The sequence below is a fragment of the Columba livia genome, chromosome 2 (genome assembly GCF_036013475.1).
Source record: "Columba livia isolate bColLiv1 breed racing homer chromosome 2, bColLiv1.pat.W.v2, whole genome shotgun sequence".
In the NCBI taxonomy this organism is placed as follows: domain Eukaryota; kingdom Metazoa; phylum Chordata; class Aves; order Columbiformes; family Columbidae; genus Columba; species Columba livia.
The window spans coordinates 103,911,822-104,151,565 of record NC_088603.1 but is presented as its reverse complement, the minus strand read 5'-3'; the positions used below and the strand labels follow the sequence as shown (position 1 = coordinate 104,151,565).

Here is a 239,744-nt window from a genome sequence, read left to right as displayed (position 1 = left end):
CATTTGGTCGTATTATTGTATTCCTTTGATCCCTGTACATGTAGTTTACCTTATTAATGAACTTACAATTTTATAGAAATAGAAATGAGTGATGGAGTAAAAAGTTACCTGTCAAGTCAGGATAATTTAGTCATTAACTGGCATCACTGTCTGATCCCAAGAGTCCGAGGATATTCGTGTCTGACAAGGAAAGGTGATAGAGAAGAAAAAAAAAAACAGATGCCATAGGTTAGCTCTAAAATAAGCACACGTTTGTTAGGAATCCACATCCAACATTTACAAGCTTCATATGAGAAGGGCAATAGGCTGGCAAACTAACATGAACCCTGTCACAGATCACACCCAGAAGTTTCTTAAAATTCATAAATTAATTTGCAGTGAGGGTGCCTTTCATTAAAGAACCTTAAAGCACAGGTAGATACTCTTTTGAGTCTAAGCGAGTATTACAACACCCTATTTACAGAAGAATTAGGACAAAGAAATGCTTGAAATGAAATATTAAATGAGAAGCCTGTATGTTTTAAGTAGTACATTGCAGCTTTGTCTTTCTAGAAGGTGGAGGAAATTAGTAGCATTAAATAATTATAGGTGGTTTCTGATGCAACAAAACCACCAGCCTTAATATAAAGAAACCAAAAACTCCTTCAAGGCAGCTCCCATCCAAGTGGGTCCATAGGACTTGCTCTGTGTTCTGATAGAGCTACTTGCTCTATTGTCTCTCAGCCTTTCACTGGGTTTACATTCACTATGTAATTCACTTTTTTTTCCTCCTTTTAATAGGATGAATTTTTCCCAACATCCACCGTACCTATGAGAAAGACACACACCTATAATGTTGCACTATATACAGAATGCAGAAAGGTCAATTATAGGATATGTACCTCATAAGAGCAAGCAACAACATCATTTGTACTTAAGGCATATTGTCATCATATTTAGAACATAATCCAGGCAAAATGCTAACCTGAGTCATACTGTAGGTTGTACTTCTATACCTCACCTTTGCCCTGTAGCACTTCCATAGCTTTTTTTTTTAATTGTTTTTTTTCACGTACCTTAATAACAGTACCAATGATTATTAACTGGGTTAAGTTAATAGAATAAAACTCTAAATGTTGCATAAATTGCAATTAATAAGTTTTAATAAAAAGAAAAATTTGGTTTGTCTAAAAAAACCCATAGCAACAAAAACAAGCAAACAAAAACAGCAACAAAAAAAACCCTAATCTCTTTTCACAAAATGAACCTACAATTCATCACTGAGTAATTTTCCAGGTAACCTACTCTGCGTACTTTAAGTTCACTTTCAAATGAGCTTGTTCCCAACAGTATTTAAATACAGAAGTGGAATAAGCGAGCAGTAGTGAAAATTCAAACCTCAGCTCACTGAGCAGTAACTTTCCCAGAGGAAGCCATAAATCACCAGGCCTGTGACCATAACCCACCAGTCTAACAGCCCAAGAAATGGAGTAGGTAACATGGATCGTTAACCGGACAGGCAACACTAATTGGAGAGATTCAATCTGAGTGATGCAAGTTGCAGGAATTAAACAAGGAGAGACATTTATTGAGTTGGACTACAGGAGGTTTGAGGCTCTCTAGAATAATGGAGTTGGCTCTTATTCTGTTCCTTTATTTAAAGCTTCAACCTTTATTGAAGCCTGCTTGTTGTTTAAAAAAATAACAAACAACAAAAAAAAACACACACAAAAAAAAAACACACACAAAAAAAAAAAAAAAAAAACACCACACTTGTCTTCTAATGCTTTTTTGTAACTGTTCATTTAAAATTTCTTTATAGAAGAGTAGACGTCAGCATCTTGAGGCATAGGGCTAAAATAGAAATCTCCATTGCAGCAAAAAATGTAAGTCTTGAGTACTAAACACTTACAATAAAAAGTGTTTTTCTTTTACCTGGGAGCTATCAAATGTTAAAAACCAAGACAAGGAAATATTTTGGTTCTGACAAACTGATTTCAATACCTGCCTGAGGTAACTTTTTCCATGATGTCTAAAATTTCCTGTGCATGGCTATATGTTTGAAAACACATAGTAAGGACAGATTCTTAAAATTCTTGGCTGTTTCAGATCTCTGTAGTGGATATCTCACAGATATACAAAACACTGTATATATAGAAGATAGTATTGTGTACAAAGAATAATTAAGACATCACGTACCAGAGATGCAAACCCTAATTTTTATTCTTTCTTAATGTACAGACACAGTCTTCCTTCAGTGAGAAATAGCATAGTAACTCACTTGTAGGCTTCACTGTCTTGAAGATTTTTGGAGGGCAAAAGAAGCAAATACATTTCAACTCATTTGCAAACTTTAATTTTTATTTTTTTTTTTTTGTTTAGACTATCAAAACTGACAGCTGGTGATTTCTCTGCTCATTCAGGAATGATTAAATGGCAGGTTTGGCCAAAATCGCACATTTTTTGGAACGTCAGACAATGACAATGCTCTAATCACATTTTCCTCAGCTTTCAGAGCCTTCCCAATAGCAGAGGATTAGCAATTGATTTTAGTGAAACATGGAGCTCTAAATTCAGCAGTACAAATACAAAACAAGGCAGAGAATGAAAAGTGTTAAAGAGGGATAGGGACCTGGAAGCACTGTTTTAGAGACATGTAGTAGTGCAAGTCAAAACGATAGCTACTGTTGGATTGGTTTCGGATGTGTAATATGTTCCATTCCACTTCTGATTGCTCATCCAACTCAAACTCTGTTCCTTCAATAGAATTTTACCTCTAGTTCATTATTGTATCAGAAGGGACAGGCAGCTGTACTCAAACACTAATGGGAATGTGTGAAAGGAGGTCAAAACAAAAGCCAGGACTAGCACAAATAGAGTTGATGTCGCTCAATATGAAGCAGTAAATATTTCGAGCTCCTGCATAATCATGGTGTACAAAAAATCTCAGAATGATGCAGCAAATTCTTCCAACTCTTTCACAAACACAGCTGTACAAACACAGGTATAAATACTGACACCTTTATTTGAAGGCTCTGGTCTCCATTTACTAGAAGTTCCTGAGTCAGTAGGCTTTTTTTACTTCAGTAAACATTCTTGGCTTGCTTTGACATCTCTGTCTTTTGACAAGATGATCTTTGATGCGTCATTTAGTACCTTAATATATAGTGGCCATGATCAGATTTTTAACAAGACCATTTAATTGTATTTTATCTTTTCTGCAATGGTTTCTGATACACAGTTCAGTTTATATTTATTAAGCTTTTATACTAAGCAAAGTACCCATTAACATATCTTATAAAAGCTATGTAGGTGCTACTGTCTTCAAAACTAAAAGATACCCTAAAAAAAGGAACTACCTTAGCTTAATTCAGATTCAATATACAGCTTTTATTCAAGTAAGCATGAAACATAGAAAAGCTTTAGTACACACAGTCCAAACATTTTGTCAAAACGTTATGTAAATATTTGAGATTCAGCATCGATTTATGCTATAAAAACATATCAGAGAGCTCAAAAGAAGATGGCTGTTTTGATTGTGTTGGTGTTTTGTTTTTAGCAGGTTGCAGCACATAATTTCACTATGCCCACTGGACTGAATTTTAAGAAAGTTAAGACTCTAAGTTAAGACAAGTGTAGGGTGCTACTTTCATCTAGCCATGCTTTGTTTTGCCCTGAAAATTGGCATGCACAACTTATTTTCACAACTCTTAATGAAATTCCCTCACACTTCATAGAAGAAAAAATAGCATAGGACTGTATATGTATCCTTTTAGACAAAGATTACTAGTAATTCAGATATGATTGGCTAAGTACTGTTCTCAATTATACATTGGCAACTTCTTTACCTAACACATCTGAGCAAAAACTTATGGTTTTGAATTTTTTGCATATGGACTTATTTTCAATAGAGAATCCAGAGTAAGATTCTGCTTTCAGTTACTTTTATAGTTTTAATACATTCATAAGTGCAAAAACCGTCCAAATTCCAGCTGATATACAGAAAGAAAATCCATCTCACGCCTGTTCTCTTGGAACTTCACTATCAGAACAGTGAGAAACACTTCCTTAAGCCAGGGAAAAAAAAAAAAAAAAAAAAAAGTGGAATGACAATTTATTTATTTATGTCATGAAAATAAGCAGGGAGACATCTACACACCCAGGTATCATATATCTCAAGCAGCACCTTCCAGTTTTTCTAGTCAGCTTTTAAATAGGACTATATTTTAAGGACATACTAAAATGCTTAGGGCAAGTTTACTACATACAAGCACGGATTCTCTGTGTGCTGAAGTTACAGTAACCATAACATTGGTTTGCTGCCTTTTAAAATACTCCAGCTGTCTTCGATAATGTCTTTGTCTAATCCTGCTTTCAACTACACTTCAAAATTCCTTTTAACATTAAGTTTCTCAGTTTCTGTGCAAAGAAACTGAATATTCATGAGATCTATTGCAAAAAATGTTGATATCTTTAGAAATCCATAACAATCTCAAGTCTATTCTTTGCTGGTTTTGAACACCACACATTAGAGAATGCCATCCTAACATCCTATCCAATAATCTGAAATGACTACTTTTTTCATAAGCACACATCCAGCTGAATATAATTACAGTGAAATGTGCTGTCATCTTTCCAAAGAATAGTAATTAGGGATATGAGCCTGGATGTCTTTTATGCTTATGGAAACATTTTTTTTCTTTCCAGCTAACCATCATCCAAATAGTAAATCATTAAAAGGAAAATGGCAAAGGGTGTGGATAGTGACTGTCAGCCTTGTACACCAGCTCCAAACTCTGTCATCTTCCCATGGAAGAGAAAGCATGATGATGCAAAAGATGACATTCTTTGTGTTTCTTCGGAGAAGAAAACAAGTACAGGTAATTTATCGTGTTGTTCATCATTGGTACTACTTAAAGAGAACTCTCACAGGTTTCTCTCTATTGATCTGGGAAAACACCTTTATATTGGACTGTGGGGCAAAGAGAGTCAAAGACCACTTAATACAAAAATAGACCTGTATCATGATTATTATCCTAATTCAAGTTGAGACTTAAGAGTATAGGCATGTAAGTATCTCTTTGTCTAAAACCTTAGAATTATCATCAGCTTTCTTTTTTCTAATCAAACCACTTTTTAATTCTCACATACTAGGGGGGGCTGATTGCCACAAGGAACGAAAAAAATCTCCGATGCTTTATCACTGCTTCATTGCTCTGGAAACAGGAATCATTTCTGTTACTTATGTGGGTAACAAGTACCTAATGAACAAGAAACTGAAGCTCTTCTTATTTAATGTCTCAATGTGAAACAAACAGTTAAACAGAGTAATTACTACCAACTCTTAGTATTGTTTTTATTATTTTTCAAGTAACACTAAAAACGTAACTGGTACCTTTTGCTGTTTTTCGAGTGATGCATGCCAAACTGTTATATTAAAATGCACCAATATCAATAGCATTTTTTTGACACTTAGGAGAACCAGCTTTAGAGATACAGGAGAAGTTTCTTCAAACCAAACAGTGTAGGTGTGACTTTAACTCTTATCTCCCAAATTGTATGTGATCTAATCCAAAAGCCCTTACAGCAAAGTTTACTCCTCTCCACCACTAGAGGAAAAATCATAGTGTTAATTAAACAAGCCCCTCTTGTTTTTTGTTTTTTTTTTTTTCTTTCTTCCCCCTACCTCCCCCACATTTTTTTTTTTAATCTCAAGCACAGCAAATTTCTGTGAATTTCCACCTCAGTGAGTAAGCACATTCCAATGAAAACTGGTTTTTTGTTTGTTTTGATTTCTGTTAATTTTGAACTTGTTCAGAAAAATATTTTTTAGGACCTAGTATATGTCAGCATTGAAAGAATGCCTGATAAAAATTGTGAAGAAAGAGAAAGCAAAGCAGGACTGAGAGACGATTGTTTAGTTAAAAAAAATCCTCCCCTCTTTTCCAAATACTTTGACAATTTTTTTGAGAACTAGAAGATAACACCAAATCTATTAAAAATTAGTCTCCTTCCAAATAGTTATTTTTCTTTCTCCAAGCAATAATATATTTCGGGTTTTGCATTTGTTAACCAATGTACTGCATACAAACCACAGGCATGTTAAGACACAAAGCAACACATTATATTTCATCAACCTCACTTATGAAGCAGGTTTGTACATAATCTTGCAGCTTGTTATTGCTCACTTTGAAGAAATTCCAAAGCTGTGATTGCTGCTACTCATGCTCAGGAAATAAAAAGTTTTAAAACTGATAATGCTGCAAAACAATACAATTTAAACAAAAACTCAGTAAAATGTTATAAAAGACAGGACACAAAACTAGATAAATAACATGTTAGGGCATTCTACAAGATTTACAAACACCTTAGTCACAATCTGCATAAAGCACTACAAGCAAGCTAATAACACACAGCTCATGATTTAATCCCAACAAAACAAGCAGAGATATTTGCTTTTTTTAAACAGACAATATTTGACATACAAAGTTTAATTATAGGGATGTTCCCATTTAGCTGTGCGTAACTAATAGTGAACACTTTATAAAAGCCTCACACACAGAAAGAACAGGCCCAGCAGCACCTCAAAGAGAACGTCTATCTAACATTTGTCATTTACCATGGTTAACAAATCACTCTTGCAGAACAGGTTACACATTTATAATGAAATTCCGTGGCCTTCATTATGACATCAAAGAGCTTTCAATGTAGGAAAACACCAGGGCAGATCTGGATCTAAGAACTGGTTAGTCATTATGACAGTATCTTTCTTTAAACATTTTTCTTTTTTTTTAAATGGACAAACATGTATCGTGTATTAAATACTACATGTTATACTGAAATATACAACTTATCAGTCTTTTCTAATACTGAATGTATGCCTAAATCGCCCACCTCACCTTTTTCCCCTTTTGTGTAAAAAAGCTGAAATACATTTTCCACATTGAAGACCAAAGATTTATTAGATCTTTTAATCAGCTGAATTCAACACATTCTTTAAATTCTGACTATATCCCTGACCAAAATACATTCTTCACATGATTTTCACTATACACTTTCAATTCATATTTATGATTTGGGGGAAAGAATGATGAAGTTATGAACCAGAATCATTTGCTTTGGAGTTATTTATAATCTGCTGAAAATTAGAGAATGCTTTCCTGTGATTCAGTGTTTATTGATACAAATCAATCTTGCTTATATGTCAATCCTTGTTTCTACCATGAAAAAAATCTCTATTAAAATCTATATTCTGCTACTGTACTGACCTTTGGAAAGTATCTATTGTGACAATCCATCAGTACAATATAAAACTTGCAAAAGTTTGGCTATATCTAGCATGTTAAACACTTAACTTTCTGGAACATTCAGCTCACACTCTTTCAAGTTCATTTAAGAAAACTGAATGCATTTTAATAAAATGAATATATTTTTTAAATGCATTCAGAAATTCTTGGAGTAATAAGAGTAATTAAAAATGACAGAACATAACAGGAAAATAGCATTATTCCTTACCAGACTTATTATTAACCTGTGACTTTTCCTTCCCACATGTAGGAAAAGAGGCCAATTTTTTAAAAATAAAAGCTCTTCCATTAAGCAGAAAAAAAAAGTACATGACCTTAAAAATTAAAAAAAAATATTACTGTTAACTGTACTCTGAGTTAGAATCTAACTTCTCACTTTTTATTAATACTCACTATAAAACACTGAGTTAAAAAAAATAATTTAAACAAAACTGGAGAAAAATATCTTTTTTTTTTAAAAAAAGTATTCATTATAATCAGAAGTGCAAAACCGTAGCCAAGTAAGGTTTATATGGAACATTGTAGAATCTTTTGGTGATTTATTTTTCCATCATTAATTAGTTGATTTACTATTAATTTCAAAAGAAATAGGCAAAGAGTAATCATAATTGAGCAAGCTCATTATCAAACCTCTGGAGTCTTCTCTTCTCTAATACTGAAACTGGCACAGAAAAGAAGCATTAAAAATAGAAAATATTGGAGGGGGAGAAGTAGTTCCAGTAGTTCCTACAGGAAAATCATATACAGCTCATGGACAGATTGCAGAAGTATCTAACATTTATGTATTATAAACATGATACAGACATAAAATGTGTTGTATGAACAGCATTCAAGCACCTAAGCAGCTGAGACTGTTACTTAGCTACCTTTGGCTAGCTCCACCTTCTTTGGTGAAGGTAACTGGCTTAAAGACCTTGCTCTATTGAGTTCTCAGAAAAGGAATTTTAAAATACTGCTGGAAAAACAGGTAAAAAGTAGCTCACACTCTATGGTCTTGAAATGTATGTATATAAAGTTAGAAGACAGCTCTAAAAGTTGCATTTTAGTAGAAAATATGATGTAAGAGTCCCAGGAATTCTGTTATGTGACAATTTGATAACAGATTACATTAGAAATGTTTCTAGAACAGGATAGAGTATCTTCATTCTAGAAAGGTGTACATTCACAACCTACAGTTGAATAGAATAGTATGAGGAAAAAGATACTGAAACTAATAGACGTCTAAATATAATTTACTTTGTTTTGCTGCCTCTATCCTAAAGACAGGCAATTGAAGAATATCCCAGCATGGAGAAAAATAGCATATTTATGGATGTGCCACAGGAGTAAGAACAAGTGCATTGCGTTACAGTAGTCAAACATTCCAGAGAGAAAAAAAAGATAAGGCTTGGTTTGGGGTTTCTGTTTTTTAGTTTGGAAGTGGCATCATGCTCAACATTCTATAAGCCCATTTGGGACAGCACAGCAAAGTTAGTTACAAAAATATTCACTATTTTAGGTGCATGCATTTATTAGATGTCTATAGTAAGGTTACTCAAAAAACAGTTCAAGGTGGTAACCAGACCAATTTAGAAAAATTGTTCATAAAAATCAAATAAATGGTTTGTAGCAGATAACTTAGCTCTACACTTAATATTACAATTTTAACTTAAACTTCTAACAGTTAAACACAGAATGTACCAAACTATTTTAGAGCTGAACAAAACCCATGATTCATTCTAGCAATGTAGTCTCCCTTTGATGAGTAGGGAGTTTTGACTGACAATCATCTTTCAGATGTATATGTTAGAATTTTAAACTGTGCTGATCAACTATTTTCAAACCTAAAGCATTAAAATCCGCTTCTTGGTTTTATTAGTCAGTTGCAACTGATGAGTCAAGAAGTGCTTTCTGAGTGGTGGCGAACAAGGGAGGAACATGTTAGAACATTTGTAAAGAGAAAACATTAAAGGAAGAGACTTGAAAACATTATTTTTTGAAAATTCTTTTGAAAGCCACTTTACATTGTGCTTTTTTCCCATTGAATTATTTCTAAATACGTAATTACATTTCAGAGACTTTCAGTGGCCTTCTATTAGGAGGACTGGATTAGGCTGTTAATTATTAAGATCCAACATTAACACAGAGTTAGATTTAGAGACTTGGCATTTACTAATATTACCATATTAACAGAGAGTCACTGCTGGAAGATTAAGACTTGAAATCCAAATTAAATTCCCTGGTCTGTTTTCACAAGCAGCTGTCCAGAACTGTCTTAATTTTTGCTGAAAAATGCATAGTGTTAACTACAGAGATGTTCGTTTAATTTTCTGTGGAACAGACAACCCATGGGATTGTAAATCTATTTTTCAGGGAAGACAATCTACATTTTCTCTATTAATGTCCCCAGTAACTGAGTCACGTGCTGTTAATAAATTGAATTATACACATGATTGACAGAGATAATATTTTTTTCCTCTTTATTCAGTGTTTTTCCTGAATCTCCAAAGACTTAAAGAATGGATAGTTAAACAATCCTTTAATATTGCTCTTTTGTGAATACATGAAACTAAAAAGATGTAAATATTAATTTAAATAAGAATATTATCATTGTTACCTGTGTGATCTGGTAAAACCTATGTGATCTAGGTGCGATAGTTTATTTTATTAGTGATATATTTATTTTGAAGTATTTTATTGTCTCTCATTGAGATTCTCAGTTTTAGAGACAGTTCAATTATTTCTATACTCGTACTGTCCACGTTTAAAGATATTTCATAGCAATTGTGTAGATACATGAAGCCTATAAAATTATAACTTTAGATTATTTACCATCACACAGCAAGTTATTCTAGAACAGCATAAAGGTGCTGAACAACCTGTTAGTCAATGGGATGCAAAACCATTCAAACAGAAGTAAATTACATTAAAATTCTGTTTCTTACAGCTGCATTTCAGAGTTGACAGGGAGAGGTTATTTTTCTTTGTACAATCTGTGCATCAACTTATGTTAAAGTTACATATTACTTTAGCTTTTCATCTACAGAGACAACCATGGTTCAAATATTTCAATGAACCAATTTACCAGACCTCAACTATGGTGCTGCAGAATCAGACTAATACATTTTTATGTTTTTGGGGGGAAGACCTACACTGTGGCGTAGCCTAAACAGCATCATAAGAAAATCAAATATTTCAGCCCATTGCAGCAGACAAAGATACCAGAAATTACACTAACTAGCAGTCTTAATGCCTAAGCTTTAATAATCACAGGCAAATTAACATTTAATTTGTAATGTTTGGAGTTGTATTGTACAAGAGAGAGAGTTCACTGAATCATTGTTTTTCCCATTTCATTTCCGTAGGCTGCACAGGAATTTAGAACTTGCACAACTAGAAGTTTGCTAACATACTGTTATTGACAAACAAGCAATTCATGAAAAAATTACCTTGCAAAAAGATAATGAACGACAGTAGAAGGAAGATTTGAAGGAACTATATACATCTTATAGTTCTGCTCAAACATATATTATTTGGACTAATTGGGAATTATTCTTGTGAACATTGCAGAAGCACTGGTTACATCTAAAACAAGCAAAATCAGTTATTTTCATTATGAGAACTACTCACAGCCAATCAATTGTAAAGGTCCCAGTAGTTTGTTTCTATGTTTACATTAACAAAGAAGGAAAAAGAGAAAGAATTCTTCATGAATACACCTTGGCTGGATAAGAATCAGAGCACCATTATGGCATTCTGGAAAAACAAAGAGCAATAGTTATGCTCAGTTAAAATAGTTTTGTCAAGAGAACAAACACATCAACTGTTCAACAGTAACAATTGTGTTTTCCACAAATGTTTTGCCATTGCATTAAAATGACTAATTTCTAATTATCTGCTTTCTCTAGATTTCACTCAAAACTATAAAAATAGGAGCCAAGGAGAAAAGAAAAAAAACTCCTGAAAAAGATGTTTTTTTTTCCAATCTGAAAAATATATGCTTTTCATCTATATTTTAATTAACTGGACATCAGTTGCTGATCCAAAGATTAACTATATGAACAACAGGAGTAGCAGGTAGGTTTGTATCTACAGTAAGTTATCAGAATCCTGAGCATGTTGGGCCACTAACAACATCATTACAAAACAGCCTGAGAGGTCATATAGTGGCCTGAACAAAGATTTTAAACTACAGATTGTTTTATCATTATGTGATATTTTCCATGTATTTCTGGAAGCTAAAATATAGGAAGGGAAAGGAGAATCAAAAAAAAAAAAGGTTGGAAAAGTGCAGGAGAAACTGAGATGGTAAGAGTTAAATGGTACAATGTGAAAGAAGAGAGACAATGAAAATTAGAGAAAAGGGGGAAAAGATGGGAAAAACAAAACAAAACAAAACCAGAATAAATCAACAAATGTAATAGCCAAGAGACCAATTGTTTGAAGAAAGTAGACTTTTCAGCCAAGTGGAGTGGCCAAGGGTGTCACCAAGTCATCAGCATACATCTCTGGCCACTGCTGGTTAAAGGTGCCTTTTGCTTTTCTTTCAAGTTACTAGGATCATTATACATATTATTTGGTACTTTATCCTGTTTCTCCAAGGCTACAACCACAATGTTGTCATCTAACTTGGGAAAACTGCTTCCAAAACAAAAGCATTGCAGATATTTGAGATTTTCATTTGACCTTCTCTTGCAAGAGTTCTTAAATCTACACAAAGCTCTTAGATTCCAATACAGAAAATTCTACCAAAAAAAAAATATTGCAACTGCTACACACCAGACAGATTAGTTTAAAATTCATGTAGCCATTTTTCACTATACATGAAATAAATTTGTCTCTTAAAATGCAAGTCTGAAAACCCTGTCCCTGTCTATTAGGTAGCTCCTGTTTCTCTTATTATAGTTATTTACATAGGTAGTCACACACAAATGAAAAGGATTGCTGAGTCTGGACTCAGTGGTTTTAAATGTGCATGCAGAACTGCAAAGCAGAATTTATCTACAAATGTATAACCTGGTGAGCCACCCTATCACTATGACAGTGATCGCCCACAGTTATACTCTGAGAAGTGCATCCTTCCCACTCTCAACCAGTGGATGCATTTTGCCTAATGTGACAAGACGGAAGATTTTTCCCCTCCCATGTTAACTGTCTCCTAGCAAGGAGGGGTTAAAATACATTGCAAATAATATTACTGAAAGAGGAATCATGGGATAGCAACCCACAGTTTCTTTACAGCAAGGACTCAGCCAAATCACCTTTGTTTTCTGGATCAGACAAACAAAGGATGAAATAAATACCTAAGCCAGCATAGCCAGTTTATCATTAAATACCGTAAAAAGTTTCTCACTCTGCAGCTGCCTCCAAACCCTTGTTGCTGTCTCATACTCTGGCATGCTGTTCTGTCTGAAGAGCTACATTCACCTGGACTAGTTCATTTATCCACTTGCAGCACTGCTTTTCCAACAGCTTGTGTGGACATAATTTGAAGGGCAGCGTACAAAGGCATGAAGACAGAAACTCCTTAAGCCAGCACTGTCATTAAAGTTGCAGTGTAATCAAACTACAGCCTAAGTAACTTGCCTAAAACTGCACTCCATGTCAAAGGAAGATGGCCAGAAACTGAACTTAATGCTCCATGGCATGTCTACACTCTAATTTAAACATGACAGGGCAAACTCACTGTCCAAGGACAAGCACAGGCCAGCCTACATCTATGGTCATCAGCTCACTGTCCCCAAAGCAGAGTGGCCTTGTCCTGGCTTCAAACGAGCTTGTACAGGCCTGAGCAGGGGAAATAACCCACAGGCTTTTGTGTCTGCTAAATGTCATACCTCATGTATTCTTTCTCGCCTTATGATACACCATCACAGTGATGCAAAGATGACTTTTTGAAGTGTTTAATGTGAATTATTTTCCTTATGGCTTCAGATGGTCATTAAAGCTATCCACAGCAGCACACGTACTGCATGTCAAAGCTGAGGCTCCCAAAGTCTGTGCTACTGCCACTTTTCAGCCTCATGTTCATTGTGGCCAACTTCCAGCTCTTTCTGGAAACGCCTGGGGCTAGCCTGGGCATGTGTTACAGGGGCTCCCAGAGCCACCGCTCACCAGAGACACTCCTCTGTGAAGTTGAGCTCCTGCTTCTGAGAAACGACTTGGGAAAAGAAACTGGTGTGGAGATCAGTTGTGCTAGTTCACACCAAGGGTCTGCACTGAGGCATTCTTCTTTTCTAAAGGGAAGAAGTTAAAACAACTGCCAGTGCTATGGAAACTTTTCATTTTTTCTTACCAGCATAGTACATCATATTGTGACAAAACCTCAAGTCTACAAACACTCTTTTTAAATGACTGGCATGATAGAATAGTATAGTATTTGAAAGCGAACATTACAATCTTTGTTATTTTATGATCTACTTCTATTGTAACTCTTTCCAAGCCTCCACTGTACCTTAACATGAAGAAGAGTCTTACTTTAGGATCATCACGCCTTTAGCCCTCATTGAGAACCTCATTCCCCTACAAGACTTGCTGCACGTTTCTAGCCAAGCTTGCACCTTTTGGAAGCAACAGGTAAGTATGTCAGTATGAAAAATTCCTCCCACCTCATAACCATTATTTACAAAACTAAAAGGCCTGCAACTTCTTTCTTAGGATTGTTTAAGCCTTAGATAATCACTCTCCATTAGCTAACACACAACACCTGCCTTTGATTAATTTTCCATACACAGCTTGAGTCTTTGCAAAGCTAAGCAAGAAGGTCAAGGCCCTATTTCTAACACGTCTTAGCATTTAGCTTTCTGACAACTGAAGCTGACACAGAGTTACAGCCCAGTGAAAGAACCTCAGGCTTCTGCATTATGCTTGAATTCCAGGTGCTCTCCAGAAAGTAAAACTCAACAGATTCATAGGAATGCACCGACAGCTTTCTGCTTGAAGACAGACCAGTTAAATTCAACACCACATGATTCAAAGCACTAGAAATCCTTCTATTTTAAATCATGACAATGTGATACAAGAAGCTCCCAGCTACTTAAAGATCTCTTCCAAAGAGTATTTTTCATATTGTGTTACATATGTCTGTCAGAGGCACTCAACACAGAACAATACTTCTATTTACCTTTTAGAAAATATTGCCTCTTCTCCTTCAACTTACTTTGAAAGCTTTTTTATACTTCCTACTTCACTGTAGGATCAAGTAAATCTTAAAAAGTTAACATCACAATATATTGAATCATCTCTTGCAGCCCATGGCATTTGGGATGTGATTGAAGCATCTTAAGATTTCACATATAAGTCATGGAGAATAAAAATACGCATTCCTTCTGCATTTTTTGAAGTATATATTTTTAAAAGATGAGCAAGAAAAACGGGTAAGATATGCACCACAGTATTGCCATCTCAAGGTTTAACTCAATTCTCAAGTGTCTTTATTTGCATAAAGCATAATTTTACATGAATGCACAGCATAATTTATTTTCTCCACTGAGACTCAAGCACAGCTATTAAATGATAAATCTGGTGAAGGCAATCATCAATCTATTTCTTTGGCTGCAGAGCAACTTATCCATTGCCAAGGACTTGTCTGGCCCAAAAAGTGTTTCTTCCATCTTCCGTATACCAGGAAATACCCTCAAATTTAATTTTCATAATGACTGAGAAGAAGGAAGCCTGAGCTTTCTTCCAATGCATGTAAAAGGAGGTATCTTACTTTAAAGGGCAATTATGTTCCTAGAAACTTCAAATTTCTATACAGACCACCTACATGCCTTCTCCTACTTGAGATGCAGTCTACCATAGGACTACCTTTTTTTCTATAATTCCTCCTCTTCTAACAAATGTTTAGAGACAGAAAAGTTATCCTGATACTTGAAGATGTAAATGTTTGTTGACAAAAAGAATCTCCAAAACTATCTTACAAAAATGCTCTGATATTTTGATAGGTTCTAAGTGATATCCGTTTTTTCCAGAGTCTGCTTTTAGAAAACGTTATTTAATAAATTTTAACATAGACTCGAGGACAACAGCGAGTTGTGTGATCCTGCAAGAAGTGTTAAGCAGAAGCAGCTCACCTGGCTCCATGTGCAAGGGTAAGATCAAAAATGACATTTTACAAAAGCAAGGAAATAAAATTAGCCAGTGACCACCCAAAACACCAGTCTGCATTTCAAGTTTTAATGTACAATGTACTACCGGGATAGTCAGAAATTCTTTTAGAGAAGCATGCTAAGAGAAAAAAAAGATCAGCTAAAAAGTAGCAGTGAGTTCTAAGTCAAAATGACTCAACGATAAAAGAAAAAAACTATTTTGGGAGGTTATTAAAAACTTAGGGACTGGTATTTTTGTTTTAATATTAAGTCACTTGAAGTTTTTACAGTCTATTCACAGTACACTGCTTTGAATTAAGAGTCAACACTTACTATTCAGGTAAAAGGAATGAAACTGAAGTGACTGTGGTAATTTTTTTTTCTTATTAAAAAAATCCCACAACAACCAAAACCCAACTTCTTTAAGATGAAAATAGAAATCCTACATTATCGATGAGATCTCAAATTCCTGAAAGCATTAAGACTACAAGTTGCCACCTTTAAATATACTCTAAGTTACCATTCCTTTAAAGTAGCAGCGTAGCAACCTAAGCAGAAAGAGAGCTAGTTTTTGGTTTTTGTTTCAAATAAAGGATAAGCATTATAGTATCTTATTTTGAGGGACCTGGAGCCTTATGCTTCTGCTGAGAAACAGCAAAAATATCCATAAGTAATCTTGATTGGTTAGTAATGCTACTCGCTATGTCAGGCAAAGTTACCCAAAGTTACTCTCTCTATAAACTAAATAGATATAAGATTTCTTTTGAGAGGACTTAAACTTCCACTAGCTATGCATATATGTTAAATGTAGCTCATCAACATCAAAAGGTAAGACACGGATGAGAACATATGGCCCTGCTCCATTCCTTTCTCCAGTTCCCATCTCTCCCATCTATGCATTTTCATTCCTTTTGTGCATCAGCCTCAGTGCTTACCAAAATTTCAACCATTGAACTCAAGACAGCGTAAAACCACCCATGATTTTGGTCAGGACAGTCATTAAGCCAGCTGAAGACTAAGCCAACCTAGCAACAGGGGCTGCTGAGTACTAGAAGCGATGCAGTGCAAGGAAAATGAAAGAAGCATACAAGAGAAAAGCAACATCTTCAGCACAAATAAGCTGTCTAGTTATATGTGTTCAGTGACATTTTCTCCCTTCTCCATCTAAACTCACAGGGAAACTGAGCTACAAAGCAATACTATTCCTTTCAGAATTGCCTTAAAGGTTTCCTTGCTCTTCTTCAAATAACCTTCTAGATCTTACAGGTTTTATTATTAAAAACCACAATACTCCATTTGAAAATGATCTATATAAAATACTGATAATCAGTTCATCCTTGCTAAACAACTACAAACATTTCTATGCTCTTTGGTATACAATCTGAAGGAAACTGACTAGCAACAGGGAATTTCACATCAGCTGCTAAATGGTGCTTTATGTCAGTAAATTTAAATACAGGTTACTAGCAGTAATCCTTTAAAATGCTTAAAACTTCAGAAACCAGATAAAAAAAATGTCAGGAATGCCCTAGACTGCCTAGGCAGACTACAAAAACCTTCTGCGTTTAAAGAGGTCAACAAAGCATTCAAAACAATATTGTCAAAATTGTCTTAGTGGTTACAGCAATATAACATGCAACAGCTTCATATGATTCAATCTGTTAGCAACGTACTCAGCCATGAGAACAAAACAGCAGGAAGCTGGCTGCCTTGCTCCCTGAGAAGATCTGGGAGCCAGAACTGCTCTGTCACAGTATAATACAACCTGAGACACCTGTAGTCTCATGAGGTTTTAACAGCTTAAGGGAAGTACATTCTGGTTTTGCACCCTTTTCATCGACTTGAGCTTTTGGCTGTCATCAGAACAAGTGTCCACCCTCCCACCCCTTCAAGTGCAACCACTCCTTCAAACATGCTGACAAAAAAGGAACAGGTAAATTAGTTCTGGGCCAGAACAGAGCGAGCTAAACCTTTCACCTAAACACTTCATGAAAATGAATCACATCTGTGCTGCCTTCAACACATCGGATCTACCAGAGTGTCATCATTCCATCCTTTAAGCAGTGAGCACCACAGTGTGGACAGTATCTGTTCAAGCAGGCTAAGTAAATAAAGCAGTAAGAGATTCTGCACATCCCAGTGTCAAGGCTACCCAAATTAAAGCCCTTCCAGGAAGAGATGTATACTAAGACAGTCACCCTTAGGCTTCCCTCTGCTACTGAAACTCATGTAAGAATCTGAGAGCGTGCTAATGGAATGAACTGGTATTTTATATTTTCTTTTTCAGAAATGCATTTGTTTTATACTTCTAGGATGTTCACTAAATAAGAGACACGTAAGTATTAACTCCTACATCTAGATAATATTTTCAAAATATCAAAGAGAAGTAATCAGACAAGATTAACTTATTTGCCGTTTTAAAAGCTACCCGTACTGCATTACTCAGGGCCAAAAGTACTCTTGCAATTATTGACCCAGGAGACACGGCCTCCCACACAATGTGTACTATCTAAGCTTAACAGTGTAAAGTAAGCAAAGGAAACAAGCTCTTTTAAATGTTTTTATTACAGAAAAACAAAAGGCTTACACTTAAAAAAGCAGCATTATTTTGTGAATTCAAAGTTATTACAGTGAAGTTGCTTTAAGAAACCTTTAGAGACTGAAGAAAATAATAAAATGCCAGATGCCCCTTCAGACAGCATTCTAGATTTATTTGCATGACCACAGCAAACCCCTTAATTTCACATCACTTCTGACACCCAGTATATGACTTATACGCTTTTCTTCTCCCTGTGTCTTGTTGAATACAGCTGGGAGAAGGATTTGGTGAAAATGGCAGTACATTTCAAGTTTAATTTTCAACAGTTCAGTACACATCTGCTTGATATCACAGTTCTGAAGTGACTGAGACACATGCTCTCCTCCTAACTTGAGCAGTGAAATGTCAGTTTTAATGGATCCTAGTTCGACTTGTGTTTTTACACAGTATTGATCATATTAAGGTCCATATCTCAGATTTCTCAGTAACTTACTTGGTTACTGATTACAAACAAAAAAAGAAAAAAAAATGAAGGCTCATACTTGAAAGAGTTCCACTGACCACTTCAGTTCTTTTATTAAGTCAAAAGTTTCAGGTTTCCAGCCTGAGCCAAAACTAAATATGTAACAGATCTGTATTCTACATCTTAAGAAACAAATCAAGAAAACATTACTGCCTTAATAGTCCTACATTTTGATTCTGTCCAAAGAAATTTACAGGCTTGTCATTAAGTGATTTTTTTAAATACAACTTAAGAGCTCTACACCACGTTAAAGTTTTTTTCTAAGCACATTGTTAAGCATCTCACTCTTCAAATCTATGCTAAAACTATACTCCAAAGATTCCACCAAAAAAAACCCAAACCAAAACAAAACAAAAAACCAAGACAAAAATAAGATAAAAAGCAAGAAAACTCAAGTCACTATTTACAACTGGCTATAATTACAAAAAATGAAAAAAAGGCAATTCATAGAAGGAAAACGAAAACAAAAAGAGGGAAAAAAAAAAGTATTAAACACCTGCTACTCAGCATTCTATGACTTTTTTTTTGTTTTTCTGTCCTCCTGAAAGGAAAAAGGTTGGACTCAAAATCAGACACAGAATCTTTCCTGGAAAAATTTCCTACTCCCCATAGACATCATTTATACGATTTGATAACAACAATCTTTGAAGTCAGGCATTTATTTACTGTACTCTGTGCTGCAACATGAAGCCACCTGTTATCAAGCTACTTAAACAGAAGAAACAAGTTTCTTTCCTACAAGGAAAAAGGATGCAATTCATTTTCCCTGGTTATGATTTATATCATCATCAGGTTTACTCAAACATGGAACATGCCTATTTAAGCTAAACCATGTTTTTTATTTAAATTCCTTAATTCAGTGCTATAGCATAGTAACTTCTTAAGTGATCAAGCTCTCTTATTAGGAGGACATTATAATCCATATTATACAGTAATATAGCCTTTAAAAAAAATAATTGAAAAAAAACCACACCACAAAACCCCAGTATGAATACTAAGAGGAAGAATAATGTTTTGTTTCTGTGGTACTCTCCATGACAACAACGCCAAAGGCTGTTTTATAGCTTACCCTTGAAGATTTTAACCCTGGACACAAATTAGTCCTTTTCACAGTCAGAGGGTTGTATTAAAACTGACTTTTATGATTAAATAGGTAACCAAAACACATTATCCTGACCAATCTCTACAAATGTTAATATTACTCTGAAGAAGGGAGTTAATGAGTGTATGTAACAGTCTCAAACAAAACTATCAACATCAACTACTTCAAAGATATATAACAATCTGAATTAAACGCTGTAAAACAAATTTACACCATTCAAAAAGTTTGTCATTAGAAGGTTATGCAAAATAGTCAGAGGCTGTTTACATTTAAGTCTTTCTTTATCAAGTTGAAGTGTGGATTCAGAAAACTTAAGGATCATTTGCACTATAAGTTTGTGTAAGCATTCATACAAAAAATTAAACAGGCAATCATGTTCTAAAAGTTTTCTAATATAGTTTTCCAGCATTTTTTAGCTGCCAAAGCGCTAATAAAGACTTATTTTAGTATATAACTCCCACATCTTATACCAAGTAAACATTCCTGACTGCCAATAATTATATTATTACATGGTACAGCAGTTCTCTAATTCCTAAAAGTTCACTTTTAACTTGAGAAAATAGAAAAGTTTGGGGCTCTTTTTTCCAAAATAATGTGCAACAGGTAGAACACATGACTTCCCAGAAACCTCTAAATTGTCTTTACCTATCAGGCTCTGCAAGACGTTACAGATCTCAATCATGACGTTACAGATCTCAATCATTCTAAGTTTTCAGCCTTAATTTTATATGAATGAATGTTTAGCTGGACTATATTAGGAACACATACAATAAGGTCAAGTAACATTATCTCGGTGTTCTGAAAATTCAAAACTCTTCAAAAAAATGGTGTAGAATTGTACCTGCAAATTCCTTCAGTTTAAATTGGTCTTTGTCAATCTATTAAAGACAATCTAGAGAACATCCATTTTTTTTTCCTGTCAATTTCTGAGAAAATTTGAATACATGCAAGTCAAAACTACCATAATGCAACATAATGGTCCTCTTTCCTGAAGATCATCAATAAATGACTACCTTCAATAAATATAAGTCTATTTGGAAATTCTAGAGAATAATTTTGCTAAACAAGTTAGTCTTTTTTCTTTTCCATTATGTCTTTCTGTTTAAGCTCTCCATCTGAAAGTTCTGTATATTTTCCATTCTTTTCATCCTCTTGTTCTTCCTCACTACCTTCATCTGTGAGCTCCCGATCACCGTTTTCCTTTTTAGCTGCCTCATGTTCATCTATCCCTCCATCTGTATCCGCTGTGCAGATTCCATAGCACATAATGCTGATGACCCCCAAGGGCAAGCCAAAGAGAAAGCATCCCAGCAGTGGTGAACTCTTGAATACAGACTGTTGAAACACAAATTTGAGGTAAAAAATACTTTCAGTGAACATACAAATTACTGCATTACTTCTCTTATTACTGTTTCTTTATTCAGAGACATCCGAAGTGTTTTGTTTTGTTCATTTTTTTTTTTTTGTTTCTTTGTATTGTTTTGTTTTGCCCAGAAAGGAGAAAGAGTCCTCATTTTAACCACTCCTACTAGAAGTTAATTTAAAAAGTCTTAGAACATCAAATATTACAATGTTGCATTGGGATGGCTAATGTTGACATGTCAACTGTACATTCTGTTAATTGATGCTTGAGTAACAATTGTTCTAATAGTGTTAACACTTTGAAGCAAACACTTTCATCACTTCCTTGTGTCTCATTCTCAGAAATAGGATTGAGATTGAGGGATCTGCAGAAACATTCCGTTATTAGCTTCCTACTGAAGACTAGTTTAATGGCAGAGGAGGAAGGACTTCTGGTTTCAGAAACTGATGGCTAAAAATTGCACATTCACTGAAGTCTGGAAGCCACTCATACAGAAACATTTGAGTTTCAATTTAAATGCACAGCACAGGCTTTTTGCTTGTGTAGGATAAGAACTGGATTTGTGTACATCTTCCCAAAGAAATTCTGTTAAGCATAATTAACCTATAAGATGATAAATGTATTTGCTTTAAAACTACATCAAGTGTAGTATTTAATCCCCTTATGCCCCAACTAATTAGACTGAAACCACAACATTTCTCAGAATGTGAAAGTGCTATCAATCTCAGTGAAAGGATGTCAAAAGGGTCAAGGAAAAGATTTTGAATTCTCCCTGTTCTGTTCCTTAAAATACATGCCAGACTAATACAGAAAAGGAGTGAAAAATGAAGATACTAATGTATGTTGAATATTTGCACACCGAAAAGCGCTATTAAAAACTTTAATCAAGAAGTTCATTTGGCTTAACCCTAATGTATATACACCTATAATATATACACAAGACATATAATATAAACAAACCTATATAAAAATATTTCTAAACCCTCTGAAAAGTTTTACATCTTGATTGACACGAGTACCATCTAATTTAATGAAAAATAAAACTTACCACTACGGTAGACTTGGCATCATAGATTATTCTCTTGATTCGTTGCAGAAGTCCATCACCACCCTGCGCCTGAAATTTCAAATGGAACTATGTCAAAACTGCTGACACTTTTCAGTTATGATTCCAAAAGTTCATTCTTCAGACCTCGCAATCTTAAGTCCCTTTAGAAGGAAATGAAAAGTAATTATTCTTGCATCTTACGAGGCCTAGACACTCCAACTTCTCCAGCATGGACAAACACTTCAATAGACTCATGAAAACTCTCACAATTGTTTTAAACAATCAGTGCAAACTTCAGCAGTGGACTGTGCTCCACTCTCTTACCACAGAGGAACACTAGTAGAAATTAGCAACTGTCTTGATCTAACTATTATAAAATCGCAGAGATCTTTTAAACTTTCCTGCATCTGACAGATATATATATTTCTGGACTATGACAGAAGCAGTTAGAACTAAGTAACAAGAAGGTACAAAGGTGTAATAAAGGAAACTTGTGCCAAGCAATGACATACTAAACCTACATTGCCACCTAATTTAGCAGTCTTCAAAATGACCACATTAATTCAAAGGCAATTTGTCTGTTGCACAGGACCAGTTTTCACCTGTCTTGAGTTGCTAGAGAAACAAATGGGAAGAAAACCTACATTTTGGAAGTCAACTGATCAGCACTTGACACTGACCATAACCCCTCAAATTACAAAAACTCCATAAAGATGAAATAGGCTACCTATAGGGCCTTACAGAAAGTAACAAGAAAGTCAAGGTGAATAATCCAACGCTTCCCAAGGGAGAGGGAGGGAATGTTATACTTCTCAGAAATGTCACTGTGGTTCAGAAAGTCTGCATCCTATTAGTTGTTGACCAGCATAATTTAAAGATTGTCATGCCCCAACAGCTGCACAATTTCTTGGGCCTGAACATGGCCATTTTATGTCTACAGACATCATTTAGCTTATGAAGTCACATCTCGTATTGTTTGTCTTATATTAGCACTCTTATATAGAGATGTGAATTTAGACAGACCTTTAATCATTTTTGCTGAAATAGCGCAAACAAAAAGTAAAAAAAAAAAAAAAAAAAAATAAAATCTAAGTGACACTATAGCAAAAAACACAGGGCATCCCAAAAGAATGTCCTCGAAGTTAAAAAACAGACAGAAACCATTTTCAATTGGTGTTTCAACCCACAGGATATATTTAAACAGAGTCAAATAGTTCTTGATAACAGAATTCAGTGTAACTAATAAAGCATTTAAAAGGTGAGAAATTAAAAACAAATAACTTCCAAATAAGTTCTAGGAATGTCCCTCACCTTGCAATTGGAAGCATGGCCAGTAAAATCAAGAACAGCAAACAAATCCACCTATATCATGTTGCTACATCAATTTGTCAGATTAAATAAACCAAAAGTACTCCATATGACTGAAACAACCTACAGCATTACTTGCCATTACCACCCGATGACCCAAAACTGTCAGCATAACATAAAGTGGGATTCAGCTAACACAGTAAGCAAAGTACAGTGAAACAGGGCTTAAACCAACACAGGTTTCTCCCAGGAGGCAGCCAAATGATTTCTTAGCAATACCCCTCCTCGTGGAAAAGCCTTCTTGCTCCATAAACACAAATGAAACCTCCGATCCATGATCTCTTTCCTCATCCACACAACATAGCCTTCTGGCCTACTTACAGTACACTGAGGGAATAAGCAAACCTGAGTTTGTTTTGCCAGCATTAAAAAAAATGTTCAAGCCATCAATTCCAGAGGGATTTATTAATTTTGTTGTTTTCACAAAAGACAGCTCATTTTTAGTTTCAGATCACAGAGGCGTGAGCTTGTGTCTCTCTAATATGCAAAGCAAGTATACCACTGATTTTTGAATGTGTATCTATCATTCATCAAGCTATTGGATTTATTAGTTTACTGACCAAAAGGTAGAATTGAATTATGCACTAAAAAGAAAATTTTAAATTAACCCATTTAAAGCACACCAGGAGATTAATAAAAAGTTCTAAATTTACCAGTAAAAGAAATATCAAGAGAAGTTACCTAACATCACGCTATAAACACAAAAAAAACAAACAAAAAAAAACAAACAAAAAAAAAAAAAAAAAAAAAAGCTTGCTTTCTATGCTTTCTACAAGAGGTTCTACAGTCAGAACAGTCAGCCACAGCATACCTCAAGAATTCAGAATCACATATTCACTGACAATACCCAAAAAAGAAAGACAGACAGGACAGGAAGCTAAAAACACATGGCATATCAGAGTGACAAAATTTTTTCCTTACTTACACCAACCAACATATTCCAAGTCACAATGAAGACTTACTTCAGCTGTACCATCCAAAATATTGTTAATAAACTGAACCATGTCTTCTGTGTTCTCAATGTGTCTATCTGGTAGAAAATACTGCTGATTTGAGGTATTCAGAACCACAATAGTAGGGATTGTCACATCACTGGAAAAATAAAACAGATTGTTTATATATTTAAAGAACTTCTGAATAAAATACTACAATTCTAATAATTACTCTATCATTTAAAAGGGTATCATTACTCTTCCTGTATGTTCCTTATAGCATTTCCTTAAAGGCAAGAGGGAAGGGGAAAGACAACCACATTAATTATACAAACATGTTTCTCATTAATATTTTTTCCTTCACATCTGTGTCAGTGACACTATTGAGGCTTATTGAATTCTACATACCCATAGTGACTGCAAATCCGGTACCTTACGACTTGCCAATTAGTAAGAGATCACAGATAGCAGCTGTGTTTTTGAAATACACTATTAGCACAACACATTAAGTGTTTCAGTGCAAAATGGCTGAAGTATAACTCCAAAAATTCAGATCCATACAGCCATTGTCCAACTGATTAGCTCTATCAATCAACCCCTACTTGTTGAGTCAAAAGAATAAGCCATACCAACCAAAGCTTTTATACATCTCTTTTAGATATGGCAGATGAACTACAGAGTTTTTAAACAATTCTTACTCAGCAGGTGACCTTCACTTGCATAAGCATTGTTTAATATCACAGAATCAGACAGAAAGAATAGGGAAAAAAAAAAAAGGTTAGAAATTATCTCTGGAGATAAATTAGTATAATCTTATGTTCCAAGAAGCCATAAATTCAAAATTAGATAATGTTTAGGAAAATTTAATACTGCACAAGTACATTGTTCAAAAAGAAAGATTCAAAATGCATTAAATAAGTAAGGTGAGAAATATCACATTCCCAGTAATCAAGTTGAAAGTATAGTAGCACCACAGAAAATGTAAGGCCAACTACAGAGATAACAAAATTTCATCCTTTCAAAGAAACTTTACAAACAAACAACAAAACTTTGTAAACAGTGAGAACCTGTAACATAAGATTCTCTAAATACATTTTTCCCCATTTTTAAATTTTTAATCTCTATTTACTAAGAAAACATAAGAAATATAAGCAGGAGGCAATGAAATCAAGCCAGGTGTTCTTGCAAGAGCCTGGTAACAAGTTATCAACCTCTGCCAAAATACCTCCTCCCAGCCAAAACAGAAGAAGTTTTATTAGTTGAATACAGAAAAGATACACCTCCCAATTCCCCACCCCAAAAAAAAAGAAAAAAAAAAAGAAAAAAAAAGGTGCTTCTACATCATTTGACAGTCTGGTAACTGAGGTTGTTGGAGTTCGCTGTAGCACAGTTGAACAATTACCTCCACATACAAACTTCATACACTATACAGAGATTCATAAAAACATGTTTAATATCTTTCTTCCAAGAGCTGCGGAAGTAATACTCAATATACATCTACAGTTGACATTTCAATGATGTTATTTGCCTTAGCTTACACACAGATGTCTCTTTGCATTCAGTAAAATACATAAGGCTGTTTTCCTCTTTTGTGCATGGTTTTAACAACAGTATTTTTAATCCAGCAAAACCATGTTCATCCAGTGCTGAAGAGACAGATAAATTATAATGTCAACTAATGGAGTTAAAGCCAAGTTCATAAGTGTACCTCTATCGAGGACTACTACTTCTGTCCCTACAAATCATACAATATTTTGTCCTTTGTGAAGAAACAGAATTTGTTCCTATGCGCACCTGGCACAGCAGAAAAGTGTTCTGCTACAGAGTTCTCACTATTCAGGAGGCTTTTTCTATTTCCACTTGCTGCCACCTACAGGAAAAGTGAAGCACTTGCAATAAGGTTTTAAATTGCCCAAGTAGCCACATGAAGGGAAGCTACTTAAAACACTGAACACATTTTGCTACATTCTTTTGCCACTTCCCACTTATGCTGGAAATGTATACACACTGTTCAGAAAACAAAAGTCTTTAAGTACTTTAACAGCAACTTCTCATATACTACAAATTATAAAATCAGGCATTTTGCATATCAAGTTAAACAATCCAGCTGAAGAGATCTTGCGACTAGATCAGTACTGCTCTAAGTGGCAGTTCTTCCTGTCTTCTTCCTCCCAGGGACCTCATCTCCTTACTCTGCTTCTTTGCACATCAGTTCTGTTACTCAGCAGAATACATGGGAAGCCATTAAAGAGTTTTGCTGCATCAGCAAAATAACCCCCCTACTCGCCTGGCTGAAAAAGCAAACACTTTTCTGCCACACAAACAGGTTGAAACAGCTCAGCAGTCAGTCAGACATAAGAGCCTGCACAGAAGCAACTAAGGAAGCGAGGAAGGTCTTACTTTTCAGAACTACAAAGACAAGATCAATCACATTACTTAACTTGAATTGAGAGAAAGCTTTTCTTAAATTAATTGAATTTGGGTGTTAATCTACAGACATTTCATAAAAATACAGACCTTGTGCCTCCTGAATCCCCAAAAGGTCCTAGAAACTTGAGGGGTACAAACATGTGCTTTGTTCATGCTTTGATCCCCACAAAAGGAGCTTGGAAAACTTACAGAACTGGCATATTGACCCATGTTTTTCCTTTTTTTCACTCAAGAGGCCAGAGAACAAGTAGTCAACTGTAAATAACAAGAAACTTAACTCTCTAATTATGCGTTTTTAAATAAGAAACATAATAAGGGCAAATGTCAAGCATCTACTTATACATTACAAAATGTACTATGTACATATCAAGTGCAGACAGCATCTTCCATGCATTTTATACTTCTTCTCTGCAGAAGCATATTTCTATGCAGCTGTCTTAAAAGTGCATCTAGAATGAAATGTGCCTTTCCAGATATAAAACCCATAGATGATACATAACCATTACTTACATTTCCTGTTACAAATTGACATAACTTTTGTCTAGTGCCCTGTAAATTAAATTAAGTAAAAAAAACCTACAGTTCTAACAGGGTAATTAATTTAACCAAGTAGACCTAAAAGATAAGTTTTGTCAGTTAGCATTATCAGTAAGCCAAGCCTTCTGACATTAAATTATGCAGTTTAATTTAACAAGCAACTGATACTGTGTTACATGCTGAATTCTGAGAAGAGCATTTTTTTTTTAACCCATGAAAGGCAAGAATTCTTCAGAATTCTGCTTTCAATTAAATACACTTAGCAACAAATACAATAAAAGAAAGAATATTAATTTAAGAATTTACTTACTCCATTAGTAAACTATTAATGTAATCATTTCCATCCATATGGCCAAACTGGAAATCTCTGTAAGAGAAGCAGTGAAAAGCAGAATGACGTAAAAGAAAACAGAATAATGGATTTCAGGAAAAGTTCTTCCATAAATACATTTTCTATAACAGAAGATGAGAGCACACACTGAGCAAAAGAGAAAGGGGGGGGGAAAAAGAGAAAGGGGGGGGGAAAAAGAGAAAGGGGGGGGGAAAAAGAGAAAGGGGGGGGGAAAAAGAGAAAGGGGGGGGGAAAAAGAGAAAGGGGGGGGGAAAAAGAGAAAGGGGGGGGGAAAAAGAGAAAGGGGGGGGGAAAAAGAGAAAGGGGGGGGGAAAAAGAGAAAGGGGGGGGGAAAAAGAGAAAGGGGGGGGAAAAAGAGAAAGGGGGGGGGAAAAAGAGAAAGGGGGGGGGAAAAAGAGAAAGGGGGGGGGAAAAAGAGAAAGGGGGGGGGAAAAAGAGAAAGGGGGGGGGAAAAAGAGAAAGGGGGGGGGAAAAAGAGAAAGGGGGGGGGAAAAAGAGAAAGGGGGGGGGAAAAGAGAAAGGGGGGGGGGAAAAGAGAAAGGGGGGGGGAAAAGAGAAAGGGGGGGGGGAAAAGAGAAAGGGGGGGGGGAAAAGAGAAAGGGGGGGGGGAAAAGAGAAAGGGGGGGGGGAAAAGAGAAAGGGGGGGGGGAAAAGAGAAAGGGGGGGGGAAAAGAGAAAGGGGGGGGGGAAAAGAGAAAGGGGGGGGGAAGAGAAAGGGGGGGGGAAAAAGAGAAAGGGGGGAAAAAGAGAAAGGGGGGGGGAAGAGAAAGGGGGGGGGAAGAGAAAGGGGGGGGGAAGAGAAAGGGGGGGGGAAGAGAAAGGGGGGGGGAAGAGAAAGGGGGGGGGAAGAGAAAGGGGGGGGGAAGAGAAAGGGGGGGGGAAGAGAAAGGGGGGGGGAAGAGAAAGGGGGGGGGAAGAGAAAGGGGGGGGGAAGAGAAAGGGGGGGGGAAGAGAAAGGGGGGGGGAAGAGAAAGGGGGGGGGAAGAGAAAGGGGGGGGGAAGAGAAAGGGGGGGGGAAGAGAAAGGGGGGGGGAAGAGAAAGGGGGGGGGAAGAGAAAGGGGGGGGGAAGAGAAAGGGGGGGGGAAGAGAAAGGGGGGGGGAAGAGAAAGGGGGGGGGAAGAGAAAGGGGGGGGGAAGAGAAAGGGGGGGGGAAGAGAAAGGGGGGGGGAAGAGAAAGGGGGGGGGAAGAGAAAGGGGGGGGGAAGAGAAAGGGGGGGGGAAGAGAAAGGGGGGGGGAAGAGAAAGGGGGGGGGAAGAGAAAGGGGGGGGGAAGAGAAAGGGGGGGGGAAGAGAAAGGGGGGGGGAAGAGAAAGGGGGGGGGAAGAGAAAGGGGGGGGGAAGAGAAAGGGGGGGGGAAGAGAAAGGGGGGGGGAAGAGAAAGGGGGGGGGAAGAGAAAGGGGGGGGGAAGAGAAAGGGGGGGGGAAGAGAAAGGGGGGGGGAAGAGAAAGGGGGGGGGAAGAGAAAGGGGGGGGGAAGAGAAAGGGGGGGGGAAGAGAAAGGGGGGGGGAAGAGAAAGGGGGGGGGAAGAGAAAGGGGGGGGGAAGAGAAAGGGGGGGGGAAGAGAAAGGGGGGGGGAAGAGAAAGGGGGGGGGAAGAGAAAGGGGGGGGGAAGAGAAAGGGGGGGGGAAGAGAAAGGGGGGGGGAAGAGAAAGGGGGGGGGAAGAGAAAGGGGGGGGGAAGAGAAAGGGGGGGGGAAGAGAAAGGGGGGGGGAAGAGAAAGGGGGGGGGAAGAGAAAGGGGGGGGGAAGAGAAAGGGGGGGGGAAGAGAAAGGGGGGGGGAAGAGAAAGGGGGGGGGAAGAGAAAGGGGGGGGGAAGAGAAAGGGGGGGGGAAGAGAAAGGGGGGGGGAAGAGAAAGGGGGGGGGAAGAGAAAGGGGGGGGGAAGAGAAAGGGGGGGGGAAGAGAAAGGGGGGGGGAAGAAATAAAAATAAAATTAGTGTTCTACAAGACAATCAGCCTCCCAAAACACACTCAGTCAACGGATTGGTCGTATCAGTATGTGAATACAGAAGCAGACACTACAACATTTTTCATGTAGGAAAAAAAAAAGAAAGACTGCTGTCCTAGAAAGGTTAATGCAGAAGTTCATTTAAGATATTGTTGTACCATGTGTGTCTACCTGTGAAAGTGATCCCGATAATCTCTAGCAACTTCCTGAATAATAGATTTTAGTCTGCAAGGGGAAAAAAAGTGACATTGATAATCCAGGATATATTCTGTTAAAATACAAAACAATAAATACAGAGATCTCCCCCAGTAAGCAGCAAATAGTACTGCATCAGCAACAAGGATTCCCTGTTCCATTAACAAAAAGCACCTTGTTCATCTTGCTTGGTTTCTGAGGGTTGAAAGGCTATCTACCACATCAACTCAACATGAGAGAAATACAGACAGTCAGGCTGCTTCACTCCACCTGCTGCCTTCTGAATATGCAGCACTGTGCCTCTGAAGAAAACTCAAAGAGGTCTGGGAAAATAGTATACACATGATTTGAACAGTATTTTATTAGTCTAATTATGCATGCAATCAGAAAGAGAAGGGGAAGGTCTTGTTCCTCTCAGTCTCTTCAGTAAACCCCACCCCCAACTGAAAACGTCTCTTCTTAGTAAACGTTCCACAGACAACTAAGATATAAGCATTAGTAAATTCATTTTTAATGTAACTGACCTGAAGAATAGTCATTTGTTTAAACTTACTAAGTTCATCTCAAAGTCATTTGACCTCAAGTACTCTCATCTATGTTTAAAAGGTGACATAACAGCTTTAAAAAGCTATGCAATCACTGTTGGCTCCTGTCGTCTCATTGCAAGCGGCAGAAGCGTGATACAGGAACTCCCATAATCTCATCAAACACACACGTGCTTCAACAGAGCCATAAATTAAGTAAGTTTAGTAGGCTGAAGTCGTAAATTAGAGAACATATGCAATGTAACCATCATTGTAACCTAGCATTTCTGAATATTTAAGAAACTCCCAAAGTTCTCTATGTCATACCAGCACATTTCTCCCATAGTGTCACCAATACTAAATTTTGTACCTGGTATGTTCCATTGAAGAGTTTTTATCATCAATGACTGCAATAGCCACAAGTTTTCCTAAAATAAGGAATAAAATACTTGAAAACATTTAAAATGAAACATTCTTAGATGGAAAATACTGCAACCTAGAAGATCAGGGACAGGAATTAGCTTGAGGTATAAAGCAACTTCAATGCCAAACAGCCTCTTCTAGCTGATTAAACTGTGGTTTTCTTAAAGCTACTGTAAATAAATTAAGATGTGGCTTGATGCCACAGCACTAGCATTCTATGAAAAGTCTATCTAAAGAAAGAAGTTTAAAAGGGAAAAAACACCGATAAAAATTAATTCCCTTCTTAAGCTGCATATTTGCATATACCTAAATAAGAGGCTGTGAAAAAACTTTATTATATAATTGCAATTACAAGCTGATTCTAATTGATTGAATCACTGTAGTATGGATTCAGTGCTGACTTTTTCCATACTATTGAAAATGTTGAGCATTGTCCTTATAGAAAAAAAAAAATACACACACATGGAAAATTTACTGGCAGAGCCCACAATTCATTATATCAAAAAAAAAAAAAAAAGAAGAAAAAAAACCTTAGTTCATAGATTTCTGTCAGAGGAGCTTAAAGACCAAACACCAGAATATACTGATCTTTTCTGGATTCACTTTTTTGATTTCTGATTAAAAGAAAACAAAATGAAACAAAACACACAGCCTCCTAGGGTGAACAAGATCAAAATATGTTTAAAAAGCTGGCCAAAGGTTCTTCAGATCAAGCAGTTTCTGACAGGGAACCAGAGCTGTTATGAGTATAGTCATCAGCAGGATTAACTAAAGCCTCTAGAGCACAGAAGAAGAGTTTGTTAAGTCTCTCTAGACGCTGTGATTCACTCAAAAAACATCCTCACCAGGCCAATATATTGCTCAACTCCTACCTATCATCACACTGCAGAAAACATTCCCCTCAGAAACTCACTCTTGTTCAAGTAATACTGAGGAGTTTTGAGAGCAAGTACAATGACTCATTCCCAGGCTTTCTTGTGAAACAGTAATAGCTTCTCCCATACCACATTCCTCACTTTTCCCACTTCTTTCCACACCCCAAGACACTAGTTAGTGAACACACTATGAGACAACTACTTGTCAGACCAAAAAAGAAGGTGGAGATAAATTCCAGGTACTTTGCATTTATACATAAAGCAAATGATGGCTTCTTGGTAACTTGAGGAATTGTTAGACAAAAATGTAACAAAGAAACATGCTACATTCAAACAACTTGTAACAGCATGTCTGTAAATTACCTTTTAAAATGTAGGTGTTACAATATTAGTTTCACAAACATGTAAGAAACTAGATGTTTCATAATCTTTAAAACTTGAAATAACTCAATGTTATTTGAATATAAACTTCTCTTTTTTTGAAATGGAATATAGATTATAAGGTATCCTGGCCCAGAAAAATCAACACTTAAGAGAATTTCTTCTTCTACTTCAGACCACATATACCTTAAGAGCAGTACAAGTCATTTGTCTATTCCAGAAGTCACCTGGCTGCAAAGTTTTCATTTGGCTTGCAAAAAATTTTAGTAGAGAAAAGCCAAAGTATTGCAGGACAGGTCCACTTTGGTACATGCTCTCCTCCTTTCCTTACCTACTTTATCACCTTTAAAGATATCTGAATCCATCAGCTGTAAGATATATCTAAACACATCCAGATTTGATACTTCTAAATCCAGCCATAAAATTCCTTCTAAGTGTTCCAAGAGCGAATGTGTAATTTATGCAAAATTTAAGCTGCTCTTAAAATAAAAGTCCTACTAATTTTTTGTGACTAATATAGGATTAGACATCCTAATTTTCACGTTGTGAGGAAAGGACCAGTGCAGGCTTTGGATGAAGCCTCTGTCAATACAACAGGTCTCATCTACATCAAAAAAAGATTGGCACTATCAACACTAACTCTCTGAGATTAATTTGGTTTTGAGTTTTAAAAAACACATTCTGAGTGCTTTTTACTTTTTTCTTAGTGTGAAGTACAAAAGATGTCAAAGAGTTCAGTGGCAGTAGCATCTCACCTGTATCTCCAAGTTCATACAGCGTGAAGCCATCTACATTAAGATAACCTTGAAATCTTTCTCGATTTATCCAGGATGACAAGTCACCATCTTCATACTCTAGGAAAAAAAAATGCTGAAAAATTAAGCACACATCATGCATTAAAATATCTTTTTTCACTAGTAAGGTAGGTAATCATATTTATTTATTTCAGTATTACAGAGACAAATACTATTTTTTCCCTGTTTTCCTTTTATTGTTGTTTGACAAGATCTCACAGATTTCTGAACACTTCTCTTCAGTTTTAAACCTTCTAAAGCTATTTTCAAATGTTGAACAAAAAGTAAGTGTATCATAGTAAAGTATGAAAAGTTGAACTGATTATTATTTGTTCCTAAATCAAGGATTAATAATACTATTCTAGAAGATAACTGTGACCCAGTGCAGAAAGGAACAGTTTTGGTCCCTGTTTGGGGGGGGGGGGGCGTAGGGCAGCGGCGCTGGGGGAACACATTCAAGTTCAAAACAAAGTCAAGAGATACAAAAATAAAGCAAGCAGTATTTGTGAGAGTCCTTAAATGAAACAGAAAGAAATCAAGAAAAAGTAGATGCACTAACAGCATTGTGAATGTAAATGAACAAATATTTCCATGATTCAAAATCAGTCATACTGAAAGAAAGGTTCAGATGCTATATATTTTAACCTGTAAAGAATCAAATTCTAACCCATACCAACAATACTATATCTTAAACACAAGTAAAAAAAATTAACATATATAAACATATATATGATGCATATATATACACACACATATAAATGAATATTAAATAGATTTGTGTTAAATCTTATTGTATAGAGTGAATTATCAATAGCTTCAGGTTAACAACTGTCATGAGACTGTAGCAACCAGTTCCAAGCATAAAGCTCATTATAGATCTGCATCCCATTCCCTTACTATGTGGAAGAAAAAAAGAAAAATGCCAGAAAAGGCCAGAGTATTGAAATGGATTTGGTTCAACCTTTTTCTTATAGCAAGCTCTTCAAATTTCTGCCTACTCATAATAGTTGCACATACAATCTTACCCAGTCACTCATACTGCATCTTCATAACCTGATTTACAGTGTTGCTAGTACATTATAGAAGAGTAAAATTTTTGCAAAGTAATTTAGAAGTCTACATTGTTGCTAGTTTTGTGTTTGTGTTGAAAGGTGTGGAAAAAGAAAGGGGGTCACGCGGCAAAAAGCAATTCAGAAGTGTTTCTCTTTGACAAGTTTTCATTCTCCAGGCCCATTACGAAAAAAAAAAATCAAATGCAAATCAAAAGAGTTGTAGAGTGACTTTTGCTCTCTAAGATGATTGGTAAGGCAACAGACTTAAGAGGAAGACCAGTACAACCATTTTATGAAATCACAAAGAATATCCTTGATAGCCCATCTGGAATATTTTGCTGTGGTACTACTGATCCTCAGAAATTAAAGCAGCAGAATAATCTGAGTGATGTGCTTTCAACTTAAAATAAAAACTTGCATTTAAAACAATCTAAATCAAGAGTAGATATATTTATAAAGAAGCAACGTACCTCCAAGCCAACCCACGAGATGCAATTTAACTGCATGTGTGTGCATGCATCTTACAGACTAGAAAGCATTGGTTTTATGGTACAGTATAATGCTGCACTTATATATGGATATCCATACATACAGATATACACTTTTTATATATATGGATATATATTTTTTAATATAAATGGTAGGTGTACTGCTGCAGTGGTGTTATGAAACACCACCAGTTTCAGGTGGACAGTCTATACACTGAACAAGCCAGTCACAGTAGTTTATCCAGCCTAGAATTGTTTATCAACTGCTCCAGTGACAACAGTCCACATCGTCTTAACCTCTTTTTGTGAGGGACACAGGCAAGAAGGAAAAAACAGACTAAATGGTCAACCATTCTATGTATGCACAGTACACTCTGTCAGTTTTATGGAGAGAAGTTAATGCTGTCTGATCCTTTCCCACTACCAATATCCTAGTAACACAAATGTGCTCAAAGCTATCAGTAAAGGCCCTCGAAACTTTAATATTTGGAATAAAGGCAAAATCAGCTTCTACTTCCTTTACAATTTCTGAAGGAAAACTTGCTGTACTAAGAAAAATATACAGACTGTATTGCCAAGGCACAAAAAGCTCAAACTGGACTCTTACAAGTAATCTCTGAGCAGAGTATGCATCTGAAAAAAAAAAATCATGTTACGCTTAAGACAGAGAGAGATACAACTGTCCAAAAGAGCACTTAGAGAAAAATCTGGTTAACTGTTTGAAACTGGAAATTCATCTTACGTGTGATTCTGCTTCAGTAAGAGTTTTCTTCTATTTTGCATATATTTTGGACAGTAAGCGAGGAGATAACTTTTCTAAGTGCATTAATGACAGCAAAGCAATAATATTAGAAGCTACATCTTACTAATAGCAAAGAGCAAATGTCATCACTTCTACTTCAGTATTTGCTAAAACTAATTCCTTCTCAAATGAATTTTGTTCCACAAGAACTAGTTAGTTTTTCTCTTCTTCATGAAGGAGCTGTTATTTATCATAAAACTGGGGAATTTCCCAGCACCTCAACATAACCTTCAAAAAAATTTCAACTGTTTCACTTTCTCTATATGTACGTTAAATATCTTGCCCTAAGGTACAGTGCACTTTTACTTACCATCATAGACAAAGTAAGTTCCATCTTTGAAGACCACAACAGCAGGCAATTCAGGTAATGTCACATGCTGAAAGAGAGGTGGTTTTCAATTAATCCATGGAAGATTGAAAGATTTTTAAACAAACAAACAAAAAAAATCTTAAAGCGTGGAAACCTAGTCCATGGGGAAAATCTCAAAGTACATTTAAATGTTTCCTGTCTACTCTTACTAAAATAGGTTTATCAAATTCTGCATGTGAAAAAGTAACACAACAAAAACATTTTTGAGATGTAGCTCTCAGAGTGTAAAGGAACCAAGGACTGCATCACGAGCTTTTTTCTGACGATGATGTTGGCTGAATTGTCTAATTTACCAATATGTTTGAGAAACACCAGAACAGCATCACGAGTGCTTTTCCAAATGACAGGCCATTCTGCATTATCCTTCTTGGAAATAAATGTAAAAGCAATGGATTTATAATGTAACAGCAGTAGGTTTATAATGTAACAGCTCATACGAAAGAGTAAGACAAAGGTAATTCTAGATGGTATTTTATTCACTTATTTGCCCAAAACATAGTTTAGCACCTTTAAAGGGTCAATCAGCCTACATACAGCTTACTGCTAGTAAAAGATGCCCGAAGCTTGGAACAACACCACCTAACGTGACAAAACAAAGCCCAACAGTGAATAGTGTCATGCAAAAGCTCATTATAACTAGCAACCAGTGATTTAATAACATTTTTGCTTCTCTCCACAGATTATTGCATACCATAATTACTTCAGTTTACAACACATTTGTGAGAAATTATGTTTGGTGGGGAAAACAGCTCACTGCTTATATCAATCACTGTGACAACAGAATTTCAGAGAGTTCCAGCCTTTTACATTCTTTCCACTGCACGAGTCAACAGTACTTCTTTTGCTTAGATAGGGCTGACGTGCAAATAGCAATATTCGAACTGAGATAGTTTTCGATACCAGGCTACTGGGAATCTAACAATATACTATTTATAAAGAGATAAAATATTGGAAAATGCAAGTGACTAAAAAGAAATAAATGGTGCTAGTTCTCAGTTCGCTAATCCCAAATTAATTTCAAAGTCATGCATTGTCAGGCTTGGAGTAGATGTAGGTCCCACTTGGAGATAACAAGAAATTAAAAAGCCTCTTGATTTTGTTTCAACATATAAGACACAATGGTTAGACTAACAACAGTAGTAGCAATTTTTTCCACTGTTGTGACTAACTGTAAATTACTTCCTTGTTACAGAATTCTCCAAAGAGACACATGAGAATTCTGCAGACAGGAGACTGGATCAGTTGATCCCTGAGCAGACTAATATTTTCATCGTCTGTGTTGCACAAGATGAAAATAACTTACCTTTTCATTTCTCTGATTATTAGGGTACCAGTGGTACTCCATGCTACAGACCCCCAAACTAAATACAAAAGTAGCTGGTGAAACGGCTGTAAGGAGCAACAAGAGGTCTTCATTGGCTAAAAATCAAAGTATCTACCTTCTTGAGCAGGTCCACATTGAGTTCTGCATATCTTCTGTTTAATTTTATTAACATGGCTGAACAAGTAATTTGGCCAATACAAAGCAATGACAGGCTCAAACTTAGTTTGTACTCTTTCACAAGACTCAAAAATTAAATGTTTGAGTGTAATCAGTTTGAAAAATTATCAAAGTCAAATACATTGTAAGAAGCCATCTCTGTGCCATCAAAGCAGCAAAATTGTATATATGAGAACTATACAATTTCTGAGGACATAGTCGGAACTGACACAGCTTACCTCAGGCAGCACATCTTCTGAGGCAGAAAAAAAGTATGTATAAACTATTAGTTCTGAAGCAACTTCAATGTATTTTTCCTGCAAAAACAAAAGCAATGGTTTTCAATTTCTGAACTTTTAGTATGCTTCAAATGAAAGTTTTGTGACATATCTTATCTTCAAAGAGTAGTTAGAAAATATGGCTATGACACAAGATTGTAAAAACACTTTAATAAACTAAAAGATGAGAATTTATTACAAGCATGCATTTGAGTCGTTGGACTTTATAGAAGATACTTTACACTATGTCCACGAATAGCTGAAAGAAGTAACTTTATTTAATCAAGCTTCAAACCTTTAAAGGAGATTCACCACCAACATACACAAAAAGTACACGATGCCTCTTTTGCACATGCTCGAACATATGCTGGCTAGGAAGTGGCCTGATAAGAGGTCTGGGAGAAAGGAGAAAAAAAAAAAAAAAAGAAAAAGAAAAAGAAAGAAAAATCTCAGTTCCTACAAGCAGCAAAACTCAAACAAATAAAAATCCCCAAGAAAATGCCATACAGGGTTTTTTTTGGTTGTTTGTTTTAAACCTAAATTCCCCAATGCAAATTCATTTAATTTTTCAATTTATTTCAGTTTTAACTAAAAGCAAAACCACTAAAAATTCCCCCCAAATAAACTTATGTTCCTCTAACAGAACACTTAAAATTAATATCTTAGTACAAAATGCTGCTATAATGTAAAGACACATGCCATTTACTGGATTACGGATTGTGTTGCATTAGAAGGGACCTTAAAGCTCATCCAGTTCCAACCCCCCATGCCACTAGATCAGGTTACTCAAAGCCCCATCCAACCTGGCCTTGGACGTTTCCAGGGATGGTGCATCCACAACTTCTGTGGGCAACCTTTTCCAGTGTCTCACCACCCTTACTATCAAACAATCTCTTCCTTATATCCAATGTGATTCTACTCTTTTGGTTCAAAACCATTGTCCCTTATCCTGACAGCACAGGCCCTGACAAAAAGTCTCTCTCCGTCTTTTTTATAAGCCCTCTTCATATAGCGAAAGGCCACAATATCTCCCCAGCCACAATAAAGTCTCAACCATTTGAGAGATAAATTCTGAATGTAAGCAGAACAGATAGAAAACGTGTGCTTAGAAAGCAAAATTCTTACAAAATTCTGGTAAATTAATAGAGACCACTGATATTCCTAAACCACAGAATTCTGAACAATAATTAATATTATGTACCTAGATTAATGCTTCTTAATTATATCTAAGAATGAAGGAAAGAAATATGATCCTTTTTTCTCCCCAAAGATTACTCTCTATAACATTTTGAGGTAACAAGTCACCGTAGGGAAGAAAGAAAAAGCCAACAGAAACTGTTATGAACAATTCTGTAAAAGCAATTTCATTATGTTGCCAATTCCCAGAACCTTTCAGATGCATATATTAAACTGACATTTTTAGGATAACTTTCGAGTATTAAACAGATTTTGCCTTGGTAATGATGTCTATATCAGACAACATTTAGGTCAGTATTCTTGTTTCCCGCTTCCATGAGTTTCATCTGCTCAGAGTTTCCACTACTTTGAAAAGCCCCAAGTTCTTGCACTGTAAAGAATGGATCGTGACTGGCCACTCTCTATGTACCTTCTCCATTCCACTCACCTCCAGTTTCACATGCAACCACATGTATAGTACATACAGTTATTAACTTCATGTCAATGTCTTGTTCTTTTTAAAATAGATTTAAATTTTGGCCCACCTCAAAATCCTACAGAAGTTTTAAGTCACCAGAACGAGTCTCACAGAAATGTATACTTACCCTGCTACTCTATTAGCAAATTCAATTATATCATCTTTAGTTCTAGGTCCTCTATAGTTGTATGCCAAGTCACCCTTTAAGCTAGATAAACAGGAAAGAGGAAAAAAAGAACAGAACTTTAATCAACTAAACTATATCTCAATCTTTACATGTTTATTACAGTCACTTTTTAGCACCTTATCACCACGCAAAAAACCCTACATATTCAGCATTTATACTGCTTAGGGATTATAAGAATATTCAAGTAAGTTTCACTATTTTTAACAGGTTTAGTTGAATTCATATAGGTTTAGGAAACTCACAGAAAAAAAACAATCACAGACCACATTTTCTATGCCTTTATACGCCAATGAAGTTTTTAACTCTTGAAGATTAATATGTTAAACATCTCTGCTGCCTTTATGAGAAAACTGATTTGACAACATTTATTATGTATTATGAATACTATTTGCTTAAACAATAACCTGCTACCAAACCCCATACCTTCATAGTAAAAAATACTCAAAATTACTATGTCTACTATGTATACTATTATGGACTGGCATTTTTCTATATATGTTGTCCTCCACTGTTGTGTTGTGGATTTTTTTTAATTAAATGAAAAAAAAATCATCTACATATACTTCTCTAGTCAAATAAATGTTCTAACACTTGACCCTATATAGGAACCACCACTGTCATTTACAGAAGATTTTCAGGTGCACTGAATAGAATGGAATTAAAAGTAAGAAAACGCAATCAGCAACTCAGAAAAGTTAACAAGAAGACTCAGGCACACAACTACTGACTGAATCCCACTTAAACTGTCCAGTCAATTGGTACATGAAATTCGTTTTCGTAATAATAATGCAATACGTATATATATGTGAAGTATGTATTTATATATGCACACTTTTACAAAGTTGCACAGAAAAGAGCAGTTAAATTAATTCCAAACTTGCTAACCTGTCTTTAAGAGTTCCATTTCTAAACAAGAACCTTGATATTACTGAATTTCAATGCAAAACAGTTCAGTAGAAATCAAATATAATGTCAAAATCAGAAGGTGGAGTATTCCTGTTTGATTTTTTGTGGTTTGTTTTTTTTGTTCAGGTTTTTTAAGTGGAGAGCACTAATTCTTTTTTACCGTCATGAAATCAGTGGTAGGTCAGGTAACTGTTAGAAATTCAATGGGAAACATCAACTTACAGCTTAATTGTTGGATAGCCTCGCACTCCAAATTCAGATGCAATACCTGAAAGAAATGTGTTAATGCCAAAGTGAACCAAGACTTTTTCGCTCTCCTACCTTAATCTTTAAACATAGTTTACTATTCAAATCGCATCAAATAAACAAACAACTTACCACTTAGTTCAGTATGAATTATTTTACTTGCTTTAACGAAGTTGCTGAATGATGAAGCTACATCATTAAATTTTTGACCTCTTTCTGGGGTATTGTAAAGTCCCAGCATAGGCTCTCAATTCATTTGACACAAGTCAAATGGGACTAGACATAAATAGACATGTTTGGTCAGTTTTCACCGAAGGGTAAAATGCATTTAATATGCACATATAATTGGCTGGAAATACCAGAAGTGAGAATTAAGCATCATGGATGTAGAGTTGTAAATACTATTCTTAAAAAAAATATAAAAGACAATTACACTTCTTGTGCTACAGTAATGTGTAACAACCAAAATGCAGTGTCACAATGTAGCATTTACAAAAAAGTCAGTTTTTGAAGCACATTCTGCAGAGGTAAATATCTACAGTCATCAACCAGAAATAGACACTTTCTAAGCTATGAGTCACTTAACTGCTGCTTACTAAAGTGGTAAGCAGCAAATAAGACAATTGCAAACTTCCCGGCGCCCCAATCACGTTTGTTTAAAACCTTGTTCCCATCAATTAGAGTACAATTTCCAACTGCCCTTCCAGTTGTGAACATAACAATTGCCACCTTAAACTACACTTTCCAGCCAATTTAGCATTTTCCAAAAGTTAAATTAAGTACTCTTCCAAAAAGGCAACAGTAAGTCCAAAATTTTCACTATGCTTATGCAATTCCCTTCTGAGAAACAACCCTTCAAATGCACCCAGATGCATTACTTTTAACGTAAACATTTGGAAGCTACCAACTACATGGCAAAGCAGCACATGTGTGAGGACTTGTGTGCAGGGCTCTGAATAACAGTTTGGAAATGGTGATCCTAAGGTTGTTTGCCTGGATCAAAACCCTAATTGCACAGATCAACAAATAAAACTAGCAGCTCACCTATGAACATCTTAGTCAAATGAGACTGATACAAGAAATATGCATACTAGGATCAAGTTGATTCTGATTTTTTTTTCTCTCATAGCTGTACTACATAGAAGTAGAATGCATTGAAATGTGAATTAGAACACTGAATCATAAGAGTTGTCAAGAGGCAGTTAATTCCTCCTTGCACAGCTCTCGAGCACAGTAAAAACTACAAAGCAGACATTATTTAATACATTTTTTAAACATCCCAGCCATGGAGATTACCAAAGTCCTCTCAACATCATGGAAGTTACTCACTCGTTGACATCATCGCCTCCACTGGTTGATATGAAGAATGCATTATAGGCAAACAGCAGCAACTATGCTAGACCCAGGTGCAACATATTTCTACTTTTATCACACTCAGTGGACTTTTGAGGCTAACATCCATGAAAATTCAAGTGATATCAAGCACCATCAGGTGACTGTTCTGTTGATATAACTGCTGTATCCTCATTCCACACACCTAACAGTGGCAAAACTACTGAATGCTTTATATGTTCAGCTGTGGTCTCAGCTCCCTGATGACAGCAACCTAAAGTTCAGGTTTTTCACACTGCTTCACATTCCCAATAAAAACACAGACTATGCAGAGCCAACTGTTTATGTTCCTCCCCAGTCACACGTGAATGTCCAGCTGCATTTCCTTCTGGTATTCTCGAGACCGAATTACTTGGATTTCAGAGAATCTTTATACTGGGAAGACATTAAGTAGTATGGGTATGAGCTTTTCATACCCAATGTTGTCAAATTTCCACTTTCAAAATAAAGGCATGAAAATATTCAAAAATATTTTTGGACTCTATTCTTCACAAAACTGGTAACAAATCTGACATGAAAAACATTTTCAGGGCACAAAGGAACCCTTGAAGTTTTTAGTAATTTTTAAATATGCAAACCTGACTTCTAGAACAAAGTGCCATTTCTGTTCTACCTATTAAATGCAAAAATTTCATATCTGAATCACAGATGCAAATATTTTGGGGTAAGACTTTATATAATTTATATGATTTAGAATGTGATATACATGACTGGAACGTTAGAGATACACCAAATCTATCCACAATTTTGAAGTTATCTGGTTAGATGATCTTGAAACTTAATTCTCCAGACTTATTTTTCTTTAGCAAATAATTACTTTTAAGATGAAACATAAGGCCAAATTTATGTGGTTTTACAGGAAAAGCTACATATGATAAATTGGTGTTTGAGATAAGATCATTTTAATTTCAAAAGACCAAACTCTGCTATATGTAAATACAGAAAAAAATGGAATATCAGTGAAAAAAAGTATTCCGCATCACATTTTACACAAACTTAACAATCCTGAATAATTGTGTTTAATGGGGATTAACTAAAAACTTTACATGTATAACAGAGTTTTATCATGTACAGATCTCACTTTGGCCCCACTACTCCCTATCCCTTCCCTCTTAAATATCCTCCTGGTTCAACATAGATCAAAGTGAAATGACAACAAGCACACCAGAACTGAGAAAATACTGTTAAGCATGCAACAATCCTCTAACGCCTGCCCAAACCACTCCTCTGAATACCTGAAGTTTTGGGTTTTCTCTGAAAAGATCACTACATAAAGTCATCATCAAAAATGCAAGTGTTAAAATAGATGAAATTGGTTCTTCAAGAAGGCATTTACAGAGAAACATAAAAAAAAATTGGCTCAATACTGATGCAATGACTTCAGCGATTTCAGCAGGCTTTCGGTGTAACATCTTAAGGACTGATTACCTGAAAAGAGTAACAGCAAGAATACAAGAACTTGTCCAACAGTAATATAAGGAACCTAAACCAGGATGCTGTCAAGAGACGTACACAAAGATGCGTGTATAACAGTAATCTAAGAAGCATATCAAAAGCATATCTTTGAAAAGCTTTTACCTTTCATTTGTCAGGAAGAATTCCCTACACAAGCAGAAAACAGCGTGATAAAAAAATGCATGCTGTTACTTCTAGAAATAAAAGGATCAGGAAATTGTTCTCCAATGACTGTGTATACATTTGCTATGATACAAAAGAATGACTAATGAAAAAAATTTAAAGAGTTTCCAAATGGAAGTTGTCATGAAATTACCTGTAACCAAACCATACTTACTAGAAAAAGAAGTTGCATCCATCTTCCCAACTTTTACTGGAGAGCCCATGTTTTTCATTTCTATACCCACTTCATTCCACACAGGCTCGAGTTTCTTACAGTGGCCACACCAAGGTGCATAAAACTGCGAAGCAAACACATTTGATTAAAAAAAAAAAAAAAAAATAAGTTAACGACAAGAAATAATTAAGAGAAGTTGATTCTATTATTAACCCTCAAATACATTAGCAAGGCTTATTTTCCAGTCATGGTGTTCTTTAAGTCTTAATAAAACCGCAAGTTGAATACAAAGCTGGAGTGACAAACGGTGCTTTTATGACTTGGTGCTACTTTTAATATGAAAGCACAAGTTTGAAAAGAATATATTCAATTGCTGTACTATTTTATGATTTCTTATTTTAAAAGAGCCTGTGTATTAACATTAAAAAAAAAAAAAAAACAAAAAAAAAACAACCAACAACAACTCCCTTTTGGAATATTTTCCTCTTTTTTGAAAGTAAAAGATCATGTAACCAATATATCCAGGAATATGAATTCATTTGCCAATACGGGAACACTATTATTGGAAAGGATGTATAGATGTATACTTCCCCAGGCTGCCGTCTGGATTTCAGTTCTTCAGCAACTACTTTTCTACATGCACACTGTATGTAAATTTGATCCCATTTTCTCAGGGTCAAGCAGACCTGAGACTCGATTTCATCTTTCTGCCTATGTCTTGCTGCAACACCTCAGTGAACTAAATAGGGAAGATATCAATGTTTTGGTATAACAAGATCAGAATGCAACTTGACAATGTTGGATTTTGTTTTCCTATACATTACTAATCAATTCTTAATCAGTATGTATAGTTTTCCTTACTCAAAAAATGACAAATCTGAATTATACAATTTTGGAATTACAGTTTATATTTGGGTGAGCTAAAAAGAATTTTCTCTCACTCCCAAACAAGCTCAATCTCTTTAACAGTTCATTGCCTCTGAAATAAGGAGCACTGAATCTCTCAAGTATGTTAAAAAAAATAAAAGCAGCCTCTCGTATATTCAATGCTGTAGCGCTAAATGTCTCGAACTCAAATTAACTGGTATAACTAGAGAGTGGAATTGTAAAAATTCAGAACAGAGGTTATCACCTCCTAACTGTGTTAGATAATCTGCTTTCCTTTTGTAAGGACTGTAAAATACAGGATGAAGTCTGTCTGCATCCAGTACTCAGTCTAATTCCTGGTTCATGGTGAACAATACAGACAGATTGCTTATCCATGCAGTCAGAAGAGTTACCGTCATTTTTTCTGCACCATGTACAAACAATTTTCTGAATGACCAAGCAGCTTTACTACAGAGTGTAGCACTGTTTTGATTTCCACTAGCAGGTCTTCCCATTTTTCTCATATACTTACATCAACAAGCCAAATATCATCTTTACGGTTTTCTTTAAACCTAGAGAGAGAAAAAATGAAATCAATATATAAGATATCTGAAAATAAATAAGTGAAGTGCATGTTTGAAACAGGCAAAGTCTAAAATTAAGTTGGTATAAATCTATAAACACAAGAATTCTGCTTTGTTTCTTGTGTGTGGAAGGAAGGAGGAAAGTGTTGTTTTTCCATATTAAGATTGCCCTTGCACATACACAGTTGTACCAATAAGGTCTCTACAGCCACTTGTCAAGAGAAAAACAAACCAAACAACCACACACAACTGAAAACCCCGAACAAACAAGAAAAACATTAAGAAATCAGAAAACAGACTAAAGCACACAAAAGATGTTTGATTAGGATATGTAATCTAAGGGGAAGAAGTATTTTGCAGCTGTTCTAGTTATATAAAATACTGTTGTTGATTGTTTAGAAAATGTTGCATTTCTATAGATCAACTAATACACTCTTGGTGCATTGGCTTACACTGTTAATCTTAGCTTTACTTAACGTAGGCGAACTAAATTATCTTCAAAGTTAATATGCAAAGCAATTTTAGTTCAACCTCCTTCAACATTCCACTATAGGTGTGTCAGTTTATGTTTTCATCGAAGTTGCACACAAGAAACCAACTTAATGGAACAAAAACATTCAAGTTACTGATAAAAAACAGAGATATATAGGTACTATTGAATACTCTTAATGCTAAAGCAATGGTGTCTTAATAAACCGACTAGTTTTATTAAATATGTGTCTGTCATTAAATGCTAAAACTTCTAAAACAAAAATAGAACAAGATACATCAAAGTTCCTTGGTACTTCTTGAAATGTTGCTTACACGCTTCACTGAACTGTTGTCACTTCAAGATCATAGAAATTATCAGATTACTTAAATATTTCTATGTTGAGAACTAAATAATACAGAATTTTAATGCAAGGTTTATTTTTGTAAAAGGCTTTGTAAAAGTGACTAGAACTGGGACTACTGTCACATGCTATAAAACACATTATACAAAATTCTTACTGTGGCACTCTTATTGCAAAAGCATCTGAATATCCGTGGAATTACCTCATAAGTGTGAGATCTACACTGTAAGTTAACATCCAATTAATAGAAATTATAGCCCAACTCATCAGTTGCCACTATGCAGCATTCCTATAACTGGCTCAGAGGAAGTTAGCAGAGAGAGAAGATTTGTTGTGATATTTAAAGCTGTATAGATTTGCAGCAGTCCGTAACAGTCTTGAAGAAATATTAATGCTGATGATGGACTACTGCTTGAAAAAAACAACAAAAAAAATCAGAAATCATTACTATAATCTAATCACAGCACTGAGGGTTTGAAACCTAGAATTGCAGCATTTCACTGGTAAATTTGAGCCTTTTTTGTTTTCTTGATGGCATACCAAGTTTGTAATGATTATAAGTGACCAATACAGAACAGCTACAGGAAAGCAGCATTTTTAAGTCACAAAACTGCTTAGCTGACCACCTCACTAAAAATACACTTCACCACCTTAAGTGCTACAGAGTTAATGAAAGAACTAGTTAGCATCTAGCATCTCTTGAGGATTCTAACGAAGCTCCAGGTAACTTCCAATTACGAGGTCAAATAATTGGATATGATGCAAGAGGCAGAAAGCAGCTACTGAATCATCAGATCCTGGGCCGTGCTTCAATTTAGAATATCACCTTCGGTTTGTTAAAGGGGAATTTAAAAAGAAATGTTCTCCTCCTCCTGCCACAGTATGACTGTTACAGGAGATTACAAAGACCATTAAAGAACTGAGAAAGGTAAACTGAAATCTTATAAATCCAGTAGACAGCAAGGAAAAGCAGGAAAGAAAGGAAACCTCTGGAAGCAGAGCATTCTTGTGGAATTTAATAACTTTGGCCTAAGATATTATAAAAAATACTGTAGTTTTTACAATAATAAATTTCAAGTTGTACCACTCATTTACAAGCACCTATTTAATTAAAATATCAACTTCAACAGAAACAAAAATCTGAAGTGTGACAAAAAACTATCTAAACTTATTCTAGTTTTGGTAATGTCAATTACTAAATTATTTGACAATATTAACGAAGTTCAACATACTGCTGAAGAAAAACATAATACTCTGTATAAATGAGTTTTTAAGCATTTTCTGAAGGTGCTGTTTCTAGGCCCTGCAAATACATTTCCAAGTGTAAGACTTCAGTTTCTCTTATTAACTGTCCTATGCAATCCTCCTTCTGTCAGCTGAAACAAACACAATCACACTGGTAGAAACATGACACAAGCATTGTGCACCCTTGAATCAAAATTATTTGTCTCAATTACATACAACTTCACAACATTTGGAACTAGAGGACGAAATGCTCCCTCAACCTCCATGCACGCTACTTAATCATTAATGGTTAAAAGACACCAGCATAAAGCAAAACTGAAGAAGGCCACAATTCCGAGGGCCTTAAACCAACCCAGCTTCTATTTGTCTGTGTCTCACCTCTCTTGCACCATTTATGATCCTGGGTTGAGCCACCAATGCATCCTCACAGTCAGAAAAATATTTGCTTTTTCAGTCAGGTTACTTATCTGCTTCATTACCACATTGGAAACAACTCCGCAAATATGGCAGAATGAGCACTGATCTGAGGCAGGCAGCACTTAGATCAGCATAAGCCGATAGGAACCATAGCTCTTATTTTGTATCCCGTCCACAGACCAGTTGGGTGATGCTGCGTAATTTGCACCTCTGTTAGTTCTTCGCTGCTACTTGTCTTCCCACATCCTGCAAGCCTGGGAAAGGCACCTGCACCTCGTGCTAGAAGGCATAGCTTGCTACTATCAAAATTCAAATAAAACTCAAAGTTTTCAGTGACAGCAAAAGCTCCATAATGTTTACTTATATATAAAATGAAAAACTTGAAACTTTAACTAGTCACTGCTCCCATTTATTTTTTCAAAAGTAATTGTTTTCCTGACCTTTTACACCATTTGTCAATTAGTTAAAAAGTAAAAAAAACAAAAAAAAACAAAAACCAAACAAAAAAACACAAAACAAAACCAACCAACCAAACAAAAACCACAAAACCAAAAACCACACAAATAACAAACCTGTCCTGAACAACTCATCATTTGATTCTTATTCCCAATTGCAAATACAGGTATCTGTATAGTTTTGTAGTTAAAAAATCCAAGTATTCTAGAGTAAGATTTTCTTCTATCAACTACTTCAAAAAAATTTATGTGACTACAGATTTACACTTCTTCATTCCAAAACAGCAACTACATTTAAATTTACACCTGTGGAAACATGGTATGGAAACATAGTATGGAAACACGATACAGAGGCACAGATAGATGCTATTTTATTCACTCGATCGCTTTATCTTAAGTTCTTGAAAATATAAGGCATGTTTCAAAAACAAGCTTTGAAAATCAAGTCCAAGCTGTTGCTGTGCTTCAGTTGCTTTTTAACACTTTAAACGCCAGTCAAAAATGCTAATGTCTCTCTCTCTCTCCTGTACCCCTTCCATATGTTCTCATTCTCTCCCCTATAATTTCACTGAACCTTATTTGATCCTATGATTATCTGCTCTAGCTGAATAAGAAATATAGTAAAAAGGTGAATGGTTTTCTGACTGTTTAGCTCTATGATGCAATTTATCATGGATGAACCCTCACAAAAACATCACCTTTGACTGGCTTAAATTTACGATAAACAGCCATTTAATGCCACCTTCTCCTCTTCTACCAGCTAGTGTTTTCTATACCTTATATTTCAACTCTAATACTCATGCTGCTTTGTAGCACTTTAGATTAACTTCCTTATCTGACCAACAAAAAGTTACTTTAATTTTTTGAAAGCTAGTTTTTATTGGGAACAGCAAGTACATGGCCATCAAACTGCTAGAGCAAAGCAGTACAAGAACAATGACAGTATGCAACCAAGTTAAGGGCAAGAATATCCATTTCAACACCTCCACGGGCTTAGGACTAAATCTGTTGTAAAAGCACATTTTCACACTGGAATATAATTGGGAGACCCAGCAGCCTTGAACTAGTCCTGCAGGCCTTCCTTTCTCTACTGTTTCTGGCCATGCATGAATGCACTTTTACTAATTTTCTCAACTCCCTACAGCAGCTACACAGCAAACTCTAATGAAGAATGCGGTTAAACACAACCAGCTTTTATTTAGGGCAGGCATCAATCCACCAATACATCTACTCTACCAAAAAGAAGGAACGAGCAAGGCAGCCTGAAAACGTTTCTGGTAACAGCACTCATAATGACAGCTTTAAATACCATTGCGAAACAAAGGTGATCTTCAGCTTCATGAATTGCATCTAGTGAATACAGGCCACAATCTTTCTGCTATTCCTGCTACGTACAAACTTTTTCAGTGTAGCTTTCTTGACAACCACACTCCACACACAGCTGTCAGTCTGAGGTCACCCTCCACCTCCGCAAAAAGGCAAACGACATCTAAATAATCAAGCAAGGCACCCCAGTACTTACGACTCATCTAGATCCTCCACAAACCCCGCACCTGATGCCACCACATGTGCAACCACTGCGAGAAAAGGAAAAGCGCACCGTGAGTGATCTCCGAACCAAACTAGGGGTGCCCACCCACGCCAGCTGACAGGCTCACCCCTGTGCTCACTCTCTCCTCTCCCCTCACGCCTTCAGTGCTTTCCCACAGCCCCAGAGCTCCGCACTGTCCGCCGCCACAGCGCTGCTCGCCGCTCCCCTCGGCCCTTCCCACCGCCTCCGGAGTCCACCGCTTTCCCCCCTCCTCCTCCTCCTGCCGCCAGACGAGAGCCACCAGCCCGGAGCAGCTGCTCGGGTTCTACCTGCCGCCCAGACCAGCCACTGCCGCCGCCCGCCCGCCGCTGCCATGTTGACAGGAGCTCCGGCGCGGCCGGAAGGGGAAGCGGCGCGCGGCGGCGGCGGCGACCTTTCCTACTCACTGCGCAGGCGCAGAGGGCGGTGCGGGCTGCGCGGGGCGGGGTTCGTTGGCTGTTGCTGGCCGTTTTGCGCGAGCTGACGTGGGGTCTGTGTGAGGAGGCGGTTTCGGCGGAGGGGACTAACGGCAGCGACGGTCCGGCCCGCGGGCGACGTGTCCCCTGCCGACTCCCGGGTTTTCCGCGCCGCCGAAAGGCGCTGTTGGAGGGCGGGGGGAGTGATCGTGACACCCTGGCGCGGTGCCGGGTCGCGGCGTGGGGGGACGTTGTCATCTCCCATGGGGTTTGCAGAGTTGGGGCCCACAAAATTCGTTAAGCAAAATTAATGACCTGATTCCTTGGAAAGCAGAAAAGCGTGTTCTGCCTGTCGTGTTGCCAGCTGTCTTTGATGGTCAGGGTGCATCCCGTGCCACTTGCCGCTGTGTCAGTAACCCTCTTGCAGCACGGCTGTGGAAAACACGGGCTTGCTACCTGCTTCTTAATGACCGTGTCATTATCTTTAGGTCTCCTCATTCCTTCAAGCCTGTTATAGTCTTCCCTGTCTTCAACTAGCTTGTCTTTTCCAGTACAGCTCTGCAGGTCCTGGAAGAGCAATTAATCCACCTGAAACACCTCCTCAGTTAAAGCAGGTTGAGACTATTCAGCCTGGAGAAGAGAAGGCTCAGGAGGATTTTATCAATGTCTTTTAAGCACCTGAAGGGATGGTGCAAGAAGGGCAGAGCCAGGCTCTTTCCAGTGCTGCCCAGTGACAGGACCAGAAGCAATGGGCACAATGTGAAACACAGGAGGTTCTCTCTGAATACTGGGAAACACTGTGAGGGTGTTGAAAACACTTTTTCACTGTGAGGGTGCGTGGACACTGCCCACCAGTCTCCTACCTCACAGGTATTCAAAAGCCTTCCGGACGTGGTCCTGAACAGCTCTAGGTGACCCTGCTTGAGCAGGTGGCTTGGACCAGATGACCTCCAGAGGTCCCTTCTAACCTCAACCACTGTGTGATTCCTTGACCAGTGTTGACTCCTTCAGTATAAGTTCTTAGACACACCCTTCTATACTGGAGTTACTTTCCTAAGCTGTACCTACAAATGTTTGAGGTCTTTGTTGGAGAAGGATAGATTGTTCCAATGACAATTCAGTTCCTCTGACTTAGGTGTCCAAGTCTCTTCTTTTAATGAAGGGGTCTACAAGCTAACATTGCAGTTGCCTCACTTTGGGGCTGCTCTGTGTGTATGTACATTTGCGGGTATCTACATGTATGTAGATACGTGTTCTCCTTCTCTAGCGTGAAAATTTACTGGCTACTCATTACCTTCATCACTAGGCCATGCCTGCCCTGGTGAGGACCTCCCCTTCACTTAATGCTTTCTGAATATGCTGAATTCGTCAAGTAATCTGCAGAGTTGTCCAGCCCTTTGGAAAAGCCGAATACTATAGCATAGGTTTATTGGTTGAGAAATAGGTCAAGAATTCAAAAGTATATGACTGTCCTATGGGAGATGCATCTTTTTCTTTCTTGTGTTTCACTGAAAGATTATGTAGCATTACACATCTTGATAAGACTATTTCACTTTTTTTTTTTTTCCTTCCTCCTCTCCCACCCTCATCAATAGGGAAACTAAGTAGTATTGGATAAACTATGAAAATTATTCACTGAATACATATAATTTCTGTTCCACAGCATTTCACTTTCTGTATACCACAGTTAGCTAAGTGGTGTCTGTATGCCTGACCAAATGAGAGTTGGCATCTGTTTTGATCCTAATCTAGCTGCTGTCTAGACTGAGACAATGAAAACAATTTACCCCATCAATCCCTTAGTGGAAAATCCATACAGTGGAAAATGGGAATAGCGTAGTAACTGTTAAATTAGTATAATCCTGTTCTCTGACTTATTTTGTGGTTGGCTTTAAATAACTTTTAAAGTGCAAGGAACATTTTACATACTTTTGTGTAGATTTGAATAAAGCCATTTGTGATATGCATATATAAGCTCTTGCACTGAAGCCAAGTAACAAAGTATTGTGGTAAAATAATGTGACACGCAAAGGAAATGAATAATGATAGATGTGGTCTAGAGAAATCTCAAGCTGGTTTTGAGTTTGTTTTCTACTGTGAACATTTCATTTGAGAAAAAAATACAGGATTAATACATTACTAAAGTCACTGGAGTTTAGTGTAAGAAGGACAATTAGAGAAGACAAGGGATGACTGGTAAATGAACTGAGCAGAAGGTATGAAAAAAATTATGTTTCTGAACATATACACAAAGATTTTATACAAAATGGTTTGCAGCTATTCATGTTTTCCATGCTCTTATGTGAAATCTGAGAATGTTTGGAAAAATGTATATTTTAATTTTAATAGAAGTAGTCCCAGAATGAACTTAGTAATTTCAAAATTAAAAAAACCCTTGTTTTTGAAAATATAGAAAAATGTTTTTCTTATTACTTAATAAGGTATAGAAGTTTTGTTCTTTAAGAATGTTCATCTCCTTGATAATGACCTTTTTATCAAACAGTTAAGATTACAGTGCTCACAGTTAAGAACTGCTGTCGAAGACGTGTTAAGCAAAACAAAAATCTAAATAGTACTCAAATAGCTTTTCACATAAACCAGGTAGACTGTAACAACAAAGTAAAGGGAATTTGAAAGTGATATGTGCACATTTGTGAACAAATGCTTCTTGTGGTGTTACATTTTTACAAAACACATCTGTGCACTCTTACAACTGCATGCCAGCTGCAGAAGTGTTTGTCTTCATGTGTAATGTAGGCACTATTATAAACAAGAATATCAGTAACTGTATCATTCAGTACTGAATTTCATAATAGACAATATGCAAGGTTATGCTGCTGTAAATAGTTTGCATTAGTGGTGTTCATTCTTTTCCACTACAGAAATAATCTGTACAGATACATAGTATCTTCCTATAGTGACTGCATCTATTATAGTGGGTTTGTACCGCTGTACCTGTGTCAGTACTGCCCTTTAGAAATAGCCTAAATCTGTTTCATAAAATGAATTAAACCACTAATAGAGTTGTCATTAATCAAAGTTAAATTCGAAGTAGTGATAAACTTGCAATGAAATAATGTCATGTTTAATTAGAAGAAGAGATAATTACACAATACACTTTGAGGATTTTTATGTATGCTTTGCATGAGAATGCTTGCAGTTTTTGCAAGGCACAACATAAAGTAGAATCTGAATAAAAAACATAATTCTCATGGCATTAATACTGTTGACACTGGGAGTAGAATTTTGCTTATCCTGTAATTAACATTTCACCTTTCTGTATAACTTTAGGTTTTTAGACTAAATTGAACTGATCCTTAGGGCTTTTTTTGTTGTTATTTTTATGTCGTTTTCAGGGGGGGTATTGGAGATTGATTATTTTTTTTTTTTTAGCATTACATTTTTAGATTCCTTTTATTACAGAGACACCTGGTGGTCTTTGAGTGTATTTATAAAAGTATCATTTTCCTTTTTTTGTCTGGGTTTACTTTAAAGTTTGCTTTATAACTTATAATATTTAGAACATCCTATATTATGGTACTATATAATTTGAAAATTAAATTGAGAACATTTACATATTATCCAGTATGTACTGAATATTGATTCCCATGGTTGATCACGGGTGTTTTTCTTACGTCTTCCCTGTCAGAAATATATGGAGGAGGGATTTGGGCATATTATAGGCTAATTAGAGTAAAAATATATTTGTTCCAAAATTTGATGTCAGAGTAATTGGTATTCAGTTTTCATGTTTTCGGCGTTCAGTTTGTGTGTTTTGTTTCAGGCTTGTCTGTTATAAGAGATTGACATGATGACCAGAAAGTTACGTCAGAACCAGTTTAATGTCCAGATAGATCTGTTAGTACATAAAGGAAGTGCTTTCTACACTGAAAACACTGACAAGAGCAGCACTATGCTACCATAGAAAAGTTTTAATACTCTATGTATATAGCATTTTATAAATAATAGGCAATTACAGCTAATTACACAGCATAATTGGTAATTGCAGGGGTTATTAACATTAGATCTCTTCTCACACCACACCCAGACTGTCAGGCAGAGTCAATCAGATCCTGGAATGATGCCTCTGGTCTTGCAGCAGCTTCTTCCAGTTCCCACCCCTGTAGCTGTCCTGCCACAGCAGCTCCTGACACCCACCCACACTAGGGACCTGTTTATTCATCACCTCCTCAGAATACAGCTGGGCACAGCTATAAGCAGCTTCAGGCAGGCAGGCACTGTCATCCAGCCATGGCCTTCTTAACAAGCAACTAGGTTTGGCTTTTAGGCGAAACCATCCCTGTCCACTCTTTCCGCATGGGAAAGTACTGCTAAGTAAGTTTTAAATGCTAGGTATCTATATTTTAGTCAGGGTGGGGGTGGGTGGGAGTCAAACTGAGTTTTTGCAGCTAAAATGAACACTATTCACATCAAGGAATACAAGTAACATAGGAACATTCTTATCCAAATTTTGAATGCGGTTTTACCTTGGTGAAACAAAATTGTGATTGTGGGTGTTTTTAGTGGAAATTATCTTTGTGGGTTGTTTTTATTTTGTTTGGTTTTTATTTGTTTGTTTGGGTTTTTTGTTTCTCTCTTTTTTTTTTTTCATTTTGTAGTTGTTAGACCTATGCCTATGGTGTTGTTTGACAGTCTTTAAGGGCTAGTTAACTGAGTCTTTTTTTTTTCCAAAGAAAAGTTTACAGACACATTAAAGTGATGTTTTGCAAAACTTTCAATTGCATGTCAGCTGAAGAGTAATTTTTACATCTGAATTTTTGTTATGCTCAGTACAGTGATTTTTCTGTATGTCGCAACACTTACTTGATATTGTTTGAAATTCCAAGAGACTAATTCATGCAAAAGAAATGCATGAAACTCTGTGGAGCTGTCCTATGCAAGGTTTGTATTTACCTTTATTATGCTTTAATATTTACTCTTCTGCTGGCTGCCAGAGAAGTTGCCCATCAATCTGACTATAGGAATGAGAGCACATTTGTGGTATTTTTGGGAGATCTAGAGGAAAGGCAAGGAGTTGTTCAACAGTATTTTCTTCCCAACTTAGCCAAATCATTTTCTAGCAAAACTATTCAGTATATAGGAGGAAAGAACAAGAAAACAAAAGAAAATATATTTTAAATTAATGTTAGTTAACATGGCTGGTGATGTCTTTTGAGTCAAAACATATTAGTAATAGCATGGTCAGATAAATTTAGAAGTATTCTTGATGTGCAGCAGATGCTGCCTGGCAGATAGGAACCTTGTAGTTTGAGTCAGGAGACAGTCAAAAAGTTGAAGTGACACATGAGCAAAGGTATTAGTGAATTCTTAAGGACACGATTCAGAGGAACTAAAAGATTACTTGTACATCTTGATGACTTTCCGATGGTCTAGAAAACTGAATGCCTGTATTTGCAAGTTTTGTTTAACAGAGAAAGACAGTTGCACCCAAAGAAATAATGCTTTTGGAATTTCCACTTAATTGTTTGGCAAGAATTTATTCTTTAGCTTGATGGAACTAATAACCTAATGAAATTTAACAAGGGAAAGTGTCCTGCATCTGGGCAGGAACAACCCCAGGTTCCAGTATAAGTTGGGAAATTACATATTAGAGAGCAGTGTAGGGGAAAGGGACCTGGGGGTCCTGGTGGACAACAGGATGACCATGAGGCAGCACTGTGCCCTTGTGGCCAGGAAGGCCAATGGCATCCTGGGGTGTATTAGAAGGGGGGTGGTTAGTAGATAGAGAGAGGTCCTCCTTCCCCTCTACTCCTCCCTGGTGAGACCACATCTGGAATATTGTGTCTAGTTCTGGGCCCCTCAGTTCAAGAAGGACAGGGAACTGCTGGAGAGGGTCTAGCGTAGGGCAACGAAGATGATTAAGGGAGTGGAGCATCTCCCTTATGAGGAAAGGCTGAGGGAGCTGGGTCTCTTTAGTTTGAAGAAGAGAAGACTAAGGGGGGACCTTATCAATGTTTATAAATATAAAAAGGGTGAGTGCCATGAGGATGGAGCCAGGCTCTTCTCGGTGGCAAACAATGATAGGACAAGCGGTAATGGAATCAAGCTGGAACACAAGAGGTTCTGCTTAAATTTGAGAAGAAACTTCTCAGTGAGGGTGACAGAGCACTGGAACAGGCTGCCCAGGGAGGTTGTGGAGTCTCCTTCTCTGGAGACATTCAAAACCCACCTGGACATGTTCCTGTGCGACCTCACCTAGGCGTTCCTGCTCCAGCAGGGGGATTGGACTAGATGATCTTTTGAGGTCCCTTCCAATCCCAAACATACTGTGATACTGTGAACTCTGCAGAATCCAGGATCTAAGAGCAAGCTTCAATTATTGACACTGACAATATCCCACACACTCACACAAGATGTAAAGTTAAACTAGAATACACTTTCCCGTTAGGTTTTATGAGTTAAAAAAAAAAAAATAGTTTCTTAGCACTAGTAAGTAGAGTAATCTTTTCCATTTCAAGCCTTTTCTTTCTGTCAGCATTTGACATAATAGAGTTACTAACTCAGTGGTTCCTTGCTGATAAACAACGTTTGGGTAGTGTCTTTAAGTATAATGCATATCAAAACAGTTGCAGGTCTACAGGTAGAGCAGGAGCCATCCTCTGAGTGCCAGACATCACCTTCCAGCCTTCACGTTCTTGGGATGCTCCATTTTCTGACCTGATAAGCACAGGCTCTACCTGCACCTCCTTCATTACTGTTGAAGGTTCAGGCTCCTGAAGTTGCAGGGTCTTGGAGAAGATCCAGTTGTTAAGTGATGTTAAAAGTGACCATCACCTCAATCAGCTCTGGGTGCAGTGGTTCCTGAGCCTGGTCACCGGACCCCAGCCCAGTGTGCTCAGACAGCCAGGGATCTCCATCTCAGGACAATGAAGGTAGCTACTGCATTCCAATTTGCATGTAAAACCAGCAGCACAGCTGAATGTGGGTCACATGAACATGCACAGGTGCACAAAGGACACTGACGTGGCCAGATACACAAGCTGCCACAAGCAAAGTGCTGCCTTCAACAGCACCTACATACAGGACTCACGTAAAATACGAGTATAGATGGTCAAGTCTCCTTCTTCTTCTTTGGCTGTTGGAGATAGAAGTTCATTAATGAGAGGACACACCACTCTAGATTCAGAAGCACATGTACAGTCACAGGTCCCTGAAGCATCAGCACTGCCTCTCAGTTTGTCCAATACCACTGCCTGGATCACAGGTTCTCTTTCTTACTCCAGAGGTTTCCTAATTTCCAGGAAGTCCAGCTCTACGCTGACTAGCAAATGTGCATGCACTCACAGAGGCATCTCAGACACCCCACACTTGTGTGTCATCCCCAAAGACCAGCACAGACCCTCTGTCCAAACCTGGGGCCTCCTACCCACTGACTGGTCCAGCTAGAGGTTTGCTCCCATGCACATCAGGTTTGGGTTAGATACAAAACACTTCAGCAACACCCAGGAGCCAACAGCAGGTACACAAACTGTGACCCACAGTCCTGCTCCAGCTTTTGTCACTGAGCTTCTCACTTGCTTTGCTCTCCCCAGTCACCCCAGCAGCTGCACCTAACACACCCACCAGTCTCATCCCAGTGGCTTGAGCAGAGACCCGCATTCATTCCAACTGCTGACACCACATGCCAGAGGTGCCTGCACCCTCAGTCTGACTCCGGTTGATGGCCCTGCCTGCCCTGATTGATCCTTCCAGTAGCTGGCACACCAGACACAAAGTCTGTAGAACCTATAGAGATGCTCCCAAGTGCTAGGGCTAGTGACAAATACATTTTAAATACAAAGACTCCATTTTCTAGCTTGAAATACTACAGTTTGCCATACACAGCTTCACTCTTATTGCATCTACTCTGTAACACGGACATTTCACTTGTGAAGTGTCCAGCCAATAATGTTATTTTACATAATTTGCATCTGAAGAAATAACTTTTGCCTGTGCAATGAAGGAGACAGCTTTAGTTCTACAGCTCAGTAGCTAGTAGAACTTTCTAATTATTTAGTTGTTAAATATTGTATTCACTGTAGGGTCAATAATGAGATGCTAATATTTTTCATTTTTAATCAATTTGATTAAAATATACTTCTACCAATTTTTGAATTGCTTTATGTGTCCAATTTAATTTTCATAACTAGTCATAAGTAAGCAACTCTACATAAATACCACAGCTATTGACATGAAATGTAATAAAAAAGCATTTGTATTAGAACTTGGATTTTTATTGTATTTGATCCTACCAGCCAAAGCAGTCAGTTACTATTCACAGTTAACTGTATGCTCAGAATGCAGACTCGAAATTGCATAGATATAATTTTCCAGTTATGTAAAGGATAAATAGACTAAAATATTTTGAAGGAAACAACTGTACACAAAAGCAAAAAAAAAAAAAAAAAAAAAAAAAGAAAAAATATTTTATTTAAATGGTGTACTATAAATTATTACCCTGATATTGTGAAAAATCTGATTTCACCCATCACTAGGCCGTATTTCACATATGTGGAAAATGTATTGTCAACAAGACACTATGCAACATCTGCAGGAGGAATTGGGACAAAACGTAGTTATAAGTTGTTCTGTACCTTCTTTGTTGTTTCTCTGGAAACTCCATGGTTAAAATTTTCTACAGTAAAAAAAAAATTACTTTACAATTTCAGGTTAAGGTGCCATATCAGATTAAATATAAAATAACTTCTTAATACTGATCACTCTAATTTTAGTATCTCATTAACCACACAAACATAATCCTATTTAGTTTACGCAAGTTGTGTGTCACTATGCATATGATGACCACTACCCTTCTTGAATTTGAATAAGTTAATTTGTTACTGTTGATCTGCACACGTCCATGCATCACCTAAGGATTTTCTTTCTCCCTCTTCTCATAGAGGGTTTTTATAGATGTGGTGTAGCATGGGCTGTAATTTGCTTTCGTGGTGAAAAAAATATTAAAGAAAAATAATTTAACTTTTGTTTAGTAAGAACAACGTTATATTGTTTTAAACAGACATGCAAGCACTTTTTTATTTGTTTGCAATGATTCTGACATTTTTGCTTCTTCAAGGGCCCTTTGACAAAGAGGGTGATTAATTCTCAGGGTTTTTTTCTTTGGTGGAATAGTTTCTAAATTATAGATAATAGCAAACATCTGCAGAGCTCTATTTGTAGAGCCAACAGGATGCAAGCAGATTGTGTGGTGCTAATGTAATAGCTGTGATAAAAACCAGACACTGTGTTAAAGAAAACCGATCTCTCTAGTTGGTAACTATTACGATTTCCGTTTTGTATCCGTATAGTTTCCGCATAAGAAAAGTTGTCTTCTTTTGGAAGAGAGACACTGCAGTATGTTATGCAGAACTTAAATGTAAATGTAAAAACTCACAGCCTTTCATGCAGGATGTCTGCCCTTGGTTGCAGAAGAGCTGAAGACAGCACCACCAGGGTGTCCATCAGCATCCCGAGCCTCTGAGACTGCACAACATGAAGGGAGACACCGTCAGGGCCACTGCCAGGGCTGGTGCTCCTGGGGAGCAGGGGAGGTAGCAGGGACTCCCCATGAGGGACTCTCAGGGCAGGGTCTGGCAGCCAGAGCCCATCCCATCCCCCAGCCAGGAGCAGGGTAGCCAGGGGATAGTGCGGCAACCTCAGGCCTTGGGCACCTCCCTGGGCCCATGGGTGGTCAGGGCAGGGCTGTGGGATCTGGAGACTAGCCCTGCTGGGGTGTCACTGAGGCGGAGGCTGACGGCTGCAGAGTGCAAATGGGATTGTTCTGTTTGGGTAGAAGGATACAGCAGAACATACAAAGATTATTCTTGGTATTTTAAACATCCAAGTGAACATAACAATGCTGCAAGTTTTCTTCTAGAGCCAGACATTTTCTGTCACTCGACATCTGGTGCTGCACTGTGATTACCTTTGCTCTGTCCTGACTTTATAATCTCCTATTGTCTGGAGGTCAGAGGCTTAGAATTAAGGCTAATATTTTCACATGGTTCAAAAGTAACATTTATTATTCTTTAATCTCTGAAAGTATTAACATATTATCCTTCCTTTTCGGATTTTGAAACACAATTGCACATGCAAAAATTGAATATTTGCCAGACAAGAGTTTCAATAGCAACTAGAGAGATTTTCAGGATTCCAGCCTCATGTAATTGACAGAAGTATAATGACAGACCAGTTATCTAAATGCTGTCCTGAAATACAAAAATTTTCAAAGGACACACTTGTCAGAAAAAATACCTGCACAAAGTACAGAATTAGATACACAATACAATATTAATTCAAATGTGTATAAAATATAACTGTTTTAAATAACTGGTAGTGCACAAAAATGATACACAGCTGGATGCCAGGCTGCGGCCCCTAAGAAAAACTTTCTCAGCCTATTTTTTACAGCCTGTGTAGAGAACAACCCTGTTGCCAGATGCTTCGTTGAAGTCAGATCTGTGATATCTCCCCTGGAATGATGGCCAGCATCTTTGTAACAAACAGCTAAGCTTGTGCCTTAGCTTTCCAGCATCCCACTGATTTTTGCAGAACTCTATGTCCTCCTTTCAGGCTTTGAAGCTGCAAAAGAAAGTAATGTTTTGTTGGCATGTGAACCAGTCTGTCAACATCTTGGAACTGTAAATTACAGCATGCTCACTACAGTTTGCTGGGACTGGTAGAAACTAGCTGTACACATGTCAGCATCCTGTGATTATTAGCAGCAGCAGAAACTGGAAGAGCTAATATAATAAGGGACTGAGATATCTGGTAAAAATATTTTGGGAGTTTGCTGTTATTCCCTTCTGATTCCTCCATCCATGCGAGAAATTACTCTGCTCTTATTGATCTGAAAACATTATGTTCTGGTAGACAATCTACAATCTTGTTTGAATAAAAAAAACCAAAACAAAACACAACCTCCCAACATTTTTATTTATAGTCTTTCGAATTTATTTGTTTGTTTTGGCGCTCTCTTTTTCTCCTTATCTAAGGATTGAGTTTGTGCACATTTTTTTTAAAGATTCTAATCTGACAGAATCTAGGAGTCTGAATCTGTGTCATTTACTTCCTGTGTGACACACATGGTATGCATTTACTTCATCTGCAAAGATGCATAAAAATATTATTATCATAAGGGTGTTGTGGGATCTAATATTTGTAAAGCACACTCTAGTCACTGCCATTCAGAAGTCTCATGAGAGAAAATTCATATTGTTCAGAATATTAGCTCTGAATAACATAAACATATAAACTACACATAATTAAAAATTTAACTGCGGGAAGATTTACTTTGACTTCAAGTTAAATAAGTCATTATTACATATGATTCATAGATATGCCCTGCATTATACCAATACAGAAAAAAAATAAAGTATTATGTAGTTTTAAGATTTTATACAATGAAAAAGGGAGAAGTTGACACATTACATGAAATATTATAGCTTTTGTAATTTCTGTCATTCCTTTATCCCAGATATTAAATTTCCCCCGACATAATTGCTTATATAGTTTAACACTATTTTTTGTATTTGTAGTAGCATCTGTCTTTATAAGAATAGTTTTATCATTAAACTTCACAATATAATATGGATTAATTTGAAATATCTATGAATATCAAGGAAAATGTGAGAGGCAGGTGGTGCAGGTAAAACCCAATCTAGGATTTAAAGGACAGGATTGAATAACCTGCTATGCCAGAGGCTTTCTTTCTGAGAAATCACAATCAATGTGTCTCAGTGTCTTAGTTTCAAGGAAGGAAAATTGTGTGCTAACATATATTTGCAATAATTTAGATATACTGAAAATCTTGTTTCTAGATACCTGCAGAAAATAACTAACAGTATTTCATCAAAATAGTTTGTGTCACTTTGTGCAGGTTTAGATGTACTTTTATTAGCTGCTTATGTTGAGAACTTGGGTGCCAGTAACTGAAAAATTGGTTTCTATATGGATTCTTCTATAGTGTTGTTAGATGAGTACGTGGTTTCTAAAAAACTTCTGTTTTCTAGACCTATCATGCCTTAGCCTGCTTTATTTTAATGGAAGACCCACAGCAAATCCAAATACAGAGAACTAGGTAGAAATTTTCCACAAAATGTTTTGTACTGAAAATGCTTATCGACAGCAAAACTGTTGATGCAAAAGTGTTGTCTTCAATTAACATTTCATACGTGCATGAAAAGGGGGGCTTAAATTCTAAAAATGGCACTACTTTGAAAATAAATAGCTTTAATTTTTCAGTCACTAATTCTTAATTTTGAGATGAATGCATAAAGCCACTAAGTGCTCTCATTTTATCATTTCTAAATTTTCCCTCTATGTTTTTTCCAGTTGATTGTTAGAAATTTCTAAATAATATATTTTATTTTTTTTTTCTAAATTCTCATAGGACAGGGAAATGTTTTGCTAGCTGTATGATGGACACAGTGTCCTTTCTTAGAACCTGTAAACTGTCCTCTTCCTTCACTTTGTCTTGTCAGCTTTCACCAGAAGCAGAGGCTCTGTAGCGAGATACGTGCTACTGAAGGGTACAGAGGGATAATACATGTGATGGCGGGTGAGAACTAGCAAGCTCCTGGGTTTGATATTAATGTACTCATCACCCTTTTGGGAGCGGCTGAGTCCTCACAGGCCAGACAAGCTTTTGGTCGGCTGGGGAAAGTCCAGGCTCCTCCAAACAGGCTGACATGGCCTGCTGCTTCTGCTGAGTTGCTGTCTTCCAGCTCCCTGGAGCTGGCAGGAGGGAAAGGTCTCACAGTGTTACGTCAGTACTTTTCCCTTAGAGCCCTGGAGCTGTTAACTGTTCCCGCTTCAATGGTTGCACTTCCATCTGTTTTTACTTTCCTTATCTTGCCTAATTTTGGCTCGCCTGCTTTCTCAAACCTAAACAAGAGGGTTTTTAAGTGAACTGGAGCCAAGGGCGGGTAGAAAGGCTGTGCAAACTAGGGCTGTGGATCTCAGATGGCTGAACCCCACAGCAGAGGGTCATACAGCAATTAATGAGAGAAGTTACTGAGAAAAGTGCTGGTACAAAAGCCAAGAAGGCAGTGGAAAAAAACTCTCAAAGTCAGGCATGGGAAAAATGGGCAAAAGAGCATAGCATAAATGCTTTAAGATACTGGATTCAGTACAAGTATGACCTACTCAAAGTTTAGCTTTGAATTTCTTTTCCCTAAATACAGGTGTGAAGCCATGGCCAAGTATCAAGGTACAATGATGAAAGATAACTATCAAAGCTAATTATATCTTTCAGATTCATAGATGTAATTAAGTTGACTTCTGTAACGCATTTTTGTTCTATATTGATTTGTTTTAAAATATCCGATACTGACTGAACTGGGAAAAGAGACATCATTAGATGCCTTGTGTTATGGCCCTCAGGCACCACCAGCCCTGTCTGTTCCAGCCCACCCCCAGGGCCCCTCCACCCTGCCCACAGCCCAGGACACCACTGCAGCCCCCTGGGCCCACCAGCCCCTGTCCCAGCAACATCCCAGCCAGGCCAGTCTCCAGCCCCCCACAGCCCTGCTCTGCCTTGCCATGGGACCCCAAAGCCAGGTCCATGTCCCAGCCTCAGCCCATCCCCAGAGAGGTGCCCCATGCCTGGGACTGGGGCTGCACCGGTGCCCCCTGCTGCCCTGCTCCTGGCTGGGGCAGGGCCCTGGCTGCCACTCCCTGCATTGATGGGACGCCTGCAGAGCATCCACCACCCTCCTAGCCCCTGTGTTGTCCTGATGCCCTGCACAAAACTGTATTCAAAGATTAGTGGTAAAAAGTCCTACACACATCAAGGCACAGGATGTCCAAAAGGAATGTTACAGTCTCATAGTGAATAAACTAGTATCAGTTCAAAGAGCAGGTGAAATTTAACTATGGGGGAGGTGATATATACCAGTTAGTACTGCTGCAGTGATGCTCAGGACTTTTTTTTTCATGGTTCTGCAGCTCAGATGCTAAAATATGATAAAGTCAAATAACTTTCATACTTTAGCTAACTAAGTATGAAAAAGTCAAACACTTTCCACCTATTTTCTCTATGGAAATATGAGAATAATGATACTTTTGCTTTTGTTGAAATCTGCTTTGTAGAGATATGGGTTTTCTTGCTAAGACCTGTGGACAAAGAACTAAGATCTGCTATTTCTTACACAGGCATGATACACCTCAGCCAAAATCTGCTGAAACAGTTCCCATAACTATTGTGCTTTACAACACATGTGTTGAATTATTATTCAAATATGTCTATATTCTCCCAGTCTCACGGCAGGTTCAGGCTGGGTGGAATTTGATGATTAAGACTGTTCATCTTTCGTCTTCAGTGTCTGCTCACACTGTTCGTTTCTGCAAACCGGGCAAGAGTTCTGGCTTATTCGTTTTATGTTATTTGATTTTTAAGCTTATTTTGACAGTACTAATGTTTTGTATGATCGTATAGTAATGCTGAGGTTTCATACTGTAGTCTGACTCACAGTGCATAAGGTACATAGTGTTCCACAGAACAGCAAAACATCATTACTAATTTTTAAGTCTTATTGACATCATTATGGATAAATAATTTACAAAGTTTCTTAAATGCTTATCAATATTTCCTTGATATGCTTCATTTGAAACGGGTTATTCTTAAGCCCATATGCCTGTACCTTTGTCTTAGCTTCACTAGTCAGCTCCAATCAGGTCTCTCTTAACTAAGCCATAAAAAGTTTTGATAAAACTGATATAGGAGCTGATTTAATCTTTTCCCATACAGTAACCACACAGAGTCAAATTGAAACAGAGTATGTTTCTAACTACCTGGAAATATGTATCTCTCCTGGAAAGTAGACATATAATTGAGCAAAAACCATCTGAAAATACTAATAAACGTATGTCCAGTCTTAAAACAGTGGCAGAACTGATGTTTTTCACGTTTGGATATGATAGCACATGTGCCAAATGTTGTCCCAGAACATTTTTGCTACTGAGTCCATTTCATTGGGAAGTTAAAAAATTTTCCCTTTGCAACATTTTTTTCTCTTTGTATTTTGCCATGGTGACAAGAGCCATCATTTTTTGGGAAGAATATAAGGCTGTTGTCAGGGGATGTAGGGAGGCAACTAGGAAAGCTAAGGCCTCCTTAGAATTAAACCTGGTGAGATAGGCCAAGGACAACAGAGTGAGCTTTATCAAATACGTGGCAGATAAAACTAACACCAGAGGCAATGTAGGCCCACTGATGAACGAGGTGGGTGCCCTGGTGACAGAAGATACAGAGAAGGCAGAGTTACTGAACGCCTTCTTTGTCTCTGTCTACTCTGCCAGAGGCTGTCCTGAGGAGCCCCATACCTCTGAGGCCCCAGAGGAAGTCAGGACAAAGGAGGAGTTCGCCTTAGTTGATGAGGACTGGGTTAGGGAGCAATTAGGCAATCTGGACATCCATAAATCCATGGTCTGGATGGGATGCACCTGCAGGTGCTGTGGGAGCTGTCTGAAGTTATTGCTAGGCCACTCTCCATCATCTTTGCCAGTCTTCAAAAAGGGCAAGAAGGATGACCCAGTTAACTATAGACCTCGTCATCCTCACCCCCCTCCCTGGGAAAGTGATGAAACAACTTATCCTTGGTGCCATCTCAAGGCATATCAAGGATAAGAGGATCATTAGGGGCAGTCAACATGGCTTCACCAAGGGGAAGTCGTGCTTGACCAACCTCATCACCTTTTATGAGGACATAACAAGGTGGATAGATGATAGCACAGAGGTGGATGTGGCCTACCTTGACTTCAGTAAAGCATTTGACAGTCTCCCACAGCATCCTCACAGCTAAACTGAGGAAGTGTGGTCTGGACGATCAGGTAGTGAGATGGACTGTGAACTGGCTGAAGGAGAGAAGCCAGAGAGTCGTGGTCAGTGGGGCGGAGTCTAGTTGGAGGCCTGTATCTGGTGGAGTGCCTCAGGGGCCAGTACTGGGGCCAGTATTATTTAAGATATTCATCAATGATTTGGATGAAGGTGTGCTATTTGGATGAGTGTACTATCAACAAGTCTGCTGATGACACCAAACTAGAAGGAGTGGCTGATATGCCAGAAGGCTGTGCTGCCATCCAGCGAGACCTGGACAGGCTGGAGAGTTGGGCAGGGAAAAATTTAATGAAATATAACAAGGGAAAGTGTAGAGTCTTCCATCTGAGCAGGAACAACCTCAGGTTCCAGTATAAGTTGGGGAATGACCTATTAGAGAGCAGCATAGGGGAAAGGGACCTGGGGGGTCCTGGTGGACAGCAGGATGATCGTGAGCCAGCACTGTGCCCTTGTGGTCAAGAAGGCCAATGGCATCCTGGGGTGTATTAGAAGGGGGGTGGTTAGTAGGCTGACAGATTCTCCTTCCCCTCTACTCTGCCCTGGTGAGACCACATCTGGAATATTGTGTCTAGTTCTGGGCCCCTCAGTTTAAGGAGGACAAGGAACTACTGGAGAGAGTCCAGCGCAGAGCCACGAAGATGATTAAGGCAGTGGAGCATCTCCCTTATGAGGAAAGGCTGAAGGAGCTGGGTCTCTTTAGTTTGGAGGAGAGACTGAGGTGTGTCTTCATTAATGTTTATAAATATATAAAGAGCGAGTGTCACGAGGATGGAGCCAGGCTCTTCTCAGTGACAACCAATGGTAGGACAAGGAGTAGTGGGTTCAAGCTGGAACACAAGAGGTTCCACTTAAATTTGAGAAGAAACTTCTTCTCAGTGAGGGTGACAGAGCACTGGAACAGGCTGCCCAGAGGGCCTGTGGAGTCTCCTACTCTGGAGACATTAAAAACTCACCTGGACACATTCCTGTGTAGCCTCATCTAGGTGTTCCTGCTCCAGCAGGACTAGGTGGACTAGATGATCTTTTGAGGTCCCTTCCAATCCCTAACATTCTGTGATCCTGTGATTTACTGTAACTATAGCCAATGTTTCCTTATCAGAATCTGTATCTATGGTTTCATACCTTATTGGATTTAGAAACAAAGACTACAGCAGCACAATTATTGTGCCAGAAGTAAGTATTTCCTATAGAACATTTGGTCACTATCAGAACAAACAAATAAAGGTAGCTAGATAGGAAAATAGTTATTTTAAATATTATATTAAAAATAATATAAATACAAAAATATTACCAAAAATTCTAGTTGTTTCCATAACTCAATACAGTTCAGTTTTGCAAGCTTGCAAATTATTTGTGTCATAATAGATGCAGATTTTATTTAAGCAAATATTTGCTTAATTTCAGCACAGTTTTGTATAGATAACATAAATCCTCTTTAAACTGCGTTATTTGCTGTTTCTATTAAAATTCTCCATTTCTCCTATTCTATTATATTAATATTATTAGCAGAAGAAAAATCTGAGATAACTGTGGTTAGGTGCTTACAAGGGAAAAAAAGAGATACCAGAATAACTTCTAAATTTAGTGGTAGTCTACCTGAAGGAGCACACAGAGAAAGCCTGACTGTAACCTTGTCTCGTCTAATATTAGATAACCTATTCTGTATTTTATTGACTTTTACCGACCTCAATTTGTTTGTGATTTTAGTGATGTTAGTGACGTTAGTATGACAACTGACACATAGATATATTAGGAGAATTATAAAATACATAAATGCATAAATATTGAGTAGTAAAGACAAGATTTGCACAGGTGGTTAATATTTTGTATTAGACATTGCCTTTGTCCCCGCACAGCTCCCCAGGGACAACCACAACAGGAAATGAAGTAAAAGCGAATACCAAAGCAGTTGTTGTCATTCATCACGAAAATCAGATATCAAGATTATAATCTGCTGAAAGTGGTGGTTTTTCCAGTTTCTCTATCCTTCTTCTTGCTAATTAAATCTCATAAACCCATTTCCACATATTGCTCAGAATTTGCTCAAACTTTGGAAGATAATAATCTTTTAAATGATATAAAGTAAGTGTGCTCTGAAAGTGGTATCCAATCTTTAATATCCCATCCTTAATGCAGAAATAGTATAACTTGGCATTGTAGGCCACAAGCCACCTGTACACATGTAAGACATATTCTAACTATATGTGATTTTGAAACTGGAAAAAATAATAACTAAAGACTAACAGGTCAAATTACAATCACATTTAGATATATAAAACAGAATTCATGGATTATTAGCTAGATGTTGGTACACATAAAAAAGACCAGTTTAAAACCAAAATAATGTGGTTGATGTTAAATAACCTGATGTCATGTGCTAAAGCCAAAGTGAAGTACTGTGTGCAGTTCTGGGTGCCACAGTATAAAAAGAGATATTAAGCTACTGGAGAGTGTCCAGAAGAGGGCTATGAAGTTGCTGAAGGGTTTGGAGAGGAAGCCATATGAGGAGCAGCTAAAGTCACTTGGTTTGTTCAGCCTGGTGACTAAGAGGAGACTTCATCATGGCTACAGCTACAGCTACACAAGGGGAGGAGGAGGGGCAGGCACTGAACTCTTTTCTTTAGAGACTGATGACAGAACCTAAGGGAGGAAGATGTGCCAGGGGAGATTTAGGTTGGACATTAGGAAAAGGTTCTTCACCCAGAGGGTGGTGGAGCACTGGAACAGGCTCCCCAGGAAGGCAGTCATAGCCCTAAGCCTGACAGTGTTCAAGAAGAGACTGGTCAATGCCTTCAGACACATGGTGTGAACTGTGGGGTTGTCATATGCAGGAACAGGAGTTTTCAGTCTCTGTTTGTAGATCAGTAGAATTCATGAGGCACTAAAAGATTTAAGGCTAATCACTGTGACAAGCTGATGGTAGCCACCACTCATATTAAGTATAAATCTATCAGCAATCTATGTATGCTTGAGTTACTGTCCTGGTTTTGGCTGAGATGGAGTTAGGTTTTTTTTCTTAGTAACTGATACAGTGCCTTTTTTTTGATTTAGAGTGAGAATAGTGTTGATAATACACTGATATTTTAGTTGTTGCTAAGGACTTTTCAGCTTTTTCAGCTTTTCAGCTTCTCATGCTGTGCCAGGTACACAGGAATCTGGGAGGGAGCACAGACAGGACAGCTGACTCAAACTGGCCAAAGGGATATTCGATACCATATGATAGCATGCTCAGTATATATTTTGGTGGAATAAAAAGGAAGGGAGGGATGTTTGGGGTTATGATGTTTGTTTTCCCAGGTAAGTGTTAGACATGCTGGAGCCCTGCTGCCCTGGAGATGGCTGAACACCTGCCTGCTGTGGGACATAGTGAATGAATCCCTTGTTTTGCTTTGCTTGTGTGTGTGGCTTTTGTTTTACTTATTAAAGTGTATTTACCTCAACCCACGAGTTTTCTCACTCTTACTCTTTTGATTCTCTCCCCCATCCCACCACGGTGAGGAGTAAGAAAGCAGTTGCATGGGGCTTAATTGCCAGCTGGGGTTAAACCATGACAGTTACTAAATTAGTTTATTGATGGTTTCTGTTTCTAATTCTGATATTTGAATTTGCCCACATATTTCTTCTCATTCCAAATCCATATTTTTACAGCATGTTTTTGATTTATAACAGCACAGTTTTTAGTGATTATTAAAGCTGAGTCTTCATAGCTAAATTATGAGGGCTGGAGAACAGAACTCCTTTTGTGTTAGAAAGTGATATCTCTCAATTGGAGCACTGATTTCCTTTAGGCAAGGAATGGAGTTGAGATTTAGTAGAACAAGAACTGGAAAAGTCTCACTAAAGAATACTTTCCGAGTGGATGCTTGCACTGTAAGACAAAACTATTTTTTTTAGAATACAAATAAAGATGCTGCTGTAAGTGTGAAGGGATCCTTACTTATACTTAAATTTGGTTGGTTTGCTTTTGTTCCCCCCCCTTTCCATATGCTATTCCCACCTTAACTATCCCAAATATTAGAATGAAAGAATAAGTTACTAATACTTTAGATTTTTGAAAATTATTCTTGTACCTATCAATATCTATCTGAATTGCATTAATGAGCAAAGATTCCACATAAACAATTTTTATTCTGTTTCTCTCTTGCTTTCCTGTCCTTTTCTTCTTGTTCATAAGAATTACTAGTCATCAAATTGGGTCAAGTTAAACAGTCCAGAATGTATTTCTTTTGTTTATCTGTGACAGGATCTTGGATATTGGAAAGGTTCATCCTTTCATATCTGCTTGGTATTCCTGTTTTTTAGTATGATGGAAAGTCACTAAGAATAGAAAGAAACAATTAGATTAAGCATAATATATTAGTAAGAGAATACTCCGAAACTGTACAAGATTGTGCTGACCAGTTTGCTATTTAAAAAGTTGAAGAAGTTAAAATGTAAACTAAAGTGTTAAATGAGAGAATAAATATTTTTAATGTATACCCATGAGTCTGCAGTACTCCTTTAGAAATGACAGACACATAAGTCCCTGACAAGACCAGAATGCAGGTAATAAACAATGCCCTTTTCCATTTCAGTAAAGAAGTCATAAAACAAGATGGCCAAAGCTCTAGTCGCATTAATATGGAAAATGAAGTTTAAACTGGATTTAGGATTCCTATTGATATGCTCCCAGTGAACATTAGCATTCAAAATAAAATTCAGTCAACTTAATACTAATCTCAGTAGTGGGAAATGGATGTACTTCTCAGGCTGATCCATAGGAGCCACCTTCATATTTGTTACAGGACTCTCAAGTCCAGTTAGAATGGCTTATTTCACTAAGGGCTCCTTATTCCTTAGGGATTATGTGGAAGAGTTTTTCTAAAAAAGGTGTATTTCAAGAACTGTAGGTTATTTCAGATGCAAGACATTCACAACAATCTTGACCCTTAGTTGTGTGTCATTCTGTCTTCGTGGATATTCACCTGTTCAGACTATGGCTGAAAGGTAAACTTCAAAGTGTTTGTAATAGAAATGGCTGTGAGACTACACCGAAAGAGCCAGATGAATTGTACTTAGTAGTTTTAATGAGAGGGTATTTTTATGCTATAATAAAGATCCATGTGTTTAGATTAATACCAGCTCTGTTTTACAACCACTTCTAGTGCATGGTATGGTGTAGTACTTTGCAGCTTATTTGTAACATACAAGTACACCCATAAATACTGTTTCTGCTGTCGTAACTGAAAACTTTAATTCAAGACATTTGCCTGACATTCTGCCCAGACCAATGCATTTTTGTTTGTTTGTTTTTAGTGCTCTTCAGTAAGTAGTTTGCATATCTCTTTGTGTTACTGTCTTATGCTGTATATAGTGGGTGATTAACAATGTTTGTTTTGAAGCTGTGATTAATTTTTACAACAATAACAGGTAGGTTAGCAAACAAGAGAGTAAAGGCTTGCAAGAAAAGATTCCTGTGTTTCTCATTAGGCTGCTGAGAAATTACTTATTAACTAAAATTGTTTATTGAATTATCCAAAAGAAGTACATTTTTGGTCATGCTTCAGTGCTTCCTGGAGTAAAGAAAACTGCAGAAAGATAAAAGTATTCTATTGCTGTAATTATTATTTATGTATGAAAAATTAGAAAAAAAATACATCAATCCTATCAAAACAAAACAAAACAAAAACAGACTAATTTTTGGCTTTCTAAACATGAATGTGATCTGGGTTCTAATTTTTATTTAGTCCTGGATAAGGACAACTGACCTAATCAAAGTCATTACAGGAGCGTGGAGCAAGTTTTTAAATACATTCATGCTTTTTATGGCTTCTAACTAATGTTGACCTGTAAGGAGTACTAAGACACTATCTGTCTTATGTCTGTATGCAGCGGATGCTGGACTACAGGAAAAAACCAGGAACACATCTTCACTTGGGTGTTATTTATAATCTGCTGATTTAAAGACCTAATTATGATAGTTTCTTTTCTGAAATAGTTACAGATTAAGTCTCCAAATATGAAGAAACCTAACTGAAAACATTCTTTTTATTAGTAACATAGAACCTTCAATCTTGCCAAATTTTGTCACTTAAAATGCTGAAGACACAAGAATTCACAGCAGCATCACACCTGTGTGCAGTGAATACAAGGTTTGGCAAGGTGGCCTTTCTATACACTCTGGTTACAATGAAGAGCAAAAAGAACCATATCTCTTTGACTCAACTCTTTTTAGTTTTTCATATTGAGATATCAAGCTAGAAACAATATTTTTTCCTTCATAAAAAGAAACTGCTTAATATATTCTTAATTTGATTCCATTTAACATTCTTGTAAAGAATGTTGCTGCTATTTCAACATTACATTCTTTCAACAGTAAACTGTAACCACAAATATAAATTATGAAGTTTTATTAGTATTTTCTGCATCAGATGTACCAGAAAATTGTAATGATATTTTTGTTGAGACTTCATTTGGAAACTATTATGGTGACTTATTTATAATGTATGGAAAGGGGAAATGTTTCTGTAGTCATTCGGTAGAAAATAATATGAATACCATAAAAGGCAAACAATTCCTGCATTTTTACTTTTATTTCTCATATTAAAATTGCTGTAGTGTTATCCTCTTGCAAATACCATAACTTCTTTTAAAAATAAGCATCAACTGGTCAGGAGATCCCTGGAATAAAATCAGAAGTAGTTGAAATAACTGAGCTTTCTTCTTGTGATTAAAAAAGCCACAAACAAACAAACACTTTTGTAAAATTGTGTGGAGTAATATGAAATTATAATAAGATCAAAAATTAGTTTCATCAACACAAGCAATCTAGCATATTGATGTGGTTTTTGAGAATACTTGAGGAAACCTAGTTTCAAAGGTTACAATTTCAGTGCTTCGTACCCTCCCTATTTTCCAATTTAGTTAATAGGGATGCTCTGATTTATTGTTATTTGTGCTTGAAGTGCTTTATTGTTTTTGGCTTAAACAGTAATGTGACATGATTTCTTATATCTGCTGAGGAAATTGCATCAATATAGTAAATACTGTTAACTTGTGTGTTTTGAAAAACGACTTGCTCTAACTTCCTCCTCTGAGCCAAATTTAAATGATCCTTTTTGGCTCAGTAATCATGAAAAGATTGGGTCTTTTCCTTTGTGATCTCAAAGGGATAGGTCTTGACGTTAAAAAATTCAAAATTTGGCTTTTATGTTGTTAATACTTCTCTGTGAATCTTGGAAAAGCAGGTCATGCATGCTGCCAAAGTTCAAATGTACTCAAAGTGAAGGGAATCTATCCCACACTAGTCAGGGCTGCAAAGTCCAGTTGACAGCTAACACCATGTATCGTTCCTGATTATTGATGCTGCCTACAGTCCTTATCATATATTCTCGGTACAGTTTTCTTACAAAAATCATTTTCCTGATGAACACATGAATGTTCTTAGTATGAACTTAGTAAGAATTCTTTATGTACCTGAAGTTCTCTAGGAAGACAATTTAGTTCCTTATGTGAATGTCATGTGTTAGCAAGCTTGCATGTTGGCAACGTCTGTTCTGTAATTATTAGTGCTATGCCTAACATCAAGGTCAAATGAGACTGAAAGGAAGATTAAATTCACGAGTAAAAATAGAAAAATACCTAACTATTCCACTTATTAATTTCAATAAACCTTTAAAGTTGATTATCATATCTAGCACTACAGGCTTGTCAGGTTCCTTGCTACCTTTCCCCAATAGTACCTCGTAGTACTTTTCCTAGTAGTTCCTTAGCATCATGAAGGAGTGGCATCATGAAGGAGTGTAACAGAATAGCACCAAATAGAGTTTTGGTTATAGCTTTACTGTTGGTCTGTTATGCATAACTCTGTTTTGTGCCTTTTTCCCTGAAAACTATCACTTGCCTTCCCCAAAAGTAGTTAATAGCAGTCATCCTTTTTTAAAAAATGGATGTCCAGGAGAAAAGCACTAAAAAAGAAGCTTTGGGGATTTTTAATATACCCATGGCAAAGAATTCAACATATACTTAGCAGTGCTTCCAACAGTAATAGTTCCTTCACATAGTGTACTGACACTTAAAAAAAAAAAAAAAAGGAATGTTAACTTCTCTGTTAAAGACCTTCACTTGTGGAGATATTTTCAGTTGTGATCAATTTTACTTAGCTTTCTATCAGATAAGATGAATGTACATCAGTTTCTCTAGAAACTAAGAATTTGTTTGAGTATGGGCAAGGGAACAGGCTTCTTGGATGCACTGACAGACTGCAATGAGCAAACAATGATAGAAAGTGAGTTATATATCTCATGTTGAGTTGAAATGTGATTAGTTACAAAGGAATACCATACCATGTAACGTATGATGTCTACATAACTTGATTTTTAAAATGTGAATTGATTTCCTACAGTAGGGATAATGGAATGTAGCCAGAGAGTATTCTAGTGGGAAATGAGATATATATATAGTTTTTCAAGAAACCATGGAAGATGCATAAAGTAGCTGTTGTCTTATTCTTTTATTGTTCGGATTTGGGGTTTGTTGGGATTTTTTGTTGCTTTTAATTTAATATAGACTTGGGATTTGTTTTTGTTTGTTTGTTTTTTAATTTACTTTGGAGTTGTTTTGTGTGGCTTGGTTTTTTGTTTGTTTGAGGGTTTTTTTCTTTGTTTTGGTTGTGGTTTGTTTGATTGTGGGGTTTGTTTGTTTTCTTTTATAGAAATGTCTTGAGTTTTTTTTCAGCTTTTTTACTGAATGTCTTTTGTCTCCTGGCACTGCAATATGTCTTGAGAGTCATAGAATACCCATGTAATTGAGGGGAGTGTAAGCTTCTGCTTGTTCATTTCCTTAAAATAAATTTTTAAAAAAATATATCCTGGTATCAAACAATGCCCTTATTTAAGTGAATAGACCTGTAGCCATAGTTACTGTTCACAATGAAAAGACTACCTGCTATACTGCTGATAAAGGTTGGTGCGATGCTAGTGGGGAAGTAGAGATATATTCCTTAAAGCTATGAGTAAGGAAATCTGACTTTTCAGTCTGAGATCATGACATAGTAATTGTCAGTATTCTGTACATTATGAGTTTTTTTTTTAATTAGAATTCTTTAGCTTTTCAGAGCTATGGCAAAACATTCCAGCTGTATCTATCTATATCAGTTTTACGTCTCAAGGACCTACATGGCTTGGGATATCAGTCTTGGAACAGGAGTGTCATGCTTTGTCACGTGTAACTTACAAAAAGTGTTTGAGCTTATATTAGTTAAAGAAATATTTCTTACCTACTATTTTAATATGATAACTTTAAAATTTAATGCACAAATTGAGAAATGTTCTTTTCAAAATCCATATTTTTTACCTTTCTTCACCATGTTCTTTTCATCTCTCTGAAAATCTAAAATGCTACCACTATTCATAATAATGTCCAACAGCATCTGGCTAATTACTGCATCAATTATGAAAATGCATGTAGTAGCTAGATGATATACAGCCATGCAGAGGGAAAAACTAGTCTTATTATGGGATATTTGAAAGTCTGGAGGTATACTAAGAGCAAGTAGCAGCATAAGAATCCACACAACCTGGAAAAGATGAGTGCCTGTACATAACTACTGTGGTTAGAATAATTAATTTAAGCTTATACATAACATTTTGGGGACTGAGATCACAGTCTTCAGTTTAGAAAGGGAGGCAGAAATAAAAACTGAATAAAGCAATACTTAGTGAAGAACAGCGTGGCAGAAAAGTTTTATTTTGGATAAATGTCTTGTGCTTTAAAAAAAATATGGTTTTAGTTTTTATAAAGCCTGACCAATGAGAAACTTTTTCAAGTTACTGTGGAGTGGCCTTAATGCTGTAAATAACCCTGTTGGCCAAGTCCCAGAGAAGTGCAGATGAGAAAAGGATGCAGGAAATTCTGTTGTTTATACATGTGTCTGTAGCATTGAGAAGCAAGAGGAGCTCAGCAAGCCCAGAGGGTAAGGGGTCTTAAGCTTGTGGGTTTACAGTTTAATTTTTATATTTCTCTTCAGGGACAAAGTATAGGTTACTATCATGCTGATAGCAAGGAGGAAAACAATCTGAAATACCTACCAAAAGTATTGAGGATGAGAAAACACATAGTATTTGAAGTATGTGGCTAAGTTAGATCCAGCTAAATTTTCCTCTTCTGTCCTTTTTGCTGCTATCGGGTAGTATTAATTCTAAAAGCCCATTAAACATAGCTTGTTTTTCAGATGTAGTAGGATCCTTACTTACCATAACCAGGTAAGTTTTCAAATTTTTCAAAGTGGCAGTTTGTTAAATAGTTATTTCTTATTTTTTATTTAGAAATTAGTATAAATACAGGAAGTTCAAGGATTATACTTTTTCAATACAGAAAACCTTTTAAAATCACTATAATGTGTAATGCATCTGCAATTGGATAAATCAGTAAAGCTTTGGTAACTTAATCAGAGCCAGTGTTATGAACATAAGTGTCATGAGAACAGTTATGAGTTGGTAGCAGTTCATCTTGCTTTTGTCTGTTAGCAAGCAGTTTTTTTAGTGTTTCTAGTTTCATAAACTCCACCAATGGGTTGTAAATTCTTAACTTCCTTCAGAAAATATCTGATGCCAGCATAAGAAAAAAGTGTGTTCTTATCTATATGATACTACTTTAATGCAATGAAATATAATTAATTCATAGTATGATTTCTCAACACTGGACAAAGATATTTAGTTTGTCATTATTTGAAAGGCAAATATCCCAGATGGTGTGAGACTGTATGGATAATCCATTGCTAATGAGAATCAAGAGTCAAATTTCAAAAGTAATTTTGATGACTTTAATAAGTATATATAACAAATAGTACTAACAGGCTGCTTACTCACTATCCAGATAGCTGCTTTTTCTCTTAGTTCTCACTGATTCTTACAACCATTCTGTGAAGCAGAGTCTGCTATAAATAATCCTTTTGCTAAAAGCATAGATTTTCTTTTAGATTACCTATGTTAGTAAATTTAGGGGGTTTTCGAGTTTCTGGATACAATTCTTTGAGTAATATAATGAAGCTATAAGGATTTCCTTGATATATTAGGTGTCACTAATAAAATTAGTCATATCACTTTGTCGTGAAACCTCTCAGAGAAGGGGAGGTTAGTGAAAAATGTAGAAGATGACCTCTGTCATTTTTATGTATTTGCATGTAACCAGTTTTGAATTGAGGCCACTTCTTCACCTTAAAGTATTGATGTTAAAATCAGGTAGACCTGAGAAATAAATTGTTAGAAAATGAATGCTCTAAAGCAGTTGGTAATGAACAGACTGAAAACACTCATTGACTTCAACACCAAGAGGAGTAGATCTTGGAATAATTTAAAGTGTATGAATTTGGCAAGAACATATGGTCATTTAAAGCAACATTGTCAAGAAAAACTACCACTGCAAATTTTAATTTAGCTAGCTGTATTTTTGTAGCCTGTCAAATATTCTTACAAATAAGTGTATATTATTTATTTAAATACTACTTTCTACCTTTTTTGCCTCTATGCTGTATCAAATACTTATACCATTTGCTAATAAATTAAGAACTCACTACAATAGTACAACTGAATAAAGTACAAGCAGAATTCTAAGGGAAAAAAGATTCTAATATTGACATTCAAAGTACATTAGTTGGATCTGTTCTCTGAAGTGTGTATTGCAGCTTTTCATTACTGGGTTTGTTTTCATCCATTTCTTCAAATGCAAACAACCCACTGAACATCCCAGCATCAATAAAAAGAATACAGGACACTGTGGTGGATACAAGCTTTCCAGGTTGCTTAGTAGACATGTCCTGCTGTACATCACTAACAGTTTCATCAAGGTGTTTAGGAAAAAAAAAAAAAGAGAAAAAAGAGAGAAAAAAATTTGCACAAGCATGAATGTTTCTGTCCCAACAGAATTGTGAAACATGAAATTTGTCTCCCTAAGGAGGTAGGTAACAGTCTCTTCTATGCCAGTAAATCATTTATATACGTGTGAAGTGTTGTTACTAATGTTGTTATAATTATTTTAACTGAGAGGACTATGGGACTGATAATGCTGCATTTTGATCTCTATAAATGTGATTCATCTTGTAAGTAGTTGCCAGTGGATCTAAAGGCAACTACCTTTCTATGATGGAAGTATCCCAAGCAAAATATATTTGCAAACAGTAGTTTTACAGGAAGTCCTATGGAAAACAGAGATGTGTACTTTATTTGCATTTATATTAAACTATATTTTAGCAAAATGGAGAGAAGAGAAGAATGAATAACAACAAACTTTTGAGTAATATAAAAATCCTCAATTTAAGTTTGTGTGTTTTGGTTTCCTAACATGGATTGATTCATAACTTGTATTCCTATAAATTCTCAGTGTCCATGCTCTTTAAGTATTTTTTTTTCTTTAGCTTCCTTGTTCTTACTCTTTACTTCTTTCTTGAATTTGAATTTTCCACTCTACTTAACTCAGTGAGTTACAATGGTGATTGAAAACAGAACATTAATCTCATGATTTTGTAAGGGCTGCTTTAATTTAAAAGATTTACTTGCATTCTGAAAAAAGGAGATCTTTATTGAAGTTACATTTTTGTCTGGTATGCTTCTATATAACTACCAAAACAGGCAAATCAGTGTCTAAACAACACTTTCATTGTTATTAATAGTCAATTCCATTTGTAGGTATCATTATTGGGTTTTTTTAAGTTGTTACACTCAGGGAGGAAGTGTCATGAAAGCTCTTACTGTTTGTTCTTTTTCTGGCTGGGGGACAGGTATGGTTGTTTTTTTAGTTGGTTGGTTTGGGTTTTTGTGTTTTGGTGTTTTGGTTGGTTGGTTGCTTGTTTTTTTTTGTGGGTGGTGTTTTTTTTCTTTCACCAACATAGATATCCACAAAAGTTAAATGTTGCCAACTTCCCTTCTATCTGAAGGACAATATTGAAAACAAAATATGTGGAAGGAGCCCTACTGAGTAACAATTACTTATACAATTAATTTCTTCTCCTTTGGTGGGACTATTAATTAGCCTACTGTGAGCACTGAGAGAATTCAGATGCTTCTCTATGCATTTCAGTGACCTCCAGGATACAACACATGGTATTATTTTGTGTGAACACTCTCGTATGGAACCAAGGCTTACATGAAAATATTAATTACTTCTTAAGTACATTTCCCTCAAAGAATACTTACTGGAGTTGGAGTCATCACAGGATGCTATCTTACATCATTAAATCCCACACTTGAAATTAAATCCCAATCCTTGAACTGTTGAAAGACATAAGATGGCATTAAAATACTACATTTGTGAAGCACAATTAAGAATAATTACATATCAATGTCTGAGAAGAAATCTTTTTTAAAAGAATATTCTTCAAAGACTTAATTATGGAAGAAATGTGTTCTAAAAATATTCTGATAAAACTGAGTGCATCTCTGCACAACAGGACTGTTAATTCTAATACAACTATATCAAAGTAGTTGAACGAGCCAAGCGGGCAGGCTCTGACCCAGACAAAACAAAATATTCATGAGCATTCTTACTAATCTGCTTATGTGGGTGAGAAAATCTCTTCTTTCCAGATTGACTCCAAGAGGTGTTTAGAAGAAAAATTGTTCTGCGTCCTAAAAAGCATTAAAATATTTTGTGTCTTGGTCTGAAGCAATGCATCAGATATGTGATTAATTATCCCTACTCCCAGTGTTATGAAAGTACTTTCAAAATTAGGTCATGTTTTGAATAGAAAAAGATCCTAAATGTTTTCAACTATAACAAGACAATTCTTAATCTCTCATATCATAAAGCATATGATTTTAAGATATCGTCAAGAATTTTTAAAAGTTGAAGAACTTCTCAGAATATAAGCAGGGATTAAAAAATGAGGTTTTTCACAGATATACCATTACATCTTCACATATGGAAATTAGAAAAAGAAAAAAAGTCAGTGTTCTGTTAGGAAGCGAAAAAGCTTATAAATGAAAGCAAAGCTATCCAGTGCAAAGTCACTTTCCAACTGAGTAACATATAAAGATTTGTTAGAAATGTGGTATAAAATCTGGAAAATAAACTTGCAATGATTTTTTTTTAAATAATAGAGCTTCTCTATACATTTAAGTGACCTATACTGTTTGGATGGACATGTTTTAGCATTGTGTCTGACCTAATTCTTGTTCAGTAAAGCACTTTTCTGAATGGTTAAAGAAGTCTTCAGTTGCCTTTTTCAACGTCCCTTTGAAACTGAAGGGAGCCCCGCTGATATGATGTATAGCCCAATCTGAAATATGTGAGAACAAAAAAAACTCACAGATCTTTCAAGTCTTCAGTACCATTTGGGAGTAACTGAGCATCTTAAATTTTCACTGTACCCAGTAAGAACATATAGAGGGTCTCACAAAGAGATTAAGGATTTTAAATATAAATAAATAAAACATCAAATACTAGAGTCCTAATGGTAGTAATGGCTGAGAATGGACCCTAATAAGGACCTGATGTGATACAGTGGGCTTTGGTCTAAATGGTGTACTGTATGCTTATTTAAAGGTTATTTACAAATATTTATGTTTTAGATAAATTAATTAACAAACACCCTGGCTGAAAGTGAACAGCCGAATGAAAAGTTTTTAGTTTTCTTTTCTTTTTTACTTTAACTTACAACTGGATTTAATGCTTGCAAATTTTAAAATTACTTCTGAAACCAATTATGAGTGATATGCTCAAAGGCAGATCTATACTTGTGGATGATGTATGTCTTGGATATTATTCCCGTACATTTCTGGAGCCTTCTCTCTTTCTGGGAAGGTCGGAGCAAATCCGTGAAAGATGTTTCTCAGTGTCCTTCCAAAGGGCTGTCAGTCAGTATAAGCAAGACAGCACATGTGTGTACTGGCTGAGCTGTGTCTCCTGTAAAAACACACTGACAACTCTGTGTGGAGTCTTTTGAGATTCTCTGTTGTTTAACTGACAACTGGTTCTGTCACAACTGAGCCAAGGAGTGTAAGAAGCTGCTCAGTCTACATGTCTCCAATAAAGGGGCTATGGCATTGTTAGCACTGCTGTTCATTTCAGTGTGGGGTAAAAAATGTTTGTCCCATTAAACTTTCCCTGAAACTAACTTAATCTGCTTTCTGTGGAAACAGGGGAGTAGGACTCATGCACTTTATTCTTTGCCTCAACTGTGGAACTGCTGAAAAAAAAGAAAAAATCAGAAACCATTTTAATGTGATTAAGGGGAAATCTCATTATGTCTGAAAAACAAGATGCCTTGGTGTTTCATAAATTGCACAAAACATTAATTTGCATCATTAAGCATAAGCATTAAAAAAGATAGTGTTTTGGTATACTGAACTAATGTGAACTATATTCTTCTGAAGCAATTACCTGTTTCAAGTTTGAGAACAGATTACTATTGTTCTAAAAAATCTCTCTGCACTACTCGGGAGTTGCCTATTAGACCAGACCTTTAACTGATATGAATTCATTCATATGAATTAACATTGCCTTAGTTTAAATATACTCTGCAGTTGGTATGAATTGAAGTTATTAATCATAGCCTGTCTTTTCTAATGATCATACAGAGCATCATTCAGACAATAAAGGTATTTCATGGTAGATTACCAGTCTCCACATAGAATCAATGAGATTAGATTAGAACTCAGGTGAGTTGGCTGCTTGGTTAGTCCAGAAGTTTACACTGGGTTTTGTAGACCTGTTTGTAAGTTGCTTACCCTGAAAAGATCTAAAACGTTGACAGTTCATACTTATCCTAATAACCTAGAAAGTTGATTTTGTCTCTTTTTTCATTGGTCATATTGTAATAAAAAGTAATATGTAAGTTCAAAGGGGAGCCAGCTGACCAAACTGCTGTGTCTCAAATGCCACAGCTAGCTAGTTAAATTGGATTAAGCTTGTCTTGGCTTCTGCTCAATACTTAGTTCTGTTTGAGATTTTCTGGGAAAGTTTTTTGTTTCATAAATGGTCCCCTATTCCCCTGCACGATCTGATTATACAACTTTTTTTTTTTTTTTCAAGTGTAGTGGCTGAGAAATATGTAACAATTGTACAGACTCAAATGTATAAAAATTATAGTTGATATATTATGAAGGTTTGTAATCAAACAAAACATTCTTGAGGAAACAAAGTTACTGTAAATTATACTTATAGCAGTACTTCAGAGCTTCTTTTGGCCTTATGGGTAGTAAATGACAACATCTCTGTGTATAAATATTTGTGTTATCCATATTTAATCCTGAGAGCTCTAATATAACTTCAAAGACATGAAGAAACACTAGCTTATCTGTGTAAAAGATCTTTGAAGATATTGCAATGATATGTAATGACTTGTGCAGTAGACCTAAATCACAAAGAGTATATAATGCTAGTTCTCATTTTGAAGTATTGAAACTGCTTAGAATTTATTGAAAGTGGCAGCCAAAAAAAAGGAAAAAAAAAAATTGTTTAGTCTTTAAATTTGTTGTAATCTATGACTACGTTCCAAGCTGTCTTTTTAATGAATGTGTATGGGTACAATAGGTGTATAATTTGCATAATATTCTATAAAACATATTCATGTGTTTGTAAAGAAATTGAAACATTGAACAGGATTTTATTTTAGAATAAATATTTAGACACAGGGAAAAATAGTAAAAGGAAAAGCAGTACATAGAATCACAAAGAAGTGGACTAAGTTCTCTTCTGGTGCATCCTTTGGCAAAGAGAATCATAGGATTTCATTTTGAGCAAGAACCTCTAAGACCACCATTGGCAACAATAGTGTAAGATATCACTGTGAAAGAGTTCCTGTCCTTAGTTACTGATTTTAATTGTGGGCACCTTATGTCTTATTGTAACTTAAAATAACAAAATCTCTTTTCCTAGCTGTGCTTTTACTCTACGGAAAAACAAACAAACAAACACAAACAACAAACTTAGTTCTTCAAAACTTTTAGCCATGCTGGTTTGACTGCTTCTGTCGTCAAATTCTCCTACTGGCATAGAAAAGTTTCCAATATATTTTACAGAAGCCATTCACACATTGAGAGAAATATATAATTCTGCATGGTTACAGGAATCACAGTAACAGCAATAGTTTCAATAAAAGCATCAGTCCAAATATAAAATTTTGTGGAACTTCATGGAGAATTGAATGTTTCCTGCAAGTCACTAGTTGTTGCTATTACAGATATATCTTTTCTGAATTGATTCCACCTGAGCTTATAATTGACCTTCAGCCTGGGAAGTATCTGAAAATGCTTGATTATCTTGTTTGCCACTTTCTTCACACATAGCACTCTGCATATTCACAGTTTCTGTGACAAGGTTCATACACATTCTTCTTTTTCTTTGTGCTTTTCCACATTGCTATATCATGACCCAACTCATAGTGGAAATAAAACCATTAGTTTGCTCCTTATTCAATTAGCTTTGGAAGTGATGAAGAGAGACAGAAGAAAATTGTGGGGCATCACATCTCTATCAGAAACCAAGTACATCCCTGAGAAAAATGCATATACCATAGATCTTTTCTCAGAAAGGAAGATAATTATCTAAAGATGGAAAAAAGGGTAATCTTTCACAAGGATTTGTCTTGCAGATCTGAACAAACAATTTGGTTACCTCTCAAAGTCAAGAAAAAGTGAGTTATGTGAAACAGAGTGTAACAGTCTATGTTTTCAGAGTAAGTCTTCATTGTAGTACTTATTTAGACTTTTCTTAAAATTTTGCTTATACTTAAATAATTAAATCTCTGGTTTTACATACATCCAGTGTCTGTCTTGCTAGTTGCTGCTTGGTTGAAAAGTAGCCAAGCATGAAATTATCCCAGACTCTAAATACTTAAACTCATTTACAGATTCAAGCATTATCTGTTGTGTGAGTAGTAGATGTTGAGTATCTCTTGCTTTCTGCAAACTTATTTTAAGAACAAATATTTGGTTGTTTTTATTTATTTATTTATTCATTTATTTTAATATCAGCATTTCTAATCCTCTGTCTCCCAGAAACAAGAAGCAGGGACTTGCAATAGAAGAAGTGGGAAAGTTCTCCAGTTTAATTTAGTGTTAATACGCAATCAGGTTTCATATGTCAAGATATTTTAAAACTGTGTTTGTTTCTAGAATATATGCATTTGATGCATAAGTTGGCAGGTTCTTCAAGCAGATATTCTGGCTTTACCTTTCAATCATTACTGTGAAAATTATTTAAATGAGAATGTAGTTCAGAGAAAATCCTTTCCATATGTCACTGAATTCTTAAGAACACAAAATGTGTTTATTTTTTCTGTAACTGTGTCAGGGAATTCTAATGCTACTTCATATAACTGAATACCAATATTTTGTTATTTAGAAGTATCTAATTAACAAATCATTACTTAAAATATGCCACATTGAAAACAGTGCTTTTTTCACATAATCCGCTAACATTTTTTAAAATTTCAAGAATCAAGTTGGTTAGAACGAAGTTCTAGACTGTGATTTGTTCACATGAAAAACTAAAGGAACATGGAATCATAGAATCATTTGGGTTGGAAGGGATCTTCAAATGTCATCTAGTCCAACCCCCCTGCAATGAGCAGGGACATCTCCAACTAGATCAGGTTTCTCAGAGCCCTGTCCAGCCTGGCCTTGGATGTCTCCAGTGATTGGGCATCTACCACCTCTCTGGGCAATCTGTTGCAGTATTTTACCACCCTCGTTGTAAAAAATTTCTTCCTCATGTCTAGCCTGAATCTCCTCTCTTCTAATCTAATGAATTTATCTAATAAATCAAGACATTCATATATTCTTCCTATTAAAAATTACCTACATCATTAAATTACTTGATTTTTAAAAACATTAACTGAAAGACTTACAGAAGTCAAAAACGTGGATATACTGTACAGTTCTATGGATCAATGCAGAATTGCCCCTTCTAAAGCAATTCAGCATTGTCACAAAATGACCTTATTTCTTATGGCATTTCTCTACTTATAGGGTGTTGTGTGAACCATTTGGGTAAAAGTTATGTATTCAGGGATTCAAAATTTGTGATCTTGATTTCTTCTTGTTTCCTGGCTGCTAAAAATGGGAGAAATAGGCACACACAGCTCAGAGAATCATGGAATGGCTGAGGTTAGAGGGAACGTCTAGTCATCATCTAATCCAGCCCCCCTGCACAGAACAGATTACTCAGGGCTACTATATGGCATTCTTTTTTTTCAAAAGAATTGCTGTCAGACTAGAGATTTTAATTTCTCTAAAATGGGCAGGACCACTTCCACTTGGAATTGTAAACCTTATTTCAAAGAACTGGAGTATGTTTTGGGGAAAGACAGCATGTGAGCATAAACTGGCAATGTGACTAGTGTAGCCAGCCTGAGGGCCACTCAGACCTACTTCACATTTCTTTTTGTGAAGTCATTAACTACATACATATATAGAATTTTACTCTACATGTCTTCATATTAATTATTAAAACCTCTGGGAGAAGCAAGCTGCTATTAACAATAGAAAGAATTCCTCCTCTGCAGCTGGAGAATTTTTCTTACCATGAATACTGGAATATCAAATAGCAGTGTACATAATATTGTTGTGTAGTATACAATGCTTATTTCAGTGTTATGACAATTGCTTTATTTTCTTTTAGTTTCTGGATAAACCTGTCTTGCTTCTGACTAAAATGGAAAAAGATTCAGCTGTTCCCAATTACTCCTTTCACTTACTAATTCCTCTGTGTTTTATTGCCTTTCAGTTACTGTCTTCAATGTACTCATCCTTTACCTCTCCTCCTGTGAATTTAGCTATAAATGGACTGCTAATATGGTAATACACTTTCTAGAGGTATTTGAGAAACACCTTGTCAGTCACAATCTTTTCTATGGTCGTAAAATGCAATTTTCCCCACAGAACTATTTTTCCTGAAGCTACTTTCTGAAATTTTTAGTATTAATAGAGTAGTTAAAGAACTTTGTTTCTGAATTTTTCAATAGAAGGCCAGGCTGAAACTTGAGTCTCTTCTTTAGCCTTCTTTCTCTCTGTCATATTATTCCTTCATCTAGTGGTGATTAACACAGAATTGGGATCTGACTCCATTTTTGCACAGATTCTACTAACAAGTACTTGCTTAGATTTCATCCTACTCCTATTACTCTCTGGAATTTTTTAACCTCTCCTGACACTGAATTTATTTATTTACTTTCAAGGTAAATATGTTTATACCAGAAGAGAATAATGAGGAAAATAGTGATATTCAGTTTTCCCAAGGTTTTACATTTGGCCAGACCTATAGGAAATGTAGACGACTTTACTCAGCACTTCTGGCTTTGCTGCTTCTTCTCAGCCAATGTAAATAACATTTTTAGTTTCTTCTCCCTCACTTTTTTTTTTTTTTTTTTTTTTTTTTTGGTAGAACACCTGAGTTTTAATCCTATCCATTATGAACTTTGAAAATTGAGAAACTTTAAAATTAAGATTTAGGTCTGACATTGTCTCTTACACTTCAAAAGTTCAGGCTGAGGATAGGTTACAGAAGAGTTGCATGATTTTTATGTTATGGGTCAGGGCATTAATGAATTGTGGCTGTGACTTCATTTGATCTCAAAGAGACACTTAGCAAACAAGTCTTTCCAAACTGATACCGTGAGAAAGCATGTTTCTTTCAGGCACTTCACAGATTTCATAGCTGGACAATAAGCAAAATGAGACCTCACAAACCCACAAATATTTCTCTTTGTGAAGTTAGAAACATTACTTTATATTTAATTATTTTCACAGCAAAAGTGTTTTTAATTACCGGACATGAGAAGTAAATAAAGGAGTTTTTGGAAAGAAATTGGACTTGTATTGATATTTTGATATTAAAAAGGAATGTAGTTAGAGAAGTGCAAACAGGGAAAAAAATGGTCACATAAATCTTAACAGGAAGGAAATCATTTGCATTGTTTGTCTCTTCAGGACATTTTTGGCTGATTTTTTAGTTATGACACATGTTAGGAATATGAAGTTTGGAAACAACATAAACAACTTTAAAATATACCATATGGTTTAATATTGTCATGTTCTATAGCTGTGGAAAAAATTAACTGAATGATCTTTGGATGTGCACTGAAAACCTTGAAATCACAATCTTCTAATTTTCAGTTCTAAAATAACAATTTTCTTAACCTGCTAACAGAGACCATGATTAGATCCAGACTCTGGAAGTATGATAATCTGTATGTGTTGTCATGATCTGTTTGAATCGCTCAAGTTTACAGTACAATGTATTCTGTAACTTAAACTTTATTTAATGAGCTCATTAAAAATAAGTAAATAAATAAAACACCAAAACATAAAAAGACATCAAACAATAGCTGAATACTTTTTGTACAGACTAGCCCAACACATTAATTCGCTAATTCATTATTTCATTAATTCATGAACTCCCTAAGTCACACATTTTCAATTCGTAACTTGTCTATTAGCAGAACAGTTACTGAGCTGCTGGTGAGAGCGCTCTTTCTTCCTCCTCTGTCATGGTGGGGTTGTCCCCTGTATCATGCTGGCAAGCACAAAAGCCTCAGTAGTCTGGTTGCTGTTGAATCTGCTTTGAAAACTTTAGGGGTAAGCTGACATATTTATACTTTTCAGCTCACAAGTATGGTCTATAGGATTTCTACGAATTAGGAGATTCTGAAGAAGCTGCTCAGCAGTTACTTTGCAAAGATGCAGGATGATGTGAGCTGCAAGTGATATCAGCCCTTGTCTCTTCCTGTTCACTGTGTTCTAAGTACGTGTAGCTCTCACTTCAACATGATGGCACTGCTCTCAGCATACATCAGGTTTTAGTATGAGCTGTGTGTTCATTATTATCACATTTTGACTTCTCTTTCTTCTAAGCATTTTCCAGGTCATTCTGATTACACTAGCTTCAGTTTCTTCTAATACTGACAATTTATTTGCTAGTGTTTCAGTATCAAATTAATTTAGTTCTCATACCAATTTCACCCAACAGAGTTTAAATAATATCTCTTTTAGTTCTGTATTCTAGTTGTCTATGACTTTGTAGCCACCAGTTTTAAAGAGGGTCACTATAATCAGTACGATTTTTATTCCAGGCAGTAGTGTACATATTGGTTAAGTTCAAATGTACATTCATTGTCACTGATTTTGGAGCCATAATCATAGGCTCCTGTACATCATGGAATTGCATGAAGGGAGGGATACTTTTATTAATAACTTATCTGGATTTTTTTTTTAAGATACACAATCAGGGACAAATGATATCTGAATTTTGTCCATCTACATTGACTTGCCCAGCGATTATTAGAGTGTTTATAAAAAAAAAGGCCATATATTATTTTCTCATTGTTTAGAGCTAGTGTAATTATTGGTGACTACTAGTGTGTGATTACTTGTCTTACATGCCTGTAGTACCCATTTCAGTCTTGTCACATTGGTAAATTCAGGTTAACTTTAGATCTTAGGGTTAATGTAACATTGTTATCTACTGTCAGTACTTGTCCTTGTGGTGTTAAGATGGTATTCCTCCTGTAAATTGTTTCAAATGTGGTTTATGACTGATCTGCAATACCTGAGTTTTTCCATGGGCGACGTTAAAAGGCAGAATCCGTTAGAGACAAGTTTTGTGTATTCGTTCCGGTTCTCAGTGTTGCCACGGTGATATGGTAAGGCTACATTTTCTGCAAGAGAAGACACTCAGGTCTTGGACATAATCCAAATCTCAGTTATTGTTAACTCACTCCCTTTAGTGTCTACAGCATACCATACTCCTTTTTCTTTGTAAAGGAGAGTGACCCAGATAACCCCTGAATTGGATGTTTAACTGCAGTCTCATTTAATGGATTTCAGGCGGGTTTTACTTCTGTTCTAACCGGAATTTGAGCAGCTACTGATATGAATACCTTTTCTATGGTACTTCCCAAGGGAATTTGTCACTTGTGTAGCCAACTTAAAAGTTCCCATAAGTCAGATCCCCATTTAAAGTGTTAATAGATTCACTCTTGTATATCTGTGGTTTAGTAGTCCATTCCATCGGTTTACTGTCTCATTGCTTTGAGGTTGCTATAGTAGGTGGAAAATCCACTATACAACATTTGAACCACACTAAGCTTGTACTACTTTATTCTTAAAATGTTATCTGCTGTAAAACTGTATTTCTCTCAGTAAGGCAAAAGTAGCAAACCATCAGCTTAAAGCAGCAATGTTTATGAGACCAGTTTTGCCATAGGCAGGGTGCAGATTTCCCTATACTACTATTTCTGCTCCTGTAAGGATGTCTTTCCACCCTCCAGGTGTTTGTTCTAAACAACCAAAATAATCTATATACTAAGTTTCCAGATTAGTTTACCTTCTCTGAAGGTGGTAAAATGTCAGTGACATGCTGTACCATTGTTTGACAAAAATGACGTGAATCTACAATATGTTTTGCCAGACCTTTTACCACCAAGCATCCTCTCCTCACAGCCTGTTGAAATTTTCTAGCCAGTGGGTAGAACCTCTAAGGGCTGTGTCTTACTAGGTAAAATGAGCGTTACAACAGGAATAGGCACACATATCTTGATCTTCCTTTCCTGAGTTGATGACTCAGTAGTGAGCAGTCCTTTGTAAACAGCCAAATTTTCAGCGAGTGACAGTCTGTCACTCCCTATATTCTTTCCATAATGAGCCCATCACCCCTGTGCATCTTCTCAAAGTCTTCTTCCTGTATAGGGGTTTGTTGATTGAAGGCACAGCTGCAGCAATATCATGGAAAGTTCTGAGTTTCCAGTACCAATTAAAAAGCACGTGTGTAGCTTTAATGCTTCATTTTGTCCTTCATTTGCCCTATATAGATTAGACAAAAGAAAATTAACTGGCTTGATATAAAACATGTATTTTATGTAAAGATACAAACTCCCTTTAAAAATGTTTGGCCGAATTCTTATTAATTAAAAAGCATGTACCTAAAGATTAAGTCATGCAATTATTAAAAGAATTTTGATATATTATCCTCAAGTTGCTGACGTAGCTACCGAACTCACTGAAAAAACTGAGTTCAGTGAGCAAGTATTAATGAGGGGGAAGTGAAATAAATCTTTTCTCTCCTGGTAATTTTGTTAACTGTGCCACCAAGGTTTAGTACATTTCTCTCTGCCCATAATAATAGCCTGTAAGAATAAATAAAGAGCTCTTCTTTTTCTTATTGGTGTTTAGGATCATTAGGTAAATAAGCAAAGCTTGCAATATAATGGAATATGGTTTAGACCTATATTCCTTGTAGTGTTTGCCAAATGTCTGCAACTTCTTTTTTCTTTGAGAGCCACTAGATCTCCTTCTATCTTTCTCTCATATTCTCCCCACACCACTCACATAACAGAATGAATGTTGCTTCCTATATTTTGTGCATACTTATTTTGGATTATTCATTGAAGAAAAACTGCTCTAAAAGGGATTCTGTATTACTGTATTGTTTCTCAGTTGTTAAGAGTGAAACTATCAGAAGGGTTCATCAGACAGAAAATCCTCGCTTTCATCTGCTTCCCTAACTTTATTTTATCTTCCATCCAATCACCTTTTATTAAGTAATAACCATCACTGAACTTCATCTGCTATGCTAGCTAGTCTGCTGCTGGAAACTCAAGCTAGCAACTTTAAAACTAGCTGCAGGCAGGTTGGTTTTTTTTACCTTGATTTTCAGACTTGTGAAATTTTTGAAGTTTAGAGGTCTGTACCTGTAACAATATTAACACATAGCTTTCTTGTCTTGGTTATTGTTAACATGAAACTTAGAAAATGTTCTGGTTCCCCTCTTGAACAGACTGGCAATATACAGATAGATGAGAGTTTTCAAAGTTCAATGTAAATATGTGATGTTTTACTTTACTATGAGGTGGTCATACACCAGATAATTTATTTTTAAAGTATCTCTGTAACTACAGGGATGATTAAAGTTTCAGTAAAAACCGATTCAGTATTACGATAGTTTTCAGTTAAACGTGTTGTTATTTCATCAGTGCAGTATTTTTGAGAACATGAAAGATCAGACTGAAGTTGGAAAAAGAAAAAAAAGCCTATATTAATAATCCCTCTGGAACTGTGAGATTCTGACCATTTCAGGCACTTTTATATTAATCAACACTTTTTTTTTTTTTTTAAATATTTGCTTCCTTTCAAGGATTTTTATTTATTTATTTTTAAAATAGAAATAAGCACAACTCTTATTCATTCACAGCTGAAATAGAATTCCTATCACCATTTTTATCAGAGTTGCTCTACAACTCTGTAGCAACAGAGCTGCTGTATTCAGGTATGGATGTTAAACTAGATGCATAAGAATATTCATCCTTGATGCTATTATCGATATGCTTTAACACTCACAAGAATTTATTAGATTTCTGATCAAATGAAAATGTGAAAAAAATCTGCAGAAAATTTAAACACTACATTAAAAGTTCCAATTCTAGGTGTTCTAGGAGAAAGAAAGAAAGAAAGAAAGAAAGGAAGGAAGGAAGGAAGGAAGGGAAGGAAGGGAAGGGAAGGAAAGGAAGGAAAGGAGGGAAGGAAGGGAAGGAAGGGAAGGAAGGGAAGGAAGGGAAGGAAAAGAAGGAAGAAAGGAAGGAAAGGAAGGAAAGGAAGGAAGGAAGGAAGGAAGGAAAGGAAGGAAAGGAAGGAAAGGAAGGAAAGGAAGGAAGGAAGGAAAGGAAGGAAGGAAGGAAGGAAGGAAGGAAGGAAGGAAGGAAGGAAGGAAGGGAGAGAGAGAGAAAGACAGAAAGAGAGAAAGAGAGAAAGAGAAAGAGAGAAAGAGAGAAAGAGAGAAAGAGAGAAATATCTCACAACAAATTGTGGCAGTTTAAAGGGGTAGTTCATTTGCTTTCATCATGTGTGGTCATAGAGGTTGATTAACCTGACAGGTAGGTTAATCATAATGGGTCAGCACGATACATTGTAGTTTTTGGCCAGGAAAGGAGGATTATAAGCAAAACCTCACTTTAGACAAAAAGAGGTTCCTGCCCAAGCCTTTCTTGCAGAGGAGCGCAAATTTTCTCTAGTCGTCAATTAAATACATAGTTCTCTTTCAGTTTCATATAATGAAGTCAAATACAGTGTTTTAAGTATAATCTTGCATGCAATATATAAATTGTTTTACTTTGTTCATAAATGCTTGGCTGTTGCTCTCTGGATATTACTTAGGTAATTCTACTAGTTATATAAATTAAATACCATCTCTAGTGAAGCTAAAACAGTACTAGCTGTGAATGTTACATCTGTTTGATCTGATTATTTAACTGCTTTTACTAAGAGGAAATCTACCTAGTTAAGAACATGTTGATGCATGTGTGAAAAAGGAGGGGCTGTCTTCTCAGCAGCAGTGCAGTACAGCACTTCTGCAAAGCAGAAAATCCTGCTTTCATTAATGTCAATGGGAAAACATCTTTTTACTTCAGTTAAACCAGGGCTGTATGCAGAAGACCTGTGGATGTTTCACTCTAAAATGGAATGGAAATTCAACAAAGTTAGAACAGTAGTGTGTTTAGGTTTTTTTTCTTGAGGTTATTATCAAATTAATAAAATCAGAATAAGTAATGAATCATGCTTCCCATATTACATATATACTCATGTTCTCTCTGGTCCTAAAAGTAATGTTAAATTACAAGGCGTTTCTTAAATTATGAGGCCACCACTGTACCTTGCTGACTAATCAAAAAAAAAATCTAAAAGACTTCAAAGAAACATTGCACTTTTGTACACCTCTGTTTTTAGTAAATGATCAAACTTCTAACATGAACTGCAGAGAAAAAGTCCCATGGGTGAAACAGAGATGTTAAAAGCCTTCAGTGAATCATGGGGTCCAGTTATGTTTCATTCTTTTGTTTTTGAGAATTTGGCTTCATCACTACCTCTGTACAATATTTGATTGTTTATATTGTGTGCAAAGGAGACAGAATGAGACATTCTGTCTGCAAACAATGAAAGCTACTAATAATTTGTACATATATCAGGGTGAAGACAGACTACCTGACCAAAGAAAGTTTGCATGTGTTTCTACACAGTGAAATATCGAGATACTTCAAAGCTGTATTTCCAGTACAACAATTATGGATTCAGGTGTAGGCCCCTCAGTACTGTCTTTCTATTTGAAAATAAAAAAAAAAAAAAACAAACCAAAGAAAAAAGAAAAAATGAAAGCACACTTAGCGAAAACAGTGCCTCATTTTTTGGACAGTGCTTTTTCAATAATTGTTTCAAACTGTACATTATCCTTGTTTTACAAATAGGGAAATTTAAGCATGTATTGATTTGCTATTTGACTTCTGTCAAAGAGTACAACACAGGCAAGGTCTATTGTTATAGTCATTAACCTACTGTATCTACTTCATCGATGTTTAATGTTATTTATGGTCAGTTATGAGTTAAATGACATTTTTTACCAATATAAATACAATGTGCCTTCATAGGTGTCAGTTTTTCTTGAGTAAGTTACCCTTACTGCTAAACAAAAGAATTGGTGGAGTTCTGATTTGGTTGGGTTTTGGATTTGTTTTTTTTTCTTCCTAGGACTTTGTCCTACAAACTTACAAGAATGCATTTTTTTATCTCAAGAATTTCTGGAAGTGGGTCGGGCAATAAGAAAAAGACTGGGCCTTGATCAAGCTTTGGCAATGGCTGTTCCACATCTGTGTAGTGCTGTTGTGGGGGTTGGCCATGCTATACCAGACAGTGATTATGAAGGGAGTTAGAGTTATTTACTGTCCTTTTTCCTTCTCTCACATCCATACTTGACTACAACTGTTCTCCAGAAGCTTCTAACAAATGGTAAATAAATGTCCTAGAAAGCACTGAAAAGTTGGAAACAGCTGAGAAACGGGAACCAAAACCTTCAGCTGAAATGAAACAGGACTGAATCACAATGCCAAGACTATCTGCTCTTCAGTATTTTGTTTACTGCATTCTACATTTCAACTACAGGTGTTAACACTAGTTGCTCTAACATAAACATGATATTTTACAGATGGACATTGGAATATAGAAGCTATTTTTTTTTATTTAAACTATTTAGTCTTCTACTGGAGTAGCATAATTTTTAGGAGTTTGTTTCATTTTGGTTTTTTCCTTGTTAGCAATTCCTAGTCAAGTAATAGTTGTGTCTGTTCATGGTGTACTCAAAAAGTAATGCATAAAATATATTTTGATAGCTATTTCTTCTGGATGGAGAAAATTTCTAAAACATTAACAGTATTATTATGTTTATGTCATTAGATGTAAAATAAACTACTGTTTCAGCTTATTCATATAATTTGATGGAAGATAAGTTAATGTTTTTCTTTGTCTTTTGTTTTAGGAGTGAAGTTAGTTTGTGAATCAAAACCCAAATTTAAACTCTGTTCAGAAACTAATGGAAGAGATGCAGGTTTTGGGGACCCAAACAAGACAACCTAATAAATTAGCTGGGGATCGCTTACCAGTTGTCCATCTGTGTAATTCAAATCTGCCATCTCAAAGTTTCTACCCATGTTCATCTCATTACCCATATATGTATAAAAATTACAGCAGTGACTGGGAAATTTTTGAAGCAGTAAGAATTCAGGAGCTGGAAGAAGTCAAAGCCAGAGCTGCCCAAATGGAGAAGACCATGCGTTGGTGGTCAGATTGTACCGCCAACTGGAGGGAAAAATGGAGCAAAGTTAGAGCAGAAAGAAATAAAGCCCGAGAGGAAGCACAACAACTGAGAATCAAATTAGACAGTGTTGCAAAAGAACTGAGTATGCTTAAAAAAATAAATCAAGATTTAGTAAGTGAGAAGGAAAATGTAGAAAAGGTATCTACTTGGAAAACAGAATTCAGTTGCCCAGAATTATCTCATATTAAAAAAGACCTAAACCAGTTAACATTTCTGGAACAAGAACCTCTGGAAGTACTGAGCAAAACCAACAGGATTCCTGGAGCAGAATACACAAAGAAGGTAAAGAATGGGGATTTTTTTTTAGTTCGTGAAGAAGTGCGAAATTATAGATGTGTATCTGCAAATGGGATGTTTCAAAGATTTAGACTAAAATTCTACCTGATCCCCTCAATAGTAAAATCACTTTTTTTATTCACCTGTATTCCTAATATAGAGAAATCTGGAAAAAAATACCTTTCAAGTATGGCTAAATGTTGAAGTAACACTCACATCCAATAACTTAAGAGTATTGTTCTGACTCTAATGTTTTAAGATAACAGATTAGCTCTGTTGTCTGAATTCACCATGTTTTGTGTACCTTTATTTTTCTTTTATTTTTTTTTTTTGCCTTGAATAAAAGAAATGTAGGTTCCCAGCTTCTAAAAACAGTGTAAATCTCCCTTTGCAAAGCCTCTGAAATGAGGAAAGAGGTGAGGCAAATTCTTCTGCAAAGTGGCAAGATTTTTATTTGGTGAGGAGTGCAATTAAGTTGTTAAGCAGAATTAACAATCAAGTTTGGGCATGGCTAAATATGGCTGGCTCCTACTTCTGTACGAAAAAACTAATTCATCAAAATGAAACTATTTGCTCATGTTTTGCCAGTTTTAAGTCTGTGCCTTGTCCTGCTTTATATAGTCATCATAGACAGCACCATATAAAAACTATACTTGTTATTTGTCTGACAGATAGCAGTCACTGTAGAGGTAGGAATTACTTTTCCTACATTGTAGGATTTTTTTTTTTTTCTGCATTATAGGTTGTAGGATATTTTTTACTTCAGTTCAATGAAAATTATCATGATTTTACGCCTGAATGTATACTGTCCAGAATATTCACTCACTCAGTAATGCACATAAATTATATTATATTCCTGTGAATTCTGAAAAGAAAACCACCATAGTGTTAGCAGTGAGAATAAACTTGGAAAAAAAAAAACAAACATGCCTTTCATATTTTTGGGCAGACAAATGGGCCATAGGAAGGCAAATCTATTTTAACTGTTTATCTTTCTCCTTAGTATAAAATAATTTAATGAAAACTGAAACTTTAAATATGAATGGAAAAGTCTTATTTTTTCAGGACGTTCTGAGGTTTTCTGATGTAGATTTCAAGTATTCTTTTAAAAACATGAAAGAACAGAGTGACATGAAATAAAACTGTTGGTAATCTGCTAAAATGAGATTAGCTTTTAAACACAATTCATCAGAGATTATAAAATTTAAATACATTTCTAAAGAAAATTAGTGTTTATAAGAGATTATAAGAGTTCTTAATGTATAGTTTCTTGTATGCATAAATTGTATTCCTGCTTTTGTTAGGTCTAGATTCTGTCTTCTCTGTAGCTATAGACAACTAATGATAATTGAAATCTATTTCTTTAATAAAGATCCATTAGAAATATTTTGGATGTGAAGGTTGTCGTAACAGTTGTGAGACATCACAAAATGACAGTGATCCAACTACAATGACTTTTGCACATTCTGTCCATACACAATGTAACTGTACAAGATGTTACTTATACCTTTTTTTCTCCTTCGTGGCTTAAATGTCTAGAAGAGCCTTGGTAGGCCCTGCGGAAGTTATGTTAGACTTTTCCCTTCATTTATGTTTTTCTTGCATGTCATATTTTCTGTTTTCTCAGGATGTAGAGTTAATCAAAGATGAAGGCAATCACAGTAAAAAAATCACTCCAAAGCCTCCTGATTCCTTTTTCAATGGAATTCCCAGCATCTCTTTGGAGGAACCTGAAAAAAGTTTGGATAATTCAGCTAAGACAATAGAGAATGATTTAATATATGTCTTGCGCTTGCATTTGGCAAAGATGCAGAAAATCTTACAGAAGGAAAGAGAGTAAGTGCAACCAACCCAGTTGATTCTGTGATTCTGTGATTCTGTGTGAAAAAAACATATTACCTGGGGAAATCTCTATTAAAAACATAAGTTTTTAAGACACTTTCTAAACCAGATATGGTGATGTTTGCATTCATAATTCATATGTTCTCATTTCCGAGCTTTATTAATTGCTATTTACAAGGCTTTGATAAGAATTTAGAGAGAAATTTCAGTATAAAGATTTTTTTTTTCTTGCTTAAAAGTATTGAAAATCAATGTTTCCATATTTCGTAAACAGTTAAAAACAGTATGTGGCTTTTCTGTCATTTAAATAAGAAATGTTCCACACAGAACTGTTAAAAATGTACAACAAATTTTAAAAAAATATACTTACTAGTGATTTTTTATCAATCCAGTGATCTCTAATGTGTGTTATACTCAGTTACTGGCATGCATTGTACATTTTAATAAATTTTCATATACTCTAGCAGCAGACTTTGAAAGAGTCTAAGTGCAGAATGACTAAGGGCATTTTTTAATTAAAAGCACATGAATGCAGCTGCAAAATGCTGTTTATCTTAACCTCTTCACCTGTAGTAAGGCCTATGTCAAAAGCAGGTAACAGAGGAGAATAACGCACATATTGTACACTTGTTGTATCATATCAAATTTACCTCACATAAAGAGTAAATGTGCGTTTTGGTGGCCTAAAAATATTCATATGTTGATTATACACTATATTCCAGCACGTGATCTATGTGTTGGTAGGAATTCCTTGATGTTTCATATAGATGATCGGTATTTAGCAAGACTGAATGACACCAAAAAGGCTTTCCAAGGGAACACATAGTTTGTGACGTATGATGGATGTAGCAGGAGAATTCAAGCACTATGTGACTGTAACTTCAAAACCATCTGAAGTTAATTAGAAAATGAAAAGGAAGAAAATGCCCCATCTGTTGCAAATACATCCAACAGTTTCAGTTTAGAATTTATTTTCAGTCACTTTTTTTTCAACAATTGTCCTGTAGATGCCACAAGTCCAAGGTAAAAAAAAAAAAAGAAAGCCAAAACACACAAAACCCTTTAAATTCTTAACTAGTATCTACTGTGTTCTGTTATATGAATTAGATAGCTGTAGAAAACATACAATAATCCAAATAATCCTTTATTTGAATTATATTGCAGCAGATAACCAGAAGAATGTTTTATCTCATTAAAAAGAATTTAGATGCAAAAATCCCCAAAAGCCTAAATTTTCCAGCTTGTAATGGTATTTCTTGCAAGTTAAAAACCTCATGCCTCACATATCCATTCTCCTCTGGCTGAAATATTTAGAGTCCTAGGTACTTCATTTTTCAACAGTGATCACAGTATAGATACATGCATATATAAAACTTTACTTTTAGAAAGAGGATAATTTTTCAACTCTTATTTTTTAATCACTTCTTAGACAAAATAAATGTTGGTTATACCTCCTGCTTTTGGTTTGTCTATCCATGTGCTTCTGTAGCCAATTTGTGACTGTACTTCAGAGAGACAGAATCGGCCATTTATTCCTAGATATATACTGACTATGGTATACGGTAATAAATTTACTGGCACATGGTAAGAACTGGGGCATGTCTACCCAGTGCAACACATGGCAGTACCACCCTTGGGCAGCAAACGCTCACAGAGTAGTCATTTCCATCTAATAGTGGGTACTGGTGTAACAACCCCCTCTCTAGATCACTTTGGGCAACACTTCCCAAGTTCAAAGATGTTCTGTAAGCAGAAAGTGTGCAACTTAAAAGTACGAAGCAATTATTTTTGGCAGTGCACACAATAAATAGTTAGAAATAATGTTACTAGGATAAGCATTAATGTAAGCACCAGTTTGTTGAGACAGCCTATGTTGGGCAGGCTGTCACTTGCCAGCTCAGAAAGAGTTGATCCACACTGCTTGATGGAATGGGGCTTCTTCTGCTGAGTCTCCATCTTCATATTCCCAGTTTTTCCTCTTAGGGTTTTATACATGTTCATTCTTACCCCTGGATCCGATGGCTGCTAATAAAGACTATCTCAAGAATCTCACCCGTTTGCATTTTTCCTTTTCTTATCTTGCATGGCTCTTGCTTAAGTACTTTCTCACAGCTTCTTCCTCACAACTTAGCAATTTTCCCAGTAAACTTGAGCCAAGGACACACAGCTGTTCTGCATCAAAAGCAAGCTTGGATCACAGACAGCTTGAACCCCAAGGCCAAAGGTTACCTTGGCAGTCAGTATAATCTTACTCATGCAGCACAGGATTTCTCAGCAGTTTTTTGGTTAACATTCAGTTCTCCAGAACTGTGGCCACATCCCCTCCAGAGTCAAGTTAGCTCATGCAGAGCCAGTGTTTGGGCTTACTCCTGGTTACCTGACAAGTCTCCTTATAACACGTTTTGTTTCTTCACCTTGAGAGGACCTATGCTTTTTACATTCTGTTTAAAGCTGTCTTCAGTAAACTCAACCTGAAGCCAGGGATCAGGCTTTGAAAAATATATAAAGAAAGGAGCTCTTATAAAAAAATAAATAAAAAGACCTTAAAGTTTATGTTTTGACTTTCAGAGAACTTCAGGGTGGGATCCACAATGTGAAATCAGACACCAAAATCCTCTATTATACACCATGGTTTATATCAAATGCACTTTTGAGGTCCCATGACATAAAGGGGAATTAAAGACCTTATGACTTGTTCAACACTTTGAAGAATCATTTGCCTAAAATAGCTATCCTTACTCATCTTTTGGATCAATGGTCTCATCTAAATGTCTTCTAGTTTCAAGATCTTAATTTGTTCCCTTTTGAAAAAGTCTGTCTTTGGTCTAGAACCAAACATCCACAAACTACACTGGTAATTGAAAATATCACGGAGGAATTGCTTAGGAATGGATGGCTAGACTTAAGCAAGGGAAACAGGAGGCTCTATCTGAGCATCAAAAATGACCTTTTTACTGTGAGAATGAACAAACACTAGCATAGGTTGCCCAGACAAGTTGCCAAGTCTGCATCCTTGAAGACATTCAAAAGCCTTCTGGACATGGACCTGAACAACCAGCTCTAGATGACCCTGCTTTAATCAGAGGAAGAGGAGTGGGCCAGATGACCTCCAGAGGTTCCTTTCAACCTCAACCATTCTGTGTAATTCTGTGATTTAATTAGACAATGAGTTAAAATAGATTACTACAAGATCCATTAAAAATGCTCTGATCTTGATCTTTTATTTAAGTAGTAGTAAGCTGCTTCACCAATCTCTGCTATGTTCTTTATTCCACTCTTTGTTTTATTTATTTAAATAGCAAACTTTATGTAGTCAGGATGATCTGTTTCGTTTAGTAGCATCAGAGGTATCTGAGCTGTAACATAAAATAAAAGCAGTATCTTCTAAGTAAGCACTACATACTGGACATTCCTCTTTTCCTTTTCAAATTAGACCATTTCTAAGGACTTCAATGTATTCAGTAAAGTCAAGAGACTATTATTCGAAGTATTAAAATGTCATTTTTCATGCTTTCACTTTCTACTGTATTAAACATCCCTTTTAATTCTTCTTTTAGTTCCCTGATGAAGTCATAACACCGTTCCACTGAGATATCCCATTATCTTATAAGAAAAACTACACAGTTGATATGCCTGTCTTAGATTCTTTACATATATCAGAAGTCATCTTGCTCCACTTTGCTTTGTGATTGATGATGTTTATTTTATTACCATAATGTTATGGGAGCCATAGGTGTTAAAGTAATCTCTGCTGTGTGCTGTATCTATGCAGAAAAAAAGAGATCCCTGGTTCAAGAGCATTAGGTTTAGTTGTAAAAGAAGAGAGAACAAGATGATACTTCACTCAAGTGAATCGTTTCATTAATGTAGCTGACATTGCTTCCAGGACCTGAGCCAGGCCAGTCAGTGGTAACTGTTGGTATCTCTGTGCAGGCCTGCCGTATGCTGCATAGACATGCCCCAGACACACCTCACCACTTTGCTTTAATTCATTAAAGTTAACAAAGTTGTTGTGGAAGGTTAATTTTAAACAAAATATTCTCAGAATGCAGCTATAGTCAGCCTGGCAATAATACCTTTAGTAAAGAGATTAAGAAATTCTGTTAGCCTCAGAATAGAAAATAACTACGGTGGCATATAACAGTTTCTTTCATTACCAGTATTACAAATTTCTTTTCTGCTATTTCAATATTTTTGTCTTTTCTGGTATAGTAGCCCTTAATACTCCCATTATCACAAGACCTACAAAATGTAAAATTTTCATCTCCCAACATAATAGTATTTATGTGGTTTTACTGTTTTGCAAATGTAACGTTTTTTTCAGCATCCTCACTTTATGGGCTGTATACCTATGTTTAAGTTTATAGCTAATGGAATATTCCAGAATTTTAAACTGTGATTTAATTTCATAGAAATGTTAGAAATATAATTTGAAAGCTTTTCTCTATAATTAAGAATTTTTTCATTCACTTTTAATTATGTTCCAAATTCTATTTTGTTGCATAATTGCAAAATGAGATGTGTGTTGCACAAATTTCAAATGAAATTATGGAGGAATTTCATAAAGAGAAATTATGAGAAATGCATTCTTGTCTTTGGAACTTGGCTAATACTGTTTCCTGTGAAGAAATAAATGAGTTTTTAATTTGTCTCAAAGACAAGAACATCTGTAGTGCCTCTCCTGCTTCATATTTCTTTCAATATTTTCTGAATGGTTGAAAACATTTTAATTGGCTAGAAGAGGAGTAAAAGTAAATATAAAAATTCATTGTTTCATAATAGAATACCTTTGTCTAAGGAATCATTTTTTGCTCTTACTGGATTGTGTATCTTAAATATTTTTCCTAAATGTAGTAATGGACTTTATGCTCAAATAGCATTCCAGAGGCAAATGCTTAATGAGGGTGTAATACCTCTGAGCTAAATAGTAAATTTTCCTAAATTTATTCTAGCATTTCCTTTCATGAACAATTATTTTTGGAAACATGAAATATCTATAGCATCTTTGGTTTCCGTACTGTCGACATACTGTATCCATTCCTTCTGCGTGTTTAAAATAATCTTCCATCTGTATCCAAATAAAAGTGATACAGTACCTTTTCTCTGAGGATCTTCATTAACTCACCATGTGTTAGCCAACTTGAATCCTTAACTGAAGTCCATTTTCAAATTTTCTTCAGTTTATCCCCAAATTTTATTTCACGTAAAATTTAAATTCTGTACTACTGGATTTCTTTCATCTCTTTTGCTATTATTTTTGGTAAATCTCTTGGAATAGTTATATAATGACACTATAGGTTTTCAATAAAAAACAGATATATGATTGATAAAGGCAGCAAAATATAGCAAGCTATGAAAAGGAAATTCAAAGTAATTTGTCTGTTGTCACCTTCAAAAATACATAATGCTGACTTTTAAAATACTTTTTCAGAATGAATGTTTTTCTGGAAAGAGAAATGGAAAAGACAGAAAATGAATTATTTCTTTGGAAATGGAAATATGAAGAACTGAGACAAACCAAGCTGGAAAGCCTGAAACAGGTATGTTAGCATGGAGTAAGAAACAAAATTCAGACTTCTGGTTTCTTGGGTTGTAACTAAGAGTAAAATCATACCTAGGGTTTATCAAAGTGATAAATCAACCATTTTTCAACTATTTTTCCCCATAGGCTGCTGCAGAGGGTCCTGTCAAGGGTGGGTGGAGAAGCCCAGCCCTGGTGCAGGGGTCACGTGCTGCCATGGTGGCACTGGTGCTGGAGAGCTGCAAGGGTGGCACTAGGGTGATGCCATTGTCTCACAGGAAGGGACTGGCTGGAGGAGGCAGGTGCTGGTGCTCCATCCCTGTGTGTGATGAGGGTGGTGGCCCCAATGTAGATGTTGCATAGATGAGGTTCTTAGGCACATGGTTTAGAGGTGGACTTGGCACCACTAGTTTAATGGCTGGACTCAATGATCTTAAAGGTCTTTTCCAACCAAAATGGTTCTATGATTCTATATACAGTGAACCATGGTTACGGTCCAGCTGGGCTTGTTTTCAGGCAGAAGGGACCCATGTGGGGCAAGCAGGTGTATGGAAAAGGCCTGTCACTGTGAGAATGTTGTCCCTGGGCTACCAAGTGGGCATGGTGGAGGTGACAGTTTGGCAAAGAGGGGGGCAGCACCCTTAGAGGTGGTGGGGGCATCCTGAGATCTAGGCTGTGTCCAAGAGAGGTGAGTTCTGTTTAGAGAGAGCCAAGTGTCCATTCAGGTGATGCTGAGGGAGAGCTGCCAGGTCTCATGCACAGGTCCTGCACTGCATCTATAGGGAGTGGCGGCTTGTCCAGTGGTTTGCATGTGGGAGGGGGCTGGAAATGTGCTGATGGCAGTATGAGACACATCAGCAATAGTAGTGGGTGTCCATGCCTACAGGATATGCATGCTGGTTGAGGATATATGTTTCCCCGTTTCAGCTGCAGGAAGAAGCGAACAGGCTGGGCAGGCCCAGGGAAGACAAAGGGGAGACTGAGAGGACCTTCCCAGGGTCTCCAGAGGTAAGAGGGTCTGAACCACATAGGAGGGGCAACCAGAGACTGAGATTACTTGCGAGGTAAATAGAACCCTGTAGTAGAAAGACTGGAAACCTATGATCTCCAGCAACTGGAGCATAGCTCTTTTTCCACATACAGATCCCCAGTTGCAGAATAGGTTCAACAATAGCACAAGAGAATAAATCTATGATTGAGGAGTCATCAGAGCCAGCTTTAACCTGAACCGTGCACTCAGGAGGAAACAGTGAGAGAGAGACCCCGTCCTATGGGGACAGAAACTCCTGTGTTCCCCACTTACCTTTTTGAGAGTTACATTACTTGCTGTGGGCTTGGATCCGGAATGTTTCAGAGAGATTGCTAAAGTCTGCCCAGTCCTTTGACTACTGTTCCCTGCTGCTCATGCACATAGGCACCAGCAATACTCCTGGGGGCATATTGGGAATGAACACACAGCTCTGGGCTTGAGGTCACAGGGGTCCAGGTGTTGCCTCCTTGATCCAACAAACTGGCCAACCTAGTGAGGAAAGCTTTGAAAGAAGAATGATGGGAGTGGAGGATTACAGCCCACAGTAAGGTGATGAGTGATGTTCAGAGGTAGAAAGCTCTGATAGGAACTACAGAGCTGATAGGAACAAGACTTCATGAATGACAAAACAAGGTGAAGGGACTTGTACCTCAAGTGTTGGTACAGAAATACACACATCCTGGGAAAGAAGTAGGAAGAATTAGAGCCATGTGTGGCTACAGAGCTACAGTATTGTTGGAGCAATTAAGATATTGTGCAAAGTTCCCACAACTGGAGTCCTATGAAGGACTTCAGGAAAGACTAGGAAGGAGGGGCTAAAAGGATGGAAGTTACCCTCAACTCTATAAGCAGTCAGACCTTCTGAGCTCTCCTGAGGGATGGGAACTTGTGGCTTAGCATCAGAGGAGAGGCCAGTAAGTGTGACATTGATGTGCGAGTTTGTTAGAGACCATCTGATGAGGAAGCAAATAAAGTCTTTAAAGAACTCAAGTTTCTAAGTTGCAGATCCTGGTTCTAATGTGGGACTGACTGCACATTTGCTAGAAAAACAATTTGGCTGCTGCAATCAAAGAGATTTCCGAAGGGCTTCAGCAATAATTTCTTGTAGATATTAAATGAACCAATCAGTGGTGATGCATAGCTGCGTCTGCTCTTGACTAGTATCAAAAAAACTAGTTGGGGATGTGATAATGAATAACATCCTTGTCCATACTAACTTTGAAATAGTGGTGTTTGTCATCCTGAGGGAAGTGAGAAAGGCAAGCAGCACTGTACAGACACAGAATCTAAGGAAAACAGGATGTTGGCTTAGTCAGGGAACTGTTGGATAGGATCCCATGAGAGACAGCTCTGACTGGTAAAGGAGTTCACCAAAGCTAGTAAGTCTTGAAGTGCAGCATCTTCCAAGTGTAACAAAGGTCTGTCCTAATACTCAGGGTAGCAGGTAAATGTGTCAGGAGACAGATTTAGCTTAGCAGGGAACTTCTGGTGGAGTTCTTGATGCAAGAAAGCAATATACTTCTATACAGGAGATAAGCAAAGAAAGGAGTAATTTAAGAACATGATCTGGTTATGTAGGAACAGTGTTAGAAAATAAATGTTCATTTCAATTCAGGTTCATGAGTAGAATACTAAGAAATATTTGCATTGCAGCTTTCAGGATTTAGCTTTCAGAACGATGGGTTGAGGACCTCTTAGATAAAAAAAAAAAAAAAAAAACTCAAAGTATGTATCTGTACAACTAAATATAGATATAGAATTTAAAATTTCCTATAAATGTCACATCTCAGATTTGGAAATAATCCAGGAAAATTAATTAGCTTTCTTTTCACATTTTGGAAGACTTTACAAGTAGTCTATTAAATTCCAAGTTCTAGTTATAAGATGGTGCATACAGAAATGGAATTTCCTTTATAGATTAATATCCACAGCAACAAATCAACATTTTCCTGTCATATTTGAGTTGCTTCAGTTTTTAGTTCTTTATTTTCTGCTTGGTCATTAAGTAGGATTTTAGTTTGTCATGCTTCTGCACAACAGAGGAAGTCTAGATTTAGTTAATTGTGTTGGTTAAGAAATGTAGTCTTTATGTTTTATGGCACTGTCAGCAGGAATAGAACACTAAGAAGTAAAAATCTGCTGAGAAGAGCTTGTAGATGGATAGATTCCAATTTTTATATATATGCATGTATATACACATATATATGTGGTGGTGTGTTTTTTTGTTTGTTTGTTTTTTTGTTTTTTTGTTTTTTTGTTTTTCGTTTTTTTTTTTTTTTTTTTCAGGGAACGTGCCGAATTGCTTTAATTGCTAACAGGAAGTGACATTTTGAGCGTTCTGTTTGTTTTCAGAATTCATAGGACACATACATCTAGTTTTTAAATTACAGGAAAACATTGGTCTTGATGAATCTGACTAATGTGAATGAAATTACTTACATCTGTGGGGTCTTTTGTAAGTGGTCTTTTTTCTTTATTGAAAAAAACAGATCTTGTGTGTTGGTAATGAGTGCGTGAATGTCACTTACTATATATTACTGTTGAGAAGTGGTTACTGGAACACCACACAAGGTTTTTGACAGGAAAAATATTGAAAGTAAAATTAAGAAAAGCACAGACATGTACTAGGCTAAGCATGGAATCTGATTCATATACATACTTGCAATATTAAATCACAAAGGAATTTCTAGATTTATAACAGATTAATCATTGTCATTGGGGGATTGGACTAGATGATCTTTTGAGGTCCCTTCCGATCCCAAACATACTGTGATACTGTGATCTCTGGATTCTTTCCATATCTTTGACTAGGAGTTTTCAGTTTCAGTTATGAATAAATTAGTCTGCTATTTTCTTTGGTAGATCACCTGACAGCCCCACTGGGAATGCGTTAAAAAATGCTAAGTTTGCAAGTGGCAGTGTCACTACAAATTAAACCATTTTTAGCAGTGGTTAGGTCTGCTAGCATTTTGGAAGTCAGAAATTTTGTGTAAAGTTAGATGCTTCACAGCTGCCAAGATTTCACTATTAATGCTTCCAGTAACTAATTACTTTCTGTTAAAAGACAAGTATTCACTTAGCTTGGAAGAAACTAAATATGAAAAGCCTTGGTGATCTTGATGATAATCTTTCTTAAAATTGATGCAAAAAGTGATTAATTCTGCATCAATTTGGAAATTGTTAATAAGTTTTCAAGGTATTGAATTAATTAAAAAAAAGTTTTAAAGGGACAATTTATGTTTGTCACAACTACGAGCATTACATGTAACTTTGTGCGATACTGGCACTTAATTTGTCCTGTTTAGGTCATAAATTAGGCCATTTTAACAGATACAACAGGAAGTTACATTTAGTGTTGAAGCAGATTTTTTCTTTTTCTGTTACAAAAATTCTGCTCTCCCACTAAATAATGAGGTAAGAAGCTAAGGTTAACCATAAGAAGCTTATTGTTAAAATCTTGATTGATGTTTAACAGCACTCCGTTTATTTGCAAGCAGTCAAATGTTGTCTCCTTTTACTGCACACTATTCTGTTTTTCTAAGGACACTCAGAATTTCTCATTCATTTAGCTTCCTCTGGCCTTTTTTTGCTTTCAAGTATTCTTTCACTAGAACAGTTTCAAACCAAGTCCTGATTGGCTGCTCTTCTCAAAGATTACCTCCTCACTATAGATTAGGTTGCCTTCAAAGGGACAGGTGTAATTCGAAGTATACTGCATACAGTCCTAAAATTACATTCGTCCCTTTGAAGGCAATGGCGAGGCTGATGTGGTACCCGGTGAAAATGAGTTTCACACCCCTGGATTAGGGTTTGAATTTTGCCTTACCTGAGTGACTACATGGTGAAAAAGGTGTCTTGGCTTTCTTTAGAGAACTAGTAAATTAAGGCTTTGTCCACCAAATATTTTCCTAGGGAGCAAAGAGGAAGGGAACTGCCGTGTCCCTACATTACATATTGTGTTTATTGTAGAAAAACTATGTTGTACTTTCTAAAGCCAGTCTTACAAATTATTGTGAATTTGTGACCTGACAATACTGTCAGTATTAGAGATCACTAGATACATTTGGGACTTCTGGAGAGACCTATTTGTGAGGTTGTTACACAGTATTTGGTCCATAAGATCACATCTTAAACTAAGATATATACGTCTACATTTCTTAGCTGTCAAAATCGTTTTGTGTATACTGTCTAGTTTAAAAAGTTCACTTCTAGGAGAGCTTGCAGCTCTTAGTGGGATACTAAGTCAATTAATATTTCCTATGCCTTGCTTTTCACATATATTACAAATAATCTATTAACAACTGTAAAACACTTTGTTGTTCTTAAAAAGGGCAAAGCAAATGCTCAGTACAAAATTATACCTACATTGTTGTTTTTGCATGAGAATCCACAGAAAGGCGAAGATTAAGTCTGTAAAACCATTCAATAAATAAAGGGTGTTGACATCAGATACGTTTGTTTTTAAAGTAATCTTTGTAAGAAAAACTAAGAAAAGAAGAACAAGAAAACTTTGACATCAATGACATTTCTAGTTGAATGTCCCTGGAAATGGGCTATCCAGTTTTGTCAGATACAGCTTAGTTTACAGATCAATTAACTAACTTTACAGTCTGCAAGACACAAAAAGTATATCTGAGTTCAACTAGTTAGGTCTTTGGACTCTTCATAAAACAGAGTAAATCCTTGGTGTGTTTGTAAACACAGAACTATAGTTCTCAAGACTGATAAAGTTGTAGGTTTTAGAACTCTCGTTTAATCTTTTAACATACACAATAAAACATTCTTGTTTAAATTCTTTGCAAATCTTTCTCAACATTTTATATCTGACTTAATAATTTCTGAAGGATGTGCTTTTCTAGTGCTTTAAAAGTTAAATAAGGTGGACTATTTACAAAGCAATTTTACGTTATAACGAGAACAGTGAAAAAAAGCATATACTGCTATATTCCACTGGTGTGCACTGTAGACTTACAAATGCCACTACAGGCAGTGACTTCTGTGTTGTTTAAAATAATTTTCTGATAGCTGAAGTACAGAATGTGGCCTTATTGTACATTGCTTACTGTGTTGGAAATGAGAGAAATTCACAGCCCAGTATGTGGAATAAGAGGCAAACATTACAGTAATTGGTGCTCAAAGCCTGTTTGAATGTCAGTATCAAGAGAAGTATCATCAGATGAAAAGGAACACACGCTAAATTAGCATTTTGTATCTTTAAGCAGAGAGCAGAGGAAATATCTTTCAACACCTTTTAGAACACATGTTTTCTGTTCTCAATGTATAGATGTTCTACCCTGCATATTGTTGAAATCTATATGTTGTTACTTAGGTGCATTACTTTCTTTAAGAGAACTGTAACAGTTTCCTGTTTGTTGTTACCCAAGTGAAGGAAACTCCACTGAGGCAAGTGAGGCCTCTGGATGTCCCAAGTCTTCTATTCTTACTGTAGACATTCAAATGTTTTTGTTGTTGTTGTTGTTTTTGTTTTTGTTTTTTAATGGGACAGCATTTTTGGAGACCCAGGTTGTTAACAGTTAGTTCTTGTTAAAGATTCGGTATTATTTCCACATTCACATTTTCCAGAAATGTTTATTGGGAAATTACATTATAGTGTGAAGATGCTACAGATCTGCTTGCCTGTAATTGCTCTTTTCATTTATTTAGTATGTACACAAGTTAGAAATAGTGATACTCTGATAATCTTACAGGAAATTTAGAGACATGTAGTAGGAACATCTATTCTGTCACATACTGTTTGCTTGAACCTAAAAATGCATTCTGACTGTCCCCTGAATCCTGTAGTAATCATAAAAATTACCAGATATAAAACAGTAGCCTTAGTGGCTATACTGGATACTGTGATTTGCTCTGTTTAATTACAACCTGAGATACACAGAAATATTGCATACTTTGCATAGCTATCATAGGAATAAAATGGTGTCCCAAAAAATTATTTTTTGATGATTTTATAAGCTACAGAATAGCCAGTAGTCTGTCTGAGTGAGCTAAAGGAATCTTTGAAACATTTGATATCAGAATTTTCAAATATTGTTGGGCAATTTTCTGAAAACAATACCTGAATTACTTGAGAACTCGAATGACTTAATAGAGTGGAAGCCCAGTGTTGTTAATTATCCTGTGGTAAAATCTCATTATTTTTAGATTAGATCTAGAATTTGGAATGTTCCTTACTGATCTCAATCTTTCCTTTGTTTGAGAGGCTGGTATGATTTTCACACTGAGTGAAACAGAAAGCTGATGATACCAAACATTTGACTTGTGGTTTGATAAAAGTACTGAAAAATTACTTTAGATATACACATTTCATTTTCATGTCTAAATTACAATGGCTTACAGATAGTATGAGAACAAGGAAAGAATTCTAGAGCATTGCTTAAGCAAGAATTCTTGTAAAGCATTAACCATTCTTTCCATTGCTTTTGTAAAATAGATACCAGTTCATATTTAGTGTTATCACTAGAAATTATATACTTAATGTGAATGTTTTTCCTGTCTAACAGAAAGTATAATTTGTGATGGTGCATAGCATCAAGGTTCCATTTGCTTGCCTATTTTCGTACAAATGTAATTTGGAAAGTGCTAGAAAAATCTGTTTCATTGACTTTTTTTTTTTTTCCTTATATTAGTTTCTAACAAGATATTTAAACTGTATTGAGTTGTACTTGCCAATATTTCCTGCGTCTTAGTTACATGTTTGGCAATGAAAATACAGACCAAGACCAGGAATGTTTATTTAGTGGCATTCTGTTACAACTGGAAGATGAAAACTCATTTCTGTGAGGAAATAACTTTAGAAGAATGATATGTGTGCCTACTGAAACTTACCTGTGCATATTGCTTCTCTATGAAAAGCATACCACACCAAAGCTGCAACATTTGTAGAGGATCTTTTAGCCTTCTGGTCTGCCACCAGCAGAAGGTATAAACTGGTGAGGAAATGTCTTGAAGACAAGGGAGGAATATAACACACACTTGTATACATGCACTTTTGTGTTTATATACATGAAGCAATCTTTGTCCTAGAGGTTGGCATTGCATTTTTAGGAAAAACAGTTTTTCATAGCTTAGACGGAGAACTCCAAAATGATGAGAAAATTATTTGTTAATAACATATTTGTGTGTTCAGTTCACCATATGGCCCTGTACAGAAATGAATTTTTTACAGTGTATAGTTTAACAAAAATCACCCCTAAAATATTTTATGGAATATGTATAAATCTTCTGAATTTGCTTTTCAGGATTATGTTTGAGTATTCACTTATTTTCTTGTTTAAGTAAATATTTCTGCTAGTAGACTTAGTTGTTACTCATTTACATAAAACCAACTTGGTCTAAAATAAGCAGTTTCTTTAAAAAACAAATAAACCTGTAATGAATGACATGTAAAAAGTGTTAGAATGTACAAAATTGAATTTAATGCCTGGCATGTTAAAGACATTGAATTAAAGATACAAGTATTTTGTACCTAATGATGTAATTGTTTTTTGTCTATCCTTATCCAAATAAGGATAGCAATGTGTCACTAAAGAAAACAACAACAACAACAACAAAAATGTTTGGAAATAAAATGCTCTTTCCTAGGCATGACATTTGACCTTCCTACTAAAAAAAAAAACAAAACCTGAGCTAGCAATCTAATCACGATAGCCACTTGCCCACTTCCCCCCTTCCCCCTCACTGAATAGGGGAGAGAATCAAAAAGGAAGGGAGAAGCTTGTTGATTGAGATAAACACAGTTTAATAAGACTGCCAAATAACACTCATATACCAATATACAAAAAAATAGAATATAAAATAAAAGATACTCAATGCAATTCCTCACTAAGTCCTTCTACACTGAGCAGCTATTCTCAGGAAGAGCACCCTGGTCCCAAACAGGTGATCCTGGGGGAAGAGAGAAAAAGACAGAAAGGACCAGAGGCCACTGCAAAACAGCAGGATGGCAAAGGCCAAGCAAAAGGAGCTCCTGAATGGTAGTCAACTAAAACAGAGCACAACTGGAATGGGTCTCTGTCTCCCTAGCTGGAAAACCTGACTCCCCTTAAATATGAAGTATGATGCTAATTGCATATTCTTATTGATCAGTCTGGACAAGGTCTGCCCCATCTGTGTCCCCTGTCCTGGCTGCCTCACACCTGTGGGCAAAGAGCTCAGAATGACCTTGGCTCAGACAACAGCTAAGATAACAACAAGCTCTTACATTCTGTTTTTTCCAACTCAAAGACACTGGAAAGTTATTTGAAGAAAAACATTAACTATGTCCCACGGTGTTTATCCTCCTGTTCTCAAACTTAATCCAAACAATGACCATACTAGCTACAATAAAAAAAGAAAGGTTTGTAACTGCATGAAGAAAATTAACTCGCTTTCATTCAAATCTGCAGACCATGGAAACTAATCCTGTCACCTTGCAAGCTCTTCTCATAATGTAAATAAGAAATGCGTAAATGGTACTTTATTCACCCAATATATAACACCTTTGTACTTGTAAAGTTTCCATTGCGGAGTCAGCAGGACTGTTGGGAATATCTCTCTGTATTGAGTTGTAAGTCTATGCAAGGCATGAATATTTGTGAAAACCATTGCTCAGTAGTAATCTAGAGTTTCAGATTTACTATATGGCAAATGGATTGAGTAATTTTTTGCATTTTTGGAGGGAAAACATGGGCAACTGGAATGAAGCATCTTGTTTTTAAAGGATCCTGTCATGTTCTATGAAAGAAAGAAAGTTCCTAAACATTTAGTGATAGAATAGATGTAGCTTCATGCCTGTCATCTAGGATATGGTTATATTCATACGTCTTTCAGAATGAATAGGTGATTGTGCTTCCTAACTTGTAACTTGTGTGTGTGGCATAAGAAGTCAGATTTACTGTTTAATTTTGGCTGCTGAAATGGAATTGTCTTTTGACTTCACTACAGTGTATACAAGAGAGTTGTATTGATTCCAGAACAAAGAAGTAGTACTTTCATGGGAGGTAGGATAAGAAGAGAATCAGCTTTTTTTTTCCATATTTTTTTTTTCTCTCTCTCCCACTTTTTTTTTTTTCCTGTTTACTAAGTAATAAGAATTTTCCTCTTTGGTCTTCATGCTTAAAGAGAACAGTTTGGCAGTGAAGTAAGTGCCTTTGCACTGTAGCATTACATTTTCAGATTACTTTCAAACAAAGAATTCAATCTTAGGAAAAATTAATGAGCATTTTGTTTGGATACGGTAAGAAACTTTCCTTGTTAACATCAGTGTTGTGCTGCCTATTTGTTTGAGCAATAACACCAGTGATATCCTGAAGTCAATGAGAAATCTGCTGATGTCAATTAACTTTGGATCAGTTCCTAATTTAAACTGTAGTAACAAGTGATTAAAAACTGTGCCAGATTATTCTTCAGGGACATTTGTAACTTCAAAACACCAAGTTAACATATTGTTGTAGGTATGATTCAGATAAAACAAAAGAGGTGTCATGTAAACTGTGCCGAAAACAGTAGTACTATTTCTACAGGCACTCATCAGCAGGCCCTTGAGCTATAGAAATAACCTTTACGTAATTACTGATCTAGATCAACTGACTGTATATTTCAGGTTCATATTCTGAAAGAAGACCTGGGTGGAGGTAACGTTCTATACCATATTTATCTGGAGTCTAAGCAACATAATGCTTTAAAATTTAATTGAATAAAGCCAGCTTCTGCATTTCTTGGATCCTGTTGAACTTTTGGTTCAGAAGAGAAAGTAAGCTTAAATACTGGTTTAATCTGTCCCTTTTAGCATAGGCTGTTGTTTAAAGAGAAAGCTCATTGAACCAGAACATGGCAACTTTTTGATATCTGGTATATAGTATGAATTACCTGCACTTAAATTAATGTTGATATAGTAGTCTGGTATTCATCAAGAAACTTTCATGCAATCCTGATTTTCCTGAAAATTTAACATTATGTCCAAATAGACTTGCAAATTTCAATTAAGTATGTTGGTATGGATTGTTTTGCCTACAGGAAAGTAATGATTACAAATTCTGGTGTAGCTTCACACTATTTAGTATTCTAGTTATCTAAGATGTATTTGTTTTTAGAGATTTACAATTACAGCAAACATCCTTTTCCCAGCACCACTTAACTAATAATTTGAAAAGTCAACAGTTCTCATCTGTAAGATAAGTGATCTTACATAGTTCCTGACAAATGTAGAGTGCTTTGACTATTGCTGTCAGGTTTGATGTATTGTTGGCATGATTCATTAGCAGTTACATCAAAAAATGTACTGTAAACTGAGATAATTTTAGTTAGATTTTCTATGCTTATCAATTAACATTCTTGTAATGTCTTTAATATTAATAATTTAATAATTTCTGGTAATTTGGGTTGAACAGTGTTCTGATACAGTCTAGGAAGTTCTTGAGACTGATGACAATTTGAACTTGCTTTCAGTGCTTCCAGTCATACTGATCACTGTTGATTTACTGTTTTGTTACAGCTCTTTATTTATCCATACATTTGACTCAATACAGCAATATGAAGTCAGGATGAAAGGCTGGTTTAGAAAACAGTTGGAAACAGAGAGGTGTTGACCTTCTATATGGCAAAAACCCCTTAAAAAAAAAAAAAAAAAAAAAAGAGAGAGAGAGATTACCCATTGCACTGTTTAGTTTAGTTTTCAGGTGATTTTCTGCAGTCATCATCTTTTGATAAATCCTTGTGTTTTTTTTAAGTAAATATTATCATCTTCCTTTTACAGTGTTTATTAGAATGGGTCATGGCTTATTCTAGTTCCTGAATTAGTTGCCAATAGTAGCTAATAACATTACCAAACACACAGCAATAGGTAACTACTCGAAGCAAAGTGAGGCAGGCTGTTATAGTCTGGACTGCAATTAAATTTGTATGCTGTATATCTGTAAAAATCCAGTTTTTAAAAATTATCATTGTTCTGCGAGTTAAGACTAGCAATTTGATCATACATCCTTTTGCATAGAATAATAACTTATATTTGCTTCAAATACAGTCTGTATATGTATTTCTACTCATAGGCATACAAATTAACAAACCTGTTCTTTATCTTGATGTTGGAAAAGAATTGGGTTAATCAGTCTCAGCCCTCTGAGGTGGTAGCCTGTGTTCCTTATTGTGGGAAGAAGTTTGTTGCATGTGGTTTGTGAAGGAAAAAAAAACAAAAAGCCACACTCTCCTCCCTTGCCCTCCCTGTGATAACAGCACTAGTAACAGAGGTGGACTAATTTCAGATCATAAAAACTCTTAATCTGGGCAACTTCAGCCTGCCATTGTAATTATACCTAGATGAAAAGGGAAATAAGCAGAGTTTAATAAAAGGTTTCAAGTGTCATAAAAAAAAAAAAGAGTTCTCAGCAGAGGCCTTTTATATCTTCTTTTGAAATATAAAGCAAATTGTATAGTATTAAACCTTTCAGAACCACTGTTGTGTTCTGTCATAATCCAATCAACTGCAAGAAAAACATGCTACTGTTTACAAAACAAACAAACCCTTTTGGTGTGAATGTCAAGAACTCCAGTTTTCCTTTGCTCAGTAGTGAAATATAAACATTAAGGCGTGATTTTTTTTTTCTTTTTTAAGAAATTAATTTCAGGTACATTTCCTAGATTATTTATTGTTAATTAATATGGAGATTTTTACTTGTTTAGTCCCTGCATTAAAAATTGAACCTCTCCATGCATAGTAGCAAAAGCAGCTATGCACTTGTTAGCACACAGGAGTTCTCATTCTCCAGAGGAGTGATGGCTTGTCAGGTTTTGAGAGTTTTGGTTGATGTGTGTCCTTTCTAAATTTCAAGCAATATCCTCCAAGGGATTAGCTGAAATGTGAGTTCTTTTCTTGACTGAGATTAAAAAAACACTTTAAATTCACCAAAGCCACTCTATAATGTTCATTTAGATTGGTCTTCGTTGTAACTATAATTCTTATGTTCAGCTTCAGGCAAAAAACGAAATTCAGTTTCAGAATTAAGTAATTATAATCCTACCTCAAGTATCACTTGCATGTAGAAATCTAGCAAGTGGGCATTTTGTACAAGCCATTTTTATGTAAGGTCATGATTATCATGCTTATCTAGGCACCAGTATTTTGCTTCACATAAGAGAAAACTGATAATTTGAAGACCTTGCATTAAAAAGTATGTTACAAATAGATGTTCAGTACATCAGAAGAAGTTTAGATTCAGTCTCTTTTCTAATTAAGGGAAATACTTGAATCTGAGGTTCTCTGTCATTATTAAAAATATAACCTCAAAATAGAAGGATACCTAGAGGATGAGAGGATAGCTTAATAATGAAGTTAAGAGTATTTAGTTACTGAATTCTATTAGAAGTGTTTTCTATTCATGCAGAAAGATAATTATTGTCTTGAATGAGTAATCTTTTCTGTCATGAGAACCAAGGCTTCAACTTTGGGTTCTGCAGTTAAGAATTACTCTGAGGGTCACTGTCTCCAGATCCGTAGAAGATGGAATGAAAAGTGGCTTATGAACAATTTCAAGAAACTTGGAAACCTTTAGAAGTGGCTAGTATGAAGAAGTATCCTAGACTATATCACAAGTAGAAAGTTAATATTGGATAGCCTGAGGACCATAGCAAATGGGGATGTTCTTAAGCCACGTAGTAAATTTGCAGAGTCAAGTTACTGAAATGAACTAGTATAGCATCCTTTTGGTGCAGCCAAGTAAGGCAAATGTGACCTTTAATGTAGTTGTTGGTGTATTTTATAGCATGAGCATTACATTTAAAATACAGCAAAGCCATAGGAAGTAGGAGGGCAATATATCTGAAGAGTATCCAAACTGCAAAACACAGAGCAGGTGAGGTTGTGAGTGATGCTGACAGAAGTTCTGGAGGTGTAGTTCTTTGTCCCAGTTTGAGCCAGAAGCTCAGGTTAGGGTTGAACAGAAGATAAAGCTTAAGGGTGGTGTTAGAATGGGGCTGAAATTGAGTTCCCCAAGGAAAGTTAGGACAATCAATAGATCTGAACAGTAAGGGCCTTTGTGGTGTGGGCCAGAGGTGAGGGTATTAGTCACAGTCAGAGCTGGAAAATAAAATTATATTTGACCAAAAGAGAAAGCCTAGTAATGTTGTTGGGGGCAGAGTGAAGAAAAAAAAATAGAGAATATTAAACGAAATTTGAACATTAATCAGTAATACACCCTTGTGGCAAAGAATGCTAATGGTATCTTGGGCCACATTATGGGGAGCATTGCCAGCAGGTTTGAGGGAAGTGATCCTTCCTCTCTGCTCAGCACTAGGAAGGCCACACCAGGAGTACTGGGTCCAGTTCTGGGCAGGGTCCAGTTCTAGGCAGAGTCCAGCAAGGGCCACTAAGATGACAAAGGGACTAGAGCACCTTTCATATGATGAAAGGCTGATGGAACTGCATAGTCTGGTGAAGGCAAGGCTCCAGGGGGATCTTACAAATGTTTGTAAAGACCTGAAGGGAAGTTGTAGAGAAGATGGAGTCCAGCTTTTTTCAGTGGTGCTCAGTGACAGGATCAAAGGCCATGGACACAAACCAAAACACAGAAGATTCTCTCTGAATCTCTGAATTCTCTCTGAACACCAAGAAACACTTTTATACTGTGAGACTGATGGAGCACTGGCATGGGTTTCCCAGAGAAGTTGCTGAAACTTCCACACTGGAGTAACTCAGATGCCTTCTGCATGTGGACCTCGGCAACCAGCTCTGGATGGTGCTGCTTGAGCCAGGGATTTGGACATGATGACCTCTGGAGCTCCCTTCCAACCTCAGCTGTTCTATGATTCTAGAATGCTACTTGCAGAATGAAAAAGAGAAGAGAGAAAATTGTCATTGGTAAGATATGCTCTACTTTTTCTTCAAGTAATAAAACCTTTCGGTTCCTCTACTGTTCCCCTTAATGTAATATAGGTATAAGGTTAACTGGTATGTCTGCATAAAATTACATATGTACATATAGGTTGGGCAAATATAAAATGAGAAATTATGAGTATTTTCTTCAAAAAAACAACAATACACATTTTAAAGGAACAAATTACTTGATGGACAATTTATTATTGATAATTTAATTAATTTTATTCAGTAAGTAAATAAGTCTTACTTATCATGTTTATCTTATGGGAAAAATGAGGAAAAACTCAGGATGTTTCCCAGTATCTTAATAGATAGGGCATTTGTAACTGAGAGATGTTATTTAACCTGCTTTAAAAATGTAAAAAGTTATAGCAAATTTGTCAAAACGTAGGAGGAACAGAATATTCCATAGAGATTTTGTTTAATTTAGAAGTACAGATTTTCATTTTTCTAGTGGGGGCATTCATTCTATCTAAGATGCAGCAAACCTCCCTCTGACAAGTCACATCAGCTGGTGGGTGTCCCCGTGCAGCTGGGAGTCTCCAATTGCTATTATTCACCTTTTCCTTCTAGTGATCTTAAGTGGCTCAGGCTCACCCACCAGACAGACTTCTCATCAACCACAGGGCCAGTGAACCTATTCTGAAAGTACAAGTTATCTGGTGGGGCGTGAACCTTCTTCCTAGTGTGAGAATTCACCATCTTCCACCACTCATCATTATGGGAATTTCTACTTTCCAGCTTCATATAGACATAGGCTCTTCCTGCCCCTTCCTCTACAGTTGAAGGTCCAGGCTCTTGAATCTGCAAGGTCTCAGAGAAGTTCTGGTCCATGTTTCTCATCCTCTTTGATGCTGTGCAGTCTGGTGGCCTCTTCCCAAAGCTCTTTCACAAGGAAACACAGCCCCTTGACAATTGTACACCTTAGGCAGGCTTGGAGGCCATGTGCCCAGCAAGAGGCTCAAGGAACTCCCTGCAGCCTGACACTTGCAGAGCTGCATCCTCCTTCTGAAGCTCTGTCTGGGTCCAGGAGTCTGATAGTGAAGGAACAGATACTTCAGTGGCTCCTTATGTTGCAGCAGCGTGCACCCACCATTTCTCAGAAGGTTCCCATGAGCCCCCAACAATCCCTGACAAAGTTCTCAGATATTCAAGAGGAGATTGAAAACAGAATACTTTCAACTCCAACCTGGAGAGTGTACTCACAGTGATTATTTCACCTAGGTCACTTAGGAATTCAGTCAATATCAATATTGATGATAAAATTCAAGAACAGTTCTTACACAAATTTCTATTTTGAGGTGTGCAAATATATAGACTGTTACCTTTTTGACTGCAAACAGGCATACAATATGAGAGCTCTCCAACCAGGAATGGTGATAAAATATTGAAATATTTATATTGGCAAATATGACACAAAATTGCACTGAGAATGAACACTGAGATGAGGCTGATATTGTGTTTTGTTTTGTATGGTGGATGAAGATGGCCATGTTTAGTTTTTACTATTATCTGTTACTGTCACTAATTAAATTTACATATAGATGATGCATTAGTGCTCGTAATAATCAAGTGTATGTTTTAATATATATATGTGACCAAGGAATCAGTTTTGTCTCTGTCTTCTCTCAGCTGAAACATAGTACACTTACAAAAAAAAATGACAGGTGTTCGTCGGGATTGGTAATGTATGAAGTTTGTGTCTTGAACTATAGATTGCTGAGTCCTCTTCTGAAAGATAATAAAGTACATAGTTCATTTTTCATGTGCATTAGTAACTTAAGTTGATCAGGACATGTGGACAAGGTTGATATATCACCTGGCTACAAAATTGAATGAAGCATTTACGTATTTGTTCTCTTTAAACCATGGGTAAAAGCCCTTCAGTTTCCAAGACAGGCTACAAATGGTTTGCCATTTAGCTTATATCTCAACAGAATTGTTTTCTTATATAAGACTTCAGTCCTCAGTATTCTTATCTGGAAAAATTCTTTAAAGTTACGCAGCTATAAGAAAGCGTGTCATAATTCTTTTTCCCCTGGATACACAGTGTGAACATTAATTTCAGTATCTTTTATCTACAGATAGTTTTTTTGGTTTTGTTTTTGTTTTCAATGCATGCGGCAGTTGCACACCCCCCTGACATCTGGGGCCTTCAATAGGGCAGTTGATGGCTCCTTTTTGTGCCCCATTGTGCCTGTCCCAACATCCACATCCAAGGTGGCACAAATTGCTGACAGTCACATCCTCCCCTACTCTGGGGCAGGGTGACTTCACCTCCACCCAGCGGGGGGGGCAGGAGGGGTGGGACCTTCAGTCGATAGACAGGGTCCTCAACAAAGAAGCAGCATAGAGAAGCTGAGAAGCTTCTGGACCATGTTGTAATGCCCACAACCAGATCTGACCAGGCTATAAAATGCGGTCCCTGCCAAAGACCCCCTTAGAGTGGTCTTCTCGGAGCAGCGGGTCTGTGAGCTGGAGCCCTCCCCTTAGACTGGGACACTGTTTTAGGAGATTTCCTGGGATTAAGAGTGCCTCATCCCCTCTTTTGGGTGAGTGGTTATTTGCTGGATATATCATTGAACGAGTCCTTGCTCAACCCAGGCAAGTGTGAGCTCTCACCTAATCCAGGCAAGTGATTATTTCTTGTGGCTACCCTGAAGTGAGAGGCCTCTGGTTTTGTTTTTTGTGAGTGTATGAGTGCACGTTGTGGATCCTCATTATTCTCATGTTGTTGTACCCCAATAATCTCCTCAGCTGATATCCGAACCTATATTGTATGTTGTCGGAGTGCCAAATAATTGTATAAACACTGTTTCTAGCCGGTTTATTAGATACACTTTTCCGGCTAGAATAAAGTCTGTTTTGGAACTTGTTGTCCGCCTGGAATTGACTTTTGGGGTGCCTCTGTGACAGTATATGAGAAAGTAAACAAAACAAAAAAGTCAAATGGGAACCTTTGTTGTTTTGTGGTCTTTCATTTGTTTGTTTTTCATTTAATTTGTTTAATTTAATTAAATCTCCTTTTAATAACACTTGGTCTTCCACAAAGCTGATTTTCATGTTAATGTAGGGGTAGGTACATGGGTCCTTTGTATCAATACTTTGTTACTCTGTAGCTTCTGATTACATACACTAATGAACTGTAAGCAGCACTTCATAAAGCTTACTTATTTCAGAAAAAAGTATATTGATATTGCATTTGAAAAATGTCTTCTGTTCTTCCCACACTTTTACATACTGATCACCAGCTATTAGAGAAAGAATGAAGAGATTCAATCAGAATTACAAAGATCCTGAATCCTTGAGGCAGAATTTATTTATTTGTTTGTTTATTGCTAAAAAGGACTTCTAGATAGTATAGTATAGTATACTTCAGGATACTGTCTTTCAGACTCTTATGAATAAGGATATAGAATTAAGCACCACAGCTTTATGTGGCTACTGTGTCCTGAAAAGACTGTAGGTGCTTTTCCGTGGATCTAGTTTTGTTAAGGCTCATTGGGTTTAGCTGCAAAATGAAATATACTTGTACAAAGGCTTTTACTCAGTGATTGTAATTACTTAAACACTGCAGAGTATTGCCTATGTAAGATGTATTTTCAGTTTCTGATAGGAGACCTTTTAGTCGATCTGGTTACCATCAATTTTTGGGCACTGGCAAATATTGTTATTGTAGAGCTTTTTTCAGCCTGAAGACAGTAGAGGTGCAGACTTCTCCTATAGGTGTAAGTAAGGCAGATTTTTTTTATTTTTCTTTTAATTTCATTTGGTAGACCTAGATTTCAGAAGGAAACCAACTGGTTCCCTTCAGTTTTAAATCCCAACTCTAATTATAGCTTACCTGACAGGTTATCTGTTCTTCTCCATCAATCGTAATATCTATTTTGGGGGCCAGTGGAGATACAATATTTAAAATTTATTTAATGTTATACTGAATCAGGGGGAACCTGGGATAATAAGTCTCTGAGGGGTGTAAATATGTGTAAATATGAAAACAGACATTATATAGGAGAAGTGACAGCTAAAATAGTCACAAGATGTATCAGAAAAAATAATCATACTTTTATTTGTTTTTAAGTATTCATTCAAACATACATGCTTTTCTGGCAAACCTAGAATAATGTCTACTTGGCAGTATTGTCCTTACATCTTACAGCTATCAGATATTTCATCTATAGCATGTGTTCATATATCTTTATTCTAACAGTCCTTCCTAGTTCTAACTGGTTTCTTAGAATTTTTTTGTAATAGCTTGTTATTAATGTGTGAAAATGTGAAATAAGTAGTACTGTACAACTTGGTAGATACTGACAGTTTGCATATTCCTCTAGTCTCAGTCTCTTTATGAATTCTGATTATGGTGAAGTCAGCTAGCATACAACAAGAAGCTTTCAGTATTTGTTTAGTCATCTTCCTTATTTTTTTACACATGAAATCTGCAAATAACTCTTGTGTTTAGAATAAGATAAAACATAAAACCACTTCATAATTTGACCATAAAAATGACTGTATAATGTGTTGGTATTTTCATTACTGATCTCAAAGTTTAGACAGGTAAAAGTAGTTTGAGGCTTTTAATTTTCAGATAATTGCTGAAAGCAGAACTTTGGACAGACATGGATAATTCCATCTGATACTCATTGGCATAAAAACTTTTTGCCTTGAATGCATAGTAGATTCTTCTGAACAGGTGATCAAGGACAAATTTCCCTACCTCACTCCCAGCATTTTCCTTTTCTTGAACCTGTTTTTGCCTCTCTGCATGTGTTATTTGTGATTGTTGTAAAGTTCCAGCATTCAACTTTTTTATCTCTCTATGGACAACTTATATTCCTGCATAAAACCCCTTGTGATAAATTACTCATAAACATAAAAGAGTTTTCTCTGTGTGCAGGTGGGAAAGAGGAAAATAAATTCCAGTAAATTAGCAACTTTTAATGTCAACATAGTGTAATGATATCAGCTTGCAGCAGACTTAAACATTTGTGTAGTACCAGAAGGAAGAAATATGTGATTACTAAACATGCTAGTACTCAGATGCATGCATCAGTATGATTATAAGCATTCATTAAAAAGCTCAATTTGTTGCAGGGTTGGTGTCTCAAGATATTGTCAGGCATATTAACATTTATCATGATTTCAGTATATTTTCTGATGGACTAAATGGTGTTCTTGGCAGACTTGCTCACAATAAGAAAAAAAAGCAGAGTAAATTTGTTTTTTCTCTTTATTGAATATTGAAGTACTTGTCAGATAAAAAGTTAGCCAACATTTGTCTTCCCTTTCCTGTGGGAGGGCTGCTATGGATCTGGTACTCTTTGATTACTTCTTTTGAATGAAAAAGGAAGAGAATTCTAGAAACAGTCACATACATTGTAAATAATCGTTGCAAAAGTGCCTAGTGTCACACATGGTGAGTAATAGTTTTGCTTGCCAGCAATACCGGACTTGGAAGCAGGCAAGCTGATGGGTTTCCTTTCAGATGCAGGAGCTTTTGTAGTTGTCACCAATCTCTTACAGACTTCTAGCAGTAGAAATCTCATAACAAAAAAACTAAATAACCCACCCACCCTACTCCCCCACTGTCTCCCCCAAAAAATATCTTAAACAGTTTGATGCCGTGTCTTTTAGACCCTTGATAAAAGAGCTTCATACCTAGTATTATGTGACACATTGTAATGTTTTTTCACAATGCACTCTTAATGAAGAAATATGATGCTTCTGCTTGATGGTAGACTCCTCTGGCAGAGCTTGTTTTTTTAATTCATTTGAATCAATCTAGCTAGGTATCATATTCAAGGAAATTGCACTTTTGCCATTCCTTCTAGCAGCTGCAATGAATTCAATATATTTAGAAGGTGATGACATCTCATAACAAAGAGAAGTACCACTGTGAAATTGCAGATTCTCCATCCTCACATTTCTTGTCAATGTGCAAGGACTTGGAAGATGGCTGACAAAACTGCACACCTGTTGAGTTCTTGGCTCTGGCTTTGAAAAGGTCATTGGATATTACTTTTTTAAGATATAGAATTTCTGTCTGAGTTACAGAAAAGAAACATTTTCTTCAGAAACAAAGAGCTTTCTTGTGCTGAGTTTTGTAAGTGATGGTAGTGACAAGATCAGTAAGAGTCAAATTCATTACTTTCTTTATGAAGCTGTATCATTATTTCAACAAGTTTTCTCTTTTTGTGGAGGGTGATGTGATCCCTAATTCATAATCAACCTGTGACTCACATAATTTTGAGTTCAGACTGTCTCTTGCTTCAAGTTTGTAGAATAATTTGTAGCACAGATGAGTGGAAATGACCTCCAAACACAACATAGTGAAGACATGAGAAATCTTGAAAATGTGTATTCATTCATCCTGCTTTAAAACGCAAAAAAGCTCTGTGCAGTCATTACAGGCACAAAAAAAGCATATTGATTCTGAATTTTCATTTTTCATTTGTGTAAGGTGATACAGATGTTTTACAGATATTTGAGTGAGGCTGCCAGAGTTTCTTTTTCATTATTTAAACAGGAATTCTTGCTTCTCTGTGTCAGAAGTCTGTAGGCCATATCTGGTTTGCCTGCAGCTTATTAGTGTGAAGACAAATAGCATCAGAAGTTTATGTTTCAACGTGGTTCAGTAAGGTTCGGATTGTAAATACATAAGTTAAACTTTTCTGTTTTCAGGCAGTTTTGCTGCATAAAAGACCTTGTATGTAATGTGAAGTATCTTGTATGGACAACTTTTATTTAAGATGTTTGGAGAATTTTTCTCTGAAAAAGTTGTTAAAAAGTGCCAGCTTTGTGAAAGAAAAAACTTTTGCAGAGAAAATTTCTGATTGAATTGACATTTTTTGTTTATGTTATCGTTGCCTGTCAGATCAAACCAAAACTACAGCTTCTCACTATAATGCTTGTCTTCTGTCTGGAGATCATAACTCTCTAAGTACACTTTCCTACCTTTTCTGAAATTGTGTAGGAAGCTAACAAAACTTTGCTCTAAAACCAACAAAAATTGCTGCTTTCTTAATCTCCTTTGCTCCTGAGAGATGTGTGGAAAATTTTGTTTTCCATCTGAAATCATATTAACTGTTATGTCTGTTCTTCCTTGTCTTTTTTTTTGCTGCCATTACTCCCATTAAAAATGGATGGGCAGCTTAGTTGATATCCTCCATCCTACTTCATCTTCCTTTTACTGAAGGGAAGGAGAAAAATCTTGTTTCAATAAAACTTTTTGAGCCTTAGCCACTGCTTTGTTATCTTAAACTGAGCTACAGCATTAAGATTTTCTAGCTAATCAACTGTACCAGGAGGAGTTCCTTTTACTGTGTCTGTTTTTCTCAGAGCCTCTGTATTTTATATTAGTCATAAAATGGTGTAAGTTAGCTCTAAGATGCAATTATCCAGTTTCAAAAGGTCAGTACACTATACTTCATTTCCACCATTCACCTTAGCAATTATCCACTTCACTGACAGTACCTTGACCTTGCTCTGTACCTCCACCATTATTCTGGTCTTTCTATTGAAAAGTAAGATTTATTGTGAGTCTGTGAAGACATTTTCTGGAGAGAAAATATTCACATTTGAAAGAAAAATGAAACATCCTGAGATTCTTTCGCATGTGACATGAAGTTGAAAATTGTTTCTTAGGTTTTCAGTCCCTTTATAAATCAGAATCTGTGGTTCCAGCAGGGGACATCTAAAACATTTTTGTATATGCATATCACAATCTATATTTTACATGGGGAAAATAAACCCCTGAAATTCTTCTCACTGTAGATGTCAGATAGGTATCATTTACATTTTTTAACTGAAGTTACAGTAATAAATTTCAAAATTAAATACAAGATTTACTGTTCCTGTGAAATACTTTCGTGTGAAAAGTGAAAGCAGACAGAAGACTTTAATGCAGCAATATTAATAGATTAATTTAAAGGATGTATTTTTTTTTTTTTCCATGTAATGAAGGAGAGGATTAAAAAAAATGCCAGGTTCCCTTGAAAGAAACACAGGAACATGTCTATGTGTATACACATACATGTATGTGTTTTATACAAATATATATATACCTACAAAATTTCATTTGGTCCATTCAAAACAGCTAACACTCTTTGAATGTTTGCCTTGCATTGCATTTTCAATATAATATCAGCTTTCTTATAGAGAAAAGCTCCTCTAGCTGTTTTCCTCATCTTGCTGTACTAGGTCTCACAATGCTTGTTTTCTCTGGCTGTGTAGTGGAAAGGAAAATGGATTTGTACAAGTTACAGTACGATGGATGAGGTGGTTTTCAGCCTTTTGAAACTGTGTAGCATTGAGTAGATCAAAAGCTCCCAAGGGTCATTAAAGCTCAGTGATGGGGAATGCATCCCTCACAGAGCAGCTCTAGCTGTAGAGTTATGAAATGCCCTACAGACCCCGACAATATATATAACTACTCTTGTGGGTTTTTTTGTTGTTGTTGGTTTGTTGTTGATTGGTTGTTTGTTTGGTTTTTTTTCTTATCTTTGTTGTTGTTGTTGTTTTAATTGAAGAAGTTACTTTCCCTAAAGGTGGGGAGCACACAACTGGAAAATAAGGTTGGTGAGATTTTCAATTGAAAAAGAAACAACACTCCAAATCTTGTTTCTAGAGAGAAACAGATTCTCAAAGTTTTTTGGTTTGGTTTGGTTTTTTCGCTTTGTTATAGTGAGAGGAATACCTTCTCAAATATCTGACTGTAGAGGTTTGATTGCAGGGTGACAATAAACCGTGGCAGATGCTTTGTTAACCCCCTCCCCGCCCCCCCCACCCCGCCCTCGGGGCAATAGGAGGGCAAAGAGAGGCAAAAAGAGAGAGGACTTGCAAATTAGAAAGAATTAAAAATGTTTTACTAGTGCTATTAATAAAATAGAGAAAATAATACAAAATATACAAAACCAATGTAGAAACTCCTGGCAGCTCAGAACTGCTCCAGCAGCAGCAGGGCAGGCACCCGGAAGTCCTGGGTTGGACTCTGCAGCAAAACAGAACTGGATTCAAGGATGCAGGGTCTGTCACTAGGCCTCAGATTTGCAGGGATGGCAGGCAGGGTCCCTCCCAGATGTCAGCCATAGTTGGAGAAGGGAAAAAAAGGACGAGACCCTCATGTTCTCCCACTTTTATATTAAGTGTCCCGTGAATGCGATGGAATGCTGAGTTGGTCAGTTTCAGTCACCTGTTCAGCTTGTTCCTCCTTGCTCCTTTCACTTACAGGATATGAATCCTTATCAATGACCTTGCATTCCATTGCTATGTCTACCAAAACATGTATCCAACTTCAGAAAAGTGCAGTTACTCAGAAGGGCTTAACAGAAGGAAAAATGCACTAAAAGAGAAAACTGTCTTGTTTTTAACAAAACCAGGACACTGACTTAACACCTAACATGGTCTTTAGTCATTGCATTTAATCTTTTCTGCAAGCTGAAGCACCAAGTTACAAAAGACCTTTCTCACAGTATTTCAAAAAGGTCTAAGCAGACTTGCATTCTGAAAGAACATAACCTTGCAATATTTTTAGCACAAAATTACATTAAACAGATCATAAAATATTTAATTTTGTTTGTTCTTCCTACCTTCACTTCAGACACAATTTTTGCTTTCCTTTAATTTCCTTACTCATTTTCTGACAGCTGCATGAATGACAGAACCAACTTCCCAAAGTATTTGTGTGTTTTATTGGAATGTGCCTCCACCTTTGATTAGAAATACAGTAGTGTGATTCTTGAGTGGGACATTACCATTGTGAATATCTGTAGTTCATCTTTGAAGTAAGGTTAACAGCAAGAGAATGTAACATTATAACTTCTGACTCACTGTAAATAAATTATTATGTATAACAGATGCAGCTTGCTTTGTTTATGGATTCAAATGCACGACAAGCTGTACTTTATGCTCACAAGTTTTCTGAGGCCTTTGTAGCGAACATACTGTTGCTTCTATATGAACAATCAGTAAACCATTAAAATGTTTTAGTTCCTAATTAAATTAATAGAGTGAAACTAATTCATGGAAGAAGTAGCTGAACTTACATAGGAAATATTTCTCACACCTGATGAATGCAGTACCCATACTACTTGGAGAGTTAGTAGGTGCTTAAATAGTTTTGAAAATATGATCGAGTAAAAAATGATTAGTATCCTGCTTAAAGGTTGTAATGACTAACATAGAACATAAAAATTAACAAAAAATAGTGTAAAATAATATTGTTCAAGTCTCAATGAAAATAAATGTGTGCATCCTTCTTTAATTTAGGTAGATTAACTAACAAATATGTTACCAACAAATAATTATTCAATTATTTTCAGTTATTTTCATACTTTAAAAATATACTTTATGGCCCTTTTAATAGCAATATTTCAGTTTTCCACAAAATTAGTTAAAATGTATAATATGAGACATAATTTTGATTCAAGATAAAATATGTTTAAAAGTTCACAGAAAAAGATGAGAGTAGTCAGTTCAGAAACACCTGTGTTCCTCAGAAAACAATAGGGATATCAAAGCTGTTTTCTGCAATCTGTATTACACTCGTGTGAACCTGTCCTGTTAATTTTAAATGCAAATATTTGCAACATATAATAGCTCCATCAAGGTTGGGGTCTGGAATATTCAAATTAAAAGCAGCCCTGAAGCAAAGAGAGACTTCTCTCTCCTGAGTCTTTTTCCAGCTCTTTACAACAGCTCATATCAGTCAACTGGCCTTGGGTGCTGTCAGCTGGGCTCTGGAAGCTGGAAGGGCCCTGACAGGGGTTTTGGGGTGTGAGTAGCATTAGGAATACATTGCACAGATGTGGGAGACAGATTCTGTGTACTCAAGAGAAAGCTGATCTTTTTAGCTGGGAGTGACAAAATTACCCATGACAACTTTATGAAGTTGGTTTTCTGACTTGAAATTTGAAAGTCGGGATCTGGCACTACACTTGTTTTTTTTTTTTTTTCTGCACATTGACGAAAGCAGGAAAAGAGAGCAAATACTTCCTATGAAAGCATTATATGGAAAGTGTTATTTGGATTAAGCATAAGGTATAATTTGGGAGGACTCCAATGAGCAAGAAAGCAACACTGATTACACTGATTATTGACACTCTGAAAATTAGTATTTCAGAGAATGAGTTATAGGACTTTACTGAGCAATGATTTATAATAAAATAAATTATACTAAAGTTGTCTATTCATGATTTTGTACAAGTCAGTATTTTTAATATAAAGTTATTTAAGTACTTGGTGTATTAAACATTTACATTTATCATTATTTGAGCTTGTAGACATCTTGGGTGAAATGAATTGAAATTTTACAGACACAGAGGTAAGTAAATCTATCTTTGACATCAGATCTTGGTTTGGTAGTCATCTTGTGCTTAATTGCCTGACTGAAATTTAACCTTGGATGGCTTTGTGATTTCTCTCCACTTGAAGCCTGATGAAAATGAATTGGTATTGATTAGTGTCATCACTCTGAAAAGGTGAACTTTCAGGCTTAGAATTTTAGTCATGTCTTGCTTTAGAAGAACATAGGGCTTTTTCACGTTCCAGAACTTTCATGGGTACTTGTAAGACATCATACCTGCATATTAATTTAGAAAAATAAGTATTTTTTGTGATGGTAGTCCAGCAGATGGTATTTGAAAAACTATAAATCTGCACAATTTGGGAGGATGGAAGGGAAAGAAAAAAGGTTTGGTTCTAAATAGAGCTATGTGATCCCTTTGTTTCCAGTTATTACACAGAAATTCAGTGGGTAGAGTTTAAAGATCTCGAGAGGAACAAGTGAGCATCTAACACTGTCTTGTGCACTGGTGTTAATATCTTGTATTCTATCACCAGTGGGTACAACATGACAAAAAAAAAAAAAAAGAACCCAAAAAATAAGGTTACAAAATTATTCTTCCCTGATGCCCTGTTTAATCTTAGTACAGATATTTATCACATTCTAAGGAATTTAGCTTGGTAAATAACCACTAAAGACTGTGAGGTAGCATGAATATAAAATACATGTTGTATTTTAGCCAGATGTACAACCCCTAAAGCTTGTAGATTTGTAGTGTGAAATCTTTTCATACAAGAACAAGTCCATAATGAAAAGGCAACTGCTGAATAGCATAATTGTTTAAAATTTAAAATTGGCTTCCAGTTAGTCTGCCAATATGATACAGAGTATGAAATAAATATATTACTTTCTTTCTTACTTGCTAGTTTGCCTAATCTTAGATCAAAGGCCCATTTCAGTTTTAAGAACTGTTTGAGAGTTCTTTGCAAATAGTGCCCTTCAACAGTATCATGATGTTAAGACTGGTCTAGGTTTTAGGAGTGCTGTTGGGGTGAAGAGGACAGTTGTTAATTTTTCGTTCTTGTTGTTTTCTTTTTTTTTAAGGAGAGCAAATAATCCATGATGACAAGGAACAGGCTGAGAAAGTGTCTTTTGTTGGTAGAATAAAGTGTCTTTAAACATAGTTCATTCAGTTTTTACCTCTTTGACAACTGACTGTTTAAGTGAAGCAGTTGGTACTCACCCTCTGTATTCAGAATCATAGAATCATAGAATATCCCAAGCTGGAAAGGACTCATAAGGATCATCAAGTCCAACTCCCTGCTCCTTGCAGGACTGCTTAAAGTTAAACCATGTGACTAAGAGCTTTATCCAGACACTCCTTGAACTCTAATAGGCTTGGTGCCACGACTTCCCTGGGGAGCCTGGTCCAGTGACCACCTTTCTTTTGGGGAATCCTTTAGTTTATCATATGTAGAATACTAGCTAGAGAAATATCTTGAAAAATATCATTTTTGGTAAAAAATCACTTGTGTTTTCCATTAAATACGGTATTTGTCCTTACGAGAGAAACTCAAAAAACATTTCTACTTTTCCTCTGAAGATCTGAATGAGCCTCTTCAACTTTCTAGTTGTTTTTATTTTCTCAGAAATAACATATAAACAGACAAGTTTACTATTTCATTTGACACTGTTACAATTCACAGGGTCTGAATTATGTTTCTGTGATCCTGTAATACCTCATTCGCTTTGCTTCATGTTCAGTAGCTTTTAATTGCCAGAAACTGATTTTAAAATAAAAGTAACCAATATCTGAAAAAGTACACCTCTCTGTCTCTTTCTAAACAATTGTTGGCACAGATAAACCTGTTTCTTCAGTCAAGGAGTGCCTTGGGCTATTGTCAGTCTCTACTTTTATCAAATAATTGATTTTAGTTCTCACAGAACTGAAAATTGTAAAGTTCTTAAAATTTTTACTTCTATGTATTAGCATTTTTCTTCTTGTTTTCATCTCAATTGAGATAATTTTTTTTCAGTTTTTAATCAGTTTTTAATCTTTCTTAATCTCTTCTAATCTTTGCACAAGTACCAGTTATTAATAACTTGTTAATAGTAAGTACTTGTCAGTAATAATCTTCTGATAAATACCTGTTCATACCTGTTTTGTGCTATAAAAATAAATTCACTTTACTGATTTTCCTTTTGAAATCTGAGGAATACTTCATACATTCTTGACAAAACCTCCTCTGTCTAATTGTCTCTGAACAGTAAATAAAAACTGTTGTCAGACAATTTTTTGGTATGACTTTGTAACATGTCTTTTTGTTGATATATTTAATCCTCCTATGTGTGGATTAGATAAATGAATTCCTAAATTAAGGTTACATCATTGGCAATAAAAAACAATATTTGCCTAAAGACTATTATTGTTACCTCAAGAAAGACAGTAGTGTGAAAACTTGAAAATCCTTCCTCTGGTTGCTAGGATAGCAGTTTCTAATACTGAAGACATACTTTAGAATTTCTTCAGTTTAATGAATATTCATTATAGTCCTTCTAAAGTGCAAACAGACTATAACTAAAAAAGTTCTGTTTTTTTACCTTTTGAGGAATAAAATGTGAACTTTGCCACTGTTAGACCAAAATCAGTCTCAAAGTTATTTAAAACAATGTATTTTATGATTTTTTAATACTATTGGTCTATAAACAGCAGAGAAATAAATAAGCTTTGGTTATCTATTACTATATTAAATATTGCCTTTATTTTTGAAAAGGTACAATTAATGAACCATTGACTGCCCTGGGTTTTTTTACATTTTCAAATTCAAGTACTTAACTTTATGAAATATGGACAACTTATATCTTGGGCTGATTTCTAAGAGGTCCACCTTACTCTGAGATCAGGCTATTAGTATCAGACCATAAAGAATAGGTTTTTTAAGTCATGTCATTCCTCTTTCTTTTTCTTTCTTTTGGTTGTTTGTCCTCCCACCCAAACCCTTTCCAGTTGGAAAGACTGCAGTTTGAGAATACCTCTGAATGGGGAAAGAGAGAGAGACTTGAAGCAGAAAAGCAAAATTTGGAAGAAGAGAACAGAAGAATGAAGTTGCAGGTAAAAGAAATTCAGGGACTTCTGGAAATGAAAAATAAAGCAACGCTAACTGAAGTGAATTATGATCAACAAAATGCACAAAGTAAGCTGCTGGTTAAAAATAAAGGATGTGCATTCCTTAGTTTGATTACTTGGGGAGCATTCCGCAAAAGAGTTAGTATTTCATAATGTCAAAATGTGTCCCTAAAACAAGTGTTGTGCAAGAACAGCCCTGTCTGCATCTTGGACCTGAACAATTCGAACACAGTGACTTAAAATTTCTGTAGTGTACAGAAACAGAAAGACATATCTTTTCATTTTTAAAAGGATCAGGTGGAAATGACAAGTCTGACAAGATTAGGGAGCAAGAGGACTGGGAGGAACAGAAGAAATTACGTAAGCTTGGGTAGCTGCAGGGTTGTGATGAAGGTCAAAGTAAAAAAAACCTCTGAGATAAATAATTTCTCTGTCTTACTGAATATTGGATCTCTTTGTAGGGAAGAAAGAACTGAAGAAAGAGCCTTATTTCTGATTTTTTATTCCCCTAAATATCTGTTCACTTTTAAACCCTATTGTACTGCTTTAAAAGGTGTGACAAACTTTTCAGAGATTCTTAGTTGTGGATATTTCCTTTAATTTATGTTTTTCTATGCCAATAACTAAGTAGTAATCCAGAAGACTCCCGCTTTCATTGAGACTCTGAAAGCTGTGTGGGAGAAAGAAAGAAAGAAAGCAAAAGAAAACACAAGAAAACACATGAAAAAAACCAAAACAACCTAAACCAAGACAAACCCAACAAAAAAAACCCTAACCAGTCAGTAAATAAATGTGCTTGATGTTACAAGTTGGGCAGTGAGAAAAAGTAACATTATTATTTGCTGGAGAAAAAAAAAAAAAAAAAACAAAAAAACCCAAACAAAACACAACACAAAAAAAAACCCAAACAAACAACAAAAAAACCCAACCAACCAAAAAAAAAAACACCACCACCAACAACAAAACCAAACCAAACCAAAACACCTTGATGTCATTTATATGTATATACTGTTGAATAATGGCAGTGTGAGTCATGTCATTAGGACCAGATTTGAGGTAATCGTGGAAAAGATTAAGAGAGAGAGAGATTCTGCATTTGAGATCTGCTTTAGAATGTAATTATATGCTTTTTCTAAATTTCTGTGATGGCTCGGGAACAGCAAACTGAAGTTCACACATATAGCTTACCTTTCTAATATACTTGACAAAACAAATGCCTGTTTTAGATTTTCCTTTTCTAGTATTTATCATATCATATAATATTTCACATCATATCATACCATATCATAGCAGCAGGTAATGCAAGTAATCTGAGGCTGGAGATATGTCTAGAAAGATGCTCATCTACTAAGGCATGTTACTGTATTTCAAGTATCTTTTAGTCATATGGCTGTGCTGGGATTTGTTTGTTTGTTTGTTGGTTCTTTAAAATGCTATTTGCAGAGAATATTAGGCATCTGTGATCAACTCTGTTAGCATCAATTCCATCTGTTAGTATCGAGCCTCTAACTGACACAACTTCACAGCTTTTTATCAAAGTCAAAAGGTGGAGATGGACCTCAGTCATCTCTGTTTCTTTATCATGAAGGATAAGGAGTCTGTGAAGTGTTTGCCCTTTCATAGCAGATGATTATAGGATAAGATTGTCTTCAAAACTGTTGATTATCTGTTCAAAAGAGAAAATTAAAAATTGTATTTTAGTATAAACTGAAACTATGTAATCCATCTTCTGATGGACTGGTTACAGTTATGACCCAAAGACTAGGGTGGGAACTGATTTGTTTCCAGCTGTTTCTATCATGCAAATCAGTGGTGTTCCCCAGGGGTCAGTGTTGGGTCCAGTCCTGTTTAACATCTTTATTGATGATTTAGATGAGGGGATTGAGACCATCATCAGCAAATTTGCTGATGACACCAAGCTGGGAGGGAGTGTCGACCTGCTGGAAGGCAGGAGGGCTCTGCAGAGGGATCTGGATAGACTGGAAAAATGGGCTGATTCCAATGGGATGAAGTTCAATAAGGCCAAATGCAGGGTGCTGCACTTTGGTCACAACAACCCCCTGCAGCGCTACAGGCTGGGCGCAGAGTGGCTGGAGAGCAGTCAGACAGAAAGGGACCTGGGGGTACTAATTGACAGGAAGCTCAACATGAGCCAACAGTGTGCCCAGGTGGCCAAGAAGGCCAACGGTATCCTGTCCTGTATCAAAAATAGCGTGGTCAGCAGGACAAGGGAAGTGATCCTTCCCCTGTACTCTGCATTGGTGAGTCCACACCTGGAGTATTGTGTTCAGTTCTGGGCCCCTCAGTTCAGGAAAGACATTGAAGTGCTGGAGCGGGTCCAGAGAAGAGCAACACGACTGGTGAAGGGACTTGAACATAAGACCTATGAGGAGAGGCTGAGGGAGCTGGGGTTGTTTAGTCTAGAGAAGAGGAGGCTTAGAGGTGACCTCATCATTCTCTATAACTACCTGAAGGGAAGTTATAGCCAGGTGGGGATTGGTCTCTTCTCCCAGGCAGTTAGCAATAGGACAAGGGGGCATGGGCTTAAACTCTACCAGGGGAAATTTAGGCTGGATATTAGAAAGAAATTCTTTACAGAGAGAGTGATCAGGCATTGGAATGGCCTGCCCAGGGAGGTAGTGGACTCGCCGTCCCTTGAGGTTTTTAAACTGAGATTGGACATGGCACTTAGTGCCATGATCTAGTAAACGGACTAGAGTTGGACCAAGGGTTGGACTCGATGATCTCTGAGGTCTTTTCCAACCCAGTCGATTCTGTGATTCTGTGATTCTGTGATTCTGTGATTCTGTGATTCTGTGAATCACAGAACAAGTCAGGCTGGAATGGACCTCAAGAGGCCTTAAGTCCAACCGCCTGCTCAAAGCAAGCTCAGCTCTGAGGTCAGCCAAGTTGCTCAAGGCTTTGCCCAGCGTAGTCTCAAAACCTTGAGGAAAAGCACAACCTCTCTAGACAGCATGTTTGTGGTGGCTTGACTCCAAATGGGGTGACCCCCCTCCTGGAAACTATGCTAAGACACAGGGAAAATAAAAGGTTATTGGTGACAGCCAACATTGTTTCACTAGGAGCAAATCATGCCTCATAAACTGGGTGTTCTTCTATGACGGGATTACAGTGTTGGGGGATAAGGGAAGAAAAACTGACATCATCTGCCTGGACTTCTGCAAAACATTTTACACTGTTCTGCATGACATCCTTGTTTCTAAATTGGAGACCTGGAGTCAACGGTTGGACCACTTGGTGGATAAGGAATTGGATGGATGGTCACACAGTTTTGGTCAACAGCTCAATGTCCAAGTGGAAAACAGTGACAAGTGGCATTCCTCCAGCATCAGACCAGTGCTGTTTAACATCTCTGTTGGTGACATGGACAGTGGGACTGAGTGTAGCCTTAGCAAGTTTGCTGATGACACCAAGCTGTGTGGTGTGGTCAACCAGCTGGATGGAAGGAATGCAATTCAGAGGGACCTTGACAGGCTTGAGAGGTGGGCCTGTGTGATCCTCATGAAGTTCAACAACGTCAAGTGCAAGGTCCTGCATGTGGGGCAGGTCAATCCCAAGCACAAATACAGGCTGGGTGGAGAATGAATGGAAAGCAGCCCTGAGGAGAAAGACTTGGGGGTCTTGGTTGATGAGAAGCTCAACATGGCCCAGCAATGTGAGCTTGAGGACCAGAAAGCTCCATCAAAAGAAGTGTGACCAGCAGGTTGAGGAATGTGATTCTCCCCTTATACTCTGCTCCAGTGAGGCCCCACCTTGAGTACTGCTTTCAGCTACAGGGCCACCAACATAAGAAGGACATGGACCTATTTGAGTGAGTCCAGAGGAGGGCCATGAAGATGATGAGAGGGCTGGAGCACCTCTCCTATGAAGACAGGCTGAAAGAGTTGGTTTTTTTGGTCTGGAGAAGAAAAGGCTCCAGGTAGATCTTATAGTAGCCTTACAGTACCTAAAGGGGACCTACAAGAAAGCTGGAGGACTTTTTATAAGGGCATGTAGTAATAGGACAAGGAGTAATGGCTTTAAACTGGAAGTAGATTGATTTAGATTAGATATAAGGAAGAAATTCTTCACCATGAGGTTGGTGAGGCACTGGAACAGGTTACCCAGAGAAACTGTGAGAGCCCCATCCCTGGAAGTGTTCAAGGCCAGGCTGGATGGGACCTGGTCTAGTGGAAGGTTCCTTGCCCATGGGAGGGGAGTAGGAACTAGAACATCTTTAAGGTATATTTTAACCCAAACCATTCTATGATTCTATGAAATACCAGGTTTTAAACTTGCAGCATCATAAGGTTCTGTTTCTTCATGATTCAGAGAAAAATATTTTCAGCTATTTTTCATCTCCAGTTAGGAACAGACAGTTTTTTAAAGATTGCTGTATATATCGGACCTCTTTGTTTCTGGTGTCTGCTGTGTTTTAATGGATTACCACTACTTAAATGTCAGCTCTTTGGATGAGAAGGTGTTGGATGAGATCACATCTTAATAACAAACATTTTATGTGGTATACAAAACACATATATTACATTTTTTTATGAAACAAAAATCTCAGGTCCCAGCCAAAGTTAACGCACAACAGTAGAAAACTTTTGACAGGAGAGAGCCTTATTACTCTAAGCTCCACAGAAACTCATCACAAATAATTAACTAGAACAGTCTTTACAAGTACAGTTGTGAAATAAAATTTAAGTGGTTAAGAAAAATAAATGGAAGGAGATAAAGTGACAAACATTGCAGCTGCATTAATATACCTTAACATTTTGCCTCAAAGAAGTAATGCGTCTTTAAGGCAGATACCTTCTTCATCTCTGTTAATTGGTGTTGCTGTAGTTCAGAGTGATTTTGTGCACACTTAATTCTTTCTTAAGGAAACTACATTGGAAGCTCTGCTTCAGATATTCAAAGTCCTTGCTCCAAGCCCTAAAGGAGTGGAAAGGGCTGGGCCAATTACAGTTTTTGGGTTGGCCTCATAATGCACGTGAATTAAGAGACACAGGAGTAGGCAAAACCTAGGACCTTGTGTTTGTGTATTGACCTCAGCATCTGCTGCTTTGGTCTACTTAACGATTTCTGCTGTGCTGACTCACTGGTGCAAATATGGCTAAAATGCAAACAGAGATGTAAATTGTTTCCATGTCAACAGCAATCACAGTAGACAGCAATCTGTCTACCCTGTATCTGAATGCATGTGGTCTGCCAGAGGTGTTTTGAGGAGGCACCACAGTACAGAGGAGGAGGAATATTAAAATTTGTCCAGATGATGTGAGTGAATCTTGAATAGTAAGGACTTATACTAACTGCTTCATTCCTGGTTTTGTGCCACAGATCTCTTGGATTGTGTTTTTAATGTATTTTTTGCTCTTCATCAGAAGAGAACTCGAGGGAAGACATAATTATGGAATTATTGCTAAACACTTTGATACTTCATTTAGCAATGTTCATCCAATGGAGAATTATCTTTGTTTCAATGCAAACCTCTGGGGCTGGTTATTGTGAAGGTAAAGCAGTACTGGCTGCACAATTCGCTCCCTTAACAGATTTTTAAAGTGCAATATGTTTTGTCAGAATTACCACTTGGGATACTGTGGGTTTTATAAGGGTTTTTTTTCCTCATTACTCTTCTGGTGAAATGCTCATTTCAATTCCTTACAAAACTCACTAAAGTGTAGAGCTAAAAACAAATAAAAAGATAGTTTTGCAGATGTGTTCATTTCCTCTTGTAATTTCCGCTCATTTTTAATAATAGCAAGGAAAAAAATTACTAGATTACAAACTAGCATGGATCAACACTCAGCTGTTTAGTACTTCCTCACCAAATGGTTTCCAGTTTCAAAAATATTTAATTCAGAATTCATGACAAGAGGAAGATGAAAATCAAAGACCAGATTTAAAAACAAATTTGTCATTTGCATGTGACTAATGGTATACTTCAAATTTTTCATTTAAGTTTAATATTTTATCTCCTATTTTCTAACTCTTGAATGGGTCTGTAAATTGTAGTAATACGATTTTCAAAGATTGTATAAAATTTTGAATTACACATTTTATAGCAATCATAAAACCAGAAAAACGATAGGTTTTGCTGATGTGTGTATATTCAGCTACTCTGTATTGTATTTTTATTAATTAGGATAAGATTTTTATTTCACTTAAAGGTACATATTTATATTGGCCTGTAGCTTTCAAAAAACAGGTTTAACATAATGAATATCTTAATATAATAGTTTATGAAGGGATATATTCTAATAATAAAATAACAGAAGGCCTAGTCGGAATACATCTTTTCAGTTATTCAACCTCAACCTCAATGATGAGACCAAAATGATGAAACCTGCAATTTTTCATGGAATTGTAAAAAGCATTACCTATACTAGTTAGAATACTTTCTTTTTTTTTATAATGAATTTCTCAGTGTTGTCTTTTATCTTAAAGTCACTGGAGGTTATTTGTAACAGACTGAATGTCTTGAAATGCATATTGGACATTAACAGCCATTTGACTATCATTCTTGCAATTAGAGAAGTTTACAAAATGCAATGTCTCCCCTCATGGTTTTCATTAAGCAGTAAATTAAATTACATATTTATAACAATGAGAGAGTTGTTACATTTCAGAAATAAATGTATTTCATCTTTTCTTTCCTATGAAACTTAGGAAGTCAGTTTTGTGTTGGTTTTTGTTTCTTGTTTGTTTGTTTTAAATTTGTTTTATGTGTGTGTATTGTTATTGGGTTTTTTTGTTGTATATTTTTCCCTTAAATTTTTTTTACATATAGCTTGTCAAAGGTAAGAATGCTTGAATAAAAAAATAATGGAAAAAAGAAAATTTTAACTTATTGAATTCATTACACTAACTCTCCCTTTTTTTTCTGCTGAGTCGGGGAAGCTTGCTTTTAAATGCCAGCTCTATTGTTTGGGGTTTTTTTGGCCAAGTAGCATGAGAGTGCTTAATGCCATCAGAACAAAAGTTCATCTAGCACTGTATCCCATTTCTGACACTGACCAAAAATGGATATGTGTGGAAGGCTTCCTAAGATCAGAGGAAAAATGCTTTCCCAGAGCACTGTGATGGCTTCTTGGCAATTTATTACTTAGAAAGTTGCAGAATGAGGCTGCTGTTTTTCAACTCTAATACTTCTTACTGAGTATCTCTTCTGTGTTTTTTTTCAAATACTTTTTGAACACATATAAACATTTAACATTCACTATGGCCTGCCATCGAGTATAATAAATATAGCTATACGTTAGATGAAGTATTTACGTTGTTTGCTTTGAATTTACATCTGCAATTTCATGATATTGGAATAGAAAATTAATTCAGTTCCCTCTACCTTCACTTCATCCATCCAAGAATCCTATATGCCAGTTCAGTTTCTCTTTCCCCTCTGAGTAAAGTATCATATACACCAGCAATTCCTTACTATCAGTCACTTATTATTCCTCTGACTTTCCAGTTTCAAACTTATATAATTGGGGGATGTGTGATGGGGGTGAATACAAGAGTAAACAGAAATATGCTACTGAAGACATTAATGTATGACTGGAAAAATTATATTTTCTAATATGCTTAATATTATTTTCTTGATAACTCTTAATCTTCTGTTTACTTTTTTACAGCTATTGCACAATATATTTTAAAAATAAAATGCTGATATTTTTAAATACAGGTGCCTTTTATGATTGTAAGATCTCATTTTTAGAGATAATTATAAACACAGAGCTGTATCTCTATTAGTAGAATCAGAACTGTGTTTTCATTTGCATTACTTTATATTTTTTTCATTTTTGTGTCACTAAGTATTGAAGGCCTTTACTACTTTTAATGCCCTAGTCTCTTTTTTCCTGTTTGTAATTACCTAACTTCTTAAATAATTTTGATTTTTCTTCTTCTGTGGCAAAAGCCAAACATGGTTCCCTTTGAGTGTCTACTAATATGATCTTTATACAGCATGGAAACTGATAATTTATTCCTCTCTTCATGTCCCATTTCACTTATTTTTTTCCTAATTTAGTAACTAGGTATTCCAGCATGTGAGGGCCTTTTCTTATTCAAATTCAGGTAGGTTTCTATAAGAAACATTGTGGAAGGCCTTTGCTACATGCCTTTTGAAGGCCTGCCTAGACCTCTGACCCAGCAGAGTCAATTTCTTGACTTGTTTAGAAAACTGAAATGGATTTGTAAGACCTAAGTTTTCTTGCACAAAAATTGATTTGATTCTTCTTCAATTTATCATATTTGTCCATATGTAATCATATTAGTAATTAATTTGTAATTAAGAATATCACTTTTCCTGTTACAAATATTAGTTTGCTTTTTTTTTTTAATCACTTCCTGAAGTATTCTAAAAATTGTTATCATGCTAGCTGTTTTCTTGGCCTTCTGAATACTTTTATGACTGGTATCCGTTCCCAGGTTTTTTAACTACCCATTTTATCTGTTTCATGACAGTGTTCCATTTGAGACAGATCTTTTGATATATATGGGGCACAATATTATTTCCATGCTTCTCTTATGTAAATATAGAAGGAATTCAAGTAGCTATCATTTCCTTCATTTTCCGTATTGGTTGTGTAATTATCAACAGGCCATCAGGTTTCTTGCTGTCAGTTTGTTAGGAAAAGGATTAATAATAGTTTTTATAACTTCTGCAAGTCATTCCTCACATCCTATTTGGCCTGGTCTTTACAAAAAGACTGCCAGATTTTAATATATTTTCTTTCTCCCCTTTGTGAACAGCTAGTTATAAAATACCATACAATACAATATTTTACATAGTTCCCTTTATGAAATAAATATACTTGACTCCACTCCAGAATACGCATATGAGTGATTTCCTCAACTATTATTCCTAATATTAGACTTGAATGTGTTTTAAGTGTATTCCCTAAAATTGGTGATGAAATTAAAATTAGATCTTCTTTAATTCCTTAATAACAGGTTGAGAGGAAATGGCCTCAATTTGCACCAGGGAAGTTTTAGTTTGGACATTAGGAAAAATTTTTCCACTGAAAGGGTTATTGATCTTTGGAGCAGGCTCAGGAAAGTGTCAGAGTCATGATCCCTGGAGGTGTTTAAAAGACTGTAGATGTCACGGACTTATTTTTGTGGCAGTGTTAGGTTTACCCTTAACTTCATGATCTTGAAGGTTTTTTCCAACCGAAATGACTTTATGATTCTAATGCCATTTCCCTTCCTGCCCCCCCCCATTATTTTAGTATTATATTAATTTCTGAAATATAAACTTTACACTTGACATTGTTGCTGTTGATAGGAGGTCAGAAATTTTTCCTTTTTTTTTTTTTTTTCTTATTTTGTCTCATGATTAAGTTGTCAGTTTGTAAATGGGGATGTATGCATCCAAGTGTGTTGATAGTTCAAATTTAATTCCTTTAAATTCGGCCTGTCAAATCTGACAGTTTCAGTGACTAGTCTTTTCAGCTAGGTAGCAACTCTGGCCCTATGTGGAATATCTGTAAGCCTGTTTTAGTTAACAAGGTACTGCTTACTGATGCTGAATATTTGAAATGAGTTCTTCTGGTTACCTTGTGACTTCTTCGAAGTAGCAAACTTTCAAATTCACTTGTTGGCAAATTCCTTTTTAAGAAAAAAAATAAAATAAAATAAGATAAAATAAGATGAAATGAAATGAAATGAAATAAAATAAAATAAAATAAAACAAAACAAAATAAAATAAAATAAAACAAAATAAAATAAGTAAATACAACAAGAGAGGTTAGTTCAAGAATTCAACCTTCAGTTTTGGGCACCTTTTAACCTTCTTGGAAAAAGACAGGAAGGGATTGTTCTTCAGCAGTACCCCTCTTAAAAATACATATACACAGCTTTGAATTGTATTTTTTGATGTTTCTCATCAATGTTGGAAATTTGAGTTATTTAAACAGCCGGCAGTAGATGCCTGGAATACCTTGTGCTTTGTCTTGATGTGCTATGCATACATTAGAACTTTCAGGACACCTATTTTGTGTTATTATGTTAATTGAGGAGACTATGGGCTCAGCTCTCCCTGAACTGCCTAAACTTGCCTTTTAGCTGAGTTTGTGTGGAAGACATGTCTCTGTGTAAAGCTCCATAATGTGCGGTGATTTTTTGTTCATTTGTTTGTTTGTGTCTGTGTGTGTTTTTGTTTATTTATGCCAGTATGTGGAGAGAATAATCTAATTGGAAGTAGTCTGAATTTGGTTCAACACTTGCCTTTTGTGCTCATTTGAGTTCATACTGAAGTCACTTAATCCATGTAATTCTGTTTAAACTCTTAGTTTTAAAGGATTGTCTTTTCATTATACTAACATTTTTATTGCCATTTTTTTCAGAGGATATCTTTCTTCATAGAATCTTTATTAAAACAAAGAAACAAACCAACAACCAAAAAAACACCCCAATGCTTAAGAATTAAAAAAAAAAAAAAAAAAATCAGCCTTGTGCCAAAGGAGACAACAGAAATAACAGCTTTTATTTTATTATTAGATATGGTGATTTTGTCAAGAGATTGCTTAAAACCAACCTTTGTTGATTGTGTACATTGAAGCCAGAAAGCTCCCAAATGGTATAAATATTCATTTATGGAGCTGAACACTTCTTGTCTGACCCTGTCACTTCCTGTATGCTCTGCTCTTCTCAATTCAGTGATATTGACCTCTCTGTCTTTCTCTGTTTCAGAAAATTTGAGAGGAAGAAAAATTATTTTTGATATAAGATAATTTTTTGATGTTTTGTTGTTGTTTGCTTTTTATGTTTCTTTGTTTTAAGATGCTTTGACCAGAATTTAATCAAATACTTTATGATTATTAGGGTGGTTCTTTAAAAGAGAACGTTGTACCCTACATATGGCTTTCTTAATGCAGCAGCATTACAGAAGAAATTACTCTGTTTTTCTTATAAGTGAAGAATATTTAATATTTCTTATCTCTTTGTTTGATTATGGTTGAAAAGTGGGTATATTATAAAAACAATTCCAAGATATTCTTAATCTGTGTTGACCTGTAACATAACTGCAGAGGAAAGTAAAGTATCTTAACCATTGTATTTCCCTCTTTTTCACAGAAATATCAATCAAGAAACCTAGCAAGAAACCTTAGATACCAAAATGAATACTGGTTTGTTCAGTTTCTAATTGAGACATTTGGGGTGATTGCTGTAATGTACTGTCTTCAGCTTGTGTAACTGCCCTGGTTTTGGCTGCGATAGAGTTAATTTTCTTCCTAGTAACGGGTATGGTGCTGTGATTTGGATTCAGAGTAAGAATAATGTTTGATAATGTACCGATGTTTTAGTTGTTACTAAGCTGTCAAGGACTTTTCAGCTTCTTATAGTGGCCAGCCAATGAGAAGGTGGGGAGTACACAAAAAACCGGGAGGGTACACAGCCCAGACAACTGATTAAACTGGCCAAAGAGATATTCCATACCGTATGATGTGATGCTCAGTATATAAACTTGGGGGAAGCTGAATAATGTACTGTATTTTACACTATTGTATACCCTGCATGAGCAAGGTTGTAGACACCTTTATGAAAGCTGTGTAGAAAGTATTTTTCTGTCATTGTAGTCTTTGCAAGAGGTCTTTGTAACTGAGCAGGTGATTATTCCAGAGAAACTGCTTTTTTTTTTGCCAATGTTGTATAGATATTTTGTGGCTATAAGTATCTGGAATTGAAAATTCCTCGTATGTTGTACTACTTTAATTTTGGTATCACTGTCAAAATCAGTGTGTTGATCTCTACCTCAATACATCAGGGAGATATCTGTTCGCTAAGGAAAGGTGAGTCAGGAGCTGAGCACAATACCGTAAACCAGGAAGGCTACAGACTTTTCCTAGTCCCACAGTCCCTGAAGAAGAAAAGCAGAGTAGGTCTGGTGGAGGCTTTCTGGAAGACCTTTCTTAAGGTCCTTTCTAAGAGGGGAACAGAGGCATGCCCTCAAGTATACTATCTCTAAATGACCCCTGAGCCCAGGCAACCAAATCTCAGGAAGCAGAGAAAGTAGGATACCCTTAGAGCCCTGACGTTCCTCACTTAGTACCAAATGACAATATGAGCATTAAGCATGGCTAAGAGGCTACAAAGCACTAAAACAAGGAGAGGTTCAACCTGGTCTAGTCTAATTCACCAAAATATTAAGTTACTTTTGTCTTCAGAATGATTAAGCATGGTCTGTTTTTTAGAATTATTTTGTGATCGTTGGTTTTCTGATAAATTCATTGATTATCAACTTTTATGTACTGTTGAAGGTCAATACTGGTGATTGCTGACCTTCAAATGGAAACGATTGTAATGGGCTCCTGTATAGCTGAGTGGAAATACCTTTTATCAAGTGTAATGGCCTAGAACTGATTAAGTTTAAATTGGTTACTCTACATTCACACTCTTATGGTTTTATGATGACTAGATGTAAAGGTATCTGCAGTTCTCAATTGTCTCAGACATTTACATTTCATCACATGACATACAGAGCCACACACCATGATTGAAGAAGCCATTTTTTCGTGAGAGGTTGCATTTCCAGATAACTAAGTGGAAGTCAATGCTTTTGGCAGTTCTGCATCCCTGGCTTCAGTGGTATAAGATGGATCAATTTACATGAAGAATATTGTTGATAAAATCTGAAAGGTCGTGGTACTCACACATACATAATAGCCTGCCTTCTGAAAAATCAATCTGTATGCAGGCATCAGGTGAAGAAAACTATTGACGCTTCTGTTTGTTTCAGAAACTGATGATTGTGTTGAGACTAAACTTTTTATTTTTTCCCCTTGGCCTTATTGAGATTTCTTAAATCTAATAAATTAGGTTTCTTGTTTTTACGTACAAGAATAGTCTTTATGATTTAGAAAATATCAACTCCATAAATCCAAAGTTTTGAGGAAAATATGCTATGAAGAGAAAGAACCTAAGAATCCTATAATTAAATAACCTAAGAAATAGGAAATCTGAGCTATTATCTAGTCTGGGGTAGATCCTCTTAAGACTATTTCGTTGCTGCTTTCCACATGTAATAGATCAACACAGGTGCGATTGAGGTGTTCAGTTCTTATTCAGCCTGAAGAGTCTAACAGTCAAGCTACTCTGAAGATCATGTGTATGTTATTTTTCTTCATCTTTCATTGTATAGCTTTTCACATGAAAGACTTATGAACAATATCCCACTCAAGTCCTTTGGCTTATCTGAACATAAACTGGCAAATTTTTGTCTTTCATTCTCATTGTTTCAAAGGCTGTTGGTGCTTAATTGCCACACTGCCAAGCCTCTTAAATAAATAGTTTTAATCCTACAGATTTGAAAACAGCATTAACCTGAAACATAATAAATAATTTGTGAAAAGGAGCAGCTAGTGTTTGGAATAAAGGAGTTCGATTTCCATTCTCTGTGCTTACTTCATTCAGCTGGACTCTCTTTTTCCTCCTTTGAACTCTTCAGAAAATAACTGTTTAGATTAATGATGGTCATTGCATTCCAACTTAAAGATCCTTTTTTTGCTTTTAAAGATATACCTTAAAGTTTTGGCAGGAAAACTAGATTGAAATATAAATTCATTTGTAGTGGTGATGGCAGACTTGACTTCCACATTTTGATTTTGTTTTTTGTAAAAGAAGATAAAGTAATGGTTAAGTTTGAAAACTGGACTTTTAAGGTCAATAGCTGGACTGCCTGAAGTGTTACTGGCAGAACAGAGGCAGTTGTATCATTTTTTTAGCAATACTTGGGAGATAAGCTTAGCGTTATAGTTCAATTCATGCAGTCCTTTTTGATATTTTATACTGCATGAAAAGACTTCAGTGCTTTATTTCAGTTCTGTTCTGATGTTGGTGTATATAAGTGGAACACTTTTAAATTTGTTTATCACAGCAAGATTTAATTAGTAGATTATTTTTCCATCTCATTGAGATTTTGCAAGCTTGCCTAACTGTCCTGTCTTAGTTGTACTAGTTATTAGTTATCTTGGTGTACGATAGAATATGCTGCCAAGGTACCCCAACTTTCATACTTTATCTTAAAATGGCTTCAAAACTTGTATCATATCAACATACCTAAATTCACTATAATGGCCTCTGAGTGCAGTTACTAAAATAAAAAAAAAAAAAAAGAAAAAGAAAAAAAAAAGAGGAAAATAACTTAGTCGGTTATCCTAACAGCTTCTTCAAGGTGAAGGAAACAGGAAGGTCTTTGCTAACTGGATCTTAGACTATCAGCCTTTGTGTGATAGGGACTGTGCCTCCTCTTTTTATTTGGAAGATTTATGCATTTGAAAAATCAGTGTGGTTTTATATGAATGCAAATAATTACAGCGTTATTACAGTCAGCTCTGATAGATGATGACTTGATCATATCAGGTCTTTGAATAAGGTCTATCCCACTGGACTTCTATGGTAGCTGCTGCCTCTGTGCATCACTAGAATTGAGTGCTGAACCGTGTTCCAAAAAGTCTGTACAAATAGAATTATTGTTCCCACAGCACACTACTAAAAAATTACAGTGTTCTGTAGCAAAGGACACAAGAGTAAACATATTATTTAGCACTGTACAGAGCATAAAAGCAACCTGGACACTTCGTTTTTGATGGTGAGATCATCAGTAGTTCCATAATTCCCCTTATTTGAAATATTTATTATTTTACGAGTTTTGTGGATGCTCTGAAACTCTGCTGGAATTCTCAATATTACTCTTTTGTTGATACACCTCTAGGATTAGGCTGTAAGAAGGCTGTATTATATATTTTTCATATGCCTCAACATTTATGCTGTCTTCATTTCTCCGAGTTTGTGTGTCAGTAATAATCACACTTGTAAATACAAGTCTTAACATTGCATGCTTTAAATGGCAAGATGTAGATATGTATAAGTCTCTATACATACTGTGTATTTCTGTTTATCTGTATTTTTATATAAAACTACGTGGCATGTATTATCACTTTCCTTTAAACTGTAATTCATAAGTATCTCTCTCTTTCCTGGAAGGGAGGTAGTACAGTTTAACATTTTAAATATTGTTGATATGGAAAGAATTTCTCATTTTCATTACCCACACGACTGCAGTGAATCACAGAATCACAGGATGATTAGGGTTGGAAGTGACCTCTGGAGATCATCTAGTCCAACCCCCCTGCTAAAGCAGGTACACCCAGAGCAGATTGCAGAGGAATCTGTCCAGGCAGGTTTAAAATGTCTCCAGAGGAGGAGACTCCACAACCTCTCTGGACAGCCTGTTCCAGTGCTCTGGCACCCTCAAAGTAAAGAAGTTTCTCCTCATATTCATCAGCAAACTTGACGAGGGTGCACTCAGTCTCTTCATCCAGGTCACTGATGAGCAGGTTGAAAGGGACTGGAACTAATACTGACCCCTGGGGGAACCCAACTAACTACAGGTCTCCAAACAGACACTACCTTTGATCACAACCCCTTGAGCTCTGCCATCCAGCCGGTTCATGATCCATCTCACTGTGCATTCATCTAGCCCACACTTCCTGAACTTGCCTATGAGGAGGCTGTGAGAGATGGTGCCTTGCTGAAGTTGAGGTAGACAATATCGGCTCCTCTTCCCTTGTCTACCCAGCCAGTCATACCATCATAGAAGCCTATCAGGTTAGTCAAACATGATTTCCCTCTGGTGAACCCATGCTGACTACTCCTGATGACCTTCTTTTCCTCCACACACTTGGAGATGACATCCAGAATAAGTTGTTCCATCACTTTTCCAGGGATGAAGGTGAGGCCAACTGGACTGCAGTTTCCTGGGTTGTCCTTCTTACCCTGTTTGAAGACTGGAGTGACACTGGCTTTCTTCCAGTCCTCAGGCACCTCTCCTGTTCTCCAAGACCTTTCAAAGATGATGGACAGCAGTTTAGCAATATCTGCCAACTCTCTCAGCCCTCATGTGTGCATCCCATTGGGGCCCACATATTTGTGGACATCCAGTTTGTCTAAATTATCTCTAACCTGATCCTGCTCAACCAAGGGAAAGTCTTTCTTTTACCAGACTTTTCTACCTCTAGGTTCTAGGATACCTGGGGATCAGTCTTAGCAGTAAATACAGAAGCAAAGAAGGCATTCAGTAACTCTGCCTTCTCTGTATCATCCACACCAGGGCACCCTTCTCATTCAGCAGTGGACCTACATATTCTCTAGCATTCTTTTTGCTGCTGATGTACTTGAAGAAGCCCTAGTTGTCCTTTACATCCATGGCCAGATTTGCTTCCAAGTGAACCTCGGCCTTCCTCACCACATTCTTGCATAGACTAACAGCCTCCTTATATTCCTCCCAAGTGGTCTGTCCCTTTTTCCACATTTCGTGAAAATTCTTCTTCCACCTGAGTTTTGTCTGGAGTTCCTTACTCATCCATGCTGGCCTCTTACATCCTTTACTTGGTTTCTTCCTCATAGGAATGCATTGGTCCTGGGCTTGGAGGAAATGATGTCTGAATATTAGCCAGGTCGCTTGGACCCTACTACCTTCTAGAGCCCTATGCCATTGGATTCTTCCAAGCAGGACCTTGAAGAGGTCAAAGTTTGCCTTGCTGAAGTCCATGGTTTTAGTCCTACTTATTGTGCTGCTTCATCCACACAGGATCCTGTACTCCACCATTTCATGGTTACTTCAGCCAAGGCTGCCCCCAACCATGACATCTCCAACCAGTTCTTCTTGGTTTGTTAGGATAAGGTCCAGCAGCATGCCTCTCCTCGTTGGCTCCTCCACCATCTGTGTCAAAAAGTTGTCATCAACAATCTGTAGGAGCCTCCTGGATTGTGTGTGCTTAGCTGTGTTGCCCATCCAGCAGATGTCAGGGTGATTGAAATCTCACATGAGAACCAGAAAAGGAAAGTAAAGGAAAGGAAAGGCAGACTGGAGTTAAAAAATAATAAATGTGTGCTCTTGAAGATTACTCTGACAAATGACATGGCTTCTGTTTTGCTTGAAAGCATATCTCAAAATTCCTAAACGGAAGGTATAAAGTCACTAAATAGCTTTCGTGATAATGAGTGAGACATGGAAAGTACAAATCTTTAGAATTTTTTTTAACCTAAAGCATTTGATATGAGTGACAGAGAAAGCAATTGATAGAATATAGCCCTGTTGCATAAAGTAGTACATATAGTTTGTTTTGATAAAAATATATATATTTGAATATAAAAAATCCTGTTTTGTAGTCATGGAGAATTGTAGAAAAAGCCTGAAGCATCCAATTCATGGCATGTTCCAAAACTCCGGTATGCTGATGTGAATTTACTTTGCTACAGCTTCAAGCAGTAAATCAGCATAATATTAGAATCATTCATCAAAAATCCTTGACAGATGTTGTTTATGAACTTTGAATAGTTCAATCTCCTACCTGGTGCATAGTTCTTCTAGCACAAAACTTATTATAAATTCTGGTATTGAGTATCTGCAATAAAATGAGTGCTCTGTGTATAGACTAGTAAACTGTGGTTTTGGACTAGTGTGAGTAGGCTGATAAAGTCCAGATTGGATGTGCATGTAGGTTGGAGTATTTAATATCCGTCTTTGAAGTGTGGAAAAAATTATCAGACTTTGTATTTTTCTTATTCTTAAACAGTGCTGCCAGACTAAGGAATTTCTCTTGCACTAGGGTGTTTGTTCAGTTTGCTATGGAGAAATATGATTTGTGTTTTATAAAATCAGCTAAATTGATATTTAGAAATGCCACCTATGACATGGTGACATTTTTTAATATTTCTCAAAGTAAATATAAGCTTTCACTCTTTTTTTTCTTTTTCTTTTTTTTTAAATTGCGTGGTCATATAGTCTGTTTCTTATTTGGAGGCTTTATTATTTAAATGATTTATTAAAAAATAATTGGATTTGCAAGCAGATTTACCTTTTTAGAAACATCTTATGCAACAGTTGCCTTTACATTATCTTTCATTATGCCAGATAATAATGAGTAATATGAAGTAATTAAATATAAATATGCTGTAAACAGTCTCCAGAGAAGGAGATAAGATTTGTCAGTATTAGTTTCTTGATGCTTTGTGTTAAGGTCATCAGCATCTGTGTGCTATGATTATACTTCATTTCAGATAAAAGATTTGTCTGTATTCCCTACTTAAAAAATAAGAAACATAATTGAACTTATTCTCTTTCTAAAATAAAGGTGAACTTTCAGCATGCCCACTGAACAAGGATTTGGTAACACCATAGTTGTTGCTAGTGCTTTGGTTTTAATGTACTCTAGAGAATACAGAAAATGGAGACTACTAGGTTTTTATAAATGTAGTTATTACCTAGCCACTGTGCTTTCTCAAGAAATATAGAATCCAGAGTAGTCTGCTGTCTTACATGATCTGAAATAGCTACAAATTGTTGATGCTGAGTGTCAAACTGAAGGCTATCCAGTGTCCTGCATATCTTTAAAAATCCCATTTACACAAACAAAATACACTTTTATTATTAATTCAATTTTTCTAAAATTTCAATTTTTTTACATCTATTAAGGTCTTCACTGAATCAGCACATTCACATTTTGGGGCCAGTAGTTACTGTAACATTGTGTCAATAACTTTATCCAGACTTTAAACACATTTATATATTTTTGCCTGTCAAGATCACTGATTTCCACTATTTATACATAAGGTAGAAAGCATGTCATTAACATGGTAGGAAATAGTTGAGCAAAACTTGAATCGTTGATCAAAGAATTCCCATTGAGAAGGGGAAATATTGACCCTTATCATGGGCAAAGAGGAATTTTTGGTATGAGAAATATGTATTTGAAGTGATAGAAAAGTATATATACCAACTAGAAACTTTCATGAAGTGGTACTATCTTTCTCCACATAGCCTTCAGAAATCAAGAATGCCATAAGACTTCCACCTTTAAACTATTATACTTTTACTATGTATTGCATTTTCATACCCTTTTACCCTATCCTGCTGCCAAACTTAACATAATTCCCTTGATGACACCAGCTGAAGTTGGCAGGAAAATTATGATGCTTTAGAATAGTCCTCAGGTAAATTGCTCAAGAGAGCTGCCAAAAGTGCCTCACTGGTTTCTTAGCATATGCATCAGAGGTACCTTCTGGGTGATCTGAGGGAAGAATAATGCTACACACTCTTTTTCAAGATCAAAATAGTAATATTGTCAAGAAGGCCTTAGATGTGCTCTGAAAAATTGCTCATTGTGAATTCTTTCCACCACACTGCATTAACTCAATGGCTTTTAGGAACATATCAAAATTATACGGTGTCAGGTAACATCTCTGTCTTGTTGCTGCAGAGACCTATTGTTCACAAAAAACAAACAAACAAACAAACAAACAAACAAAAACAAAACCAGAACAAATCAACAACAAGAACAAAACAACAAAAAAACAAACCAACCAACCAAAAAAAAACCCACACCAACCCAGAACAAACAAACGAACCTGTCTTGCTAGAGGAAGGAAAAAACTCGAAGAGAAAAAAAAATGTATTCTCCTCAAAATACTGATCCATTGTTGTTTTTTTTTTTTGGGTTGATTGGTTGGTTTTGTTTTACTAGTGTAGTGGCATAGATACTAGAGAGGAAATAATTAAATGTTAATTTATCACATTCTTTAGTAAAAAATAACTGTTACTGTTTAAGATTTGAACTTTGCTACTTTGAGTAAATCACAGTTTGTTGGTGTTATTTTTGAGCATAATGATTTTTGAACTAGTCCCTAACTTATTTCTGTCTCTTTTGGAGTGATTGATGTATGTTATGGAGTGGTATTTGTATCAGAATAAGGCAAAGAAAGAAAACAGAAAAAAAAAAAGGTGTTCATAATGAGGATGTCTTGAACTTAGGAGGAGCATATGATGGTGGTACTAATATTAGAGGCTCATCCACACTTCATATTACGTTAGAATGCCTCTGGAGGATGTTGCATGTAGAGAGGGTCACCATCCAAAAGCTACTGATGATATTTCGATAGAAGGCAGGATACCTCCTTAGCATAAAAACCTTTGCATATTTTTATGTACAGTATTGATCATCTTGCCTGTACTTTGAACATTGCATTTAAAAAACATATGAGATCAAAAGCATTTTTAAACAAAATATGTTCTCAACTTTACTGCAGAAATTGCAGGCCTTATTTAGATATTCCCGGGAGGCAAGAATCGCATGACAGCAGAAGTTAGTTTTCAGGCAAGTCACTCTGTTTTCTTTGAAGTAAAAAATAACTGCTTCTTTAAGATGTCTAATCACACTTTATATGTCACAGAACACAATGGGCAGTTTTATCTTGAAGGAATAAATCTAGTTGTCTGTTATGTCAGAGTAATAGACGTGGACAGGAACAGAGTGGTTTCAATTCCCAAAGCGCTCCATTTACTCACAACTCCTGGTTGCTATTTAACCATCTATATACTCAGCACTACATGGTATTTAAACAGGAGCTGCTTAAAACTTGAAGTTATAAGGGGAAAAAGGAACACACTGTACATGTAGAGCTGATAACATTGCATCTTAACTGTGTAATCCAAATATGCAGTTACTGTCTCAGGTACAATGGTGCTAACATTTCCAGGTCAAAATATCTGGATAATAAATAAAAGTTTCAGTTGAATTTGTTGTACCAAAATTACCCAAGTTTTTCACTCCTTTTCACTGATGTTTTGTCCAACTTTCTGGTGTCAGTCTAGTATCTAAGGTCAGTAGTCACCCTCAAGAGGGATGGGGTGAGAGGAGCATTACAAAATGTTGTTTGTGTCCTGAGTTCTTTGCATGGATGAGTATAGATAGAGTAGGTGGTGAGCATTTCGTTCTTCTCAGATTTGAGTCTGTCTTGGGATTATTTTTTTATGTTTTCAAACACCATCTCTTTATCTGATTTTCCTTCATTGGTTGCAGCCTAAAGTGTGGCTGTCTTTACCCCTTTGCTATTAGTTTAGGTTCTATGATAGCCTTCTCCAACCACACTTAACATAAATGTATAGTGTTTGTTACTCATCAACCGGAAATTTGTTAGAACTTTGACATAAATATTCACAGGCAATAGTCACTTGACTTTATATCAAAGCTAAACTCAGTTCTGGTCAAAACAAGTGTTTAAATGCTGCACTTTCAAGTTAATAAAAAACCTGAGGCCTTCTACTGGTGATGGTAAATCACTACATGTAGTGGTATCACCACCACACTCTTGATATAAACTTTGGAACATATTCCGTGTAGACACCCTTTACTGTGTAGATTTTTTTTCATTTGGGTTGATTTTGTTTGGTTGGTTGGTTTGGTTGCTTTTTTTTGTTTTGTTTGGTTTTCTGCCTTTTTGTTTGTTTACTTTTTTGTACTTGATGGGAGAAAGGTTTGTTGGAACCTTGACTGCTGATTTTCTAGCAGGCAGTTGTAGCCATTCTACAGTGTAATTTTTGTTGTGTTTAGCTGAATGTTCCAAATCCAGTCACGTCAGGTTCATTATCAATAGCTTAAGAGTATTTGGGAGAGAAAGACTAATAAAACTTTAATCTTTGAAAAAATGAAAGTGAAGTATTATTCAATGGAGAATGCCAGAGGGAAACTTCTGAGCATATACATACTCCTGTTCTTTAAAAGATGCAAGTCTTGACATTCTACAGCCTCACTCAATGACCATTTTTCCTTTTTAATTTTTCATTTCAGACAAGTGAGGGAAAGTGATATCTCTAGTGATATTGTGAAACTAAACAGATTCAGTGGAACAGTCTGCCTTTTTCATTTTTTACTTTCCCAGCTCCTAACTGAGAGGAAAACAAACAAACAAACAAACAGGCTTGTCTCTTCCCTTGCTCTAAAATAATTTATTCCAGATTGTAATGGGTTGCATGGGTTTAGGAGGGGCAGGTCCTGTCTGACCAACCTGATCTCCTTTTATGATCAGGTGACTCACCTGGTGGATGAGGGGAAAGCCGTGGACGTGGTCTATCTGGACTTCAGCAAGGCCTTTGACACTGTCTCCCATAATATACTCTTGCAAAAGCTGGTAGCCCATGGCTTGGACAAGTGTACTCTACGCTGGGTTAAGAACTGGCTGGAGGGCCGGGCCCAGAGAGTGCTGGTGAATGGGGCTGCATCTAGCTGGCGGCCAGTCACTAGTGGTGTTCCCCAGGGGTCGGTATTGGGTCCAGTCCTGTTTAACATCTTTATTGACGATTTAGATGAGGGGATTGAGACCATCATCAGCAAATTTGCTGATGACACCAAGTTGGGAGGGAGTGTCGACCTGCTGGAAGGCAGGAGGGCTCTGCAGAGGGATCTGGATAGACTGGAAAAATGGGCTGATTCCAATGGGATGAAGTTCAATAAGGCCAAGTGCCGGGTGCTGCACTTTGGTCACAACAACCCCCTGCAGCGCTACAGGCTGGGCGCAGAGTGGCTGGAGAGCAGTCAGACAGAGAGGGACCTGGGGGTACTAATTGACAGGAAGCTCAACATGAGCCAACAGTGTGCCCAGGTGGCCAAGAAGGCCAACGGTATCCTGTCCTGTATCAAAAATAGCGTGGTCAGCAGGACAAGGGAAGTGATCCTTCCCCTGTACTCTGCATTGGTGAGGCCACACCTGGAGTATTGTGTTCAGTTCTGGGCCTCTCAGTTCAGGAAAGACATTGAAGTGCTGGAGCGGGTCCAGAGAAGAGCAACACGACTGGTGAAGGGTCTTGAACATAAGATCTATGAGGAGAGGCTGAGGGAGCTGGGCTTGTTTAGTCTGGAGAAGAGGAGGCTTAGAGGTGGCCTCATCACTCTCTATAACTACCTGAAGGGAAGTTATAGCCAGGTGGGGATTGGTCTCTTCTCCCAGGCAGTTAGCAATAGGACAAGGGGGCATGGGCTTAAACTCTACCAGGGGAAATTTAGGCTGGATATTAGAAAGAAATTCTTTACAGAGAGAGTGGTCAGGCATTGGAATGGCCTGCCCAGGGAGGTAGTGGACTCGCTGTCCCTGGAGGTTTTTAAACTGAGATTGGACATGGCACTTAGTGCCGTGATCTAGTAAATGGACTGGAATTGGACCAAGGGTTGGACTCGATGATCTCTGAGGTCTTTTCCAACCCAGTCGAATCTGTGATTCTGTGATTCTATAATAGCATTTACTTGTATTTATGCACATCCTAACAGCTGTTGCTCAAAATCCTTCTTCCTAAGAAGCATAGGGAGCTGAATGAAAAAATTTGCTACAGTGGTGGAAATATCTATGACTAAATAGCTTGAGTTTTGTGGGTTCTTTTGATGGTAGCCTGTTTAAACCCATACATAGCTGTTTACACCACATCTCAGCAGAGTCTCATCATGTGACAGCCTATAAAATCTGGAAAGTAGTTCAGCTGATACCTGGAAGAGCTATTGATTAGCTTGGGAGTAACAGGAAAGTCTCATTTGATCAGAAACAATTCATAAGATCTTTTCAGGACACTACTTGTAAAGGAATTTGCTAGGATTGAGGCTGAAGAAAAAAGTCTAAAGGACATGTTTACCTTGAAAGTTCAATCTTTATAGTGCTCATCTATAAATGTGGAAAACAAACAAAAATGTTTAGCAAGAAAGCCTTGACTAGTATTTTCAGCTCTGTTCTAATGTCTTTGAAAGGATTTAAACCTTTGGACAATATTTACTTTTTTTTTTTTTTTAACAGAGAATTATCAGAAAAATCAAGAAAAGAAGGATGTAATTTCACTGTGTATGTATTAGTAGGTTTAAAAATCGTCTTTGAATTGCCTTTTTGAACTGTTTCCTTAGTGGATGGTTGTAACAATTGCAAATTCTTTCCCCAGTTTCTTTTTCTGACTCATTAAAATTCAATACATTTTTAATTAAGTAAACTGACAGTTCTTTATGTCTTCTGAGCAGAGAGGACAGTAATTCTTTTATCTTGAAAATCTAAGCATTTGATGCATTGAACTAAGACAATGCTGTAACTTAGGTCATGTTTGACGGATTCTGCTTGTTCAAACTTCCAGGTATGGATCACTATATAGCTATAAATGTCTGTACTGCAGTCTTAAAAGCTACATTTGCTGCTTTTATTTTCTGTTTCTGTGATTCAGGTGATTGTATATGAATTTCTGTTGTTTGTTCCTGTCATTCTCTGACAATTATTGACAACAGACCTAAAGAACTGTTAAACAAACAAACCATAATGGTTACTTGTGTGATTTTTAATAGTAAAAGGGACTCATAGTTTTTACAATGTTTGCATCAGTAAACTTGATAGCCATGTAATGGTGTTGTCAAGGTATACTTCATGCCTGGGAAGCAGAATTTATTTGGCATTTTACATCTATGGAGACCTGCCCTTATATAACAAAAGTCAGATATAAAGTCAGGAGAGTCTTAGCTTCAAATCAATCCCAATGTAGACATATTTGCTAAAATACAAGCAATACAGGCAATTGCTTTTTGACCCAGTTTAGAGGTTAGTGGTTCTACTCGGAGACATTGTTCTAAGCAAAGAAGGTTTGTAGAATCAGTTTCTTAAACTCCTTTTTTGCAAATTTGTGGATAGACAGTAATGCTGAGTAAATATTTTTCCTGCTCCCTGATTTTTCTTAGTTTTTTTTGATGCATCTGTTAATGATGCTGAAAATACCCCAGAGAGTTAAAAGAAATAATTATTTGAAGTAATTAATGATATTTTGAAGAATTAAGTGCCTTAAGAACAGTAAACTATATGATAAAATGAGATTTTTATTTACTGCATCTACCAAACTGACAATCAATATATGGAAGGTTTTGATGTATGCTGTATTTTTTGCCTTTTATACCTGCCCTGGAGAGTTTTCAAGTGTTGTGGGAGGAAGGCACATAAATTACATCAATAAATAGACTATTTGCAGTGTGGTGGGTTTTTTTTTCACAGTACTCTAAAAATTCTCTATTCTTTATTTGCTCCTGGCCAAGTATGAAAGCAATGATAGTCCTCAATAGGAGGCATTAGTGGGAGGTCACAACAATATTTACCATAAATATCTGTATGGCCTCAATATGATATAATTTTTCACATATAGTTTTGAAAGACAGAATCACATTGCAGAGGTGTCTCCAAACTTCTGAAGTTATGTGAGGTTTAAGAGGAGAGCTCCTAGCTGAACTCTGTAACAGTATGTCTCCTATGCCTCCCTCACACAATGATTTTATTGAGGGAATTGCCCCTTAAAGTGGCTATGTGTTGAATATTATTCATTGTCAACTATTAATGAAGTGGTTATTTAGAAAAGAAGCCCTGGATTAAGCTTTAACAATGTATAAATCCTACTTACACATCTTTCTGTAAAAGTCAATGAATGGCCTAAAGGATCAACAGAGACTGTTTGCTGTATCTAAAGGACATCATTCATTCAGCACAAATTAATCTTTCATAAAACCTCAAATTCTGATGACTGAATATCTTTATCTCATAAAACTGACTGCAAAGTTAGGTAGAACTTCCCAAATTAATATCAGAACGCAGAGGGCCTAAGAGATACACTCCGAAGGTAAAATATTCAGTTCATCACTGTTCAGAATTTGATCTTAATCAGTAATAATTAATAGCCAACATTAGTTTTTAGATGAATAGTGCTAAATAATTTGCACTATTTCCTGTATATACAGTAGTTCCAAGATATAATATCTGAATAAGGATTGTAAACAATACCCACACCAATAAAGCTTGTCTTTGAGATTATGTTTAGTGCTCTGTGCTTTACTGGTACTAATTTTGATTTTACACAATCTGGCAACTGTAACTGAGAGATCATTCAAAAGTAATAAATTGCAAAGAAGATATTACTATGAATGAAGTAGGAATAAAAGTGAAAAGAAGATTCTTGGCTTGATTTAGTGTTGATATACTATACTGTAAGTAACTGCAATAAACTCAGCAGGCGGCTGCAAGTTAGTGATTTTTTTTAAGCATTAAACTTCTGGTTATGTAGGTAATTCTAGGTGCTGCTACAGTTATTTTCATGATAGGTAAATTTTTTTAATCGCTGTGATTCTTCTCTGAGTACTGGTATAAGAAATCAAAGAAAAATAGTGCAAAAGAATGGTGGATCCTTTAGTGTGAGGAACTGCCATAAACATGTATATCTTTATGTTCTGTCAAAGTAAATATTGAAGAAATCAGGAGAAGAATTTTCATTATGAGAACTTTAATCTTACTGGGTTATCATCAGTAAAACTTCTACATTCAGTTGCATTTTAGCATGCTGTATTTCAATAGATGACTCTTAGATTTGGAGTTTCTATATCTTTTCTTTTGGCTTAAGTAAACAAATTCTCCCTGAATAACCTTATAACATGAATTAGCAGGGAGTCCACAACTAACTGAACAAGATAGGTTCTGAAATTATTATATTTTGGTTTTCACCTAAGTTTTGCTTAGCTAGCCTTCACTGACAGTTCTCCTAAGCAAAGAGGCATTTTAAAAAAATCTTGATTCTTAACTGAATTTTATTTATAAAAATATTTCCTTATTTTCATAATTTTGATTTAAAAGCAACATTTAAATACTCAAAGTGATATATAAAACTATTTGAAGTACCAATAAAGCTTAAAGCTGGAATCTGTGACTTTTAACTTATAAGAACTATACTGAATTCATTGGGATTCTGCATATTGATCATGCTGAAAATATAAAAACTTTGATAAAACGGCAAAGATTGCCATGAGGAAATGAAGCTGAATAATTGAGCAAGCCTTTGATTTAGCATTGGTAAATGAACTCTTAAAATTTATCTATATTCTGTTCTGCAAAAGTAGGGATATATTGTAATATTGAAAAAAATATTCTACAACTAAGTACAGCTACTAAAATCAAAGAACAGGAAGCTAATATAATCTTGTATATGACAGCAATTAAAAAAACTGTGGAGAGGATAGTGACATCATCTTTCCATAGTATCAGATGCGATTCGGAAACTCTTCAGACATTTTCAGGTGCCATTCAGAGGAGTATTACAACAAAACATCGAATAGATTAGAAAAGCAAAATATAACGTTGTTAGAGTTGTGAAAGCTTGAAGAATACTGCCCTGCTAACAGATGGCTCTCTTGATTTGGTCAGAAACAAGCTTTCTGGCTATTGCTAAGCAGCAGCAGGATGTCTACTGCTGATTAGTTGTCACAGCCATCCTGCAAGAAGATAAATGGTTCTGTGCTGCTTCACCAGTTCACCTCCACCATTTATCTGTCCTAGGTGTATCAATTTCTCCCTAGATCCTGGTATGTTTTCATCAACTGAACAATCTGCTGAGATTTTTAATTTATTCACCGCACATTCGTAACTACAGTATTTTATTTTTGTTTGTTTGTTTGTTTGTTTGCTTTGTCGAGTAATTACAGTAAAGCTACAAGTATCTACATTTTCCTCCCCATAACTTTTGAACCTGTTGGTCAATAACAGTTAAATGATTAAACCAAATGAGAAATATTTCCTGAGAACTGGGTTCCTACAGAATTTGTGAAAATCATCTTGCCTGCAAGAGGAAAAAGACTCAAATTTCTTAAAAGACTCAAATTTCTTTTTTTTTTTCTGCTCCTTAATGGGAATGGGTAAAGAAAACAGACAAAATCTGACAATATTTGTTACCTCTGGTAGTAGCTGACCTCCTGGTCAGCATTGTATAAAAATTCTGGATTAATCACAGTATGTACTGTTTGTTATCCAGTACATGTCCTATGGAAGATAAGAGAAGTTAAAGAGCAAATAATCCATAGAACAGTGGACTAATTCCTCTATTCATAGAAATATGTTTGGTCCTTAACATAGCTGTGTAAAAATAACTAACTAGTATACCCATCACTTTGAGCCTTGGCTAATGCAATCTGGTTTTATCTCCTCTTCTTTTTAATTATAAAGTGTCCAATTAGTCATAAATATTTTTTTTTTATATGAAGCAGGTTTCTGTGCATTTGAAAGGGAGGGACTGCAGGGGATGAAATATAAAAACCATCATAGCGTGATTTACTCTGTGACAGTTTGTGCTCTGTGTAAGTGGATTACATGAGAATTGCATCCATACATAGCATTTATTTTGCTTTAGACATCATGGCTGTAGGGGAGACATGAGCCCCTTGTTCCAAACACCTCTTAATGCTTGTATAAAGAAAGAGATGTTTGATTCCAGTACAACACTCAGTAGTGCTTTGTTCTCCATCTCCCACTCTTGGGTGAAGATTGTTTGAGGAGTCAGCACCAGAAAACAGCTCTTACAATGCCAGAAGTTCTTTTTAACCTCAATCAATTAGGTTTTGGATGTGGATAGAATAAAGAAATAAATGAAATGTACTAAAATTCTGTTGGCAACAGATAACAGCAGAATATCAACAGTTCCTTTATTTTGTTGGTTACCATGGAAACAATCAAGTGTGAGATGTTGCTGACAAAACTGCAGACTGCAGCAGCAATTACTAACTTTAGAAGGTCTGTGCTTTGTGGTTGATATATCTGAAAAGTAACAGTGGGCATTTTTTCTCACATTTGGTTATCTGTTCTTTTCAGTGGGAAAAGCAGGGACTAAAAAAAGGAATGCTTGAAGTAAGTGTGGACTGTTGGATAATCAGGCTCTGGCTACAGAATTATTAATGCTTATATCTCACTTTTTGGGCTGTTGCACATATGTTTGCACACGGTCACATTTACTTGGCAGAAGCTCAATGGAATGTAGTGGTGTAATACTTTCTATGTGAGAAGAAACAAAAATGAGCTTTCATCATGGTTCTCATGATTGATGAGATTTGTAAAATGAGAGGGAGTCCAATTACTAAATGGTGTTTCAAGCAAAAAGATCACTGAGTTCCTCAGTCACTGCTGACTGCTAATCAATTTGTTGAGTGATGATTAAAATGTTTTGCTTTGACCTAAAATGACTTAGCAGTTTGAGTCCTAGCTAAATGGCTCTTTCTGATAAGAAACCACATTCCTCTTCTGTATGTAAGCTCTTAGTTCCTTGTTTTAAGAAGAAAAATTGTGAGTCACTATTTTAGGGTTTCACCTTATTCAAAACAGGAATTTGTCATCTTCATTATGCTTAAGTTATTTGTTCATGAAGGTAGCAAAAGACAATGAAGTATGTCTGAGATTAAAAAGATGCTGATGTTTTAGGAATATTTTTTAATTATTTTTCTCTTTAATATTTTGACGTACTCATTTTCTGGTTTATAAAGGTTTGTGGGGACAAGGGTGCAAAAAAGTACATATGTGTATGCAGGTGACTTCGTGTTCTATTCTAGACAAGAAAATAATTTTCTTAGATAAGTAAAAAAAAGATAAAACACAACAAACAGTAATAAAAAGCTTGTGGAATTGTCTTCTGTAAGGAAGATTCCAAGCAAGAGTGACCGCATATTTCTATATTTTTGTCTGGGTTGCTTAGATACTATTAGAAAATATATGATTTTATAATGATTATATTGTTATGCTACCAATTAAGCACAACAACTTCCAGAAAACAAAAAAATATTAAAAGTATGGTATCCTATATACAAGTAGTCCAGATTTCAGTGCATGGGTATGATCCAGTTAAAACTCTATAGAGCAGAGGCATCATTCCTCATAACCTCAGTAATCCTTTTGTAAGATGTATTTAACCGTCAGATAAGATCATACCAAAATTTAACTTGTTTGGTCTGGAAAAAACAAACAAACAAACAACTGGTACATCAAAATGTCAAGATAACAGATACTGTTGAAGATAATAAACATTTCCTTTATAATAACATATGAAATCCCTGAACCCATCACTTTCCAAAGCATATTTATGGCATAAAAACTTTGTGCAGAAGTCAGGTATGATTCAAACATCTGGTTTTGGTCAAACCCAAGCTTAAAAACTGTAGCATTAAATCTCTTACTGGTCTAAAATACAGACTTTGTGTAAGTGGCTATACTGTTTGTGAAGTGATTCAAAACAAAAAAAAAAAAAAAAAAAAGCTCTTAATATTCTTAAGCAGTTTTATTTAGGTAAAAGTTAAATTTGCTTTAGTTTTTATTTTAGGGAATATTAGCTTAAAGAAAGAAGGATATATGCTAGTTAGAGAATTATAATATATTCTGAATTATTATATATATCTGAAATGTGTTCAGAGAGCTCTAACAAAATATTCTGATATTTTTTTACTAGTCTGTATTTCACTATTAAAATTGCAGTGAATGCAATTGTAATAATTTTGTAGAATTCTTACTTCAGAGTTGATTTTATTTTGGATTGATCACATTTAGAGAGTGAATGCTCTAATTCAGGGCTCATGGAAATCAACAAGATTATTACCTGCATGTATTAAGAGGAAAAAGTAGTATTCCGTGTGTGGGGTTTTTTTTTAATTTTTCTCTTTCTGGATCTATCTGAAATCTTCAAGCACTGTAAATATTACATTAAAAGAAAATGTATATCGTCAAATTCAGAGAGCAGTATCAAGTATTTATCTGTGTATGAATATCTAAAAAAGCAGAACATGTAATATATGAACTTTCTCGACAAGTGCAAAGGAGGGAAAAGCTGAATTAGCTTATCCACCAACTACTAGCAGAGTCAAGCTGTTCTTTGGAAGTTTGCTTAGCCCACAGTCAGGAGTGCCAGTGTTTCACTCTCCATATTTACTTTAGGTAGCAGAGATTTTTTTGGGAAACCACTCTAAGCAATGCTAAGCAGAAAGTTGGAATTGCAGAGCAAGCAGACTGTTTGCTTGTGGGAAATAACAATCTGGCTTTGCTCAGAGGAGTAACATCTCACTTAAGCAAGATTTATTGCAGCTTCAAGCTGAAAAAGGTTTCTTCATGAAAAAAGAAAAAAAAAAAAAAGAAGAGGATGTGGTGGTCCTGATCAAAGCACTGTCCTCATGATTAATTGATCTGTGCTGTACGTTCAGTTTTGTACAGGCTTGAAGAAGACAGGTAGTAGTTTCCTGCTTCAGATTTGCCATCAATCAAAATGGACGATACTTTCCTACATTGTTAGTTTGTTATGAACAAAAAGTATTGCTCCTAGGGCCTCTAGGTGCAGTGAGTCCACAGTACCAGAGAGAAACGTGAGATACTAATATCCACTACCTCTACACACTTTCATACCAACACTTAATTGTCTTGTGATCTCTACCATGCAACTGGCCCACTGGTTTGTTTGGCTTTAAAGCAATTCACCTGTGTGACATGTAAATGGCTGTGAGGAACTTTACCTTTTGTTTCTGATGCATATGCAGAGATGAGATTCGCAGCTTGATTTTAGCTATACACCATTCATATACATAATTCTATGAAATCTGATGCCCTTTTAAAGCTGAAAATTATGTTTTAAAAAATGGAAAAATATATATAGACCTAGTCAGCTACAGATATACACTTAGTAAAAGTTATGAATGAATCTGTAATGAATCTATATGTTCATACGAGGTAAATAAAAACTCTCTATTCTCACTACATGATGAGGTATGTATCCTTCTGTGTATTACCAATTATTTATAATTTTCCAGTTTTCCATTACAACCTTTTTACAGAGAAGTGGTGTAACTTGAATATCTTGAGAAAAACACAGATGACCTACCAGCAGAGAACTATTTCTTTAATGAATAAGCCCTTTAATTATATTCTTGTTCTGCTATATGCTCAAGATTGTAAAATTGCTGAAGAGAAGAGTAAGTAATTGAATAGCAATTTAAGTGTGAATTTATTAAATCAATTAGATTTACACAAGCAATTTGAGACACAGTGCTGCTATATTGGGCACACCAAGTATATAAAAATTTAAAATAGATGCTTTTAAGTGTAGCATAGTTTCTAATGGGAATTTGTCTTGGTTATAATAGTAAAAATGATTGATTGTATGTGTCTTGCAAAGCTTATTCTGTAAGTTATTCTTATCGTAATAGCACCTCAGAGGTAGGTCATTTCATTTCAGACTGCTGGGGAATCTCTAGGCATAATAAAAGATTTCATAAACTGATGAAAATTTATAGCAGAGATTAAAATATTTCTTTACTTTTCCTCTAAAACAAACAATATTTTCTCTAGTTTGGTAAAGCTAGACATTTCTCTATACTCTGACTTTCCATCTACATTATGTTAAAATTTTCTGTCGAATTTACTATGCAATATTTTATACGATGCTTTAGAAAACTAAAGGAAAATTAGTTTTTGCAATTTGGTGAGTCTATGCACTGTGAGTAGCCGTACAGAAGAGTAGAAAATGGTTACAAGGACTTACATGACCAATAGCTACTTTAGCTTATCTGAAGAGATGAACTCATATAATGCCATTATGTGCATTGTATCAGAGGGTGAGAGAAGTTACCGGCTATAAAAATCTCAGGGACTGAGTCTAAGATGAGGATTGTAAGTACCTATTCATTTGTTACCTTTCCTACTTTCCAAATAGTGGGAGAGGGGGTATATCTGTTCAAGCTTTCCTTAGTGTGATAAAATAAGATGTGACAGATGCAGACTTCATTATACATTTTTCATTTTTCAGTTTGTTGATCATGTCCTTCCTCTTCTGTCTCACAGAAAATATCTGTGATCTTCCAGAACATCTTGACCACATTTCCAATCCCATGAGACTGTTCCATTACTTGCTGTCTGAAGATATGCAAGACTTTGAAATGAAACTTTATTCTTATGGGTTTTTTTCCTGTCCGCTTTCAAATGTCCTTTGATATATGATAATTAAAACTTCAGTCACTTGTGTTATGTTTCCTCTCCTCCTTGCTTTAACTCCACCAAGTTGCTTGGGTATTCAAGGTCCTCTCCGTCTTTTCTGATCAATTAACATTTTAGTCTGCAGGTTCTGTATATTATTTTTTCACTACTCTTCTCAGTCATCTGCATTCAGGAAGTTTTCTGTCTGAATAGGAAAACATCAGCTTTGATGAACATTTATTATTACAAGAATTTATTCCTGATTACACCACTGTGTACAAGGTCAATGTGGGGGCTACATGTTAGCATTAACATCAAAATGGGTTTGGAGAGCAAAATCAAGAAAATTGTCTGCACAAGAGTACATATATATTCTTGTGATATACAGTGATGTATAGTGAAGATCAAAACAGTAAATTAATGTGTTCAGGGTTAACTACACAGACTGATTATTTATTTAACTAAGAGTGAGAGTTTAAAAACATTTAGTTTCAAAGCACAAAAGCAAGTAGGTGAAATAGTACTAAGACTATGCACAGTTAATTTTGTCCACAGAGAGTAGTCTCAGAGTACTGGTATAGGCAAGTCCACTTACTATCTGTTTTTGAGGCACTAAAAAGGAAGGGTTTGTAGACTAGCACTATCTGTAGCAGTTGCGTACTTTTTCTATGGCCTCTTTGGGTATTAGGAAATCATTATGAAAGTAAAGTAATAAACCCACTGGTCTTAAAATATTACAGCTCAATGAATGTGGAAATATCCTGAAATTCAGGTCACTTTTTTGTAAGCTATGAGTGTGGAGAACCTAATACAAAAAAAAAAAAAAAAAAGTAAACTTGAACTGGTTTACTTTATTAAAGTTCCTGTATATTTTGAATTTATAACCACAAAGAAACGTGAAATATGGAGAATGGAAAACTGTTATAATTAAAATCTACATAATGTATAATAGGTTTCTGGAACAATGAATTTTAAAAGCTGATTTGTCATTTCTTCTTGAACAGTAATTTATGTTCAGCCATTTGTGGTGGGTTGGGTAACACTTTCTGTATTTCAGGTAATACAATTAGCAACAGGCACTGCTGACACTTGGTAAACTTAGCAGTACCTGACTCAGCAAGGTTGGGGCATCAATAGGCAGAGCTATGTCTCCAACACCCACAGTCTGCTATCACCTGACTCATGATAGCAAAATGAGTTGTACTTCCAAATCCCACACCTGACCTTACTGACATAAACTAGTAATGAGTTGCCCGATCTTGCACTAGCACCCAACTCCATGTGTGCTCTCACATACTACACATTCCCTAGCCTCTGCCTCTCAGTAATTGCTTGCACTGAGCCATTGCCTAGCTCATTGGGTAGGCAGTTATTTACTAAAGTGTAAGAGCCCTTTAACTGCCTTTACTTCTCTTATTTTGTGAAGAAAGAACACACAACGTGCAGGAGACAGCCAAAGAGTATTGATGGTTTAAGTAGATGCTGCTGCAGATCCTTGTCCTAAGAAGTCCATTTGTTTAAGAATTAGAAAGTGTATATTCTGCTGTGAAGTAGGCAAGTAGTATACTAGTCACTTTAGAGCAATTTTGTTGACTCTTTTGAGGACATAGGCCTGTTGCCCATGAATGTAAAGTAAGATGTGACACCTAGTGGAAAACTTCCTAAAAACTGACTTGTGGTGGAGGCCATCAGGAAAAACTAAGGAAGCTTTATGGACTCTCAAGAGTTTGGGTGAAAGCCCGGTGATTTTGTTCTGTTTCTTTAGGGTCAGTGATTTTTTTTTTTTTACTTTCTCTCTTCATCTAAAGTCCCAATGCATCAAAATCTAGCAACACCATAACTGAAAGAGAGAGTAAATTTGATGGAGAAAATACCGGTTACTTCGCCTCCAGGTAAAAGGGTCACAGATGCAAAAAATGTTTTCTTCTGGTGCAGTCTGGCCAAATGTGACCATTATCTTATAATTTAATGCGTTTTAAGTGTGAGTTCCTAGTTTCAGCAGGAAAAGTGTGAATTCTGGGCTAGTAGATTCTGAATTTGAACAATGATTCTTGTGAAGACAGATTCTATCCTCTGTACACAAGATATTTAATAACAGGCCTTTACATTAACAGCACCCTGATGGAGTGCTTGAAGCAAGGCAAGCATGAACTTGTAGTATTGATGCAACAGGTAATAACAATTCTGTCACTCCTTAGCCTGGTCTAGATCAATTCCAGAAATAAAGTGAAGAGATATTGCACAGTTCTCATGGGAATGGCAGATAAGAAGATACTTCATTCCTCCTGACCCCATTATTCATGGCAAAAACCTTACTCAGAGCAGTGCTGGGCCACAGCAGATGTGGTAACAATCACAAGGATCCTGGATAAAATGTGGGAAATTACAGTAGTGTGCTGTGGCATAAAAATATGCCAGCAGAACTATTTCAAGAAGTGGACCATATTATTTCTCCTGGAGGTTACAGTATTTCCTGGGGACCTCCAAATAGTTATGGACCATGTTAAAAAAAGGCATTACAATTACAGGTATGTGTCACTAAAAATGTCTTAGGGAATGGCTTAATCTGACTGTATTAGTCCTACCTAATTTGCATTGCTTTTCATATACTGAAATTAATGTTAAAACTTGATTCCTCAAACTGTAAATCAAAGGTCTGAAGAAATTTTATCCAGCTATAACTTTCAAAAGAAAGTGTGCAAGTTCCCTTTAAGAGTGCAAATCTAGGTTGTTGGCTCTTGACAATTTTGTTACCTTCTGTCTGGATCACATCCTCCATTTGGAGTTTTTAGGAAAGTTTATCAGAGATACAAGCAGAATACCCCACCATACTTGCAGAACTGCACACCCTGATAATGGCATGAAGTTCTGAACAATCTTGTGATTTTAAAATCTACATGAAAGTAAATTTACTGGAGTTGTAGAACATTGAACTGACTATCCAGATTTAAAAATATAAATAATAAAAATAAAATAAAATAAAATAAAATAAAATAAAATAAAATAAAATAAAATAAAATAAAATAAAATAAAATAAAATATTAGTGGACAATTCAGAATTTGGAAGATTAAGGACTTTTGTTGAAGTCCTCCTAAACCCTAGAAGGATTTTGGCAGTAAGAACTTACCCAGAGTTCATAGTGTAAAGGAACTTAAACCCTTACAGTTATCTTAAGTTGCTGTGTGATAAGTCTCTAAGAAAGCATATCTTTAAAAATAGCATTTCTTTAAACCCTGAACGTCATTAAAAAATTCATGCAGAATATTTTACTTTCTGATTAAGGAATCAAAGCAGTACTGTCACAAGAGAGGGAGCATAGTGTACTACAACATCTGAATTAAAAGTTCCTGCTGTGACAAGAGAACTACATTCTTAGGAAAAAATACCTGAATATAACATGGCAACTGAACTACTTGAGACCTTTTTAGCATCTGTGATCAGTAACAAGAAAGGAAGAAAGGAAGAAAGGAAGAAAGGAAGAAAGGAAGAAAGAGAAGAAAGGAGAAAGAAAGGAAGAAAGAAAGGAAGAAAGAAAGGAAGAAAGAAGAAAGAAGAAAGGAAGAAAGAAAGGAAGAAAGAAAGGAAGAAAGAAAGGAAGAAAGAAAGGAAGAAAGAAAGAAAGAAGAAGAAAGAAAGAAGAAGAAAGGAAAGAAAGAAAGAAAGAAAGAAAGAAAGAAAGAAGAAAGAAAGAAAGAAAGAAAGAAAGAAAGAAGAAAAGAAAGAAGAAGAAAGAAAGAAAGCAGGAAAGAAAGAAAGAAGGAAAGAAGGAAGAAGAAGGAAGAAGGAAAGAAGAAGAAGGAAGAAGGAAAGAAGGAAAGAAGGAAAGAAAGAAGGAAAGAAAGAAGGAAAGAAAGAAGGAAAGAAGGAAAGAAGGAAAGAAGGAAAGAAAGAAGGAAAGAAAGAAGGAAAGAAAGAAGGAAAGAAAGAAGGAAAGAAAGAAAGAAAGAAAGAAGGAAAGAAAGAAGGAAAGAAAGAAGGAAAGAAAGAAGGAAAGAAGGAAAGAAGGAAAGAAGGAAAGAAGGAAAGAAGGAAAGAAGGAAAGAAAGAAAGAAGGAAAGAAAGAAAGAAGGAAAGAAAGAAAGAAGGAAAGAAGGAAAGAAGGAAAGAAGGAAAGAAGGAAAGAAGGAAAGAAGGAAAGAAGGAAGGAAAGAAAGGAAAGAAAGGAAAGAAAGGAAAGAAAGGAAAGAAAGGAAAGAAAGGAAAGAAAGGAAAGAAAGAAAGGAAAGAAGAAAGGAAAGAAAGGAAAGAAGAAAGAAAGGAAAGAAAGAAAGAAAGAAAGAAGAAAGAAAGAAAGGAAAGAAAGAAAGAAAGAAAGAAAGAAAGAAAGAAAGAAAGAAAGAAAGAAAGAAAGAAAGGAAAGAAGAAGAAAGAAAGAAAGAAAGAAAGGAAAGAAAGAAAGAAAGAAAGGAAAGAAAGAAAGAAAGAAAGAAAGAAAGAAAGAAGGAAAGAAAGAAAGAAAGGAAAGAAAGAAAGAAAGGAAAGAAAGAAAGAAAGGAAAGAAAGAAAGAAAGGAAAGAAAGAAAGAAAGAAAGAAAGAAAGAAAGAAAGAAAGAAAGAAAGAAAGAAAGAAAGAAAGAAAGAAAGAAAGAAAGAAAGGAAAGAAAGAAAAGAAAGAAAGAAAGAAGAAAGAAGAAAGAAAGAAGAAAGAGAAAGAAAGAAAGAAAGGAAAGAAAGAAAGGAAAGAAGAAGAAAGAAGAAGGAATGAAGAAGAAAGAAAGAAAGAAAGAAAGAAAGAAAGAAAGAAGAAAGAAAGAAAGAAGAAAGAAAGAAAGAAAAAGAAAGAAGAAAGAAAGAAAGAAAGAAAAAGAAAGAAAGAAAAGAAAGAAGAAGAAAAAAGAAAGAAGAAAAGAAGAAAGAAAGAAGAAGAAAGAAGAAGAAAGAAAGAAAGAAAGAAAGAAAGAAAGAAAGAAAGAAAGAAGAAAGAAGAAAGAAAGAAAGAAGAAAGAGAAAGAGAGAAAGAGATAGAAAGAAAGAAAGATAGATAGATAGATAGATATGATACGATACATCACTGGCAAGAACCAGACACATGGAAAGAATGGATGGAAACTTACTTCAGCATGGCACTTTTTGTGATCCTATATGTCACTATCACTAATTTAGTGTAAATTTGACAATGTATAGCAGAAATGAATAGAAAATGAGGAAACTAATATGGTCATTATACAGCTGAGAGGCAACACTGGATATATTTGTTGCTGAGTTAATGCATATAAAGACAGTATGTGAGATTTTTTGCTTTTGTAGCATATAATGTTAGAATGGGAAATGATACAGGAAAATATCTGAGCAAATGGAAGACAATACTGAGGAAGCTACTTGAAAAATACTGTATTGATTTTTGAGTTCTGTAAAATTACAGAATGAGGAATCAACTTGAAAGGACAGAAATCAAGAACAAATATAAAGTCAGATACAGGACTAAGCATTTGAGAGTGTGGATTTAAATAGCATTTTTAAAACAGTGGTACTATGCAATGAATTAATGAATAATAGCAATTATTTTCTTTGTATAATTTTTGTAAAAATAAATCTGTTGGAAATACTGCATTCAACTATTCTTTCCTACTCCTTCCTAGGCCTCGATGGTTAAACTCCTATTTCCCTTTATCTTCAGGAATTTCAGTCTTGCATACTTTTTCTCATTTTGAAGGTGACAAATAACATGATCTCTTCCAATTAAAAGATGTACTTTGGGAATCTCCTTGAGCCGCTTGATAGTTTCACAAAGTATGAACTGAAACTTGGGCTGAAGTTAGATTAATTATCAAATAAAACTTCAGTATGTCTATGCTCCCTTTGCAAATATTAGTAAGCTGTTAAAATGTGAGTTTATTTGACATGTTTTTTTCTTTGTTTTATTCATTCTTTAAAAAAAAAAATGTTTTGATGATATGTGAGTAGCATGTTATCACTTTTTACTGATTAGCTCTCTTGATTCCTTCTGCCAACACTTCTGGAATTTTTACTGTAGGTTTTCTAAAATCAGATAGAAAATAAGATAAATGTAATTTTAAATGCAAACAAATCTATTTCGTAATAATGGTGGGAGAGTGGGAAAAAAAAAAAATGTCTTGAAGAGAATTTTTATTACTTTTTTGAGTTTTGTTGTTGGGTTTTTTTTAGTGCCTGAACTGTCTCTTAATGAAGTTCGTGTATGCTGGTATTCTTGTCTAAAGTTAGAATACGATAACACTGAGCCCAGAGGTACTTCAATACTCTCCATAATGCTTTGTCTGCTGGGGTGTTTTTTTTTTCCTGTCAAGTGCTTCTTTTTGGCTTGTGGTTGTTGTGTCTAATTCATTTTCAAATGAACAGATTTGATTATGGCGTTAGCACATTCTGCACTTGAGTCAACTTGTTTCCATGGAAGAATAACTGTTCCTGTACATGTCCCCTATTAAACCCAGCTGGAGTGTAGCAAGGTTATCAGCACAATGCAGTCTAGCAGGACACAGTTTTGAAAGTAGATTTCCACTACAATTGTTGAACAAAGCATTATTTTTTACCTGCAAACAGTTTTACCCTGAAAAATGTAATAAATATACAGTTATAATTGCAGATGGTACTCCTTTCATCATATGGGTCTGACATAATCATGTTACTCAAAAAGCACATTTCTGATGATCCAACTCTGTGTGCTCCCATACATAACTTTCAGTTCTACTGCAAATTTATTTTTTTAATTAGATGTCTGGATATACATTGTTCTCTTACCTTTTTCCAAACTCTCTCTCAAAAAAAAAATATTGCCTTTTCTGTCAGAGAAAGGTTTTTGAATGTCATATATTTCATCCAGCTTTGTCCCTAACTATGTCAAAACCAAAAATAACTTAAACATCTTCATAAAAACAACATTTTTGAATTATATAAATTTAAATTTCCTATGACTTTGTCTACTGTTTATTCATCTTTTGAAGTATAGCAGTTAAAAACTACCAAAAATTAGCCAGAGTAGAGGAAGAAAAAAACATGACTGGAAATAAGACAAAAGGCAAACATCCCTCTTATGTTACCATTTACTCTTAGAAAGAGAATGAAGTGAACAAGGAAGATCAACATGGATTATTTCTGTTGAATCCAGCAATGGATGTTAAAAGAAAAAAAAACAAACCCAAAACAAAAACAAACAAACAAACAAACAAAAACAAACAAACAAAAAAACCCACACAAATCCAGCAGCATAATGTCTGTATATAACAACCAAATAAAAATAAATTTAAAAAGGACATACCCCAATATATCTTGTTATTATAGTAGACGTTACTGTCTCACTTCTCTTTTGTAACCAAGTTCTGAATCACTCTCTGTAAACTAACTATAAACTGTACTTTGGGCAAATACTTAAAGTAAGGTTGATTTCAAACTCCATTAATTGAATTGGTAGTTTCTCAATTTCATGGCCGAAATAAAGACTACTGTCAAAATGTGACTTCTTTGAACCTCAAAGAAGGCCTTTCTTCCTCCTTCTGAAAATAAAATTATTACTTCATGTTCAAGGAGGAATTTTTTTGGCTGATAAATGGAGATTATGATACTCATCACAAAACACAGAAAGGTGTTATGATGTTGTATTTTTTCCATCAGAACACTCTGTATATGTTTTTTTCAACTTTTTCACAGTTGCCCTGTAGCCTGAGATGCAGACTTAAGTTATGGCATGTGTGATATTGAAAAGTAGCAGATGTTAAAAAAGGTCATTGATTCTGCTTTATTATGAGATGATTGGTTAGATTTTGTAGGTTTCTTATATTTCCAGGAAAGTTGTCCATCTTCTGGTAGTCCAAGGCAACAGCTGATACTTCTGTAATAGATTAATTTCATCTTTTGCTTCCTGATGCTTGATGTTAGAAGTTATATTTCAAATTTGGAATGGCATTTCATTAGTGAAAACTCTTAATTTTGTTATCATTTCATATATCGGATGTAGTTATATCTGTAATACTTAGTTGCGAACTTTAAATTTATTGTGGTGTTTTTAGCTCTGTTGTATTCTCCATTTCATACTCATATGAGAATATTTATTAATAGATACTTAATAATTAATCTAAAAGGTCAATTGCTAACTGCAGATCAGTGAGACAAAGATGTACTTCCAAGTGAGTATTTACTTTTATTGTTGTAGTAGCTAAGCTCTCAGTCAGGGGCCCATGGTCCATAGTGTTCAGCGCTTGTAAAACTACAATGTATCAAATTCACTGTTATGTCTGTTTAAAAAAAAATGTGAGTTCCCTTACTGTGTTGTTCCTTCCTCTTTTAGGGGACTCTTCCAGTAATCACAATTATGACATGTACTTTCTGGTATCACAGAATATTCTGACCACTGTAAAGTTGACCTAAACATAAAATATAATCCACTGTAACAGGGTCAGTGGATGTTTTGTAGGGTTAGGAGAAATACTGCAAGTGTGCAGAGGTGATTCAATGAATCTGTGTTAGCTCAATATGCTAGTGCCTTTATCTGCAGTACAGGTGGCCTGAGAGGAGTTAGCACTTTTGCCTGAATCCTTTAAGGTCACAAAGTAGCATAAAAGTTCAAATTCTCACCAACATCATTAACAATTAAATTGTGAATTAGAGGAGTCAAACATAGGCATGTATTTCTTCCTTCAAATTCTGTTGTGGGGGCAGAAACCAAAACATGAGAGGGTCAGAGATAGCAGAAATATTCTCAAACATTACAGCTAAACGCAGCAGAGCTGAGCTATTGATGCTGATATTTTGACAGCTTTTGAGTAATGACTGATTTGAATTAAGTATCTGTGTAAAGATTTGCACTTCCTCTTACAAAGAATTATACAGTTCAAAATGAAATTACTGTATTCTGATGTGTGCATACTGACCTTGCTGTTTTATTCCTATGTTGTTGCTTCTCTTGCTCTATTGCATGGTTACACACAAGCACATGCATGTGCATACATACACATGCACACACACACGGAGTGTTTGCATTCACGCTTTCCTAGACAGATTTCTTTGCAACCCCTGTTTGTGCCATGGAGAGTTGTGATAGAGATAACTGTAAACAGCAGTCAGTTTTGTTGCTGTTGTTTTGTCCATTATTTTAAAACAAAAATCGATTTCACTTCATGGCTTAGCTATAGTCATATTCTTTTTGTGTTGGCTTCTGTGGTAGGTAAGGATAGTAGCCTTAATATTAATTACTGTTTTATCATGTCATGTAAACAGCCAGCTTTCTGTGACAAAAGGATATTAGAAAAGTTAGGAGATAACAAACCTAAGGCTATCAGGATGGCTCATTATCTCACAATGTAAACTGATATGATTGAATCCCACATCTGTGAAGCAAAAGGAGGCAGCAAAAGGCAGTGTTTCTGGAGTGTCTTGACACACCTAGTATATTCAGTATAGTCCGCATTGCACAAAACCTTGGCAAAACTTGTGCTACTGAACTGATAAAAGTGGTTTTGGTGTAATTGCCAGATTGAAAATCAGAGCCATGTTGTGAGATCATTTCTGTTTCTTTCTTCAGCTATCACTTCTAAAATTAGGTTGCCATGTGTTTGTAGGACTGAAACACTCTAGTTTGGATAAATAGTGTCATTGCATGGCAATACTCAATTCTTTCCCTACTTCCTCTCTTCTGGGAATGACTTACAAAGAAGAGGCCAAGTACTATCACTCTCAGAAAAATCTTTTATTTCAGTCACCCCAGAAATAAACAGCTACTAAGGAAATTTTATTTATCTGGTTTTGGTTGAAGAACCTGAATAGATGCTCATTTATGGTTGCTTTTCTGATAAGTGATGATTTAGTAATTAGAAGTAATTAGAACATTTTTTTTTTAATCACAAACTGAAATTTTTTATACTAGTTTTCTGCAAGGCTCTTTACTTAATCACAATTTTTATGGACACTTATCCCTAAGGTGCTTTCTGGTTCTGTCAGAGAATAGGACATAAGTATTTTAGAGTCATAGAATAGTTTGAGTTGAAAGGCAACTTCAAAGATCATCTAATCCAACCCCCAAGCAATGAGCAGGGACATCTTCAACTAGATCAGGTGGCTCAAAGCCCCATCCAACCTGGACTTGAATGTTTCCAGGGATGGGGCATCTACCACCTCTGCAGGCAACCTGTTCCAGTGGTTTACCACCCTCATTGTAAAAAATGTCTTCATTAGATCTAGTTTAATACTACCCTCTTTTTGTTCTAAAACATTACCCCTTGTAATATCACAACAGGTTATGCTAAAAAATTAATCCCCATCTTTCTTATAAGCCCCCTTTAAGTACTGAAGTGTTATAATAAGGTTGCCCTGGAACCATCTCTTCTCCAGGCTGAACAACCCTAACTCTCTCAGCCTTTCCTCATAGGAGAGGTTTCCATCCTTCTGATCTTTTTTTGTGGTGCTCCTCTGGTTTCTCCCTAACAGGTCCATAACTTTCCTGTACTGCGTACTCCAAAGCTGGATGCAGTACTCCAGGTGGGGCCTCACCTGAGCAGAGCAGAGGGGCAGAATCACTTCCCTCGATCTGCTGGCCACGCTTCTTTTAATGCCGTCCAACATACAATTGGCCTCCTGGGCTGCAAGAGCACACTGCCAGCTCATGTCCAGTTTTTCATCCAACAGTACCACCAATTCCTTCTCCAAAGAGCTTATCTCCATCCTTTCATCCCCTAGCCCATATTGATGCTGGAGGTTACCCTGACCCTGGTGAAGTACCTTGCACTTGGCTTTATTGAACCTCATGAGGTTCACATGAGCCCACTTGAGCTTGTCCAGGTCCCTCTGGATGGTATCCTGTCTCTTATTTCTGTCAGCCAGAAAGCTTGGTGTCATCTGCAGACTTGCTGAGGGTGCGGTCTGTGTCATTGATGAAGATATTAAACAGTACCGGTCCCAGTAGAGACCCTTGACAGACAACATTTGTCACAGATCTCCATCTGGACATTTAGCTGGTGACCAGTACTCTTTGGATGTGATTATCCAGCCAATTCCTCTTCCATTGAGCAGTCCACCCATCAAATCCATACATCTCCAGATAAGAGAGAAGGATGTTATGGGGGAACCATAGTTCTTCCCTTGTCCACTGATGTAGTCACTCCATCATAGAAGGCCACTAGGCTGGTCAGGAAGGACTTGCCTATGGTGAAGTCATGCAGGCTGTCCCAAATCACCTCCCTGTCCTCCATGTGACTTAGCATAGCTTCTAGGAAGATCTGTTCCATGATCTTCCCAGGCACAGAGATGAGACTGACAGGTTGGCAGTTCCTGAGGTTCCCTTTCTACCCTTTTTTAAAATGGGTGTGATGCTTCCCTTTTTCCGGTCACCAGGGACTTTACCTGGCTGCCATGAGTTCTCAAATATCATGGAGAGTGGCTTGACAGCTATATCAGCCAGTTACCTCAGGACTCTGGGATTCATCTCATCAGGTCTCATAGATTTATATACATTCAGGTTCCTCAAGTGGTCCCAAACCTGATCTTCTCTGACAGTGGGGGAGACTTTGCGCCCCTAGTCCCTGCCTTGCTATTCATCCACTCAAGAAGTATGGAAAGAGAGCTTGACAGTGAAAATAGAGGCAAATAAGCCATTGAGTACTTCAGCATTCTCCTAGTCCTTTTTTACCAGTTTCCCAGCCTCATTCATCAGGGGAGTATGTTTTATTTGACTTTTTGCTTTTCTGGTTGACATACCTATAGAAGCCATTATTATTCTTCATATCCTTTGCCAAGTTTAGTTTCAGCGGAGCCATGGCCTTCCTGACCCCATCCCTGCAAAATTGGGCAGTGTCCCTATATTCTTTCCAGAATACCTATTGTTGCTTCCACTGCCTGTGCATTTCCTTTTTGCCCTTCAGTTTGAACAGGAAGTCTCAACTCAGCCATGCTGATCTCTCGCCTTCTCTTCCTGATTTCTTACACCTGAGAATAGAGATCCTTTCTGCTCTGTGGAAAGTGTCCTTAATGACCTGCCTGTTCCCTGTTCTCTTCCCTTGTCCCTGAGGGTGTTCTCCCAGGGGATCATACTGACCAACTCCTTTAAGAGCTGGAATTTTTTTTTTTTAATTCAGGGTCCTGACTTAACTCTTTTCCTGTCCCACAACCCTCAGGACTACGAACTTCATGAGTGAATGATCATTGCAGCCCAGACTGCCTCCAGTCTTGACATCGCTGATAGCTCACTTGCATTGGGGGCTAGCAGGTCCAGTATCACATCCCCTCTGGAAGGGCTCTTTATTACCTGGCTTAAGAATTTATCTTCAATGCCTTCCAGGAGACTCTTGGACAATTCACCATGGTATTTTTGCAGTAGATGTTATGATGGCTGAAGTCCCACAGCAGGAAAAGAGCCTGCAAACTCAAGTATCTGTAGTGAATCTTGTCAACTTTGGAAGTCATAGATGCAGTAACCTATTTCTGTTAATAAAGGTCTGCTGTCTGAAGGAGGGTGAATGTTTTTATGCCTTAGCTCAGAAAGGACACGGGTTGCATAACCTTGATCTTGTGAATGTGGGCAGGTAACAATTAGCTGAAAAATAGAATGTATTAACATTTAGTAAAGCCATTTACTACCTTACACCGTAACAGCAGTATTTCTCAGTCACTTTTAACTGAATAGAAATATTCATTTTCTCTTTCCTTCTGTCTGCAAGTTCTTTGCCTGCATGAATACAGCTCAGGCTTCAAATGCAACTTTGGATACAAATAATGAAACTCATTTCACTTAATTTAGTGGAATGGGCTATTTTAGGGTACAGTTCATTTAATCCTAAAGTGGATGTGGCTCTGAAAAAATCTGTTATTTAATAAGTCACACATGCAAAATAAACATAGTGGATGAAGTATGAGTGTACAAGGTCTAAAAATTATTAGCTGACTGCACTTAGAGCCTCAAAACAAATTTTATTCAATTCTGTCATTACAAATGCCATTCTGACATATTGTTAACCATTTGGAAACTACAGGAGCTGAAAATTGCAGTAATAGATGGTGGAGATAGGAATTATGGACCATTTATTTTACAAAATCACTCATTTTTTTAATACTAAGAAAAATGAACAGTATGGTAGTCAACAACAATTGTTCAACTTTGCAGCTAATGGGCCAGTTTTCTTCAGATTTTACTTTCAGTCAAGTTTAATTTTATTTATATTCTCAGTTGTTCGTGGTAATGATTACTTTTTCTGTTTGCTCTAACCAGAGTGTAACAGTTCTACACTGTAGTCTAACAGTATTAAGCACTAAGACAACAAGAAACATAGTTTAAGTACCTTTCACACATGTATAGGCTGTATTGCTTTTCCTTCTTTTAAAAGTTGGTTCTATGCTCTAGCTTTAGAAACTAAAGATATAAAATAAGCCCGGTTATAATTTCCCTACCTGCTTTGACCAAAAGTGCCAACTTTATCACAAGGGAGGTATGGTATTGTCTCATGTACATATACAACGTTAGACCTTAGGAGGAAATAGCAGACTGTGCACAGGATTGATAGGAAAGCACAAGATAATAGTTATACCCAGATAGTTCTATAATCTTTCTGCTGAAAAGACTATTCTTTCTTTGTCAGTGTCTGGAATCACATGCTGTGATAAACTGTGGCAGTGACCTTTGACAATTTACACAAGCTTCAAATATGTCACAGTGTTGTAGTGTTGTTTTGTGTGTGGGTTTCTTGTTGTTGTTTTCTTAGTTTTGGTTTGTTTGTTTTTTGTTTGTTTCTTTTAATTCCCATTCCCTTTTCCAAATGGTCTCTGGCTATTGCTTACATTTCAAATACAAAAACATATTTGTTAGTATAAATAAACCTTATTAGTATAAATGAAGTAGGAATCTCTTTAAATAATACCTAAATCTTTGTCTCTGAATGTTTTATCCTAGAAAATAAAGCAACTGTGTTCAGATACAGATTTATAAAAATTCAATACATGTTTCATTTATGTACCATTATACAGTGTACATGTCCATACATGCTGGGAAATATTACGAAGTGGGTTTGTTTGTTTGTGTTTGGTTTTGTTTTTTTTTTTTTTTCTTTTTTCCCAGCCATATGCAAATTTTTTGGCATTACTTTGGATAAGATCTTGGAGTCTCAGTTGTATTTTTTTTCTGTTCTTAAGTTAAAGTGGCACCAATATCAAGAAAAAAGTAGCACAACTGATGTATGCAAACAAAGAAGTAGAACAGCATGAAATGGAAGTTGAAATATTGAGAATCCTTAGGAAGTCTTAGGGAGCTAAACCAGTCAGAAGTTGAGATAGGTCAAAGTAGAAGTGACAAGCAGTATACTATTTTGTCAGAAGCAGTTGACTGACAAATGAAAAAGTAATACTCTTAATTTATAAGATTGATATATTTATTGGAAATGAATCAAGCATTATACTCTGAATTTGGACAAGAATCAGTCTAATCCATTGTTGATACTGTTCTTCCTATGTCTCTCTTCTATACATTTGTTTGCTTTCCTATCTTGCAGTGTGTGTATGGATACATATCAAAATTTTTGTCAGTGTTTGTATATGTCATTGAGACTATGACAGAGTAACTTGTAAAACACTGCATTGCTTGATGGTAGAATACTAATACATGTTTTAAAATATAAACTAAGTTTCAACAGTCATGTTAGTATTAATTAAAATAAGTTGATTTTTGCTCAGGTCTCCTCAGAATTATTTACTTTGAAGGGGACTGAAGGAGTTATAAAGTAAAATTATTAATGAAATGGGAATTAAACTAGAGTTTGGTATCTAGAAAATTATATTGGGCTGAAATAATGCACCTTTGTTAATTAACTGTAACTGCAGTTTCTTTAAATGCAGGTTTAAGATCCCCTTGAATATTTAATTTTATACATCCTTCAAAAGAGACATTATGAAAGATTAATCCTTGCCTTTAAAACACATTCTTCGTTCTTCTCTGTTTGTCCTCTTTCTGAAAATAATCTTGCTTAAAAAATGCTTTCTCACCAGTCTCAGAGTAAAGATTTTTTTTCGTTGTTTTTGTTTTGTTTTGTTTTGTTAGTGAAGTATTCTTGGATCTTGAAAGTAGCCATCTTTCCCATCCTCTACAAAGTGGCTGGACTTGCATTATTACCTTTCATTTCAAGGTTCACTCTTCCTCCCAAAGTGCATGGAAGTTACCTCTTCTAAATTCATGGAAATCTGCAGACAGAGATGAACTGCTAGCTACATTTTGAAACGTATAAAAGGCCTTTCTGTAATCATAGTCATGATACAGCGTAAAGAAGACCTCTTCCCACCAGGCACCTTTGAGTTTTTCCTGTATAGAAGTGTGTAAGGATAAATATTTTCTTATCAAAAAATATGACCCTTAAAAATAGAGCAACATGTAAAAAACTCAAATGAAGGTGAACTAAAAAAATATGTTCTTCCCTTATCCTGAAGAATAAGTGGGGGCTTTTCTTGAACTTTTTTTGGAAGGTTTTTGATATCCTGTAGCTAACCCTCTGATAGGCAAATACACCTGAAGACCAGACCCTAGCAAACAGATCTCAAAGAAAGATAGGAATGGTAGGAAAAATAGGAAAATATTGGATGGTGGTCATTTCTAGGTTTTTGGGGGTTGTGTTTTTATTTATTTGTTTGTTTGTTTTTAAGTTCAATTTCTTTCTACATATATATATTTCTGTTTAAAAACTTCAGTTGCCCTGTTTTAGCTGGAAAAATGGAAATATGTACTATAGCTTGGTTGTTCATTATCAACTTTAATCTTGATCTGAACCTCACCTCTGCTTTAAGAGGTTACCTGAGAGTTTGCTTGTAGATTAACTGCACACATGGAACTGTTCATAACTTTAACTGCCACAGGCTACAAGTTATTTAAGAATCTGTGTAATCATTGACTATTGAGATACAGACAGTAGTGTTTTGGTTTTTTTTTTTCCAGAGAAAAGACACTGACTGCAGAATGCATTAGGAGTCATGTCTCTGTAATGTTTATCAATAATTTCTGTACAGTATCAATAATGTACAGGTGTTCATGATAAACAAATATACATATACTGGGAGTGCCTGCTCAAACATATTTACTGATAAAAGTGTATGATCAAAAATGTTTTGAGGCAGCCAGACTAGACCATCTCCCAAGCTGCCTTTCAACCTCTACACTTCTGTGACTCTGAAATTAATTGTCACATTTTCTAGAAGTGTCATGAAAGGATTTATGTAAGGAACTAATACAAAATAATTTAACTTCCTTTATTCAAATATACGAGTTACAGTACTGTAAGAAGATTTTATAAAACTCCACCTCATCTTGAACATCTTTTGTTGTGTGGAAAAGACAGATTTCAAGTCCATAATGTTGTTTACCTACTGAATTCCCTGACACACAGTCTTCTTTCTCAGTCTTTCTGGGGTAATAAGTAGAACAAAGGAAAAAAGCCTTCCGTAATGGAGCAATATTTTTTCTCTTATTGCTTTAAAAAAAAACCTCTTATATAAAGGGAGAAATGCCTTGTATTTTTAGGGAAATTATCACATTTTTACTTATGTTCTTTTCCTTAATGCAGCAGTTTATCACTGATTTAGCAAAAGTATCCTGTTTTCACTTTAAATCTGAGTGGTAGGAATACAAGGAGAAGACTAAGTGGTAAGTTTCTTTAGATAGCACTTAATTACAGTATTTTCAGTGTTAATGTACATTGCGCAAAAGAATTGTACTTAAAACTACAGGCAATATATCTTTAACACACCACAAAAGTAGTTTATTATTTTCTCTTTTTCATTGACAGGAAATTATCTTGTGTATCCAGATATGTGCAATGTGATTATTTGTATTCTCAGATTCATAGGAAGATGGGAAGTTCTCAGTCTTTCTGACTGTGCTACTTTTTATTTTACTATATGGTGTATATTAAATTTCACTGGCCCTCTTAGAAGTACATTTATATAGCCACCACCTAACCTAGCATGTTTTGAAGGCGTATTTGACATGCCGATAATACTTAATCTGTTTTATGCAGATTAATGCAGCAATCTGAGATGTTGTCAGATTTTCTCATTATTTTTTGTACTATTTAGGACATGCATCATTGAAGTGATCAAGGCTTTTCTGGGATAAGTGTGATTCCAAACACAGTTGTCAGTGACTTGATTGTAAACTCTCCAATTTCAAGGATAAAGGGGTGCATTTTTTCTTTAGATTTGTCATTCTCAAATGAAATACATTTTATAATGTGTGGTAACAATATGCAGCACCTAAGTTTTGTCTGTGAAACTATGTTTATGTACAGCTCTAGATATTGCTGCAAATAATGTTTCCAGCAAGGTAATAGCTCATTATTGTAACACCTTCTTGTACAATGGAGTATTTTTTCTTTTTTTTTCCTATGGTTATAAATTTTTAGATTCTAATCATGTAGTTGTAGATGAACTTTCTTATGCTGAGTTGGGAAAACTATGTTTTTCTTTTGAGAGCTGAGAAAGAGATACTCCTTTAAAAATTTACATCAAATATTATTTGCTGTATAAACACACTTATGCAAGTAAAGTACACCTGCTGAACAAAGTGTAAGAAAAAGCAGTTATTTACAAATCAATAGGATATTTTATCCCCAAAACAAGATAATGAGGAGCTGGTAAGAAATGAAGAGAATTTCGCTGCAAAAAAACTTTTCTGTCAATAAGTAAAATCAGAAACACTAGTATTTTATAATACTGCTAGGGCATTGTAGGATACTGCTTCGTTAAATAATTAATTTTTTTAACATGAATTGTCATTTGGTGTCTATGCTTTATAGTCTTACAGTCTGTCTTGTTAATGAGTAATTAATTGGGGTGTTTTATTCACATAGTCATTTTGGAAGTATGTTTACATTATTCCAAAAGTTTTTGTGTTAAATATTTATATTTTTTTTTTCACTTAAACCAATAAAAATGTGTAAAGAATGAAAATGTCAAGAGTTATGTTGAGCCTGTCTCATGTATTTTCTGACAGTAATCTGCAATTAAGGATGCAGTGAGATTTGTGCTTCACAGAAGTAGCTGAACTGATTTAAGTCTTTCAAAGATAGGAAGTATGTTAAAGCATAATCTTTACTTAGTTTAATCTCAGTGAAGAATTACACTCTTTACACTTAATCTGAAAACTGGCAGTTGGAATGGTGAGGAATAGAGAAATAAGGAGTATATCACAGACAAAGTGTGTAGGACTTTATAAACTGAGAAGCAGGAGGACAAGAGCAATAGATCTATGGATGGAAAATGAGATCTGGTAAGATCTTGCTTTAGGGATATTAAATGAACAAGTGGATAAGGTCTTCTCCATACAGGTAGAAGCAGCCTCATGTTCAGAGGCTCTCGTCTTCATGGGGGACTTCAGCCACCTCGATATCTGCTGGAGGGACAGCACAGCAGGGCACAAGCAATCCAGGAGATTCCTGGAGGGCACCACTGACAATTTCCTGACCCAAGCAATAGAGGAACCAATGAGGAGATGTTGGCCTCTGCTGTACTGCAGATGCACAAACAAGGAGGACTCATTGGGACTGTGAAGACTGAAGCCCATAAGGTGATGGAGTTCAGGATCCTGAGAGGAGCGAGAAGGACACAAAGCAAGATCATAGTGCTGGATTTCAGGAGAGCAGATTTTGGCCTCTTCAAGGATCATCTTGATAGAGTTCCATGGGATCATGCCCTGAAGGGAAAAGAGGCCAGAAACCTTGTTAATATCAGTCATCTCCTCAGCTGAAGAACAGTCCATCCCATTGAGCAAGAAGTCAGATAAAAATGCCAAGAGGCCTGCATGGATGAACAAGTTGCTCCTGACAAAACTCAAATGCAAAAAGGAAGCCTACAGAGGGTGGAAGCAGGAACAGGTAACTTGGGAGGAATACAGAGACACTTTCTGAACGTGCAGAGATGCATTTAGGACAGCCAACACCCAAACTGAATTTATTCTGGCCAGGGATGTCAAAAGAAGCAAGAAGGGCCTCTATAAATACATAGGCGACAAAGGAAAACTAAGGAGAATTTAAGTCCACTACTGAACGGGACAGGGGCCCAGTGGCACAGAACGTGGAAAAGGCTGTGGTCTTAAATGCTTTCTTTGCTTCATGATCAGCTTTCAGGAATACCAGGCCCCAGATACTAGGGGAAAAGTCTGGAGCAAGGAAGAATGTACCCTTGGTGGAAGAGGATTGGGTCAGGGAATACATAAGGAAACTGGACCTACATAAATCCATGGGCCATGATGGGATGCAATCATGAGTGCTGAGGGAGCTGGTTGGTGTAATTGCAAGGCCACTCAATAATCTTTGAAAAAACATAGTGATTGGAAAAGGTTCTTGAGGACTGGAGGAAGGCCAATGGCACTCTTACCTCAAGAAGGGCAAGAAGAAGGACCCATGGACCTACAAGCTAGTAGGAAGCACAAGGAGGACAAGAAAGTCATCAGGAGTAGTCAGCATAGATTTATGAAGGGGAAGACATGCTTGACTAGTCTGCTGATCACCTTCTATTATGGAATGACTGGTTTGGCAGATGAGGGGAGAGAAGTGGATATTGTCTACTGTGACTGCAGGATAGCTTTTGACACTGTCTCCTGCAAGATCCTTGTAGAGAAGCTATTGATGTTTGGACTGGATGAGCAGACAATGAGGTCCCACGCTTCCTCTCCTCTCCTCTCCTCTCCTCTCCTCTCCTCTCCTCTCCTCTCCTCTCCTCTCCTCTCCTCTCCTCTCCTCTCCTCTCCTCTCCTCTCCTCTCCTCTCCTCTCCTCTCCTCTCCTCTCCTCTCCTCTCCTCTCCTCTCCTCTCCTCTCCTCTCCTCTCCTCTCCTCTCCTCTCCTCTCCTCTCCTTTTTTTTTTTTTTTGATTTTATTTATCAGTCTAATGGGGTTTATTAAAATCTCTTCAGACTGCCATCTTGAAGAACTACCAGAAACAGGTCTTTCTCATGCATTTGTTCACAAATATCAGAAAATTCTGCTTTATATATTCTAGAATATAGGTTAAAATAGGTGCATAGAAATCTTGATATGTTAAAGATTCACCTGAGAAACCAAAACCAAAAAACCTCAAACCCAACAGGATGCACAGAAAGCACAAATGATTATTTGCTGAGTGAAAAATCTTGTGGAGTTGCGGAGTAAACTCATGTCCACCATGCTTTATATCTGGCACTAAGCAGACTGATTGATCAGGATGTGCAAACAGAAATAAAACAGCGTAGCAGGTGCGGAACACTCAGAAGTGCTGGTCAGGGAGGGGGAGCAAGAGATGGTGTTGGTAAGTAAGCACCCACTTCTTCTGTCACTACTGCAAACTTGGGCTCATTTCTCTGCACTAGACCAGGATCAGGACGGGTGGTGCTGGCAGCCTCACCTTTGGGAGTTATGCTCTGTATACACTCTGTAGCATCAGGAGTGACAGCTTCATGAGATTAGCAGGTTCCAACCACCTCAGGGATGACAAACATGAGATCAGAAGAATCTTTGAAGGATTCTGCAGAGACAAGAGCCTACGTGTCAGGAGGACAACGAAGAAAGTACCAATGAGGCAATACAAGAGCAAGAAGGGGGCATGCACTTTCTGACAGTAGAAGCCTGTGACTTCTGTCAGCAGAAGGAAGAGTCTCCATCTCCACCTGGAACTTTTCCCCTAAGAGGTTCAGGGCCAAACAAGAGTAACATTCTACTTCACCTGCTACTCTCAAGCAATAGCAAATGTGTTCGTCTTGGGCAACTTGGGCTGTGGCTACCATGATTTCACTACATTCAGGATTTACAGGAATTCTTCCAAGGTGAGCAGAAGACTTCAAACTATTTGGAAACTGGATTTCAGTTTGTTTAGGGAATTATAAGATAAAACCTTCTGGGAAACTACCACAAGGGGAAGAACGCCAGGGAAATTCTTTGAGTTCTAGAGAAAACTCATTGAGTGCTCAGAAACAAACCATCCCCTCATGTAGGAAGGCTGGAAAATTTGATGGAAGATCACATAGCATCTTAATGAAGTAAAATACAAAGCATTCAAGATGTGTAAATTAACTAAGTCTACAAAGGAGAAGTCATACAGCTCAGACACCTAGAAATAACATTAGGAAAGCAAAAGCACAGCAGGATCTAAAACTGAAAAGCAATGCAAAAGATAACAAGAAGTGATAGTAGCAGCTCCCAGCACTTCTGAGTGTTCCGCACCTGCTACGCTGTTTTATTTCTGTTTGCACATTTCTGTTTGCTAGCATGTATTTGAAAGGAATAAAAGTTTTCAGACCAACATACTTGAGAAGATTAATTGCCAGACTTTTCCTGTTTCTTTTCTGTAGCATTCTAGGTGACTCTGAGTCTGCATAACAAGTTCCGCAGGAACTTCTCTGCACATACTTGATTATAATAAAAGGGAAATTTAGAAGATGATATCCAAACATAAAAAATGATTGAGTGGTCTTTGGCATTACTTAACAGCGTTTGATTTTAATCAGTAATGTTGTTAGCTGACTATTTGGCCATCCACAAGGCTCTTAGGAGCATTATTGTTCCTGGGAAGGAAGAAAAATAAAAAAAAGAACGTCTCTAGCTGGAAGAATCTAAATAGTTTGCATTACACAGTCAGATCTTGTTATGGGTAAAAAAATGAAGTGGTACTGTTTCTGTTATTAACTGCTTTTCCTGAAAATAAGTGATAACGTCCTTCATACCTCAAGAAATAATACCCTAATATTTAGCTCAATGTTTTCTGAGTAAACCTTCCGAGATCTAATAGTAAAATCTTTACAGATTTATATTTCTATTTTTCACTATTTTGAAGGCCATTTAAACTTTACACCCCTTACATATTAAGACAAATACTAACAAAAAACTGTCTAGATGTATTTATTTTTGTTCAACAGTTTCCACAAGGTAGATTGTTTTAATATATGCTCATTCTGGTATACAGTTTATCAAGTTCTTTCACTATTTCAAACATAAACGTTATTCAGGTCTGTGTAGTAATAGTGCATTGTTGTATATATACAGTTTTAGATTTTTTTTTTTTATTGGTTGCATGAAGGTTTAAAATAAGCTTGCTATCGTAGTCTAAACAGTTATATGGAAAAAGCAAGGCCATCCCCCTTGCAAAACTCTATCCAATAAGAAGGGCAGTTTTGTCTATGTGAAATTAAAATTTATCTTCCATTTGTTGAACTGTAAGTCCTTTCAAAGAGCATGAATTCTCTTGAGAGAGTGAGAGAAAAGAAAAGGTTGAGGAGGAAAAAGAAACTTTAAAGATATATTAAAAGTAAGATTAATCAAATATTTACATTAAATTATGTTTTAGATAGATGTCATGGATGTCACTGGTATGCAACAGATAGAGCATTGAATTAAATTTCAGAAACCTTGAATTCTCATTCTAGTTCTGCCAGAGGTGTTATGATGTCAAGAGAGTCACTTCTCCATGCTTCAAATTGACACCCTTTAAAAAAGAGATAATTGCATATGTCTCTTGTGTCAGATCTTTTTTGACGTACCAATGTTTTAATGGTGTACCATTTCACCTGGCTACAGACCATAGGACAAAACCAATTCAGAAATAAAAGATGGCTTTTCTTTCAGAATATTAATTCTCTGAAAGAAGTTCTATCAGTCTAAAATATAGCCCATTTCAGACATGATGATACCTGGTTCTCTCCCTGCCACCCCCAAACCAAGCCTCCAGTCTGGTAGGTCATGTTCTAAGCCATTTGTGTGACAGTAGGAATTTTCTTACTGTTTAGGAGATCAGAAGTGTTTCTATGAAAGTCAGCTGTTTAAAGATAATCTATTAAATGTCTACTCCTTCTTTAAAAGAAGCACAGATCCAAGGTCCTGACCACTTGCAGTGATTAAGTCCCATGACTCAAAGGATTGTGCTGAGCCAAACTCTGACGATTTATTTTGGTCTAATTATATGACCGTAAAAGACAGCAGAATTTGTCTTATGTTTCCGTGGCCTTCTTCCAAATTGGGTTTGTGTTCTACACAAACACTTTCAATGTACACTTTCAATACAGCTCAGTATTTTTTATTCCCTACATTGCTAAGTAGCCTTCATATTCGAGGAACCTGTGTTTCTGTCGTATGGGTTGTATAGATTAAATGTTTTTATAGTTAAACCAGTATTTTTTAGTTGTAGCAATTCAGCATACTCATGTTCATATTATTGCTAAGAATCTGTCTCTAAACAGAACTAGACACAGTGGGGGTCTTGAGGATCTTAGAGTCTCATTAGTTTGTTACACTTTTAATATATTAAAGTCTGTTTGGGACCTCTGTTGATATAATGTCAAAGGCATTACCACTGTAACAGACACCACTTCTAGTCCTGCAACCCAACTGAATTAAGGATGGTGTACTTTGTAGAGAAACTTAAATGAATCATCTTGCCATCAAGTAACATTTATTTCATCTGGGGAAAAAATAAATAAAACAAAACAAAACAACAACAGCAGCAACAACACAACAATAACAACAACAAAACCCAACAAAACCAGCAACATAACAACAACAAAACACAAAACATAAAACAAGGCAGAAGAAACAAAACACTTTTTATGACCAAAATAACATTATGTTCCAAAATGCATTGCTACTGGCTTGCTTAACTCCTTTCATAATTGCAGTTAGGAACAACAGATGCAAAATAAGAAAATTGTGCTGTAAGGTCTAGCCTGAAATATTACGGGAAAGCAATATCCAGGATAATCATGTAAAGAAATGAAAGTACAGGAATTCAATCTCTCTGTACAGAAAAAAATACATTTAATCATAGACTAACAAAGTTCTTGCAAAAGTATTAACACTTATAATTATTGCAAACCTTACTGGAATTAATTCCAGACTTAGTGAAAGCCTTGATCTCATAGCTTTTAATGTTATCTTAGAAATAGTCTTTTCAGAGTCCTTGAAGAATTCCCATTCTTCCTCCTCTAACCTCTGTCACAGGTATCAAAAAATAATTTTCACTTAGTATTCAGACTTTTACCAGATACTAATGATACTGTTTTGAAGTGTTTACTGTTTAGTCTTCACTGTTTGACTGTAAATACACCCTTAACTTTAAGCTAATTTCAACAACAGTGAGATTCCTATATTCTCATATTTCTGTGTTCACATGAAGATATACAGAGATCTGAGATTTTTTGATTTGAAGGCTAAGAGTTCTGATGAATATCTCAAGTGATTTGGAGACCATCACATCAGAGTACTTATCAGCTTTTCCAGTTTCTGTATATTTATATATTTTTTAATTATTACCCTCTTAGCATCATACATCATTACAAATCATAAAGTATGTACCCCACCAAAAGTATTCAGGTTTAACTTTAACATTTAGTTGATGCAATCAATGTAAATTAGTGTATTTTTAAATATGATCTCAAGGAGATATTGAGAGTGACTTGGAGCTGAAGATTCACTATAATAAGGAATTAAGTTATATGTAGAATACCCATTGAACCCATTTATCTGAAACCGGTCAGAAATTCACAGTACGACTTCAGGAATTCCCAGGGTCATGATTAGGAAAGACAGTTACATATCTTTAGCTTTCTTAATTACTCCACTTTTAAAGAGTTTTATTCTCTTGACTCCTTTACTGTGACTTAACCATCTGTCTGGGACATATTTTATTATTTCTTAGGGACTATGCTAACATGGTTCATTTTTGTGGCTTTTGCTTGCAATAAACTTTCTGTAATGATAGTTAGATCCTCCTTGATAAGATGAAGATGTTATTCCAGTGTGAATAGAACTTACAGGATATGATGCACACATGCTTTGAATGAAATGAACCATTTGATATATTTTGTATACAGTGAAATCCCCTACATGCATTATGTGTAGGAGGAACTCTGTTGTACACTGAATATTCATAAAGAAAAGGCAAAAATTGACTTCTGCTTCCACCAGCATCACCAGTAGTGTCACTAGTTATTGCCAGTAACATTCATGCAGACTTGGAGAGGCTAATGAATCATTATGCTAGTTGTTGGGAGGTAATTTGAGAAATGAAGACAAGAGCATATGATCTTTTAAACTGAAAACTTGTCTGCTGCATCTAGACAAGAAAGGAGAGGGCATCAGGTTGGTTACACTGAGTTTGTTTTCTGCTCCTTCTAGTTCGAGTCTGGTGAATACCATGTCAACTGCTGATGTCCCAAACACTGTCCCAAAACACTGTTGTGAATGGTTCTTAGAAAATTCTCTTTTTAAAGTCTAAATTATCAAAATTTATTTCCATTGTGAAAACAATGAGTTATATCTTAGCTCTAGGATATGCACATAAGGACATGACAAGAAAAATTTATGAATACTTGTGTGCAGAAACCACCTGGATAATTATTATATACTCAGCATTATTTTCTTCTACATTGTTTTTCTAGGGACCTATTCACATTTGGTCAAAACATAAAAGTGAGACTGCTCTGTATGGGGAAATGAAGGCAGATAAAACTGCTACATCTGGTAGAAAACCTAATGAATTCTGTGTGCCTTTTACTTGCAGGCAAAATAATTAAAAAATAAAAACAAAAACAAACAAACAAACAAACAAAACAACAACACAGAAATGGTATTCTTTCTTCATCCTCAAAATTGGCTCAAGAGGTAGTGCTCATTATACTGAAATACATACATTAAGCAGAACTGCCAGACTCTTTTCCCATCCATTTTTTGATTGTTCTATCAAATTCAGTTCTGCTATATTTATATTAATATCTCACAGCTTTGTAACCAAGTACAATTTCGCAGTTTAAATAACATTCCTCAGGTGTTCACTAAGCATTGTGTCTTTTCTGGTTTTGAAACTACTGGACAAAATCCTATTTTACCTCATTCTGACTGTGAAACAATAGGCTTAAATGTCTTATTTAAGCAAGTGGAAACACATGCAACATTTGCAGCAAAAGAGGCAGAACTCACTCAAAGAGTGATTTAAATTTGTCAAATGTAATGCTGAGTAACACATATAGTCTGATTAATGAGAATATACTTAAACTGTGATTGAGTACCATTCCAAATAAACCTTTCTTTTTCATTTAGATGTACCTAGGGTATTTCACCTATGTGTATTTGCTTAGGTAAAAGCAGTATTGTACTATTGCACATCTTTCTGTAATGTCTAGATGTTTGCACTCAAGAGTTGTGGTCAATGACTCAATGTCCATCTGGAGACCAGTGATGAGTGGCATTCCTCTGGGGTTGGTATTGAGACTGGCACTGCTTAAAGTCTTTGTCAGCCACATGGGCAGTGGGATTGAGTGCACCCTCAGCAAGGCTGCCAATGACACCAAGCTGTGTGGTGTGATCAACATGCTGGATGCAAGGGATGCCATCAAGAGGGACCTTGACAGGCTTGAGAGATGGGCCCTTGCAAATATCGTCAAGTTCTATGAGGCCAAGTGCAAGGTTCTGAACATGAGTTGTGGCAATCCCAAGCACAAATACAGGCTGGGAAGAGAATGTATTGAAAGCAGCCCTGAGGAGAAGGACTTTGGGGTGTTGGTTGATGAGAAACTCAACATGACCCAGTAATGTGCATTTGCAACCCAGAAAGCTGACTGTATCCTGGGCTGCATCAAAAGAAGTGTGACTGTCAGGTCAAGGGAGGCGATTCTCCCATTATACTCTGCTCTGGTGAGGCCCCACCTGAAGTACTGCATTCAGCTCCAGGACATGAAACTATAAGAGCAGGTCCAGAGAAGGGCCACCAAGATGATCAGAGGGATGAAACACCTTTACTGTGAGAACAAACTGAAAGAGTTGGGATTATTCAGCCTGGAGAAGACTCCATGGAGATCTTATAGCAGCCTTACAGTACTTAAAGGGGACTGGAACAGAGAAGTTGTGGCTGCCCCATCTCTGACAGTGTTCAAGGCCAGGTTAATGGGGCTTTTAGCAACCTGGTCTAGTGGAAGGTGTTCCTGTCCATGGCAGGGGGCTTGAAATAGGATAATCTTTAAGGTCCTTTCCAACCCAGAACATTCTATAATTTTATGATTCTATGATCTAATCTGGCTACATTTGGCACCAAGAACACAAAAATATTTTGATTGGCTCATTTCAGTTTGAATTGTATTTGTCTGTAACTACTTGTAACTTAGCTGTAACAAAGAATCTCAATCTTCCACTAAAACATAAATTCTAATAATAGTTAAATTACTAATACATTTATGAAAAAAAAATAACCAAAAATAGTACTGTATTGTGATATCAAGTTTACAATGAGTCTAGGAAGGGTAGGTGGGCTAGATTACATTTGATAGTTTCATTTTGGCTCAGTTTCTCTGTATGGATTAATTTTCTGTGTGTCCTTTCTTTGCTATAACTATGCTCACTTGATTAAAAAATAAAGAAATAAATGTGTTCAAGGTTTAGATTTACTTTTCACTGACTCGATGTAGAAGCCTTCTTTGTAATACTAACTAGGCTATGGATTATATATATCAATAACTCTCAGTGCATTACGGTCTTACTAACTTTCCCAAGTACTTTAATTCACAAGGTAGGGTGATAACACTAGCTAACCATTTTTCTAGTAAATGAAGTCAAGTAAATCATAAATATGTTATTTGTTTCCTTTGAGATTGCACTTTGTGCTTCAGCTGTTCATATGACATATCTCAGCAAGGTCAAGGAGTAGACTCTGTATCTCTCCAGGCATTCTATCTCATTTTAAAAAGGATGCTGATAATAAATCATCCAGAAACATTTTTATTCCCATTTTCTCATTAGGGCACTGTTCTGCCAACTAGTCTGTTTTTTAATAGCCAACCATTTATATATTTTTATGTGTGTTCTAAAATATTGTTCTTCCTTGAGATCAGGGTCAGAGTCCATGAAACGCACCTGTAAGCACTGAGTAGTATGCTGCTTCCTCTGTGAGATAATTCTGAACTTCAGTAAAATTTACTGTTCTCATTTGATGTACTCTTTCTCACTAGATTGTTGCCCCTGTATGTTCACATATTTCGAGTCTGACTTTTGAAATCCTGCCCATACAGCCATTTGATCTGCATAAAATTTTAAGAAGGAATCTTATAAAAATGGTTCAACTTGCTTTGTTTCACATTCTCTTATGTGTAATAAATGTTGTGATCAAGTTTATTATTCTTTTCTGAAATTTCTACAAAGATAGCAGTTGTGACTTGAAGCCAGACTTCCGAAATAGTATTTATATTTTCATGGATGGAAATTTTTAAAAGAGAAAACTAAGACATGCTTATTTAAAGCTTATTTTTTTACTCAGTATGTATGACAAAATTTTGCAGGGCAGGATAAGAAGGCAAGTGTTTGTATGTTAGCGTGTATATATTGCACTTTTATGTAATAATTTGCTACTAAATAATTTTACAGAAAACTTGAAATAACTTTGATAGAAACTGCCAAAATAACCTGTACTACCTTAGAGTAATACCATGTATCGGAATGTTTGAAAGCTATGGGTGTTCCTGTTGCCTTTAAATTCTGTATTCATTCTCAGTCCTACTCTCAGGTAGGATTTTAAGGAAGAAATCATTACACAAATGTGATTTGACTTCTCTTCACAGAAGTATAAGTTTTATAATATATTGTCTTTAGAGATCTAGACCTGATATCCAATTTTAGTTATACTGAAAAATGGGTTCATGCTGCTGTGCATTGGTGTTATTACAATCAAAAAATCATAGATGAGGTAAGACCTCTCATGAAAAAAGTCAGGTAAAAAAGAACTGGAGTAGAATAATAAGAAACAAAATATTCTGAAAATTCATCAAACATTTTGCACATTCAGTAGACTGTTATGAGTCTGCAGATGTTGATTATTTAAGGCGAGAATAGAGTATTGAATAGTTTGCCTTTCAAAATTCTTTGCCTTTAATGCTAGTATAAAATAGAGCAGATTTTAACTGAATATAGAATCACAGTATCATTTAATAGTTTGAGTTGGAAGGGACCCTTAAGGGTCACCTAGTCCAACACCTCTGCAACGAGCAGGGACATCTTCAACTAGATCAGGTTGCTCAGAGCCCCATCCAGCCTGGCCTTGATTGTTACCAAGGATGGGACATCTACTACCTCTCTGCTCAACTTGTTCCAGTGTTTCACCACCTTCATCGTAAAAAATTTCTTCTTCATGTCTAGCCTGAATCTTCCCTCTTATAATTTAAAACCATTAGCCCTTGTCCTATTGCAAGAGGCCCCGCTAAAAAGTCTGTCCCCATCTTTCTTATAGGCCCCTTTTAAGTACTGAAAGGCCACAACAAGGTCTCCCAGCAGCCTTCTCCAGGCTGAACAACCCCAACTCTCTCAGCCTGTCCTCACAAGAGCGGTGTTCCATCCCTCTGATCATCTTGGTGGCCCTTCTCTGGATTCTGTCCAACAGGTCCATGTCTTTCCTGTACTGAGGACTCCAGAGCTGGATGCAGTGTTCCAGGTGGGATCTCAGTAGAACAGTGCAGAGGGGCAGAATCATCTTCCTCAATCTATTTATCACCCTCTTTTTGATGCAGCCCAAGATATTATATGTTTGATCTTCAAAGTTTATGGCTGTGTTTAGTAGATGAGCATAGATTTATACATGTGCATGATGATTCTGTTTAGTATATGTTACAAACCTCTATCTGTAGACAAAGGTTTATGACTAACAGAGGTTTTGAAACTCATTTAGCAGAAATCTCAGCAAGGAAGAAACTTCTCTTTCTATCATTTTGTAATTGTGCTTTCTATTTTTTATTTTTTTTAATAAACTTTTTTCCAGCTTTATTGCACAAATTGTCTGGGAAGAGTGCATAAAGAAAAACTCCATGGTCTACCGCCTAAGTTCTTTATGTCAAAAAGGAATTAAAATAAAAATCAGACTTAGTCAAGCCTTATGAACGAATAATCAGGTTGTACATTAAATCTTAATTGCTATTTCTAAAACATAACAAAATTATTTGAAATCATTGTTGCAGTGAGGTAGCATTTACATCAGCACTACTCAGTCTGATAATAAGAACTTTTTACATTCCCTTGTATAGTTAATGAGTGTCTCCTTTAATTCCTCTCATCATTTAATTATATTTTATGTATCAAAGTGTTTATGTATTTTTTTAGAATTGCATGGAGAAAAAGCATTTCAGGAACTCATGGGTTTAGACTCTCTGTTATGTTTCTGTGAACTATACAGAAACACAACGATCAAGCTGAATTGTTTCAGTAATTTTTTAATTTATATTCACTGTTGTTCTACAGTTGGCAGTATTTATTGTGTCTTATCCTACAAATGCTGTATCTTCTTTGCAATTGATCAAAAAAGCATTTAGCAGCTTTGGAAAAAACAGTATGCTTCTAATGAGCTATGAAGAATAATAGAGATGTTCTATCTTGAAAAAGAGTAAATTTACATATGAACTTTTTTTAAGATTTAAGTTTTGAAATTAAATTCATGAAATTTAAAGAAAACCTGGACGTTCATGTATATTCTGTAAATAGAACATATGGGTTATATAAGGAAGTAACCAATGTGCTTGCAAATGGCAGAAAATGCCAGCGTAAAGAAAATAAAAGTAATAATATTGATGTTTGATAACAAAGTTCAAGATTATTTTACTTAGAAATACATACATTGTTTTTATCATAATTTGCAAGAAACACATTTCCCAGAAGACAGTAACATTCCACTTAAAAAGGGTTGAATCTAGCTATTAGAGAAGATTAATGTGTTTTGTTTGTGAGAGTCACTTCTCACATTACTAAGCATCTCTAGCTGAATACCAGCTGGCTCCAGCTTGAAACTAACAGTTTCTAACTAGCAGTCGTCTAGCTGATAATAATTACCTGTATTTGTAAGGCTAAACTCAATGCTAACATTCTCATGTCTATCAAAAACAATAAAGAAAACCAGAGACATAATTTGACAATGCTGTCAAACATGTATACAACTACTCATCCAGTCAAAGATGATGTGTGTGTCATGCCTACAGATGCATCCTTTTTTTCCTATAATTATTGAAATGTTAACATTTATGGTTATGATGATATAAATGACTGAAGAAAGAAAAGAAGAAAAATTTAATGGTTACCAACCAGAACCAGTTTCTGATAAACACACTTTTAAAAAGTATATGGACTGTAATTGATTCAAAATATATTCTAAGTACTTCCAATGAAATATTTCTTATCAAAAGTAGGAGCATATGAATGATTTTCTTTTTTCTGTTCTTAAGAAAACTTCTCACTGAATACCTGCACAATTCTGTCTAAGAAAAGTAAAGCATAATTACCCTTTAAGTTCGTGCAATACTGTATCTTATAGTGTATATGCACAGCATCCATTCAGTCCAAGCCGCCAAAGCAATTTGTTAATATATTTTCCTAATGGGCTTTTTCCCTTGTCAATTAATAAAACTAATTTTTAAACTTCTAATGGTTAGCCTAGTCTCTGTTCTGATTCCTAATTTCCTTTTCACAGTCATTTTGATGAGAAAAGTTTATTACCATAGATGCTTCCTTCTTGCATCAAACTAACTGAAACATTTGTTTTACCAGATATATTTGAGTTTATTTGTAAGAAAAAATCAGTTTTAAAAATAGAATTTTAGAAAAGAGAGAGCATACTTGAAATCCATTATCTATTTCTGTTTATTTATATTCAAATAATAATTTTGTGTGAAACAGTGAGACAGTCCTCATGAAAGACAGCATCAATGAATCTGTCCTCTTAGATGAGTAACATTAGCCATGAAATTCCTGTTTACTCTTGCCTTGGAGTTTAATTTATGCATTACAGAAGCAAACTATTTTGACACATAGTCTATCAATTTTACTTTACTTAGCCATTTGTTTTGTAACTGAGAGTTCCATTAAGTGGAAAACATGGGTTCAAATCCATTTAGACAGAGAAGGATTGAATCTAGATCTTTTATAACCTGAGTTCTAACCTATGAAATAATTCACCTATATGTAATGTATACAACAGGCCTCCCTAAAAACAGAATATATTTTCAAACCTTTAAGGATAATGAATTGCCACCAAAGAATTATCTCCTGCTCAAGGTAAGAGGTCTCAATCCATCAATGTTTTATGGTCTGCTTTTTTGAATTATAAATTACAAGGAAAAAAGAAGTCCTGGCTATAACAAAACTTTTAGAACTGAAATTTGCATTTGCACGGAGTTATTCTAGTAATTTCCAATGATTTCATGGATTATGACACTTTCATATTTAATAGGCTTGCCCAAGTAGTGTAATACATACGTATTTCATATTCCTAATACTTAGTGGTTCTTTTTAGTGACACCTTGTTTGACATAAAAGCATGACATTGCATTATATAGTATTTTCAGTAAATTTCAGGGTGCTTTTGTATTCCCATTTAAGTCCTTAGGGTGAAGAAATATTTAGATCTCAGGAACCGTTGTTATTTCTTCATGTTCTGCATTTAATACATCATGTAATTTAATGCAGTATTTTTTTTCCTTCCCCCTTTTTAACGGTGATTTCTGCTTTATGATTATTACATTTGTTTGGTTGTTTTTTATTAAATCCCTCATAAAGCATTAAATACTGTGGTTTTAGTTGCCAAGACTCAGCTGCAGTTCACACTGTCTGAGCTTTCCAGACTTAATTTTTGTAGATCATTAGTTTCATGTAAATCTGCTCATTGCATATAAAGTCAATGTTGCTTTTCAGTTTATGGCATAAAAATTCATACTTACTGTATCTAAACTGCTAGAAGTTCATACTTATCTTGCTTTTGTGTTTAAGATTTCCAAGTTCAATATTTATTCCATATAGCACAGCTTGATTATTCATGTCTTCTTCTTTTCTTTGTTCTAGGAAATAGTATTTCCAATAAATGGATTTTAGTCTCATTGCTCTAACACATCAATTTGTTAGTTCACTTTGAGAGCCTTGTCTATTCAAATACATTGCTTTATGACTCTGCAAGTTCAAATTTTGGCAATATACATCTGTAGATCTAAGGTTGATCTGCAGCCACAGAAATTTTGTGGGTTTGTTAGAACTTCTATATTTTTCTGTTATGGCATAAAATAGTATTAGTTATTGATACTTTTTTTTTTCTGAAGAGCCCGATTCATCATTTCAAATTCTATTGGCTTCTATAATCAATTAAGTAGACTCATACCACTTCCAGAAACTATGTGCAGTCTGGAACCAAATCAGAAAGTCCTTTCTAGTATCCAGGTTCAAGACCAGGCTGGTACATGCAAGCACCGATAAGACAAATTTATTTCTTGGCTCTAGTTTTCTCCCTTCCTGTATGTCACCACCTCCAGAAGTCAGCATCATTATCTGAGCATGCGTCTATTCCTATCTTTTCATAGTTAGTAAAAAAAAACAGAACTCTGATTCCTTCATTTCTTTTATTTGTGTATTAATAATTTTCATTAGCTCTTTTTTTTTTTCCCACATTTTTATGGCAGGAACCAAAAAGGTCTCTACAGTAGCGAAGTTCATACCAGATTATTTGTTTGCATTGTAATGTAAAATGCATAGAATCAGTAGTTGTACTTGTTTATTTTATTTTATCTTTGGGGGTTTCTTATTTTATTTTATTGGGGTCTTTTTGATTAGTTCATTGATTGAATTTCAGTTTTGGTTTGATTTGGATTGTTTTTTTCTTCTAATATTGCAGCAGGGAGCCTAGGGCTAGTGCTCTTATCAGAAGATATGACATATGGGCAAATTGTAGCAGAGAAATCATTACTTCTTCAGTAGAAAGAAAGAAAATCTGAAGTTTTATGTTCTAGTCAGACCTAAATATTCCAGGGAAGTTTCAGTAGCATTTTGGAATCACAGAATAATTTAGGTTGGAGAGGACCTAAGAAAAGGACGATATCTCGCCCAACCCTGTGCTCAAAACACAGTTGACTTCAGGGATAAATGTGGTTGCTCAGAGGCTTACCCAGTTAATGCTTTGAATGTATCCAGCAACAGAGACTCCACAACTTCTCCAGGCAACCTCTTTTGTTGGAACTTTACATGTGTGCATTCAACAACTGTCTCCATCCTAAACACAATATATGGTAAACTGAAACTTAGAAACAGATATCTGGTACTATATAATGGGATTAGGGTTGATACTGCTTCTGCTACAGTCAGGGAGGAAGGTGATCTGTCTCTAGCACTGAGGGAAAGGGCAAGATGGATGGGCTAGAACTGGAACAAGAGGCAAGATAAACAATACCATTGTATAGGCTTTTCTGTGGTAAATATAAATTCTTGGTGCATGCCAAAATGAATTTGTATCTTAAGAGGGGGGCATGGTGGGGGGCAGTGGGTCAGGATGCGGAAAGCATTCTGGAGTTTGTCTTCTGAACAAAACAATTGCCTTGTCATTTAAAATAAACAGACATCATTTCAGCAGCTGTCCAAATCATGGATGCTTACTGTATCACTTTTCCCTGTGGCCCAAGACTAAATGTTCCATCTGCAAAATGATTAAATGAATTTCATAGGTAAACACATTTACCATTCCATTTTAATGGAGTAGCCTTTCATTATAGGCTGCCATTCAAAATTAATACAAGGAGCTGTTACTAAGATGTCTAAAATGAAGAGCTGAATGACATAGAACTCATTTTTTTCAGAAATATAGATGTTTTTGAAATGGGAACACTGGTAGCAGATTGATGTAATACTCTAGTAACATTTTTATACCAATCACTCCTGTCAGTCAAAGTGTGGCCAACAGAAGGAGAAAATAGAACAGAAGAAACATTCTGAAGCAAAAACCACAGACAAAATAATGTCTTTCTCTTGTCTATTTTGCTCATAGCACTTTCACACTCTTGGAAGAAGACTTTGATTTTGGTTTGTTTTGGATTGGTTTTTGAATAATAATAACTCAAATTATTGGCTATTCAATACATTTAAATTTCAAGAGAAACAATGTGTTCTAAGCCTATATGAGCTTAATGATCTAGAAGACAATTTTTATGCCAATATTGGACTACTATTTTTATCTAGAATTTTAGCTGACAAAGCAAAGGTAAAAAAATAGGAGGGGAGAAACACACAAGAAGCACAGAATTGACATTAACTGTTCTTAGTTAATCTGTGGTTCTTAATTTAAGTGCAAGGTTAATGGTAGAACAAATGATGGACAAATGGATATGTCTACAGTGACCCTTCTGTTTAGTTTTAACGTATTGTCAAAGGTCTTTTCTACCCTACCTTACCTTTAAAAAATACACACCGAAAGAATCATGTAAACGTTAAGTGTTGACAAAGGAAATCACTCAGCAATATTTTCATTGGAATTTAAATTTACATTATTAAAGTGTTGTTCCTTCCTAATTCTAGATTATATTAGTCAGAATAAGTGAAGATTGATCTTGTGCCCAATGTAAGCTTTGTTTCAGGAAATTGGAAAGAAGAAAAATGTCCACTTAATATATGCACTGAACTGGTAATTTAAGTAATTTCAGTTTGTTTTATAAACCCAAAGCTGCAGGTTCACATCAGCTTTCAATGATCATACATAACTAACGAGTAAAAATGTTACTTCTATTAAATATTCTTAATAAACCATAAAAGGGAGGTGGGAAAAATGATATTTGTCCAATTTTAGCATAAATAAAGAAAAACATGAGGACATTAAAGTTATCGAATAATCTTTGATAGTGACAAATCAATTTTTTAAAAAATTAGGAGGAAAAGCTAATATTTTACTGATAAACTGCTATTTTCTGCTTAATAATTATCTTTTAAGGAGCAGTCACATTTTATTAACATGACTAATTAACTCACTGTACTGCCGTACTAATAGTGAAGGAAGCACAATAACTGAATATTGATAGTATGAATTTTTAATACAAGAGAAAAAGTTAACTAGTAATGTGTTCCCCATATTCCATAGCAGCAATTTAAATGCAAATGTACAATACAGAAGCGACCTCCATTTTCCACCTACGTGGAAAGAATGTATGCATTCTGATAAAGCACATTTTTATTCAGAAACTAGCCTACTAAAAGAGACAAGCTAATGGGGAAACATCAGTTCTTAAAAGACAGGTTAAAATCCTGGTCTTCTGAAGTCAATGAGTTCAGCAGGGTCAGATTTCAAGCAAGGTTGTCTTTCTTGAACTGAGAATTCAAAAGCAGTCTTTTCCAAAACTTTATTTTCCCAAGTCTTAAGCTCCATGACAAATGCAAAACACACTTGTTCCTCTTGGAACAAAACTGAGACTACAGATTTTTGGAGAACAGAAACCTTTTGTCTAGGAATGTAGCAAATGGATGTGGTATAAAACTAACTGAGGTGTCATTGCTATCAGTGGCACTTGTCTGACATAAGATCCAGAAGTCTTGCGCCACTTGATGAACAACACATAGCACAAGAGGAGGCTACATAGAACTTAAAGTAATGGCGTGAAACTTGGGCTGACGGAAACTTTTGCTGAGAAAAAGAATGAGGGATAAATAGTTAAATAAAAGTAAAGTGGAGACCTCCATCAACCATGTCTAGTCTGAAATTAGTTGAGTTTGTGCATAAGCCTATATGAATTTTGTAGTCAAGTAAGTGCTCACACTACAGAGGAAGGTTAGTTACATGACACCTCAAGGCATATGTCAACAAAAAACTCGAACTGTTCTATAAATTGTTTCCAGTAAGCAATATTCATTTTCAAACAGACTTTATATTCTGTAGAGCAAGACTTGACATCCAAATTTTATATCTATCTAGATATTTCAAGACTACTATCATATTTACAGCTTCATAACCTTACTTTGCTTTGATATTTCTAATTTATAACACAGGCAGCCAACTAAATAATTCAGATTGAATGCTTGCATTTGCAAAATGCAGAAAGCTGAAAGACTGTGAAAGGAAAACTTACAGTCTTTTTCTAGTACCTTCCAATTATGCTTCCAAGAGGACGAAGGGAAAAATAATTACCAAACTGACACCTGGATGTGTTTAACAGATTCAGTGGTACATTGCATATCAATACAGGATTTAAATCCACGGTATTAGTTGTGTCACTTCATAAGGTTACTAACAAATAGTTTCCCACTGTGGAAATCTAGTATGGAGGGACTTTCATCAGAAGGTGAGCAAAATACAATGGAATATTGTGTATGCCATTTTTCAGATGGTATCATAGTTTTATACTACTACTACTACCTTCCAAATTATTTTTCTATTAAACAGCATCCTGAAATCACTTTCTTAGTCACATTGTGTCCAGCTCACTAGTTAAAAGGAATCCTTTTTCCTTTTTTTTGTTTCTTGTTTTATTTCCTTTGCTCTTACTACCCTCTTATTAGGATTACACACTGATGTGAATTGAAGCAAGGATGAAGGATCTTTCATCCTGCATTTATAATGGGAGTTATAATAACCAGTTTCTTCACAATGTTGCATTTTATTATTATGGTTCATACCTAAAAGTAACTGAGAATTTATTCATGTCAAATATTAGAATAAATAATGAAGTTCAAGCATGCAGAAAGTGAAGAAAGGAAGAATATAACTTTCACACAAAACTTTCACACAAAACTTTCACCCAAGACTAGGTCCTAGAGAAAGTTAGAGGGGAAGAGAAGGTTGAAAATTACCACTGCAAACCAAATAGTGTTATGCACTGTTCCTAAGGCTAGAGGTAGATATGATTAAATACAGAATTTCAGATAAGTAATACTGATAATCAAATGCAATCTGTTAATAACAGTCTGAGACAGGATCATATTAGCCATACTGTGCTATTTTATATGATACTATATTACTGCCAATCAGACCCACATCATTAGCCAAATAAGAGTTATATCATTACAAGCACATCTGGAAAGAAGTCTTTTCACTGGAATTTTGTTCTTAGTTATTTTCAAGTAAGAGTTGCTCGTGTTCTTATACAATACCTGTTCCTTGCAAAAGTAATAAACTCTGAAATTTCCTATGTGTTCCTGTCACCTTGTGATACCTCAGTGATGTGAATCCCCATCAAGAGACCATGGGTTGGGTTCCTGCTTTGCTTTACTCAGATTAGCAATTTGCTGTTCCGGCCATGAAACTAAAAAGCAAACATTTGAGCCCCTACTTCAGTGTGTTTTCCAGCCTCAGTTCTGCAGTAACCTTTCTTGTCTGTCAAATCATATTCATTGTGAGTATTCAAGTACAGAAGATCTCTTAGTTTGCAAATACTAACTGTAATAGTATTTTGGATATAAAAAATACTAATTTCTAGAGCTTTTGGTCATAGTTTTGAATCACAAAAAACAGTATGTGTTTATTTTTAAATTATCTCTACTGCAGTGGAGTTACTTGGCAGCAAATTAATTGAGTAAGTAAATAGAGACGTTTTCTTATACTGATACTCTGTCAAAAGTATTTGATCATTAATTTTTCTGTAGTTTTTTAACTACTAACACTATTTTTAGAGATATTGTGGTGACTGAGAAAAAAACAAGAGATACATATAATGTAACCTTTCCTCAGTGAATGATTAAGTTGTGTTTTCCTTTTCATTTTCACTCTTTTCTTGAAGCGCGTAATCTTCAAACCTCCTACATTTAAGCCATTAGGAATGTAATGCTGAAGAGATTCATTCAAGATGTAAACAAACGGAAATAGATTACATGCGGAAATACTACACAGGTCAAGTACTCTCAAATAATTTGAATGGTCAAATGTATCAGCATTTTTTTTTTCTCTCTTTAGTTTTGATGAATACATAGGAAGGAACCAAATCTTGCCAAGATTTTTGGTTTCAGAATTTCTACTGAAAAATCAAGTTGAATGTTTTCTGTCCTATCGTCTGTAGGAAACAAAGTTATGGAAGAAAGCATGCTTGCTTAGCTTCAAGACATTCATACTTACTGCAGGTAAAATATAACATAGCTTCCATTGTCTGCCAGACTTGTGATGCAAATGACAGCAGTTTATAAAATGAGAAGTTTTCAGAACACTCACAGACTAGGTGTTCTTAGTGACTCCAGGCTAAACACCTACAGGTCCTGTTATGATAACATAAGTTGATACACTGGTCAACAAGTCTTTACGTGACATTGTCATATGTTCTGAAATTTGATACAATTTTAGGTTAAAACATAATTTGAGAGGTAAGTACCTATAGCACACATTAACTTTCTCATAATTTTCTTTCTGTTTCAGAAGCTAAAGAGCTTTCTTAAACATTTTCAGCACTAACAATAAGTTAATCTACGGTTCTGGTTTAGGGGGTTTTGTTCTTTTTTTATGTAAGAGAGATCTGGAATTCTCATCTGAATATAGAACTGATTTTCCCAGTAGTGTTGAGAAATTCTCATTTGTAATATGTAGGCAATAGTTTAAACACATTGAGAAAAGAAGTACATGGGAATATTTCATAAAGGTATAATTTTCAGAGTAAGCAGTCAAACTTTTAGGTCTCTTGGACTGTGATATTTTGTTGGCTTAGTAAAGACTCTCAGAGAGTGGCTAGTAGGCAGCCTTGTAGACAGACTTGTCTGGCTTGCAAAATCAGTTACGCTTCTTGAGTTTCCAGTTAACATTGGCTTGTATCCTTGTGATTTTCTGCTATATAATCTCCAGACTGATATTCTTTCCTATGCTGGAGGTCATCATCAAACTCTAAGCACTGAAATAAAGATAAAGATGCATAAATAAAGTTACTTTAGTGAGTCTTTTTTGTTTGGTTGGTTTTGTTTTTTGGTTGGTTGGTTGGTTTTGCTCTTTTTTTTTTCTTTTTTTAATTAAAAGTGATGACTAGGAATGTAGTGCTTGTGCACTTCTTTAAAATTAATATGAGCTGCAAATGCTTGTGGTAAACAATGATTAAAATGTATGACTCAAAACTATGGCTGCTGGGTTGGCTTTTCTGTAATTTGCAAATATCAACTAAACACAAAATTATGTGCTGTATGTAGCAGAGAACCATATAATTACTGTCAGGAGTGACACCACTCAGCCTACTGAGTGAGAAGGCTGGGCTTTGGGTTGTTGATTTGTTTGTTTGTTTTTTTTTTTATTCTACTGTAATAGCTGTGTTTATGTATTAAACTGCCAGACTGTCTGATTAAGTTATTATTGTTGAGATTGCCTTCTTCAGAGCTAAATGTTTTTGGAATAGCTGGGGTGCTGGCTTTGTTTTGTGTAAGTGTTGTTAGTTTTTTGTAATACCAAGAAGAACAACAACAAAACCCCAACACTTTTCATTACTGATGTTCTTGAAATGTATTTGCATCACATCACGGGAAAAGGGGTTTTGTATTTGTTTTATTATCTTACAAAAAACATAAGAGAACATATTGCAGGCTGTTTGACTTACTTCCACTGTTGCCATGCCCTAGTGATGTCTTATGTTCCCCAAAAGGTTTCTACTTGTTTACTTCAATTGTTAATATAATGTGACTACTAATGTAACTCATATGAATAATGATAGGTTCCTGGCATAAAGACTAAATCTAGGAGTAAGCCCTTTTAAGGCTATCGAAGAAAGTCATATTTTATTTCAGATTATGTGGAAATATAAGGAAAATCTCGGAAAAAGCTGATCATATTCAAGATTAAAAAATATTTTTAATGAACTGCATTGTAATACACACATACAAAATATAACATAGGGAAACAAAAAACCTGGAAAGTAGTCACAACAACTTTCTCAAAGAAGCAAACAGTGCAATGAAGTAACTCATTAAATTAATTACTGAATAAGTTATTTAAAGAGTTGGAAATTACTGTGTCCTTTGCAAGTGGTGATTTGCCAAATAAATTAATAGGGGTTACAGCAGTCAACAAATGTAAAGTTCCCCAAACTTGGCTTTGTCTAAGGAAAGACTAACAAGCTCTTTTATCATAGAATCATAAAATACCAGGTTGGAAGGGACATCAAGGATCATCTAGTCCAACCTTTCTTGTCGAAATCATGGTTTAGACAAAATGTCCCTGTACCCTCCCCAGCTGAACCTTAAAAGTGTCCAATGTTGGGGAGATTATCCCAATGGTTGATTGCTCTTATCACGAAAAATTGTGTCCAATCACAGCCTCACAAGGAGTAACTTGTACTCATTATGCCTCACTTTTTCCATGGGACTCTTTGTAAAAAGGGGGTCTCCATCTTCTTTGTAACCACCCTTTATATACTGGAACATGGTGATAAGGTCCTCCCTAAGCCTTCTTTTCTGCAGATTGAACAAGCCCATTTCTCTCAGCCTTTCCTCATGCAGCAGGCTTCTCGGCCCTTTGATCATCTTTGTGGCCTTTCTTTGACCCCCTCTAGCATGTTCACATCTTATTTGCCTAGTGGGGACCAAAACTGAACACAGTATTCCAGGTTTGCTTTCTTTGTCTCTGCTGGTGACGCCCTTGTTGATGTAACTCAGCATCCTATAGTCTGTCTTTGCCACAGCAGCACACTGTTCACTCACATTGAGCCGCTTGTCCACTAGGACCCCCGTGTCTTTTCCACAAAACTGCTTCCCTGTGGGTTAGATCCCAGCCTGTGCTGCACTCCTGGATTATGTTTTCCCAGGTGCAAGACCTTACACTTGTCCTTGTTGGACTTCATAAGATTCTTGTTAGACTACTCCTCCAGCCTACCCAGGTCTTCCTGCAGTGTGGCTCTCCCTTGCAAAGTGTGCACTTGCCCTTTCAGTTTGGTATCATCTGCAAACTTGACCAGGGTACACTTGATCCCATTATCCAGATAACTTACAAAGATGCTGAACAGCATTTTGTCCAATATAGAGCTCTGGAGACTGCAGTAATGACAGATTGACATCTGGAAAATGAAATATTTGTCACTACCGTCTGAGTGTGGCCTGTCAGCCAGTTCACCACCTTTTGCACAGACCAGTTGTCTAGACCACAATGCATCAGTTTCTTTAGGAGGAGGCTATGGGAAACTATAACAAAAGCTTTAAAGAAATCCAGGTAGCAAACATCCATCACTTGCTCCACATCAACTCTGCAAGTTGCTTTGCTGTAGAAGGTGATCAGGTTTGTCAAGCATGATTTGCCCTTGGTGAATTCATGTTGGCTTTTCCTAATCACGTGTTTCATTTGACTTGTGACAACTCCTAGGAGGATTTATTCCATAACTTTCTCAGGACTTGAAGTAAGACTGATGTGCTTATGATTTCCTGGACCCTCTTTTAAGCCTTTCTTGTAGATGGGGGTGAGATTAGCCTTCTTCCAGTCTTCTGGGACATCCCCTGATCTCCACAACTTCCCAGATTATGGGCAGTGGCCTCACAACAATGTCAGCCATGTCTCTTGGCATGCTCAGGTAGATAATGCCAGGAACCATCAAATTGTAGGGGTCTCTTCCTAAACTGACAGTGGGTCTGTGTTTGCGTCAAGCCAGATTTTTGTTCCCAAGGCTTGGGGCCCAACAATGCTGGTAAAGACAGAGATGAATACAGTTTTGAGGACCTCTGCCTTTTTGGCATTGTTGAGGACTAATTAATCTTTCCTGTTTAGCAGTGGGACAATATTTTCCTTCGATTTCTTCTAGTTGTTTACATATCTGAAGAACCCCTTCTTGTGTTTTTTGACATCTCTGTCCATTTTTAATCTCAGCTGAACTTTTGCTTTTCTGACTGCTTCTCTGCATACTCTGGAAATGTGCTTGTAATGCTCAATGGTTATTCATCCAATTTTCCACTTCTGGTACACTTCTCTTTTGGTTTTGAGCAGACTCAGAAGCTTACACTTAAGTTAAGGGGGTATCTTGATCCATCTACTTTCCTTACACTTAAAGGGGATAAACTATTTTTGTGCTTTCAAGAGAGGGTCCTTGAAAAACTGCCAGCACTCATTAGCTCCATTCTCCTCCATGGAAGTTTCCCACAGAACGCCTCCCAACTGAGCTTTGAGTGAGCTGAAGTTTGCTCTTCTAAAATCTAAGACTTTGTCTTAGTACTAACCTTCAACCTCCTCACTAGGATCCCAAACTCCAAAGTACTGAAATCACTGCAGCCAAGGCTATCACTAACAGAAATATTACAAAGTGGTTTTTTTTTTTATTTGTGAGTAACAAGTCCAGCAGTGCCTCATTCCTGATTGGCACATCTAACGTTTGTATAAGGAAGTAGTCCAGGAACTTGATGGATGGCATATGAACTGTTGTATTGTTCTTCCAGCAAATGTCTGAGTAGTTGAAATTACACATAAGAACCGGGTTCTGTTGAGCCAAAGCTTGTTTAAGTGACCCAAATATTGCTTTGTTGGCCCTGTTGTCTTGGTTTTGAGGTTTGTAGCAGATGCCTACTGTAAGATCCCTCTTGGAAAAGATCCATCTGATCTTGGCCCAGAGGCCAAGATAGAGCTTCCACCATCACCACAGTTGAATTCTACACTTTCAAGGTTCTCCTTATCATATGCTTATATGTATCTTTTGGAAGATAAAAAATGGCTGAGGATGAAAGGGGTAGAAAAAAGTAGAAGTCTGGCATTTTGGTGCACCAAATCTAGGTTGAACTCATCAACTTAATGTTTAGTGGCTATAGTCTTTGTATTTCCATAAAAACTACAAGTGAACAGTAATTAAAATAGACTGATTTATCCATAAAGTTTGTTTTTCTTATAAAGCATAACTGTGTATAAAGAGCAATTAGTGTCAGAACTGTAGCATATTAACTTATTTGTATGTTAAGTTTAGGAGGCAGCAACAGTGTTGTTGCTTGAAGTGCATATTTCTTAATAGCTCAGCCATTGATTTAAGAGAACAATTAATTTTCTGGCATGTGAGAGAAAAGTGGGATTGATATTTTGCAATTATATAAAAACCTATGTGACACCTGTGTTAAATTGTGAAATAGCTGTCAAAATGTTCTCTGAAACCTTAAATATTCTTCAAGTGTTTTCTAAAACTAATATATCTCTTGTGTCCTTATATAAATAACATTCAATAGTGGATAAGAAGTGAGCTGAACATACAAAAAACTGAGGTATATATATATCACAGAATCACAGAATATTAGGGATCGGAAGGAACCTCGAAAGATCATCTAGTCCAATCCCCCTGCTGGAGCAGGAACACCTAGATGAGGCTATGCAGGAAGGTGTCCAGGCAGGTTTTGAACGTCTCCAGAGAACGAGACTCCACAACCTTACTTGGCAGCCTGTTCCAGTGTTCTGTTACCCTCACTGAGAATAAATTTCTTCTCATATTTAAGTGGAACTTCCTACGTTCCAGTTTGTACCCATTGCCCCTTGTCCTATCATTGGTTGTCACCAAGACACCCTTTATATATTTATAAACATTAATGAGGTCACCCCTCAGTCTCCTCTTCTCCAAGCTAAAGAGACCCAGCTCCCTCAGCCTGTCTTCATAAGGGAGATGCTCCACTCCCTTCATCATCTTTGTTGCCCTGCACTGGACTCTCTCCAGCAGTTCCCTGTCCTCCTTGAACTGAGGGCCCCAGAACAGGACACGATATTCCAGATGCAGTCTCACCAGGGCAGAGTAGAGGGGAAGGAGAACCTCTCTTGACCTACTAACCACCCCCTTCTAATACACCCCAGGATGAAATTGGCCTTCCTGGCCACAAGGGCACAGTGCTGGCTCACAGTTGTCCTGTTGTCCACCAAGGCCCCCAGGTCCCTTTCCCCCACACTACTCTCTAACAGGTCATTCCCCAACTTATACTGGAACCTGGGGTTTTTCCTGCCCAAATGCAAGACTCTACACTTGCCCTTGTTATATTTCATTACATTTTTCCCTGCCCAACTCTCCAGCCTGTCCAGGTCTCACTGGATGGCAGCACAGCCTTCTGACATGTCAGCTACTCCTCCCAGTTCGGTGTCATCAGCAAACTTGCCGACAGTGCACACTATATATGACCATAAAGAGTAGTTATTCACGAAAAATAATATTAGTCAGTAACACTACCATCCCTAACCTTTTTTGATGTAAACCAAGTGGTCAGGATAGAACAGAAGTGTAACTTCGGTTGTGATCTTGGTATATTTTTTTCTCTCAGTTTATTACTAAGCGATTCCCTCTGAACTAGCTTTCCTGGCTAGAATAAAAGTATACTCTGTTATTAAGCCTCAGTTATACATTTCAAGTGTTATGGAAATAAAAAATACCAAAATTCGCTTCAGATATTTTTCTGATCTGTATTTGGATTTTGGTTTTGTTTTGTTTGTAACATACCTGTTAACTTATCTGTTTGAATCTTTCGCTAAATATAATAGAAAGGGCAGAACAAAGTTTTTCCAAAACAGTTCTTTTTCTTTCTGTGATTTGAATGAGAGCCTTTCCTTAGGTAAGGACCATGCTAGTGCATTTTATTAGTTAGAGATTACAAACCACCTTTCAACTATGTAGGAAAGTTTGCACATATTTAGCAAAATGGTTTAAGATACTAAAACTCTTGACAAACTTATAAAAATCATATAATCTCTAACTTGATAGTTGTTCTCTAATGTAGTTTCTAGGAAAATTTTGGTGACAGTATAGTGTACAGAAATAGTTTATTTAACTGATCAGCGTGTAATCATGTAAAAATAAGCATCTACCTAAATAAACTTCAAAAAAATGTAAATTAAAATAAAAAAGTATAGCAATAATGCAGTATGTTTGCCACCAGCAGTATAAATTCAAAGTGCTAGAGCTGCCTTGACTGAATATTTAGGGGAAAATTGTTTTTCAGTGTGTCATGAAAGTTGACTAATCCTAGTACTACCATACCAAGACAATGGTAAAAAAATGGAGAGTTGCTAAGAGAAAAGTGCTATTAGCTCATTCCTGTTTCTCAGGCTCTCCTCCCCTCTTGTTCTCTTCCCTCCCATCACTCTCACCCCCTCACTCACACTCCTCTTCCCCTCTCCTCTGTCCCTTTCCCTCTTGGTGTTTTTTTTGGTTTGGTTTGGTTTGTTCGTTTGTTTTAATACAATGGAACACCAGTTTCAATACTGCTTTTTTTCAACTGTGGCAGTGGCAGGAGAATTAGATCGTAAATCACAGAATATCTAATGCAACTGAGTTATCCCTGTTTGTTTAAAGCTCACACAGACCACAGAACACTGACCTACACAAATTGGTTAGAATGATTGGTTATTTAAACTTATTTCACCTTGACCATGTCTTATAACAGTCATATCTCTTGCCCATAGATGCTGTGGGATTTATATTTTATGTCAAGTAGAAATGCCCAAGATATATCCAATTGGGTTTATTTTAATCTAAATTAATTTTCTTGTGATTTTGACCTGACCATGTTATTTAATCTCCAAAACACCAGTGGAATTTCGAGGAAAACTTTTTATTTCTGATTTATTAGATGGAAATTTAGTTCTATGCTGTGAACATGAATATGAAAGCTATGTAAGCAAAAATACTCTGTGACCAAATAATGGATTTGGTGTTGATATGTGAAATGAGACTGAAAAGAAAGGAATGTTGGAAATTTTTAGATTGCCTATTAAAAGCTGTAAAAAATGTTTTATTATCACCGAAGGGTATACTTATTTTTGGTTGGTACGAATAATGTCCAAGGATACTAACGCAATTTCTTTTGGAATTTCTCAATATTAACTAACCCAAGGAAATTTAATCTTCTAGATTCATATATTTGTTTCCTTTTATATTCTAAGTCAAAACCTTTAGAAGTCTTTCAGTTAATTAATAAAAAAATAGCAAATATTCAAAATAATAGCATGCAATACATACATGTATCTTACGTATTTAGATATTGCCCCTTCTAATTCTGCGTGAGATCTGGAATTATCTCAGAGGCTAATGAAGGGCAAAATACTCTGGCAGGAATGTATCAGTATTGCAAGTACTCCTTATTTTTACTGCAGAAAATTAAAGTACCACTTTTATTTCTTGCCTGCAGTATTTTCCATAGCACTGTTGACTACTCCTGATTATCCTAGATTGTCTGACTGAAATTAGATATTTATTTGCTTGTTGGCTCAGAACCTCCAGCAGTGTTTTGCTTCTCTGAAATTGGCATCAATATTGCCCATTGGCTTTGATAATTAAATTGTACACCTGTTCAAAAATAAGCACCAGATTGTTAATGATTCTTGGCCATCACACTGTCAGTAATTTTCCAACAATATTTCTCTTCAAATTATCAGAACATTCTTGTATTCCTCTAATTCTGACTCGAACTATTGCAAGTCTTCCATGGCAATGTACCAGTAAAACCTTAAGTATCCATATTCAATATCAATAACACTATAGATGAAGTGGGAAACCTGCTAAAAAGAAGGTCATTGATAAGTTTTTCTTTAATTAATCAACTCCTAATTACTCTTAATAAGATGTAATTAATTTTGGTTATTTCTACAAATACATAACAACTCTACATACAACTAAGTCACTGGAGGTTAAGTAGCTGGTAAATTGAAATCCATCATATCACATTTTCTAAGAAAAACATCTTGTCTTAATATATTTAGGATTGCAGGTTATTGCATAACTGTGAGCAGAATAGCATAAGCAGGGAATAATGAAGAAAGAACTATCCCATACAAAAATGCTATTACTTGTTATATTTTTTCAATAGATGTGATGAAATTTAACAAGAGAAAGTGTAGAGTCCTGCATCTGGGCAGGAACAACCCCAGGTTCCAGTATAGGTTGGGAAATTACATATTAGAGAGCAGTGTAGGGGAAAGGGACCTGGGGGTCCTGGTGGACAACTGGATGACCATGAGCCAGCACTGTGCCCTTGTGGCCAGGAAGGCCAATGGCATCCTGGGGTGTATTAGAAGGCAGGTGGTTAGTAGATAGAGAGCGGTCCTCCTTCCCCTCTACTCTGCCCCGGTGAGACCACATCTGGAATATTGTGTCCAGTTCTGGGCCCCTCAGTTCTAGAAGGACAGGGAACTGCTGGAGAGGGTCCAGAGTAGGGCAACAAAGATGATGAAGGGAGTGGAGCACCTCCCTTATGAAGAAAGGCTGAGGGAGCTGGGTCTCTTTAGTTTGGAGAAGAGGAGACTGAGGGGTGACCTTATTAATGTTTATAAATATAAAAAGGGTGAGTGCCATGAGGATGGAGCCAGGCTCTTCTTGGTGGCAAACAATGATAGGACAAGGGGTAATGGAATCAAGCTGGAACACGAGAGGTTCCACTTAAATTTGAGAAAAAACTTCTTCTCAGTGAGGGTGACAGAGCACTGGAACAGGCTGCCCAGGGAGGTTGTGGAGTCTCCTTCTCTGGAGACATTCAAAACCCACCTGGACATGTTCCTGTGCGATCTCACCTAGGCATTCCTGCTCCAGCAGCGGGGTTGGACTAGATGATCTTTTGAGGTCCCGTTCAATCCCAAACATACTGTGACACTGTGATGTGATCATACCCTATCACTGTTAACATGTTAGAGCTTAATGAATACCCCTTTCTTGCATATTCCTTTATTAAATGTGTTATTGTAAGATTTATGAGCTTTGTGTTTGTTGTAGGACCTTTCCACCAAGACGAGGCTTCATTGCACAAATTGATTGATAAAAGATGAAAGTACAGAAGGGACTAACACAGTATATTAAAGCTTTTCCTTGCCCTTATTCTTTGACTTTATTGTTTTATCATAGTCTGATCCATACATTTCTAGTGACCACGAGGGCAGAAAGAAGCATCATTAGACACTTCCTGAGTATTATACAAAATAAAGTGTTGACATTCACTCTTCGCAAACCTGAATTCCTTATGGAGTTGAAGTTTGTCTTTTCAAATATTTGTCTATTTTTTTGCGTGTGTGGCACTTCCCCTATACTTTAGAATTAATGTTTACTTTCTTGTAAACACAATTCCACCTTTCTTTTACAGCTAACTTTTTACCTGATTACTTGTGGTCTAGACAATCCCTAGGAGTAGTTACATTTATACAGTCCTATAATTACGTTTGGCCCTTTGAAGGCAACAACGAGGCTGATGTGGCCCTCAGTGAAAATGAATTTGACGCCTCTGCTCTAGAGCGTGAACTATTTTGCTCTCCATAGCATCTCATCCTGCTCAGTTGTGTCTCAGGTTTCTGGGCCTCCCAGACAGAAGCAAAGGTATGGAAGCATGTTAGTGTGTCTTTTCAGTTCCAAAGAGCCATCTGTGTGGTACTCTGAAACTGGTTACTGCATTTGGCAGCGGTACTGCTTTTCCTGAGATATGCCTTATTCTTACCTTACAGAGCTAAAATCTCAAGAGCTGGCACTGCAGTTAGATGAGCATTGCGTTCAATTGGGCTGTGTTCATGATATATTCTAATACCTTCTGCTCAGACTGCACATCTGCTGTGTGGCCAAAAGCAAATTGATGGAACAGTCTATGCAAAACAGCATAACCAGGAACTCTTTCTCCACACTCATCCCCTTTTTATATGCTCATGCAGACTCCTGCTGCCATATAGGGCACCAAGGACCCTCAACCTCTCTTAACTGCTTTCTTCCTTCATTAAAGGCCCTGACCTTTATCTTTTGTTCTCATTCAGTTTGTATTACCTGTCTCAAGGTTCTACAAGCTTCGAATAAATATGAATGGAGAAAAAATATACTGTTCAGACCATACCCATCACTAGGATATATTCATATCTGTTGGCCAAAAAATTTACAGCATAACTGGCACATTACTTAGACATCTCTGTACAATGTCCCCAGAGGCCATTGGAAGGCTTATCTGGTTGCATGCTCCACCAATGCATGCTGCTTTCTTTTTTGTACCTGTATTTCACTTTACCTTCATAATCTGGATAAGCAATACACATTCTGTAGAGAGACACAAAAGCAGAGTTGTGGGATGCAGAACCGCAGTTTTGTTAGTTGAGTAGTAGCTTCCACTTGCTTCCACAATTCAAGCATTTCACTACTCTAGTGTTAGTCACATTACACACATTACCACTTTTACAGATACAGCTTCCAGCAAGCAAGCAAGCATGCCTTTCCTGTGACATGAAAGGTTTCCTGTTACCTACTCTATGCACCACAAGCTGTCTATATGCTGAACATTTATAATTACTTCCCTTGTTGCTCTCCCTACAATATTCAAGTTGCCATACTGTCTGCACTCTGATTTGTTCCATGCCTAAGGTATCTCTTGAAGCCTGTGAGCTGGCATCAAACCCTGTTGCCTTTTTTTTCCCCATTGTGCCTTTTTTACTTAGAAATGTAATTTCCAAGGCTTCCCAGGATCTGTACTGGCTGTACTGTACCCTGGAATCACATGGCCTTCAACTAATGCTGTCTTTGACATGTCTGCTATATGTTTAGATGCCAGATCTCTCAGTTTTCCAACACATGTATTTTACAGCCTCCTCCACAAGAGTCTATCTTGTCTGTTATTATACAGAATTTCTCAAGGGCAAGACTAACACAGAACAAGTCACTTGGCTCATCTTGGAGAAGAGAAGGCTGAGGGGTAACCTCATCACAGTCTACAACTTCCTCACAGGGGGCAGCAGAAGGGAAAGTGCTGATCTCCTGTTGCTGGTGACCAGCAACAGGATGTGGGGAAATTGAATGAAGCTTTGTCAGGGGAAATTCAGATGGGACATTAGGAAAAGATTCTTCACTGAGGAGATTGTCAGTCACTGGTACAGGCTCCCTAGGGAAGTGGTCACAGTACCAAGCCTGTCAGAGTTCAAGGAGTGTCTTGACAATGCTCTCAGTCATATGGTTTATCTTCAGGTAGTCCTGCGAGAAGCAGGGAGTTAGATTTGATGTTCCTTATGGATCCCTTCCAACTTGATATATTCTATAATTCTGTCTTGTTGACATCATTATTGCTTCTAGGCGGTGAGAATAAACCTTGACAACAGGTATTATTTGATGTTTTTTTTCCCATTCTTACTGGGGGTACAGAAAAGCTTTGTCCACTTTGCCCTGGTTCCACATTCTCTCAACTAGTCCCTTTTAAACTATGTCATGACAGAGTAAACCCGTGTTAACTCTTAACCTAAGTTAAGCCATATGTCAGCTTACCTTTTCTTCTGCTACCTTGTGTTGTCCAAACTTTCTTCTTGATTTTCAAACATCTTTGACAGCATTCTGAGAGCCTCCATTGTGCCCTCACAGAGTTTCTTATGCACTTTGTTAGTTATTCTTTCTTCTTTGCTGTGTCTTTCCTTAGAGTGACCACTGACTTCAAGTTCTGTGTCCCACTTACTGTGCAATAGCATGAAAACTTTTTCTTTATAAAACTAAATGGGTTCCATTCATTAGGAGAAAACAAGTTAAAACAGACTTGTGAATACAGCTAGTATTTCAGACAAACTTTCTTTACCTCATCCAGTATTTTCCCATCTGTAGTATGGGGTCTTTTGGTCTTTTGTTTAAACTACAGGCAGACTGGTGTCACCTGTGGCAGCAAAAGAGTGTCCACACCCTCTCTAAAGACCTAGCCTGAAGGCAAACTGAGAGAATAATCCTTTCTTCCTCCAATCACAGGCAAAAGAAAAGAAAATATATGAGGGAAAATTAGTTTTCTTAATCTTGTAAGTGGAAAAGCCAACCTCATCCACTTCTTCTGACGTTTTATAATTTAGCACAGTAATTTGCTAGAGGTCCATATTGACTACGATCCCTCCATTTCAATAATCCAAAACCTTTGTCTATATTAATTATTGTCTAACACATTAGGAACTATAAAGAAATTGTTCTCCATGGTGAGCTTTTGATCCCTTTTTGAGGCTTGGCTACCTATATAGTCAATCATACTGAACATAAAAGAGTTATTCATGCTGACACTGCTTTTCTCCCCATATTTGGAAATCCTCAGCTAGAACAAATAGACTTTAAATACTGTTATAGACATTAACAAAGAGGAAAAAAAAAGAAAACAAACAAACAAACAAACAAAAACTACCATCTATTGAAGCAGGCTGACAGCTGGAGAAGCTGAAAAGCACATTTGTGGGGGAAATGCAGGCTGTGGTATGGAAAGAATGAGAAGGTTACTGGAAATGCCAGCTAAAAATTAGGAATGCCCAATAGAAGTCATAGAAGACTGCTTGATGCTGGGTATTCTATCTCAGCATTTATCAATCCCAGCTGCAGCCATTATTATTTTTATTTTTTTTTAACAATGAAATATCAAAATATTACTTCAATGTACTAAGGACATAGAGCCATCTTCTGAGACACGTTATAAAGCAACTTTAACCTGTATGCTCAAACAGTGATGTGTCATCTTGATGAATTTTGGAAGCAGTTTGAGAAGCAACCATATCATTATACAGAGGCAAAAGTCACAATATGAGTTTTTTTGCTGTATGGGGTGTTGTGGTTTGGTTTTGTTTTTTTCAGCTTATGTGATAGCTGTTGTCATTTCCAACACAGCAACCATGAGTGACAGTAGTCTGGAGCTGTTGAAGTATCTGCATTAAAAAAGCAGCTAGAAATAGCTGGAGAAATATGATGGAATGGCACGTGTATTCCAGTGTTAACCTGTCAATTCAACAGTGGATAAAATGAATGAGAAGCAAAAAAAATTAACGCCAAGAATAAGGAGAAACTTCTCAGAAGACAAGCACCAGTATTAGGAAAGTATATATATATATGTATATATATATATATATAAATTTAAATATTTTAAAAGCAAATGGGTAGATTTCAGACTGCTGTTGTCCTCTGTTTTTAAAATCATATTGTTAAAGTCTTTATCTAAAAAGCCAATATTTATACAATTTCAATAAAATTGCTGATACTGAATGATAAAATGTATCTGCAAAATATACTAGGTAATAAGAAAGTGAAATATTTAAAGATGTCTCATGATTTTTTTAAATTACTCATATGCCAACTCTGTATTGAATATTACTGGTATTTAATTAAGGTTTTTGAAATTTTAAAAAATTATATTTGAATAAATAATATTTGCAGGTATCTCAGTCACACCTGCATTTGTAGTAAAAACATGAAATAAATAAGGAGAAGACATTTTAATATAGAGGTCAAATTCTTTTATGTTTTAAATAGATATATACACATCATTTTATAAAAAATATAAAATTTTAGAAACTTTAGAAAAATATAAAATTACATATTTGTCCATTATTAACAACAGATGGCTAAAATGGGTTTAATAAATACAGAGTTGCCCAGATATTATTCCAATGTATCTTAATTTAGTTTGCAACATTGAAATGAGTTTCTTAGGTGATGTCATCATGGTGCAACCCATATGTTTGCCTGTTACTAACATATGAAAGTGCATGCAGGTAGCACAGAGAGCTGTCAATACTTTTCTGCACATTGCTCTCGCTATCCTGAGATCTACAAATTGACACCTTTCAAAAATTTAGCAATTGCATAACAAACCTCAAAATATTAGAGGACAATCCCAAATAATTTTCCTGGAAGAAAGATTCAGGTACCTCCTGCATTATATATTTTCCTTTAGTACTATTGCTATAGTATATTCTGTGGTTTAAGAAAATAAATTCAACTTATACCCACTCCATGAGGTTGTTTTACGGTTTTTTGTTTTTTGTTTTTTTTTTCATTTAAATTGCTGCGATAGTATAATTATCATCAAATAAAAGGAAAACCAAACCACTTTGCACTTTTTCTCCCACACCATTTGTGCCCACCCAGTGTTCTTCCTCAAATACTAGTTGCCATTTTTAGTGAACTAGTTTTGATTTGACGTAAGATTTCAACAGCTGGTTGACAAATCAATACTACAGAGCTTACATTAACACATTTTTCAGCCTCATCTGTTTTGGACTTCAAACTCTTGACTCATTTATCATTTGAAATTCCTTTCCACGAGCTATTAATGTAGCGTATTTCCCATTTATTTACAGATATTAGACAATGACTGAAAAGATGGAAAACAAACTAAACCAAAACAAAAGATCCCCAAATGAATTAGACCAGCACCCAAAAGCATGTTATAAAACAATATAGAATATAAATGTGTGTTTTTTAAGATTGTATTTGTGAAGATAATATAATGTATATTTGCTTTTAGAACTGGCTCAATAGGAAAAGGCTGGGCTTTCCCTGTCAAAATTAATTAACATCTTTTGAAATACATAAATCAACACTGCTATTGTCTCATTTCTTCCCATTTTAATTTCACCAGTGACCATGTAAATGCAGGGTTTATTGCACACTGGAAAAGATGTCATAGCTTCACATCTTCCTCTCCTGCAGGTTACAAAGGAAAGATGATAAGATTTTAGCTCCCGTAACCACTTTAGAATTTAAGCCAGAGGAAGCCAAGAAGGCTATTAAGAAACCTGCAGCTCTCTGAAATTAATAAAAAAATACAGCTGTGCAATGAATACAGTTTTATTTTTATGTTTAATAGATTAGAAAAAAACCTCTTGGTAACAAAAAGAATTTTACAGCAACTCCCCTGTGGACTTCAGTAAAACTTTACCCATAAATGTTGGAAAGCACTGCAAGGTAACATGCATGAACAGCTTGTAGATAACAGGAGAGGCCAATCTCGATATTTAGAATGCTGATGGATCAGACTCTTATAAGGTAGATTCTTCTATTTTTGCAATCTCCCTTGTTTGCTTGTATACAGAAAACACATTTTTACGCTGATTTACTTAAAAAAACAGCTTATGCTTATAACGATCAATGTACCTAAGCATGATAATAATAGTAACGATTAAAACTCTTTGTCTGTCATCTGCTTATAAGTTTGGCAAACTTCTGTGGCAGAGCATTTAATTGTTCTGGATGGCCTGAAGCTATGTGTGTATGTGCCTCTCTGTGTACATACAGCTATATAAAGCTGCTATCAGAGTTTGGCAGCCTCCAGGAAAATGCACTGATTTGCTTATGTTAAAATAATTTTTGAGTTTAAACTTTTTCACTCCTGGTGTTTAGGAGTAGAGACTTTAAAACAGGCAGGTTGATTATTCTGCTGTCAGGTGTATGGCCTTTGCCCTCCTCATGAAACCTAAATATTCTGGTGAAGTCTGTGGAAATCAATTTCCCACATTCATCAGAGACTTGTTAGAGTTTTGCAGCAAAATGCTTCCTAGCTTCTCTGTGTACCTGGCGTGCGTCAATCCTGACTTGCAAGGTAATATAATATTTGCTACAACTGCTCCTTCCAGCCACAGAGGACATCTGGAAGCCATAGCATTTTGGGGCAAGTTCCATCCTGTGTTTGCAACGCTCCCCCTCGGACATCCACACCCTGAGGAAGAGCAGAAGAGCAGAATGGCTGAGATCTGGCAGCAGGGCTGGGCCTGACATGGTGCAGAGTGGCAGAACTGGGGACAGAGGCAAAATGGGAAAGAGAGAAAGAAAGAGAGAAAGAAAGAAAGAGAAAGAGAGAGAGAAAAGGGAGAGAAAGAGAGAAAGAAAGGAAGAGAGAAAAGAGAGAAAGAGAGAAAGAAAGAGAGCAAAGAGAGAAAAGAGAGAAGGAGAGAAAGAGAGGAGAGAGAGAGAGAGAGAGAGAAAGAAAGAAAGAAAGAAAGAAAGAAAGAAAGAAAGAAAGAAAGAAAAAGAAAGAAAGGGTAGATGGGAAATGAGAAACAGTCCTCAACTATGCACATCACACTCTATTGTAAGTAAAATATGGGTGCATCAAGATGGTGGGGATCTCAACTCTGTAATTTCTAGGCCTCAAGAAGTTTGACTTTGCAATTATGGAAGTCTATAGGTTTTATCTCAATAGGTAAGAGGACAGGTGAGTCATAAGTCATACTATTCCACAATAGATTCCTCCACATTTTTCACTTTTTCCCTGTACTCAGGGAAGAATAAAATCTGCAGCTATGTATCAGTTCTCCTCACCCAACAGTATGTCTTCCAAGAACAAGGGAGGAGGAGAAGGTGAACTTACCTTTTCAGAATGACTGATCCAATTAATGTGATCAATATCTCTGTCCTTACTGAAGAAAACTAACTTTTCATCATATAGGATTGAAAGAGTTAAAATAAGTGATTTTTCTGTAATAAGGGACCTCTTAATCTCCAGTCTGTGATCTTACAAATCAACTATCCAGTGAAATTCAATAGTTTGTTAGAAGTACACAAGTTACTTCCATAGAAGATTAGTTGAAAAGATTATGTAAAATTTTAATTTCTTGAAATGAAATTTGGCATCTAGGAATAAGGTTCCAGGTTTCAGACTATATGGAAAATGACTGATTCAAATGCTCGTAGGGTCACTAGTCTTATTTGATCTAGGTTAACATTCTTTCACTGAAAACTTGCCTTCCTTAATAGTCATCAAACACTGCTGTTCAGCCAATATTTAGATAATAGCTTCTCTCGGTTTGCTTTCTTTTCTATGTTTTACATTTTCTGGATAAGAGCCTTCAATGAGGATTTGATCAAATTTATTTAGATATTTACACACACAAGGGACTGAAAAAAGCTTAGTTAAAATTATATGGTAGATTATTTTACCAATAGCCTTAAGCAATGAATCTACAAAATAAGTATTGAAATACTAATTTAAATAAATTTCTCTGCTTTAAAAAAAAAAATAATAAACAGATCCTGCTTTTCAGGGAGTCACAAAAGGTGAAGGTTTCAATGATGTAAAGCTAGATACTTGAGATTTGGAACTGGCAAAGTCCAAAAGATGTAAATTGATTGGTGTGCACTCTACAGTATTATCTCCTGCAGGACTGGTAAATTACAGCTAAAAATTAATAAATTGTAACTTCAGCAAAGTTGCTAAAGTTTTATGCTTGTATTTAATTCAAAATGAAAAGTTTATTTGAAAGTTCATTCTAAAAGAAATTATTTTTCCCCTTAGTAAAACAGCATGAAGAATTGCATTTGACACTGTTGCCACTGCAGAAGGAATGTTAAGTGCCTTGGCAGGATATATTTTTTAATGGATATAAGTTTTCATTTATCATAGTGGAAATTCAAAGATCTGTGAATCAGTAGGTCTTGGGAAATGAGTCACTTAATGAGAATTGATTGATTCTAAACTTGTAGTCCTGTAGCAACTCTCCCTCTAATCTAGAGATTAAAATATTCACATTTCTGAGCTACGAAGTTGGCAGCACAAATTACAAGGATACTATTCCAATGAATATGGGAGTTTATGCTATGTTGTGTAAAATGAGGGAAAAGAACATTGAGTGATATATAAAAGTTTTCTAAAGACAATATCTTGCATATTTATTCTACCAGATAAAACATCCTAGGCAAAGGAGAAGCTGTACAGCATCCTAGCACTATTAGTGTCTGCAAAATAAGGAAATACTAATACTGTTTTTTTATAGGCTTAGAATTGGTCTTCCAGAAAATTGAAATTCATAATTAAATATATTGTATTTTCTTTATCCCTCATTCTCGGAATTGAATATTTTTCCTAAATTGAGATCAGCAATGAATTTATCTCATGACATATTTATTAAGACCTTGAATAACTTGTTTTCATTCATGGAATTTATGAGGAATTACCTGTCAGATGCAGATGGAAAAATGCATTTCCTTGGATCCATAATTCAATCAAGAAATCAACCAAGGAAAAGAAATGATAAATTTTGCTTATTTTTTACTTATTTTCATATTATTTTTATTTAATTACAAAGTGTCTGAGCTTAGTTGCCATTCTTTTTGAATAGTTTGACCTATAGCTCTTTGAAAATGAGAAATACGCCTCTGCAAAACGTTTTTGTTACCTATTTTTCTAAAATTTAAAAATGTAGGCTGATTTTGAGCAAGCATTTTATATGACATTGTTGTGTCATTGGCATGCATACAACCTTTTAAAAAATTCTTCTTAGCACTGATGTTTAGTTTTCTGATATTTAATAGAACCTACTCAGAAAAAAAAAGGTAAGAAGATGGTGGATGGATTATTTATTAACGGTTAGAGGAACTTAACAGTAATACACTTTCCATGCTCTTTGAGTTGCATAGAACACTCTACCATCATATTTTCCCTCTCTATGAAATTGAAAAAACAAACAGTGTTCTTTGATCAATGATCTGTTGCAATTATAGCCTGCTTCTCTGCACTTAGCCCCTCTTATATGAAGTTTTCATCTGTTTCTTTAAAGCTTTTAAAGTTGATAAAATGTTCATGCTAGTGGTTTAATGTCAACCCAGAAGTAACCTTATATATATATATATATATATATATATATATATATTAAAAAAAAAGGAATCAAATAATCAAAGTCCATTTTTTTCTTCATTGTGACTGACAATGTAGTCCCACAGCCCACAGCATCACCCACATTACTTCTTATGGGCTTGGATAAGTTCAATACATGTGGAATTTTTATGTTATGCTGATTTCCTCCAATATTGACAGTACATATATTATTATGTACTTGTCTGAAAATAATGTTTTCTTAACATTATCTTCTTTTGTGTTTTGTATTTGAACTAAACACCCTAGGAATCACAGGCATTTTGACATCATTCTATAAGTGATCCAAAAGGAAAAACCTGACATATGATTTCATGAACAAGTTGCATCATTTCTGTTTCAGTTTATTATTTAGAAGTGGTTAGGTTACTAGTGGAGCAAGCATTTGGTAAAATCCATAACATTCTTAAAGCAACAAACAATTAGATTCAACATGTTTGTTGTTTTGTTTTGTTTTCTTTTCCCTTAAGCTTCTTTTTGACCAGAATAAAACTTTTTTTTTTTTTTTAATGAAACTGAATTCATTCAATTATTATTATGTAAAGTAGAGATAGCCATGGTATTATTCTGAAAACTAAGCCAAAGTAGTGGATGTTTTTGTTAAATATAGGATTCAAAACAGGTGGAATATCACCATGATAGTTCTTAAAATGAGCAATTGATCTTTCTTGAAATTGCTCTGTCACTAAAGACAAACACCATTCATAAAATGATTAATGGAATTATTAGCTTAGTAATTAAACAACTAATTAATATTAAATGCAAATATTAAATATTAAAATATTGAAATGTAATTTTACAGAAAATCACATCACTTATGGAAGAAAGATACTTCTTTTTACAAATAATTTAAAATTTCAACTTTTTTGAATGTATCAGAGTAAGTGGATGACCTTTTACTGGACATTATAAATATGCATCATGGCTCAGATTAGATAATTGTCTTCAGTAAGAGTTTTAAAACGTTTTCTGTAGTCAGCTGTGTGCTTTCCAGTTTTTAAAGATTCTTCAACAGATAATTTGTCTTGACAGTTTCTGTGTCAGTATCTCTTTTTTTTATTCCTGAGAGCTTTAATTAAATCTTTTAGATGTGCTTATCACTTCTCAGCACATATTTCAGTTATATTTTATTCTGGAGACCAGAAGAGTCACTTTCTTCTAGTTTTCATATAGCAATGTGAAGCATTTTTATGAGATAGCTTATTTCAAAAATATTTCCAAAATGTTAAAGCTTACCTTGCATACACTTTTTAGCCTAACATGTTTGTCATCCGTCAGCTCCATACTTGAAAGCCTACTGCTGTGATTTGCATTTACTGTCACTTGCAAAAAAAATATATTAGTGTGTGTATGTTACTTATTTTTCTTGAAAGAAGCTTCTGATAATAATTTATTTTATCTGCTTGCCCACATTGAGGCATTTTTAAAGATACAGCAGCAAACAAAATGCATGGAAGATTTTTGAAGCATCATCACAGATCTGTAGTGACCACCACTACAAACTAAAATTCTATAACAAGTCTCACAAAATACAGTCTGAGAAAATTCACCAGCGTGTGGTATTATCCCACCATGTTATTTCATTTAAGAAACCAATTAGCAAATGTAGATGTGCATATTTTTTATTCCTTTGTAGTTTTAAATCGAAAAATTGGAATTATTCAGAAGCACAAAAACTTTGGTGTTTGAGAGCTAAATGAAAAACTAATACTTCTACTCAGGACTGAAATACCAGAAAGTTTATTTGTTGCAAACTACATGAATTCAGAACAATGAAGAAATTAATTGATACACTTGTAACAAAGGGACACAATAAGAATGTGAGAATGTGGAAAGTAGCGTGACTGAGGCACACTAATTAGAAAGTGAAGTATGACCAGCTGCTGGGATTTATAAATAATAATGCACTTTGCAGAAAGTCCTGGAAACCTGTCATTTGAATGATTAATTATTTTCATAAGTACTCAGAAGAACTACTTCCATATTCTAGTGTCATGACCCCTTTTAAGGAGGCAGTTTGCAGCTAAGACTGGTTCTGTAATATATGAAAAATGAAATATTGTCTGATGGGATGATGGGAAAGTGTAGAGGTAGAGAAGCAATATTGCAAAATTTTTGCCAAATGAGCCATGTTGTGTGAAACTGGAGCTTATATAGCAAAGTTCCAAGAGAGCTGTACTGCTTTCAATTTTACATATTTAAACAAGGTGTAGCTTTGTGGGAGTCTAGTATTATTCTAACAGATTTTAATTCTTAAGTGAGAAATACGGAGACGTTATTTTCACATTTTGTGAGGCAAGATTTAAATCAAAAAGGACATAAAATATAATCTATTTATCTGAATAACTTAAATTCACCAAATTAATAGTGCTTAAGATAGCCCAGTATCTTCCAAATGAGAAACTGTGACTTAATCTTCTCCTCAAAGTCATAATACATGCAAAATACCACTGGGTTTTACTGGACAGAGAGAAGCCACAATCTGAAATACAAAAAGCTGAACTTTGTGGTCTTTTTTCCTGTACTTTAAGACATTGGTACTTGAAAGTTTCTCTCTAGTCAGTACAGCCATGTGTTTTAAATGTAGTTGGTGAGAGAAAAAAATCCTCCAAGTCCTAGCACAGTGTTTATAATTCTTCTGATGCAACCCAAAGTACAGGTTATCTTTGTTCATTAGTGCTTAATGAATATAACAGAAAAACACCCTGCAAACTTCCATCTAAACCAGTGACTTGTTTCTGGTGGTGGGAAAAAGTGAATTTCTTTAAGACTGTAAGAGCAAAGCAGACAGTTAGACAGTTAGAACACAAGAGGTTCCACTTAAATTTGAGAAAAAATTTCTTCTCAGTGAGGGTGGCAGAGCACTGGAACAGGCTGACCAGGGAGGTTGTGGAGTCTCCTTCTCTGGAGACATTCAAAACCCTCCTGGACATGTTCCTGTGCGACCTCACCTAGGCGTTCCTGCTCCAGCAGGGGGATTGGACTAGATGATCTTTTGAGGTCCCTTCCAATCCCAAACATACTGTGATACTGTGTGACATCCTAGGAATCAAGGTCAAGGACTCCTCAGTGAGAGATGGTATCTTTTAAGCCCTATATTGACTTTTCTTCTATTAAATTGTTCAATAGGTTTCTGGATCCCTATAAAGATTTAGTGACAGCTGACTACAAGAGGTCTCAAGACTTAATAGTGTTCTGTTAAAAGTAATTATGTCTTGCATTAGACCTGCCTTTTGCTGGTCTCATCTGATGTTTTCTACTTTCTACATTGTTAGAGATTGTGACCTGTTCCTGTGCACTCCATTATATGCCTCCTGAAACTCGTTCAATCATCCCTCCTGTAGAAGCCATCCCATAAATTTGTTTGCATGCTTGCTGGTCTGTGAACCTTTTCCTGTTTTGTGTGATTTCCTCTCAGATACAGTAAATATTGTATTCCAGATGTGGTCATTCTATTGGATTAATATGGTAGCATAACAACTCTTTTTTGATAGTTCACTTTTTTTTTTTTTTTCCTTTACTGTTCCAGAGCATTGTGACATTATCACTTTTCAAATTCTGAAGAACTAACAACTATTTCTCTTTCAAGGAAGAGAGCAATGTATTCTCATTGGAAAAGCGATAGGATAAATAAAAAGCAATTAGTGGAATAATTCTGAAATTTTCTACTTTCATCCTGCCTTCAGATTATTTAGAATCTACTTGTCTCTAACTAATCAGAAATTAGCTATTCCTGTATGTCTTTTTTTCTCCTTTTTTGAGTATTGACAGTCTGATTGTCACTTCTCACTGAATCGATCTCACTACCACTTTATTGTCCTGAAACTGTCATGTTTATGGGCATATTTTCACAATCTTCATTAGTTTCTCTTCTTAATTCCATTACATTGGGGATTTTTCTGTATCACAAGGTTTTCTTATTACATTTTTAATAGCATTTTCCAGATTTTGTGCAACACCCCAATTTGAACAGTTCTGATATGCTGCATAAAGACTGATACAAAATATTTTTTTTAGAAACTTTCTCTGTAAATTTTCACTTTAAGTTACCAGTTACATTATTTTTTTCCTTTAGATATAAAATATTCTAAAAATTCTTCTTTTGTTAAATTAGCACAACAATAGAAAAAATCATATATTCTGATTGTTCACTAGGCAGCTTGCCACTTACCTAAAACTCACACCAAATTTGTATATAGATTTACATGGGATTTTAATCAGATATATGCAGTAACTTTCTTAACCACATACCAAAATATATATGAAGACTGCAATAATATAAATATATTCTGTGATGGTGTCATTTACTTTCTAACGACTGTGTGGATGCTCTGTCTTCTATGAAGTCCTGTAAAAGTTCATAAAATAACATCTAACAAGAAATTTTCTCAACCTACTTTTATTATTTCTGATCCCAATAGAGCGATGCTCACTCTAAATCATCTACTGTGATTCATAATTTTCAGGAAATAAAGGGAATACATTGAATCAGTTATGTGTGGGTTTAACAGTATAACAAAGAGCTGGATTCTGTTTCTGTTCACAGAAGAGATTCATGGCGTGTTGGTCCAAAATTCTATTAATTTTCAATGCTATAAATAGAAACAGAAAGATAGACCTTTATCATTGTTATTTCTACAATATTCTTGAAAAACAGAGGTTTTCAGGCTTATAAAGAATAGTGTGACAGATTCAATCTTGGGAAGTAGCAAAAGATTTAGAGATATGAAATACCAATTGAAATACCAATGAATTGCAATACAACAGCCAGAAAGAGAATCTCAACAGTAATAAAACTAATCTATCCAGTCAAATAAAAAAAGAGAAAATATTTCTGTGTAAGATTTCTGTATTGATATTGAAAGAACATTCAAGATATAAGAACTTTTCCTTCACTGAAAGTTACGCATAAAATTGCAGAGGATGATAAATTAACCTTCAGTTACACATAATTTGAGCTGTTAGTAGTCCATCTTTTTATTTATTTATTTATTTATTTATTTATTTATTTATTCTTACTTTTGAGCATAAATAAGCAAGAAAACCACAGCTGTATATGCTTCGGTTTCTGAACAGGTCAAATGGATGGATAAGTTTCTTCTCAAGGAGAGAGTAAAAAATCTTGGACTCTTTCACTGGGAGGGAGCTGAGAAGAGTATTAATGAGATTTACAGCACTGAAGCTTTGAAGAGAGCAGGAATAACAGAGGCAGCAAAAAGATTTGGCAATTTGTGCAGCCTTTTGCACAGAAAAGACCGGAAAGGGGATATGGGAAACCACAGACCAGTCAGCCTCACCTCAATGCCTAAGAAAGTGATTGAACAGCTAATCTTGGGAGCCATTTCCAAGCATATTGAGGACAAGAAGGTGGCTGTAATCAGTCAGAATGGATTTATAAAGGGGAAATTATCCAAAATCGACTTGATAGCCTTCTAAAATAAAATATCTAACTTTGTGCATTATGAGAGGGTAATGAATGTTGTTTATCTTGACATCAGTGATACTTTCAATGCTGTCTCACATAACATACTCATAGACAACCTGGTGAACTACAGACTAAATGAACAGTGAGTTGGAACCAAAAATTATCTGAATTGCCAGTTCAGTGACAGGTAGTCCAGTTCGAGGGCAGTCACTAGTGGTGTACACCAGAGGTCAATACTGTGGCCAGTATTGTTTAACTTAATCAGTCATCTGTATTACAGGACAGAGTGCACCCTTAGAAAATTTGCAGATGATACAGAAGAGAGAGGAGTCATTAACAGACCAGATAGATGTGCTATCATTCAGAGGCATCTCAGTAAGATGCAGAAATGGGCAGAGAAAGTAACCTTATAAAGTCCAAATGGAAACACCAAATCCTGCAGCTGGGTAGGAACAATCCTTCCCGCTAGGGCAACTTTGCAGAAAAGGAGATGGGGGTCCTGTTGGACAACAAGCTGACCATAAGTCATCAATGCACCCTCACAACAACATGAGCATTGTCAGGAGGTTGAGGAAGGTGATCCTTCCCTTCTACTCATCACTAGCGAGATCACATCAGAAATGCTACGTTCAGCTCTGGGCCCTCATCATAAGACATGGACATACTAAAGAGAGTCTACAAAGGGCCACAAAAATGGTTGAAGTCTCCATTGCTGTGGGACTGCCTTAAGGGATTACTCAGACAGAGTGTATTGGATGGCTCCAAGAGGAATTATATGAATTGCTGGGCAACAACAGTAAGACTATCCTGAAAGTACAAAGCAGGAATGAATCCTCAACCATTCTTGATACTTTGGTTCTGGATGCTGAAGGAGTACCAGATCAAAAGGGCAGAAACACATCCAGCTCATGTCCTGGCACTGTCACAATCAGAGACACTAAAATTAGGCTTTTCAAATGACTTTATAGATAATAGGTCAACTTGTCCTGAACTGTATTGAGAACTAGATATATTATGAATATAACTGAGATTTGGAAAACTTCAAACATATTATCTTACCAAAAAATTCGGAAAACACACACTTTATTTTTTTCTAATATGAAACCAAAACTGTGAAAGGTATTTGGCAAATGCCAATTTATTGTTCTAACAAATTGGTAAATAAACACTTACAAAAAAGGAACAAGATAAAAAAAAAAAAAAAAGAAAAAAAAAGAAAAAATGGAAGACCATGCTTTATCTCTTATCTAATTGTGTTTTACTTCTTTTCTTCAAGTGCTTTACTCTTTGTCTGCTTTTGTTTTTGTTTTATTGCCATTTAGGAATCGGTGCTTTCGCTCTGCTGTTTGTATACTTATTTTTACTAGTCCTGAGAGCACTTGTACTATTTTTATCAGACATGGTAGGTCTTAAGATAATGAAACATTCACATCACCAGATTACCATCATCTTTTGTTGATTTTCATTTCATCTTTCACATAACTTGAGCAGTCAAAACCTTACAAATCGCAGAGCTAGAGATTAGTGCTTTGTGATATTTGAAAGCTGAGGTTCAAACTCCCAGCTAGATAATTTTCCAGCTGTATGGTATCTTGAGATAGCAGCTACTCTCATGTCAGAATTTGAAGCTGGGAGGAATGGAAAGGAGCAGAATGAATAACTGTAATGTGCACATTCACATTCTGTCTGTCTCTCAGCCTTACAAGTTTTAAAATGCTTTCACTGCTGCAAAGCTTGTGATCATAGGAGTACAGTGATGCACGGTGTTTGTTTCAACTCCAGCCGGTTCAAGAGATACTGTACTTTAACACTGTCAAAGATGAACAGTGTTCTGGGCAATGGTCCAAGGCAGAACATGGTGTACGGCAGAAGTCCCTAGTGCTTCCCAGAACTCTCATATAAATTTCATTCAATAACTATAAAGCAGCTTAAAAGGTAGTGCCTCTAGAAGGCATAATGCTGAATGATATTCCAGTACAGTCAGTATTTTTTTCAGGAACTGAATAGTTTATTTTGTTGACTTGGCATAGCTTTTTTCTTTATTTTTAAGAGAACTTCATCTACTGTTAAAACATTAATGTAGTGGGTTTTGTGTGAAATAAACAGTACATAACAATCCTGAAGATAACCCACTTAGTTTCAAGACAAATTTGGATCAGGACTGCAAAATGGATGAGGAAAGGAGGGCAAGTTAATATCTGCTATAGAGTTGAATACCTTTTATACCTGAAAGAAGTAAGAGTAGAGTAATGAAGATGCATGCTGAGCAACTGTTAAATGTTAAGAATTCTGAAAAGGTAAATGGAACTAAATTGAAGCTGGCAACCATGTAATTACTGGGAAGGGAAATGATCATGCTTTTTATTGGCCTGAAGATTATGTAGGTGAAAATGTTACTGTAGAAAGTGAATCTTAACATATAAAAAAGGAACAAGAAAAGAGCTTGTGCCAAGTGTACGTTCTTATCCTTTTTTCAGCTATTAAAAAAATGCCTACAGAAAACCTTCCATACAAATGACACATACATACAGAAAGGAGTATGTATATTATTGATATTTTCTTCTCTATAGGGCTAGAAGAACTATTTCTCTATTCAGAAATCAGAAGACATTTTATAAAAAAATATTAAATCACGTTATACAAATAAATCCTGTCTACTATGAGTTTTAAAATATCTGCTTACAGTATGTACTTTCCCAAGTAGACTTTAAATTGTTTTGTTCCACAATAATTAAGTCATTTACCTAAAAGTCCAAGTTGTTGTTTGATTGTTTTTAATCTGACCATAGGAAAAAAGAAACAACAACAAAACAAACAAACATTTATTGTACTCCATTGATCGCCGTTCAATATTTCTGACATCTCCTTTTCAATTTTTAATTTTTTATTTAGACTTTTACTTTTTTATTAAAATTTTGTGTGCTTGCAATACATATGACAAACACAACAATTTGCAGAAAATAATGGCTAAACCAATTTTTATTTAGCCTCTATGCTTAGCAAGAGCAAAACAGCAGAAGTATGTTTTGTGTTCAAATATGAGGACATTTTCAATTATCTTATTGTAATATGCAAGGAATTACATACTTATTGGCACAATTGCATGAGACTGATAAATAGTGATAGACATAGAAAAAAACCCCACACTTTAAAACAAGTAGCTGAAAGGTCTAGCTTTTCTGCATTTTTTCATGGTAAAAGCAGAGATATTTTGGTTCATTCCAGAAGGTTTAGAGTTTTCTAAAAACCAAAGCTGGAAAAGCCAGAAGATTACTGTCAGTTCTCTAAAAGCTTGTGTCCCTTTTGTTGGGGAAATTGGACAGATTTTTTTTCTTTTATCATGTACTTGAAAGAAAGTATTTTCTTCAGAAAAGCAGAGTGATCATATTCTAAACTACTACACCTGAAGAAAGAAGTTATCATGCAAAGTCAACCGAACAAAAATATGTGATTATCTGAGAATCAAGGAAAAACAATTTAAGGAAAAAACAGACCTTTTGAAAGGTCATCTTAATACTTAGTATGTGTCAGAACGGTGAAGCTGCTGTGTTATAAATGGGATCGATACTTCTTTTGGAAAATCTCACTGTTACCAAGACATGGATTTATAAATGAGTGTTTGAAGGAGTCCTTCTCTGTTAAGCACTTACTGCATAATGTTCATCCTCTCCCATTCTTAATGTGCTCAAACTATTTAATGTCCAGAAATACTAATTTCAGGTTCTGTTCTGTATTGCTACAATGAGTCAATTTCCAAATGTTGTTCTCAGTTTGCACTAGCAAAAGTTTGCTCAATATTCTATTTTTTGTCACTTACCACCTATAGAGAAAATATTAAATGTAATTATATAGTAAATTTCAGTGGTGGCTCTTGTAATACACTGTATTACACAGTTCCAAGGAAATAAAAATAATCAAATATGAAATACAGAAATATATGACTTTGTGTTTTGTGGCTTTCAAAAGAAACACAACATTTAAACAAAAAGTCATACTGTTTGAGAGCCCATATAGTATTTTTAGAGATTGAAATCAAGTAGTGGATGCATAGTGTCTAAATTGTAAAGATATGAAACCTGATTCAATATCCATATGTTCACTCAATGTCTGTAAATGTCCTCTAATACTAAATGGCAAATGTGTTCTAATTAAATCAGAAGCTGACATACATCTATGTTATTATAACTTGGGCAGGAACCTGCAATTCCACTCAGAGTATTAATTATTTTAGGTGTTAATAAATGTCCAAAACTGAGGTATAGTACATGCCAGTGAAGACAGTGACACAAGCTTGTCGTGATTTCCTTTCTCCATTCTGATTTTATTTCATGATGAGATCACTTCCTTCTGCATTCACACTCAGAAATAAACTGCATGGCACCACTCTCATGAGCAAAAGAGTAAATGTCTATCCAGATCCTAGTGGATCTGGATACTGACATTTATTACTTATTTAGTGAAATCTCACCCTTTACCTTTAAAATTGTATATACAGGATATTAGATTTTTGGTGTAAGAAGTTTTTCAATCTAAAAATTTCTGATACAAGCATTTGACAATTTTTGGGTTTGGTTTGGTTGGGTTTCTTTTTTATTATTATTTTCACTCTATTTTCATTTTCTGTATCAAACTCGTGAAACGGCATATGAATCTTTTAGAAATCCAAACAGATAAGACAACTAACAATATTCCTTTGGGAAGAGAACATATTTTTTTTCCAGAGGAGTTCCAAAATCAAACAGGAAACTTGGTAGGATTGAGCTGGTGTAGGAAAGTTCAGCTCTTCTAGGAGACATGTAAAATCTATAAACACCAAAGAGAGAGAAAATGTGTCTCACAAACAATTTACACCTTGGTTTTGGGAATCCTGAGACTCCTTAATCTTCTTTAGGTTTTTGAAAGTAAATATCCATGAAGGAGAAAAAAGTCTTTCCAACATCCTAGTTTCCCTCTCTTCTCCACATGTGCAGGTGGACATTTATCAGTACATAGCCACCTTATATTTCTTGTTGTATTTTCTTTAACATTATAACATTAGTTTTTTACTATTTTTCCTCTAATCTACACTCTTGAGATATACCCACATCTGTCTTTGGGAAGCCTTCATCGATTAAAACCAACAACAACCTTGCAATGTCTCTCTGTAGCACCATTACAACAAATTTCGTGAGGACTAAAAAATAAGGGCATAATTTAAGTATCATATGTAGCTATCTTAAAATAATGCTATCTAGCTCTTCCATCTAATTAATGTTTGGAAAAAAAACATTACTGTGCACTTGCACTTAAAAAAAAAAAAAAAGCTTTAAGCAGTAATGAAGTATTTTTTAAAAATCTGTAGAGACATGCACACACAAACTATATTAATTGAGCTCTAAATTAGTGATGCTAAACAACAACAAGAAAATGCACAGTGAAGCAGGAAATGTACCATATGTTTATTATATACCTGGGCACAATGGGGACACTATCTTAATGGATTTCTTAATGCTCCTGTTGTACAAGATATTGGTGGACATATGGTATGCTGCCTTTTTATCTGCCTGTGCATTTTCATGATTTTGTTAGCTGACTTTGATAGCATTTTTCATTTTTCTACTGCTAGGAAAAGGATTTTAAAATGTCTTGCTCACTTATCTGTAGTTTGAAATACATATATTTTATTTTTCTTATTTTGTACACCGATTATTTTTTTTCCTATAGCATTTACATGTTACTTTTATTATTAGGCTTTCCGCAGTTTTAGTCCCTGTCTGGCAACAATTTGGAATGCAGTTGTGTAGTCCTTCCACATACAGAGGGGTTTTGACTCACTTTTGGTTCTGGCTGAACTGACAGCTAAAGCACCAGCAGCAGTTGGAGGGCTGACAGGGCTTTGCACCACCAGGACCAGCACTCATGCAATTGACTCCTTTCCTGATGGCCCAAGGAACCTGGGCATGCTCCAGTTGGAAGTACACATGGTTTGCATTTCACCTGGCTCCTAGTGCCCTTCTACCATGTGGCTGAGGGACACAACACAGCAATTTGTCGCTGCAACCTTTCCCAGAGGCCAGGTGTTGTCAAAGCTGGCTGGTGCAGATTACTGGTGGGAAAAATTTCCCTATTTTTTTACAGCACAAATACCATAACTGTTCTCAAATAAATAGGCTATTCATTACCATTGTCACATGGAATACACACACTGCAGTCACAAATGTGCAGAACTATCCAAAGGAGTTCTGTCTTGCAAACAGAGAAGAGCAATTGAGCCAAATCCTTTTGATATGCATGTAGCACACTCTAGTTACTCCTTGGCAAAAACCCCGTTACCTCAAACAGTGATCTCAGGGCTTTTACCAGAGGTGTTTGAAGACTGTTGTTTCCACAAGTGTGGAAATGAAAGAAAGTTGTTGTACATTGGCTTGTCAGCAGGTACTCTTGAGTTTTGTGTTTCATTACAGATTGAGACTAGTGTTTTCAATGAGACTGTCTATATAATAGTGATTTTCAGCAAGTGTGCATGCTTTTGTATAAACATTCAATGCTTACTATTCTACGTATTCATGTACTGGTTTCAGTAGTAGCTCATAATTCGTGTAACTACATTAATTTGATTATGAAATAGAAGTCAGAATGAAACTCTGTTACTGTTTCATAGATGTGCAATGGACTAACATGACACCTAGAAACAACAGCTTAAGTATTTCTAAAATGTTTAAGTATATTATTAAGTATATTAAGTATATTAGGTACATATATTATTATTATTAAAACAAGTAACTTAATCTGTATTGAAAATGTACTATGTGTATTCCCAGGGGTAAAAGAGGTAATTTAAACTCATATCTATGAGTAATGGCTAATATTTTTTCAGGTAATTTATTTTCTTTAAATAGAATTTAAAACTCTTTCAGTTGCTAGAGTATTTTTTTTTAGTTTATATTCATATATTTTTAGATTAGCAAAAAGAATGGAAAAAGAAAGATCTATGAGTGACATTACACTAATGTATCCACACAAGTATTTTTTAAGAACAAGGAACTGTTAATAGAACTTATCTAGAATTTTTACTAAGGCAAATTTATTATTGGAAATCATTAAAGTAATTAAAAAGGTAACAGCCATCTGTTTAAAAATATTTCCAGTGAAATTCACTAATGACAACTAAGTTTCTGATCAGCCTAGTCTTGTGTATCCAGCAGTGTAAAAAATTTACCAGCTTATTGATTTTTACTGATGCAGGGCTTGACAGTCAGACTGTATCCAGAATGGTTAGTAGTCACGTTCATCAGCAGATAGGAACATCATGGTGTCTGTGACATAAGCATTCACATTTTTGTGTTAGCTCAAAGACTTTTACACTTTGGCAGTTTACTTAATCCAGAGTGATTTTGACGTGTGATGCTGGGTTTTTCTAAGAACATAATTGTTTTATAAATAATAGACAGATTAGATGTGTATGTATAATGGCATGACTGATCCATTCACACCGCCAGGAATGGAGGTACAGCTACAAAGAGGTAACTGAGGACTACCATGTTCCACAGATTGCTCTCAGCTTCTTTGGCATGTTGTTCAGACATTGTTCAAAAGACTTGGCTCCCAGAGTCAAGATTAAACCAATGGGTTTCTGAATTCCCTTTTCCTGAAAAACTGTCCAAGATACATAAAAAAGACAAGAAACACAGGAATTGCACTGTGATTTGTGGTAAGACTTCAGTGTAAGTAAGTGCAAAGATGACATGGAGAGAATTGGAGATGTATGCTTCTAAGCTTAGAGCACAGGAAATTTTAAATTAACCATTTTTTGAGATAAAAAATAGTTACATACAGAAACAGTTTAGATTCTCCAGGATTTATTCGTTCTTGTATGCAGTCGTCTTGGGTCAGTTTGTAGTGTACACTTTGGACAGTACTTGAGCTCATAAATCTTGATAAATCTGTTTTGTTCTGTGCAGGGCTACTGTTTGTTCACTGCACTCTAAATTCTGGAGAGTGTAATAGCCTGTTTCTGGTGCCCAACTTGCGCGGATATTCTTATTCTGCTGCACATCGCTACTTAAAATGTGATTAATCTAACCAAGATGTATAAAAATGAATATATTTTAACATTATTATATCTTAATGATAATCTTTATGATTATTATTTTTTTAAAATAATCTCTCCCTATTACCATTAATGTAATATGAAGACATTATGCTGGACTAGGGGATAGAATTCTGCCAAGTAAGGGGTTTGAGATATCTTGGGTTTTTTTCACTATTCCCTACTTTCCCTTTGAAGTTAAAGAAAAGAAAAAAAAAAAAAAAAGAATTGAGTTATATTGAAGTAGTTTAAATGTAGCTTGAATAGCAATAGTGCCACAGTTCAGAACTGTCAATCAGTAAATAATGGCTTCTAGTCATCAAAAGTGAAGCAAGCAAGCATAGCCTGCTTTTCACTGTGAAAGACAATTCCAAGCAATCACTCTGAAATCCTATATTTTTTTCTTTTTTATTAAGGAACTAGTTGACAAAGTATCCAATGTGTACTATTAAGTTAACAATTCATAAAGATTGTCTTATCTAGATTCTGCTTCACCCTACTGATCTTTTTTTCTAAGACGAATTATGATCTGCAATTGTTTAAAACTTAAACTGGCTTTTCTGCTTAGCCTTGTGGTCATACTTTTTTTAAAAAAAAAAATAATAATTTCAGAGTGAAGAGACGGAAGAAAGTCAGCTCAGGATGTGGGACCAGATGAAGTTCCTTGTATGTTGCTGGAGATTCTCCAAGACAGCAACTGAAGATGCGGGAGATCATCAAACAGCTCTGCAGCAACAAGACTAACATTAAAGAGGAGGGACAAAGAACTTAGACTCTTCATAACGACTTACAGGAAAATTTCACTGAAAAAGTGCATGCCAGGCATATATGGGAACATTGTATGCATTTCCTCTATGTATTCCAGATTTTTTTTTTATAGGCGTCAAGGAAAATATGCTAGTGTCAGTGTGTACCACCTTAAACTTTTGTTAGCAGTTGTCTGTCTTTGCTCTCCAGTTGTCTTAATTGATCTCTTCTAAAGCAAAACATGGATTTTTATTAACATTGCCCATATTTTTGACAGAAAATACTTTAGCAGAAAATACTTTGGCAGAAAATACTTTAGAATATACATGGCATAAGAGAGAGGTTCATGTTCAGTCCTGGGAAGACAATGGAGTCTGAAAATAGGAGTCAATGGTTTGGTTTATTTTGTTTGTTTGGTTTTTTTTTAATACAGAAATGATCAAGTAGCTCTGTTTGTCAGGTTCCCTAGTTCTACCAGGGTGACATGTGTATTACACCTTAATTTAATTTAAAAAATATTTTTAAAAATCCTTTCTTTAAAATACCTAAATATTATCACTTACATATTTAGAGTAAAGAATTAAGCTTTTTGTGTTTATTATACTGATGACATAATTCAAGTACATAGCAATAATAGATCTTAAATTTATCTTAATGTATTTGTCACATTTTTATTTAAATTTGAATTTATTAATTGTCCATGTAAAAACTGTAAATATCATGTAGGAATCAACATGAATATATTAAGATAAACTGAAAAAGCAAATTTTAAGAATTTTTGAAAATTCATGAGTTATAAAAACACCCGCAACATTGAGCTATCAAGTCAGAGGCAAATTATAATGCATTGGTTATTGTCATGTAGCGTTTTTAATGAGTACAGGCAGATGATTTCACAAAGATTCTGTGACTTTTCTCTAATTTCTCAGCGATATGTTGTGTTTGTTTTGTTTATTTTTTCATACCTTATATACCTATAAACTGTAACTACTGAACGTCACTTCTCCTACATTTATACAATCCTTAAATTACATTTGGCCCTTTGAAGGCAACTGTGAGGCTGATGTGACCCCCGGTGAAAACGAGTCTGACATCCCTGTGCTATGGAATACATGATGAAGGGATGCTGCCTTTTACTGTTGCCAGAAGTTGATATACAAATTTGCCAACAAGGTACAGAGATACTATGAGACAATTTATTTCTAACTGAAGTTTAAACATCTAACATGTATGGGAATTGACAATAAAATAACATTCATAACAGTTACTCCCCTTCTCCAAACTTCCTCCCTTTCTTAGCTTATTGGTTCAAGGTTTTATATTAAACAAATAAAGTCTGGCCTTGTTCCATGCATTGTGAAATGACACACTGACTTTCTCTGAAACTCCATCGGCTTTTCCTATGCCAGCATCTTCATGACACCCTAGTGTGCAACATAGCTGTGTTGAAAACGTCAATGCGCACAACAGAAATGGAAAGCACATAATTATTGATTTTCAAATGGTATACCAGCCAAATGTGCTTCTGTGGTTACACTGAAGCACTTGAAAATACAGTGATGCCACACAACAGCTTACTGATAAAAGCTTGTGTCATCTAGATAAGCTTTAAAGACAAGCCTTTTTTCTCTGACAAGCCATTAGAAATATGGGTCTTTTAGAGATAAACTCCTGGGGCTTCAGCAATTGAGCAAAATCTCTTTAAGCTCCAGGGTCTGTTTTCAGCCCACAGTAATATCTGTGGCTAAAAATCCAGTCCAATAATTTTATGAGTTACTGGTGAAACTAAAACTCTGTCTTTCCCCATCTGTAACTCCAAACATGTAAGAAAAACAAATAATGTTTAATTGGTGCTGGAGAACATTTCTGCATTAACAGATTGGTAATATAAGATGGATACTCATGGAAATCAACAGCTAGAAGCTATTTTCTTCTGCTCTGTCTAGCTCTACCATACAAACCTTTAGTACATGTTCACTGTATTATAATACGCTGAAGGTGTGATACACCTGGGTGATCCAAAGGTCATGGTGGCAATAAATATATCATCAGATGATGCTCATTTTTAAATTTACATTTCAGAATACCAGCACAGTACTTTTTTCTTTCTCATGAGGAAATTATATTTTTTAAGGGGTAGTTAATATTCACATTTATCCCATTATCACACTTCTTTGTCATCTCTTTACCAATCACATTTTACTTTCAAGTACCTCCTTAGTAGTGCTATTAAAGTTTTCTGTTTGACTGTGATAGATCACACAAAATGTTTTCATTTTTCATAATTTCTCCCTATTCCCTGAGTAAGAGAGAACTCAGCTACTTCCATTAAGTACCTAAAATATTTATTTCAGCAACTACATACACAGACAACTCCATGAGTTCTCTGTGAAGTAAACCCATAAATTAGTCACTTCAAAGTAAGCCAAAATAAAATGATACATGATTGCCCTGACTGCAATTCAGAATGTCAGAAAATGTTAATTTATGACCTTTTCATCATAACATTAGAATCTCTCATGGTCTTGAATATACATCTGTGATATTTGCTATATACCAGTATTCCTATCCATTCCTCTTCACATTTTACTCGTGGGCAGTGAAAATACACACAGATTTGTGCAGAAAAAGAGTGACTCACACAAGGTCACTAAGGATATATATATATGGGAAAGTCAGAAAAACTCCAAACCCTAAATCTTGTTGCAAATCATTGAGATGTTCTTCCTCATGTCTTAGTAAGAATGAGATTAGCGGTGTCTGAAAAGTGGATTACCTCTAAAAAACTTAATAAAATTTAGTCTTTCTTGTTTTCCTATTTAAGATAATAAACTGGATGGATGTTTTATGTGGAACAGTTTTGCAAACTGATTATGAACATGGTAACAGGAAGACCTACAAATAATTTTCACAACTGAAAAGTTCCATTGAACCTGTTCAGATACCATAAATGTGTATATTATTTCAAATTGGTACAAAAACAGAAAGATATGATTTATGTGATCTGGTGGTAATCTGGTCATCAATAGGGAAACAGTGGTTAACACTGTGTTATACTTCCTCCTTCCTAAATAAAGCTCAACTTTTCTGAGAGGTGTCTCAACTTCCTTCTACAGCACTTCTGTAAACACTTTTTAAGATACATGACAAAACTATATGTTCTTATTCCACTGTTCACTTCCTAAATAGATGAGAGTAACTATGAAGACCATATGAACAGTCCTGAGCTTTGCCTCCAGTAGGGTGGGAGCTATCACAGTTTAATTAAAACTGGTGACTTTTTCCTACTGAAATCTCTGTAATTTTATTCCCCAAGTTCTTCTGCTTCTGTGACTTCCCTGCCTGAATGTTACCATAATTGAAAGGTTATCTTAGAGTAACCTGACCCTGTTTTCTTAAATTTAAGGGGAAAAAAATCCTCCAATACTTATTTTAAAGTATGGCAGTAAGTAATTATTTCTCAGGAGCTATGAAGATTCTTGGATGCCTTTTACCATTGCAGATCTTTTATCACATGACTTCAGGAAGAAGGCAAGCAATTTTATTCAAGTAAAATAAAAAGACATATTCCTATTTTTTAACAATCTAAATAAAAATAATCTCAAAATCAAACTACAATTTCAAGGAATATTTTCAAATGTTCAACAAATACAACTATGTTAGACTGCAAATGTGATTCAATTGCTTGCTTTAATAATGAATAGAATATATTTCCATTCAATGCCAGTTCAGGAGATGATTGTAATTAGAAAAAGGTCATGAATGACTGCTTATGCTAAGACTGGATAAAGTAATTCTTAAAGTTATTAACATTTGAAAGGAAGAAAATGCAGATAAGAAAAGGACAAACAAAGCCATGCTACTTTTTTAAGCTT

The 239,744-nt window shown here is 36.0% G+C and overlaps 2 protein-coding genes and 1 long non-coding RNA gene across 13 annotated transcripts; 2 read left to right on the top strand and 1 right to left on the bottom strand.

The window, feature by feature from the left end:
• The first annotated feature begins 4,750 nt into the window (after positions 1-4,750).
• On the top strand, positions 4,751-23,207 carry LOC135578590 (uncharacterized). The gene is made up of 5 exons (XR_010470415.1): positions 4,751-4,859; positions 13,708-13,841; positions 15,239-15,358; positions 17,643-20,875; positions 21,224-23,207. It is a non-coding gene; the product is annotated as an uncharacterized LOC135578590 (long non-coding RNA).
• TMX3 (thioredoxin related transmembrane protein 3) lies at positions 17,903-49,713 on the bottom strand. 5 transcript variants are annotated; one of them, XR_010470413.1, is made up of 16 exons: positions 49,599-49,708; positions 49,261-49,315; positions 44,737-44,776; positions 43,338-43,461; positions 40,130-40,175; positions 38,942-39,022; positions 37,456-37,555; positions 37,122-37,199; positions 35,343-35,409; positions 32,652-32,750; positions 30,588-30,645; positions 29,670-29,723; positions 27,508-27,564; positions 24,224-24,390; positions 21,931-21,999; positions 17,903-20,854 (listed from the first exon to the last, which is right to left on the bottom strand). XR_010470413.1 is itself a non-coding variant. In XM_065053054.1 (16 exons), exons 1-16 carry the CDS (start codon positions 49,642-49,644, stop codon positions 20,588-20,590), a joined length of 1,371 nt encoding a protein of 456 aa, XP_064909126.1. In that variant the 5' UTR covers positions 49,645-49,713; the 3' UTR covers positions 17,903-20,587. The 5 variants fall into 5 exon arrangements, 3 of the variants coding, with proteins under 3 accessions (XP_064909126.1, XP_021147066.1, XP_064909127.1); XR_010470414.1 differs by having other exon boundaries at positions 21,931-22,091; positions 24,261-24,390; XM_065053054.1 differs by having other exon boundaries at positions 24,261-24,390; positions 49,599-49,713.
• Positions 49,714-53,933: 4,220 nt separating this feature from the next.
• On the top strand, positions 53,934-238,960 carry CCDC102B (coiled-coil domain containing 102B). Of its 7 annotated transcripts, none has more exons than XM_065053047.1 (7): positions 75,366-75,514; positions 93,832-94,452; positions 96,074-96,282; positions 101,720-101,828; positions 102,737-102,817; positions 130,995-131,099; positions 235,735-238,960. In XM_065053047.1, the coding sequence occupies exons 2-7, from the start codon at positions 93,886-93,888 to the stop codon at positions 235,864-235,866; spliced, it is 1,203 nt and encodes a 400-aa protein (XP_064909119.1). In that variant the 5' UTR covers positions 75,366-75,514; positions 93,832-93,885; the 3' UTR covers positions 235,867-238,960. The 7 variants fall into 7 exon arrangements, with proteins under 7 accessions (XP_064909117.1, XP_064909119.1, XP_064909120.1 ...); XM_065053048.1 differs by lacking the exon at positions 235,735-238,960 and adding an exon at positions 142,194-156,761; XM_065053050.1 differs by lacking the exon at positions 235,735-238,960 and adding an exon at positions 134,198-142,186.
• The last annotated feature ends 784 nt before the right edge of the window (positions 238,961-239,744 follow it).

What these genes read in the sequence shown, in the direction of transcription:
- TMX3 (XM_065053054.1), bottom strand. Translation starts at nt 49,644, where the DNA reads ATGGCAGCGGCGGGCGGGCGGCGGCAGTGGCTGGTCTGGGCGGCAG. An exon ending in GGATGCAACTTCTTTTTCTA is followed by an intron (nt 40,176 to 43,337) that starts GTAAGTATGGTT and finishes CATTTCTTTCAG; the next exon opens with GTATTGCATCTGAATTTGGA. An exon ending in TCTTCAATGGAACATACCAG is followed by an intron (nt 29,724 to 30,587) that starts GTACAAAATTTA and finishes TTCCCCTTGCAG; the next exon opens with ACTAAAATCTATTATTCAGG.
- CCDC102B (XM_065053045.1), top strand. Translation starts at nt 93,886, where the DNA reads ATGGAAGAGATGCAGGTTTTGGGGACCCAAACAAGACAACCTAATAAA. An exon ending in AGCTGGAAAGCCTGAAACAG is followed by an intron (nt 101,829 to 102,736) that starts GTATGTTAGCAT and finishes TCCCCGTTTCAG; the next exon opens with CTGCAGGAAGAAGCGAACAG. An exon ending in CCTTCCCAGGGTCTCCAGAG is followed by an intron (nt 102,818 to 130,994) that starts GTAAGAGGGTCT and finishes AACCCTTTCCAG; the next exon opens with TTGGAAAGACTGCAGTTTGA.